Genomic DNA, 288,358 nt, shown 5'->3' with positions numbered 1-288,358 from the left:
GCTGAAGGAGGCCCTCACCAGAGCCCCAGTCCTGGCCTACCCCGACGCCCGGCAACCTTTCATTGTGGACACTGATGCTAGCAATGTAGGGGTCGGGGCGGTCCTTTCCCAGCAGGACGAGGCTGGAGAACGGGTGGTGGCGTACTTCAGTCGTGCCTTGGGGCGAGCCGAGAGGAACTACTGCGTGACCCGGCGGGAGCTGCTGGCCGTAGTGCTAGCGGTGCGGCACTTCCAGCCATATCTGCACGGCTGCCGGTTCCTCCTGCGCACTGACCATGCATCTCTGACTTGGCTCCTGAACTTCAAACACCCAGAAGGGCAGGTGGCCTGCTGGCTGGAGGTCCTTCAGGGCTATGACTTCGAGATCCAGCATCGGCCAGGTCGACAGCATGGCAACGCTGATGCCCTCTCCAGACGGCCCTGCGTAGCCGTCGAGTGCCGCTACTGCCTGCGACAGGAAGAGCGGGCCCAGGAGGTGCTGGGGGTGGCTACTGCTCAGGCCACAGCCGGCGGAGGGGGGTGGCTCCCATTGACAACGCAGCAGCTGAAGCGGGAGCAGGAGGCCGACGCGACGTTGGTTCAGGTGGGGGCCTGGCTGGAGGCGGCGCAACGCCCCGCCTGGACGGGGGTGTCGGGACAGGAGCCCGAGGTGAAGGCCTACTACTCCCAGCACAACAATCTGGAGACCCACGACGGCCTCCTGTACCGGAGATGGCGGGCCCCCGGTCAGGGCAGAGATCTCTTGCAGCTGTTGGTGCCTCGGTCGCTGCGGTCGCAGGTGCTTGAGCTGGTCCATGGCTCGGTGGGGGCAGGACACTATGGGAACGCCAAAACTCTCCGCCGCCTCAGGGGACGGTTCTACTGGCCTGGCTGTCGACGGGATGTGGAACTCCATGTGCACTGCTGTGACACCTGCACGGCACAGAAGGGCCCAACTCAACGCTCCACTGCCCCCCTTCAGCAGTACCTGGTGGGGGCCCCAATGGAAAGAGTGGGAGTGGACGTTCTAGGGCCTTTCCCCGTCACAGAGTCAGGGAACCGGTATGTGTTGGTGGCTATGGACTATTTCACGAAGTGGCCAGAGGCCTACGCAGTGCCGGACCAGAGCGCAACGACGACGGCCGAGAAGCTGGTGGAGGAGATGTTCACCCGTTTTGGGGTCCCGGCTGAGCTCCACAGTGACCAGGGGCGTAACTTTGAATCGAAGGTCTTCGGAGAGATCTGCCGGCGACTGGGGGTGGAGAAGACGAGAACCACACCGCTCCACCCACAAAGCGATGGCTTGGTTGAGCGCTTCAACCGCACGCTGGCCACCCAGCTCGCCATTCTCACCAGCCGCCACCAGCGAGATTGTGTTCATGGCTACACCCGCCAGGCCCAGGCCAGCGCCGGAGTACGACAGAAAAGAGCCTACGACACCAAGTGCCGAGGGGGGGTTTTCATGCCTGACGACAAGGTTTGGGTGTACTGCCCGGTTCGCAAGAGAGGAGTGTCCCCCAAACTCTGCAGTCACTGGCAAGGGCCGGCAGAGGTCGTGGAGCGGCTAACAGACGTGGTGTACCGTATCCGCATGCCGGGCCCGGGGCGCATGGTGGTGTTGCACCGGGACAGGCTCTCACCGTACCGACCGCTCGCTCCAGCAGACGCCGGAGCAGGGGATGATGGTGGCACCCCATGTTCTGACCCAAGTGACTTTTCCCCCGCCGGTCGTGACCGGCCGGTGCGCCAAAAGAAGGCACCTGGACATTTGCAGGACTTTGTGTGGGGTAATGGGGTCGCCGGGGACGACTGACCCCTTAGGTAGGGGCTATGTAGTGGGTCAGGGCTGTTCGGGGTTCTGTTTGTACAGTTATGTTTTGTGTATGTTGCCATAGTGACAGGTGACGTCCTCTCGCTGCGACGGTGTGTCCTTCCGGGGTCAGAGGGCACCCTGTGTTGTTGTTGTTGCCGCGCTGAGCAGTTAGCTAGCGGCAGTGTTTGCTGCGAATGTAAATAAACGGCTGTGCTCCCTGGCTAGTTCAGGGGAAGCAAGACCAAACGATACCTCCGTCTCCTCCTTGTCTGAGCTCGCCACAATACTTATCTGACTGCTTAGAGCATGACAAAACAGTGGGCAGTTGTAGTTAAACAAGATGGACTATTGGACAGCACTGCTACTTTTAACTGTCTGCTGGACAGGTGAAACTCTTCACTGATGTTCTTCTGTTTCTTTAATTTACAATGATACTTTATTTTGTTATGATGTCCTTTTTTATTTCTGTTGACAGGTGTTGTTGGTCAGACTCTGACACAATCTGAGCCAGCAATTAAAAGACCAGGAGAATCCCACAGACTGACCTGTACAGCATCTGGATATAACTTTGGAGACCGCAGCCTGGTCTGGGTCAGACAGGCTCCTGGAAAAGGACTGGAGTGGATTGCTTACATATACTGGCGTGATGGCAGCACTTCCTATTCTCAGTCAGTTCAAGGCCGTTTTACGATTTCCAAGGACAACAGCAAAGAGCAGGTGTATCTGCAGATGAACAGTCTGAAGACTGAAGACTCTTCTGTTTATTACTGTGCTCGGATCCACAGTGACTGAAGTTGTTTAAGCAGCTGTACAAAATCCTACACTCCTCACTATGATACATTTATCTTCAATGATAACTGCAGTATAATGAAAATTTTACTAACAATAGTTCTATTAATAGTATTACTGTAAGAAAAGTGTCTGTAGTTCATTTTATTTCACTCTGCTAAACTTTCCATTGGTGTCTTCTTCAGTGACATCTATAAGGTGATTCCATTATCAAAGTTAATAAAACATGGAGGTCAGCTAAAATGGTCACAGCCAGTTTTTCTGGAGATCTTTCTTAGGTCTTATCAGGTGATTCCAGCTGATTTAATGAATGTCCAAGCAGAAACAGTGTGTTGCCCTGATGAAAAGAAACAGAACAACAAAATATTTTTTTAACAGGATACAAAGTGAAAAAAAGTGCATGAGCGCACACAAACACACCCACACAAAAAAACAATTAATAAAAAAACAAGGCTTCCATGCATTTTTTCATCACTGGGCTCCAATCAATCTAAAAAAAAACAAGTAAATAAATAATATCAGGTTTCAGACATGATATTTAATGCTTATGAGACATACTCTACTTTTCTGCTTATGGGAAATTCTCTGTTCTCTTTTTTTTCTCAAACACACGGAAATGTTAAAAAGAAAAAGCTTGAATGACATCACCAAGTGACAATAATGAACCATTCTGACAGCGCAGCAAGTCTCTCCATTGTCATTTCAAGTGAGGGAATTTGATTTCCAGATGAGAATGAAAAAAATGATCTTTGGATTTCTGTTTTTATCACTGCCAGCTTACTATGTGTCTGATACAACAAACCAATAAAAAATGTTTATTTCACGATAAAAACCTTTTTATTTACATTTATGTACAGTGTGCACTATAGTTCCAATTTCACATTTACAATACTGTCTTAAAGTCTTGAGTCACCTCTTAATTCTTTATATTTGGTTTTCAGGAAGTTTTTCTTTGGACACTGGTTGTGTTTTCATTCATTTTGAGTCCAGTACTTGTTCCTGACAACAAGGGAACCCTTGTTGTGTCTATACAAAAACAGGAAGTTAGAAACAAACAACTTTAAATGGTACCATTGGGCAGTTTATTGTCAAAACATCATTTCTGCAAATTTAATTTGTTGACTCTATGATGAATGCCACTGATGACAGTTTGACACATAAAATAACTGTTGAACCAACAACATGATTACCAACGACCTTTTAGCTGAAAACTTGTGTCAGTTGTGTCCTTAAAAAAATGAGGAAAATGAATTTTAGGATGAAAAAGAAGTCCTTGGACTCACATCCAGTGCACACTCAGATCAGAGGAGGAAAGAGTTTCTGACTCCAGCTCTGGTGAATCAACTGTCATCTGACTCAAATGAACTCTCCTCTAGACAATTTATTTATAAAGTGTTTTACGAACCCAAACATTACAGCTAAGCAGTGGATTTTCCAGTTTCAGTGCAGCTAACCAAATAATGAAAAACCACTTACTGCAAGAGACAGCTAGTGTAAGTGGACAGTATATCCTCAGTTTCTTAACATAATGCTCATTCTTGCTGCCAGGAGCATTTTTAGTGTTTGTATTTTTTACTAGGTTATTGGTTCTGGTACTGGTTAGCTAACACACACTATGCACAAGTTTCCATTTGCACAACAGCAGACGACAGTCATATCTGCAGATGAACAGTCTGAAAACTAATTTAAAAAATACTGTTTATTTTATTTTATTTTTATTTTTTTTTTTGTTTCACACATGGTACAGCAGTAATGCATTCCCATACACAACCTTCCTTTCAATTAAAGTAACACTGTTTCCATGCATGAAAAGGAGCAGGAAGAAGAATAAATTCTTATTGATACCTGCCCCCTATCTGTGACAATACAAGTAGGCAACCAAAATTACACTATGACAATTTTCTGCACATAACAAAACAAAACAAAGCAAACAGTTTAGAGATCAAGTCAAAATGAAATGCATTATGAAAGACATAATGAGACAAATATCTCATATTTGTCATCAGTCACTGAAGCTTTGTGTAAATGGACAGTCTGTTTATTCAAATGAATTTAAAGCACTTGCTTATAACTTTGAGGTGTGTTGCTGCATCAGTGAGAGGGCAGAGGAGCTCACATCAGTTCAGTTCAGCTTCATCATCAACCATGTTCTCTGTTGCTCTGATACTGCTGCTGGCTGCTGGTTCATGTAAGAAGCTTTGGTCAATTCACACTACTAAATACAACAGAAATACTAGATGATTAAATTAATAATTTAATTATTATATCTGTTTCCACAGGTGTGTACAGCATTGATCACATCCAGCCAAGCTCACTGGTTGTACAGCCTGGACAATCTTTAACTATCACCTGTCAGGTCTCTGGTTATTCTCTGACTGATAGTGGTTATGGAACAGGTTGGATCAGACAACGTGAAGAAAAACTACTGGACTGGATTTTTTACATATGGTATAGTGGGGACACTTACCAAAATGATGCTTTAAAAAATAAGTTTAGCATCAGCAGAGACACTTCTGCTCAAACAGTGACAATAACAGGACAGCATTTGCAGCCTGAGGACACAGCTGTTTATCACTGTGCACGTTACCTCACAGTGATACAAACCACTGACAGACCTGCATAAATACTCAGCAACAAGCAACACACCACCACACACATGTTGTAATTGTGAATCTGTATAATGAGTACTCTTTTGCAGCCAATATCAGGACTGTTTATTTTTTAACTTAATTCTAACCATATGTGCTACAACACAGGAATGTTGCTTTTGACTAGTTTTTGTCTTCATATAGTTTCCAACTTAAAGCAAATTAGTTTTCTTTCCTTTTATATTTATATATTTCTTTCCTTTTATCCTGAAAAAAGACTGAACTATAATGCTACTATTCTACTGACAATCACGGCCAATGGATTCACATTCAGTAAATCTTGGATGGAAGAACTGAAGTGTTTTGCTGCTGTTACATGTGACAGTGATTACACCAATTACTCTGTCAGCTCTAATCAGGTTAAGCCAAAGGTTGGACCCAGGGTGTGGATTCACAAACACGAGTTTGAAGTGAATGCTGTCTTTATATACAGTTGCAGTGTATTTAAACAAACAGACTTCTCTGGGAAAATCTGAAATGGGGACTGGGAGGGGGGCTAGCGACTGAGCAGGAGAACTGCCTGGCAGGCAGGATGACAGTGGAGGAAGCTGGTTAATCTGAGGGCTCGAGCGCAGCACATCACCCAAACAGCTGAGGCAGTGAAAGGATGGAGAACAGGCGCTGGAGATCACACACAGATAGGTTAACAGGAGGCTTGGAATAAAGACGGTGAATAACGGATCGAGGAGACAAGTGTTACCACAGAGGTAGTAGTACAATGTGGTGGAATTTGCCTCTTGAGAAACGCTGAGCTGACGAAGGCAATCCAGAACAGTTGAGGTCCTCATCTGAGGCAGCTCCACCCTGGTAACGCCTGCTTACGGAACAAAACACAAAACAATAACACATAACCCAGACTGCTCATACCCTAACAGAGCTGACTCTTGCTCAAATGACACAAGTCAGAGTTGTAAAACTGTTTGAATTCTAAAATCACTGTTGACGTTTCACTACCATAAACAAAAATATGTGTGACAGGTGAGACCTGGAGACTTGGGACCGCCCCTGGTGGGCGGAGCTGGTCTTTGCTCCTTTCATAAGCGCAGGTGTGGGCAATTGGGTATTCCTCTGCAAACCTGAAGCTGCGAGTGCTTGGTGCAAGTTGGTGTTTCTTAACTTCTGTCTATGAAAGTCTGATACGGGTCCTTCCCTAAACTTCTGTTAGAACGGTAGGTTACACAAAAATGTACCACTTGAGCTCTGGCTGTTGGCAGAGGTTTACAGTTATTTGCACCCGTGTAGGTGGGAAACATTGCTCCCGTGAGAACGGTATAGTGGACTTCATTGCCACTGACCCACATTTATTAGGGTGTGACACAAACTTGTGGACAGGTAACAAAACCAATTCAGTTGAGGAATATTCCTGTGTTTTACTGTCCAGCTAAGTGATCTCCTGCCTTTTATTCACAGAGTACCGAGCTGCTGCTTTGCCAGGTGGATTTCTGGCTGCGGGCAAAGGACCCGACACATCAGTGTGTTTTAATTTGTTTTAAACTGGTGTAAGTCGACAGACTGACTGCTGCGGCTGTCGATTGTTTTGTTTTTTTGTTTTCATTTTTTCTGTATCAGTAGGCACCACAGATATTGATTCTTTTAGTATTTTAACCCTTTTTTTATATATTGTCGCGAACGGTGAAGGTGCTGCAGGGAAAACAAATCCTTTTTTTTGTCTTGCCGCTTTTGCATGCACAGCGGTGGGCCTGAGTGAAGACGGCACTGAAGATTTTGTTTTGTTTCTATAATGTTTTGCCCATTTGGGGTCATGTGTGAGTTGCCGTCCCTTTTTAACCTGTGTGCTATGTCGATTTGTTCTTAAACGGTTCCCCGCAGCGCTTGTCCTGTCACACGGGCAATCATACAGTTTTATCATTTTTAATAAGGTAAAGCTTTTTAATTGTTTTTAGGTGCCGCTGTTACACTGTTACTTTTATTTTGTATTAAAGATTAAACTCTTCTTAACTGACTGTGCGCCTACGGCTCTGTCCTATTTTAAATGGGTACCTACCACGGGTCACATATGCTTTAGGATTTAGACTGAAAACTAATGTTGTCATTCTTTTTGGAACACTGGAGGACAGTCAGTGTGAAGTCTCACCCTTTAGATAACAGCTAGATGAGCAGACTGCAAATTTAGCTGTGATTGCAAAAACGTTAGGTACAGTTAAGTACATCTTCAATTTTAAGAGAACTCCAAAACTAATGAAGTAACGTTCAAATCTTTTATCATTTACCTTTTTAATGATTTAATTTCTGAGCTGTGTTTTCTTGTAGGTGACAGAACTGAGGATGTTATTAATCACAGTGTGATTTTCAACTAGTAAAACTTGGAGGTAATGCAAAACTCAGTTGTCTTTCACATCTATGTATTTGACTGTAGAAAGAATGACAGATCAGTTTTCATATTTTGATATGATGGACTGTATAACTGCTATTTTTCACTCCCTGCTGGGCAGATGAAGGTTTTCACTAGTATTTAGTGGTTTTGTTGTGCCCTTAAACAGGGGAAATATTGAGGAAAGATGAATGAAGACACTGAAATGCAGCTCTCGCCTTCACTTGTCTGTACAGATTGACTGAGGGAAGAGGGGTGCGTATTCCCACATTTGAGCCCAAAGGCATTACCAATAGATCAACTCACAATCATCCAAGGCCAAACTCTTGACACTCATTTCCTTTTAGCTTCCCACTGCATTTTCCCAACTGCAACACAGTCAAAACAACAATGAAGTTATTTTATTAGATATAAAGAATTGAATTTCTTACTCAGAAAAGAATTACGTTTCTAACCCATCACATTTTGTCTTGAAAAAATTAAAACTTACTTTGTAACTGTGTTTTTCTTAATTTGTCTGATATGTGTTGATGGTTGGACTCTCAGTAATTCTGAACCAGCGGTTAAAAGGCCTGAAGAATCCCACAGACTGATTTTACAGCCTCTGGATTCACATTTAGTGACTACCGGATGATTACTGTGCTTGAGCCACAGTGACTGAGGCTGCTTGAGCATCTTTGCATAATTCTAATTACAGTTTATTTATTTTACATCTTAATTTTAATGCAACGAGGATATTACTAAAAATAATGTTATTGTTACTAATACTACTAAGGTGTCTCTTTTGGACTTGTCTGAGAAGTTCTGGAAGCTTTTTTTTTTTTTTAAGTTCTTTCAGCTGTGCTCTTCATTCTTGTCTCCTTCAATGCCATCAAGAAGATGATTTCATTATGAGCAGTATCCATCCGTCATATAACATAGTGATCAGTTAATAATAAACTTTTCATATCTGTTCAGATTTCAGGCCTCATTAGACATTCAAGCTATTTAAATGGATTTTCCAGGTCCAGCCGTAACAACTTTTCCACCCGAATGAAAAGAAACAAAACTACAACACACTCATCAGACTTATCATTGCATCTGTAGTAATCTTGAAAGAGGGAGTTCATTTTATTATCTGCTTTCTTATGGAATTCTTCTCACTGAGACTTGCACACACAAACACACATCCCAGAGTGACGCACCTCTAAGAAGCATAATGGCACAGAACTCACACTTTCATTAAACGTTAGTCTGAACAACAACTGATACTTTTTGCTATCTGACATAATTTCCTTAGGGATTAGTATTAAATTCAATAAAATTCAATTAAATTTTCTCATTACAATTCTGTTTATTTGTGATCATGATACAATATTATTCATTATTATTATTATTAGCAGTAGTAGTAGTAGTACTTGTACTTGTACTTTGGATTTTATTTGAGAGCCACAGTGACTGGAGCTAATTTAACAGCTACACAAATCCCATCAAAATCAATGCTGATTATGTGGGTTTTATTGAAACTGGTAATATTTAATCTTAGAAAGATGAGGCAAAAAGAAAAAGGAAACAAAAACACACATCTTTTGTACAGTAAATTGTGCTGCTTTGTCCAAGTATGAGAAAAAACGACAACAAAACAAACAAACAACAACAAAAAAACACTAGAGGGCAGTCAATGTCAAGTTTCTCCCTTTAGAGAACAGTGAGTGTAGCTCAGAAAGCCGGTGTTTATTAAACCACAATGATTGTGACATTTACAAAGATGCAATAGCCTATATTAGAATGGAGTGTAGAATGAAATGTATAATATGCTGTTTTTTTTTTCTTTTTTTAATAGAAAAAAAATCTTTATCGCATCAAAATAACAATGATTTAAAAAACAAATATGAACCATAATAAATACATGTGCAACAGAAGTTTGGAGAGTTAAATATAATGTTGAAAAGACCCCAAAATGGGTTTGCAGAAGAACAGAAAACAGAAAAGAATTCAGAGTATGACCGAGGTCAGGAAAGTGTTTTGAATGGATACAGGTGGAACAGCATTCCCCTCACTGTCAAATCTACTCCCTCCACTGAATCTTTTAAAACTACAAAACTTTTTTTTCGTTGGCATTTGAGACTGTCTGAATTGCTCACTGTCTAACTCACAGCCACTATGGACTGAATGGTAAATGGACTGATTCTTATATATACTATCTATACAACATGCCACATTCACCCACTCATACAAGCACTACTAAACTCAAGTGCAACTGATAAACATTGACACACACATTCACACTCCGATGAACGCATCATAGGGCAATTTGGGGTTAGTATCTTGCCCAAGGATATTTGGCATGCAGATTACTCTCAGTAGCAGTCATTCACTTCAACAGCTCCTCCTCCAGAGTTGACAGCAGATAGCAGCTGTTTTTGCAGGTGCAGTGGAGAAAAGTGAGATTAACAAATTTAACAGTTTCAGTTCTGCAAAATCCAAAGAGCAAATTAGAGTATTAAGCAATCTTGAAAGAATAAGTCAGTTAGCATTTTTTTAACATAAAATCATAAGATTGAAAGAAAAAGGCAGAGCAGTTTCATATCATTGTTTTTAAATGAGCCAGAACCATAAGCAGCATTTTTATTTTTATGTTTTTGCACTCAGTCACACCTGTTTCATTTCCTGAGTTATTACTTTCTGTGGTGCAGTATTTCCTGGTATTTCTGTGACTGAAAACACAATTTGAATACTGAAGCATTCTTGACTTTTGGTGTCATGAAGTTTTAGCTTTCAGTAGCACAAAGGTATGAAAAAAAAACCTTACTGGCTTACTAACTAGTCAGCCCCTAGTTGGTCAGAATTAGTTAGAATTAGTGAAAGTTTCAACAAATTAGTCAAATTTCATTAGAAGACATTTCTAAAGACTTTAACAATATATATTTATGTATTACATACATTTAAATACATGTAAATGTATGTATTTACATACATTTCTGTCACAGGTGTTCTCTCTGCTGTACTTTTGAGTTTCAGTTTAATAAATGTATGTAGGAGGAGCAAACTGGGAACACATTCTCAGAGTTTAAATCCAGTTTATATCTTATTTAAAGGGGAATTCATGGATTTGAAAACATATCAGGCACTCTCTTATGTTGTTGTTGTGTGCGATCCACTCAGGAGGCTGTCATCTTGTAAATAACCCATGAAAGAATAAAGTTATGTTGAAACCAAGCATGCCGTTGTTTTTCTTGTGACATTACCAATAAGTTTGATGTGTCACATGGCTCTCTTCCTATTGAAAAAACAAAAGTTGTATCCAAGATGGCCGACTTCTAAATGGCCACCATGGTCACCACCCATCTTGAGGAGTTTGCCCCCTCACATATACTAATGTGCCACAAACAGGACTTTAATATCACCAACCATTCCCATGTTATTACGGTGTATCCATATAAATGGCCCACCCTGTATTACTCCCAGTCAGTCCAGGGTAGATTCACCATCTTCAGAGATGACTCCAGCAGTAAAGTCTATCTACAGATGAACAATCTGAAGACCGAGGACTCAGCAGTTTATTACTGTGCCAGGAGAGACACAGTGAGTTGAGTTCCAGAGGAGTGATACAAAAAATATTTCCTCTATTTCTTATTACAACAATGCAAATTTGACTTATCTTGTATAAAATTTATAGCTGTGTTTATTTCAGTGAACATGTTTAGTTATTAAAATAAGAATCCCTACTATTCATGAAAAGCTTCACTTACAAAGTCTGGTTATTAACACTTCATAGCAAATAAGAAAAATATTTTGAAATCATGAAACTAAACCTTTACTCTAGTCAAGTTAATATATCTGAGGGAGTTTGAAGATAACCAGCTTTATTAGCCACTCTTTGTTGGTTCACATTGTCACTGACAAGGAGCATTACTCAGTTGACTGATTCTCTCACACTAAAAATTCCTTTACAGCAAAAAATATTCAAGGGGTATTCAGGCTAAACACATGAGAGGCAAAAACATCTGACAAGTTCATTCCAAGTGAATCCTTTCTGGGAGGGGTAAACACTAATTCAGATGTATTTTACTTCTATATATAAGAAAGATCTGAACTCACAGTTTGATATGGTAGACTGTAAAATTGCAAAATATTTTTTTTCCCCACAGCGAGGGATCGAGAGGTGATCGTGTCTCAAGAGTTGGCAGTTCGTCTTGTAATCGGAAGGTTGCTGGTTCGAGCCCCGGCTCAGACAGTCTCGGTCGTTGTGTCCTTGGGCAAGACACTTCACCTACTGCCTACTGGTGGTGGCCAGAGGGGCCGATGGCGCGATATGGCAGCCTCGCTTCTGTCAGCCTGACCCAGGGCAGCTGTGGCTACAACTGTAGCTTGCGTCCACCAATGTGTGAATGTGAGAGTGAATGAATAGTGGAATTGTAAAGCACTTTGAGGGTCTCGAAAAGCGCTATATAAATGCAATCCATTATTATAACTTATAGGAAAAATTTGCATTATTATTTGATTTGACTGTAGGACAGTGTTGCTACTTTTGACTGTCTGCCGTAAAGATAAAACCGTTTACTAAAACTTTATAATTTCTTTAAATTTATTATGAAAATCATTAGGATGCCCACAAATTGACCTTTACAAGATCTGGATGAAACCGGGTCACACAGGCTACTGGAAAAGGGCTGGAGTGGATTGCTCACACCTGGGCCAGTGGTGGCACCACGTTCTGCTCTCAGTCAGCTGATTTACCATCTCCAGAGACAACAGCAGACAGCAGGTGTATCTGCAGATGAACAGTCTGAAGACTGAAGATTCTGCTGTTAACACTCATAATAACTGAAGTACTTTAAGCATCTGTAGAAAGTCCTACTTTTCTCACCTTTACTATCAGTCTTAATAATAATAATAATAAAGGTTAAAATCATTGGGAGGGGGAGATTGCCAGCACAAAGATATCGCCATTATCACTGACCGCCAGAAAATCTGTGGAGAGCAGTGTCTGAGCTATAGTTAGCTTTAAAACCTGACTGGAACCTTACAAAGAGCTCACTTCTGTGTGTTCAGCCACACACTTTACTAAAACATTGGAGTATCCCCCCACAGAGGGAGAAAAGGACCCCCTGATGATCCTCTAATCGCCTGAGCCAAGGTGTGAAACTGGGTGTGGGTCCCAATCAGCCAGGGTTTCGGGTGAGCTCATTGTGAAACCTGGCCCCACCTTATCATGGGGGGGGGGGGATACTCCCACTAGGTTTAAATCTGGGACTCCCCACCATTTGACCTTAGAACTGAAGAAGCTTCTCGGATGAGAGGTGAAACGTCTTCAAGCAACTTAAAGAAGTCCAGACGCTTTTCTTTGCAAGCTCATTTGACTACGATGACCTGGATGACTGAGAACCTTCACAGACACTTAGCGTCAAAGTATTTCAAACAAATAGACCTGAAAAATACGTGAACCACACAAACACAAAATTTCTAATTCATCATAGTGTTCTGATAAATCCAGTGATCTTTAAACGCTGTATAAAACAAACACAGAGATACAAAGAGTTTTATGATAAATATGAGGATCAATTTACAGCAGTGATTGTAATGCAGGGAGAGGAATAAAGATACCATAAAGATGCCATAACAGCAGCTCTGCATATTTGCTTTGGCTGATTCTGACAGAACCTCCAGGTAGTTTACATCTCTTCTTGGGCACAAGCCAGGGAACGTGTAAACCACTGCACTACACTTCCTAACAATTTAAATAAAGTATGTGACGGTGGATCAGTAAGGAAACAAAGCGGGTCATATCAGTTCAGCTTCAAGACCAAAAATCTTGTCTGCAGTTCTGATACCGCAGCTGCATCCTATTTTACTGGGTTCACTCAAATAACACATTAGAAACACAAAGTAATTTAATGAATGATGGATACAATGCTGATTTCTGTTTCCACAGATTCTTTTCAGTGACCCTTACACACATACAGAGAAACTAGTCTCAATAAATAATTAAAAACAAATAAAAACATGTTTTAGAATTTCAACTCAAAACTAATGTTGCAGATTGTATCAGGACACTAGAGGGCAGCAGGTGTTCAGTCTGTCCCTTTCGGAAACAGTTACTGTAGATCAGCAGTGTTTGTAGCTTCATGTGTGATTCAGATGTTGATGAGTGACAATAACAGGACAGAATCTACAGCCTGAGGACACAGATGTTTATTACTGTGTGAGTCTCTGGGCCACACAAACCTGCACAAATACTCAGGAAGATATAATCAGAGTTTGGAGAAAGACAATGCTACATGTGATTTGTCACAAACCTTGATATGATTAGTTCTTATGTTTATTTAACTACAAGAAAGGACAAAGGTGTGTATTGTTGTATGAATAAATATGTACATTTGATAAATATCTCCCTGTGCCAGAGCTACTCTCTTATTATTGAAAATAAATAAGTTCACGTATACATCTATCATAACATTTTTAGTAAAGATCTCTTAAATTCTTCTCTTCTGGGTATTGTAGTCTTTAGTGAAAAACTCTTTCAGGAACATGGGGTAGAAAATGTAACCTGTTGCCTTTAACTCATATTGTGGAGCAAAAAAATATTGTTGCCCATCTACCAAGAATCACTTATTTAAAGAAACACACCACTGGCCAGTCTCTATGGTGCTGGCTGTAGCTCAGCAGGTACTAGACCAGGTCATGTAATGACATGTAATAGGAAAGTTGCTGGTGTGATCCCTTGCTGCTCGATTCTGTATCTTTAGGCAAGACATTGAATCCCAAGTTCTCTCTGATGCATCTCTCTGGCCCATTGGAGTGTGAACATTAGATAGTAAGAACTTAAGTGCAGAAAAAAGTGGTTGTGTGACTGGGTGAAAGAGGAATGTTGTGTCTTTTAAATGTGAATGACGCATCACTTGGAAGAATTTTAAGAGATATAAACTAGGCAAGTCCTCCTCTGAGCTGAAAACATGAGGCGAGACATTGCAGATATTATTAAAGATAGATTTGCCATAAAAGACGACCATTTACCAGAAGGCAGTACACAGAGGACTGATACAGATCTTAGATCTTTTCCAGAGTGTTTGTTAAAACAGCAGATGTGTGCAGCAGCAGTCAATGCTCAACCTTGCAGTAAATATTGAGTTTCCTTTTTTTTTCAATGCCTGTACATTTTGTTAATATGCTTTTTGAAAAGAAACTAGTGTATATGTGGCTTCACATTAATTATTGAATATTTTAAGTCTCATAGTTTTAAGGAGGAGTCAATGCAAATACTTAGAAGTCTTTGACATCTATTTAACTGCCTGATGTCAAGTGTGAAGAGAAGAGTGGACAGGCAAAGACATAGTCAAAAATAATGGACTGTGTGACACTGTTGTTACTTTTGATTGTCTGCTGTGCAGGTAAAACTCTCCACTAAAACTCTTTTTTTTATATTGTTTTAATTTACTATGGAATTAAATTATTTTTCATTGTCATTTGTTTATGTTGACAGGTGTTGATGGTCAGACTCTGACACAATCTGACCCAGCAGTTAAAAGACCAGGAGATTCCCACAGACTGACTTGTACAGGATCTGGATATAACTTTGGGGGCTACAGTATGCACTGGATCAGACAGGCTCCTGGGAAAGGGCTGGAGTGGATTGCTTTCATTTACAGCGATGGTAGTGGAACTTTCTACTCTGATTCAGTCAGAGGCCGCTTTACCATCTCCAGAGACAACAGCAAACAGCAGCTGTATCTGCAGATGAACAGTCTGAAGCCTGAAGATTCTGCTATTTATTACTGTGCTCGAGACTCACAGTGACTAAAGTTCTTTCAGCGGCTGTACAAAATCCTACAGTTCTTGTGCATTAAGCAGGGGGTGCTGTGACACCTGCTTTTTAGGAGAAGACCTATTGCAACATCCCCTGCACCCCTACCCACAGCCTTGTCAGCAATTCTTTAAATTTTACTTTTAGTTCAATATTTAAAAAGCATTTTAAATTCAATTTGACATGAACCAGCAAGCAAATGCCTGTAGAGAAGCAATTTGGTTTCTAAGTGGTAAATTTTCGGATATTAAATTAGTCCTTGTGATTTTATTAAAATGAATGAAATAAAGCAGAAATGAGGGGAAAGATAAGTTACAATATATATTCCTTATATTCCAATAAGGAATATATGGGCTAACAAGGCAAAACAAAATGGCTGTAAGCTAAATTTGTGATAAAATTAATACATTTAGTCCACATTATGCATGTACATTAATGTAGACACATGTGTTGGTGTTATGAACAGACCCGGACAAATACTCAACTTTACTAAGCCAAATATTTGCTTTAAATAGCAATAGCAGTCTACAGCTGTTCACTACAGATACTTAACCACAGTTTTCACTGTAGTCCTTACTGCTAGCAAAATGATGTCATCTACACGTATGTCCCCATGCCTTTATACAAATGTTTATGATTGTTTGTTTTTGTCTAGGGACTCATCAAAGTCCCCAAAAATCTCCTATACTGCACCACTGAAAACAATACTCAGAAATAAAGCCATTACCCAACAAAAGCAACAAAGCTGATTTTATATTTTGACAAAAAGTAAATTCAAGCGAAACACAGATTAAGCTAGAGGCCAAGAAGGCATTTCAAAACCTAGTGATGAATAGTAATAAGAACAAAAAGAAGAAGAAGGTGAAAATCACTGGAAAGCTATAACTGCAAGCAGATGGGGCATAAAGAGAATTAAGAACCTAAAAGAGGGTCAATTAAAAGCAAATATATAAACATTATAATTGTTAAAAATCATCAGTAGGAAGAGATGATAAAACATTATAAAAGACATACTTAAAGTAACTCAAACTGGAGGCACAGAGAAAAGAGCGAAAGCAATTTAAAGGGATGATAATCTCATTAATCTCTGGCCCAAATAAATGCAAATCCAGTTCCAATCCAGCGCTGCACTGTGAGTCAGTAAAACACAGTGCAGCAAAAAATGGCATCTGCAGCTACCAACAATAATTCATCATCATTCTGTGAAGCACCATCTCTGTGCTGTGGTCTGTTTTATACAGGTAGGTCGACGGAAGCATTTCTGTCAGTTCAGCAACAACCATTTTGTAAATCCTTAGGGAGAAAGGGAGTTTGATTTTTTTTTTTTAATTATCCAGAGAATTTTGTGTCCAGAGAGGATTTTTAAAATTTTATTTTAATCAGAAGAGTTTGAATAACTGATTTTTGTAAGTAAACAGGGACACAACCTGTCAGTAATGATGTACAGGGAGTGCAGAATTATTAGGCAAATGAGTATTTTGTCCACTTCATCCTCTTCATGCATGTTGTCTTACTCCAAGCTGTATAGGCTCGAAAGCCTACTACCAATTAAGCATATTAGGTGATGTGCATCGCTGTAATGAGAAGGGGTGTGGTCTAATGACATCAACACCCTATATCAGGTGTGCATAATTATTAGGCAACGTCCTTTCCTTTGGCAAAATGGGTCAAAAGAAGGACTTGACAGGCTCAGAAAAGTCAAAAATAGTGAGATATCTTGCAGAGGGATGCAGCAGTCTCAAAATTGCAAAGCTTCTGAAGCGTCATCATCGAACAATCAAGCGTTTCATTCAAAATAGTCAACAGGGTTGCAAGAAGAGTGTGGAAAAACCAAGGCGCAAAATAACTGCCCATGAACTGAGAAAAGTCAAGTGTGCAGCTGCCAAGATGCCACTTGCCACCAGTTTGGCCATATTTCAGAGCTGCAACATCACTGGAGTGCCCAAAAGCACAAGGTGTGCAATACTCAGAGACATGGCCAAGGTAAGAAAGGCTGAAAGACGACCACAACTGAACAAGACACACAAGCTGAAACGTCAAGACTGGGCCAAGAAATATCTCAAGACTGATTTTTCTAAGGTTTTATGGACTGATGAAATGAGAATGAGTCTTGATGGGCCAGATGGATGGGCCCGTGGCTGGATTGGTAAAGGGCAGAGAGCTCCAGTCTGACTCAGACGCCAGCAAGGTGGAGGTGGAGTACTGGTTTGGGCTGGTATCATCAAAGATGAGCTTGTGGGGCCTTTTCGGGTTGAGGATGGAGTCAAGCTCAACTCCCAGTCCTACTGCCAGTTTCTGGAAGACACCTTCTTCAAGCAGTGGTACAGGAAGAAGTCTGCATCCTTCAAGAAAAACATGATTTTCATGCAGGACAATGCTCCATCACACGCGTCCAAGTACTCCACAGCGTGGCTGGCAAGAAAGGGTATAAAAGAAGAAAAACTAATGACATGGCCTCCTTGTTCACCTGATCTGAACCCCATTGAGAACCTGTGGTCCATCATCAAATGTGAGATTTACAAGGAGGGAAAACAGTACACCTCTCTGAACAGTGTCTGGGAGGCTGTGGTTGCTGCTGCACGCAATGTTGATGGTGAACAGATCAAAACACTGACAGAATCCATGGATGGCAGGCTTTTGAGTGTCCTTGCAAAGAAAGGTGGCTATATTGGTCGCTGATTTGTTTTTGTTTTGTTTTTGAATGTCAGAAATGTATATTTGTGAATGTGGAGATGTTATATTGGTTTCACTGGTAAAAATAAATAATTGAAATGGGTGTATATTTGTTTTTTGTTAAGTTGCCTAATAATTATGCACAGTAATAGTCACCTGCACACACAGATATCCCCCTTAAATAGCTAAAACTAAAAACAAACTAAAAACTACTTCCAAAAACATTCAGCTTTGCTATTAATGAGTTTTTTGGGTTCATTGAGAACATGGTTGTTGTTCAATAATAAAATTATTCCTCAAAAATACAACTTGCCTAATAATTCTGCACTCCCTGTATTAATTAGATTAGATTAGACTTTGTGGGTTGACAGATCCAAAAATTTCCTTTACAGATCTCATCAGCAGGATATCAAGTGCACAGGAAGAGGGCTTCATTTTGTCAATTAGCTAGTAGGAGTTTCTCCAGTGTCCTTAGCAGGGAAGAGGATGTTTGCTCATAAGTTTTTTAAGTTAAAAATAAAAATAAAAAAAAACAGGATAAAAGAGTGAAAAATAGTAAAAGAAAAAAGTAAGCTAAAAGATCAGTGTAGTTAAGAAAAGAAATATTAATCAGTGTCCCTCTACCAGAAACACATATATTTCAATGTGACCAAACTCACTGATAGTACTGAGCATCCATATACAGCATCACTATGCTGAAACTAACTGTAATCAGATGTTAAAAGAAGAAACGTTAAATACTTCAACGTAATACAATGCATTACATCTGGTGTAGTGCTCATTTTATTGAATAAATCTCATCATATTTTAATATTTAATACCAAAAACATTTTCTCCACAATTATTTATATTTATTTTCATAGTGAGACTCAGATCAACATAAAATAACCACCTTAAAGCTCTGAAAGCAGGTTAAAATTCACAACATTACAGCCAGGAATGGAACAGAAAATTTATCAGGTGTTAAAAATACATTTACAGAAAAAAAAACAAAAAAAAACCTTTTGTCAAATTTATCTGCAGCAAGTTTCAAAATTTTCATTTAATGAGGCTTTTTGATCTCTCATGTTTGTGCTACCTTTCCCTTGTTTGTTGCGCAAGTTATTAAGAAAAAAACTAGCAACATATAAAAAGGAGTATTGCAGTTAATATTATTAAAACTGTGAACCTTCAGTGATCAATAATGACTCATGTGTGACCTGTGGTTTAGCTTTAAATTTTGTAAATGTGCTTTTTGAGAAAAAGCCAAATGTCTTAGATTAAAGTTTTAAAATGAAAACATTTGAAATCCCAAGTCACATTTTGGGTAAAAAGACTCTCCTACTGTTCAGGAGGAGTCAATGCAAATATTTAGATGTCCCCCACCACTATTTAACTGAACTCTATTTAGCTCAAACTTGAGACGCTTGTGGACAGACACAGTTAAACAAGATGGACTGTAGGACTACTACAGTGTTACTACTTTTGACAGTCTACTGTGCAGGTAAACCTCTTCCTTAAATATATATCATATAATGGGTAATAAAAAAAATGTACCTTTCTTTTTGTTACTGGGTTTTTTATTTCTAAAAAGGCATAAAAGGTCAGATTCTGACACAATCTGACTCAGCAGTTAAAAGACCAGGAGAATCCCACAGATTGACCTGTACAGGCTCTGGATATAACTTCGCTGGCTTTGGTATGGACTGGATCAGACAGGCTCTTGGAAAAGGACTAGAGTGGATTGCTTACATCTGGAGTGATGGTAGCAACACTTACTACTCTCAGTCGGTTTAAGGCCGTTTTACAACAGTCTGAAGACTGAAGATTCTGCTGTTTATTACTGTGCCCGACACACACAATGACTGAAGTACTTTGGGCAGCTGTACAAAAACACATGCTTACCTCATCCTAACAGCATGAAACCCTTCACATTTAACTCTGTTTCAGTTGTTATGTACTTTTTTATAGATTCAAGTTAAATCTCCCCTTTATAGGCTACATATAGCAAAGGTTGTGTCCCTATTGAGAGAACACAAAGCCCTTAATGAGAGGGAAAATAGGAGTTGAAATTGTTTTTAGCTCCTGCACAATTAAATTTACCTTTTACTTCTGTATATATAAAAGAGATGTTAAAAAATCATATGAGGTAAGCTAGTAAAAGCTTCAACCAACACAACAAAATTGGATTATTTGCTCATTCATTACTGATGAAGTTGAGATGTGACATTATTTTTTTTTCTTAGTTTGTTTAAAAGCTATGAAATAAACCAAATGGACAGAAGATGCTAGAAAAAAATAAGAAAGAAAAACCATTAATTAACCCTTACATAATTTTCAATCAAATGTCTGTGTGTTCACCACATATGCCCAGGTTTGCCTAGAGAGAGCTACTTGTTGGTCTTGAAAGGTCATGGGGTAATCTTAAAACAATGAAGGCGGAACAAAAAGCATAAGTGGGATCATATATGGTGCTCATAAAACAACAGGTCATAGAGAGGTCAGAAGGCACTGCGAGGTTCCCAGATTAAATTTAAGTTCTGTGTGGGTTTATGTCAGCTTTCTCCCACAGACCAAAGACATGTTTGTTAGAATGACTGGTCATTCTAAAGGTATTGTTAGAGTGTGACTTGTAGTTAAAAGTGGTTAGTAAAACTACAAAAAATGCTATTTAAATGTGAACAGTGTACATTTGCAAGCACACATACTTGTAGTGAGTTAACTCAGTTTATTTTTAGATAACTGACAGTTAACTGAGATAAAAACAAAGACGACAAAGATGGATTGGTAGGTAGGTAGACTGTCTGGTTTAAAGACAGTTGAGCTGAGTCATTTGGGAAACACATACGAAACTCACACACACAAGGTTTCCTCCCACATTCTATGTTTTGATTAAAGCTGGTATAATTATGAGTTTATTATTGTTTAATGATTTTAACGCTTATATGTGTTTATATAATAAAATACTTCCTGTGTATTCTTACCATTTCCATTTTCAATAAAAGGGACATAGGAATAGTGGCCATCAGTGCTGCCAGGTTCTGTTATGTTTGGGCTCAAATTGGACTCTGAAATCAGAATCAACAGATCAACTGCGGTTTTACAGTTTTTGAAGAGGGTAGTTATTATGAGTGGGCGAGGTGAGTATGAAAGGATCTTGCAATATGTGTAATAAAGATCCTTAGACCTTACTGTAGATTTTTGTTTCTTGGATAGATGATCTGTGGGGATTATTTGCAGGTAGGAAGAATTCTGAAGTGGCTTTGAAAGTGAAATAGTGGAGAGTGTGCGCTGTATTTTCTAAATCTTCTTAGCAGTTCTTATTTATTAATGAGTGTGTAACGTTTACACTTTACGTTTATTTGTAAGTTTTAATTGAAATAAAAAAAAAAAAAAAACAAGCAGATGTAGCTGCGCCAGAGGAAAATCAGTGAAAGTACACACATCAGGGGTCAAGAGGAGAAAAAAGAACTCTACTCAAACTGAGCTCCTAACTGGGAGACCAGTTTGAGGACAATACAAAAAAAGCACATGAATATTCACATTTACACCATGTAAAGCACGTGACATGCATCGGAAGCGTGTTGTGGAAAATCTTAAACAAAACTGCAACTACTAGGTGAGCGTGTCTTTTGAAGTCAGGTTTATTAAAAGAAAAAGAAAAGCACTACAGTGGAGAAGATGTTCTGATCAAATACCAAACAGTTTTCTGAGGACGGACACTGCCCTGAACTCTTTTATGGCTTCCCAAACAAAAAAAACATTCCACAACTCTTACATGTTGACCCATCTCACGGGGGGCTATACCTCCTCCCTCACAGAGAGAATTATGACCTTGTTTTCTGCTTAGCCGTCACCTAAGGCCCATCTGTAGTGCACATGCATACAACTAAGTGACAGGAGTGCTCTTGCTATACTAATGTGATATGATTAAAATATGTGATTAATACATAAGAAAAGAAATCTGCTTCCACAGGCGTTTAGGATGGAGGAGGGTGGGTGAGTGTGTATCTGTACCAGTGTGTGTGCGAGTGTATGTGTGTCGTGTGTTCAGCTTCAGAAAGTGTCCTTTCACCCAGTTAAGCGAAAGTCAACAGTCCACAGCCTACGCAGGCGGCCTTGGAAAGATATGGAGAAATAGTCAAACAGTCCCGATATCAAGTAGAACTTTTTTGTTGTTCCCGTCAGCCTCGGCCTACGGGCGTACAGCTTTTTTAACTTGTATGTGTATTTTAATTTTTTTTTAAATATGTACTTTTTTCATTTTTTTTTAAACATGGCAGGGTATGGAGTGACACATCAGTGTCCAATATAGTTGTTTATCTGCAAGTAAACCATCAACACTGACACAAATACAAGAAAACAGGCTTTGAATAGTTGTCCACTGTAGTGACCACTATGCGTGAAAAGGTTAATGTCCATCACTGGTCACCAGGTCTATCAATTTCCAGTTGAAGAGCCGTGAGCTTCTCCAAGATTTTATCCGTATTGCGTTCATGTATTTCTACCTTTGATGTTTCCTATGCAAATATTGAGATGACTTCCACCTACTTATCTTACTGCTGAGACCCTGCAGAGAACAGTGGACTGACAGAGTTAAACAACATGGACTCTAAGACAGTGCTGCTAATTCTGACTCTCTACTGTGCAGGTTAAACTCTACTAAAACTCTTTTAATGTTCTTTTTACATCTGCTGAAAGTATTTAATTTTCTTTTCTTATCTGCCTGAATATTTCTATTGACAGGTGTAAATTCTCAGACTCTGACACAATCTGGACCAGTGGATAAAAGGCCTGGAGAATCCCATAAATTGACCTGCACAACCTCTGGATTCACATTCAGCAGCTACAGTATGGATTGGATCAGACAGGCTCCTGGAAAAGGACTGGAGTGGATTGCTTATATTAGCAGCAGCGGGGGAACCACTTACTACTCTCAGTCAGTCCAAAGCCGTTTTACCATCTCCAGAGACAACAACAGACAGCAGCTGTATCTGCAGATGAACAGTCTGAAGACTGAAGATTCTGCTGTTTATTATTGTGCTCGATACTCACAGTGACTGAAAGCATTTGAGCAGCTGTACAAAATCCTATTTGAATTCACTCTCAAAACAACATCCTTATTTTGAGTTTTGCTATTTTTTTTAAGATTCAATAATAATAATAAATTCTGCTAATGAAACATTTTTTCCTGCTTTGTATCTGTCCCAACAGTACACTTAATACAAAATGTCTTGAGTTCAATTCAATTCAATTTTATTTATATAGTGCAAAATCACTACAACAGATGCCTCAAGGAACTTTATATTGTAAGGTAAAGACCCTACAATAATACAAAAAACTGAGAAATAAAAACACAAAAACTCATGTAGATTTGAAATGCCTTAAGGTAGTAAAAAAAAGCATAAATATAATAAAACAAAACAAAACAAAAAAGTTTTTATATCCGTGGGTTTCAACTGGTCAACTGTGGTTTCAACTATGGCATTTCAAACGCACAGTCCTTTTATTGTAATGAACACCAAGCACTTCCACAAAACTGTTCAGTATGTGGCTGCATCAGTGAGAGGGCAGAAGAGCTCATATCAGTTCAGCTTCAGTAACAACCATGTTCTCTGCAGCCCAGATACTGCTGCTGGCTACTGCATCTTGTGAGAAGCTTTGGTCAATTTGCACTACTAAATACAATGGAATTACTAATACTTGGATCACACAGAATGAAGGAAAACCAATGGAATGGATTTTACACATTTGATATGATGGGAGCAGTGACCATAACAATGTTTTTAAGAACAAGTTCAGCATCAGCAGAGACAATTCTGTTGGCAAAGTGACAATAACAGGACAGAATCTACAGCCCGGGGACACAGTTGTCTATTACTGTGCATGTTTCTGCACAGTGATACAGAACACTGACAGGCCCGTACAAATACCCAGCAACACAAAGCCACCAAAAGCAGCATGTGTAACTGTGAATACAAATAACAGTATGAGGCAGAGAGTTTGTAGAGTATTATATTCATATGGCAAACTTCGTAAAACATACCCCTGTCTCATTGTGTAAAACTTAGCCTAAAAGAAATTTTATGGACAAACTTAAATAAAACTCAAATAAAACTGATTGTCACTTGGTTCAAAGTAATGCATTACAGAAATCACAGTATATTTTTCAGTAATTAATTAATGTAAAATATTATTGTACTAAATTCAATGATAACACTACAATTAAACATTGCTTTAATTTAAAAAAAAAAAAATATATATATATATATATCAACAAGCTCTGTTTCTTCCACTTACTGCGCTACAATCAGGTAAAGTCAGTTCTTATGCAGAGACCATCTATAACTGAAAGGACAATATCATGATGTATGATGATAAAATCCAAAGGCATCCAGGACAGAAAGAATTGCACTAGACTGTTAATACAACTTAATTACCTGTTGATGATCAGGATCTGGCTGCTTGGCTAAGGTCCATTATCATACAATCAGCTTTAACAAAGGCAATGATGAGTAATCACTGAAGATTTGTAGCCTCCATTTGTAGCTGTTTGTAATTGCTTCATAATAGGACACATAACCATGATTAATTCAAGCAGTTACTATTTGTTAGTTACATTCTTTGTGAGACCTCATCAAAAATGGGGATTATCTATATCTTACAAAGCATTTATAAATGAAAGCAGTTTTAAATAAAGCTTTAAATCCTGAAGTAAATAACAGCAAATCATCATATATCAATTCACTTGGCACTTCAAGGGTTAATATTACAAATAGATATATGGAGTAGCAGAAAAGGTTTAAAACAACCATTAACACCATGTTAAGTCAGGGTCACCTAGCAATATGAATATATGAGCACTGAGCTGGATTACTGAAGCTTTGACTTTGACTTGTTTTGGAAGAGAACTTTAATTCAAAATATTATTGTTTGTCACAAAACAATGAATAATGGATCATCAAAAAATTACAGTGAATAGTACGTTTGGCTCTAATTTAGTTTGCTGTGGATAACACATAGTAAAAAAAAGTTGATAGACAAGCTTATCCCATTGTTATCCTGGAGTGAGGAGGATTCAATGCAAATATTGGATGTTTTCTATCTCTACGTACAGAGAGAACACAAATGGACTCCCAGTGGGTTTCCTGGGTTGACAATTATAATGGTAGCAAGAAATACTACTCTCAGTCAGTTCAAGGCTGGTTTACCTTTTTTCAGAGACAGCAGAGAACAATTTCTGCGGATATCTGTAGATGAACAGTCAGACAAGTGAAGATTCTGCTGTTTATTATAGTGCTCAGCCACCACTGTGACAGAAGTCCATTTAAAAACTACAAAAAAATCATTCAGTACCTAATATTGATGTAGCAATATTGTATTTAATAGTGAAAAGATAACTAAAATATCAATGAGTAATTTTCCCTGTGACAGGGATCAGGAAAAGGGATCAGATCTTTTTGTTAGCTACTGATTTCACCCTAATGACACATAAGCAACATAGATTTTCCATTACTGCTGACTGATTTCTTTCTTAGTTCAGCTTAAAATTCACTTTGTAGACTTCAAACATGAACAGAATAATTTTAGCATTATTATATTATTTTATTATCATGTTCCATTTTGATCTCTCTGAGTGCTGTTTTCTTGTAGCTGACAGAACTGAGTGTGTGACTCAATTCACAGTCTGAGCTTTAACATATCAGATTTAAAAAAAAACAATGTCCATGCTAAATTTAGCTAAAGTCATCCAGTGAGGAGGAGTTAATGCAAACTCAGATGTCTTTCACTTCTACTTATCTGACTGTAGAGTGAACGACAGAGCAGTGGACTCACAGATCGATATGATGGACTGTAGGACAGGACTGCTGCTTTTAACTGTTTGCTGGGCAGGTGAAGATTTTTGCTGATATTGTATTTTTTTTTTGTCTCCCTATAGTTACAATAAGACAAATGCAAAGTTACTTGCATTTTTTTTTTTTATTTTACAGGTGGTGATAGTCAGACTCTGACTGAGTCTGAACCAGTGGTTAAAAGACCTGGAGAATCCCACAAACTGACCTGTACAGGATCTGGCTTTACATTTAGTGACTACTGGATGGCCTGGGTCAGACAGGCACCTGGAAAAGCATTAGAGTGGGTTGCGAACATCAGATATGACAGTGCTTACATCTATTATTCTCAGTCAGTCCAAGGCCGGTTCACCATCTCCAGAGACAACAGCAAACAGCAGCTGTATCTGCAGATGAACAGTCTGACAACTGAAGATTCTGCTGTTTATTATTGTGCTCGAGACTCACAGTGACTGAAATTCTTTAAGCAGCTGTACAAAATCCTACAGCCCTTTATGCTACATTTGTCTTTCATCATAATTGTAGTATAATGAAAGTGTTACTAATACTAAATCTATTAAGGCTGTTAGTGTAAGAAAGTCTTGCATTTGTCTGAGAAGTTCTTTACATTTCACGCAGTTAAACTCTCCACTGGTGTCTCCTCCACTGTCATGATGAAGGTCATCTCATTATCAAAGGTATTCAAAGTCAATAAAACAGAATGGTAAGTTAAAATGGTCACAGGAAGTTGTTCATATATGAGAGGATCATTTCAGGCCTCACCAGACATCCTAGCTGTTTAAATAGATGAAATACAATAAATGCAGTGTTTCAGTATCATGGCATCTTCCAAGGTCTTTGTCTAGCTAAAAACTGAGCTTCATTTTATTCCACTTATCATGTTTGAACAACATCTGTGGGGAAGACACTGTTTACCTGACAACTGCACAAGCATTTAAACTGCTTTCAAAATGAGAGAAAAACAGAGAGGAAATGAACAGTCTACTCAGTCATTGCTTTAAAAAAATGCAAATGTATTTAAGTTAACAATAAGCCTTTCCTCATAATAAGCATTAGGCATGAACAGGCAATGAACAGCTTACATCTCTTCAGCTTAAATATCAAACATGTTCTCTGTAGCTTTGATACCAATGCTGGCTGCTGCATCTTTTGGGTTGTTAAGAATCTATCAGTATCAATTAATCTATTAATCAGATGAATGGTGGAAATAGTGTTGACTGTCTGTCGAGTTTGTTACAGAGAAGAAAGACTTAATAACACTGGAAGCCTCATTTTATTCTATAGTCTGAATGGCCTGTACAAGTAAATTTGCACAATAATACTTGTGTAAAGATAAAGTTTATTGCGGTTCATTACAGTACCTAAAGTGCACTATGATGACAAATTAAATGCATGTGAAATTGATTCTGCATTGGCAAAGAAATACATTTAGCTGCAATTAACTCATTATTTAAAATACTCTTCATTATACAAAATTTAATGTACCGATAAATGAACTAACTACAAATGTTTTAAGAGATAATTAAATGGCATGGCAGTACAAATTGTTTGCTGCACAAGCTCTCTACCTAAAATTAAAAAAAATGTGGCTATATGTTTATGTTCATGAAAAAATGATAATGTTCAATTTAAATATATTGAAAAATTGGCAAAATGAAGTTAGTGAGTGGATCATGTGTGCCATGTGGAGAGGACAAATGAACTCACATCATTTCAGCTTAACATCAGTCCTGTTAGCTCTGTTACTGCTGCTGGCTGCTGGACCCTGTGTCAGGTCTCTAGTTATTCTTTGACTGACAACAGTGTGAAGGAAACGTTTATAAAAATGGTGCTTTAAAGAATAGGTTTCCCTTTCCTAAACGTGAAATGGACACATGCAGAAGTAGCATTACTAGCAGGGGGAGATAATATATTTAAAGCCAAGAAGTCGGTAGCAAGCAAAAACCATGTGAAGTACATTCCAGAGTCCTTAATTGCCAGAAACTATTAAGCTATGTGGCTAATATTTATTTACCAACTGTCTTACACTTTGGATGGCCAAAGCGTGAAATAGAAACAGTGGACTGATGTATGTATTACTCAAGTGACACTGATACCGGGTTCACGTATTAAATACTTCAGCATTTAAACTGCGGTTTCAGACACAAACATACTGAAAACCATCTAGTCACAGCAGAAAATAACAACTCAGGAAATGAAACAGGTCTAATAAAAAAACTGCACATGGTTCTGGCTTATTTTTAAAAAATAAACTGATATGAAACTTTGTAATTTTCAAATTGAAGCATCAGTGTACAACAACACAAAGTAGAACAACTAGTCGAATCAAAAGTTCAAAGAAGAAACTTTTCAAAATTTAGTCCAATTTTAACAAAAACTTTCAATAACATAGTTCTGGAAGATAATTTATTAAGTCTTTTGTTGTTTGTGAATATGTAAATCTGAAACCAGTACTAGTGATAATGCTGAGTTGGCAGTTTTAAATTTGATTTTAAAAGCAGAATTTGATTGTGACAATAATAAAAGGACATTGAAAATATTTAAAGTAGTTCTGCAGAGATACCAGGCATACTGTCAGGATGGTTTACAGAAAGATAACACTCCTGTTGGCTGCTCTCTTTGTTTCAAGTTGTGTTAAAGGTGGAACTACAACTGTCATGGTTGGACGGGCCTCGCCAGTCGACCTGCCTGTCTTTGTTTTTGTTTGTGTTTCTCCTCTCCATTTTCTTCTTCGCCATCCTGTGGCACATTGTTTATGGAAGTCACACTTCCAGAAGTCAGGTGCGAATGGCATCCGACCCAGAAGCGCTTCGGAGCTGGAGCCACTACACCTGGAACTGATTCCGCGTCCAAATGCTTCCAATCATCCGACATTTTGAGCAGAGCTACTTAATGGTGTGGTCAGATGACAGTCAGAGCTGGTCTAAGCCTGGTAGTAGCCCAAGTATCGTGTCGTGAGGAAAGTGTGCGCCTGCAAGAAGAGAGACATACTGTTTGCTGTGTTCGTTTCCACTAGGATAATGTTCTATAAAATCTATTAAAATTAAATCTAGAGGATTTAATTTTCAAAGCAAAGGGTGGCTACTTTCAGGAATCTGAAATATTAAATATATTTTTAGTTATTTATCAATTTTTCTTTGCTACATAATTCCATATATTTTGCTTCCTATATTTGATGTCTACAGTATGTGTATACAATGTAGAAAGTAGTAAAAATAAAGAAGAAGATAATGATGAGAAGATGTGTTCAAACTTTTTCATGCTTTTCCATACATTTGTGTCAATCTTTGTTTTTCAGAGGGGTTTGAGCAGAATCCAACTGTTAATACAACAGTTATTCCCTCTTCTGACGGCACCAATATCACCCAGTGCGTTGAGAAAGAGTTTGTACCAAAGAAACATGACCTCAAATGGCTGAAAAACGGAAAAGACATCACCAGCGAAATAGATCTGCCATTTACAGTTGTGACTACAGTTTCTGAATCAAGAAAGGATGGAAAGAAAGTGTACGATGCACTAAGTTTTCTCACAGTAAATCCCAGTGATGTGAATGCAGACACTGAATTCACTTGTGTGTTAACGGGAGGGCAAAATGCATCTTTGAATCAACCTGACAGAGACAACCCAGTAGGTGAGTAACTGATACTTTTCTTTAAAAAAACAAAACCCTTTCATTCTGTAATAAAATAAGGTATAACCATTTAAAAAAAAAAAAATGTAGAAGTTTGATGAACACTAATAGCCAATAATTTGAGGTCTAACACTTTATCAAATACAGCAGCTTTTTAAAATAAATTTGTTTTGTTTTGCATTTTTTCTCCTCAACAGATGTTTCCATAACTGCAGATCTGAAAAACAGAATGTTACAATTACACACACACACATCTTTCTGTCTGTTAACATATATGCATAATGTCAATACATAATGTCAAAACTCAATGTCTTCTCTTTAAACTTATCTAGTAATATCCCTGTTTAATTGAATATCTTTTCTGATGGGACAGGGCCAACAGTGACAGTCCACATCCCCCCACAGCTGCACACTGACCAGTTAAATCCTCAGGATGAAATCACTCTGGTGTGTCTGGTCACCAGCACTGTGAATACGATGTATAAAATCGAATGGTCAGAAAGTTATGGACGAAATTCTGGACGTTATGTTACAGGCACCAACGTCCCTGCACAGCAGAGCAAAAATGACCAGAAATGGCGAAGTATGAGTCTTTACACCACCAGTAAGGAAAACTGGTACAAGAAAGATCCAACCAAGATGTTCACCTGCCATGTCCGACCTGAAAATATTTCAATAACAGTGTCCAGCAGCCCTGGTAATTCCAATGACTGTGACTGTAACTACTAAGCTTTAAATGTGATATTTCGTACTTGTGTCATTCTTTGTCTGTGAGAGTTTTCTATATGAAAACCTGTGCACTTGTGATGTCAGCCACTCTGAAACCAAATCTATGCTTTTGTTGTCATCATTTTGTTTTTCAACCTGTCTAAGTCACAGTGTCATTTAGTTGAAATATGTGATGTCTGTTTGAAATAGATGTTGCATGGAGACTCTTTGGTATATGTGTAGATGAATAACTTGAAGCGTCACTTAAAAAAGACAATGTCACTGCTGAAGAGGATTTTAGCAGCCTGTGGTTAATATTATTCCTTAATACAATGGTAAATAAATTTAACCTAAAAATATGGTTCCTGTGATTTGAACACGCAGGTTAAATGCTTAACACAGTGACTCCACTGTATAAACACTTCATTGTGAGTATGCATAGTATATGTGAGTATACATGATTACACACAATTTATGAGAGTAACTATTATTACATGTCTAGTGTATACATGTATATATGTCATAATAAAACCCACAACACCAGCTGTGGCTAACTATCTTTGGGGCTGTCTACTTAGCGGTGTGATCGGGCTTCAGTCAATGCTGGATCATTATGTGAAACTCGGTAGTACAGCTTGGACGTGTTTACTGTGTGAAAGCTTACTTTAAGCTAAGGACTGCCTAGTCATCATTTACTCACTATATACTGACTATGAATAAATCCACTGTTTTCTTCAAAGGAGCTCTGCATACGAGTCCATTCATTCCACACCAGCCCTGACAAACAGTGGGGGTTGAACTGGCAGAGTTCACTGGAAACAAGTCAGAGTGGGAATACCAGGTGCTGTAATATCAAACCTCTATGGATATAATGAAATCTCAGGACCAGTGTTACAGGTGTCCAACCCTGAAGCCAGACCGGGGGAGCGAATTCGTCTTGCCATCACCATATCAGACTTCTCACATCCTCAAATCCATTTTTCCTGCTTCAAAAACATCAAAGTAGACAGCAAAATGTTTACTTGCTCCCTAATATGTCCCACGCACACGTGCCATTATATTTATTCACTTCACTTGTCAGTGGTTACAATGTTATGCCTGATCTTTTTATTACCAATTTATTGTAAATGACAGTTTTATTATATTTAACAAGTCCTGACAGTCAGACTGTGAGTTTGAACCTGTGAATAAAAGGTCTAGAGAATCGAACAGATTCACAGTCAGTAAATCCTCTTGCCTAAATCAAACCGACACCTGAAAAAAGACTGTAGAGGGTTACTTATGACAATATCACAGTGACTACATGTAAAACATTTTGATGGCTAATATTACTGTCAAAGTTTCAATTACAGAAATATGCATATTTTAGAACAGAGACATTAAAGTTGCTGATCCCATCAGACCACTAGAGGGCAGGTGCTGTCAAGTATCTTCTTTTCAAAAATGGCAAGATCAGCAGAGTTGTGGTTCATCGTGTAAATTTCAGCTTAAAAAGTTAGAAGGACACAGTGATCAACTTTACTTTCCTATGCTTCTGAGACTTCGCAATGAACTTGACGTTCATTTTATGGAATATTTATTAGCTATTCATGTTAAATCTTTATTTTCATTTTCTCACAAATACAAACATCTTAAAAATAAGAAAACTGAATAACAGTGTAAGTCTCAATCTTTTATCTGGGTACTTTAATATAGGCAGTCCTACCCATTCTGCCAACTAGTAGCTTTAACATTGCTGCTATTCTTCAAGTCCAAAAGTAAAAATTGTTTTTCTGTTTTTGTCATTTTTGTCAAGAAAATAAATTTGGTTTTCAGAGGAGGAAGCAAAACGGATTATAAGCCATCAACTAAACTCTGTGCCTGTTTTTAGCTGTTCTGGAAAAGATCCTTACTTCACTGGAGCCATTCAACACATAGCAGAAGAATCAGTAGATGTGTTAGTACAGAAATAAATATTTATTTTACTTTTTGTTAAGACAGTTTCTGATAATTCAGTTCTTTTTCTATATTGAAAAAAAAAGTCAGTGGCAGTAAAAATATTATTTAAAATGCTCTGTATCATACTGTATTCAGTTTATATGGAAATAAATAAAAATTTGATTTGACAAATTTGTAAAATTATTTAAAACAAAACAGGACTTCAGGTTTATTAAGCTGCACCTGCTGTCAGTCAGAGGCTGAACACTGACAGACCTGCACAAATACTCAGCAACAGTCAGGCAGAGATGTTTAGTTTGAAACTGTAAATAATTCATTATTAAGTCATTAAAGAAGCAGAGACACACAAAAACAAATAAAAAAAACACTTTACTATGCAGTCTGGTCAAAAAGATCAAATAACATTTTATTTAAATTTAATTTATTTAAAAATATGCAAATGAAAAAGTTACTTAAAAGGGAGTGGTGCTTCTGTGCTTCAGTGAGAGGACCAATGAGCTCACATCATTTAAGCTTCAACATCAATCATGTTCACTCTGATACTGCTGCTGGCTGCTGGATCCTGGACAGTCTTTGACCATCACCTGTCAGGTCTCTGGTTATTCTTTGAGTGATAGCAGCTATGGAACAGGTTGGGTCAGACAGCGTGAAGGAAACCCACTTGAATGGATTAACACTATTTGGAGTGAAAGGAGCATTGACAAAAATGATGCTTTAAAGAACAAGTTCAGCATCAGCAGAGACACTTCTGCTCAAACAGTGACAATAACAGGACAGAATCTGCAGCCTGAGGACACAGCTGTTTATTACTGTGCATGTTACCACACAGTGATATAAACCAGTGGAGACCTGCACAAATACTCAGCAACAGTTAGGCAGAGATGTTTAGTTTGAAACTGTAAATAATTCATTATTAAGTCATTAAAGAAGCAGAGACACACAACTACACACAATAAATGTGAATATGAATAACAGTATGAATTAGATGAGTCAAATGGAAACATAATAAAATATAAATACAATGGTAACTGTGTATTATTAAAGATTTTCCCACACGTTCCAAAAATTTGCTAGCAATCATTTATTAGCCACTCAAGTCACCCCCCACACTGAGGGGCCAAGGGATGGAGGCCATGTACTGTAAGGTCTTGGATGAGAACTGCCTCAGCCAGAACACTTAAGATTGGTTGTGGACGAGTCTTTCAGCATGACATTGACTCATAGTGCTGAGGTAACAAAGGAATAGCTTAAGAAGCATATAAAGGTCATGCAGTGGCCAAGTCAGTTTCCAGACCTATAGGAAATCTGTGGAGGGGGTTAAAATTCAAGTTCCTCAGCAGCAACCAAGAAACCTAAAGGATTTAGAGAGGTTCTACTAAGAGGAGTGGACCAAAATCCCTCCTGGGATGAGTGCAAACCTGCTTAACTACAAGAAATGTCTTACTGCTCTGCTTGCCAACAAGGGTTTCGTCACAAGCTGGTAGATAACGTTTTGCTTGAGGATCAAATACTTATTTCACTCAGTGACATGAAAATCAGTTTAGAACTTTCAATGTATGTGTTTGTAAAGAATTTCTTGTAATGTGTTTTTTTTTCAAAATTTTTAGTTGATATTCTGTTTTCCTCCATTAAAATGAAACTACCAGAAAAAATTTGATTCATTTCTTTGCAAGTGAGCAAAGTTGCAAATTCAGTAGGGAATCTAATATCTAGTTCCCCAATTTTATTTTAGGACACTGTACATTTTCCTCTATGGCAAAAGAATCTTCTTATGGATCTTATTTTAAAACAGAAGAAGAAGAGATATGCAAAGTTTTCCTCTCTTATGAAAACATCATGTGCCAATCTAATACAGTTTATAGAATATCACTGAAAGAGACATTTTAGCAATGCCTTCATTCTTTAAAAAACTAACAAAAAATAAAAAACAGTGGTCAGTGTTCATGCTAAGAAGGTTTCTGCTTGGGTTCACTTGTAAATGTTCGTTCTGATTTAAATAGTCTTTCTCCAGAGACAGTGAATGGCATGTGTCAAATGTGGTTTTACTTAAGAGCCCACAGAAAACTCTGGACTGGGACGAAAAAAGTTTATTTTCAAGGCCATCTCTTCCAGATTTATTATTTGTCAAGCAGCATTTGCCTAAAAACTAAAACGCTTTAGTAAATCGTTCCCTTATTACTTACTGTAGTAAAAGCAGATGGTACTCTCACTAATTACTAAGTCGTTTCAAGGCAGGTTTATAGACATGTCATCTCAAGACACTACACCAGATAGCAACTGTTTTTAAAGACAATAAGACTGTTTGAATGCTGTGTTCAAAACTCACAGTGAATTTGTTAGGAAATTTTACAAAATGCAGTAATCATTTTAAATGACACAATCCTAAACTAATAATTGCATGGTAATGTTTTTTGCTTTATGATGCTCCACTAACCCCTTATGCAGTTTCTTTAAAGTTTCTTTACATTTCCACATGAAATATTAAAAACTTCAAAACTATAAAGGTACAATGAACATATTTTGTCCTTAAAGATTTTAAAATATCATGTATTTCTGTCCCCATTAAAAGTAAAAGTTAATATGGAGAATTGTAAAAATTGTAAAAAAATATTCATAACATTAAAGCTTTCGAACTAAAAGCTGTAATTTAAAGATTACTTAGTGGCTATTCAATTGGTTTAGATTTCGTTAGATTTCAGCAAAACAACCAGAACACTAGAGGAGCTGGCATTTGTTAGTCTTCCTTGATTTTGTTTTGTTTACATTTTGTTACACCAATTTATCAAAAGTCATTGGTCTATGCTGATAATAAAATAATATATTTAGTGGCAAAACTTAAAATACTCTGTTTTAAGTTTCCATGAAAATAAACTACATTCTATTTGACATAGCTTTAAAATTGAAAAGGAAAAAAAAGGTTTATTAAGATAATCATCTACATGGTCACATTAAATAAAAACACAAGCATGCCATTAAAATAAAAGCACTTTCTCTGGTCAAAAAGAACATGTAATATTATATGTAAATATAAGATATTTAAAAATATGCAAATGAAAAAGTGGTGCTTCCCTGCATTTTTTCATCACTGGGCTTGAATCAATCTAAAACAAAATAAGTAAATAAATAATATCAGGTTTCAGACATCATATGTGTTGGTAATGAGACACCCTCTTCTTTTCTGGTTATGGTAAATTCTCTGCTCGTTTTTTCTCAAACACACACAACTATTAAAAAGGAAAAGCCTGAGTGACATCATCAAGTCACAATAATGAACCATTCAGGATGGTATGAGTTGGGTCCTTAAAAAATGAGGGAAACGGAAAATTAGAGGACAAAAAATTAGCCTTTGGATTCACATCCAGCAGCTCCAGTTTGGTCTCGGTCATACAGGCTCCTTGTAAAGTTAAATTAGACTGATGAAATCTAGAGCCCTTAGAGCCCAAGGCTATTTTATCATCTCCCAAGACCAAGAAACTCACTTATGTTTGTGGTCTAATGTGCATCCACTAAACTGTTTGGATGCTGCAACGTATACTCAAATCAGAGGAGGAAAGAGTTTCTGACTCCAGCTCTGGTGAATCACCTGTCATCTGACTCAAATGAACACTTCTCTAGACAGTCCTTATTATTTTTTATCACATCAAAATAACAACGATTTAAAAAACAAATATGAACCATAATAAATGCATGTGCTCTAACAGAAGTTTGGAGAATTAAATAAAATGTTGAAAAGACCCCAAAATATCATATCTGGGTTTGCTACAACAGAAAAAATTCAGTGTATGACCGAGGCCAGGAAAGTTTTTTGAATGAATACAGCTGGAACAGCATTCCCCTCACTGTCAAATCTAGTCCCTCCAATGAATCTTGTAAAACTAGACTTACAAAACATTTTTTCATTCGTATTTGAGACTATCTGAATTGCTCACTGTCTCTTTTGTGGTTTTATTGACACTATATGTTTAGCACCTACCAACATGTATTTTACTTTCCATTCCCTCATGTTTTTTATCCATTTTATATTTCGCAGAGCACGTTGGTTAACATGAGTTGTTTTATGTAATTTATAAATACACTTGAGTTGAGAACTTGAAAGAATCACTGCTGTTAGATCTTCTCAAAGCAGTTTTGTCAGAACTGAAGATGTCCACTAAAAACTACTGGTTTCACACTGTAGTTTTTGTAACTTCACAATACAATAGTTCATTTTAGGTCAAAACCAATTGTTAATTACTTACTAGTTCTTCCCTGCTTTTAAGGAGGAGTCAATGCAAATGTTTCATTGTCTTCTACATTTATTTGTCTGACTGCTTAGAATATGACAGCATAGTGGGCAGAAACAGTTATACAAGATGGACTATTGGGCAGCACTGCTACTTTTAACTGTCTGCTGGGCAGGCGAAACTCTTTGCTGATGCTCTTATATTTCTTTAATTTATGATAGTACTTTTTTTTGTCATGATGTCCCTTTTTATTTTGGTTGACAGGTGCAGATTGTCAGACTCTGACACAATCTGAACCAGCAGTTAAAAGACCAGGAGAATCCCACAGACTGACCTGTACAGCATCTGGATATACCTCTGGAGACTACAGCCTGGTCTGGGTCAGACAGGCTCCTGGAAAAGGACTGGAGTGGATTGCTTACATATACTGGCGTGATGGCAGCACTTCCTATTCTCAGTCAGTTCAAGGCCGGTTTACCATCTCCAAGGACAACAGCAAACAGCAGCTGTATTGCAGATGAACAGTCTGAAGACTGAAGATTCTGCTGTTTATTATTGTGCTCGAAATCCACAGTGACTGAAGTTGTTTAAGCAGCTGTACAAAATCCTACAGTCCTCATGATACATTTATCTTGCATCAAAATTGCAGTATAATGAAAACATTATCCATACTAATACTAATAGAATTAAAACCAATCCTGCTGTAAAGTCTCTATTGCACTTTTCTGAGAAGTTCTTTACATTTCTCTTACCTAAACTCACCATTTAGGTCTTCTGTAGTTCCATAAGGACCTGATTTAGCTGAGAGAAATGTACTTTTGATAATGGAAGGTGATTCCATTATTAAAGGTGTGGCGGTTGGTTAAATATGATTTCAGTTGCAGCAACTGGAAAGTCTGGAATATGGTCTTTGTCTGTTAACCATTAGGGCTAGAGTATCCCGCAAGACCCCTCTGAGTAATATTATAATAATAAACGGTGTTTGTTACAAAGGAATATTCACAATTTGGTACAATTTTACCAAAGCATTTTTTACCAAATTATTTATCAAAACTATTTTTAGGGAGCCAAATCCTTGGAAGTTATAATGTAGCAGGAGGCTATAGTCCAACATGGGAAAGAAGAGCAAAGAAAAAGACAAAATATATAAATCCAGTTTGTGAGTCCACAGTGTTTGTCAGTGGTTGATCCTCTGGTGTTTCTTGGTTTTCAGAGATGGATCTTGGGATGCTATTGTCTGCCATGCCATTCTCTGTCCCTCTCAACAGTCATATTGTTGAATATGTATGGATCTGACGTTTTTAAATGTCTGACTTGCTCCAGTTAAACTGTACAATACAGATCAGAAACTAATTTAAACGGGGCTTCAACCAAAGAGGTCAGGGAAAACTCTGGATTGGACTGGGAAGATTAATCAGGGTTCAAACTTTGTGAGTGATGCAAGTTTTCTGCAGAGTTTTGACTTAACATGTGTCAACCAGTACTTTTTACCTTCAGGTCAAATATTGGAAGAAGAACCTGCTGCTATTCCTCTGTACAAAACTCCAGAGCACCGCCATATTCTAGATTCATTTTTAAACAGCTGCTGCTGCTGATTACTAATGTTATTATCAGCAAATATTACTCTTGGTAGCAGTCACTCACTTCAACAGCTCCACCTCCAGAGCTGACAGCAGATAGCAGCTGTTTTTGCAGGTGCAGTGGAGAAAAGTGAGATTAACAAATTTAACAGTTTCAGTTCTGCAAAATTCAAAGAGCAAATTAGAGTATTAAGCAATCTTAAAATAATAAGTCAGTTTTTTTAACAGAAAACCATAAGCTTGAAAGAAAAAGGCAGAGCAGTTTCATATCAATTTATTTTTAAAAATGAGCCAGAACCAGATGCAGTATTTTTTTTGTGTTCAGTCACACCTGTTTCATTTCCTGAGTTATTATTTTCTCTGGTGCAGTATTTCTTGGCTGAAAACACAATTTGAATACTGAAGCATTCTTGACTTTTGGTGTCATGAAGTTTTAGCTTTCAGTAGCCCAAAGGTATGAAAAAAACCTTACTGACTTACTAACTATCCAGTTTTAATACAGTTTATATCTTATTTAAAGGGTACGGAGCCCTCCAGGGGACATGGGAGAAAAAAAATTTAAGACGGACTTTTGCGAGATTTCGCAAAACAAACTCGGGATCTCGCAAAAGTTTTGCGAGATCTCGCAAAAGTTTTGCCGCCAGCTCGAAGCCGAGAGCGGTGTTCCTCCCGGCTGTAGTAGGTCTTGACCTCCCGTTAGCTTCGAGATGGTGGGCGTCATACATCTCCGAAAACGTCGGAGCACTTTTGCAAATATGTGATGTCTTGTAAACCGAGCAGATATCTGACATTTACACAACTACATTCACGCCTCAAAATATCTTAAAAGTTTATTTTGTGACCCAGAAAGAGTAATATTACAACTAAGTAGCTGCCGCCATTGTTGGAATTCAATTGCGAGATCCCGAGTTTGTTTTGCGAGATCTCGCGAAAGTTTTGCCAGATCCCGAGTTAGTTTTGCGAGATCTCGCAAAAGTCCGTCTTAATTTTTTTTTCTCCCATGTCCCCGTAAAAGGGGAATTCATGGATTTGAAAAAATACAAGGCACTCTCTCATCAAGAGTTACACAAAGCAAACACTCCTGTTGTTTATTCTCTTTGTTTTCCATGTTGCTGAAGGTGGGACCATAACAGAGTCTGAGCCAGTTGTTAAAAGACCCAGAGAGTCCCACAGACTGACCTGCCCAACATCTGGATTCAGTAGTGGTTTTAGATATGGGCGACACGGGCGGTTGCCTGGGGCGGCATCGTGGTGGGGGGCGGCATCATCCCATTTGCTGGGAGTAAGGGTGCCCTTCGTTTGCGAGGTGCGCCTGCTGCTTGCGGCACAGAGAGGAGAGGGCGGGGCGGCGGGGGATTCTCTGACCGGCTGGAGCAGCATCTAATAACCAACTCGCAAAATAAAACAAAATAAAAACAAACCAACAAACATGAAAACACCAGACATTATGATACAGACTTATAATTTGCACCAATGTTTTTTCGAAATTCTATACGCGAAAAGTGAGCGCGAGAGCCCTCGGTGCGCCTGCTTGCTACTGACGTCAAAGTAAACTTTATTGTCATCTCCACTACATACAGTCCAGTATATAGAGACACGAGACGACGAGGCTCCAGTTACAGCAGTGCAAGTAAACAAACAATATATATAAGAAGAGTAAGAAAATAAATATACACTTTAGGACTAGGGGTAAAGGGATCAATAACAATTTAAAATTTATAGTTTGATGATTTAAAGTCTCACACACAACCCGTCGAAAGGGGAGGGGGGCGGCTGCTTCCAAATAGAGCACATTTCATTTATAATGTTGTAAATCCAAGTCCATTATGTATTCATGATTTGAATCCTGGGTTGTGTGAAATCTCAGAAATGCACCCTAGACAAAGTGAATCTGTGAACTAAGGTGTAGGTGTGTTAGATCATGTTGTGGTGATCCTCGGGTTGAGGGATGGGTGTTCATACTGGAGTGCAAAATTAAAACCAATGGAAGAGGACAAGAAAAGTTCAAAGCCATCAGGTGCTCAGTTTAGAAAAAAGAGAAAAGAAGAGGAAGAGAAACGAGCAAAAGATACAGGTAAGCAGATGTGTCATTGGATAATCTTAATCAGGTCATCCTGAAACAATCAGAATCAGAATACTTTATTAATCCCTAAGGAAATTATGTGCGTTACAGTTGCTCCAAGAAGAAATGGTAAAAATAGCAACAGTAACAGACTAAACTTCAAACCATACATTATGTTACAGATTTTAATATTAATTAGTCATTGTCAATTGTTGATTTGTCCTGTTCTCATTGTATGACGAATTATGATGGCTGTTTGGTAGCCGTTTGCATACTATGCATACTCTCTCTCTCTTCATATGTGTGTGTGTGTACAACAGTTTTATGTTAATGTACAATCCTTAATATGTTTTGTCTGTGTGTGTGTGTGTGTGTGTGGGGGGGGGGGGGGGGGGGGGGGGCAGAGGGAGTGTTCGCCCAGGGCGCCAAACAGGCTAGGACCGCCACTGTCTGGATTTAGCTTTAGAAGTGAAGTATGGAACTGGATCAGACAGCCTCCTGGTAAAAGACCTGAGTGGATCGCTTTTGTACACACATCTTGTACTCCTACCTGTTACTCCCAATCAGTCCAAGGTAGATTCACCATCTCCAGAAATGACTCCAGTAAAGTCCATCTACAGATGAACAATCTGAAGACCGAGGACACAGCAGTTACAGTGCCAAAAAGTATACAGTGAGTTGAATCCTAGAGGATACATCAAAAAAAAAAAAAAAAAAATACTTCCACTATTTCTTATTACAACAATGCAAATTTGACTTTTCTTGTATAAAATTTATAGCTGTGTTTATTTCAGTGAACATGTTTAGTTATTAAAATAAGAATCCCTACTATTCATAAAAAGCTTCACTGACAAAGTCTTTTCTTACAACCTGCAGGAAAAATCTGCATTGTTATTTGATTTGATAGACTGTAGGACAATGTTGCTACTTTTGACTGTCTGTTGTACAGGTAAAACCCTTTACTAAAACTTTGAGTTTCTTTAAATTTATGATGAAAATCATTTAATTTCTGCTTATTTTCTGCCTGCTACTGAAAGGTGCAAAAAGTCACAATCCAAACCAGTAGTTAAAAACCCAGGAGATTCCCACAGATTCACCTTTACAGGATCTGGATAAAACTGGGTCACACAGGCTACTGGAAAAGGGCTGGAGTGGATTGCTCACATCTGGGCCAGTGGTGGCACCACGTTCTACTCCCAGTCAGTTCAAGGCTGGTTTACCATCTCCAAAGACAACAACAGACAGCAGGTGTATCTGCAGATGAACAGCCTGAAGACTGAAGATTCTGCTGTTTATTACTGTGCCCGACACACACAGTGACTGAAGTACTTTGTGCAGCTGCACAAAAACACATGCTTTCCTCATCCTAACTGCATGTTTCCTGGAAACCCTTCACATTTAAAACTCTGTTTCAGTTGTTATGTACTTTTTTATAGATTCGAGTTAAACCTCCCCTTTATAGGCTACATATAGCAAAGGTTGCGTCCCAATTAAGAGAACACAAAACCCTTAATGAGAGGGAAAATAGGAGTTGAAGTTGTTTTTAGCTCCTGCACAATTAAATTTACGTTTTACTTCCGTATGTATAAAAAAGATGTTAAAATACCATATGAGGTAAGCTAGTAAAAGCTTCAACCAACACAACAAATTTGGATTATTTGTGCACTTTTCATTTATTTTCCAATTTAATTGGGCTCAAATTGGACTCTGAAATCAGAATCAACAGATCAACTGCGGCTCTACAGTTCTTAAAGAGGGTAGTTATTATGAGTGGGCGAGGTGAGTATGAAAGGATCTTGCAATATCTGTGATAAAGATCCTTAGACCTTACTGTACATTTTTATTTCTTGGATAGATGATCTGTGGGGATTATTGGCAGGTAGGCAGAATTCTGAAGTGGCTTTGAAAGTGCAGTAGTAGAGAGTGGGCACTGCATTTTCTAAATCTTCTTAGCAGTTCTTATTTATTGATGAATGTGTAACTTTACGTTTATTTGTAAGTTGTAATTGAAAACAACAAAACAAAACAAGCAGATGTAGCCGCGCCAGAGGAAAATCAGTGAAAGTACACACATCAGGGGCCAAGAGGAGAAAAAAAGAACTCTACTCAAACTGAGCTCCTAACTGGGAGACCAGTTTGAGGACAATACAAAAAAGCACATGAATATTCACATTTACACCATGTAAAGCATGTGACATGCATCGGAGGCGTGTTGTGGAAAATCTTAAACAAAACTGCAACTACTAGGTGAGCGTGTCTTTTGAAGTCAGGTTTATTAAAAGAAAAAGAAAAGCACTGCAGTGGAGAAGATGTTCAGATCAAACACCAAACAGTTTTCTGAGGATGGACACTGCCCTGAACTCTTTTATAGCTTCCCAAACAAAAAAACATTCCACAACTCTTACATGTTGACCCATCTCACGGGGGGCTATACCTCCTCCCTCACAGAGAGAATTATGACCTTGTTTTCTGCTTAGCCGTCACCTAAGGATTTACATCCCTGATAAGGAGAAGGAGTCTCACTACCTGTTTAACATCTCCCATTACAATGGCCTCACTGTGTGTGTAGAGCACAAGGCCCATCTGTAGTGCACATGCATACAACTAAGTGACAAGAGTGCTCTTGCTATACTAATGTGATATGATTAAAATATGTGATTAATACATAAGAAAAGAAATCTGCTTCCACAGGCGTTTGGGATGGAGGAGGGTGGGTGAGTGTGTATCTGTACCAGTGTGTGTGCGAGTGTATGTGTGGCCTGTGTTCAGCTTCAGAGAGTGTCCTTTCACCCAGTTAAGCGAAAGTCAACAGTCCGCAGCCTACGCAGGCGGCCTTGGAAGGATATGGACAAATAGTCAAACAGTCCCGATATCAAGTAGAACTTTTTTGTTGTTCCTGTCAGCCTCCAGCTTTTTTAACTTGTATGTGTATTTTGAACTTGATTTTTTTAAAAATATGTACTCTAAAGTCGTGGTTTATGTGCAAGTATACCATCAACACTGACAGAAATACAAGAAAACAGCCTTTGAATAGTTGTCCACTGTAGTGACCACTATGCGTGAAAAGGTTAATGTCCACAACTGGTCACCAGGTCTATCAATTTCCAGTTGAAGAGCCGTGAGCTTCTCCAAGATTTTATCCGTATTGCGTTCATGTATTTCTACCTTTGATGTTTCCTATGCAAATATTGAGATGACTTCCACTTACTTATCTTACTGCTGCGAGTCTGCAGAGAACAGTGGACTGACAGAGTTAAACAACATGGACTCTAAGACAGTGCTGCTAATTCTGACTCTCTACTGTGCAGGTTGAACTCTACTAAAACTATTTTAATGTTCTTTTTACATCTGCTGAAAGTATTTAATTTTCTTTTCTTATCTGCCTGAATATTTCTATTGACAGGTGTAGATTCTCAGACTCTAACACAATCTGGACCAGTGGATAAAAGGCCTGGAGAATCCCATAAATTGACCTGCACAACCTCTGGATTCACATTCAGCAGCTACAGTATGGATTGGATCAGACAGGCACCGGGCAAAGGGCTGGAGTGGATTGCTCACATCTGGGGCAGTGGTAGCAACACTTACTACTCTCAGTCATTTCAAGGCCGTTTTACCATCTCCAGAGACAACAGCAGACAGCAGCTGTATCTGCAGATGAATAATCTGAAGACTGAAGATTCTGCTGTTTATTATTGTGCTCGAGACACACAATGACTGAAAGTGTTTGAGCAGCTGTACAAAATCCTATTTGAATTCACCCTCAAAACAACATCCTTGTTTTGAGTTTTGCTATTTTTTTTAAGATTCAATAATAATAATAAATTCTGCTAATGAAACATTTTTTTCCTGCTTTGTATCTATCCCAACAATACACTTAATACAAAATGTCTTGAGTTTAATTCAATTCAATTTTATTTATATAGTGCAAAATCACTACCTTTTTTTTAAGCATATTTGTACATTGATATTTATGATTGTGCTTTTATGTTGTTTTAAATAATTATTAATAAATTGTCGAACTGTTTTATCATTGAACCTCGAGTATAACGAACCTAAGTGCCTTCTTGGTGATTAGTGTTACTTCCAGTATTCTCTGGGTGAAATTCCCAGGGTGGCGTAGTCTTTTAAACTATGAAGAGTATTTACTTTATTCCCACCTCGTGCTGCCACAAACATATTATTTTATTATCATGTTTCTTTTTGATCTCTCTGTTTTCTGTTTTCTTTTAGCTGACCAAACTGAGTGTGTGAGTCAATTCAAAAACAATGTTCATACTAAATTGCAAACTCATGTCTTTCAGTTCTACTTCTCAGATTGTAGACTGAATGACAGACCAGTGGTGGACTCACAGACCGATATGATGGACTGTAGGACAGGACTGCTGGGCAAACATTTTTTTTTTTTTTGATTTTACAGGTGGTGATAGTCAGACGTTGACACAGTCCGAACCAGTGCTTAAAAGGTCTGCAGAATCCCACAAACTGGCCTCTACAAAATCTGGCTTTACATTCAGTGACTACTGGATAGCCTTGGTCAGACAGGCTCCCGGAAAAAGATTAGGGTGGGTCACGAACTGTGTAGGGACTGTAACGCGTTGCAGTAACTACGTTATTATTGTGGTAACGAGCACAGTAACTAGTTATTATGCCAAAATCAGGAACTGGAACTTTATCGTTACTGGGATTTAGATTGGATTGTTATTCGTTACTTCATGTGTTGCATTCGACTTACCTCGGAAATCGGAATACAGACCTGGGAATGATGTCACATTCACTACTACTCGGAAGGCAGAATTTCCGAGTTCCGAGTACAATCGAAAGCACCATGACTGCAATTTCCGTGTTAATTTTCATGTTGGCTTAAAATAAAATATCTCCCTCTTCTGGTACTGCAACTTACCAGAACGTTTTCACGCCTTGGATACGCAAAGCGTGACATGGAAACGGTATACCGATGTGTCTGATACTGGGTTCACCCATTAAGTTCAAACTGCATTTTCAGACACAGACATAATGCAAACCCTCTAGCTACAGCAGAAAATAACAACTCAGGAAATGAAACAGGTCTAATAAAAAAAAAAAAAAACGACACATGGTTCTAGATTATTTTTAAAAATAAACTAATATGAAACTGCTCAGTCTTTGTATTTTCAAATTGAGGCATCATTGTACAGCATCACAAAGCAGAACAACTAGTCATCAGTGATGGGAATAACGGCGTTACTAATGGCGTTACGGAGTTACTTTTTTCAGTAACAAGTAATCTAACTGAATACTATTTCTATTGTTACAACGCCGTTACCGTTACTAACAAGAAAATGCGGTGTGGTCGCGTTACTATTTTTCAACAAACAGACGGTTGAAGATGTGTTCAGCTAACCGTATCTTATATCAGTTGCACGGAAGTAGCTGTAAGTAATCTGGGCGCTACAGCTTTAAGCAGCTGCGCGCGCTCCCGCGGACGGCAATCACTTTCTGGCCAACCATCACTTTTTGGCACAGCACCTGGAGCTATGGGGGCAAAACAGTCGCATGAGTGCTTCTGTTTTACTGAGGAAGAATATACTAGTCGTGGTAAGCCAATCACACGACCACTTCAAGATGACAAAGCAACAAGGTGACATATACCAGTTTCTAAATTGTGTTGATAGGCCACGTAAAACCAGAGTCATGATAAACAATATATACGTGGTGTTTTTTCCTGAATAGTTTCGTCACGTTTACTGTCTAAGGACAGTGCTAGCAAGCACTCTCTGCTTATGAGCAAAAAATAAAAAAACAAAACAAAAAACAGCCCTTTCGTGTTGGTGGAAAAATGCACCATGTCCAGCAATCAAAAATGTAATGGCAAAATGACATTTGGTTGTTTAGGAAGAGGGGGAAGTTTTAGGAGTGAGAGAGAGAGAAAGAGAAAGAAGTTCACTCATAAAATGTATCCGTCATAATAACGTTACAGGCTATGCTAGGCTTTGGCCCACATCAGTCTAAAATTGTATGTAACCATGAATAATGTGTTTTGGAAACTAACTGCACAACAGGCAGCACTATTAGTTATCTGAGTCTCCCAGAGTAATATTTCTAATTTTGATTGAAAGTGTCAGAAAAACAGCAGCCTCGAGCAAGCCAGGATATTAGTTTACAGAGGCTGTTAAAATTATATGTCTAACGTTAAAATGTTGGTGACACAATAATTTCATCCTAATGGTACCGACATATTCATATGGTTAATTTTTGAGACAAAATATCATGATGTAGTCATGATTTTGCAAATATTCCACCTTGTAGTGCAGTTTGCACAACTAGTTTTAAAAATGCACTCACGCTACAAACATCACTGATGAGCCAAGATCTGCACAGAATTAACAGAAACACTGAAGCAGCTACACATTTTATTCTTATTGTCATGTATGTCCTATTTGTCAGGTGACAGAAGAACCAACACAAAGCTCAGAGAGCAATGGTGACACAAGATCACAGGTGAAATTGGATGATGACTTGTTGGTTCATTACTGTATTTGAAGCACATGTGTGACTGCATGTATTTGGAATGTCTCACTGTTATTCATCAGGTGACAGAGGCAGCTCTGCCATGTTGTAGCTCAGACAGAGGTGAAGAGGCGAGGTCACAGGTGACTGACTGATGATTTGGTGCTATAGGTTAACTAGTATTTATTATCATGACAATTGTTAGGCTGCTGATGTAAATTGTTTCATTAGTGTATATTTGACAAAGAATCTGAATTGACATGTCTCACTTTTTATATGGCACAAATCAATGTGTTATTTTATCAGGTGGCAATTTGTCCTAGTGCAGTCAGAGGGGAAGAGCCAGGGCCAAAGGTGAGGCACATCAAGCACAGAATAATAATCTTGTGGTCATCTTAGATGAATAGTTTTATGGACAAAAACCACCAGGTCATTCAGTGTTCCCTTAGTGCTAATGTATAAGAGATGTTGGTGTACTATAACTGAAGTAATCTTGTTAAGATAAGATAAGATAAGATAACCTTTATTAGTCCCACACGTGGGAAATTTGTTTTGTCACAGCAGAAAGTGGACAGTGCAAAAGTTATATAGCAAAAATTAGAATACAGTAAGAATAATATACTGTACACAACTGTACAGAATAGAACAGAATAAAATAGTAGAATAAAATAGAATAAAATATACAATAGGATAAAAATAGAATACAAATGTTATATACAACTGAGTAAAAATACAACTTTGTCAGAAAAGAGTATTGCACTTAGTCTTATTGCACATGTGTGGGTTTGTCTGTGTTTGATCAGCTGCAAAAGTCTTTGTTGTGGAGTCTGACAGCAGTGGGGAGGAAAGCCCTGCGAAATCTCTCCGTCCCACATTTAAGTCCTTAAAGTCATATTGTCTTGACTGTATTTGAAGCTATTTTTATTTTTGTATGACACCTGATTTATATGGAATATGGCTGAAGTAAACTAAAGCCTAAAATACTTAGTCATTTGTTTAATAGTAATTTAACATTATATAATTCACATATAAAACTATGAATTGTAATTTTAAATGGTTTAAAAGCATGTAGAATAGCATATGAAGGCAAGTATATTTCTCCTTTTTTATCAAGAAGCAAAGACAAAAAGGAAAAAAAAAGAAACATGTCAGGGTTCGGTGGTTGAAACACCCGTCGCCACCAATGCCAAAACCAAATGTACGCCCTTGGATTTAAAGAAAGATAACACTCCTGTTGGTTGCTCTCTTTGTTTCAAGTTATGTTAATGGTGTAACTATAACAGAGTCTGAACCAGCTGTCAAAAGACACGGAGAGTCACACAGACTAAATAGATAAATACATTTAGCTCTGAAAGCTGGACCAGCTCCTGGCAAAGGGCTGGAGTTGATCGCATTTATACATACAGATACATACATCTTATTTGTTACACCCAGTCAGTTAGGGGCACATTCACCATCTCCAGAGATGACTCCAGCAGTAAGTCTATCTACAGATGAACAATCTGAAGACCGAGGACACAGCAGTTTATTACTGTGCCAGGAGAGACACAGTGAGTTGAGTACTAGAGGACTCACACAAAGATTTGCTCCTTTTATCACAATAATAGAGGACATTTGGTTTTATCTGCATTGTATCAGGTAGAGTGCTATTAATTGATTATAATGTATTGATATTTTAGTCTCTACAAGTGAAACTAGTATAAGCAACAAAAAATATCACTTTGCAACTGTGAAAGTAAGCAAAATGAAATATATTTAAACCAAGAATGTAATATTTAATACATTATATTAGGTGTTGACACAAGTAAAAACTCTTTTAGCCATCAGCTCCATTTAGTCAGAGTTGATTTGTTGATACGTTCTTGAATTGAATTGAATTGAATTGAATGAATGCTTTATTGGCCATATGCAGGTTGCCCCGCAGAGGAATAGGACCCCCCCCGACTTACACACACAACAAAGACATCACATGGGAATATGAATGTTACTGTATTTCACTGGTAGTCTAAGTCTAAAAAACCAAACTAACTAATATGTAGTCAACTAATATGTATGTTTCATAATACATGTATGAAAAATGACCACATGTTAACATTTTTCCAAATGAAAATTTTATTTTCATAAACATGGCAATAACTTGAAATAAACAAGCACTAAAAAGACAAGAGCCTTTTCCCTTTTAGATCAAAGCCTTACATACTTGAAGGATAAATTAAATTTTAAACAAATATATTAAGTACATGCAAAGAAGGTATTCTGTGAATCACATACTGAATTTTTTGTCTGAGATAAATGTAAATAAATACCTTAATTTAACACAAACACATAAGTTAACATTTTAGACATTTATTTCAATTTATCAAACTCAAATAATTACTAAAAGGATATTCATAGATTTTATCAGGCTCATCTAACTTATATTTATAGTGATATTTACTAAGCCTCTGAATTACTTTTTAGAGTGTGGACATCAGTGTACCGGAACACAAAGCAGAACGTATCAAAAAGTTAAAAGAAGAAACTTTTTAAATTTTAGTCCAATTTTAACAAAATCTTTCAATAACATTTTTTGGAAGATAATTTATTTTTCTACATCTTTTGTTGTTATCTTTTGTTGACTCACACAAAGATTTGTTTACTTATTTACAGTGGTGGGAATAACGGCGACCCTTTTTTTGGCACAACACCTGGAGCTAGGGGGCAAAATAATCGCATGAGTGCTGCCGTTTGACTGAGGAAGAATAAAGTAGTCGTGGTAAGCCAATCACATGACCACTTCAAGATGACAAAGCAACAAGGTGATATATACCAGTTTTTAAATTGTATTGATAGGCCACGTAAAACCAGAGTTGACAAGTGAAGTTTCACTTGTCAACAAATAATGAAATAACTTGTGTGACAACAGAGAAAAATGTACACAAATTAACAGTCCACAGTTTTTACCACAGTTTCTATTTTTGTGGGGCGGGGTTATTCATTCTGAGTAAAAACTCTTTAATTATTAAATATTTCTGTCATAGGATTGAGGAGGTGCAAATGCAAATATTCTTTCTTCCACCTCTACTTATGAGACTGCTGAAACCATCTAGAGATAGTGGACCAACACACACACAGTTAAACAAGATGGACTGTAGGACAGTGCTGCTGCTTTTGACTGTCTGCTGTGCAGGTAAAACTCTCTAGTAAATAAATAAATAAATACAAAAAAGAAAAAAAAATGTTCTTTTAATTTATGATTTAGATAATTTACTTTTTCTTTTATTGTGTGCCTGTTTGTTTCTTGACAGGTGTTGATGGTCAGACTCTGACTCAGTCTGAACCTGTGGTTAAAAGGCCCAGAGAATCCCACAGACTGACCTGTACAGGCTCTGGATTCACATTCAGCAGCCACTGGATGCATTGGATCAGGCAGGCTCCTGGAAAAGGGCTGGAGTGGATTGCTCTCATTTATACTGATAGTAGTGGCATGTTCTACTCTGATTCAGTCAGAGGCCGGTTCACCATCTCCAGAGACAACAGCAAACAGCAGCAGATGAACAGTCTGAAGACTGAAGATTCTGCTGTTTATTATTGTGCTCGACACTCACAGTGACTGGAGCTTGTTTAGCAGCTGTACAAATTCCTACATGATTCAGGAGAAATAAGAATAAACAAGTTTTCGAGGAAAATACCAATAGAAACTCCGCTAACTGCATGTCTTTGGATTGTGGAAGGAAGCCTGAACACGCAAAGAGAACATGATGAGAGAGATTATTGATGCCATCCAAGGTATCAATATTTAACTCAAGGGTTGTGCAGCCTGGACAGTCTTTGACCATCACCTTTCAGGTCTCTTGTTATTCTCTGATTGATAGCAGCTTTGCAACAGGTTGGCTCAGACAGGAAAATACGTGTACTAGGAAATTCTTTTCACTTACCCTTATACACATAGAAAAATAAAAACTAACTAAATAAATGAATGACTAAATACATTAATAAAATAAACACACAAATGAAAATGTGATTGTTAAAATCACTGTCCAGATAAAAAAGAAATAACCATGTTTTAGAATTTAGACTTAAAACTCCTGTGGCAGATCTTCTCAGGACACTAGAGGGCAGTCAGTGTTAAGTCTCTGTCTTTAGGAGACAGCTAGATCAGCAATCACTCCACCAGTATATGTGACTGTGCTGTGGTCACAGATCAGGTCACAGGGTGCTTTCCTTTAAAAAAGAAAGCACCCTGTGACCTAATCTTTTTCCAACTTAAAACATTGAAGGAATTGGATTGTTTATCAGTCAGAATAAAATGTATTTTCAGGATACTCATATTAACAGATGTTACTGTTGCAACAGTTGAACCACAGAATGCAACTTTATCCTAATGCATCCATTCTACCAGCTAGTGCATACACCTTTGCAAACTTGATCACGGAGTCAAATGTGCAACATGTCTTCCTGTAGCCTATCCTTTCGAGCAAGTGAGTTTGGATTTCACCAGATTTAGAAAAACAGATCTTTGTTGTCTCTTTTTTCACTCTCATCTTAAACTCTGTCTGTTATAGCTAATAGTCACTATAGCAGGAGAAACAGTCATGATGTTGAATATTTAAGAGTCTGAAGCATCTGAAGTACAAAGACTAGCTCCAATTAAACTGTGCCAAACTGATCAGAAACTAACTTCAACAGGGCAGAGAAAATAAAGTTTCCAATTGTAGTGGATTACAGTAAAAACATCCTTTAAAACACTATTTATCATAAAACATTTAGTTTACCCAAAAATATACTAACTACATATGATTTAAGACAGATTTATAAAGTACATTTAATATATAGACGTATCAGAAGAAAAATAAAAACACATTGCTGTGTGGTATGTTTAAAAATGTAAAAAATAAAATGCAAATAAAAGTTAATAAAAATGGCTCCAGGGTTTGGAATTTTTGTGGGATTTTGATGTATCCTTTTGGATTTATGTGCTTTATGTCCAAGCCTTATATTTAGTCCTCTGATTATGCTTTTGTTGCTCAATGATACTAAATTTGTTTTCTTTGCTTCTAGTCCTTGTTTCCTGATTCTGAGTTCTGCATGTGGGCCTGACTCCTGCCTGCTACACAGCAAGCCTTCACAGTCAGTAGTCAGTGATGTTTTAATTACAGACTGTGTGGGTTGACAAACCCAAAAACACCTTTTATGAATTTCATCAGCAGGATATTGAGGCACAGAAAGAGGGCTTCATTTTGTTAATTACATTGGTGAGTCTCCACAGATACTGCTGGAGAGCTTGAAGTCAACATAAAAAAAAACCCAACATTTAACATAAAGTTAAAGTTAGACAAAACATCATTTGAATCAATGAAAGAAAATAAATATTCATCAGTTCCCCCCTCTAATGAGAACAAATATATTTCAGTGCCATGACAAAACTCACTGCCTTTAGGTGACAATTCGGTAAGCATGCCACCATCAGTGCAGGCGGAGTTATTTCGGGACCAGTTCCTGCAGGCCCTGAGCCCTAAAGAGCTCCATATGCAAACTCAGCTTGCTTGACCGGCCACACTCAGTGCAGCCCTGGAGCTAGTGTTGGAGAGGGAGTTGCTTGCAGGATCCTCTGGGGGTGCTGATGACACACATGTGGTGAGAAGTATGTCAGCACCTGTGGAGCGGATGGTGATGCCAGCGGGCCTGTGCGGTTTGGTTCAGACGGCTCCTCTGCAGTCGTCTTCCCCTCGGGCTGGCCCACACCGCTGACCACAGATCTGCTGGGGATGTGGACAAGTCGGACACCTCATCAGGCAGTGCCCCAAGCTTGCAGCGGTTCAGAGAAACGCCCACGGGCCCGTGTAGGTGGGAGTAAATGGGTGGGAGTAAATGGCCTGTATTTGTATAGCGCTTTTCTAGTCCCTAAGGACCCCAAAGTGCTTTACATAACCTGTCATCCACCCATTCACACACACATTCACACACTGGTGATGGCAAGCTACATTGTAGCCACAGCCACCCTGGGGCGCACTGACAGAGGCGAGGCTGCCGGACACTGGCGCCACCGGGCCCTCTGACCACCACCAGTAGGCAACGGGTGAAGTGTCTTGCCCAAGGACACAACAACCGAGACTGTCCAAGCCGGGGCTCGAACCGGCAACCTTCCGATTACAAGGCGAACTCCCAACTCTTGAGCCACGATCGCCTACGCACGTCATTGAGACCGGGGATGCCCAGCCTATTAAAGTGCGCCTCCGCCGCCTGCCCCTGGCTCATCAGGAGGCTGCTGACAGAGAGTTGTGTGAAATGATGAAGGCAGGCATCATAGAGCCATCTGATAGCCCATGGGCCTCCGCTGTGGTGATGGTGCCTAAGAAAAACAGCCCAAGGATGCGTTTCTGCGTGGACTACAGACCACTCAACAAAGTGACAAAAAAGGACTCTTACCCCCTTCCCAGGATTGATGAGTCTCTCAATTTAGTAGCCAGATCCTCCTGGTTCTCCACCCTGGACCTGCGGAGTGGCTACTGGCAGGTGCCACTGTCCCCTGAGTCCAGACCGAAGACAGCTTTCTGCACCAACAGGGGACTATGGCAGTTCAAAGTCCTGAGTTACGCTCCTGCTACCTTCGAGAAGCTTATGGACAGTGTGCTGGCTGGTGTCCCACAGCTACGGTGTGTGGTCTACCTGGATGACCTTCTAGTACACGGGAGCTCCTTTGATGCTGCCCTGGATGCCCTGAGACAAGTGTTGGGGAGGGTGGCAGCTGCAGGCCTGAAGCTGCACCCTGACAAGTGCCACTTCATGGGGAGGGAGGTGGAGTTTCTGGGCCACAAGCTGGGTCATGACGGCATCAGCACTTTGGAGGAAAAAAATCACACCATTACTAAGTGGCCCACCCCAGCAGACCAAAAGCTTCCTAGGACTGGCGTCTTATTACAGGAGGTTTATGAAGGGCTTTTCCTCTATAGCTGCACCACTCCTCCGCCTGCTGCAGAAGGACCGTGACTTCACCTGGACCCAGGACTGTCAGCAGGCATTCAACACCCTCCGCAGATCGCTGACAGAGTCCCCAGTCCTTGCCCCCCTGACCCCACCCTGCCTTTTGTCCTGGACACTGACGCAAGTAATGTGGGGGTGGGAGCTTTGTTGTCGCAGGTCGGGCCGGACGGTGAGAAGGTGGTGGCGTACTTCAGTCGGGTCCTGAACAGGAGTGAGCAGCGCTACTGTGTCACACGACGAGAGCTGCTGGCCGTGGTGGCAGGGGTAAGACACTTTAAGTACTACCTGTGTGGCACATCATTCGTTATCAGAAATGATCATGCCGCCCTCCAGTGGCTGATGTCTTTCAGGGAGCCAGAGCGACAGGTGGCTCGCTGGCTGGAGGAGCTCCAGGCCTTCAATTTCACTGTGGAGCACAGAGCAGGGACGCACCATTCTAATGCAGACGCCCTCTCTCACCGTCCATGTGCTGCAGCAGGCTGCTGTTACTGTGAGAAGCGAGAGGAGAGAGAGCTGAGGTCAGCAGTGCTGGAAGCCTGCCATGGGAGCACTGGCACTTTGGGGTCTCCAAGACCCTACACCGCCTCCGCCAGGGCTACTACTGGGGTCAGCAACGGAGGGATGTGGAAGACTTTTGCCGCAGCTGTGATGCATGTTCCTCGCACAAAGGGCCACAGGACCAGTCCCAGGCTCACCTTCAGCAGCAACCAGCAGGAGCTCCAATGGAACGAGTAGCTGTGGACGTCATGGGCCCATTTCCTCGTACAGACAGAGGAAACCGCTATGTCCTTGTGGCCATGGACTATTTTACCAAGTGGCCAGAAGCATATGCCATCCCAGATCAGGAGGCTGAGACTGTCGCTGATGCATTAGTGGATCAGCCGCTTTGGAACAGCAGAGACCCTCCACAGTGACCAGGGGCGTAACTTTGAGTCCAATATATTTGCTGCCATGTGCGAACGCCTTGGAATTAAGAAGATCTGCACCACCCCACTTCACCCCAAAGTGATGGACTGGTGGAAAGGTTTAACAGGACGCTGGCCCAGCTGCTAGCCATCCTTACCTCAGAACACCAACAGGACTGGGACTACCATCTTCCCCTAACCCCCTGGCCTACAGGTCGGCAGTGCAAGACTCCACCCAATGTACGCCTGCCCTGCTCATGTTAGGGAGAGAGCTGAGAACCCCTGTTTACAGGGTGCAGTTGCCTCCTAGAGGGAGGAAAGTGGCGCTGCACAGAGACCAGATGGCCCCCTATAGAGGACAATCCCTCCCCTCTTTCCCTGAGGGACGTGTACAGAGCCCCCATGACCCTGCACAGAGGAACCCCCTGCTGGAGCTGTGTTCCCCTCCCTCTGGCTCTTCACCTCAAAGCCCCAAAGCTCCGTCTACCCCCCAGGGGCTCAGGAGGTCAAGGAGGGAACGTAGACTACCCCCCGCCTCAGAAACTGTGTTGTTCCCTCGGGGACGAGGAACTTATTGCTGGGGGGGCAGTGTAACGATGGTTAAATGTTATTTTACAGAGATAGGTTGGCTATCTCTGCGCACTGTTGCTATTTCTTACATGTTTGGTTGTGCTGCAGGAAAAAGGGAGTTAATGTGTGCAGGAAGGGGAGGGGGGTCCTTGTTGTTGTGAGACTGTACGGGGCTGAAGTGAGGTGTTGTACGAGAGCTCTCTCCCCAGAGTTAATGGCCCGTTTGCCTGTGTTACGGAATAAACGGACAAACTGAGATTAAAACATCTGGTTCTAGAGAATGTTACAATACTGTTTACGTCAAGTGCCTTCTGTTTTAGCATTTTTTGTTCTAAACGTCATTCTTTCAGCTCAAGATTTGATTGATTGTTTTACCAAAAGTAATCCAAAACACAAAAAAAGTCAATTGTACAGTTGCTATAAATGTTTGTACATTGAGGCAGTTCTAGGTAGGAATTCATTTGTATCGTTTGAAATAGATTTTAGATGCCAGGAGAGAAAAGGATCGTGAGTCCACAGTTCGGGCAGCGGTTGATCCCTCTGGCATCTCTGCTGGAATTTCCAAGTGTGAACTTCTTAATCTTCTGTACTGCTTATCTCACAGCAGACGAAGGAATGAACAACTTCTCTCATCTGCACAAATCTTTTATACATTCTTTTACACTAGGGGGTCCTTAGTGTCTCATTCATTCCTCCTCCCATCCTTGTTGCACAAATACACACAGCCTCCAATCATGCCATCTTTGCCTGAACAACCCACTCCATACGGAATCTCAGCGTATCTCCATCTTATGTTGGTTAAACTTACACTTAATTCAATTCTGATTAGTATTAAAAGCAACTGAGATGATTACCTATGAGCAAAATCACATATAAATCATGACTCTGTGTTTGATAATTACAACATACTTAAAAAGATTTCTCTTATGAAAAATCATGCATAATGATGGCCTGCAGAGACACATTTCTTATTTTTCACATTCCTGCTGCTGGTCTCAAACACAGAGAGACACTAATTTGCCAAGGTAAAAGCTGAATCATGTCTACACACACAGAATTAAAACAGACATTTTCATTACTGCAACTACATTTCTCATTCAAAATATTATTGAGACTTATACTTTGATTACATGTTTGAGAAGATGATTTACTATTAGCAAAAGCAGATAAAGTCAGTTTTAGCACAGTATCATTTTACACATAAAGGTCAAGATGTCAAGTCACTCACCCTTTCTCAGACATGAGAGGTAAGTCCATCTCGCTTAAAAGTATACAGTATAATTTATAAACAGTCAATAAACAGTTACTCTCCATTTGATGCTACATCACATCACCTTTTTCAGGTGTTAAGGCATAATTTAATACTAAATTTTCTGTAAATTTTGTAAATGTGTTTTTCATAAGAAATTGGTGAAAATGTTTTAATTCCATCGTTTAATTTCAGATTCATTTGAAATGTTAAGTATTTGAGTACTCCTTTGTTTGAGGTCCCCAACATATGCAAATATTTACATGTCTTCCACCTACTTATCTGGCTGCTTCAAGTCTGGAGAGAATAGTGGACTGACTAAGTTAAACAAGATGGACTGTAGCACAGTGCTACTAATTTTGACTGTCTGCTGTGCAGGTAAAACTCTTCACAAAAACTCGTTCATGTTCTCATGTTATTTTTTTTAACTGCCTGTTTATTTCTATTGATAGGTCTTGATGGTCAGACTCTGACAGAATCTGGACCAGTGGTTAAAAGGCCTGGAGAATCTCATAGATTGACCTGTACAGCCTCTGGATTCACATTCAGCAGCTACAATATGGACTGGATTAGACAGGTCCCAGGAAAAGGGCTGGAGTGGATTGCTCACATCTGGTACAATGGTAACACTCTGATTCAGTCCAAGGCCGTTTTACCATCTCCAGAGACAACAACAGACAGCAGCTGTATCTGCAGATGAGTCTGAAAACTGAAGATATTACTGTGCTCGAGACTCACAGTGACTGAAATTCTTTAAGCAGCTGTACAAAATCCTACAGCCCTTTATGATATATTTATCTTGCATCATAACTGTGGTATTATGACAATATTCTAATACTTAATCTATTAAGACTATTACTGTAATAGTCTTTATTGCACTCGTTGGAGAAGTTCTTTACTTTTCACACAGTTAAACTCTCCACTGCTGTTTCCTGTGGTGCCATCATGAATGTGATCTCACTATCAACCAAAGTTACCCAAAGTTAATGAAACATAACGGTAAGTTAAAATGGTCACAGGAAGTTTTTCATATATGATAGAATCATTTAATGCCTTACCAGACATCCCAGCTGTTTAAATAGGTTAAAAGCAAATGCAGAGTTTTAGTATCATTAAATATTCAGTGGTCTTTGTTTTTCCTAAAAATAGGGGCTCTTTTTTCTTTTCCACTGATTATGTTCAAATAGCAACTATGGAAGAGAAACCACCACCTACCTACTTGCACAAGCCTTTAACTGCTTTAAAAAAGGAGAGGAAATCAGAGAAAGAAAAAGAAAAGTCTACTCATTCATCATTTTAAATCGAAATAATCAGTTGCAAAAATATTTAAATTAGCATCAAACCTTTCCTCATATTTACCATCAGGCATGAACAGGCATTGAACAGGCTCACATCTCTTCAGCTTGAAGGGCAACCATGTTCTCTGTACCTCTGATACTAATGCTGCTGCATCTTTTGTTGTGCTTTGATGGATTCACTCTATAAAAAAAAACACCTTAGAAACACTATTAATCAGATGATTGGTGGATATAGTGTTGACTTGTGTTTCTACAGGTGTTTACAGTGCCTAAAGTGCTCATTTATGGCATGGTGTTCATTTATGAATGCCATATCATATTTTGATGTGTATTCCTAAGGACATTCTCTCCACATTTATATATTTCTTGTGAAATAACATATATATATTTGATTTGAGTGAAACTTGTATCAACAAACAATATCCACTTTCCAACTCGCAAAGAGAGCAACATTAATTACATTACAGCCATTACATGTAATGGCAGCTTCCTATATATTATTATGTAAAACCAAGCCACAGAGACAGAACACACCCCAGAATTGTAATAAATATTCACGGAGTCAAAATTTTCTATAACTGCAATCCAACATTAAAGTGCAGTACAATTGTCCTGGTTCAACACAATAAGGATGACTGCCAAGTTCATTCCAAATCATCTGATAACAGAGTGGGTGGAAGAGAAGTCACGGAGAAGTCACAAATCAATTACTGGAAGTCCTGGGTCAGGCAGGCTCCTGGAAAGGCCTGGGGTAGGTCCTGAGCCATTATGACAATGCTAACATCTATCAGTCAGTTCAGGACCCAATTTTAACAGCCACAGAAAAGCCTTCAGAATATATGTAGTTATGTTTGTTTTGATGAAAATGCAAATAGTGATCCTGTGAGACAGAATTAGCAACAAAGCTAACAGACAACTAATAATATATACAAAAAGTATATACTGAAAATAGAGGTTTTTAAATTATATTTTATTTTGAATATTTTTTTCAGGGTTAAAAAAATTTAAAAAAGGGAAAAGAGAACTCAAATAGGCTCCACTTTTAGAAAATCTTGAGATCAGTGATGAATCCAGTTCAGTGTGTGAACAACGCTGTAGCTGAATTTTAAATTGAAAACACTCAAACATGGTTGATTTTGTGTTTATAAACTCATTGGTTCTTATTTTTACATGCTCTACATTTATTTGTACATTATATTAAAAAAAAGTGCCGCAGTCTTTATTAAAATGAAAAACATATTAAGTTTATCACACTCAAATAATGGTACTGTGAACAATGATGAATCAAGAATTGTCCAGGACAAGCACAAGTAGAACCATGCTAGTTCTACTTGTGCGACAACAGAGAAGAATATTCATACATTAATAATTCATAGTTTTTAGCACAGTTCTTTTTTGTGTTGTGGGTAATTACTTCTGAGTAAAACCTCTTTAATTATTCACCTTTTCTCTCCTATTTTTGAGGAGGAGCTGATGCAAATAATCTAAAGGAAAAAAATAATAAAGAAAAAAAAGTTAGTAGACCAAAGAAGCAGTTTTTTTCTTTACATTAAGAAGAAAGTGTGTTGTTTATGAATCAGATTATGATTTATTTTCTACCTGGTCATGTTACATGCTTTTCTCCACTTTTAATTAAAAATAGGTTTTAAAAGGGAAAGAGATTTTTTTTCTGAAGCAATCTTGGTATTTAATGGTGCCATTCTGCTAACTAATGCATACATAGTTACAAACTTGGTCTCAAAGTCAAATATGCAATATGTCTCCCTGTAGCATAGCATTTCAAGCAAGTAAGTTTGCATTCCAGCACAGGAAGAAAAACTAATCTTTGGACGCCTGCTTTTTCACTCAACCAAATAACAACTGTGCAACAGGTTGGGTTAAAATAGTATGAAGGACAACCAATGGATTTGATTTTTCATCAATAAGGAGACGTGTACTGCCTGTGCTCTTGTTTTCATCTCAAATTGCTTGTCTCTAATATTGTCTCAAATTCAGTAGAATGAAAGTGATGGAGTAGGAAGGCACATGTGTGGCAGACACATTATTTTTTTAATTACAATTTAAATTTTTTTTTTTCTCTTTAGAAACATTGATGATGATCTGTTTGTTTACAGGAGTATGGAGTGATGTTAGGCTGCATCAGTCTTCCTCTGAGCTGAAAAGACCCGGAGAGACAGTAAAGATGTCATGTATCATATCTGGTTATACCATGACAAGCTGATATTTCAGCTGGAGGGTCGGGAAAGCTCTGGAGTGGATTGGTAGAATGGATTCAGGTTCAAACTCCGCTAGCTATGGCAGCTCCCTTCAAAGTCGTTTCCTCATGACTGAAGACGTTCCCAGCAGCACTCAGTACCTCGAGATCAAGAGCCTGACAGCAGAAGATTCTGCTGTTTACTTCTGTGCCCGACAAAGTACAGTGAGTGAAACCAGAGGAGCAGGTGCACAAAAACCTCCCTGATTTCAAGCACCATGGTAAGTTGAGCATTTAAGACTGATTTTACTTAAAGTCACAATGTGATGTAATATGAGAAGATATGAGGTTTTTTTTGTTTTTTTGTTTTATCACACACACAAATGATGAAGTGCAGAAAACTTGAACACATAGTTGATCACTGTAAATAAACTGAAACAAGTCACACAAAGGACTAGTGGTTTGAAGAGTCCCCCACCCACCAAGTTTGTAATTTCCAAAATTACAACATGCCCTGTATGCTATCAGCCTTCCATATGCCCTTTGATAATTCAGATCTCGTTCTAATTGTAATAGAATGACTCCTAAAAGAAGGAATTTCATTTGTTCTCTTCATGGTCACCTAAATGAGTTCAATTCATCTGTTTCTTCATGCTGATTACTTACTATTAGCACCTTTCCACAGAATCAGACATCTTTTATTTCTTGAGTAATTCATTTCCTTTTGAGGATGCAACATTCTATTTATATTTGTAGCTTAACACTAAATTTTAATACCACAACCTTTAAATGTGTCATATAAACCACCCCTACAACTCCCAGAACATTCTTCAGCTTCCCTGTCTTCTATAATAATAATAATAATCAGACTAATATAATAATATAAGAAAATATATAAACATATAAAATAAATAATATAATAATATTATATTTCATATAAATCGTGATATTATAATAATAATAATACATTCATCCAAAACAGATTTTTGTAAAAAAAGAAAAAAGAAAAAGAAAAAGAAAGAAAGACAAGTGACTTTAACAAATATAGTGATATATCTATAGTATCTTTCTAACATTTATTGAATGAAATAAAGCTTCAATCAAACATTATAAGGCAATTAAATTGCCCAGGTTAAATGCATAATGACTAAATGGCAAAGTTCACTGCAGCAGGTGAGGAGGAGTCAATGCAAACTCAGATGTTTTTCATTTCTGCTTATAGCAGAGGGGATGACAGAGAGCAGTGGACTCACAGTTTAACAGTATGGACTTCAGAGCACAACTGCTGCTTTTAACTCTCTGTTGGACAGGTTTGTTTATTTATTTATTTTACTAAGTTGTTTTGACTTCATTACCAGTTTATAACATATGACAACTTTCCTTTCTTTTGTTAGGCATTTATGGTCAGACTCTAACTGAGTCTGAACCTGTGGTTAAAAGGCCTGAAGATTCCCACAGGCTGACCTGTACAGGCTCTGGATACACATTCAGCAGCTCCTGGAGGGGCTGGATCAGACAGGCTCCTGGAAAAGGACTGGAGTGGGTTGCCACTATCAAATATGACAGTGGTGAGATCTATCACTCTCAGTCAGTCAGAGGCCGGCTTACCATCTCCAGAGACAACAACAGACAGCAGCTGTATCTGCAGATGAACAGTCTGAAGACTGAAGATTCTGCTGTTTACTATTGTGCTGGAGACTCACAGTGACTGGAGGTGCTTGAAGAGCCATACAAAATCCTTCAGAATGCATGTTTGTAAAACACAAAAATAAAAATGATTCTTACTAAGCAGACAATGACTTTATGCCTTTTTACTTTTTTACTTTTTACCAAAATCATGGCCTAGGCATCACTAACAGAAATAATCACATTTTAGTATTTTGAATGAAATATGTTCCGCTTCTCCTCATTTCATTATTAGTAACAAATCTCTCTTTTTAGAAAATGGTTAGCTCAGTGATGACTGCACCTTCTTATATGAATTAAGTTGTATTTCTCAATTTTAAAAAGAAACAACAAAGTATTTCTACTTTGTTGTTTCAAGATTTATTCATCTCTTACTTTTTATGCAGCAACTTCATACTATCCTAATGCAAATTCACATTTTACTAACCCACGCAACCTTTGAACAAGTTGCCACCATCGCAAACCTACGTCATCATGGGTATTATTTCAAGGGAGGAGGAAGAGATGAAGACAAACTGAGCTTTGCATATTTGATTATTAACTGTCAGCTAAACTTTGTTTAACTTTGAGTTACTTGTGATCAGTTTCTGACTTCCTTGGATCCCAAAAGACTGCATCTTGAGAAGCTCACACTCAAAGACTCACATGGGATTAAAGTATTCTAAAATTTGAAAAATAAAAAAATGTTTATCCTATGAGAGCACCAATGCAACAGGTGGGGTCGGAAAGTGTGAAGGGAAAGCACTGAACTGGAAGTCTGATCAGTGGGGTGGAAGTACTTTTTGGCAAAATCAGGATTTTTCAACAACAGGTTATATCCTTCTTCTTTGCATTAATCTGTGAATTTAAATTTTAAGAAGGAATCAAACATGAAAAACAGCAATGAGCTATTAGCTCAGTCCTGCACTCTTATTCTTACTGTCTGCAAGGTAAGTCATTGAGGTAAATAAGTAGGAAATAAGGAAAAAAGTAATTTCTACATAAATTCACAATTCTTTTTTTTTTAAATTTGTTTATCAAGAGATTATAGAAACTTATATACATTGTATTGTATGCATCTTACATGACATATTTTCTCAAACATTTCTTTCCCAATAAAATAAAATAAAATAAAATAAAAAGGGGGGGGGGGCGCGCTTAAATCCTATGCCTACCTTTAAAAAAAAAAGAGTAAATTTCAAATTCTTTTCAATCTAGTCGCAGGGTGGGTAAATTGCATTGTACTAAGGAAAAGATTTGAGATATTCCACAAAGGGTTTCCACTTGTGGATAAATTTTGCAGAACTACCTTTCACTGTGAGTGAGATCTTCTCCACCCTCAAGAATGTCCGGACAGTATTAAGCCATTGCAATGCAGATGGAGGCGTGGGAGATTTCCAAAGAAGTAAAATACAGCGTCACAGAGGGGTCTTTGGAACTCCAAAAATGGCAATTAGAGGATCTTCTCGGATCTGAATTCCAAAAAACCCCGAAAGTACAGAAAAGAAATCACTCCAAAATTTGTTCAAACTCGGACAGAAAAAAAACATATGGCTTAGATTGCAAGGGGAGGTGTGACATCTGTCACATTGGTCTATAATTGAAGGAAAAATTTTAGATAAACGGGATTTTGAGAAATGGACTCTGTTTATTACTTTAAACGGTATAAGCTGTAGCCTAGCACATGGTGTACTTGAACGCATGATGAGATTCACCTTATCCCACCATGATTCAAACAGTTCAACACCTAATTCACGCTCCCAGGCGGTTCTGATTTTACCTGATGAGTCAGATTCGGTCGCCATAAGCATACAATATATATTTGATAGAGGTGATTTTTGATTAGGCCTATCAAGCAGAAGGTCAACCCATTGAGGATCAGCAGGGAGAATTGGGAAATTTGGAAACAGTGATAAGGCACAGTGTCTAATTTGCAAATAGAGAAACAAGTGAGAAGGAGGTAGGTTAAATTTCGAGGATAGCTCTGAGAAACTAAGAAAGACATCATCTTTGTAAAGGGCTCTCATGGTTTTTATGCCTCTTTCCTGCCAAGTCAAATAGGCGGCGCTGGTAGTGGCAGGGGAAAATAGATGATTCCTTAACAATGGTAATCTGGTAGAGGGGGATATGAATTTAAAATGCGACCTGAACTGAAACATATCTTAAGTGTAGAGAGCACTACGGGATTTGAAGCAACAGAAGATGTTTTAACAGGCAGTGATGAATAGATAAGGGAGGCGGGTGAAAAATATGGAGAAATTGATTGAATTTCAAGTTTACACCAAATCAGGTTAGGTGAATTTAGCCAGTAGGTCAGCTTATGAATATGCGAAGACCAATAGTACATTAAAAAATTTGGTAGGGAAAGACCCCCATTAGAGGTAAACTGTTGTAATAAAGAGAGCCTAAGTCTAGGGGCTCTTCCATTCCACAAAATAGAAGAAACCTTCTGGTCCAGGGACTTAAAAAACTGTTTGGGCAAAAATAGGGGGATACACTGACATAGAAAAATCTGGGTAGCACATTCATTTTGATAATATTAATCCTGCCAATTAGTGACAGTGGGAGGGAGTTCCACCTCTGGAAATCTAATGCAAATTGTGAGACCAGGGGGGCAAAATTCTCAGAAAACAGTAAAGGTAAAGTTCGTGTAATATTAATTCCCAAGTACCTAAACCCCGAGGGGCTGAGCTTAAAAGGAATGTCAGACTGCTCAAGTGTTAACGCTAAAGAGTTCACAGGGTAACATTCACTCTTGAGCAAATTCATTTTATAGCCAGAAAAATATGGCGTTATTTTTGTGCCACTATTCTGAGCGCATGTAAAAAAGATTTGAGCGCACGTAAAAAAAAATTGCAGGTGCAAGTGTTGCATTTTGAGGAAAAATTTATTTTGAGCTTACAAAAGCTGAATTTGAGTGAACAAAATTCATTGCTGCGTGCAAAAAACGTATTTCAGTGTTTTCGCTTATCCATATACACACACAATAGCACCCCCTCTCGCTCAGTTTTTGCATTTGCGCTTGCTCGCAATGTGTTGCTTGCGCTCACAAAATTCTCTGCTTCGTAAGCTCAACTCTCTGTACACTGTTATAAGTGTGCCACAAAACCAACCAATCACAGACTTGGTTTCAAAAATTCTGATTGGCTCTTACGGTCTCCAATCAGCTCGCTAGCTACTGCATTCCGGAAACACTGTCCGAAATGTAGCTAAATCCAGCTAAACTCTATTAAACCCCAATTTGCGGATAATATCTTTAATTATTTTATTTTAAAATATATTATTTTTTAAGACTATTGTTGGTGTAGTATAATGTAGTTGCATCATACAACCATGCCAACTGACTCATTTTTCCAAATTATATTTGAGTAGCTCTCTTTTATGTCGTGGAATACTGAACAGCAGCACGAAAACAGCATGTCGCGGCCACATGTAAGTAATATAAAATCATTTTGTTAATTATTATTCGCTTGATAACTGACGTTAGCTAATTTGCAAACTTGAAAAATGATGTACCTCATGTAGTTTGTTTTATGGGTTGTTTATTTTTGTCTGAGATACATCATTTCATTGTATTTTTCTAACTACTTGTCCATGTTCTTTGCTGCTTTTAACAGGACATACTGAGACAGCAAATGATGCATAGACTCCTCTCTAAACTGGAAGCTGCTTTAAACCAACAACCACTAAATCTGGATTATTTGGAGTTCTTGACTCGTCATGAGCTTGTTCTGTTTGAATCTTTCTCTCAGCAAATAGGCGGTCTGTCAGAGATTACAGAGGCTCTACAAAACGTTCATCATCTGGTTCAGTGTGAAATTAACATCAGCTCTGTGGCCATTACTGAACTGGAAACAGAAGTTGGTCTGGGACCTGGCCACCCCAAAATCGTACTAGAGAGAGAAAAACTCAAGAATTTGTTGGACATTCAGCTGCATTGCTAAATGTCTTGGTGTTTCAAGAAGAACAATCTACAGGAGGATGCAAGAATTTGACTTGTCTGTGAGAGGAACATACAGCACAATGAATGACCAAGAGCTGGACAACATCATATCGGCTATCAAAAATCAGATGCCAAATGCTGGCTATCGAATGGTTCAAGGACATTTGGTTTCTATGAGACCCATAGAGACCCGTGTTCAGTGGTGGAGAATGATGGCCTCCATGCATCGAGTTGATGCTGTAGGGATCTTCAAACGGATCACAGAACTAGGCTGTGTTGTGCGAAGAAGCTACTCGGTGCGAGGCCCTCTCTCCCTGGTCCACATAGACACAAATCACAAGCTAATAAGGTAAAATACCCACTTATATAGCTCTAACACAAGTTGGGCAGAAAGATGCACGTTATACTTTAAATCTGCTTTAATCAACCTTATCTGATAGGTCTTTCAGTGTATTTATAATATTTTAAAAAGCACTTGATAGAGTAATATTAAGTAAAAGGAATACAGGATGTGTAACAAAACCAGTAATATTGTTAATTGTAAATTTTCTTGAGCAATTATTTACACTTTGTATATCGATATTTTCCATGATAACAAGCCTATCAACACATAATATGTTAAGTGCTCCAGAAAACTTTAAAAAAAAAATCATGACAAGAGAACTAAAATATTTAGTCTCATTGAACTTATAAACATATAAAAATGTTGGTATTATTTTCAGCACACCTGACAAGTGTCCAGTTTAAGTCAGTGGCAAGTGTGCATACTGAAAAATGTATTTTCAATGTCTTACATGTTCTGCAAATCAAGCCTTAGTGAGATTGTTTTCCCTCTGAAACAGGTACAATGTTGTGATCTTTGGTGGAGTGGATGGCTACTCAAGGAAGGTAAAATTTTAACTGTTATGTAGAATATTTGGTAGTTTTGAAATGAGAGCTTTATTAGGTTATTTTTTATGAACATCAATTATTCAGCAAGCCAACATAGTGGACGATTTGCAATTTTTTTTTTAAATTTATAATCAGTTCTTTACAAAAAAAGGTTCAACTAAAAGGCCATTTTCATTTTTTGATAAGTACTACCAATATTGATGTATAGACTACTCAAGCTTTGAATTATGGTTATGAACATAGAACCGTACAATATTCCTTGAACACTTATTATGAAACTGCATTATTAACTGAAAAACTATACATGATCTGAAACCAGATCTTTAATTTTCCATTTGTTTTTACTGCAGGTCCTGTACTTGGATGCAGCAACTAACAACAGGGCAAAAACTGCATTCTCATTTTTCCTGAGATCAGCCCAGCTTCACGGCTTGCCATCAAGGTTTTATGCCCTAATTTAATTTATATGCTAGCAACAAGTTTCATTAAAGAAAACTTTAAAAATTCCTTAAAAATGTATTTTTATCATAGGGTTAGGGCAGATCAAGGAGTAGAAAACCTGGACATTGCACATTTCATGTTTGCCACAAGAGGAACAGGGAGAGCGAGTTTCATATCTGGAAAGAGTGTCCACAATCAGAGGTTAGTCTTTTGATGTTTTTTATATTATTATTGACTGCATGGGTAGATTGTTGTAGCAGTTCTGATATTGATTTGAAGCATGAAATACCTGAAATCCAAATTCAAATGTATTTACAGAGTAGAACGACTTTGGCGTGATGTCTGGATTGCAGTCACTAGCAAGTACCATGATATTCTTCACTCACTCGAGGAGGATGGCCTGCTTGACATTTCAGATGTCATTCATCTCTTTGGTGTCCACTACATCTTTGTCCCTCGACTCCGAGCAGATCTTGTCACCTTTGTTGGAGGATGGAATAATCATCCCCTCAGGACAGAAGGTGGTCTCACTCCTGAACAGCTCTGGTGTATGGGACATCTACAAGAGCTGGACGAGGGCGAGAGACTTGAGGTACCAGATCATAATCTGATTTTTTTTTTTATTTGTATAAATGTTGAATTTCAAAATTTTAGTTAGCAGTTAACTCTGCTCTTCTGAAATTAACAAATTAAACACTTGTAGCACATCTGGGAGATGCTTCTGGTGATTTTATACATTCTTGCTTATCAATTACCACTAATCTAAATTACAGTAAGAAGAACATGAAAACAAAGGCATTCTTTTTAAATTGTTGTATTTAATGGAAAAAACGCTTACACAAAATAACATTCCTCCCAAAAGTACCTATTCTGGAATAATGACCATTATATATGTTTGTGGATTTGAAGGAGCTTCAGGATCCAGGCATTGACTGGGAGAGTGCTGTACTGCAAGAAGAATCTAACAGCACAGTTGTGGTTCCTGAAGTTGAATGCCCACTGGATGAGGAAACCCTGGAGGGACTTCAGAGAACTATTAATCCCTTGGAACATTCTGAGTCACACGGTCGTGACCTGTACATACAATTCTTGCTACAGGTGTCAAACCAACAGTGACACTTAACATGGATGTGAAAGTCAACGTTCTTTTAAGTTCTCAAATACTGGATTTCTTTGCTAAAACATTCAGATTACAAGTAGACAAGCAAACAAAGCACTTGCTTATTATCTATCAACGTAGGACCCTACACAAAGTTTTGAAGTCTTGTCATTTTCATGAAATGGCTACGAACATCTTAACAGCTAATGTTTAGAAACATTTTTACTCATTTAGTTTCCAAATTACAAGACAACAATGTGTTAAACTCTGTGGAATCCACCACCATATTTAACTGCGGCACTCATTATGGCTTTAAACACTGTGTAAGTGTCCAGATGCTGCACTGGAAAAGTCACAGTACAAGTGCATGCACTCACAACTGGGTAACAAATGGAGTGATCTCCCAGCCGCTCCTTACATTCGTGGTCAAACTTGCATGTTATTTTGAAATGTCTCTTTTCATCAGGAAGGATGGGAACATGGGACTGGCCGGTCATCCACTGGAGCACATGGTGGACAGCAAGAGACTCTGATTTTTCACCACCTGCACCGCCTGTGTTTCCATCTGTGATGTTTGAAAAAGTTTCTGAAGTCTTTTCTAAATAAAAAGCAATCTGGATTACAATGTTTTAAATTAACAACTAAGAATACTTTCTAGTGCCCTGCATGTTAAAGCAAAAATATTTAACAGATGCATACGGTATATATACAATACTATAGGTATATACAGCTAATACTATATAGTACCTGATACTTCAATCTCCTGCAAGAAACCTTGCAAAAAATGTATGATCTTCCTCTCAGTTCTCTCCCTAGATGTCCCCTTTTCACTGAAATGTGGTTGGCAGCTCATCATAATGAAATCAGCGTCTGGCTGTAAATAAGGAAATAAAGTAGATTATATTATAGATATATTGTTCATTCAAAACTAAAATAAATACAGGATAACTACAGTACAGATAAGTGGACTGTCTTTGGATCAGACTGAAGCTGCTATGTTAATACTTACTTTGAGGATTTTCCCAGGAACGAACAAACAAACTGTGGCAAGCTTCAGGATTTACAGCCATCAGGTTCACAAGACCATACAGTTCCATGCCCTTTCGGAGCTGCTGTAGCATTGGAATCAGTCTTGTTGAAGAGTGTAAGACAATGGCACTTAAAAAAAACAAACAAAAAAAACAAAATGAAAAACTAGTTGGGGATGGGGGGGTGGGATAATGATCTCTCTGATTTTTTCTCCCTTACCGGATCATGCTTTCCTTACTATCCATCTTTATCTGGTTTGTGTATCCACAGCTGACAATTTCATCAGCCCACATCATCAGAGACTGTATGTCTGCTGCATCTTCAACCTGGAAATGTATAATGTGAAAGAGGAAATACAGAAGGTTAAAAGTGTTTAAAAACACCATACTCATTATATATCATGTGCCAGAGCTAAACCAGGTGCTCACTTTGCAGATGAGCAGGGAAGATTCCACATCTGCAACGTCCTCCTTAGACAGACAGCTGAAATCAACCTCTCCTGAGCAGAGGAAATTGTAGCACCATTCTTTGAAAAAGGCAGGAGATGGGCCTCCTTGGGCGAGGCTGACTGCAATTATTTCACCAACAGTTCTGTGTAGACAAATGATTATAATTCATTTTCAGGTAACATTTACAAAAATATCGGATGCGTATTAAATGTAATACACAAAGCTCGTATGTAACCAACCTGAAGTTTTCATTATCAAGATCGGTCAGAGAATACTTGGGGTTTTTGCCCTTCTTCTCAGGTCCTTCAAAGAATCTGCTTTCAATACCTGAAATCATGTCTTTCATACAAAAAATATCCGCATTTTTAAGTTATCCATTATTTATTGACACTAGGACAAAACAGGTAATAGGCAACTCACCACTCAAAAACTCTTTCCTAAGTGCTCCTGTATCCACGCCTGCCTCTCCAATGAAAACCACCCTAAGAACACTGGTGGGAGATGCAGCTTTCTTTCTCTGCCACTGGAGAATGCCTCTGTCTGGAAGGTCTTCTCTGTCCACACACAACTTAAATTCTGTTGTGGTGTCGACTTGTTGTTCAAGGCAACGCAATACATCTGCCACGCTTAACAAAAACAGGGTAGAAAACATCCTAAGTTCTCAAAGAAAAATAATCATCTTTAGATTAAAAGAGGCTACCACATTAAACGTGATTAGAAATTATTGCAGCATGTTCTGTGCAACAACCTTTAACAATAATTTAAAGTAGTGTGATCATAAAATGTTTTATATGAAATTAAACCCCAGTTATTGTGTAAAAGATCTTACACATAATTTTAACAAATGGTTCTGCGTAATAGTGTGTATATGAACTATAATAGAGCAAAAAGTACCTGTCTGTTGTGCATACTGAAGTTTGAGCTGGTGTCCCTGTAGTTTGGTCATTTTCTTCAGGCACCATGCATTGAAAGCTGTTGACAAAACAAAGTTAAAAAAAAAAAAAAAAAAAACTACATATGTTTGCGTGGACTGTTACTGATTAACATTTTTTCATAAAAGGCTGAAAAAAGATTACCTATCCCCACACAGACTCGCATGGACTGTGATCTCATCTTCAGGAAAATCCTTAGTGCATATTGGACAAATAACCTACAATTTCAAAAAAGGGGTACATGTTATGCATAGTGGGAGAAAGATCATTACCGATACAAAATTCATTGTAGTTACTATGGTTTTTAGTAATGTGCTAGGTTTACCTTGCATTTGCTTTTCACAATGCATAACTCCGATTCCTGCTGAATCAAAAAACAGTAATTGTGATACTATATTATTTAATCAAAATTGCTCATTTTGATTTCATCAAAATTGTCTCACCTCATCATCAGTCTCATCAGGAGAGAATTTTCCTTTGCACGTATTGATGTGTACTGCAAGCATCTGCAGAGGCATAACTTCATTACACTGGTAACATATCTTCTTTGGCATCTTTGAAAAGTGCTGTGAGTCGGGAGGTAGAGGAGATGTGTCTAATGTTTCCTGAAGAGGTACTATGTAAAAAGTGGATTTGCCACCTCCTGACACAGCTTTCAGTGTTTTGATAGAATATCCTTCTGTTTCAGGTGGAATTACAGTGAGCTTTCGTCGACCACCGCCACCTTTATTGACAGAAAGATAGCATAAACAATCAAGCAGCAAAAGTATCAACTACATAATCATAATGCAGTATGAGCATGCAAGAATGCCAAAAAAACACATAAAAACTGAATTAACAACAAACCTGTTGCCTTATGCAAGAGCCATCCTCCACAAAGATATTCCATTTTTGGAAAGGTTTCTTCCAGAAGTCTAGAAATCTTAGTTAAAAACACAGTTAAGCAGAATGGAACACTAAATGGACTGTGGCATATGATTCAGGCTAAATGCGTCTGCCAATGACTGATTTTAATACTGACTACACAAACTTACCTCTGCATGGTCACCATCTTCTGGAAGAGACACTGTTTGTCTCCCCATGCCAGCTTGTAGGAGTTCAAGCTCCTCAGCTGGCAAAGGTGTGTAGGATGTGTTTTTTGACAGCAAATAAAAACTGAGGCCTGTGGTCTTACTGCCTGCCTTAACAAGCTGCTTAGTAGATGTTAAACATCTCTTTTTACCACGGCTCAAGTGTGATTTGAAATATCCTGGAAATGATCTGTGGGATGAAAATGCATGAGTTTAAAAAATGCAGTGTTGCATAACATAAGGGTTATTGTTTAATAAAGTTATTAAATATGACATCAGTCCTTAATAGCACATTTTAATTTAAAAATCAATGTTGATAAATCCACAAACCAAATAACTTTAACAGAAAAGATTGCAAAAGGTTAAAATAAAAAAAAACACACAAAAAAAGCAAAAACCTTGTCATCTCTTGCTGGATAGTCAGATTTCTAGGCTCTGGCTGCCCACTCTCTGTTGGCCTCCCTGAAGGATTTGTGGCTATGTTGTTAAGCAGCAAAGACACCAGATTTCTTACTGCTGACTCAACTGCACCATTACCCTAAAAAACATGATTAGGATACACTGCCTCAGTAAGACAACTATGCTGGTAATTACCCATAAGGCTAGCTTAAACTCTACAGCTGCATCTGTAACTACAATTTCACAGCATATTAAACAGAAAGGACAGCAAATTACTAAATTCACAAAAAAAAATTTAAACTCACCTGATACTGTGGTGTAGTATTATTGGAGCCATTGTTTGATTCTGCCATCTCTTCTTTAGCTGCAGAGTAAATCAAAAATCCCTCTATCTGCAAGAAGCGAGGCTGAGTGGACAGTGTTTCCGGTGTCCGGAAGGCAGTAGCTAGCGAGCTGATTGGAGACCGTAAGAGCCAATCAGAATTTTTGAAACCAAGTCTGTGATTGGTTGGTTTTGTGGCACACTTATAACGGTGTACAGAGAGTTGAGCGTAAGAAGCAGAGAATTTTGTGAGCCCAAGCAACACATTGCGAGCAAGCGCAAATGCAAAAACTGAGCGAGAGGGGGTGCTATTGTGTGTGTATATGGATAAGCGAAAACACTGAAATACGTTTTTTGCATGCAGCAATGAATTTTGTTCACTCAAATTCAGCTTTTGTACGCTCAAAATAAATTTCTCCTCAAAATGCAACACTTGCACCTGCAATTTTTTTTTACGTGCGCTCAAATTTTTTTTACGTGCGCTCAGAATAGTGGCACAAAAATAACGCCATAGAAAAAGAGCTAAATTTTTCCAAGACAGATAAAATTGGAGGAAGACTACATATGGGGTCAGCTACATACAAAAGAAGGTCATCTGCGTACAGGGATACCTTAAGTTCAACATCTGCACGGATAATTCCATGAAAGGAAGAGAGGGATTTCAGAGCAACAGAAAGAGGTTCTATGGCTAAAGCAAAGAGAAGGGGAGAAAGAGGACATCCCTGTCGAGTGCCACGGCATAGTGGAAAATAATCAGATCGAGTTGACTGAGTTGGCGATGACACAAGCCTGAGGGGATGTATAAAGAAGTTTGATCCAAGACACAAACCTTTCTCCAAACCCAAACCTAGTCAGTACAGCAAAAAGATAATCCCATTCAACCCGATCAAAGGCCTTCTCTGCATCTAGAGAAATGATCACCTCAGGAGACGAGGGACAATGAGCAGAAAAAATTGTACTTAGCACTGTACGTGTGTTAAAGAACAACTGACGGCCTTTGATAAATCCATTCTGTTCCTGTGAGATAATCTGTGGAAGAACGGCCTCGAGCCGAATTGCAAGTAGTTTTGCCAAAATCTTAAAATCTACATTTAGAAGAGACAGAGGCCTGTAGGACTCACAGGCTGTAGGGTTTTTGCCTTTCTTCAGTAAAACTGAAATAGATGCCTGCGTTAAAGTGGGGGGCAGCTGGCCATTTCGCAGTGATTCATTATATACATCAAGAAGGAGAGGGGCTAGCTTGTCTTTAAATTTTTTGAAAAACTCAGCCAGAAATCCGTCTGAGCCTGGGGCCTTACCGCTCTGCATACATTGGATTGAGCCAAAAATTTCCTCTATTTTAATAGGAGCATCGAGCTAATCAGAAACGGATTTATTTACTGTGGAAAGGTTAGAATCATGGAGGAAGGCAGGCATCTCATCTGAAACTGACTGTGATTCAGAGCTGTAGAGATTGCAGTAAAATCTCTTAAAAATCCCACTGATAGAGACAGGGTCAGAAACCAGATTACCAGACTGGTCTTTAACTTGTGAAATTGTGCGAGAGCTGGCTCTACGTTTCAGTTGGTGTGCCAGAAGTCTACTTGGCTTTTCACCATGCTCGTAGTAGGTAGCATGGGATCGAATCAAAAGACGTTCCGCGTCAGCTGTTGTGAGGAGATCAAGTTCAGTCTGTAAATCCTGTCGTTGCTTCAATAACATCTGTGATGGATTAATGGCATTTTGGTTGTCAACGTCTTGAATTTTTGCTGAAATTTCTGCTACCTTGGCCCTGGAGTTTTTGTTAAGATTAGCTGAATAAGAAATAATCTGGCCACGCAGATATGCTTTCAGTGTTTCCCATAATAATGAGGAGGAGACTGAATCGCTTTTATTAAAGGCAAGAAAGTCATCGATTGCTGAAAGAATGAACTGGTTGAATGAATCAGCAGATAGTAGGAGAATGTTGAACCTCCAAGAAGGGTAGGAGCGAGTCTACCAGTGAAGTTTATATTAAGGCTTAGTGGAGCATGGTCTGATATAACAATTGGGCGGTATTCAGAAAATGTGACTTTATGCATCAGAGAACCATCAACAAAAAAATAATCTATACGGGAATAAGATTGGTGTACCTGAGAGAAAAAGGAAAACTTTTTTGTTTGTGGATTACGCGTCCTCCAAGGATCTGCAAACCCATTCTGAGACATAAAGTCAGAGATTGATTTGGACATAGAGGACTGAGTAAAGACACGAGGTGAGGAGCGGTCTAGTTTCGGGTTCATTACACAGTTCTAGTCCCCAGCGAGAATTAACCAATGGGTGTCAAGAAAAGGAAGAGTGCTAAATAGATTGTTTGTAAAATCAGGGTTGTCAAAATTTGGAGCATAAATATTGACCAACAAAACAGGAGTATGAAAAAGTCTACCAGCATTTATAAGAAATCTACCATTTTTATCCTCAATCGTTTTGGAAACTGTAAAATCAACCTTCTTACTAATTAAAATAGCTACTCCCCTGGCTTTAGAGTTAAAGGTTGAATGAAAGGTCTCCCCAACCCATGAGTACCTGAGCTTGCAATGATGTGTATCTTGCAGATGTGTTTCTTGTAAAAATACTATATCTGGATTTAGACGCTTCAAGTGTGAAAATATTTTAGAACGCTTCACCGGGCTGTTAAGGCCTTTGATATTCCAACTTAAAAATCTAACTGAGGAAGAACTTGATGAGGTTTGTATATCACAGGACATGTGATCAGTCATTTATAGCAGAAGTAAGTAGGCACCCCCCTCCCAAAGGAAAACAAAACAAAAACAAAGGAAAAAACAAAACAAAACAAAAACAGAACGAAAAACAAAAAACAAAGATCATCCACCCCACCCTCCCTCCCTTGCTTGCACTGTCCTTCCCCAAACGAAGGAGTGGTGCAGACTCCTATGGGAGTCATTGACAAAGTTGTACTTTCAGCTAAATAGCTCAATAGGAACAAAAAGAAAAAAACAACACCAAAAAGACCTTTAAGTGTCGGGTGAATCCCGCAGGACTAGACACACAGTATAAAATGAAAATATACGACAGGCACTAATCTAAGAATGCCTAAGTGCAAATATTGTTTTTAAATTAACCCTGTAAGGGACAAACATTTTAAAACTGACTCATACATTTTTGAACCTCAAAGAATACCTTACCCCAGAAGAAGAAAAACACACTCCTCAAACCGTGAAGTATAAACCGGAGACGTCAATCGCTTCCTTAAATATATTATAGTATATATATATTTTTTTCTCACTTAGTTATCGTCTTAATGTAAGTTTTGGCCTCCTCTGGAGAGGTAAAGTCCTGTGAGACCCCATCATGGGTAATCCGCAGCCGGGCTGGGTGGAGCAGGCCGAACCGGACCCCTTCGATTCCTCGGAGCTGACGGCGACAGTCCGCAAAGGCCGCATGAGCTCGGGCTGTCTTAGCGGGGAAAACGGAGATGGTCATATTGTTTACCTTAATCCGCTGAAACTCCCTTGCCCTCGACAGGATTTTAACACAGTCAGTGTAGTAGTGTAGCCTCGCTACAATGGGACGGGGCCGCTCACCTGTTTTAGGCTTGGGGGCCAGAGTATGGTGAGCAGCGGCTCCTCGGCGAGGTCAAAGGCCTCCTTCAGCAACCGTGAAATAGCAGTCGTGGATGCCGACAATGGGTCGTCCTCTGGAACCCCAACGATGCGGATGTTTTGACGCCGGGACCGGGACTCCAAGTCGTCACATTTGTCCTCCAACTTGGCTACCGCTTTAGTTAGATGCTCCACTTTTCTCTGGAGGCTGACGATGTCATCGGTATAGGTAGGCAGGGATCGCTCCATCTCGGCGACCATTACCTTTAGCCCAGTGAAACTCTCCTGCATCGCGGACAGGCCAGAGGACAATTCCTTTTTGAAGGAGAGAAGCTCGGACCTAATGGAGGAAAGGCTTTCACCAAGGATAGCTTGAAACTCCGTTTTAAGTGTAGCAGCAAAGTCCTCGCGGAGAGCTGAAAGCAGCTCCACTTTAAGAGCGCTGACATCGCTACTGGTGGCGGCCTGGGCCGCAGTTCCCGACTAGGGATGGGTCAAGGGCTCATCAGGAGAAGCAGGCCGCAGGTGAGGCCGAATCGAGCTTCCTCCTTTAGTCGGCTTTGGTGGCATTTTAGTGACCAAAATGAAAAAGTGTACTATTTTAAAATGAGTTAGATATCGCTTGGGGTCGAGTCAGAAAAAAAGTGCCCAGTAATTATTAAAAAAAAGGTCGACCGTGCAGGAGCTCACCAAAACACTACTCACTCCAAGCCGCCATTAGCCGGAAGTCCACCATAAATTCCCACTTCTAAAGTAAACGCAGATGAATAGTCTAAGGACTAGAGTTTATTATTATGCTCATCAGCCAAAGTGAGTTTAATAAGAAGCTGCTAAATATCCTGTGCTACTTAAAATGATCATCTTAGTAGTTTTTGAGTTGTATTTGATCATTGATCATGATCATCGCTGCCAACAAAAAAGGACCACTTAAATATAAAAAAGTAAATAAATAGATAAAAAAAACGTACTCCAGTGTTAACTTTTACAATAAGTATTCACAACAGGCAAGGTTCACAAAAGATAGCTCTTTAGTAAGATTATTGTTGTATAGCAGAGATATTGCATGTGCAAATTTCAGAGATAAAAATAGCCATTTGGAGGGGGATTTGTTTTGAAAAATAGTTTTGAATACTAGAGGGCATCCAATGACAAATCTCTTTCATCGCTTCACAAAAGTGAAGTCTGTGAAAGGAAAGGAGCAGAATTTTTTAGATGCTTTCTCTCACCATTTACATTCTGTATCTCTTTCAGCTGCTCGCTCGTCAGTCTCTGTCAGTCTCTCACCTCATCAGGGCCAGTGGTTAGCAGACCAGGAGAATCAATCACTGTGTCCTCTAAAGTTCAAGGATTCCCTCTGGGTTGGTTTTCTGAAAGTCTTCAAGGCCAGTTTTTCATCACCAAAGATGTATCCAAATATATTGCACTTTTAGTGCCTTTGCTATGTGTCTTCACCCATTCTCTTTGCCTTCTTTCCTGTCTGCTCTCCACCAGTGACATGAATAACGGCGTTACAAGTAACAGCGTTACTAACGGCGTTACTTTTTTCAGTAACGAGTAATCTAACTAATTGCTATTTCTATTGTTACAACGCCGTTACCGTTACTAAGAAGAAAATGCGGTGCGGTATTTTTCAGCAAACAGACGGTTGAAGCTGTGTTCAGCTTACCGCATCTTATATCAGTTGCACGGAAGTAGCTGACTGCCTAACTAATCTGGGCGCTACAGCTTTAAGCAGCTGCGCGCGCTTCCGCGGACGGCAATCACTTTCTGCCCGACGATCACTTTTTGGCACAACACCTGGAGCTAAGGGGGCAAAACGATCGCATGAGTGCTGCTGTTTGACTGAGGAAGAATAAAGTAGTCGTGGTAAGCCAATCACATGACCACCTCAAGATGACAAAGCAACAAGGTGATATATACCAGCTTTTAAATTGTGTTGACAGGCCACGTAAAACCAGAGTCATGATAAACAATATATATGCAGCGTTTTTTCCTGAATAGTTTCGTCACGTTTAACGTCTAAGGACAGCAAGCACTCTCTGCTTATGACCAAAAAAACAAAAAAAAAAAACCCCAAAACCCCAGCCCTTTCGTCTTGGTGGAAAAATGCACCATGCCGACCAATCAAAAATGATATGGTAACATGACATTTGGTTGTTTAGGAAGAGGGGGAAGTTTTAGGGAGTGAGAGAGGGAGAGAGAGACAGCAGAAAAAGGGAGAGAGCGAGTTTTGAGATGTGACAGATTTGTGACCTTTGGAATTTGGAGAGAATAGAAACAAAAAAACAACCAAAAAACTGTAATTAAAACAATACGACAATAATAAAGCCATTAGTCATTAATATGCTGATTTACTGGAGTAAATCACACTCAAGAAACATAATGAAATTATTCTGTACACAGTTGGGACAGTGAGGTATGAGCTCTTCTCTGCAGTGCTGAGATGGATAAGAAATATAACAATGACAATACTATTTTAATATAAAACATACTCAGTGTATGCAAATATAAATGAACATCCGATATTTTCAAACAATTTATCATTTCAATGTAAAAAGTAGCACCACCACAAGTTTACTCAATTACTCAGTGCTCAGTACTCAATGGTCAAACTCTTTCAATGGCAAAGGAAAATAAAACTTCCATCTTGATCAGCAAGAAGTTAGTATATTGTTGTTTTGAATATTCTTCATATTTATTGTTGTTTATTTTTGCCAAAAAGATCATCTTCTTATGAATATGATGTTTACCACAGCTGTATAGAAAGATCTATGCAAAGCCTCTGTTTTTATAAACACTATTTGCCAACTTCACACAGTTATTTATATCTTTCCTTGATTTATAGAATACAATGGTGTTTGTAATTTTAAGAAAAAATGAGAAAGGAGAAACACTCAGTAACACTGCATAGTTTTCAATAGCTCCACTCTCCTTCTTCACATCCCAGTGGAAGTCCTTCTGAATTCCCACACATTCTGCAAATTGACACCATCTCAAATGTACAAATTGTCCTCATCTTGGGTATTATTTCTGAGGAGAGAAAAAGAGGAAGAGAAACTCTTTTGTATATCTGCTTATTTACTGTTAGCTAAATGCTGTTCTGCTTTCAGCTGCTTGTGATCAATTTCTAACTTTCATGGCACCAATATGACAGTAACTGGAGCAGCTCTATTAAGAGCAAAGACTCACACTGTGTCAGATTATTCAAAAACAACAAAAAAACAAACAAACAAAAAAACTAAAACTAAAAAAAAATTTCAACACAAATTTATTTTAACTAAAATAATTGTGTGTTTTTGTATGAGATAATGTATAAGTACAGTAATTATAAAAAGTAACTGAAAGATATAAATTAACAAGTTCAATCATGACAATATAGCAATCAAACCTATCATTGGGGAAAAAGAGGTAAAAAACAGAAACAAACAAAAAATATAATGCATTGAAGAATATGCAAATATTCTTACTGCTTCCTTTTAAAAGGAAACAGTGTCTCTGTCTGTCAGTGAGAGGACACGGGAGCGCTGATGATTTCATTTTCAACTTCAAACATGTTAGCGCTGATACTGCTGCTCTCTGCTGGATCATGTGAGGAGCTTTTACACGATTCACCTTCATGAAAACATTAGAAAAACAGATAAATGATGGAGATAATGTTAATTTCTGTTTCCACAGGTGTGTACAGTATTGATCTCATCCAGCCAGACGCAAGGTCTGTGCAGCCTGGTCAGTCTTTGACCATCACCTGTCAGGTCTCTGGTTATTCTATGACTGATAACAGCTATGCAACAGGTTGGATCAGACAGCGTGAAGGAAAAGCAATGGACTGGATTTTTCACCAGTGGGGTGGAGGAGGCTTTTATAAAAATGATGCTTTAAAGAACAAGTTCAGCTACAGCAGAGACACTTCTGCCAGAACAGCAACAATAACAGGACAGAATCTGCAGACCGAGGACACAGCTGTTTATTACTGTGTGAGATACCGCACAGTGATACAAACCACTGACAGACCTGCGCAAATACTCAGACACCTGCAAAACAAAAATGATGGAAATGTAAAAATGAACAATGTCACGCTCACTTCACTGCACTACTGTTTATTACTGTGTGCGTGTTAGTGACACGGTGATCCAAAACACCAAGAGACCTGCACAAATACTCAGGAGTTTTTATACTCTCAGCAGTTCACTTAATAGAGAGCTCCTGAGGACATAAATACATTTGATTATGTTTAACACACAAGTGTCATGTGTCTGGCTGCTTATTCGTGCTCCCCGTGAATAACAAATTCACACTGTTGATCCGCCTCGCATTTTTAACCCTTTAAAACCGGTCGGAGCGGGCACGCTCCATTTTGCGCAACTACTTTTAAATCCCGGCAGCTCTGCAACCACGTAAGCTAGCACAATAATTTTTTTTGCATATGAAACCGGAGAAGTTGTACTTACATCTTATGCCATCAGCTTGTCCTAGGTCACAGTTTCCTTCCACATAAAGCTTTGCAAAAACTGCATAAAAAGCACTTGCAGCAACAAAAACATAATATTCCAGAAACACGCTTTGCCGATCCGATCAGCTGTTCATAACACTTCCTACGTTGGAATAGACGTCAGCGCGAACTACCGCATGTCCGCCATTACCTACCCGAAACCGGAAGTGACGTCATTTTCGCAGAAATGTAGTTTTTTACCATCAGGGCCTCATGAGCCTATACTGGTGTTTTTAAAAGTTATGTTTGACTTTCTGACTTTCTGTGTCGTTTCTGGGATGCTTAGGACTCATATTGCACTGCTGGAAATAGTTTATTTTGATGCACATGCTGCTTTTTTGCAAATTTGCACTATAATATTTATATTCGTTTTTCCTGCAGTGTATAAAAATTGGTGTACTTCAAAAGTAAAACTATGAAGACACTCAAAATGAATTTCCTGTGGTGGGAAACTATGTTGTGCAACTTTTTTGTATTTACAGTTTTAAGGGATAAGCCTCTTAAATTTCTCTAACTAGAAATATATGTTAAAAAAACAAAAACGATTTTCAATTTTTTTGTAGTTTATTGCACTTTTTTGCAATTTATGTAATTACTATGCACTTAATGCATACATATTATTATAATTTAGGCTGTAATGGTTGTATTGATGTATAGCAACTTGAAATGCTCCCAAAAATGGCACTACAGCATGTAAAAATATAATATAAGCTCTGGCGGACTTGGTTCTATGGTAGGTCTTAAAGCGTTAAAGACACTTTTGACTCAAGGAGACAAACTATTTTTGCACACTCTCATCTAGAACATGAAGTCGGAAATGAAAAGTATGATTCTGATATAAATCAAATCATATCTGACCAATAGAAGATTCTCTACAACAGCACCCTGTACTTGTAGAGTTTCTGGCTCCAATTGTTTTTTTTTGTTTTTTTTTATTGTATATGTTGCCTGCTTCACTGATGACATCCAGGTGCCAATCAAACTGCTGTGAATGAAGATCAGTCTCCTCATTTTTAGTCAAAGATGTTTATGGTATAAGTGACAAAATCTGGGCATGATTGTTTTTCTAACTCCTGCAAAAGGGGCTGTAAAAAGTTATTCTTTCTATTATCACTTCCTACCTGGATTATTGTACTTTAGTGTAGAACAATCATCTGTGTGTTGCCTGAAGTTCATTTTAAACGGGCTCGCACTTTTGTGTTTCTATTAGCTGTTTCACGTCATATCAAAAAACACATTAATTCTCTTTGGCATTTGGCCTTGATGCCAAATGACTGAGTTTTTAACTCATATAATTTTACAAGTATGATTCAGTAATTTCATTTTTCATTATTTTAGTGTTTAGATTTTAGTGTTGTTTTCCATGGGGCTAAATAGTTTAACGTACAGCACTTTCGTTAGCTCTGTTGCTCTCTTGCCAAACGGAGGGAGTATACTGTATTGTCTTCTATAGAAGTGCACAACAGACAGTGGGGTGGTGTTAACATTATGTCACTTTCATCAGAAAACATGTTTTCTGTAGTGCTATTACTGTTCTTATCAGCTGGATGTGAGTAGATTTGTATTTGCTATGGGTATGAGCTTTTTTGCAATAGAAGCTGATACAGTTTCACTACAGATTTTATTTTTCAACAGGTGTGAAGTCTGAACAGCTGACACAGTCAGCCCCTTTGACTCTGCAGCCAGGTCAGCGTCTCACCATCACCTGTCAGGTCTCTTATTCTGTTAGCAGCTGGTACACAGCTATATTGTCACATAACTGCTGTCAACAACTGATAAGAGAAAAAAAAAATCTGATCTCACCTTTATTCCCCTGAATAAAAGTGTCGTTTTTAGCTTGTTTAAATGAACTTCAGCTCCAAAAATGGCTGCTTGGTTGATTCCATTGTAACATTGCTTTTTTTTCTTACAAATCACATGACTAAAATCAACTTAGCACACTTTTTTGACACTTGTGTGGTGAATTTCCTTGAACATCACAAAGGAGTAATTGATTTACTCATCATAAATTTCATTAAAATAATAAATGTATTATTATTATTAATTGTATTATTGTTATTATTATTATTGTTGTTTATTATTATTGTGAATATTATTATTATTATTATTATTATTATTATTATTATTATTATTATTATTATTATTATAAATAATAATATAAATAATAATAATAATAATAATAATAATAATAAATAACAAATAATAAATAATAATAATATAATAATAATATCATTATAATAATAATATTATAATAACATTATAATATTATTATTATAATAATAATAATATAATAATAACAATATAATAATAATAATATTATTATATAATAATAATAATAATAATAATAATAATAATAATAATAATAATAATATTATTATTATTATTATTATTATTATGATTATTATTATTATGTGATTATTAAATTACAAGTTTCAGTTAACATAACTAAAATAATTTAAAAAAAATCAATAGCACAGTCCCAAGTTGTTGTATGACATTTACTGTTAAATATTTAGGTTCACTCAGCCCTTAGTCTTATGAACGATCACTGATCTCAGACATATGACTGTGCAGAATTGAGTCTGTTATTACAGAATGAAAAACATGACATTAAATGTATTTTGCTTTTGTTTTTTAGATATAACCACATAAGATATAACTATTTATTTTGTTTTATGTGCTGCAGTGCACTTTCATTAAGTGTCTCAAATGTGTCACTTATAATAAAAACCCAGAGAATGGAGTTGCTACAATAATCACTTGTTTCATCGATGTGGTCATTAACCACTTGCTTCATGAGTCAGGATGAGTCAGTGTCAAAGATTTACTAAAGAACAAATTCAGTGTTCAGTTAGACTCTTCCAGCAACACAGTGACGTTAAAGGGACAAAATATGCAGCCTGAAGACACTGCTATGTATTACTGTGCCAGAGAGCCTGCCATAGTAACATAAACCATCAGCAGACCTGAACAAAAACTCTTCAGTGAATAGTTGTAACATTAAGCCACCAGAGGAGGAGCCTTCGGACCAGTGATGCTTTTAAGACTACACTGTTCCAAAAAATAGTAATGTCAAATTATTTTACTGTGTCTTTTACAGTTGTGTACTGTTTTTCTAGAATATCATTACATTTACATAAGTAGACTGTGATCTGACACGTCAAATGTAAACTAACATAACATCACTGTAAATGTAATAAAACACAATTTACTTGTTTTTTTAATATATTTTTTTGTACATATGCATATTTAGATTGTAAAAATACATCCAGAAATGTATCATAATTTCACGAATATTTGTCTGTTATGTGAGAGAATGATCTGTTAAAGTCAAATGTAATACTATGGAAAAATATATAAAATGATCGAAAATTAATAAGAATAATCAATCATTAAAGGAGTATTTGAATTATGATTTTGCTGAAAATTTCATGTCACCTAGGTCTGATTCAATAATTCAGAGGTAACAAGTGAAAATATAATTAATAGGAATAAAAACTAAAAAAAACATATTGTGGCATGTTGCGGGAACAGCTAGTTCTCTCCCATCATGTGTCGGGACATGTGCTGCTGTTTAGATGTTCTTGTTTTATTGTTTATGGTTACGTTACTTTTAACTGTTATCTTGAATGTTGTGTTTACGCCGTGGTGCAGCGTCACTGACAGTTGTTGTTTTGTAGAGAGAGTGCTGTACCATGAGTGACTTCTGTTGTGCTGTTGTTGAACCTTGAGGCACATTGTAGCACCAGCAAGTGTTTCAATAAAGAGCTCCCCCTACCAGCTTAGGGTTGAATAACAAGCTCAATCTTTCTCTGTGAGCTTCTTAAGATTTCTCTGCATGCCACAATGTAAAACATTGCATGGACACACTGTGCTAATTATATATTTTGAAAAAGAAATGTAGAGGTAGGAATTGCAATTAATATAAATAATATGATGCTAAGCATTGGCCAATGAATATGAACTAACAACAAGGTCGCGGGTATGGCTGCGACCGTAGGAAAAAACCCTAATATGAAGGTATTTTACTGTGCATTTTACAGTAATGTTCTGTTCTTCTAGAATATCATTAAAGTTACGTAAATAGACTTTGACTTCACATTTTGAATGTAAATTAACGTTAAATCACTGTAATGTAATACAACATAATTTTCATGATTATTAAATGTATCTGTCTGTACATATGCATACTTAGATTGTTAAAATGCATTCACAAATGTATCATGATTTCACAAATATCTGTCCGTTATTTGAAAGATTGAACTGTTGAATTCAAATGTAATGCTATGGAAAAGCATATAACATGATCCCTATAAGCGTGTGTTACATCACATAAGTATTATTATCATTGCTAGTTAGGGCGTTCGTGGCTCAAGAGTTGGCAGTTTGCCTTGTGATCAGAAGGTTGCTGGTTCACGCCCCGGCTCGGACACTCTCCGTCGTTGTGTCGGTGGTCAAGACTCTCCACCTGCCGCCTACTGGCCAAAGGGGCTGATGGTGCGATATGGCAGCCTTGCCTCTGTCAGTCTGTCCCAGGGCATGCAATCCATTATTATTTAAACCAACTGTTAACTGTATATTTCTGCACATTTACATATTATGATTCATATTGCCACATTCATTGACCTTGTTTATAGTAATTTCATTGTTTGATCACGTTAAAATGTTCCTAATTTAATGTCTAAAAGCACTTGGAAAAGGCAGAATCCCATGTAAAATTAGCGCAACAAACTCTATTTTCATTACTGAAAATGACCGTATTTTTATGGGACAGTTATTTTCTGTTATTTTACGGTCGTATTTTGGCGCCCCAGCTGCCGGAATATTACCATTTTTTTAAGATGTTTTTTTTTCCTATTTATAGATGATTTCATTGTTTAATGACATTAACATGTTCCTAATTTAATGTTTAGGGGCACTTGAAAAAGGCGAGATCCCATGTCAAATTAGCGCAACTAATTGTATTTTCATTACTGGAAATAACCGTATTTTTATGCGGGAGTTATTTTCTGTAATTATACGGTCGTAATTTGGCGCCCCAGCTGCCGGAATATCACCGTTTTTTCAAGATGCTTTTTCTAACAGTGTAGTAACACAATCCAGTAACAGTAACACAAACCATCAGCAGACCTGAACAAACTCTCTGCAGCGTTTAAACTTTTGTAGTATGATGTCACCAGAGGAGGCACTCTCAGCTCATCTTTGCAGTAATGAGAAACCGGCTTTAACAGAAATCCTTGTTGTTATCTTATTTTTCCAAAGAGTCTAAACCAAACATGTTTGTTTCTCAGTTTGTTTTCAGGGAGGTTTTTAAATATAAGATATCACATATAGCATAAATAACTATATATAGTCCAATATTCATTTGTAGACTCAAACTTGCTGACTATGTTTCTTTTATAATAATCAGTTCTAAATAGAAACAAGAGAAGTAAAAAATTGTTAGTAATCCAAATGTGGCAAAAAAAAAAAAAATCTAGACTTAGTATATTTATATTTATGGACTAAATATTTGTTAACAGCATTTTTTTCTCATCTGCCTAAAACTTTTGCACAGTACTGTATATCAAATGTCCTCCATTATTTTTTCCAGATTAGCAGCTCCACCATTTTATCATTATGCACTTTTATCTCTATAATCCAAACCAAATGGTGAAGCTAATCCTGTGACACAGGAATTATACAGTGGACCAGAGGGTTAAACATTTTTTTTAAGTAACGCAATAGTTACTTTTCAAGTAATTAATTACTTTTAGAATCTTGTAACTCAGTTACTAATTCAGTTACTTTTTTGAAGAAGTAACTAGTAACTATAATTAATTACTTTTTCAAAGTAACTTGCCCAACACTGGTGCTTTAAATGTTTGATTCTATGCAAACTTTTTGACTTCCTGTTTTTCATGTATAAAAACAAGACATCTGACTGTGGAGTGGAGTTCGCAGCGCTTCAAGTTGACAAACAACGATGCTTTCTGTAGCACTTTTACTGCTCTTGGCAGCTGAATGTCAGTCTGTTTAAGGCTATCATAGTCAGCAGTTGTTCCTATTTTGAATTTGTCACAAAACATTTTGTTTTTTTACAATTGTGAAGTGTGAACAGCTGACACAGCCAACCTCTATGTTAGTGCAGCCGGGTCAGCATCTGACCATTACCTGTCAGGTCTCTTATTCTCTTAGCAGCTACTACACAGCTTGGATCAGACAGCCTGCAGGAAAAGCACTGGAGTGGATGAGTGACGATGAAACTGTCAAAGATTCACTGAAGAACAAGTTCAGCGTTGAATTAGACTCTTCCAGTAACACAGTGACCTTAAAAGGACAGAATCTGCAGCCTGAAGACACAGCTGTGTATTACTGTGCCAGAAGGAGAGCCACAGTAACACAACCTATCAGCAGACCTGAACAAAAGCCTTTCAGAGTTTAAGCCGCTGTACCACGACACCACCACAGGAGGAGCCCTCAGACCACTGAAGTTTACATTGGCAGTTCACACTTAAAAAGATGAGCTGCACAGTTTGCACTGATAAAATGAATGCCAATAATATTTAATGACACTCAAAAGAAATGTATAAAAAATGTGTCAGTTTGAATTATATTAAGTCCTTAGGTAGTTCAGCTGTTAACACAGCAGCCATGGTTAGAAAAAAATCTGATCTGCAGTAAACACATCAACAATACTTAGATTAGTGAAGAACAATGAAATGCAAATACAAAGTCCCTTTATTCAAACAGACATCAAAAACTTCCCCAAAATCAAAGTAAAGCATGATGCAACTGCATCATTGAGCGGACATAAGAGCTCACTGCTCTTCAGCTTCAAGATCAACTGTGCTCTTTTATATCTCTGATGTTGCTGCTAACAGCTGGATCCTGTGAGAGAATGCTGGATTCACACTAAACACAGTGGCAATGCTAGACAATAAAATGGATAATGACTATAATGTTGATTTCTGTTTCGACAGGCGTGTACAGTACTGACCTCATCCAACCAGACTCAAGCATTGTGGAGTCTGCACAGTCTTTGACCATCACATGTCAGGTCTCTGGTTATTCTTTAACTAGCTATGCAACAGCTTGGATCAGACAGCATGAAACAAAGCAAATGGAGTGGATTCTCATGATATGGGCTGGTGGGAGCACTGACAAAAATGATGCATTAAAAAACAAGTTCAGTGTTATGAGAGACACTTCTGCTCAAACAGTGACAATAACAGGACAGAATGTGCAGCCTGAGGACACAGCTGTTTATTATTTGATTGATTGATAGATGAGATATAAGTTGCTTAAAAAAATCCTCTCAAAATGGTCAGGTACAAGTGTGGATTGAAAATGCAGCCAGTGTCCAAATGAAAACTATGAACAGAAACCCTTAAGAAGTATTGCTCAACGTCACTTTATAAAATGACAAGAAAGACTGATTACTTTGAAGCAAGATATGAAGAAGTGGTGACACAAGACCTCTGTAAAAAAACAAAACAAAAAAACAAAAGAAAATTAAAGTTATATTTTTCTCTGCTTTTCTTTCCTGGTAAAACAGTTCTAATGCTTGTTTTTCTGTCAGGTAAGCAGTCTCTTTCCATCAATGGTTGTTTGTGATCACTTTAACTGATCACTTTGGCTACCTTTGACAATGAAATGTTTGAAATGTTGTTTGCTGTTGTCACTGAAGATAAACCAGCATTGAACTGAGTGGGAATAATAGATGTAAGCACTCTCTCTTTTTTTCATGCATGTGTACTTTAAGTTGTTATTTTTCTGACAACTTTTTACTTTTACTTCCTACATTTTTAAACAAATATCTGTACCTTCTACTCCTTACATTTTCACACAGGCTTATAACTTTTGGTTTAACACATTTGAGGCGAGAAATTTGTTTCACGTCACTGCAAGCTGTAACAGTCACAATGGTGTGGTTTCTCTTTCAGACAACTTAAGGGTTAGTGATGTCACTAATATGCGCCACTGCCCTCTGTGGAGTATGAGAGCAATGTGCTTGCATGTGAGTGAATGGACAGAAACACGGACCTTATAACTTTTACCCCTCTAACAATTTGCAATGTTACGGGTTGTAAGACACTGTGCTTCATGTATGATAAGCAGCAGCCGTTCAACCGGGCCTTTAAGGTTGATGAAGAGAGCGTGCATTAAAGGACAAACACTGTGGAATTCCCAGTACCAGTGTGTGAGTTTTTCTGACTGTCCTGCTGAGCGTTTCTACCTCTCCTCTTAACCACTAAGTACAACCAGTGTTGGGGAGCAACAGAATACATGTATCGGAATACAGTTACTCATATTTAAAATACAAAATGTGAGTAACTGTATTCCATTACAGTTACCGTTTAAATTGGTGGTAATCCGAATAAAGTTACTTTGTTGAAATAAATAGAATACATGGCGGTCATTTCCTGTTTCATGTTAGGCTATCCCCTCTCTATGCCTTCTCCAATTTTGGTGATTAACCGCAGTTGGGCGCAGGTTTAGTTAAGTTGGATGAGCATGTAGTCGTATATCGCATGGCTGAGAGCAGCCGGCCCGGGTTCGAGCACAACTTCTTTAAAGTTTTTTTTTTTCCATCTGGGATTAATACAGTTTCTCTGATTCTGATTGCTGGAAACCCACACTAAACACGTCATAAGAGGCTCTAATGTAAGCGTCCTGTTAATGTTGGTGACGTCAGTTACACAATGGACTCAGAGCCAGCAGTGCACGGGCAGGAATGCATTTCCGACACCACTTCATAAGAAGAATGGGATGGGCGAAACTTCAGTATCTTCGATGTACTATTGTTGTGTGATTTTTATTACTATTGATGAAGGCTACAACCTACGTTACAAAACCTTCAAACATCAAACTGATTAGAACCTAAACAGTAACAAATTAAAGGCAATCTTGTTCGTGTATTAATCACTTGGGGATGTGGCATAAGAAGAGATAAAAGAGTTGTTGTTGTTTTCAGGGCAACACTAAGGCAGATGTCTGCTAAAAACAAGAAGCAAGAGGAGCATAAAGGGAGTAATGTTTTTTTTTGGCAGACAATTTCAAATGCAAGGTTTCTATCAGCTAAACAAACATCAGCAAACACACAAACTGTGTCTACAGTTTGTTGCACAGTGTGTTGCTAGCTAAAGGTCCAGCTGCTGTATTTCACAGGGAGAGAAAAGAAAGAGAGCTAACCTTACTCAGAGATGGAGAAAGATAAGAAGGACATGCAGCAGAGGAGGGACTGCTCAGAGCAGTAGTAAAGTAGTAAAGAGCAGTAGTCACCCTCTACAATGTAGGCCACAGAAAACAGAACTATTTTTCTTTATGTTCCTTCTTTTTCTCTGATCATTTTCTACTTAAGTGATTTAAGCCAAGGACATTTATTAGAAATTGAAATTAAAAAGAAATTTCAGGGTTCAGTTAGCTTTGGACACATATTAGCTGGTAGAAACATCCTGCAAAGAGCTACATTCTTACTCTTACTCTGTGTGTGTGTGTGTGTGTGTGTGTGTGTGTGTGTGTGTGTGTGTGTGTGTGTGTGTGTGGTGTAGGCCTGTGTTTCTGTAAATTTATTACTTGTGTGTGGTTGTGTGTTTCTAGTTGCTGGTCCAGGTGATGGTCAAAGTCTGCCCAGGCTGCACAACACTTGAATCTAGCTGGATGAGATCAATACAATACAAACCTGTGGAAACAGAAATCAACATTATTACTCATTTGATTAATCAGCATTTCTCAGTCAGATCCTATCAGTCCCATTTGTTAGGTTTGCCTGACAGAAAAATTTGAATGCAATTTTTTTTTTCTTGTTAGTAAGGGATTCAAATCTTTTTTTAGCCTCCATCCCTCCATCCCTCAATTCAGTCATCCATTTTTTTCTGCTCATCTGGGGTCAGGTGTCATTGGCAGCAGCCAATCAGTAGAGAAGCTCAGACCTCCCTCTCCACAGCCTCCTCTAGCTTATGTGGGAGAACATCGAGGTGTTCCTAGGCCACCTGAGAGATGTAATGATCCTATGTGTCAATGGTCTGTCCCAGGGGGCTCCTTCTAATGGGACATGCCTGGAACACCTCACCCAGGAGGCAGTTTCATCAGATGCCCAAACCACCTCAATTGGTTCCTTTCAATATGGACGAGTAGAAGCTCTAGTCTGAGCCCCTTTCAAATGACTGAACTCCTCACCCTATCTCTAAGGGAGAGTCCAGCCATTCTTCAAACGAAACTCATTTCTGCTGCTTGTATCCACGATCTTATTCTTTCAATCACTAATTTGTGACCAAAGGTGTTCAACAGTGGGTGTTTTATTATATTACAGTTTTATTAGATTTTACAAGTCCTGAAAGTCAGATTGTGAGTTTGAACCTGTGAATAAAAGGCCTAGAGCAGGGGTCTGCAACCTTTAACACCCAAAGAGCCACTTGGACCCGGTTTCCACGCAAAAGAAAACACTGGGAGCCGCAAATACTTTTTGAAATCTAAAATGAAGATAACACTTCACACATATATTGTTTTTTTTACCTTTATGCTTTGTGTGAACAACTAAAGTAAGTAAGTAAAGTTTATTTATTAAGCGCTTTTCACAGACAGGCAGTCACAAAGCGCTGTACACAAATATTAAAATAAACAATACAATCAATAGACATTATACACAATGTAAAAGATCAAATGTAAAGAATATAAAATACGTAGATCAAAAAAGGCTTGTTTGAAAAGAAAAGTTTTTAACTGCTTTTTAAAAGAATCCACAGAGCAACTAAGGTGTGTTGCTTATGAAATCCATGAAGTGCTACCGAGAAAATTACATTTTATTCATGTAATTAACAAATTTTGAGCTCTTAAAGAAATATAAAAAAGGAAAGACACCCAGCTGAACTAAAATGATCCATGTAGCAAACAAAAACTGTTGTGAGCCGCCACCCTTATATCGCCTTCGGGCTTTTGGAGCCTTGACCTGACTTTTAAAAAGTAATTGGAAAAAAAGCACTATGCTGCTAAAAAAAAAAAAAGATATTTGCAAAATTCTGCCTAAATATGTATTTTACCTGGTTAATGTGTGTGGCGGGGCGTGGTCTGCAGTGCCGCTGTATGGGAGTCGGACGCACCTGAGCGGCACCCGCAATCACGCCTCGCCACCTTAAAGTTTGTGCCCTCTGTGAGCTGAAAAGCTACAGCCGGCTGTATGCATACAGCAACCATGTGTGAAAAGCGGTCAATAAAGAGATGCTGAAAAACATGCTCATGAAAACATCGTCGGGTCTGTTGTAATATGTTTACAATAAGACTTATGGTCCCGAACCTCTGCGCACAGCGTCTGCAAATCGGGGCTTTCATCTTTACACAGGACTGTAAGCTGTCGTCTGTGGGGCGTGAGCGGTGTTTGTTTTTGACATAGTTCACGGTGGAGAATAGCTGCCGACATAATGTGGATCCGAAGATACATAATTGGCCTACCTGGGGTCGAAAGTCTCCATAAATGCACGGCGTTTCGGCGGGTATACTGGCTTCCGCGAGTGTGACGCTTATTTTGAGCGATGAAAAAATAAGATATAATTTTATTTTTATATTTCAAAATCACAATAATCTTCCAATTTAGAACTACAAAAAAGAGAACTAAACACAAATAAAATACACTTCAGCTAAATACTTCTAATTTATTTTCCCAAACCACCCGGAGCCGCAAAATAAAGACTAAAGAGCCGCATGCGGCTCCGGAGCCGCGGGTTGCCGACCCCTGGCCTAGAGAATCCAACAGATTCACAGTCAGTAAATCCTCTTGTCTAAGCCAAACAGACACCTGAAAAAGGACTGTAGAGGGTTACTAATATGACAATATCAAATATGACAGTGACTACATGTAAAACATTTTGCTGGCTAATATTACTGTCAAAGTATCACTGAGAGAAATATGCATATTTTAGACATTACAGTTGCTGCTCCCATCAGACCACTAGAGGGCAGGTGCTGTCAAGTATCTTCTTTTTGAAAATGGCAAGATCAGCAGAGTTTTGGTTCATCGTGTAAATTTCAGTTAAAAAAGTTAGGAGGATAAAGTGATTAACTTTATTTTCCTATGCTTCTGAGACTTTGCAATGAACTCAACGCTGATTTTATGGGATATTTATTAGCAATTCATGATAAATCTTTATTTTCATTTTCTCACAAATACAAATATCTTAAAAATAAGAAGACTGAACAACAGTTTAAGTCTCAATCTTTTATTTGGATACATCAATATAGGCAGTCCTACCCATTCTACCAACTAGTACCTTTAGCATTGCTGCTATTCTTCAAGTCCAAAAGTGCAAATTGTTTTTCTGTTTTTATCATTTCAAGAAACTATATTTGGTTTTCAGAAGAGGAAGCAAAACTGAACTTTGGGTGCTGCTTATACACCATCAACTAAACTCTGTGCCTGTTTTTAGCTGTTCTGGAAAAGATCCTTACTTCACTGGAGCCATTCAACACATAGCAGAAGAATCAGTAGATGTGTTAGCACTGAAATAAATATTTCTTTAATTTTTTGTTAAGACAGTTTCTCATAATTCAGTTCTTTGTCTATATTGAAAAAAATAATAAATTCAGTGGCAGTGAAAATGTTATTTAAAATGCTCTGTATCATACTGTATTCAGTTTATATGGAAATAAATACAAATTTGATTTGACATGTTTGTAAAATAAATTTAAAACAAAACAGGACTTCAGGTTTATCAATCTGATAACTGCTGTCAGTCAGAGGCTGAACACTGACAGACCTGCACAAATACTCAGCAACAGTCAAAAATGTTTAGTTTGAACCTGTAAATAATTCATTATTAAGTCTTTAAAGAAAAATAAAAAACAAAACAAAACAAAAAACACTTTACTATGCAGTCTGGTCAAAATTATATTTAAATGTCATTTATTTAAAAATATGCAAATGAAAAAGTTACTTAAAAGGGAGTGGTGCTTCTGTGCTTCAGTGAGAGGACGAATGAGCTCACATCATTTCAGCTTCAACATCAATTATGTTCACTCTGATACTGCTGCTGGCTGCTGGACCCTGTGAGGAGCATTTAGTGGATTCACTCTAATAAACACTGAATATTCATATAAATGATGGTAATAATGTTGATTTCTATATCCACAGGTGTGTACAGTATTGATCTCACCCAACCAGACTCAAGGGTTTTGCAGCCTGGACAGCCTTTGACCATCGTCTGTCAGGTCTCTGGTTATTCTGTAACTAGCTATGGAACAGGTTGGGTCAGACAGCGTGAAGGAAACCCACTGGAATGGATTAACATTATTTGGAGTGGTGGGAGCACTGACAACAATAATGCTTTAAAGAACAAGTTCAGTGTGAGCAGAGACACTTCTGCTCAAACAGTGACAATAACAGGACAGAATCTGCAGCCTGAGGACACAGCTGTTTATTACTGTGCACGTCACCGCACAGTGATATAAACCAGTGGAGACCTGCACAAATACTCAGCAAGCAGAGACACACAACTACACACAATGGAAACATAATAAAATAGAAATGCAATAGTAACTGTGTATTATTAAAGATTTTCCCAGTCAGTGTTCATGCTAAGAAGGTTTCTGCTTGGGTTCACTTGTAAATGTTCATTCTGATTTAAATAGTCTTTCTCCAGAGACAGTGAATGGCATGTGTCAAATGCGGTTTTACTTAAGAGCCCACAGAAAACTCTGGACTGTGACGAAAAAAGTTTATTTTCAAGGCCATCTCTTCCAGATTTACTATTTGTCAAGCAGCATTTGACTAAACACTGAAACGTTTGGTAAATCGCTCCTGACTACTGACTGTAGTAAAAGCAGATGGTACTCTCACTAATTGCGAAGACGTTTCAAGACAGGTTTATTCACATGTCGTCTCAAGACACGGCACCAGATAGCAACTGTTTTTTTACAGACAATAAGACTGTTTGAATGCTGTGTTCAAAACTCACAGTGAATTTGTTAGGACATTTTACAAAATGCAGTAATCATTTTAAATGACACAATCCTAAACTAATAATTGCATGGTAATGTTTTATTGCTTTATGAAGCTCCACTAACCCCTTAAGCAGTTTCCTTAAATTTCCACATGAAATAGTAAAAAATTCAAAACTATAAAGGCACAATGAACATATTTTGTCCCTAAAGATTTTATAATACCATGTATTTCATGCCCATTAAAAGTAAAAGTAAATATATAGAATTTAAGAAGAGATTACATTAGAGCTTTCGAACTAAAAGCTGGCTTTTAGAGATTACTTTCTTTTTGTTTTTGTTCTGATCATCAGTGGTGATTTGATTGGTTTCGATTTAGTCAGATTTCAGCAAAACAATCAGAACACTGGAGGAGGTGACATTTATTAAATCTTCCTTATTTAGACCTTTTCATCGAGTTAAAAAAAACATAACAAACAAAAAAAAAATAAAGTAAGAGTAATCATGAATTTTCTGGTGGATATATTTTTTTTAACATTTTGTTACAAAAATGTATCATAAGTCATTTCTTGGTCTATATTCATAATAAAATAATATATTTAGTGGCAATGGAAAAAAAATTCCTATTCATTTCAGTTTCCATGAAAATAAACTACATTCTATTTGAAAAAGCTTTAAAATTGAAAAACAAAATGGTTTATTATGCTAATCATCTACATGGTCACACTACAATAAACCCAGCCTATGTCATTTAAATAAAAACACTTTGCCATACAGTCTTGTCAAAAAGAAAATATAATATTATATGTAAATATAATTTATTTAAAAATATGCAAATAAAAAAGTGGTGAAAAGGGGATTGGTGATTCTGTGTTTCACTAAGAGGACGAATGAGCTCACATCATTTCAGCTTCAGCATCAATCATGTTCACTCTGATACTGCTGCTGGCTGCTGGATCCTGTGAGGAACTTTTGGTGGATTTAATCTAATAAACACATTAGAAACACTGAATATTCATATAAAGGATGGTGATAATGTTGATTTCTGTCTCCACAGGTGTGTACAGTATTGATCTCATCCAACCAGATTCAAGGGTTTTGCAGCCTGGACAGCCTTTGACAATCACCTGTCAGGTCTCTGGTTATTCTTTGACTGACAGCAGCTATGGAACATGTTGGGTCAGACAGAGGCAAAGGCAGCAAATGGACTGGATTAACTGCATGTGGGCTAGTGGGAACACTGCTAACAATGACGCTTTAAAGAACAAGTTCAGTGTGAGCAGAGAAACTTCTGCTCAAACAGTAACAATAACAGGACAGAATCTGCAGCCTGAGGACACAGCTGTTTATTACTGTGCACGTTACAACACAGTGATACAAACCAGTGACAGACCTGCACAAATACTCAGCAGCAAGCAACACACATTGACACACATGCTGTAAAGTGAATATGAATAATGTCTAGAGTTTGTTGATAGTGAAGATACCGAAAACCTTCCAAAACATGAGAAACAATAATAGAAAAACCGAAAGTTTTTCAAGGTCAGTTTACCATTTCCAAAAACAACAGTAAATCTATACTTAAACAGGCATGGAAACACTGCTTTTTACCAAAAGAAAATAAATAACAAATAAAAAAAAAACTGACTCACATACATGTTTGTCTGTCTGCAATGGTGCCATCTGAAGGTGTGAATCAGGTGGAGGAGGGGAAAAAGGCACTGCTGGTAGTAATTCTGGTCCACTAGTATCTCATTACCAATTCTATCCTATACTAAAAGTACTGGAAGCTCTTCTTTCTTCTTCTTTCTTAATGTCACTTTTACAAAAACATTTCATTAAATTATTTTTTAAACTCATTTTAAACTTTTCGTAGCAGCTACTTAAAGGCTTTTTTTTAAATGGACTACACTATCAACACCCTGACGTTAAAAGGGCAGAATCTGCAACTTGCAGACACTGCAGTGCATAACTGTACCCCACAGCCATAGTAACACAAAGTGCCTGTGTATTTGTAGCATGGAGTCACCAGAGGAGGTGCTCTCAGACCACTATAGAGTTTAGTGAACAGTACTGAGAAACCAAATTTAACACAGTTTCAGATGTAAAGCTTTTGAAAGCCTCCATCAGATATAAATTTGTTTCTTTGCCTTTCTCAATGGCAGTGAGCAAAGTAAAACACCCATTATTTCAGAGGTGTCTGCACAGTCCATTTACTTGTTCATGTACATACTTGGATGTTGACAGTCTAGTGTGTCTCTGGAAATTCTTGTAACTGCAGTGCTTGCCCAACAGTGTAGAAAAAGTGATATTTTCACTGTAACAACCACACCATGTTTATTGAATTATTTAATAAATTCAAATGCAAATATAAATTACTTGTAAAGCCGTTACGTGTAACGCCGTGATTCCCATCACTGTATATGTCTGAGCTGAAGGTAATCACATGAGCATCAGCACCCACACTGATGGTAATTAAATGTTTTTCTTATGTGGGAATCATTTGGGCTCACTCCTCTGATGAGTGAGTTTAGTACAGTGTAAAAATCACTGAACAACATAGAGATGCCGACAGTTTAAATTAATTTCTCCACATCTGTCTAGAACTTTTTTTCATCCTGTTGAATTCTTGAAGAAAGAGCAATGGAAATAGCTGTAAACACTTTACATCTAGTGCAGGATTTAAAGCCCATTACAGCTTTAATAGTGAGAAGCTCATATTGTAGCCTCAGTTTACTCTATTAGTGTAAAGTAGCAAACAAAAGGGGACCTGAGATCTATACTAATGTTTTAATTTCTCTAGATCTATGTAGTGTGGATCTGTACAGATCTATATAGTCTGCTCTAGTTTTTTCATCAGAATTGATGAGACTGAAAATGAGAGATCAAGTTTAAAAAGAAAAATCACACTTTTCACTTTTTACACAAGAGAATATAAAATAGTAACTGAAAAAAAGTACATTGAGAGTACATTGAATCATATTGAATTTTTGCAATGCAAAGCCCCTTTATTTAAATGACCACCATGATCTTTCTCATAATTGTGAAGCCTGTGACTGCTTCAATATTTGGACAGAAGACCTTCATCATTAACCATGTTCTCAGTAGGTCTGATCCTGCTGCTGGCTGCTGCGTCCTGTGAGAAGATTTCCTGAATTCACAACACTAAATACAATAGAAATGCTAAATACTTCAAAGCCGGTCAGAGCGGGCACACTCCGTTTTGTGTAACTATTTTTAAATCCCTGTAGAACCGGAACCACGTAAGCTAGCACAATAATTTTTTTTGCATATGAAACCGGAGGAGTTGTACTTACATCTTATGTCATCAGCTTGTCCGAGGTCACGGTTTCCTTCCACGTATAGTTTTGCAAAGATTGGATAAAAACCACTTCCAGCAAAAAAACCCATAATATTCCAGAAACAGGCTTTGCCGATCCGATCAGCTGTTCGTAACACTTCCTAGGTTGGAATAGACGTCAGCACGAACGTATCGTATGTCCACCATTACCTGCCCGAAACCGGAAGTGGTGTCATTTTCGCGGAAAATGTAGTTTTTTTATTTATAGGCCTTATAAACCTATACTGGTGTTTTTAAAAGTCATGTTTGACATCATGCTTTTCTGAATAGTTTCTGGGATGCTTATAACTCAAACTGCACTGCTTTAAATAGTTTAGTTTGATGCACATGCTGTTTTCTTTGCAAATTTGCATTATAATATTTATTTTTGTTTTTTCTGCAGTATATAAAAATTGGTGTATCTCAAAAATAAAACTATAAAGACAGTCAAAATAAATTTCCTGTTCTTGTCAACTATTTTTTGCAGCTTTTTTGTATGTAAAGTTTTGAGGGATAAACCTCTTAAATTCCTCTAAGTAGAAATATATGTAAAAAACAAAACAAAAATGATTTTCAATTATTTTGTAGTTTATTGCACTTTTTTGCAATTTATGTAATTACTATGGACTTAATGCATACATATTATTAAAATTTAGGCTATAACAATTGTATTGATGTATAGCAACTTGAAATGCTCCCAAAAATGGCACTACAGCATGTAAAGATATAAAGTAAGCTCTGGCGGACTTGGTTCTATGGTAGGTCTTAAAGGGTTAAATGCTGATTTCTGTCTCCACAGGTGTGTACAGTATTGATTTCATCCAGCCAGATTCAATGATTGTGCAGCCTGGACAGTCTTTGACCATCACCTGTCGAGTCTCTGGTTATTCTTTGACTGATAGCATCTATGCAACAGCTTGGATCAGACAACAGGAAGGAAAACAACTGGATTGGATTTTGATCATGTGGTATGGTGGGAGCGCTACCAACAATGACGCTTTAAAGAACAAGTTTGGCTAGAGCAGAGACACTTCTGCTCGAAAAATGACAATAACAGGACAGAATCTGCAGCCTGAGGACACAGCTGTTTATTACTGTGCACGTTACGACACAGTGATACAAACCACTGACAGACCTGCACAAATACTCAGCAACAAGCAACACACAACCACACACAAGTAATAAATGTAAAAATGAGTCATGAAAACTTTCTCATATTCTATTTACATTTATTTGAAAAGTACATACAAGAATCTGCAGCCTGAGGACACAGCTGTTTATTACTGTGTGCTGGTTCAAACTATCAATTGACCTGAACAAATGAACCTCTTCCTACTGAACCACACTCTATAAACCTCAACCAATGGCTTGCAGTGGCTTTTGCAGGAAAGCAAACAAAGACAACAAGCTCCCACCTCACAGCATCACTCAAAAAACAAAACAAAAAATAAATAAATAAAATAAAATAAAATAAAATAAAATAAAATAAAATAAAATAAAATAAAATAAAATAATTAACAGTATGAACTGGGCCACATTAAAATATGCTGCTCTTCCTCTTTATGCACTCTCCTCTGCACATTCCTCTGACCCTTGATTGGCTTTTTTTTTTTATCATGCATTTAGTAAAAGGCGCAATAAAGTACTAGAAAACACTTCACTACACATAAAACTGTGTTGCACATAAAACTTTTTTTTATTGTCAATGTATCACAAATAAACGTTCTGCAGAGAAATATCCTCCGTCAGTCTTGTATGGATCACTATCACTGCTGCAGATGTTTAAGGTTGAGCTAGTTTTAAGCACTTTATATTGCCTGTAATCTACAGTTATGCACCAAGTTCTATAAAATCATAGCCTTGTAATATCTGTCCTGTGATTAACACAGCAGCTCAGAAACACACGTCTACATCTTGATTTGAAAACAAAATGTTTTCAATATAATCATAGAATATCACAACTGAATAAAAAGGTTTGAGCATGTGACATGGTTAACTGCCAACATCTAGAGCAGGATTAAAAATTAATGAAAATTTTAATTTGTTTATTAGCAAAACAGGTAGTTAAACTGTTTAGATTACTTTGACGAAGTTATTTCTCAGATCGTTGATGAACGCCTGAACGTGTTCAACTTCCTTGTTTTCTTTAACCAGACATAGCAGGAGTTTCGCTTTATATCTTCAAAGCTACTAAGTTTCTAAATCAGTTATTAAATGTTTTTTGTATCACATAATTTGGCTGAGGTGGATACTGAGAAAAGCTCACTTGCAATGATAAATCAGAAAGTTTGTATAATGCATGTATAGAACATGCTTTATTCAGCCATTCATTTCTACAGTACAATGCATCTGATTAGTAGATGACCTGCTCTACCTTCTGAAATTCTTTTGGGCAGGAAAATGTTAAAAACTCACCTATTATTAAAAAATAACTGACATGTTGTATAAATTTTACTGACAATTGGAATTTTCCTTTTGTCATAGTCAGTGACGTGGAGCAATAAGAGGAGTTTAATTGTGATCAGATACTGTTGTTGGCTGCTAGAATTACAGTAATTAGAAAAAACCAAGACCAATAATTTATTCATTAAATCCTCACAGAGGTTTCATTGCTGCTCACTGTGGGGGCAGTAATGATATATGTTTTTTTTTTTTTGTTTTGTTTTAGTACAGTGTAAAAATCACTGTGTAGACTTCAACCAGGAAGATATTTTTGCCCGCATTTTAAAATCATTTTTATGCCAATTTCTGTCAATAAACTTGTTAGTACAGAGTGTCCATGTTTAAGAAAACTCTGACACTCATTACATAATTAAAAAATTGTATATGTAGTGCATTTTTGGATTTTTCTGTTTGCTGTCTTTTTTCCTGTACTTCACAGAAATTAGTACATTATGAAAACAGTTTGATTTTCAGCATATGCATTGCAAACACAATGTACACACTCATTTCAGCTCAGTCCGTGCAGTGAGGAGGAGCCAATGCAAAACTGAGGTGTCTTTCACTTCTACTTATCTGCCTGTAGAGACGATGACAGATCAGTGGACTCACGTTCGAATGATGGACTGCAGGACAGGGTTGCTGCTTTTAACTCTCTGCTGGGCAGGTCAAGAATTTTTTTGTGTTAATAAAGTCAGAGCTTTCGAACTAAAAGCCTTAAAAGATAAAAAATTATTTTCTTTTTGATTTTACAGGTGATGACGGTCAGACTCCAACTGAGTCTGAATCAGTGGTTAAAAGGCCTGGAGAATCCCACACACTGACCTGTACAGCCTCTGGATTCACATTCACTGACTACTATTTAGTCTGGGTCAAACAGGCTACTGGAAAAGGACTGGAGTGGCTTGCAAGCCATTATAACAGTGCTTACAGCCATTATTTTCAGTCAGTCAGAGGCCGGTTCACCATCTCCAGAGACAACAGCAAACAGCAGGTGTATCTGCAGATGAACAGTCTGAGCACTGAAGATTCTGCTGTTTATTATTGTACTCGACAGCCACAGTGACTGAAATTCTTTGAGCAGCTGTACAAAATCAAACAGTGGTCACCATACTTAATTTATCTTCAATGACAATTGCAGTATAATAAGGATATTATGAACACTAATGCTAATAATACTGTGTTACGACCCGTCTAGGGCCAGGCAACAACATGAGTGAGGCACTCGCTTCCCCCCCAAGACCCAAGCAGCCACAGAAAACAAATCCGTTCTTAATAATGCCATTTAGTTATAAAGTGATAACGAGGAACAACAAAAACGGGAGTGTCAACACTTCAGGGTGAGCCAAGGCCAAAATAATAAACCAAAAAAATTCTACACAAATCCCGCACCCCTGACCTTACCAAAACACGAGGACCTCTCCCGTCGTAGCGCTCCAGCCTCCTTTTAATGGGCGGGTCCTCCAGCTGGAACCAGTCACGCCGGGGCGGTGTATCCATGCACCAATCGGAGCAGGGCCCTGGCACAGCTGAATTAACATAAAAGATACATCACCTGCACAAAACAGAACACATGAACATGCAAGTTCGTAACAACTGATACAACTAAGATGTTTCTGTTGCACTTGTCTGAGAACCGACTTTATCTTTCTTTAAGCTAAGCTCTCCTCTCCTGTCTCCTCCAATGCCATCGTGGAGGGTAGCCACTGTTCAGTTGTTCATATGTTTGGGGATTATTACAGAGCTCATCAAACATTCCAGCTGTATAAAAGGATTTCCCTGTCCAGCTGTAACAAATTTTACCTGTCATTTTTTTTATTTTTAATAAAAAACAAAAAACTGAATTTCAACACACATTATTATGTTTATTTTCAAGGAACAGGATTTCAGCAGGATTACATTTTCAGTAAACGTGGAATGGAATTATTGACATGGAATCATTTTCACTGAATTTTTCACACAAACACACGCACACACACACACACACACACACACACACAAACAAAATAAAAAAAATACTTACGTAGCTGCTCTAAGACTTCCCTTTTTTCATAGCTTAGCCTGGTGACATGATGGCTGCTGTACCTCTGTCATCTCAGAGAGGGGCAGAAAGAGAAGGTCAAATCTCAGTTAATAAAGTAATCACTGCTGACCTCATTCTTTGAAAACTTTGTTAAGTTACTCCTATAAAATCACTACATCACTTGTCACTGCATAGTAACATTTTGTCTCGCGAGTAAAAAGTTTTCCCAAAAAGATAGCACATAAATCTTTAGCCTTGGCCGAGGGTGATGCAGAGGTTTTGGGATGACAGCCAAGATAAGTAGTGCAGCGTCCTCAAGTCCAAAGCAAGCAACTTGACATGAACTTAAGTTTGAACTCAGTTCATGCTGCTTTTAAATCATTTTTATCTTCATATAATTACCAACTTACAGCAAATTTGTTTTCTTTTCTTTAACATGTACTGACAGCTGACAGTCAACCTTGGTTTTCCTGGGTCTGACAGGTTCCTGAAATATAATGTTGCAATCTAACCTGACTATCACAGCCAGTGGATTCACATTAAATAAATCCTGGATGGTAAATGGTAAATAGACTGGTTCTTATATAGTGCTTTTCTACTCCATCTGAGCGCTCAAATCGCTTAACACAACTTGCCTCAGTCACCCATTCACACCCATTTGCACAAGCACTTTTTTCAATGTTCTTTCTATCTGACATTCACATGCATTCATACTCCGATGGATGCAGCCACATCCCACTGTTAAAGTGAATTGTTAAATGTTTGTCATTTTTATGCTTACCATCTCTACATTGTTTTAACTCTGTGATGAAAGGAATTCTTTTGTCCCCCTCCCCAGATTCTCAAGGTTCTGGGTGGGGGCTGTAGTGTTTTATTGCAGAGACATCCTATCTGGAAGATCTGTTTCTTGTGATGTTGCTTCCTGCTTTTATGACCCTTTTTGGTCAGCAGGAGGACACACACACACACACACACACACACACACACACACACACACACACACACACACACATTCTCACATGCATACAGATGTTTACACACACACACACACATATACATACAGTGTCTGGTCTTTGTAACAAAGGGGGGTTACGAGGGAAGGTGCGTGTAAACTATTGTGTATTGTGTGAACTGTTTTCCCAATAAAAGGCAGCAAGCGGAGGCTGGATTTGGGGTCATTTTGTGGTAGATACCAACGAGGCCTCCCTTGCAAGTAAATCGATCGATCGTTGACTGTCTTGTTTTCTTCATGATGAATAAGTCTCTAAACCAGCGGGGTTTGTGGAAACACAGACCCAACACCCACTGTTGGGGGGTGGTTTGTAAAAGGACTAAAATAGTTTGCTGCTGTCCCATGTGACAGTTATTACATTCATTGTACTCTCTCTCAGTGCTGAGCCTTGTTCACAAAAATGACGCAAGTCATTTTGGAACACTAGAGAGCAGTCAGTGTGAAATCACCCTTTACATAACAGCTACATGAGCAGACTGTGAATTTAGCTGTGATTGCAAAAGTGTCCTCCTACAGAGCCCCTCAACGGACATTGTAGAAAAAAAAACAGAAGATGTAGTTTTGCGAGTTCATCCTGAGGAAGACTTTTTTCTCTCTTTTTATTGTACTTCCATTGGTATCTGTGAAGCTGTCCAGAGTACTGCAGGATACTGCAGTACTGACCCAGGATAAAGAGACCCTCCTCTAAAACACTCCCAAGGCCAGCAAGCCACTGCTGCAGCAATGAAAAAAGGCCAGCTGGCCTGGAACAGCCAAGCCACAGGTGCTGCAGTGTTTCCTCGGTCAGACAGAAGAAACAGTGGCTTCCTGTTCTTGGATCTATATGTGCCACGTATCTGTTCGTAGCCACGGCCCCATGCACTATTCTCCACTGGAGATCCGCACTGCATTTCTCTATGGGAGGTTTGTACTGGGAGCTCCAGCTGCCCCTTGGAAATGACCCCGGAGCCAACACACCTGACCACCTCGACTCCAGAACACCAGCCAATAATCCCCTGTTCAACACTTTTACAGCCAACTCATATATAGCCTTCTTTGAAACCTTTGACAGGTCACCCAGAACAGATGTTCAAAAGGAAAGAAGAGATCCTCCCTCCTCGTCATGCTCCCCAACTGCGGCACAAACAGACAGCGAAAGAAAGGCAGCTGAACTTCGTTGACCATCTGCAGAGTGAGTCCCCAGCGCAGCCCTTACAAGTCCAGGAAGACCACCCATGACCTCTTTAACCAGCTTCTCCAGAAAGTGCAGAGATCTGATTCCAGTCTCCTGAGTCAGCTTGGCAGCCGTTTTCCACTGCCCTGCTGTCCTCAGGTCCGCCAGCTTGGTTAGACCAGCATGTATGAGGAACCTCTGCACACTAGCAGTGCTGAGCATCCTACATGGTACCAAGGGATTGTAAAAAAGAGGCTCCTCACCAACATCACCATAAAATTGAGAACAGTCTCTCTGTACTTTAAAAAGTACAGAGAGACTCTTCCAAGCAGTTAAAACAGACTGGTAAAAAACGGAGGTCTGCAAAAGGTCTATGCTAGTTAAGTCTATAAGAAACAGGGTGCTTGTCATATGCAAGGTCCTTTATTCTGTGAAGCAGCATGGATGCAGTCTTGAACCAGGGTGGTTGCTGTTTTTGATAAAGATAACAGATGCTGTCTGAAGACGGAACGCTGTGATGCGGCTGTGAAGGTCAATCAAACTCTGTCCCCCCTCTGACACAGGTAGAGACAGCACAGCAGACCTGGGGAGGGGGGATCAAACACTTTCTAGTACAAATAATGTCCAATTTTAAGAGTACTCTGAAACTGATAAAGTAACTTCAAATGTTAGAACTGTTGTTTTTCACTCCCTGCTGGGCAGATGAAGGTTTTAACTATTTGGTGGGTTTTTTGTGTCCTTAAACAGGAGAAATATTGAGGGAAGATGAATGAAGACACTGAAACGCAGCTCTCGCCTTCACTTGTCTGTACTGATTCCCTGAGGGAAGAGAGGCGTGGATCCCCATATTTGAGCCCAAAGGCATTACCAATAGATTAACTCACAATCATCCAAGGCCAAACTCTTGACACTCATTTCCTTTTAGATTCCCACTGCATTTTCCCTACAGCAAGCCAGTCAAAACAACAATGAAGTTATTTTATTCGATATAAAGAATTGAATTTCTTACTCAGAAAGGAATTACATTTCTAACCCACCAAATTCTGTCTTGAAAAAATTTAAACTTGCTTTGTAACTGTGTTATTTCCATTTTCTTTGCTTTTTTCTTTTTCTTAATTTGTCTGATATGTGTTGATGGTTGGACTCTCAGTAATTCTGAACCAGTGGTTAAAAGGCCTGAAGAATCCCACAGACTGATTTGTACAGCCTCTGGATTCACATTTAGTGACTACCAGATCATTACTGTGCTTGAGCCACAGTGACTGAGGCTGCTTGGGCATCTTTGCATAATTCTAATTACAGTTTATTTATTTTGCATCTTAATTTTAATGCAACGAGGATATTACTAAAAATAATGTTATTGTTACTAATATTACTAAGGTGTCTCTTTTGGACTTGTCTGAGAAGTTCTGGAAGCTTTTTTTTTTTTCAGTTCTTTCAGCTGTGCTCTTCATTCTTGTCTCCTTCAATGCCATCAAGAAGATGATTTCATTATGAGCAGTATCCATCCTTCATATAACATGGTGATCAGTTAATAATAAACTTTTCATATCTGTTCAGATTTCAGGCCTCATTAGACATTCAAGCTATTTAAATGGATTTTCCAGGTCCAGCTGTAACAACTTTTCCACCCGAATGAAAAGAAACAAAACTACAACACACTCATCAGACTTATCATTGCATCTGTAGTAACCTTGAAAGAGAGGCTTTATGGAATTCTTCTCACTGACACTCTCACACATCCCAGAGTGAAGCACCTCTAAGAAGTATAATGGCACAGAATTCAGATGGTCATTAAACTGTTAGTCTGAACAACAATGGATACTTTTTGCTATCTGACATAATTTCCTTAGGGAGTAGTACTAAATTCAATTCAATTCAATTTTCTGATTACAATTCTGTTTATTTGTTATCATGATACAATATTATTCATTATTATTATTAGCAGTAGTAGTAGTAGTACTTGTATTTGTACTTTGGATTTTATTTGAGAGCCACAGTGTCAGGAGCTAATTTAACAGCTACACAAATCCCATCAAAATCAATGCTGATTATGTGGGTTTTATTGAAACTGTTAATGTTTTATCTTAGAAAGATGAGGCAAAAAGAAAAAGGAAACAAAAACACCCAACTTTTGTACGGTAAATTGAATTGCTTAATGCATTGTCCAAGTATGAGAAAAAACAAAAACAAAACAAACAAACAAAAATAAAACCCCCACTAGAGGGCAGTCAAAGTCAAGTTTCTCCCTTTAGAGAACAGTGAGTGTAGCTCAGAAAGCCGGTGTTTATTAAACCACAATGACTGCGACATTTACAAAGATGCAACAGCCTATATGAGAATGGAGAGCAGAATGAAATGTGTAATAAGCTGTTTGTTTTCTTTTTTTTATAGAAGAAAAATCTTTATCAAATCAAAATAAAAATCATTTAAAAAAACAAATATCAACCATAATAAATGCATGTCCTCAAACAGAAGTTTGGAGAGTTAAATAAAATGTTGAAAAGACCCCAAAATATCATATCTGGGTTTGCTACAACAGAAAAAATTCAGAGTATGGCCAAAGTCAGGAAAGTGTTTTGAATGGATACAGCTGGAACAGCATTCCCCTCACTGTCAAATCTACTCCCTCCACTGATTCTTTTAAAACAACGCTTACAAAACTTTTTTTTCATTGGCATTTGAGACTGTCCTATTTGCTCACGGTCTCTTTTGCGGCTTTATAACCACTATATGTTTCATTTCATCAGAACTAAAGATGTCCTCAGCAGCGCCCAGTACCTGAAAGTCAAACATGTTACAGCAGATTCTGCAGTTTAACTCAAACAAGCTCAAACATTTTTTATAAAAAATTACAAATAACATATTTCTGAATCTAATTGATAGCTTTACGTTGTAATTTGAAAACTCCTGGTTTCACACTGAACTTTTTGAAACTTCATAATATTATTATAAAATTATTAATGACTCACCAGTTCTTTCCAGCTTTTAAGGAGGAGTCAATGCAAATGTTTCATTGTTTTCAACATTTATTTGTCTGACTGCTTAGAATGTGACAGAATAGTGGGCAGAAACAGTTGTACAAGATGGACTACTGGACAGCACTGCTACTTTTAACTGTCTGCTGGGCAGGTGACTCTCCCTTTACTGATGTCCTTATGTTTCCTTTCTTTTTCCATTTTTAAATATTTCTCTATTTTTTTCTTGTTGCCAGGTGTGGATGGTCAGACTCTGACAGAATCTGAACCTGCAGTTAAAAGACCAGAAGAATCCCACAGACTGACCTGTACAACATCTGGATTTAACTTTGGAGACTACTGGATGCACTGGATTAGACAGGCCCCTGGCAAAGGGCTGGAGTGGATTGCTTGCATTTCTTTTTGGGCTGGTAGCACTATTAACTACTCTCAGTCAGTCAGAGGCCGGTTTACCATCTCCAGGGACAACAACAAACGGCAGCTGTATCTGCAGATGAACAGTCTGAAGACTGAAGATTCTGCTGTTTATTATTGTGCCCGAGAGCCACAGTAACTGAAGTTGTTTAAGCAGCTGTACAAAATCCCGCAGTCCTCATTATGATACTTTTATCTTGCATCATAACTGTAGTATAATGCAAACATCATCCATACTAATACTAATACAATTAAAACTAATCCTGCTGTAAAGTCTCTATTGCACTTGTCTGAGAAGTTCATTACATTCCTGTCAGTTCACCATTCGGGTCTTCTGTAATTCCGTGAGGACATCAATGGAAAGTTTAGCTGAGAGAAATGTAATTTTGATAATGGAAGGTGATTCCATTATTAAAGGTGTGGCGGTCGGTTAAAAATGATTTCAACTGCAGCAGCTGGAAAGTCTGGAATATGCTCTCTGTTTAAAAAGTCTGAGCCTCTGATCCTATGGGTATCACACAGTAGGAAATGAGTAGTTTGGATGGATCCTTCAGTCACATCCTTTATCAGTAGCTCGCACCTATACCAGTGCACTTGGTAACTGTGTTAAGATTTAGTATAAAAATAAGGCCCAAGAATCTGCTAACCTTCAAGGCTAGAGTATCCTGTAAGAGCCCTCTGAGTAATAATATACAGGGTTTCACCTGGTTGTAAAGAAATGTTAACAATTTGGTACAATTTTACCAAATTATTTATTAAAACAATTTTTAGGGAGCCAAATCCTTGGAAGCTATAATGTAGCAGGATGCTATAGTCCAACATGGGAAAGAAGAGCAGAGAAAAAGACAAAATATATAAATCCAGTTTGTGAGTCCACAGTGTTTGTCAGTGGTTGATCCTCTGGTGTTTCTTGGATCTTAGGAAGCTATTGTCTGCCCATCGAGGGAAATTAGAGGAAGAATAACGTATTCCTCTAGTCAGTAAACCACAGCCATGCCACTCTCTGTCCCTCTCAACACTCATATTGCTGAATATGTAAGGTTCTGATGTTTTCAAATGTCTGACTTGCTCCAGTTAAACTGCAAGATCAGAAACTAACTTAAATGGGGCTTCACCAAAGAGGTCAGGGCAAACTCTGGATTAGACTGGGAAGATTAATCAGGGTTCAAACTTTGTGAGTGATGCGAATTTTCTGCAGAGCTCTGACTTAACATGTGTCAACCAGAACTTTTTACCTTCAGGTCAAATATTGGAAGAAGAACCTGCTGCTATTCTTCTGTACAAAACTCCAGATCACCGCCATATTCTAGATTAATTTTTAAACAGCTGCTGCTGCTGATAGCTAATGTTATTATCAGCAAATATTACTCTCAGTAGCAGTCACTCACTTCAACAGCTCCACCTCCAGAGTTGACAGCAGATAGCAGCTGTTTTTGCAGGTGCATTGGTGAAATGTCTGATTAACACATTTAACAGTTTCACTTCTGCAAAATCCAAAGAGCAAATTAGAGTATTAAACAATCTTGCAATAATAAGTCAGTTAGCATTTTTTAACATAAAGCCATAAGCTTGAAAAATAAAAGGCAGAGCAGTTTCATATCAATTTATTTTTTAAAAATGAGCCAGGACAATGTGCAGTATTTTTATTTTTATTGTTATGTTTTTGCACTCAGTTACACCCGTTTCATTTCCTGAGTTATTATTTTCTGTGGTGCAGTATTTCCTGGTATTTCTGTGACTGAAAACACAATTTGAATACTGAAGCATTCTTGACTTTTGGTGTCATGAAGTTTTAACTTTCAGTAGCACAAAGGTATGAAAAAAGAACTAACTGGCTTACTAACTAGTCAGCTCCTAGTTGGTCAGAATTAGTTAGAATTAGTTAAAATTTCAACAAATTAGTCAAATTTCATTAGAAGAAATTTCTAAAGACATTCTTTAAAAATATATATTTATACATTTATACATTTCTTTTTTTTTTCATTTTTCTCTCTGCTGTACTTTTGAGTTTCAGTTTAATAAATGTAAGTAGGAGGAGCAAACTGGGAACACAGTCTCAAAGGAATCCAGTTTGAATCCAGTTTATATCTTATTTAAAGGGAATTCACAGATTTGAAAACATAACAGGCACTCTCTTATCACGAGTTACACAAAGCAAACACTCCTGTTGTTTGTTCTCTTTGTTTTCCATTTCGCTGAAAGTGGGACCATAACAGAGTCTGAACCAACTGTTAAAAGACCTGGAGAGTCACACAGACTCACATGTACAACATCTGGATTTAACTTTGGAAGCTCAGAGTGGAGCTGGATCAGACAGACTCCAGGAAAAGAGCTGGAGTGGATTGCTTATATAGATATACCTAGTACTATTTCTTGTTACAGCAATGCACATTTGACTTTTATTGTATAAAATGTATAGCTGTGTTTATTTCAGTGAACATATTTAGTTATTAAAATAATAATCCCTACTATTCCTAAAAGGCTTCACTGACAAAGTCTGGTTGTTAACACTTCAAAGCAAATAAGAAAATTATTTTGAACTCAGTTAATCATGAAATTCAAAACTAATATATCCCTGCTGGGCAAATGAAGGGTGAGTTTGAAAATAACCAACTTCATTAGCTGCTCTTTGTTTGTTCACATCCTCACTGTATAACAAGGAGCATGACACTCTTCAGTTACAGACATACAGCTGACTAAATGTCTTATATTAAGAATTCCTGGGAGGTGTAAAATTGTTTTTTTTCCTACACCTTATTGGAAAAATCTGCAGTTATTTGATTTGGTAGACTGTAGGACATTGTTTCTACTTTTGACTGTCTGCTGTACAGATAAAACCCTTTACTGAAACTTTTAGTTTCTTTAAATTTATGACAAAAAACATTTCACTTCTGTTTATTTTCTGTCTTCCATTGAAAGGTGTAAAAAGTCAGAATCCAAACCAGTAGCTAAAAACCCAGGAGATTCCCACAGATTGACCTTTACAGGACCTGGATAAAACTGGGTCACACAGGCTACTGGAAAAGGGCTGGAGTGGATTGCTCACATCTGGAACAGTGCTGGCACCCTGGCACTCTCAGTTAGTTCAAGGCCGGTTTACCATCTCTAGAGACAACAGCAGACAGCAGGTGTATCTGCAGATGAACAGTCTGAAGACTGAAGATTCTGCTGTTTATTATTGTGCTCGAGAGCCACAGTGACTGGAGCCATTTCAGCAGCTGTACAAAATCCTCCATATGTCAGAAGAAATAAGAAATACTCAATTTTTAGAGGACAATATGCATAGAAGTTGGAATAAAAACATTTATTGCAGCTCTCATCATGTCTCACCTCTTCCTTTAGAAAACAGATGGATCACTGATAGCTGCAGCTTTATGCGTGAGTTTAGCTGGAAGACTGAAGTAGCAGACATTTAAAGACTAAGTCAAAACAAAGTCTATTTTTATCTCAGACAAGTTTACAAAGAAACTAAATTGTGGAGTTCTTGGTCCACGGTGCAAATATAATTGTGTACCAAAATTGACAACCGTGGAAGTTGGAAACACTCCATATATAAACACAAACACAACAACAACAATAATAATAATACAAAATATAAATAAAAAATACACTATAATATGGTATTCATTTCATTACATGCATGAAGCTGACCAAAGTGTTGAATGAATATAATTAGTAGTTTTGCTTTGTTGATAATGGGACAGATTTTTGTTGCTCACTTAAAGACCAAGTTCAGCTCCAGCAGAGACACTGACAAAATCTGCAGGTCAAGATCATAGCACAAATACTCAGCAACCTGCAAGACACATCCAAAAACCTTTGCAAATGTGAATAATGATTGTAACCTCCAGGTAATTTACATCTCTTCTTGGGTACAAGCCAGGGACCTTTTGACTTTTAGATGTACGTGTAAACCACTACACTACACTTCCTAACAATTTAAGTAAAGTGTATGACGGTGGATCAGTGAGGGGACAAAGCAGGTCACATCTGTTCAGCTTTGAGACCAAAAATGTTGTCTGCAGTTCTGATACCGCAGCTGCATCCTATTTTACTGGGTTCACTCAATTAAAAACATTAGAAACACAAAGTAATTTAATGAGTGATGGCTACAATGCTAATTTCTGTTTCCACAGATTCTTTTCAGTGACCCTTACACACAGACAGCGAAACTAGTATCAATGAATAATTAAACACAAATAAAAACATGTTTTAGAATTTTGACTTAAAACTAATGTTGCAGATTGTATCAGGACACTAGAGGGCAGTTGGTATTCAGTCTGTCCCTTTAGGAATCTCTCTGATGCATCTTTCTGGTCCATTGGAGTGTGAACGTGAGATAGTAAGCACTTAAGTGTAAGTTTTTGTGATAGGTGAAAGAGGAATGTTCTGAAAAGTGGTCAAGTAGAATAATGCTATATAAGAACCAGTTCATTTAACACTCAGAGTACCACATATAATAGAAACAGAACCTCACTTATGCCTGGCTCCTTTTGTAAATATCTATCTGTCATATAAAAATAATGATTTTCAGAATTAGATATATCAAACTGAACCAGAGTCGCTCTGTGGTAAAGAGCATAAAAGATAGTGAAGGTCTGTCTTTTAAAAACCAAACAAACAAACAAAAACTAATGAATAAATCAATTTACAATTTGTGAATGACACTGTTATTAAAAATCTTAAAATGAATGAAAGAGAATGAATGAGAAGATTATTCTCCAACTAATTAGTTAGAATTCATCTGGATGAATCTATGAAGACATGTTGATTAGTATAGATTTTGTGTATTTCTGCACCAGTTGATTGTTTGTGATATTCTCTGCTCCACTTTTGAATTAAAATTTTTAATAAACAGGAAGAAGAGCTGATTGCAAACAAATTCTCACAGGAATCCCGTTCAGTTAATTTATATGGGTGATTCATAGATTTAAAAACATACCAGGCAAAATGAAATAATAACACTTTTAAATGTCTTTTAAATGTGCACAACACATCACTAAGAGGAATGTTAAGAGAGATGAGCTAGGCAAATCCTCCTCTGAGCTACAAACATGAGGCAGATATGTATTATAAATAGATTTGTCATAAAAGATGACATTTACCAGGTATGAAAGAAGGCTGTAGACAGAGGACTGATATAGATATTCGATCTTTTCCAGAGTGTTTAGTTTAAACAGCAGATGTGTGCAGCAGCAGCCAATGCTCAAGAACCTTACAGTAAATATTGAGTTTCCTTTTTTTCAATGCCTGTAAATTTTGTTAATCTGATTTTTGAAAAGAAACTAGTGTAAATGTGGCTTCACATTAATTATTCAATATTTTAAGTCTCCTAGTTTTAAGGTTGAGTCAATGCAAATACTTAGATGTCTTTGGCGTCTATTTCACTGCCTGTTGTCAAGTGATAAGAGAATAGTGGACAGGCAAAGACATGATCAAAAATAATGGACTTTATGACACTGTTGTTAGTTTTGATTGTCTGCTGTGCAGGTAAAACTCTCCACTGAAACTCATTTCACATTCTTTTACCTGACTATAAAATTCAATTATTTTTCATTATTTTCTGTTTATTCTGTGTGTTAGTCTGTTTATTTCTGTTGACATGTGTTGATGGTCAGACTCTGACAGAATCTGAACCAGCAATTAAAAGACCAGGAGATTCCCACAGACTGACTTGTGCAGGATCTGGATATAGCTTTGGTGGCTACAGTATGCCCTGGATCAGACAGGCTCCTGGAAAAGGGCTGGAGTGGCTGGCTTATATTTACAGCGATGGTAGTGGAACTTTCTACTCAGTCCAAGGCCGTTTTACCATCTCCAGAGACAACAGCAAACAGCAGCCGTGTCTACAGGGTGGGCCATTTATATGGATACACCGTAATAACATGGGAATGGTTGGTGATATTAAAGTCCTGTTTGTGGCACATTAGTATATGTGAGGGGGCAAACTCCTCAAGATGGGTGGTGACCATTTAGAAGTCGGCCATCTTGGATACAACTTTTGTTTTTTCAATAGGAAGAGGGCCATGTGACACATCAAACCTATTGGTAATGTCACAAGAAAAACAATGGTGTGCTTGGTTTCAATGTAACTTTATTCTTTCATGAGTTATTTACAAGTTTCTCTTTGTTCACAGCCATTGACATGTTGAAGAGGTTAACACGTGAGGAGCGGATCGAAATTGTGTTGATATCTGGTGAACGTAGTAAACGGGTCATTGCAGCAGATTTCAATGCAAGACACCCTACGAGACCACCCATCTCCCATGCTACAGTTAGCCAACTGCTTGCTAAGTTTCGTGAAACTGGTTCAGTGTTGGATTTGCCAAAATGTGGACGCAAGAAAACTGTCACTAATGAAGAAACATCGGTGGCTGTCCTAGCTTCATCCAGCAAGAGCCCACAGCGTAGCACTCGCCGCATGTCACTGGAGAGTGGCATTAGTCGAACATCCCTTCGGTGGATATTAGCTACTCATAAATGGCACCCTTACAAACTCCAGCTACTGCAGCATCTCAACGAGGATGATCCAGATCAGTACACAGAATTTGCAGAATGGGCAAAACAAAAATTGGAACAGGACCCTCAGTTCACGCAGAAGATTTTGTTCAGTGATGAGGCAAACTTTTATGTGAATGGTGAAGTTAACAAACAAAACCACCGCTATTGGTCTGACACTAACCCACATTGGATGGATCCCTCCAAGACTGTTGGACCAACAAAAGTGATGGTTTGGTGTGGTATATGGGGTAAAACGACAGTGGGTCCATTCTTCATCAATGGAAACCTCAAGGCCACTGGATATTTGAAATTGCTACATGATGATGTGTTTCCCTCTTTATGCACTGAAGCTGGCACGTTCCCTGGGTTTTTCCAGCTAAATGGTGCACCACCGCATTATGGGTGCCAGGTCCGAGCATTCCTAGATGAACAGTTTCCTGGAAAGTGGATTGGTCGTCATGGGCCAGTTGAATGGCCCCCAAGGTCTCCCGATCTGACCCCCTTGGACTTTTATCTTTGGGGTCATCTGAAGGCAATTGTCTATGGTGTGAAGATACGAGATGTGCAGCACCTGAAACTACGGATACTGGATGCCTGTGCTGGCATTTCTCCTGCGGTGTTGCTATCAGTGTGTGAAGAGTGGGAGAAGAGGGTTGCATTGACAATCCAACACAATGGGCAGCACATTGAACACATTTTATAAGTGGTCAGAAACTTGTAAATAACTCATGAAAGAATAAAGTTACGTTGAAACCAAGCACACCATTGTTTTTCTTGTGACATTACCAATAAGTTTGATGTGTCACATGGCCCTCTTCCTATTGAAAAAACAAAAGTTGTATCCAAGATGGCCGACTTCTAAATGGCCACCACCCATCTTGAGGAGTTTGCCCCCTCACATATACTAATGTGCCACAAACAGGACTTTAATATCACCAACCATTCCCATTTTATTACGGTGTATCCATATAAATGGCCCACCCTGTACAGATGAACAGTCTGAAGACTAAGAATTCTCCTGTTTATTACTGTGCTCAAAATCCACAGTGACTGAAGTTATTTCAGCAGCTGTACAAAATCCTACAGTCCTTGTGCATTTAGCAGTAAAAACAAAGCAAAACAAAATGGCTGTAAACTAAATTTGTAATAAAAGTAAAAAAAATAGTCCAATGTTAATATATTTTATTTTATTTATTTATTTAACATCACTGGGTTAGATGTATTCTTGTGAAAAAATATAATTTAAATGGCAGCCGACTGCTCACTACAGATACTTAACCACAGTTTTCACTGTAGCTCTTAATGCTAGCAAAATGTCATCTACACTTATGTGCCCATGCCTTTATACAAATAATTTTGATTTTTTGCTTTTGTCTAGAGGGAGGGGGACTCATCAAAAGTGCCCAAAAATCTCCCATACTGCATCACTGAAAACAATCTCAGAAATAAAGACATTACCCAACAAAAGCAACAAAGCTGATTTTATATTTTGACAATAAGTAAATTCAAGCAAAACACAGATCAAGCTAGAGGCCAAGAGAGGCATTTCAAAACCTAGTGATGAATATTAATAAGAAAAACAAAAAGAAGAAGGTAAAAAAAAGCACTGGAAGGGTATTACTGCAAGTACAAGCAGGTTAAAAGTGACGATTAAAGAGAATTAAGAATCTAATAGGAGGTCAATTAAAAGCAAATATAAAAACATTATAATTGTTAAAAATCATCAGTAGGAAGAGATGATAAAACATTATAAAAGACATACTTAAAGTAGCTGAAACTAGAAGCACAGAGTAAAGAGCGAAAGCAATTTAAAAGGGTGATAATCACATTAATCTCTGGCCCAAATAAATGCAAATCCAGTTTTGGCGATGATTCAGTAAAACATAGTGCAGCACTCTGTAGAGGAATTTTATTTTATGTATTATCCACATTATTTTATTGTATAATGCCTTAGTGCCACTGGATTTTAGCATGTCTCGAAAAAAAAAAAAATAATTAATCAGCACCCCTCTACCAGAAACATAAATTTCAACGGACCAAACTCACTGATGGTAGGTACTGGCCGTCCATATACAGCGTCACAATGCTGAAACTAACAGTATTCAAATGTTAAAAGAAAAAAGATTTAATAATTCAACCTATTACAACACAGTCGTATGTGTTACATCTGGTGTGGTGTTCATTTCAATGAATAAATCTCATCATATTTTAATATTTAATATCCACAATTATTATTTTATTTATATTTATTTTCATAGTGAGACTCAGATCAACATAAAAAACACCTCAAAACACTGAAAGCAGGTTAAAATTTCATTTAATGTGGCTTTTTGATCTCTCACGTTTGTGCTAAAACTGGGTAAAACTTATTCTTTTCCAAAAATATCACCATTTATTGTAGACACAGTGAATATATTAGGAAATATATATGTAGATTTGAAACAAAAGAATGCATTTACTAGATATGATAGAGGCCTGTGTCCTGTGTTCAGCTTGAGAGAGTGTCCTTTCATCCAATTAAGCAAAAGTTAACAGTCTGCAGCCTACGCAGGTGGCCTTGGAAGGATATGGACAAATAGTCAAACAGTCCTGATATCAAGTAGAATTTTTTCTTGTTCCTGTCAGCGGCCTTTGGGCGTCCAGCTGGCGCCAAGCGGGGGTGGTGGTGATAAGATAAGATAACCTTTATTAGTCCCACACATGGGAAATTACGTGCTTCGGGGTTTGTACGTGCTTTGTTTCTAGCGGCCACCGTAAATATACTTTTATTTATTCACTCCACATAAAATGTAATAAATAAATCATATAATACAAAAACCAAAGATTTACATTGAAACTTTTAACTATTTAAATTTGCAGCTTTTTCCTTTTAAACAAATTTAAAGTGAAACAACACAAAACACTGCAAACCACAACACAATTAAATATAAATTAAAATATGAAAACAAAAAGAAGACGCACATTCTCTGTCGTATGGGCCTGCATGAATAAACTTTCTGAATCCTTTATCATCTGCAACTGAAAATAGTTGGGGATGATTACTATAGCTTTCTAATGTGACCTTGTTGTCCCTGGCTCTATAGGGTGTGTCCAGATTCATGGGCTGAGGTCGGGTAGGCCAGAAGTAAACGGCTGTGAAATTGGACGGTCTAGCCTGATCTACTCCCGCCCTTAATCCAGAGTATTCAGCGCCACAGCACGAAAAGCGAAAATGGACCCCGAAATCTTGCTCCGTTTTTTGTGTACATTTTTAATTATCGACGAGCTCAAAAAACTGTGTCGCCATCGTCATTGCCGGCATGTTTTGTACTGCAGGCTCATCAGAGAAAATCATATCCAGGTAAAACTATTAATCTAGACGCATTTAAGAATTAGCTAGTTTTATGGATAATTTCAGTGACTGAATGACGGCGGTCATTCAGAATATATGAACAAAATCTCTTAGAAAATGTTCTTCTATAAGTTTCAATTTATTTTCAATAATTCATATGATCCTGTTACTTATTTGTGTTCATAAAATGGCAGTAAAATTGTCAGAAAGCTGAAAACAGGGTTATTTTTGAGTTCACAAAAAAGCTTAGCTACACAGATGAAATGTCTAAAATGTTATTTCTCAGTGATAGTATATTTTACTCAAGCTTAGTAATCACAATAATGCTTTGATGTCATAAAATAAATGAAGTCATACCTTTCTATTAAAATTGTTTATGCTGTTCCCCACCTTTTCCTTAACCAGACAAGGCTGTTGTACTGCAGGATTAACCAAAGTGTACCAGTCCTGGACCATTTTTTTAACCAGGAGGATCAAAGACCTGATTTTCGGCTAAGCAGGGAGTCTCTGGCAGTGTTGCTAAATCTCCTGAACCAGGATCGGCGGGGGTGCCACAATTGAGATCCTGGTGTTTCTTTTCTGGTTGGCAAGTGGAGCATCCTACAGGGTGGTCTCAAGAGTGTTTGAGATGTCTTGTTCTACTGTCCACTACATCGTCCACCAAGTCACAAAAGAGGTGTTGGCCATTCGCTACCAGGTCATCCACCTCCCAACAACCCAAGAGGACCTGGAAGTAGTGTCCCCTGGGTTTGCAGGGCTGGCACGCCACATACGCATCAAGTGTCCAAGCGGCCCTGATGGTCAGTGCTATAGGAACAGAAAACTGTTTTCATCCATCATCTTGCAGGCGGTTTGTGACCATCGGGGCCGCTTCATTTACACATACGTGGGCTGGCCTGGGTTGGTGCATGATTCCAGGGTGCTCCGCCACAGCCCACTGTACAGTCAGTCAGTCTACCCTCCTCCAGGGCATTTCATCCTCGTAGATGGAGGGTACCCATGCCTCCAGCATCCACTCCCCCTTATCACACCCTACAAGAGGCCAGTCCAAGGTGTGGGAGCCCAGCGCTTTAACAGCCATCATTCCAGGGCACGCTCCATCATAGAGCGTGCTTTTGGGATGATGAAGAACAGGTTCAGGGCCATCTTCCTGCAAGTGCTGGAGGTGGACCACACCTTTGTACCTCATGTAAGTGACCACCCAATGTCAAATTAATTGTGTATATATATATACATATATGTGTATATGTATGTGTGTGTATGTAAGAATAATGTGTGTATGTATATCACTACAGCATGTGCCGTCCTCCACAACATCTGCCTCAGTGCTGGCGACATTGTGGCTCCTGAGGATGAACCTGAGGAAGATGGAGCAGAGGATGATGAGGGGGAGCCTGGTTTGGAGGCAGTCAGTGGTGCTCTTTGGCGGGACCAGCTGTCTGCCGAGGTGTCTGCCCTGGAGGAGGTACCACCAAACCATGACTACTGTTAACAGGCAAGTAAACATTTACCTAGGCATCTTTTTTAATAGCACTTTTTCAAACCGTTGTCTGCTACAGAGTCACAAGTATTATACTAGTAGTAATATAGAATCCACTTTTTCCGGTTTGCGTATTTCTGAAAAACCTCTTAGTGGTGTGGCAGCCGTCGATTGAGCCAGCCCTGCAAACCCGTGGATGGACGATGCAGTGGACAGAGGGAGGAAGCATCCTAAAACTCTCTTTGCAGACCACCCTGTGTGATTCTCCACTCTCCAACCAGAAAAGACAAACCACGGGTCACAGTCGCAGCACCCCATCCATGTCTGACCTTCCTTTGGCAGATCCAGCAACACTGCCAGAGATTTTCTGTTTGTGTTCTATCAAACCATATTTAAAAAAAAACGGCCCAGGAACAGGTCACTTAGGTTAGTCCTGTGTGAAAAATTGTAAATATTTGTATATATTTTTTCCTTCTGTGACTAAAATTCAAGTTTTAGAAATATTCTTGTTTTATTGTTATTTACCTTTAAATATCAATTTAAAACTCTTCAAAGTTTGATTAATGTTCATACATGTTAAAAACAACTGTAAATAAAATGAGTTCAGTGAAATTTGTTTTCATCAATTTATTCATAATGAAAAACCTTTTAAAATAACACAACAAATAAGTAAGTAAGAAGAGTAAAAATGTAGTGTCAGTGGCACAGTGGCCCGTGGAAATGGGATGGACTCAAGTGCAGTTTCAAAACCGGAGGCTTGAGGTGCGGTGTAACAGAAGAGTCTTTATTCACAACGCTTGGCATAAATTATAATATGAAAACAAAAAGAACATGCATATTCTCTGTCATATGGACCTGCATGACTAACTTTCTGAATCCTTTATCATCTGCAACTGAAAATAGTTGTGGATGATTACTACACCTTTCTAATGTGACGTTGTTGTCCCTGGCTCTCTGTCTCTCCCTCCTGCTCTGTTCCTGTGCTACTGAGTGTAACTACCGCCCCTCCCCCCTCTGCCCAATGTAAAGCACAAGGCTCGCGTGCGGAGTGAAGCGAAAAAAAGTGCGAGAGAGAGGCTGAGAGAAAGAAAAAAAAACCCAAGGCTCGCGATAAGGAGCCGGCTCGCGTCGTTCACGTCAAAGAACCGGCTCTAAGAGCCATTTCGTTCGAGACCGACCCATCACTACAAGTTACTAAACATGGCAGAACCAAAGAAGCGAAAGGTAGAAAGTGAGTGCAGAAAATTTCAGACACGGTGGGAGAGTGAATATTTCTTCAAAGAATCCAAGGGGAAGTGTCTGTTTGATCTGCACTGAAACTGTGGCAATTATGAAAGAGTATAATGTACGACGTCATTGAAACCAAACGTCAGGCCTATGCATCCTACACTGGTGCTGAGTGAGAGCAGAAATTAAAGCAAAGGGTAGCTATCCTGCAGGGTCAGCAACAGTATTTTTTTCGTGCTCGAAAGGTCCAAGAAAAGGCTACAATAGCCAGCTATGAGGTCGCCCAACTCATCGCAAGACATGGCAAGCCTTTTTCAGATGGAGACCTCATAAAACACTGCCTCGTTAAAGTCACCGAAATAATGTGCCTGGAAAAAGTGCAGGACTTAAACAACGTCAGCATGTCCAGAAATACAGTTGTGCAACGCACTGAGGACTTGTCAGCCAACATTAAACTGCAACTGTCTGATAAAGCTGTGCTTTTGATTTTTACTCCATCGCAAGTGATGAGAGCACCGATGCCACAGACACTGCACAGCTGCTAATTGTTTTACGGGAAGTGGACGAGAGCACAAGCACTTTAGGTGAGTAAAAAATATATTCCACAGTACCCGTGTGTTAATGTGCAGGTACACATGCTTCAAATATCAATAATGCGCATCAATTCTGTCACCACCCTGCTTTTGCGCACCACTTTCTTATATGCGTTTATTTTGTTAACACACAGCCCAGATAGCAAGGAGACATTGAACAGATGTTGATTTTCCATCTGAACCATCAGAATCGTCACATTGGTACATCCCTCCAGGTAACCATTGTCTTGTACAGTAGAGCGGGACATTAGATGTACTCTCAGCGGAATTGACCGGAGAAGGCATCAGTTCATGCACTGCACTGGCCTGCACCACGATTAGTATAAGGTAAGAATGAATGACTTTTGTTCTATTCGTTATTTCCACGGTTGCATTTGAATAACAGTAAAAAAAAAAAACTTGTTAATGTAAAGTTTCGGACAAAATGTGGGAGCCCGAAATTGTGTCTACTTTCATCTTACAATCCGGCAACAAATAAATTGCACTGCGAACAAAGTCTATCAACAAAGAAAACATTTTCGTTTCATACTTTTCCGTTATATTCCCTTACAAAGCTAGCTTTAACGCTTCGAGGGTTCTTGCCATCGCCTCGGCGCTTGACCCAGACTTTCGCTCTGTAGTTGCTTTTTAGCATGGTACTACAAAAAATTGTAAATCTGTGATATGTGATTGATAAACGTAAAGGTAACTGTATAAATGTGTTCAATGACTTTGTTACTTTTAATGATTGGAGAGCACCCGCTTTGATTCGCACTCAATTCAAACTTTACATTGCACGTTCACCTAACTTTACGCTGCACGCTCACCTACCTTGCGTTTGCACCTTTTGTCCACACGTAAACTGCGTTTTCGTTAACTGAAAACTGAGATTTTTAAAGACGCCTGCCAGGGTGGATATTTTCGAAAACTCTGTTTTAGCATTTACGTGTGGACGAGGAAAACGGAGAAAACGCAGCGTCAAAGGTGTGCGCCTATTTTGACGCCACATTGTGCGCCAAGTTTTTGTCTCGGTGCCATAAATTCCTACAATGGCAGACTTAGACAAAATACTGTTAATTTTATTATCTTCAGTGTTTAAATGCTTACATATACACACGCAGTTACTGTCCCTTCAGACATAGGACTCGGTTCAGCTTCTATGAGCCGTCTTTCTATCTAGTTTTCCCTCTTCATTGACATTGTTCCCTATTTTTCCTCTTTTTTACAGATCTGTTTTGGTAACTACCATTCACCCATCAATAAGTAAGAAACTCACGTCCTTAAATAAATTCCTAGTGTTAAACAATTTGCTTATTTGGCTATTTCCAAATATAGCACTGTTTGTTTAATCTGATATACACTGACAATGACATCACGCTGGTCAAGGAGTTTCCTGTGTGTGTTGTTATAAATCAAACTGTAACTTTAGGAAAAAATATTCCAAAAGCACATTTGTAATTACTTATGACCGTTTTCAACTTTTTTTCTTTAGACCAAATCCCCTGTACACATATAGTGACTCAGAGGATGAGCAGCCCCAGGTTTCCCCAGGCCCCTCGAGTGAAAATACCAGGTAATAAAATACTGTCTAGTGTCTTTGTACATGTCTGTGTGTGACACAAGGAAACTTTTTTGACAAGTTGTCTGTATTCTTAAATACTTAAAAAAAATTATCTTTTTCTAAACAGCCCTCACCACTCCGCAGTCTTCCCCCCAGCCCACTGACAGCAGGCATCATAATGCCCCACCCAGCTTCCGGCACCTTTCGCCACTCCGGCACAACACGCAAACCGACACAGCTTTGCGATCTCCCCAGCATGCAGAGTATGATGTCGAGGCCTTCCCTATAGATGGTATGCTTTTAAAATTGTTTTAAAGCTGAATCACAATGTCATTGTACTCTTATCTTCAAAACACCAGTTTATACTCCTGAATGTCATCTTGTTGTGATTTGTTTTTCTGTAGATTCCAGAGACTCTGTGAGGCCACTATTACAAGGCAAGTTCGAAAATCTTGGAATTTCAGATTTTACATGGTATAAATGGTAAATGGCCTATATTTGTACAGTGCTTTAACTAGTCCCTAAGGACCCCAAAGCGCTTTACACATTCAGTCATCCACCCATTCACACATAATTCACGCACTGGTGATGGCAGCTACATATACAAATATCAAATATATGTGACAGGCAAAAACTCTTAGCTGTTAGAACAACTTATACTTGAATGCAGAATGTTACACAATCACTTATGGATATATTAAGTTTTTTGCCTCTCACTGCTTAAGCCATTAATCTTTCTAGAATTGTTTTTTTAAACAGATGCGACCTCACAAAAGATATTAACTATGCTGTCAGACCTGACGAGAGCTGTTAACGAACTCCGTGAGGAGGTCAGAGCCATCCGCAATACCGGCTGCAATGAATCGGTAGATGCTGGGGTACTGCCTCTGGATTTGCCCTTGCACAACATTGAGGAGCTAAACAATGCAGAGGCAGCTCTTCAATCACAAGAGGCAAATAAGGCAATGGTAAGATTATATAAAGGTTATGTACACTTTGTAACTATAAAGTGTAATAGCTGTCAGATGTGATTTAAATACATAACAACAGCCTGTTGATTAAACACACAAGCACTTGCATACACATTTAAGACATGAGACACGCTAATTCCATCTCTTAAAATGTGTCTATAGGTGAGACGCTTTGCCTTGATTGGCGGGACCACACTGGAGGTGCGAGTCCGCCGTGTAATGGCTTATGCCATTACAAACGAGCTGGCCTCGGTACTAAACTGGGCAGGGAAAAAAACCAAGGACCAGACAAAGCAAAAAAGGGCATTTAAAGATACGGCGCTCTGCAAATGCATATTTTGTAAGTTTTACTGTTTTTTTGCTATATTACTTTGTCTTTCTTAATAACAAGACTTTCATATCCGGTTAATCTGGAGATGGAGTCTTTGGTCTTTGGCTTGTTTAGTCCTCGGGTTGTAGTTTGTACAGCCCGAGGACCCCATGTTTATTTTGTTTTAAAGGATACACGGCACACCATGCTAAGACTTGTCACTTTTTCCGCTCATAGCTCTTTGGGAATCAAATGCGGCAGTTTGCAGATTTACGCCTGGTGACTTTCATGTTTATCAGCCTAGGAGTTTACATACTTTCTCCCCGCTGAAGACAGTTAACAAGAGCTTATTCATGTGCTCTAATTCACTTTTTTTGTTTGTGTGTGTGTGTGTGTGTGTGTGTGTATTTTTGTCCTAGATGGCCTGACGCAGCAGTTAGGGGCAAACTCTATGTCCGAGTTTGTCTTTGCACAAGCAGTGCAGAAAGGGCTCCGATACACCCCAGATCATTTGGGTGGTGCAGAACACACATCATGCATCCCCATCCCGGAGTAAAAAATTACAAACTTCTGTGAAACATAAATGTAAATAGGAAACTGTCTTTTAATAAAGTATTTAGCAAACAAAACATGCCTATTGACCTTTTTTTGTTTATTTTTTTTTCTCTGTTACATCACATGCAATGCTTTCTTATTTTAAGATATTAATATTGACATGATACATTGTGACAAATTTGTTTTTTTTTTATAAAGGGTGTCCAATTTGAGGAATAAGTACAATTATGTGTTTAGGTGGTTTAAGTATTTCCAGTCATGATTTAACTGTTGTTTTAATAAAAAGCAACTGTGTGAAAGAGGTGGAAAATCAACACCATAGCTCAACAGTGTTTCAATATCAGAATCTGACATTGTTTCAATGTCAACAGTATTAGAAACTATAACGTTGAATCAATGTCAGGTTTCAACATTGATTCAACATCAAAACCTGACGTTGTTTCAACATTAAAAAAGGGTGCAAGAGTGACGTTAGGTCAACGTCACACTTCAACGTTGATTCAATGACATCGCCTGATATTGACTCAACATTGTTTCAATGTTTCCTTGCTATCTGGGAGAGTACACACCGCTGTGCACAGCGCAGGCACACGCAAAATCAGCTGATCTCATCTGATGCAGATCTGCTCCTTGATCAAGTGACATTCGTCCAGATTTTTGGCACGAGGGGCGTACGATCAGCACCGCAGCTGGATGGCCCGATTTACATACCGGGCGCAGCTGATACTCATAATAATAATTTACTAAAATTAGTTATTAAGTCTGTTTTTAAGTCCAGTTCAATCTGTTAATGTTGATAACGGTTTCAAACGAACGTTAATAGGTGTGTTGCTAAGCCTAATAACTTAAATAACAAGCTTGAAATGTACCCGTCCCATTTTCCCCTTTATTGTTTTTTCTCTGTACTGTAAATCTTCCGTCTAAGAAGAAATCTGAGGCTGCTGTTCTGAGAATGAGCTACCAAAGCTTTTTCACAATAAATCAATAAAGATCCATTTATGGAAAGCTGTAATGAAGGCAGCTTTGTCTTTAATTATATTCAACAATATAACATATTTGACCCCTTTTAAGTGATTTTTCTGACTTTAATACACTAAAGTTAAGGTTATATACCTAATTTCTAGTAAGTGGCCCAGCCCCTCCTATATTTTTATGTATGTGGCCCTCAGTGAAAAAAGTTTGGACACCCCTGATGTAAACTATGATAATCCCTAAATCCAAAAGTTTTCACAGCAGAGCACAAGAGGAATACCATCTGGACATCACTGACATGCACTATCGGAGAAGTGGGAGGAGATCACTGTTGTTTGTTTGCACATTGAACTGTTTACAGAACTTTCACCTTTAATTCCACTCTCTGTGACAAAAACAGAATCTGAACCAGCTGTTAAAAGACACGGAGAGTCGCATTGACTAGATAGACAGAAAGATTTACCTTTGGAAGCTCAGTGTGGAGCTTGATCAGACAGGCTGCTGGTAAAGGGCTGGAGTTTATCGCATTTATACGCACAGATAGTACTCTTGTCCATTACTCCCAGTTAGTCCAGGGTAGATTAACCATCTCCAGAGATGACTCCAGCAGTAAATTCTTTCTGCAGATGAACGATCTGAAGATCAAGGACACAGCAGTGAATTACTGTGCCAAAGGATACACAGTGAGTTGAGTACTAGAGGACTCATACAAAGATTTGATCCTTTCATTACAATGATAGAGAACATTTGGCCTTATCTGTATTGTATCAGGTAGAGTGCTTTTAATTGATTATAATAAATTAATATTTTAGTCTCTACAAGTAAAACTCGGATAAGCAAAAAAAAAAATCTCACTTCATAACTGTGAAAGTAACTACATTTAAATCAAGAATGTAATATTTCATATGTATTATATCAGGTGTTTACACAAGCAAAAACTCTTAACTGTCAGCTCCATTAAAGCTGGGCTTACACTGTGCGATTTTTGGCCCATTTTGAGCCGATTTTTCGGTCATGTGACTGTTTTGGTGATCGGCCAGAGTTTGGCCTTCATCGTGTGTCGTGCATCGTGTAGTATACGTGGGGTAACGAGAAACGATTAACACCTCACGACCAGCTCCCGATCATCAATCGCTTGGTCGTGAGGATTTCAAACAGGTTCGAAATCCTCACGACCATCATGAGGGTGTCACCGCAGCTTCTCACACACTGAAAAAAAGGGATTGGCCAGCTCTTTACGTAAGCATCTTGCGTGTATTTAACACAATTGCCTCATGCTTTAAAGTTAAGTGTAACTACATAGTGTAGAAACTACATGATATGCAGAGAGGCTAGATTAAATTGTTCATATCATGTTCAAGTGAAGTAAGTCAATAATATATCAATGTTAAATCCCGCGACACTGCACGGGTTTCAGACTCGCGCTCTTTAGATCGTGGTTTCAGGAAGGCATCCATCTCAGTCAAGTCGAGCAGCCACCTCTACTTTTTTTAGTATACCAAAAAAAGTAAATTGGGTGGTTGTTACATTAAAAAAGTCTAACTTGTAATTTGAACACAATAATTTCATGTTTCTATGAACGTAATTAAATCATGAAGAATCTGTACGAAATTCAACAACTTAATTTGTTCTTGTTGAGACGACATGATACAATCTAGTAAGAGTGGTTAGTTGCTGAACTCATGAAATTCACAAGATCGCACAAGATTTCAAACTGCAGGAAAATCACTGGAGTTACAAGAGGCAGACAACTACACACGCACCACGTGCATGATATTGCTATTTATTGTGTATTATTACAAAAACAAAAAAATTCTGCATCAAATACAGGAAATCATAGCTTTCTTACATTTCCTAGATTGTTGGCATGGTGGTTAGTGCTGTTGCTTCACAGTAAGAAGGTCCTGTGTTCAAATCCACATTCTGGCTAGTTTGCAGGTTCCTCTCTGGGTATTCTGGTTTCCTCATGCAGTTATTAGAGTTAGGGTTAACTGGTGATTCTAAATTACCTGTGAATGTAAATGGTTGTTTGTTTCTATGTGATAGACTGGTCAGCTGTCCAGGGTGTACCCTGCCTTGTAACCTATCACTTCAGGGTTATCTCCCAGCCCTCCTGCAACCAGGATAAAGATAGAAGGATGGTAGTTGTCGAAGACCCATTCAATTTTTATGGTAACCAGGATCTAGACTTTGTTGAACATTATGTAATATGGAGACAGCATGTAGTATTTAAGTGACCAAGTAGTATTGGGGTAAAAGTTATTGAATAGTGTTGAAATAAAATGACAAAATTGTGAAGGATTAGAATATTCCAAGAGCCCAACTTACTTCATCTGAACATGTTTCAATCGCGTTTTATGAACACAAAATGCACAGGTTTACTGAATATGAAAAAGTTGTGTTGATTTAACTCAGTTGTTTAAGTTTCTGCCAAAGCAAAACATTTGTGTGCAACCAATGTCCACTATTGAATCAAGTAAATCCAACATGGCCTTTTTTTCAGTGCACTGCGCACGCGCAAACACATAAATGTCGGTGAAAAAGACAGAGTAGCACGGCAGTGCAGCGTGTGATCTGGACACAAGCGATGGAGGCACAACTTGTAGAACTTTGGCAAGCTCATCCGAGCCTTTTCAATGTGGCCTCACAAAATTATCACGACCACAACAACCGTGAAAATAGTTGGATTTACACTGCTGCTCAATCACAGCTGCCTGATCAATTTTTTTCATTAGCAATTTAGCAAAGTTGATGGTGGTGGTGTGCGTGTCTGTGTGAGTGAAAGACAGAGAGGGAGAGAGAGGGAGCGCGAGCTACAGAATTTCTGTTATAACCTTCATTTTATGGACGCACAGTGTGAGCACTCTGGTCGCATCAGAGCATCGGGCCGTATAGTGGGAGACCCTGCATAGTGACCTACGAACTTCTAACCCCTGCGAGTCAATCGTGCAGTTTGAGCAGAAGCTGAATAACGCGACTGAAAAAAATCGCACAGTGTATGCCCAGCTTTAGTCAGAGTTGATTTGCTGATGCATCCTTCTTGGCTGCTTTCCACAATATGGTTTTCCTATGTCTATTTTTTTAGTTTTGATTTTTTTTCTCTTACATTTAATGACAGCGTTACGTACACTGCTGCCTCAAAGACAAAACACAGTCTCAGAAAAGGTAACAGGTATTCAAGGATTCACATTAATTCATAGCTGTAATCCAGCATTAAAATGCAGCTTAAATTTCAAGGTTCAACACAATAGAGATGAATGTGAATTCCATTCTAGTTCTACTTGTGTGACAACAGAGAAGAATGTGCACAAATTAATAATTCACAGTTTTCAACACAGTTTTTTTTTCTATTTTTTGTAGGGTGGGGTAATTTATTCTGAGTAAAAACTCTTTAATTATTCAACTTTTCTGTCATGGGTTTGAGGAGGTGCAAATGCAAATATTCTTTCTTCCACCTCTACTTATCCGAATGCTGAAACCATCCAGAGATAGTGGACCAACGCACACACAGTTAAACAAGATGGACTGTAGGACAGTGCTGCTGCTTTTGACTGTTTGCCGTGCAGGTAAAACTTTTTACTAAAAAATAAATAAATACAACAAAAAATAATAATTTTTGTGGTTTTTAATTCCTGGTTAGGATAACTTTATATAAAATCTATTAAATTTTCAAAGAAAAGGGTGGCTAATTTCAGTTATCTTACATATAAAACATATTTTGGATTATTTATCATTTTTTTCTTTGCTACATAATTTTGCTTTGTATATTTGATGTCTACAGTATGTGTCTACTACAATGTAGAAAGTAGTAAAAATAAAGAAAAACAAGTAAATGAGAAGGTGTGTCCAAACTTTTCCATACATACATTTGTGTACATATTTGTTTTTCAGAGGTGTTTGAGCAGAATCCAAGTGTTAAAATACAGGGTATTCACACTACTGATGGCACCAATATGACCCACTGCTTTGCCAAAGAGTTTGCACCAAAGAAACATGACTTTAAGTGGCTGATAAATGGAAAAGACGTCACCAGGGAAATAGATCTGCCATTTAAAGTTACGACTTCCGTTTTTGAATCAAGAAAGGATGGAAAGAAAGTGTACAATGCAGAAAGTTTTCTCTCAGTATATTCAAATGATGTGAATGAAGACACTGAATTTAATTGTGTGCTGACGGGAGTAGGTGAGTACTGATACTTTCCTTGAGAGAAATGGACAGGTTCCCATCACAAAACCATGTAAGCCTTATGCTAAGTCATTTTTAATCTGTTTATTTCATTCTGTTTGGCTTATAACAACTTTGCATGAAAGCACTATTGCAAAGCCAAAGAAATTGAAGGAATTTAAAAGTTTACAGAAATGCAGAATAAGTTTGACAAGACCTGATAACTATAATGCAATGTAATGCATTATCAAATGCCGTAGCCGTTTTCAGTATATATTTATATATATATGTGTGTGTGTACACACACATATATATATATATATATATATATATATATATATATATATATATATATATATAGTTATTAGTTGTACAATTATCACTGGCTACATAAAGTGATTGCTACCTCTTATAAGAATACAAGTTAGTCCTCTTTATTTTATTTTATTTTTTTATTTTATTTTGTTGTTTTTGTTGAAGACTATAATAAACATGTTGATGTAGTAAATCTATATAGTATGAAGTAGGGCTGTTTGATATAACGATATATATCGGATGACGATATAAAAACGTCTATCGTTTCATTTCACGCTATCGTTTGTTTCGTGGTGTCGCAAAATAAACTGTTTACGGCAATATTTCTTCATCGTTTTGATGGTCACTGTAGTGACTATATTAATTTCTTAAAGTTCTCTCTTTCTCTTATATTTAATATAACCACACCACAGACAGACAAGCGCTCGTTTTTTATGCGTTGTGGTTAGCAACAACGATGGTAAAACCACCGCATGTCCGCTTGTTTATTTTCCACATAAACCTTTCACAATAAAGCTCAAGATCCTGTTGAGACTTTTCAAAATAAACTGAATCACGTGAAAGATGCAGAGTATTTATGGATGAGAAGCAAAAAAAGAGCCGTCAGGTGCTAAAAAATAAACCTTAGACTCAAACGTTAGAACAGGCTTTTCCCCGCAGCACGCTGTGTGATAAATACTCACAAAGAAAACGGCGGCCGTTACAACCTATGTTTAAAAATGTATAGTTTCATGCATCAGTTAAAACACTCACCCAGCTGGAAACACTTCACACAAGTCGAGCTGCCCGAGATTCACAGAATTTACAGAAAATTTTTTGTTATTTATATCGTTATTGGACGATAGATGTCTTAATATCGGGATATGAGATTTTGGTCATATCGCACAGCCCTAGTATGAAAACAGTTACATATTTTTGCCTCAGTTTCTCTCGCTTTATTTTGCATACATACGTGTGTATATCTTTGCTTTTCAGTGGTGTTTGAGCAGAATCCAACTCTTAAAGTGATTTCCTCTCCTGATGAGGATGGTACCTATACTGCCTCCTGCTTTGCCAAAGAGTTTGCACCAAAGACACATGACATCAAATGGCTGAAAAATCGAGCAGAGATCACCAGCAAAATAGATCTGATCACTACAGTTTCTGAATCAAGAAAGGCAGATGGAAAGAAAGTGTACAACGCAGCAAGTTTTCTGACAGTAAATTCCAGTGAAGTGAATGAAGATACTGAATTCACTTGTGTGTTTACGGGAGGTCAAAGTGGATCTTTGAATAAAACTGACAGAGACAACACACTAGGTGGGTAACTGATACTTTTCTTTGAAAAAACAAAATACTTGTAATAAAACAAGATATAACCATATAACCAGGTGAGCCTTATACTAAGCAACATACAATTGATTGTATTTGTTTATTTCAGTTCTCTTTTACTGACATTAAAGTGTTATAAAGTAATATGTTTTAAAATTTAACCAAGCTTTTGAAGGGATTTAAAAACATGCAAAAAAATGTAGAATCAGTTTGATGGGAATTAATAGCCAATAAGATGAGAAATGACATATTATCAAATACAGTAGTTTCATCTAAGTAAAATTGTTTTGATTTTCTCCTCAGCAGATGTTTCCACAACTGCCGATCTGACTAACAGTATGTTACAATTACACACACACATCAATCTATCCGTCTACATATATACATAACTCAATGTATTCTATTTAAACTTGTACACAAATATCTCTGTTTAACTGAGTATCTCTTTCTGACAGAGCCAACAGTGACAGTCCACATCCCCCCCCAGCTGCACACTGACCAGCTAAATCCTCAGGATGAAATCACTCTGGTGTGTCTGGTCACCAGTGCTGTGAAAAAGATGTATAAAATCGAATGGACAGAAACTTCTGCAACTACACATGGACGTTATGTTACAGGCACCAACGTCCGTGCACAGCAGAGCAAAAATGACAAGAAATGGCGAAGCATGAGTCTTTACACCACCACCAATGAAAACTGGTACAAAAAAGGTCCAAACAAAATATTCACCTGCCATGTCCGATCTGAAAATATTCAAAAATCAGTGTCCAGTTTCTATGGTAATTTGAATGTATGTGAATGTGACTACTAAGCTTTTAGTGTGATATTTTGTGCTTGTGTCATTCTTTGTGTGTGAGAGGTTTTTGTATGAAAACCTGTGCACTTGTGATGTCAGTCACTGTGAGACAAAATCTATGCTTTTTGTTGTCATCATCTTGTTGCTCAGCCTGTGTGAGTCACAGTTTCCAGTTGCTTGACATGTGTGCTGTCCGTTTTACTCTTTGGTATATGTGTAGATAAATGAAATGAGAGTAAAAGCAGACATACACATAAACTGCTCCATTTTTCACTTTTTCATTAAGACTATTAAACAAAGAGGAAAAATGTATTACTGGGATGACTAGAAAAGTTTGGTTTACAAAACCTTAACTGGCAAACGGTATGGGGACTATACTTAATTTTAGATCACGTTGATAGCTAATTGCACTACTGAGGACTCGAAATAAAATGAGTTGAAAAGTTATTAATTCACATGATTTGAGAGTTGTTTGTGAGACTTAGTGGAAGGCTTTGTGCAAGAATGCGGGAGTGAACCAGGGCAAGGTCAAATAAAAGCTCTCACAGACAGATGCTGCCTCGGGCGTATGAAACTAGTGATGGTAAATATGATTCTTTTTACTGAATCGAGTTTTAATGAGTCACTCACCAAAGTGAATCGGGTTTTTTGAGTCATTTGATTCACTGAGTCAGTCGACCAGAGAGTGCAAAAAATTTTCACTCAAACTTAATTTGTTTCTCTTTTCATGTAAATCCTACTGCTATGATGAATGATTCTAAAAGAAAACTATTTTATAGAGCAAAAACATTTCTAAAATTAAGCAATTTCCTATCAAAATTGCTTAATAAACATTTATTTATTTTTATTTTATTTTAATATATTTTTATTTTTTATTTTACTAGTATTTTCCTTAAATGTGTTAAATATATATTTTCTCATCTAAATGTCCACTGAGCTGTGAGCCAGGGGGCGGTAATGCGCCTTAACATTGGTTGCCAACCAAGAAGAAGAAGAAGCTGTGAGCCAGGAGGGAGGGGGTGAGTGAGTGATTCGTTCGCTCTATGATTCAGCACAGGAGGGAGGGGGTGAGCGAGTCCTGAGTGATTCGCTTACGATTCAGCACAGGAAGGGAGGGGGTGAGTAGCTCAAATGTGCTGTTAGCATGTTAGCAGAGCGATGCTACTGTGAACCGAGGAGCTATTTTCTTGATGTGAGCTTCTATTCAGGGTTTTTCTTCCAGTTCAGAGCAGAAATTTTTTTGTTACGATGCTGGATGTTGTGTTTTTCTCCACAATTGTAATTATAAGCTAGATACATTGCTGCTACCAGCAACAGGGATGAGTCATTGAGTCAGTTGGGCTTGTGAATCATGATTCATGAGTCAGTTAAGTGATTCTCGAGTATTGAACGATTCGTTCATGATTCGCGCATCACTATATGAAACTAGATAACAGGTTAGGAAGAGACAGGCCAGTGTGTGTGTGAGAAAAGATAGTTTGACAGCGGCAGGTTCCCACCACTAGGTGAAGCTCCACACGAGTAGGAAATGAGGAGCACCGAGACCAACCTGTGTGCCTACCGAGGGGGCTACATCTAAACCATGGCCGTCCCCAATGTTTTTTAACCAGGTAGTCACACATTTTTCATAGTTAAGTCTGTGTATGGTTAAGTTAGGGCGCTCTGTTTGCAGACTGTGTAGAGGATCCATATACATTAATTATTTTTGAACTGCTTGAGGCAATAAATGAGTAAAAACTTCGTCAAACTGAGACCCCCTTTTACCTTAGATAAAAAGAACACTCAACATTACCCTAATAAAGAAAAGAAAACAGGTGCACATAGATCTCCTCTAACCAAGTATACTGTACATTCCACTTCTTGGTTTATCTTAGCGATCTGAGCTGTGGTCCTTCCTCCTTCATATTCTTTCTCTTCTATAGAATGATTATCAGTCTTCTTAAGGTAAACATGCAGATTGTGTTTTCTGCATTTCAGTTTTATTGAAGACTAAAGTCTGTGGGTTATCTTAAATGGCTGGCATATACAAATACATTATTCACACATTTGTGAACTGTTGAAAATAAATTAATAAAATGAAACTGCATTACTTAAAATTAATATGACATCATTTTCCTACATTTTACTTTAAGTTATAGTAAATAACCAAATTAAATTACTGTTTGTTCCCTTTAAATGATTCATTAAATTCAGTAAATAATATTTGGCACTTTAAAACTTGAAGCGAGTATGAATGTGAGCATTTTCAACTGTTCTAAGAGTATAACAACAATCAAGGTCATTATACCGTAAACGTTTCTTGTCAGTTAGTGTCTGGAGTTTTTGAGTGTCTTTGTGAATCCCACAAGCCACACCTGCACAAGTAAAACTGTGCAGAAACCATTAAAGCTGTGGATTTATTTCCATGAAACAAGATACTCATCTGGCAGCATACTTAATATTTACATATTACATTTGATTCACACTTACAAGCTTATGTTATCAGTTAAGGCCTGACGGCTTTCTGTTTCTAAACATGTCATCTTTGGAGAGCTGCTTCTCTGTATCTTTGGGGCCACATCTGCACAAGTGGATTTCTTCAAACCAGGAAAAATAAAAATAAAACTTTACTGAAAACTTTGAAACACATGGTTTTAGAAAACATAAATGTTTGCAGAAAAAAGCCACAACATATGCTTAAAAATGTGAATGCAGCCTAACTAACTGCATTCAAGAGACAGAAGACAAAATTATAAAATGTAATTTATAAATGAAATTTAACCCTGATGCTCCCGCCAGGGGGAGGGTCGGGGGATGCTGGTCCCCCGCGGAGGGAGGAAGGCGGTTGGGGTCGCGAGATCCCCCGAGGGGAGGGAGCGGTAGAGGGAGGAGGAGAAGAGGGCGGGTTAGGGGGGTGGGGGGTCGCGAAATCCCCCCTAACCCCCCCGAGGGGACAGGAGGGGATCGAGAAACACCCCGGCGAAAGCACAGCGTGTCACGCGGCGAGATGATAAGAGTGCGGATGGCGGGTACTAAGCGTGTTGGGGTTTGGTTACAGAAGCAGGTTCTGGGCGCGCGCTGTACAACAACAACAAGGTGCCAATGAGAAAGAGGAAGACAAAGAAGACAATGTCACGCACTAGACTGCGGGAGCCAAAGAGCACTAAGGTCGGTACAGGCGGACCGCTTTCGCCGGCGGTGTCATCGTCGTCCTCCTCCTCCTGCTCACCGTCACCATTGCCAGCGCGTTTGGCGTACGCGGTGTCGGCTCCGGTGGCTCCGTTGTTGCGACCGGCCACGTTTCGCTATCAAGGGCTAGGGGTCGAGGAAGACCAAGAGCAGCAGCAGCAGCAACAACAGGAGAACTTGTCGGAGGAGGAGGAGCAGGATCAGGATCAGGAGGAAGAGACCGAGGAAGAAGAGCAAGAGGCCGAGGGGGATAACGACTCGACAGCCCGAACGCTCGCAGACGGGGAGCGCTACTCGGAGGATCAGGAGGACGAAAACGACGAGGTGGCGGACCATGAGTTCCCGGGCCATGTGCGCGGCCTACGCGAGCAGGCTCAAGAAATTCGGTTGCAACTATGCCAGGCTGATGGCTCGCAAGGAGAGCCGAAAGGCAGAGAAGAAGAGGACGAAGACGGAGGAAGAAGAAGAAGAAGCAGACAAAGAAGACGAAGAAGATGTCGACCGCGGGCGGGGGGTTTCGGAGCTTTGGCAAGAGGACGCCGGCCGTGCTGCAGGTGGCGTTGATGATTTGGGCGTGATCGCGGGCATGGCGATGTTGGTGAAACTCGCGGCGCAGATGTAGCCGATGATTATGACGAAGAAGAAGACGAAGTCTATGAAGACGAAGACTATGAAGAAGAAGAGGAGGATGAAGAAGAAGAAGAAGACGACGACAACGACGACCTCGACCCGCAAGGACGAGGCCCCACCGAAGAGGCCGTGGTGGCGGCGCGAGACGAGGCCTCCTCGTTCATGGCCTACTTTCCGCCAGAGATAGAGGACTCGGTGATCGCCATGACCAACCTGGAAGCGGACAGGTGCAGGCCCGCCAACAAACAAACAACAAACTGTATATTTAAATGTAATTAATCAAATGCAAGTATAATGAGCATTTAGAGCTTCCTATCAATTGATAGGATTGATAAGTGAGCTCTGTAATCACTCTGTAATCATCTGAGGTGGCAGAGTAGGTGGCAGAGCAGGTCAGCCTACTGGTGGTGGTCAGAGGGCCCGGTGGCGCCAGTGTCCGGCAGCCTCGCCTCTGTCAGTGCGCCCCAGGGCAGCTGTGGCTACAATGTAGCTTGCCGTCACCAGTGTGTGAATGAATGGGTGAATGATTGAATGTAGTGTAAAGCGCTTTGGGGTCCTTAGGGACTGAGTAAAGCGCTATACAAATGCAGGCCATTTACCATTTACCATCTGCCTGCTTTCTTGGGTCTCCAGCTTCTCTTCTGCTTACATGTCTACTGCCTTCCCACGCTGTCAATCTCAGTACTGACATCACTACTCTGGTCCAGTCACGTTTTTGCCCTGTCCTAAATTCTATCACCGCTGTAATTCTGTTCTGCCATGATGGGTCATTAGAGTCTAATTGCCAAATACATTGATTTCTCTATCTCAATAAACGATGTTACATTTTTCCAAGGGATCACTCCTTATTGAAATGAAGTGTGTGACTGCATCAGTGGGGGAACAGAAGAGCCCACATCAGTTCAGCTTCAAAAACCTAACATGTTCTCTGTAGCTCTGATCTTACAGCTGCATCCAATTTCACTGGATTCACTCAAATAAACACGTAAGAGTCACTAAGTGACCAGATGAATGATGGATACAATATTGATTTATGCTTTCACAGGTGGGCACAGTATTGATTTTATCAGCCAGACTCAATACTTGTGCAGCCATGACAGTCTTTGGCCATCACCTCTCAGGTCTCTGGTTATTCTTTGACTGATGGCAGCTATTCAACAGATTGGATCTGAAAAACAAACCATTGGACTGGAATTTTGATCAGGGTTAGAAGTGCACTTTACATACATACGGCAACAGATCTGCACAAATGCTCAGCAACAAGGCCGGTTCACCATCTTGAGAGACAGCAGTTATAGTCTGGTTTTAATGGAATTTGTTTCACTGACCCTTACATCCCAAGAAAAATAAAAACAAATTAAAAATAAAATAATAAAAAACAAATAAAAAAAAACAGTCTCACAAAGCAGCCTTTACAATTTGATGATTAAAATTATGATTAAAAATTTAGACTCAAAACTGATGTGACAGATCTTATCAGTACACTAGAGGGCAGTCAGCGCTAAGTCTCTTCATTTAGGATCAGCAAGGAAATGACTGCAGCTTCATGTGTGAGTCATCAGCGTTTCACATTGCTTTCTTTAAGAAAAAGAATTTTTTTCTCTGCATTAAAAAGAAAGTGTGTTGTTTATGAATCAGATTATGATTTATTTTCTACCTGGTCATGTTACATGCTTTGCTCTGCTTTTAATGAAAAATAGGTTTTAAAAGGGAACAAGTTTTTTTTTTTTCTGAAGCAATCTTGATATTTAATGGAGCCATTTTGCCAAATAACGCATACATAGCTAAAAACTTAACAGGGATAGCTAAGTAGGTAGCGTGGTTGCCCCATGATCAGAAGGTCGGGGGTTCGTCTCCACTGAACAGCTACCCTTAGGTACCCCTGAGCAAAGTACCATCCCTACACTCTGCTCCCCGGAGTGGCTGCCCGCTGCTTCACTGGGTGAATGGGTTAAATGCAGAGGAGTAATTTAGTGGACTCTTATAAGTACCTGGGTGTTCACCTCAACAATAAACTGGACTGGACTACAAATACAGACATCCTGTATAAGAAGGGCCAGAGTCGACTCCACCTGCTGAGGAGACTGAGGTCCTTTGGAGTGTGCAGGACTCTGTTAAGGACATTCTATGACACTGTGGTAGCATCTGCCCTTTTCTATGCAGTGGCCTGCTGGGGGAGTGGATGCACGGACAGGGACAGGAGTAGGATTGACAAACTGGTGCGGAGGTCTAGCTCCGTGCTGGGATGTCCCCTGGAGTCTGTGGAGGTGGTTGACGAGAGGAGGATGTTAGTAAAGCTGACATCCATCATGAACAACTCACATCACCCACTGCATGAGTATGTCAGTGGGCTGAGCAGCTCCTTTAGTCAGAGACTGAAACACCCTCGCTGCAGGAAGGAGCGCTTTCGCAGATCATTCATCCCAACAGCAGTTAGACTCTATAACTCCTCAATCACGATGTCATAAGTCACTGGACACTGTGAACATCCACGGTCACCACTTCATGCATAATGGACCTTCCATGTGTGTGGACATGTGCAGGTATATATGTATGTATATGTATACATATGTATATTTAGTGTGTACATGTGTGTGCATGTAAATGTCTTTAAATAGGAATAGTAGTGGTACAATAGCTATATCAAGCTATATAGTTTATGTCTTCCATATTTCCAACCATATCCATAATCACATACTGTGTATGCTACCATTGTATATAGTGTATTATCTTACTTTTTTCATTGATTGTACTTATTTGTATTTTTGTATTTCCTTCTGATATCTGTACCTGAGCTGAGGTGACGCAAAAATTTCCCTGTTGTGGGATCAATACAGTCTTATCTTATCTTATCTTAATTTCCCTGCAGGGACTAACACACACACATTATTATTAAACTTCTCAAAGTCAAATATGCAATATGTCTCCCTGTAGCGTGTCATTTCAAGCAAGTAAGTTTGCTTTCCAGCACAGAAAGAAAAATTAATCTTTGGATTAGCTTTTTCACTCTCAACCAAATAACAACTGTGCAACAGGTTGGGTTAAGATAGCATGAAGGACATCCAATGGATTTGATTTTTCATCAGTAAGGAGACATGTACTGCCTGTGCTCTTGTTTTTTATCTCAAATTGCCTGTCTCTATTATTGTCTCAAATTCAGTAGAATGAAAGTGATGGAGTATGAAGGCATATGTGTGGTAGACACATTAAAACCAGACGATATTGATCTTATCCAGTCAGACTCAATGGCTGTGCAGCCTTGAAAGACTTTGACCATCAGCTGCCAGGTCTCTGGTTATTCTATGACTGATGACAACTATGTAACACGTTGGGTCAGACAGCATGTTTGACAGCTGTTCATTACTGTGTGCTTGTTAGTAACACAGTAATACAAACCGATTTAAAAAACTCTGCAAAATCACTCAGCTACCAGTAACTAAATTATTGTAAATGTGAATGATGGCAGTGTGAATTAACATATGTGTGTTTATTTCAATTCGGTTTTATCAGGTCATCCTTGATAGGAGGTGTGTGAATAAATATCTTTTAGTAAAAACACAACTGCATCTTCTTTTCTGCTAGTTACGTAGGACCACAGTGGTTCAAAACAATAAATAAATAAAATATTTGCCTGTTGGTGTGTTTCAGTAGCAAAATATTCACGCACCAGTGGTCTCTTGTTTCCTGATAGGAATTTTATTTCATGCAGAGAAAATACAGTGACAAATATTTTATTCATCATTCTGAACAGTGTCTTGATGCATGCTCAATTACTCAGTTAAGGATATCCCCCAAAATTGACATATGAACAGAATCAGGAATTTTCAGTGGGAGAGAAGTTTTTTCACTCACTAGGTCACTTGGATGACTGAAGAAAACTGAAATCGTTACATTTAGATAAACAGAATCAATTTTTGGGATCGTTCTGAACAGTTTCTCTGTAATAATAAAAATCGCTAACAAATCATAAGTAGCTCTTAAAAGAAAGAAAGTGGTGATGATAATATAAAAAAATATGTTTGTTTATAAAATAAAACACCAATAATAATAATAATAAAGAAGAAGTAGAGGAAGAAGAAAAAAATTCATGGATAAGAAGTTACATTTCAGAGGTGGTCTTTGAAATTTAACTCTCACATGGTCTTTTGTCTAACGATGGTGGTGGTGCGGGCGGGGGTGGGGGGATCTATGCAAATTCGTCTTCTTTTATAAGCATATCCCAAGTCATGCTCATACAGTTTACAACATTTATGAAAAAATGGGAAACACAATTGTCTGGACTTTGCTGTTTGTTGTCACTGTACAGGGTAATAATTTATTTATTTTTTTAATTACAATTTTAATTAAATTTTCTTCTCTTTGCAAACATTGAAGATGATCTGTTTGCTTACAGGAGTATGGAGTGATGTTAAGCTGGCTCAGTCGTCATCTGAGCTGAAAAGACCCGGAGAGACAGTAAAGATGTCATGTATCGTATCTGGTTATACCATGACAAGCGGATATTTCAGCTGGATACGACAGAGGGCCGGGAAAGCTCTGGAGTGGATTGGTAGAATGAATTCAGGTTCAAACTCTGCTAGCTATAGTAGCTCCTTTCAAAGTCGTTTCCTCATGACTGAAGACGTTCCCAGCAGCACTCAGTACCTCGAGATCAAGAGCCTGACAGCAGAAGATTCTGCTGTTTACTTCTGTGCCCGACAAAGTGAAACCAGAGGAGCAGGTGCACAAAAACCTCACTGATTTCAAGCATCATGGCAAGTTGAGCATTTAAGACTGATTTTACTTAAAGTCACAATGTGATGTAATATGAGAATACACACTCTAAGAAATAAAATGTTGTATTTACTCCACCCAGTTATGTCAACCGGTTCCACATAACTGGGTTAGTGAAATATAAAATGTATGATACATTTAATTTGAACAAGAAATTTTAAGTACATCTGATAACATTTGGATAATTAAATGCAAATCAAAAGAATCATGTTGTATTAGCTGAATATCATAATGTTGATCTAACTAACCTTGTTGATTTAAATTGAGAAGACTAAATAAAACCTACTCAACCAAAACAAGCTCTACTTACTTTAAGAAATAACATGTTGTATTTACTCCACCCAGTTATGTCAACCGGTTCCACACAACTGGGTTAGTGAAATATAAAATGTATGATATATTTAATTTGAACAACAAATTTTAAGTAAATCTGATAAATCTACTCACCCAAAACACGCTCTACTGAAACTATAGGATTAAATCACTTTAACAGAATTGCAACTTATTCTATTTAAGTTTGTAAATTAAAAAAAATCAAACACAAGTTTATTCAGTTAACCTAACTTTAATAACACTTTGTGTAAAACTTGTTGAAGCACACTTTGAGCTGTTCAAATGCTTCTAGATCTTTTTTCCTAAACAATCTTTACATATATTCAAGTGCATTTTAAGTGCAGGAAGACAAGATGCAGAATGTCATGTTAAACTGAAATGATTAAAACTGGAAAGTGTTCTGATTCCAACATTTTTAACATTAACATGACTTAATTTAATTTTGATTGGGCTGCAATGAAAAGCCCACAATACAGCCCTGCAAACAGCAGGTAGAAATTACTTTAGTGTCATTTTTGTCCATATTTAGAAAAATAACCTTTGCTTCAAAACTTAAACTGAAGTCCAAAGTTAGGAGCAGTCTTTTTCAGTGTAGTTGGATGCTGGTAAAGGTTCAAGAACAAAGAACGCAGAAAAGTGAAAGGCCTTGCAGAAGTTCTTGTGGCAATTCAAACTGAACAGTTTATGAAGTGAGAGGAGAAGAGTTCGAGAACCTTAAAGTTCAGTGTCCTCTATAGTTCAGTGCAGGCTGTTTCACTCAAGCAGTTTGTTTTTCAGAACCTGCACCTTCATGGATAGGTTGTTCACATCCAACTCCATCAGCACCTTCTGAAGAAATTCAAATGTGTATTTCAGGTGCTTTGGGTAGCTCAGATTTAGACTGTAGATTAGTCCAAGCAGGAGGGCACAACCCTTTGCCACATCACTAAGAGCTTGCAGCACAGTGCATCCTTCTATGATGACACCAATGTCCTCAGGTGTATCTGCAGAGTTTGCTCCTTCATGTCTGACAACATAGACTCCCAAAGTCAGCTGCTCCGTTTCTCTGCTTGCTCCAAGATCCACATCCTTTAAATAAAAAGAAAAGAAAAGATAAGTTAATTGCATACATATACATATGGACAAGTAAGTCCACCTTCCATTTCCAATCCCAAATTAAAAAAAGGAAAATAACTGATCGTTTTCCTATATTTAACTTACCAAGAATTCCTTGAACAGGTCATCTGGCTTTTCATTTAAGTAGACACAGATAGTTTTTAGAACGCATTCCCGTCGAACATCAACGCTGGGATTCTGGTGGAGATAAGAACTCAATATGAGAGAAGTTTCCTATTTTGTTTCCTTTCAACCTCTTTACAAAACAAAGTCAAAAGTATTAACACATAATCCAGATAAGTGATTAAGCAATGTTTCATAACTCACATCAGTGACGTGCAGTGAGGTTCATGATTGGTAAGGCACTGACTCCTCTGAGTCAGATAAACAAATATATGAACTCAAAAATCGAAGCTTTTCAATTTTGACATTACGTGAAAGCTTTCATTTTTGCTTTAATCAATTCTAGATTGTTCAACGATATATTTAATAATTGTGCCCCTAAAAATATTAAAATTAAATAGAAGATTAGAACTGGGCAATATGGATATGGATCCTATCATGACATTTTGTGGTATTTTTTGCGATAACAATAAGTCTGTGAAGGTTCTCAGTCATCCAGTTCATCGTAGTCTAAGGCGCTTGGAAAGAAAAGTGAAGCTTCTTCAGTGAAGAAGCTTTTCGGATGAGAGATAAGACGTCTTCAAGCAACTTAAAGAAGTCCAGACGCTTTTCTTTCCAAGCTTCTTAACAATAAGAGTTACAATAAAAGATCATAATAGTATTTTTGCCTATAAATCTTTCAATGCAGCCTCACAAATACAAATACTGCAAATTAAACTTAGCAAATGTGCTATTTAGACAAACCAGCAGTTATTTATCTTGTTGAATTGATGATAAGTTTGACATTAATGGAAGTAATAGTCTCAACTAAATTATCATATATTTTTTTAGAGGTTTGAAAGCAGTCTATCATTTTAATCACATAGGGCGTGTGTTATCACAATATTGATAAGCGATGCAATAAGTGCCCAGCCCTACAGAAGATGCATTAAAATTTATTTAGGTTTGGTGTGTCTCATTTTTTCTGTGTAGTAAATAAATTGGTCAAATGACCTGGAAACAATTATAGAAAAATCATTAATTTTACATCAATTTATTAATTTATAAATAGGAGATGCATTGAATTAAAATCGGTGCATCTCATTGCTTAAGACTGATTTGGTGTCAGTTTGTCCTTTGTGAAATTTACTGATGTTCCCTAAGTGCGCTGCTTTATCCACTGTGTCAATGGCGCTCTCAGTGTAATGTGATTACACTGTGAATCCATATACGTGTACCTCTTATACATGTTGCCTTTAGGGTTCAGCACTGCCCTCCATCAGCCTCACTCCATGCATTTTTGGAGCACATTTATGACCAATAACATTAAACATGTAACACACATTCGTCAAATAAATTAGGTAGTCTGCATCAAGTCATCATCTGTATTACATGTGTAATCAAACATGTACATTGGCGATTTAGAGAAACAGCAGTGGGACTGCACATGTGTGTGTCCGCGGTGAGACACAGCACCATCATTGCCTCCTCTAGGCGTTTTACCTTGTATTTGAACAGAAAATCCGTAATGACAGCAATTTTGACCATAAAAATATTGAAATCACACAGAAAGCAAATTTAAAATCTAGTGTACAAATTGAATTTCTCTTTTGTTAGTATTTTCCTTCTCATTAAGGTGCCTCACTTGACTGCATGTCACTGATTCACATGTATCTACAAAATATTCAAATATACACATATTCAGTTGAAAAAAAATCTGATTAATGACAGACACTCAATCAAGGTCAACTAAAATACATACCCCATGGCTGCCATGATTAAGTTGATATTGCGTTTAGCTGTTCCCCTTCTTTTTGAACACTCTAAGAAGGTGGTCAGCGTAGTGGTCCAGCTTGGCCATGAAAGTCAAACAAAGGGACCATGGTGATGCGGGCGAACTCTGCAACAACCTGAAACATATTAAAAATTACAACTAGAGAGTATTCTCTATTATTTTTATTAGAGGCCACATGCAAGAATGTTACAACTTTCAGTCAAACATTTTATATCTTTAATTAACAATTTACAGTACTTTGTTCTTCTTCAAACACAAGTTCTTATGAAAATGACTTGCAATAACAAAGTTAGTAAGAATTACCTCAGTCTCTGAAAACAGGGCAGGCCATCTGTTTTTGACCTCTGCAATGAATGGCATGTCTTTGATGATTTCCTGTCTTCGGTAGCGATGATAGCCAATGGAAACTGATACAAGGAGTTAAATGCATTATATATAACAGTATTACACATTATTCTGCACTTCAATGACAACAGATGAACGCATGTCTTATACTTTACAAATCAAACTGTTAATCGCTTAAATCCCTGCGTTTGACACTAAACCAGAAATCAACATGGAGTCGAATTCTTTCAAACAATGTAGCAACTTAATCGAGGCACAATTCTAAAATACACTATACATTCATTTCATTCTTCAAACTACAGGATCGCTGGCGCTCCCGGTGGTCATTACTGCTGTCAGGGAGCAGGTGCGGTAGACGTTGGGAGTAATTTTAAAACTGTTGGTCTTAGTAGGCAAGTCTCACCTTAACAGGAATCGCAAAAGATTTTGGAAAATTACACCGAAGCAGGTTCAACAATATTTGTTAAATGTCTTCATACTTCTAACACATGAGAGAGGTATACAAGCTAGAGTGTTAAAAAATTTACCAGGTAAAAAAATGCAAAAGTATTCCCGAAAGTGTCAGATGTTTATCAGTTAGTATACATTAATCAAATTTGTCATCCTTAAATTGTTGTACTTACCAAATAATCCTCAGATGGCGATGGATTCTATCCAGGATACTAAGCATATGCAAGTCTCAGTTGAAAATGGCGGATGATCAAACTTCCACACTGCACATGTGCAAACTCAGAAGTACGAGAGCCTATTAGGACAATTCTCTTTAAATTAAAGTGCTCTTCATTTTAAATGAACTTTTTACGTTGGATTTAATTTACTGCATTTTGTTGTATTGAAATCTTATGTTGTTAATTAAATTCAAAACAACATACTTGTGTTTAAAGTTAAAAATCAATTGGTAGCATTAGTTTTAACATAAAACATTTACATAATGCTACCAACATCAGTGTGTCATTTCTTAGAGTGCATGAGGGTTTTGTTTTTTGTTTTTTTTTATCACACAGACAAATGATGAAGTGCAGAAAACTTGAACACATAGTTGATCACTGTAAATAAACTGAAACAAGTCACACAAAGGACTAGTGGTTTGAAGAGTCCCCCACCCACCAAGTTTGTATTTTCCAGCATTGTGCCACGCCTCTTTCATAGATTAAAGTTATTAATAAAAAATAATAATAATAAAAAATTTACCTGCACATCCTCTACAATAGCTATTACAACACGCCCTGTATGCTATCAGCCTTCCAGATGCCCAGTTTTGATCAGTTTTCATCTGTTTCTCCTTACTGATTATTTATTGTAAGCACCTCTCCACGGAGTCAGACATCTTTTATTTCGTGAGTAATTCATTTCCTTTTGAGGATGTAACATTCTATTCATATTTGTAGCTTAAAACTAAATTTTAATACCACAACCTTTAAATGTGTCATATAAACCAACCCTACAACTCCCAGAACAATCTTTACCTTACTTGTCTTATACTAAATAATAATAATAATAATCAGACTAATATATTAATATGAAAAAATATAAAATAAATAATATAATAATATTATATATATTATATTAAGCATAATGTACTAATAATGATAAATACATACACAGACAGATTTTTGTAAAAAGAAAGAAAAAAAGAAAGAAAGACAAGTGACTTTAACAAATATAGTGATATATCTATAGTATCTTTCTAACATTTACTGAATGAAATACATTTGTAGCTTCAATCTAACAGTATAAGGCAATTGAATTGTCCAGGTTCAATGCATAATGACCAAATGGCAAAGTTCACTGCAGCAGGTGAGGAGGAGTCAATGCAAACTCAGATGTTTTTCATTTCTACTTATAGCAGAGGGGATGACAGAGAGCAGTGGACTCACAGTTTAACAGTATGGACTTCAGAGCACAACTGCTGCTTTTAACTCTCTGTTGGACAGGTTTGTTTATTTATTTATTTTACTGAGTTGTTTTGACTTCATTAATTTGCTAGTTTATAACATGACAACTTTCCTTTCTTTTGTTAGGTATTTATGGTCAGACTCTAACTGAGTCTGAACAAGCAGTTATAAGTCCTGGAGATTCCCACAGACTGACCTGTACAGCCTCTGGATTCACATTCAGCAACTCCTGGATGAGCTGGATCAGACAGGCTCCTGGAAAAGTACTGGAGTGGGTTGCCACTATCAAATATGACAGTGGTGAGATCTATCACTGTCAGTCAGTTAGAGGCCGGTTTACCATCTCCAGAGACAACAACAGACAGCAGCTGTATCTGCAGATGAACAGTCTGAAGACTGAAGATTCTGCTGTTTATTATTGTGCTCGAGAGCCACAGTGACTGGAGGTGCTTAAAGAGCCATACAAAATCCTTCAGAATGCATGTTTGTAAAACACAAAAATAAAAATAATTCTTACTAAGCAGACAATGACTTTATACCAATGTGTTTACCAAAATCATGGTCTATGTATCACTAACAGAAATAATCACATTTTAGTATTTTGAATGAAAATTGTTCTGCTTCTCCTCATTTCATTATTAGTAACAAATCTGTCTTTTCAGAAAACAGTTGACTTAGTGATGACTGCACCTTCTTATATAAATTAAGTTGTATTTCTCAATTTTAAGAAGAAACAACAAAGTAGAAACACTAGCATTGCTCAAGTTTTATTTAACTCTTACTTTTTATGCAGCAACATCCTGTACTCTTCTTGTTCTAATGCAACTTTACATTTTACTAACACACGCAACCTTTGAACAAGTTGTCGCCATCGCAAACCTACGTCATTGTGGGTATTATTTCAAGGGAGGAGGAAGAGATGAAGACAAACTGAGCTTTGCATATTTGATTATTAACTGTCAGCTAAACTTTGTTAAACTTTGAGTTACTTGTGATCAGTTTCTGACTTCCTTGGATCCCAAAAGACAGTATCTTGAGAAGCTCACACTCAAAGACTCACATGATGCACAATGATGATTTTTCAACAAGTTTTATCCTTTTTCTTTGCATTAAGCTGTGGATTTAAATTTTCAGAAGAAATCAAACATGAAAAATAACAATGAGCTCTTAGCTTAGTCCTGCACTCATATTCTACTAGTACAAATTCAAATATCGACAACTCCAACCAATTACAAAAGTTGCCACTATCAGAGATGTGCAAGCTGTCCTTGTCTTGTGTGTTTTTCTTTTCTTTTTTTTCAAATCTTTTACATCGAAGTGCTTCTTACACTCGGATCACACAATTCCAAAACTGAAAAGGAAAAAAAATGAAAGCAGGTTTTATTTCAACACTTTTCCTTTTTGTTTTTAATGGTATGGTATTTTTTTTTTATGGTATTAAACAAGTGAATACAATATATTGCACAATTATATACAATAATATAATACAGTTCAAGTTGTAACATTATGTATTTATAACTGAAGCTGATCAAAATGTAAAAAAAAAAAAATGTAAAGGATATGCAAATAATAGTATCTTAAAGGAGTGTGATAAATGTGTCAGTAAGAGATAGCCAAGCTCACATCATTTCAGTTTATACTGCAGTCATGTTAGCTCTGATACTGCTGCTGGCTGCTGGATCATGTGAGGGGTTTTTAGTGGATTGAAATAAAAAAAATAAAAAAAACATTCAAAATGAAGAATAATCAGATAAATAATGGTTTTACTGTTGATTTCTGTTTCCACAGGTGTGTACAGTATAGATCTCATCCAGCCAGACTCAAGGATGGTGCAGCTTGGACAGTCTTTGACTGTCACCTGTCAGGTCTCTGGTTATTCTTTAACTGATGACAGCTATGCAACAGGTTGGATCAGACAGCGTGAAGGAAAAGCAATGGATTGGATTTTTTATCAGTGGGGTACTAGTGGTCTTCGGCAAAATGATGCTTTAAAGGACAAGTTCAGCTACAGCAGAGATACTTCTGCCAGAACAGCAACAATAACAGGACAGAATATGCAGACCGAGGACACAGCTGTTTATTACTGTGTGCGATACCGCACAGTGGTACAAAACATTGGCAGACCTGTGCGAAAACTCAGACACCTGCAAAACAAAAATGATGGAAATATAAAAATGAACAATTTCATGCTCACTTCTCGCATGAAAAAAATCCATTAAGAAAATAAATGCATTTTCATAACACTAAAGCTATGTCTTTATGTGTGAGAAACACCGACCCATGTCAGAGTTTAAAATAGATCACAATAAATAGTTAAACATAAAACACAGCAATTAAAATTTATTAAAGAAAAAAAATTTAAGGTTGCCAGTTCAGCTAATGGAGTAAACAGGTGATCAGCAAACAGGTGATTTGACCGTGTGTCTTCATTAACTCTCCCTGCTTTCCTGTCTGCTGTCCATCTAAAAAAGGCATAAATAATAATCTTTTAAAAATTACAAATACACATCTAATTGGTAACATTAAAACCTTGAGATATCTTTTTTAAAACAAATTTATATTTGGAAAGTCAGGAAAAGATTTGAAAAAAACAAAAACCAAAAAAGAAAAAACCATGACATCAACATGAACATCCTTAGAAAACAACCTGTTACAGTTTTTCTGAATTGCTAAAACACATTTCCTAAAATCTCATCTCTTTGTCTCCAAACACTAAACACAAACTCTAAAATTCAAGCTACACACACAAAACCTTCTGTCACGGCTGCCGAGGTGAGCCATGTGGTGCTGGAGGGAGAAAGGACCCAAAATGCAGGCAGTAGATGATAATGCTAGTGATGTTTATTTACAAAGTGGCATAGTGGCAAAACAGGCAAATGAGGGATGATATATATATATATATATATATATATATATATATATATATATATATATATATATATAAATATATATATATATATATTTTTTTTTTCTTTTTTTTCTTTTTTTTCACAGCATAATCAGATAATTTATTCCGCCAATACTTCAATCATGAAAACTGATCAATGATCTTGTTTGTTTATCGCACATTTAGCACCAGAAAGAGGAAACCAGCGGATGTCGTGCTAAACAACAGAAGCACGTTTAGGCTTTATAAGCTGTTGTTAGCAGTAGCGGTTTTTGATACGGGCGACACGGCATCGTGGTGGGGGGCGGCATCACGGGCATCGGCAAAAAAAAAAAAAAAATTGCTCGTACTCATGCTGATCCGATGTCATGCGAGCGCATATTGGGAATGGCATAGGCACCGATCGATTTTCTATCACCCATTTGCTGGGAGTAGGGCACCCTCGGTTTGCGAGGTGCGCCTGCTGCTTGCGGCACAGAGAGGAGAGGGCGGGGCGGCGGGGGATTCTCTGGCTGGCTAGAGCGACATCTAATAACCAACTCGCAAAATAAAACAAAATAAAAACAAACCAACAGACACGAAAACACCAGACATTATGATACAGACTTATAACTGAAGTCAAAGTAAACTTTGTCATCTCCGCTACATAAGTCCAGTATAGAGAGACGAGACGACGAGTTACAACAGTGCAAGTAAACAAACAATATATATAAGAAGAGTAAGAAAATAAATATACACTTTAGGACCAGGGACAAAGGGATCAACAACAATTTAAAATTTATATTTTATAGTTTGATGATTTAAAGTCTCACACACAACCGGTCGAAAGGGGAGGGAGACCTGCTGCTTCCAAACAGAGCACATTTCATTCATAATGTTGTAAATCCAAGCCCATTATGTGTTAATTTGAATGGTTGTGCGAAAGCCCAGAAATAAACCCTAGAGAAAGTGAATCAGTGAACTAAGGTGTAGGTCTATAAGGTTATGTTGTGATGATCCTTGGGTTGGGGAATGGGTGTTCATAATGGAGTGCAAAATTAAAACCAAGATGGACAAGAAAAGTCCAAAGCCATCAGGTCCTCAGTTTAGAAAAAAGAGAAAAGAAGAGGAGAAGAAACAAGCAAAAGATACAGGTAAGCAGATGTGTCATTGGATAATGGCAGGTCATCCTGAAACAATCAGAATCAGAATACTTATACTATTAATCCCTAAGGAAATTATGTGGGTTACAGTTGGTCCAAGAAGAAATGGTAAAAATAGTAACAGTAACAAAATAAACTCCAAACAATACATTATGTTACAGATTTTAATATTAATTAGTCATTGTCAATTGTCGATTTGTCCTATTCTCATTGTATGACAAATTATGATGGCTGTTTGCAGAAGGAGTGTTTGCTCAGGGTGCCAAACAGGCTAGGACCACCACTGACTAAGCCACACATAAAAAAATGATTAAACACACAAAAAAACTCACAATGTGACAATGCAAAATATATTTTGCATATGTAGTGTTGCAACAAAACATTAACTTGTTTTGTGTCTCTTTCTTTAACTGCATCTCAGATACACAAAAAGGCAAATTCAAACTGACCTAAATACCCACCCACTCTGCCCACACAGCATAAAAATCTATCATTCGTATCAGCATTTACAGTTGAAGATCCCAACAGGTTATGACCATGGCCATTGTACAGTCTGCTCCTTCTGACCCTCATTTCAGGTGAGTGAAGTCTGTTAGGAAGAGACAAGATAGGTAGAGAATATTTGGAACTCAGCTCCTTCCCATCATATAAACTCTTTATCTCTTTCAGCTGCTCGCTGTCAGTCTCTCACCTCGTCAGAGCCAGTGGTCAGCAGACCAGGACAATCAGTCACTCTGTCCTGTAGAGTTCAAGGAATGGATCTGGCTTGGTTGCACTGGATTAGTCAAAAACCTGGGAAAGGACTAGAATGGATTGGACGCATTGATGATGGGACCGGCACAATATTTGCCCAAAGTATTCAGGGCCAGTTTTCCATCACCAAAGGCACTTCCCAAAATCATATGAATTTAGTGGTGAACAGCCTCAAACAGGAAGATTCTGCAGTTTATTACTGTGCATGGGAGAGAAGCACCTTGTGCCTATTATCAGTCTTTGATATCTAAAAAATAAAGTTTCAGTCTTCAGCTCATTTCAGTCACAGCAGTTGCAGGAAATTTGATCAGTGAAGACAGTGAAACTGCATAAATTTAGCACAAAAGGAAAATATTAATTCCAACTATCATCTGATAAAATCTTGAAAAAATAAGTAGAAAAAATAAATAAATATAAAGCTTGTTTTATAAATGAATTCACGAAGTTCAGAGAATTGGAGTGGGTAGCTAAAGCCATCAGCTCCAATAAGCTAAAGGAAAAAGGCCAGAGTGGTTTGCGATACATATTATTCCACATTTTTCACCATTTCCAGAGACAACAACAAGGATCAGGAGCATCTGCATATTAACAGCTTGGAAACAGAAGATTCTTTCATTCATTATAGTTCTTGAAAGCAACAGTGGTGCAGGAACAAAACACTGCAGGTATAGGTGCTCAGGGAATTCTGCAAAGCCACTTAAAAAGAATGCTTTTAGTAATCACCCTGTGTTTATGCCACAAACTGTAAGCACCTTTTTTTAATGCGAGTATTAATTTAACTATGATAATAAGTAAGATCTAGTTTCTGAACCCTTGGTTGCCTTCTCAAAAGAACCAGATTAATCAAATTATGACTACACAATGATTTGACATTTTAGTTTTTACTGCATTTATTGATATTAAAGTATATTAAAGTTCGTTATTAAAGATTTATCAAACCACAGATAGGTCAGTATAGGTATTGTTACACTCCAATCCAGAAGATAATAGGGTAGTGCATTCTGTCAATGTGATACCTGAAAGTGCAAGATATGCATTTATGCAAAAATCTAACCCTCATTCAATAAATACTTCCTATAGCACGTTGAGCGTTTATGTTAATAATGAAAGTGATACATAATCATTAATTTCAGTTATTTGTGTGCTCATATATTTCATTGTAGATGCAGCAATTTATTATTATTTTATTATTTTATTTTTTTTGTTTCACACATGGTACAGCAGTAATTCATTTCCCATACACAACCTTCCTTTCAATTAAAGTAACACTGTTTCCATGCATGAAAAGGAGCAGGAAGAAGAATAAATTCTTATTGATACCTGCCCCCTATCTTGAAAATGTATGTAAATTATTTGGTTGATGAGATCGAGGCAGCAGTTTATTTATTTATTTAAATGAGAGGATTTTTTAAAAGGCTTATACTGAAAGACAGAAAAGTCTATAAAAAACCTGAAAGACAGGTTTTTTAATATTTTTTGTTTTTTTAAAACAAAATTTGAAAAATATGTTTTTGGGAACATTATACATCTCATGCTGTACCTTTTGTTTGTTTTTTTAATTTTAAAAAGTTATAGAAAGTCACAGAAATTCGGCCTTTAGTGACACAACTTTACACCAACAAAAAAGACAGTGCAGTGGTTATATTTTATAAATGTATTCAATGGCCTCTTTGAAAATGTCACAAAATTTTAAGTCAACCAGATCCTAAACATTTACTTTAATATGGCATTTACAATCAACAAAACCACACTCTTAGAAAGTAGGTCTAACCTCTTTAGCTGATTATCAACAGGTTTCATTTAAATACATTTTAATGTATTACTTGTATTTGACAGGAGGAGTTCATGCAAATATTGATCTGCCAATCTTTATTTAGTTCACAACAAAGTGAAGACGAGTAAATGAGACAGACAACAACTTTTCAGTTTTTATCTTCATCTATAATCCTTCTCCTGCTATAAGTGATTCCTGGTAACTACCACAGATCTGCATTCTTCCATGTTTATACTGAAGTTGATGTTTGGCTTGTTTCTGATTACACGTATTGTTTTCTTCCAGGTGTTTGCAGTCAGACAAGTCACTGAGTCTGAACCAGTTATAAAACACCCTGGAGATTCTCACAAACTGACCTGTACATATGCAGGAATATCAGATAGTGATGCTGCTATCAGCTGGATCAGACAGGCTGAAGGAAAAGGGCTGGAGTGGGTTGCTTACATTTCTGCTCCGGGTGGGAGCACTAAAAGCTATTCCACATCTGCCCAGAATCGCTTCACCATTTCCAGAGACAACAATGTGGATCAAGTGTATCTGCACATGAGCAGCTTGACAAAGCTTGACAGCTGGAAACGTTTCATACAGCTTTGTTTGACAGAAATGAAGGAGAACATATTTTGTTCATTTGTTTCTACATGAGCTCTGTGTGATTTAATGAGTATCTGAGGCTGAGACCACAGGACTGTAAAACATGATTGTTGGGCTTTATTTCTGTACTGAACAGTCATTTTAAGATTAGCTAGTAAATACCAATTAGCTAATGTTGTTCATGAGACTAAAGTCATCTTACTTTGGTAATGTAAATATAATATGGCCAATATTATAGTTATTATATTAATCATTATTAGTTATTACAGCAGTGAACTTGAACTCTGTGTCAAATACTGAGCTTCAGTAAAGATTCAAGTTGCATTTATTTATATTTCCTATCACTCACCTGCCTCTCTGCATTACTAGTCACCAAGCCCTAACAACGTACCCAGCACACTATTAACAGGCTCATCCATACAACATCTGGATTTAATATAACGTAACGCCTACTCCTAGTTAGTCCAGAACAGATTCACTATCACCAGAGATGATTCCACCATTAAAGTTTATCTGCAGATGAACACAGCAGCTTTAACTGTGCCAGAAGAACTGAGTTTTCAGTCTTAGTGAATTAGGAAGGGAATTAAGCAACAAATAAGTTAAACCCTCACAAGAACTACTACTCCTAGTTACCACTATGATAAAGAACATTTTAATTTTACTGTCTTGCTCTCTTGCACACAATTTTCTTGAAATTTGTTTCACAATGGGACATGAAAAAAAACCACAACATAATTGAATTCATCTCTGTCTCTATTCTAACACTATTCATGCCTACCAATTGAGGGCCAAGTTAACTCCTCCTCACTTTGAGTTAATGCAAAACTCAGATGTCTTTCATGTCTACTTATCTGTCAGCAGAGAGGATGACAGAGCAGTGCACTAACAGTTTGACAGTATGGACTTCAGGGCAGGACTGCTGCTTTTAACGCTGTTTGTGGCAGGTGAAGATTTTTCTCTTATAAATAAAATTTTTTTTTGTTGTTTTGTCTTGCTATCTTATTGCAAACATTCTTTCTTTTTTTTTCTTTTTTGATCTGCTAGGTGTTGATAGTCAGACTATAACACAGTCTGAACCGGTGGCTAAAAGACCTTGAGTTTATCTCTGTGTAACAAGCTACCAAGTAACCAGGGCAAGAGTATGTACCGTAATTTATATTCTTGGTTAATTAAGCAATACTACACAAAGTTTTACAAAACAGTTAAAATTTTCAGCCACATAAAATCAGTTTTCACAAGAAGAACATTGTGTAAAAATGAGTGTGTGTAAAAGTAAAAAAAACCAAACAAACAAACAAACAAAGATGCTTACATAGAAGACAGACAAACCAAACTGCCCTGAATGCACATAGTGTCTGATTCTAAGAATTCTGCCTGCCTACTTTATAAATCACAGCAATGTCCCTGCATTATTTGAACAGTTTGAACTTTTGCTATATTTCAGTTAAAGTGCGTTTTAGGTCCAGAAACTGAATTGTGTCATGAAATTACCTCCTCATCTTCTTTCTCACACAGAATGGTCATTAATGATGAGCAACGTTGTTGAAGGAGCTGAGCTCTTTGTGAGCATTGTATAATTTAACATAACAACACTGGATACTTTTCTCTATATCCTGTCTGCAGTAGACGAGTTGGCAAATATAACATCAAAACAAAACATCAAAATAATACCAAATTACACTATCATTACTACTATTGCTATTATCATTTTTACATAATTATAATATACCCTGAAGTCTAAGTCTAGGTCTAGTCTAAGGTCTCCTATGGTTATTTCTGTTAGTGATTATGACAACAAAACTGTTGTACAAACAATGTCTGCCATTATATGTGAGAATAACTTTAGTCACATTTTTAACAAACTTAAGTTATGCTGGATTTTGTACAGGTGGTCAGTCGGCTCCACTCACTGTGCATGTCGAACACAATAATAAACAGCAGTGTCTTCAGTCTTCAGGCTGTTCATCTGCAGATACACCTGCTCTTTGCTGTTGTCTCTGGAGATGGTGAACCTGCCCTGAACTGACTGAGAATAATAGATGTAAGCACTGTCATATCTGATAACGGCAACCCACTCCAATCCTTTTCCAGGAGCCTGTCTGATCCAGGCCATCCAGTAGCTGCTGAATTCAATGTTGGAGCCTGTACAGGTCAGCCTGTGGGATTCTCCAGATACTGTAAGTAGTCTGTTAAATAGCTAATCAGTATGACTCTTGTCATTAAGTTTGTTCTCAGAATTTTACATTTTATGAGAACATTCACTTTTCTTCCTGTTATTGCCAAAAATAAGCACTGAAAAATGTCAGTAGGCAAAAATATCAGCTGTTTTCCCAGACAAACCTTCTCTATTTGTCCTTTTAAACAAATCAGGGTGAGTGTGTGTGGTTCCAAATCTGACAACAGGATATGGTTTTAGTTTTGAGTATTAAAACCAGATCCATCCATCCATCCATCTTCATCCGCTTTATCCGAGGCCGGGTCGCAGGGGCAGCAGCCTAAGCAAAGAGGCCCAGACCTCCCTCTCCCCAGCCACCTCCTCCAGCTTATCCGGGGGAACACCAAGGCGTTCCCAGGCCAGCCGAGAGATATAATCCCTCCAGCGTGTCCTGGGTCTGCCCCGGGGCCTCCTCCCGGTGGGACATGCCCGGAACACCTCACCCAGGAGGCGCCCAGGGGGCATCCTTGTCAGATGCCCGAACCACCTCAGCTGGCTCCTTTCGATGTGGAGCAGCAGCGGCTCTACTCTGAGCCCCTCCCGGATGGCCGAACTTCTCACCCTATCTCTAAGGGAGAGGCCAGCCACCCTTCGGAGGAAGCTCATTTCTGCCGCTTGTATCCACGATCTCGTTCTTTCGGTCACTACCTACAGCTCGTGGCCATAGGTGAGGGTAGGGACGTAGATCGACCGGTAAATTGAGAGCTTCGCTTTTACACTCAGCTCCCTCTTCACCACGACGGACCGGTGCAGCGTCCGCATTACTGCAGCTGCAGCCCCAATCCGTCTGTCGATCTCCGGCTCCCTTCTCCCATCACTCGCGAACAAGACCCCGAGATACTTGAACTCCTCCACTTGGGGCAGGAACTCATCCCCGACCCGGAGTGGGCACTCCATCCTTTTCTGGCTGAGAACCATGGCCTCAGATTTGGAGGTGCTGATCCTCATTCCCGCTGCTTCACACTCGGCTGCGAACCGTTCCAGTGCGAGCTGGAGGCCCTCACCCGATGAAGCCAACAGAACCACATCATCCGCAAAAATCAGAGATGAGATTCTGAGGCCACCAAAGCGAAAGCCCTCCGCCACTTGGCTGCGCCTAGAAATCCTGTCCATAAAAATTATGAACAGAACCGGAGACAAAGGGCAGCCCTGGCGGAGCCCATCACCCACCGGGAACAAGTCCGACTTATTGCCGGCAATGCGAACCAAGCTCTTACAACGGTTGTATAGGGATCGAATGGCCCGTAGCAATGGGCCAGACACCCCATACTCCCGCAACACCTCCCACAGGACACCCCGAGGGACACGGTCGAATGCCTTCTCCAAGTCCACAAAACACATGTAGACTGGTTGGGCAAACTCCCATGCACCCTCAAGTATCCTCGAGAGGATAAAGACCTGGTCCAGTGTTCCGCGACCAGGACGAAAACCGCATTGTTCCTCCTGTATCCGAGGTTCGACTAGCGGACGAACTCTCCTTTCCAGCACCCTGGCATAGACTTTCCCAGGGAGGCTGAGGAGTGTGATCCCCCTGTAGTTGGAACACACCCTCCGGTCCCCCTTCTTAAAGATGGGGACCACCACCCCGGTCTGCCAGTCCACAGGTACTGCCCCTGATCTCCACGCAACATTGCAGAGGCGTGTCAACCAGGACAGCCCTACAATGTCCAGAGCCTTCAGGAACTCGGGGCGGACCTCATCAACACCAGGGGCTCTGCCACCAAGGAGTTGTTTAACTGCCTCAGTGACCTCACCCCCGGAAATTGGCGGGTCGTTCCCCTCATCCCCAGACTCTGCTTCCTCCTCGGAAGACGTGTCAGTGGGATTAAGGAGGTCCTCGAAGTATTCCTTCCACCGCCTGACAATTTTCTCAGTCGACGTCAGCAGCGCTCCACCAGCACTATACACAGTGCAGGTAGAGCACCGCTTTCCCCTCCTGAGACGCCTGACGGTTTGCCAGAATCTCTTCGAGGCAGTCCGAAAGTCTTTTTCCATGGCCTCTCCGAACTCCTCCCACACCCGAGTTTTTGCTTCGGCCACTGCCCGAGGCGCATTCCGCTTGGCCTGTCGATACCCGTCAGCTGCCTCCGGAGTCCCACAGGCTAACCAAGCCCGATAGGACTCCTTCTTCAGCCTGGTGGCTCCCTTCACCTCTGGTGTCCACCATTTGGTTCGGGGATTACCACCACGGCAGGCACCAACCACCTTGCGGCCGCAGCTCAATGCAGCAGCTTCGGCAATGGAGACGCTGAACATGGTCCATTCGGACTCAATGTCCCCAGTCTCCCTCGGAATGCTGTTGAAGCTCTGCCGGAGGTGTGCGTTGAAGATCTCGCGGACTGGGGCCTCTGCTAGACGTTCCCAGCACACCCTCACTACGCGTTTAGGTGCACCAGGTCTGTCCAGCGTCCTCCCCCGCCACCTGATCCAACTCACCACCAGGTGGTGATCGGTTGACAGCTCAGCCCCTCTCTTTACCCGAGTGTCCAGAACATATGGTCGCAGGTCTGGTGATACGATTACTAAATCGATCATCGACCTACGGCCTAGAGCGTCCTGGTGCCACGTGCACTTATGGACACTCTTATGTTCGAACAGGGTGTTCGTTATGGCCAAACTGTGATTAGCACAGAAGTCCAATAACAAAGCACCGCTCGGGTTCAGATCAGGGAGGCCGTTCCTCCCAATCACGCCCCTCCAGGTCTCGCTGTCATTACCCACGTGAGCATTGAAGTCTCCCAGCAGGACAACAGAGTCTCCAGGTGGAGCACCTTCCAGCACCCCCCCCCAGGGACTCTAAGAAGGCTGGGTACTCCGAACTGCCACTCGGCGCATAAGCGCAGATGACAGTCAGGACCCGTTCCCCGACCCTAAGGCGCAGGGAACAAACCCTCTCATCCGCCGGGAAAAACCCCAACGTACCGGCAGCAAGCCGAGGGGATATTAGAATACCCACCCCAGCCCGCCGCCTCTCACCAGGGGCAACTCCAGACTGAGACAGAGTCCAGCCCCTCTCCAGGAGACTGGTTCCAGAGCCCAAGCCATGCGTAGAGGTGAGCCCGACTATATCTAGCCGGTACCTCTCAACCTCATGCACTAACTCAGGCTCCTTCCCCACCAGAGAGGTGACATTCCAGGCTCCTTCCCCGGTAACCCTATCCCGGGCAGGGTAAACTGTTCCCTCGATATTCTTTTCATAACGGTCTTCTGAATCGCTCTTTGTCTGGTCCCTCACCCAGGACCAATTTGCCATGGGAGACCCTACCAGGGGGCAAAAGCCCCCAGACAACATAGCCCCTGGGATCCCTGGGACACACAAACCCCTCCACCACGATAAGGTAGCGATTCAAGGAGAGGTAAAACCAGATATTATTTTTTATTATTTTATTATTATTATTATTATTATTTATTTATTTTTTTTATACCTTTTTTCTGTGTCTGTTTAATGCACTGACACAAAATCTATTTTGAGACCATAATTCTTTTGTGGCAACTTTTAAGAAAAGCTAAATACACAAGAATTGAACATATGATCTCCACTGATCACTTAACACCAAGAACCTTTACGGTTCACAAAAGTCCTCATTGAAATTATTGATTGGAGGGGGGATTTTACAGAAAAATCATGTTAGACACTAGAGGGCATACAATGACAAGTTTCTCGCCTCTGTGAATATAAACAGAGACGTTAGAACAGCTTTTAATCAGATAGATCAGCGGTGGGGGTCATGTGGGGTTTTTTGTTTTGTTTTGTTTTGTTTTGTTTTGACGAACTCACCATGTCACTGCATGAGAAGACTGCTGTTTATTCTTGTGCCTGAAACGTTTGGTAGTCACGTTAATACACCAATGACAAATCATCCTTCATCTGGAAATCTCTGTATATGTGACATTTCAACACATTCTAACACATTCTTACTCCCTACACATCCACATGCCAAATGAGGATTGAACACACTTTAAAAAAACTTAACTGTAACATTGCAAAATGTATTTTATTGGTAGTGTTGCAACAAACTGTTATCTATCTCTCTCTCTGTGTGTCTTATTTTGATTCTCAGATACACAAACAAGCAAATCTCCACCCACTCTGCCTACACAGCATCAAAATCTCTCATTCACATCACCATTTACAGTTGAAGTCTCAACCAGGTAATGACCATGGCCATTGTATGGAGTGTGCTCCTTCTGTCTCTCATTTCAGGTGTGTGAAGTCTGTATCAGGATAGAAAGAGAATGTCTGGATGTCAGCTCCTTCCCATCATATAAACTCTGTATCTCTTTCAGCTGCTCACTGTCAGTCTCTCACCTTGTCAGTGGTCAGCAGACCAGGACAATCAGTTAACCTGTCATGGAGAGTTCAAGGACTATCTCTGACTTGGTTGCATTGGATTTGACAAAAACCAGAGCTTAGGAGAATGGACTGGAAGTATTCATGATGGGACTGGCACAACATTTACCCAAAGTCTCCAAGGCCAGTTTTCCATCACCAAAGACACTTCTCAAAATCGTGTGAATTTAGTGATGAAGATCCTCAAATATGAAGACTGTAGTTTATTACTGTGCAAGAAAAGCACAGTGACAAACAGACTGAAACAGTTGTATGTGTGGGAAGCACTGAACCATGTCTGAAGATAGATAATGAAAGACAAAAATTGTACATGAAAAATAACAGTCTTAAAATTGTTATTTTATCACATTTAAGCTCCTATAGTAAAATTAACCATTACAAATCGCTACTTTAATCACTAACAACTGCTGAATTGTTTTGAAAAATAAGTTATGTTTTCCCTATTGTTAGTCCTTCGTAATGTAATATATTGTTATATTTAAAACAAACATTTCATTTCATTTCATTTATTTATTTATTTCACACTTGGTACAACAATTCAAACAAACCAACCACACTTTCTATCAAAAAGCACTACAACCATGTGTGAAAAGGAGCAGGAAGAAGAAAATATTCTTATTAAACCCTGCCCCCTAAATAAAACAAAAAATTATAATGGATCCTTTTTCAATGAACTCCAATTTCATTCACATTCTTCATATTGAGTTATCGTTTTAAGCATGTAACACTTTTTAAAACAATGTAAATTTATACAATTCTTTAAATTATAATGAAGTGAGTTCCACAGTCTTATACCCCTAACCAGTGGCGGTCCTAGCCTGTTTGGCGCCCTGGGCGAACACTCCCTCTGGCGGCATACATACGGCAAACATATTAAGGATTATACATTAACATAAAACTGTTGTCAGAACCATACTGAATTTCGCCAGAGAAACACACACACACACACATATGAAGAGAGAGAGAGTAAGCATTGTATCCAAACGGCTACCAAACAGCCATCATAATTCATCATACAATGAGAACAGGACAAATCAACAATTGACACTGACTAATTAATATTAAAATCTGTAACATAATGTATTGTTTGGAGTTTAGTCTGTTACTGTTACTATTTTTACCATTTCTTTTTGGAGCAACTGTAATCCACATTATTTCCTTAGGGATTAATAAAGTATTCTGATTCTGACTCGGATTGTTTCAGGATGACCTGCCATTATCCAATGACACATCTGCTTACCTGCGTCTTTTGCTTGTTTCTCCTCCTCTTCTTTTCTATTTTTTCTAAACTGAGCACCTGATGACTTTGAAAGTTTCTTGTCCATCTTACAGTGGTTTTAATTTTGCACTCCAGTATGAACACAAATAATCGAGGACTCGAGGATCGCCACAACATAACCTAATAGACCTACACCTTAGTTCACTGATTCACTTTGTCTAGGGTTTATTTCTGGGATTTCACACAACCCAGGATTCAAATCATGAATGCATGATGGGCTTGGATTTACATCATTATGCTCTATTTGGAAGAAGCAGCCGCCCCCCTCCCCTTTCGACGGGTTGTGTGTGAGACTTTAAATCATCAAACTGTAAATTATAAATTTTAAATTGTTATTGATCCCTTTACCCCGAGTCCTAAAGTGTATATTTATTTTCTTACTCTTCTTATATTTATTGTTTGTTTACTTGCACTGCTATAACTGGAGCCTCGTCGTCTCGTGTCTCTATATACTGGACTGTATGTAGCGGAGATGACAATAAAGTTTACTTTGACTTCAGCAGCAAGCAGGTGCACCGAGGGCTCTCGCGCTCACTTTTCGCATATAGAATTTCGAAAAAACATCGGTGCAAATTATAAGTCTGTATCATGATGTCTGGTGTTTTCGTGTTTGCTGTTTCGTTTTCGTTGGTTATTAGACGCTGCTCCAGCCAGCCAGTGAATCCCCGCCACCCCGCCCTCTCCTCCCTGTGCCGCAAGCAGCAGGCGCACCTCGCAAACGGAGGGCGCCCTTACTCCCAGCAAATGGGCGATAGAAAACCGATCGGTGCCTATGCCATTGCCAATATGCGCTGGCTGATGTCGGGGCAGCATGAGTACGAGCAATTTTTTAGTTTTATTTTTTTTGCCGATGCCCGTGATGCCGCCCCCCACCACGATGCCGCCCCGGGCAACCGCCCGTGTCGCCCGTATCAAAAACCGCTACTGCCCCTAACCGTTGGACTCATTAATCTTTGTGTAGTCCTAGCTAACTGATGCTTAAAATAAAATTTCCTTCTGCTATCTTCTCCCCCTGAGCACAATAAAAATACTCTTTGTAACTTAAAGGGCAAAATATTATTTTTAGCCTTAAACATAATTAATAGTGTCCGTAATTTCACTAAATCTCCTAATTTTAATAATTTCGATTTTATAAATAATTTATTTGTATGTTCTCTATATTTAACATTATGAATCATTCGTATCACTTTCTTCTGTAATAAGTTTAGAGGTTTTATAGTATTCTCATAAACAAAAAAACAAACAAACAAAAAAACAAAAAAGCTAATTAAAATTGATAAATAATACATAACAGTTTTAAAATGCAAGTGCAGGGATACTATACTCTGACTGCGTGTACAGTATACAATCACAGGAATAACACATAAATAACACACCAATGGCAAATTTAGAATTACAAATGAACGTAACCCATGCATGTTTTTAGGCTGCAGGAGGAAGCTGGAGTACAACACAGAAAGGGCCCAGCTGGCCAGTGTATTCGAAACCAGGACTACTTTCAGTAACGCTGTGCACCAGCATGGTTTTCTTACAACCTGAAAGTGAACTTAGATACACCAATATTGAATTTATATATACACCTAAAAGTTTATTGAAAAATAAATATATCTGTTGATTTATTTATTCATTATTACAATTTAAACATGGAAACCTTTACATGATGCGATGATGACATGATGCAAGCCTCTTATAAATTATGTTGGATAGTATTCAGTATTGACTGCTTCCAGTTCTGTTTATATTTATAAGCTGTATCAGACTTCTAATAATTGGTTTGTCCTTCTTCATTCATTTTGTCCAAATTCTACCTCCTCAGTTAATGAAATTTTATAGAAAAGATTCCTTATTATTATTTTGTTTATAATCAACAACAACAGATTTGTCAGGGTGTTGGTGTTGCTGCCGGACCCATGGCCGTCCGCCGGAGCTGCAACGTTGCCGCCATTGGACTCGAGGTAGGCCTCCTGAACTGGTGTTGTAATGATGGGCCGCCTGGGACTGTTTTGTGGTGTTTTTCTTTTTTGCTCCGCTGCGGGATGCGCGGTCGGACTTGGGACTGTGACCTTGGGGGGGTTGTTCTTTTGTGGTTTTTGCTTGTTTCGGTTCTGGCCCTCCGTCCTGGACCCCCGCCGCCCGCCCTGGGTTGGTTGTACTGTAATTTTTGGTTTGTGTTTTTGTTTTGGGGTCGTCGGGAGCCGACCCTTAGAGGGGGGGTACTGTCAGGGTCCTGGGACTGGGCGACCCAGGACCCCTGGGCAGTCATGGACCTGTTATATTATTATGTATTTTTGGTGTTGCTTCCCCTTCTTCTCTATGCTTGTACATATGTGTGTGTGGCTGTGTGTCTGAGCACTCGTTTATAGGCGCCGTCAGGCCTGGTGGGTGTGGCCCTGCTAGGGGACTGGCCACACCCGGAGCCACACACCTGCTGCTGATCAGGCCTCGTCGGGGGAGCTACTTAAGAGAGTCTTGGAGCTCCCACCGATGCGGGATCATTGCATGAGTCTCCACGTTAGTCATCCAGTTGAACTGAGTTAGTGCATGCCTGCCATTGTTTAGTGTCCAGACAGCTGCCGCTATTGTTTCCCGCAGGAGGAGCGTGGAAGGCCTGAAGAGCAGCGAGCACCGGGAGTGCAGACACGAGAGCAGAGAGCACCAGGAGGACACGACACGGGAGTCTGGGGAGAACACGGGGATTTATTGTTGTTTTGTACCACACTGTAAATAAACGCACTGTTCGCACACAGAGCACCGCGCCTGGGTCCTCCTTCCCTACACCCCCCACGGTCTGCCATGGCAAACCGTGACAGAATGATCCCGCCAAGCATGGACCCAGCGGTCTCTGAGGAGAGGCTCAGGAGGGAGGTGATGGACAAGGTTTACCGTCTATGCGAGTTGTGGTGGGAGAAGCCCGCGGAAGGTTTGCGTCACGCCGTGGAGAGGCGGCTGCAGGAGACGCTTGTTAAATTCCCCTGGCTGATGGACTCCCTTAATCCAGTTGTCCTGGACTTCCTGCTTTCCACCCTCCACCTCCACTCTCCTCCTCAGGCTGCTCACCGGCCCGGACAGCTGGTGGTTTCACAGCCTGAGACGCCGGCCCCGACGTCTACACGGAAACGACGTTCGCGCCGCCGGCGTTCCTCACCGCAGCCTGATCCACGGACATCTCAAGAGCCGGCTGTGGTGAGTAGTACGGACAATTTTCCATTTCCCTCACCATCTGTGTTTGTGTCTGCAGTGGACGAGCCGACAGCGCAGGTAACATCACCTCGGTCAGAGGTCTCCACACCACTCGCTGCTTCACCATCTGCAGCTGTAGCACCGCCGTCGTCTCATCTGCCTGCAGCCGCCATTCTGCCATCTTTTTCACCGGCTGCTATGTCGCCACCCGGACCTGCCCAGCCCGAGCCGGAGGAGCTCGCGCTGCCCGAGCAGGAGCCCAGCAAGCCAGAGGAGCTCGCGCTGCCCGAGCAGGAGCCCAGCAAGCCGGAGGAGCTCGCGCTGCCCGAGCAGGAGCCCGGCGAGCCGGAGGAGCTCGCGCCAGCCGAGGAGCAGGAGCCCGGCGAGCCGGAGCAGCTCAGCGAGCCGGAGCAGCTCAGCGAGCCGGAGCAGCTCAGCGAGCCGGAGCAGCTCAGCGAGCGGGAGCCGGAGGAGCTCGCGCCGCCGGCCGAGGAGCAGCTCAGCGAGCCGGAGCCGGAGCAGGAGCAGCTCAGCGAGCCGGAGGAGCTCGCGCTGCCTGCCGAGGAGCAGCTCAGCGAGCAGGAGCCGGAGGAGCTCAGAGAGCCGGTGGAGCCAGCGCCGCTGCCGGAGGAGCTCAGAGAGCCGGTGGAGCCAGCGCCGCTGCCGGAGGAGCTCAGCGAGCCGGAGCAGCTCAGCGAGCGGGAGCCGGAGGAGCTCGCGCCGCCGGCCGAGGAGCAGCTCAGCGAGCCGGAGCCGGAGCAGGAGCAGCTCAGAGAGCCGGAGCAGCTCAGCGAGCCGGAGGAGCTCGCGCTGCCTGCCGAGGAGCAGCTCAGCGAGCAGGAGCCGGAGGAGCTCAGAGAGCCGGTGGAGCCAGCGCCGCTGCCGGAGGAGCTCAGAGAGCCGGTGGAGCCAGCGCCGCTGCCGGAGGAGCTCAGAGAGCCGGTGGAGCCAGCGCCGCTGCCGGAGGAGCTCAGAGAGCCGGTGGAGCCAGCGCCGCTGCCGGAGGAGCTCAGAGAGCCGGTGGAGCCAGCGCCGCTGCCGGAGGAGCTCAGCGAGCCGGAGCAGGAGCAGCTCAGCAAGCCACCAGCTGAGGAGCCAGCGCCGCTGCTGGAGGACCTCAACGAGCCGGAGCGACCGGCGTTGCCAGCAGAGGAGCTCGGCGAGCGGGAGGAGCCTGCGCCGCAGCCGGGGGAGCTCGGCGAGCCGGAGCTGGAGATCGGCGAGCGGGAGGAGCTCAGCGAGCCTGTGGAGCCCGCGCTGACACCGGAGGAGCTCGGAGGTCTGGAGGGACTCGCTCAGCCAGAACTGGAGGTCAGTGAGTCAGGGGGACCTCCGCGTCTAGCGCGCCCTCCACGCTGCCCACGTCTAGCGCGTCCACGTCAGCGACCAGCGCTTCATAGGCCATGTGCCACTCCTCGCTGTTGCTCACCGGAGCAGTGGCGTTGCCGTCGGACCCGGGGCAAGCCGCCGGAGGTGCAGCGCCGCCGCCACCGGTCCCGTGGCAGGCCGTCGGAGCTGCAGCGCCGCCGCCACCGGACCCGGGGCAAGCCGCCGGAGGAGCAGCGCCGCCGCCGTCACTGGACCCGGGGCAGGCCACCGGAACCGTTTCGCCGCTGCTACCGGACCTGTGGCAGGCCTCCGGAGCTGCAGCTCCGCCGCCACTGGATCAGTGGCAGGCCCCCAGAACCGTTTTGCTGTTGCTGCCGGACCCATGGGCTGCAGTGCAGTTGTAAGCTATTAAGACTCGACTGTACGCCGTGTTTGTGTTTTCCTCCAAACAATAAGTTCCGTTTGAGCAGCCTTTCAACGCCTCTCTCTGTCTCTCGCTAGCAAATTTGACCCACACAACAAAGTAAAGCTAGTTTTCGGCTACGAGCGCAACACGGAACCAAATGTATTAGCCAGAGGTCCCTTTACGGTTTTACGCCTTTTTACCTGTTTTATATACGTGCAGAATAGTTTTCTATACGAGATCACTGCAAAAAGTGCAGCCTTACCTAATGTCCACCCTGCTGTTACTCATTTTATATTAAGATTTTAAAATGTAGTTGGTACTGGTATGGCGAGTAGTTTCGGTAAAAGTAATAAATCACACAGCAATAGTACAGTCATGTAGTTGTAAAAAGCATGATAATATATTAAGTAATCCAAAGTATTCAGAAAACGTTAATCTCATTGAGTAACGTAACAGATACATTCCAAAATACCTTTTGGGGCATGTATTCTGTAATCTGTAGTGGAATACATTTTAAAAGTGACCTTCCCAACACTGCAGACAGGCTCCTGGTAAAGGAGTGGATTGCTTACTATAGTGGACTGTGTGAACAGTCCCCCATACTCATCCAGGAATTCATTTAAAAAAAAAAAACAGAAAAACACTCACACAATTTTCAAATTCAATTTTTCTAATATTTCATTAATTTATTGCTTCAATCTATCATCAATTTGTGGTTGAAGTTTGTTTATTAGATAGTCTCGGATGAGAACATGTGTAAAACTATAGAGCTAACTTTGTATGCAAGTCCAAAATATTTGGACAGAGAAAATGTTTTTTTCCAATTTGGGTTCTGTAATGTAATGAATCTTAAATAAAACAACTCAGATGCAGTTGAAATGCAGACTTTCAGCTTTAATTCAGATGACTGAACAAAAAGATTGCATAAAACTGTGAGGAACTAAAGCATTTTTAACACAATCCGTTTATTTCAGGGGCTCAAAAGTAATCGGACAAATAAAATTACTGCAAATAAAATGTTCATTTCTAAAACTTGGTTAAAAACACTTTGCTGGCAGTAACACAGCCTGAGGTCTGTAGCTCATGGACATCAGCAGATGCTGGCTTTCAGTTGCTGTTTGTTTGTGTGCCTTTCTGCCCAAAGCTTAGTCTTCAATAAGTCAAATGCATCCTCCCATCCATCCCATCACACAGTGTTTTACAGATGATGTGTTATGCTTTGACTCATGAACTGCTCCATGTCTTTTCCATACTTTTTTCTTACCATGATTCTGGTAGAAGTTGATCTTGGTTTCATCCAATCAAAAAATATTTTCCAGAACTGTGTTGGCCTTTTTAACACACTTCAAATTACTCTTGGTCCCTTTATTTATTTTTATTTTTTTCTTTGCCTGTCCTGTCTGGCAGTGTAGCAATGAGAATTGTTGTCTGAAGGCCAAAAAATGGCCTAAGAAGAAGAAGGGTCTTGCTATCTGCCTAACGTCTCAAGGTGCCTGGGAGCTCCAGTCTACATCAACTTACTCGCAATACCTAACTGTGTGTGGAATAAAGTATGAAACACATATATGATGCTAACCTTCAAATTAACCAAGTCACACAAAAAGTGATATTGATATTACTAGAACATACTTAAATACACTGTTTAAGTTTTTAAGTGTTTTATAAAACGTTGTCTTTTAATTATTAATTAAGTACCCAATAAAATAAATTGTATTGCTTTAAAAGATATGTCTTCATTGAAGTCATTGTCTGGGCATAAATAATCAAAACACTACACATGGAGATTGTACTGTAAAATAATGTGGAACACTAGAGGGCATACAATGACAAGTTTCTCACATCTGCCAGTATGCAGAGAAACAATGAAACAGGTTTTCAACAGTTATATTGGCACTGACTGTGTAATCATGATTTTGTTTTGTTTTGTTTGTCACACTGCATGAGACTGTATGAAAAGACTGAAGGAGCTGGTGCCTGCCTAAAACTTTTTGGTAAAAAAAAACAAAACAAAAACAAAAACAGTACACCAGTAACAAAGCATCATTTGACCTTCTTATCTGTGATGTTTCATTAATGTGATAGCTTACGTAACTTCAACTGCATTTCAGTTACACAAACAGGCAAATTCAACCTGACCAAAAATCCCCACCCACTCTGCCTACACAGCATAAATATCTCTCATTCACGTCACCATTTACAATTGAAGTCTGAACCAGGTTATGACCATGGCCATTTTACAGAGTCTGCTCCTTTTGACTTTTATTTCAGGTGAGTGAAGTCTGTATCAACATAGGAAAAGAATATTATTATAATTTGGATTTTAGCTCATTCCCTCTAAACTCTTTATCTCTTTTAGCTGCTCGCTGTCAGTCTCTCACCTCATCAGAGCCAGTGGTCAGCAGACCAGGACAATCAGTCACTCTGTCCTGTAGAGTTCAAGGACTCTCTCTGGCTTATCTGCACTGGATTCGTCAAAAACCTGGGAAAGGACTGGAGTGGATCGGACGCATTGATGGCGGGACTGGCACAATATTTGCCCAAAGTCTCCAAGGCCAGTTTTCCATCACCAAAGACACTTCCCAAAATCGTGTGAATTTAGTGGTGAACAGCCTCAAACAGGAAGATTCTGCAGTTTATTACTGTGCAAAAGAGCCACAGTGAAATAAGAGACTGAAAGGCCATGCAAAAACTGTGTGTGTGAGAAGCACTGAACCATGTCAAGCTTAGAAGATAAATAATGACAGACAAAAACTGTACATGAAAAATAACAATCTGAAATGTTTTAAATTTAAGTTCCTAGATATTAAATTAACATTTAAAAAATAACAACTGCAGCATTGTTTTGAAAAATGAATTATGTTTTGCCTATTGTCAGTCCTCGTAAATATAAATAAATTGATAACTACAAAAAAATATGAAATAAACATCTAACTAAATTGGTAGTAGCAAATAGTAAACAGCTGTAAAAGCCAAAGGCAGGTATACTGTTCACTCATTACAGTTTACCAGTCAATCACAGGAATAACACAGAAAGACAGACAATTATATGTAATTCTGAATGGCCAGTTTAGAATTACACATTGATGTAACTCTTTCATGTCTTTAGGGTGCAGAAGGAAGCGGGAGTACCCAGAGATAACACATGTAGGCATGAGGGCAACACATAAACTCTGCAGAGAAAGGTCAGCCAGTTGGTTAGAAACCAGGACTTCTTTTTTGGCACTGCATCAACAGGTTCTTGAAACCTGAACTTAGACTAATACTGAATACAGAGATACTACTAAAACCTTATTATTAAAAAAATATCAGTATATTAAAGAGTTAATTTATCATTACAATTTAAATATAGAAATATCTGCAGGATATCTGTAAGTATTACTCAGTTCTTATCAAATGATTCAGTATTTAAAGTAATGTGAGTCTCTGTTAAACTGTGTTGGACAGTTTTCAATATTGTCTCTTCCAATCTAGTTTGATTTTAATAAGTTATATGCTTAGACTCAGAAGCCATATAATGGATCCACACAGTTCAATTGAAAGTCCCCAGTTGAATTGAATATTATGATAATAACTCTTTTAATTATTAGTTGGTTTAGAATCAAAATAAACAAACTAATAGCAAGTTAATACTGTGATAACAGAATAATAGCAGAGTCCTTTTAATGGGCACCTCCTTATCTGTGACATTTCATTAAAATGAAAATAAAATACATATTGTAACACAATCACTACTAACAAACAACGAATAACTCACAAATTCAGAGAGGAGAAGGTTAATGGACATACAAACTCTTTCATTGACATCATCATCACAATAATAATTCACTGTCACTTTAAGGGACAGTCTATATGCCGTCATTTAAAGAAAATGGGTGTAACAATATGCAAATAAGGTTGGTTTTTTTTTCGAGGGGGGGTCTTTTTTTTAAAGGAGTGTGTAGCTGTGTGTCAGTGTACAAGTGTACATCATTCAGGTGTAATCATGATGGTGTTGTTAACGCTGATGCTGCTGCTGGCTGCTGGACACTGTAAGGAGTTTTTAATGGATTCACCCTAATAAATATAATAGCAATGCAAAAAATTCAGATCAATAACAAAGATCGTTTTGATTTTTGTCGCCACAGGTGTGTACAGTATTGATCTCCTCCAACCAGATTCAAGTATTGTGCAGCCTGGACAGACTTTAACCATCACCTGTCAGGTCTCTGGTTATTCTTTGACTGATAACAGCTATGCAACAGGATGGGTCAGGCAACGCGAAAGAAAACCAATGGACTGGATTTTTCATCAGTGGGGTGGAGGAAATTTTTATAAAAATGATGCTTTAAAGAACAAGTTCAGCTACAGCAGAGACACTTCTGCCAGAACAGTGACAATAACAGGACAGAATCTGCAGATGGAGGACACAGCTGTTTATTACTGTGTGCGTCGCTCCACAGTGATGAAAACCACTAAGAGACCTGGACAAACACTGAGTAAATGGGAATATAACAGTGATAAAAATGTGATCATTAGTAGTCTCTGTAATAAACTTTTTCTCTGTGGGAGATAAAAAGTTTTCTTATTGTTTCTTTATTCTATTATTTATTGATATATTTTTAATAAAGACATTGTCTGTTTATGTGGTCTACACACCAAAGAGAAGACTTAGGGAAATCTGATTTGCATAAACTACCAGTCAAAAGTTTGGACACACCTTCTGATTTGATGATTTTTTTCATTATTTTTACTACTTTCAAATATTGGAAGCAAGATATATGGAATTATGTAGCAAATAAAAAAATGATAATAACTCTAAATATGTCTTATACCCTTGACAGCCCTATTTGGCAACTGTTAGAATTCATATTATGGCAAGAACCAATCAGCTAAGTAGAGTCCATCATTACTTTAAGAGCTGCAGCTCAGTCATTCTGGAAAATTGCAATGTGTGTGTGCAGTTTCAAAAACCAAAAGTATTACAATGAAACTGGCTCACATGAGGACCGCCCCAGGAAAGGACGACTAAGAGTCACCTCTGTTGCTGTCACCAGCCTCAGAAATTGCAAATTAACAGCACCTCAGATTACAGCCCAGATTAACCCAGATTAACCCCAATCCAGAATGGAATCCCAGCAGTGATAACTATTAGGGCAGGATATAAGAATATCATTAGTAATTTTTAATAAAGCTGTTTCAGTGATGTGGTTTAGTCTGTAAGCAGACTGGAATTTATTGAAGTTGTTATTTCCGTCAACAAGCTAAAGAAGCTGACGAGCAACAGCTTTCTCAAGGATTTTGGAAATAAAGGGGAGTTTGGAAACTGGCCTTTAATTATTTCAAACAGAGGGATCTAAGGGGTTTTTTTCCAGTAGAGGAAAAATACTGGCTTTTTAAAGTAATCTGGAATGTACCCAGATGAATAGGAAGGATTGACAATAGAGAGAAGCAGGGGGAGATGGCAGGGTGAGCCTCTTTAATGAATTTAGGAGGGATCTCTGTTGGGCAGGGTGAAGTGTACACGTATGAGAGTACATCCAAAAGATCTGTTGTAGAAGTTAGTTTAAACTCAGACAACAGAACTGTTTGAGAGACTTGGGGTGGTTGAAATTGTACAGATTTGAACTGTGACTTTATACTGTTGAAGAAATCGAAAACCTTTTCACAGTCATTAGAAGCCAAGGGAGTGTAAGCATGTTAAGGAGGATTAAGAAGTTTGCTGATGGTCAAGTAGAACTTTGGAATATTTTTGATTGCTAATGAAACTAGCAAAATAAGATGTCACCAACCTTTGAAGAACTAGTTTATTTGGTTTGTATGACATGCAATTATAATTTAAATAAAAAAATGCTAAAAAGCATTGAAGAATCCAGGCCTTTAGATGATCAGGGGAAAAAGTCATAGTATTACTAAATGCTTATAGTGTTCAATTTTGCTTCATTTTTACAAATGTATTCTTGGAATCAGGCACTGTATCATCAAGTCACTCATTTCAATCGACATTGTGTTGCTTACCAAACAAACACTATAAGTATTATGCGTGTAATTTAAAATTATATTTATAATCAGCAAAACCACAGTCTCAGCAAGTAAGTCTAACCTCCTCCTGCAATTTAAATACATTTAAATACATTATTTATTTTGATGCTTTAAGGTGGAGCCAATGCAAATATTGATCCTTCCATCTGTATTTAATTCACAACAAAGTGCAGATGACTAAACCATACAGACAACAACAACAGCTTTTCAATATGATTTCATCTACATGTATAATGCTTGTCCTGCTATTAGTGATACCTGGTAACCACCACAGTTTTGCACTCTTCTGTATTCATGCTTAGTTTTATTTTTTGGCTCATTTCTGATCATATTTATTTTCTTCTAGCTGTTTGTAGTCAGACTCTTACCGAGTCTGAACCAGTGGTAAAACGGCCTGGAGAATCTCACAAGCTGACCTGTACATATGCAGGAATATCAGATAGTTCTGCTGATATCAGCTGGATCAGACAGGCTGAAGGAAAAGGGCTGGAGTGGGTTGCCTACATTTCTGGTCCAAGTGGGAGCACCCAACGTTATTCCACATCTGTCCAGAATCGCTTCACCATTTCCAGAGACAACAATGTGGATCAAGTGTATCTGCACATGAGCAGCTTGACAACTGAAGACTCAGCAGTGTATTACTGTGCTCGAACGCCACAGTGAGACAGGAAGCCACAAAGCTGTACACAAAACACTGCAGATATTGTTGACATACTAACTGGTAGGAAATTTTGCAAAGAAACTACTGGTTTTTAAAAATACCTCATTGTAAATGTTTTTGCCCCTGTGTTTATCCTACATACCAACTCTTGTAATGAGACCAAAGTTTGTTAATAAAGTTCTTGTTTCCTGACCTGTGGTTGAATAAACGACAACAACAAAAAACAGATTAATAAAACTATAAATAGACATTAGTTTCACCGTATTTTCCTGTTAGTTTTTGCTGTTTATTAATTATATCTTAATGTTTGATCAATCTACTGATGTGCATAGCGGTCAGGAAGCAATAGCATAATAGGGTTTGACATTGTTATAGTTGTCATTGTCCAGTTGAGCTTTTCTTCAACTAGGTTTTGTGAATACAGGTTGAGCAGAGTTTCTGTAACACAATTGTAACCATGTTAAATTAGGTGTGTTATAAAACTACAATGAAGTGCAGTTTAAAAGTGTTGAATGAATGATTTATTTTAACACTTTAAGGAGGAGTTAATGCAAATACTGGCTCAGCCAGCTTTACTTATTGAATGGGAAAGTGAAGACAAACCAGACAGACAACACAGACAAACAACTTCTCAGTATGACTTTAACTCAACGTATAATGCTCATTCTGCTAGCAGTGATTCCAGGTGAATAACACAGTTCTGCACTTTTCTATATTCGTACTTAGGATTATGTTTGGCTTCTTTCTGATCAGTCTCCTTTTTTTTCAGGTTTGCAGTCAGATGCTCACTGAGTCTGAACCAGTGGTAAAACGACCTGGAGATTCTCACAAACTCACCTGTACATATGCAGGAATATCAGATGATAATGCTGATATCAGCTGGATCCGACAGACTGAAGGAAAAGGACTGGAGTGGGTTGCTCACATTTCTGCTCCAAGTGGAAGCAGTAAATATTATTCTACAGCTGTCCAGAATCGCTTCACCATTTCCAGAGACAACAATGTGGATCAAGTGTATCTGCAAATGAACCGCCTCATTGCTGAAGACTCTGCAGTTTATTATTGTGCTCGGAGGCCACAGTGATATAGGAGGCCACACAGCTGTACATAAAAAACACTGTGTGTGTGTGAATGGGTGGATGACTGGATGTGTAAAGTGCTTTGGGGTCCTTAGGGACTTTTAAAGCGCTATACAAATACAGGCCATTTACCATTTACCATATTTCTGCCCCGTTGTCTTTCCAAAAAAATAAAAAATCAAGAAACACTGGAGCAAATTAAAATTCTTTAAATGATGATAAAATTACTGTCTGGGTGTAAATGACTGAAATACTACATGTGTATATTTAGGGCCATAAAATAATCATTTGGAGTGGGAGAATTGTGCTGTAAAATAATGCTGAACACTAGAGGGCATGAAATAACAAGTCTCTCTCACCTCTGTCATTATGAGATGAAACAATGAAAGAAGACTGCAGCAGGAACTGCTAGTTATTACGGAGACTGACACTTTTTGGTAAGTTAAAACAACAATAACAGAGCTTCCTTATACTGTGCACCTCCTTATCCATGACATTTCATTAAAATGACAGCATAGATTAGACGATATAAAAGGGCTGACAACACACTCTAACTAACTAACAGCAAATGACTAACAAATTCTAGAAAGGAGGAGCTTAATGAACACATTCAAGCTCTCATCATCATCATAATAATTCACTTTCACTTTACAGGACACAGGCTATAAATATGCTTTAATTCAAGTAAAATTTCTGCAGCAATATGCAAATAAGGGTTTATTAAAAGGAAGTGTGTGTCTGTGTGTCAGTGAGAAGACAGACACAGCACATGTCCCTCAGCTTTGGTAATAATGATCATGTTAACGCTGATACTGCTGGCTGTTGTACACTGTAAGGGATTTACTGAATTTGCCCTACTGAATATAATATAAATGCTAAAAAGTCAAATTACCAAGATAATGTTTATTTCTTTGTCCACAGGTGTGCACAGTATTGATCTCATTCAACCAGACTCAAGGGTTATTCAGCCTGGACAGACTTTTACCATCACCTGTCGGGTCTCTGGTTATTCTTTGACTGATGGCAGCTATGCAACAGGTTTGATCAGACAGCGTGAAGGAAAACCAATGGATTGGCTTTTTCATCAGTGGGGAGGAAGTAGTGGCAGCCTTTATCAAAATGATGCTTTTAAAACCAAGTTCAGCTACAGCAGAGACATGTCTGGTGAGACCGTGACAATAAATGGGCAGAATCTGCAGCCTGAGGACACAGCTGTTTATTACTGTGTGCGTCGCCCCACAGTCATTCAAACCACCAACAGAGCTGCACAAATACTGAGTAATTACTGGGTACTGATCAGTTACAGTTGTCCCCATGCTACAGAATAAAGCAAAGCTAATGTGGCTCCATGGTGTTGTGGTTTACACATTCGCCATGTGTAAACCATTCACATTTACCATTCACATGGTTTGATTTTGGGAGGAGACACAAACTTAATGGGGTTGCATCAGGAAAGGCACCCAACATAAAATTCTGCCAAATCAAATATGCACTACAGTACCTGCAGTGGTGACCCCTTCAGAATAAGGTAGCAGCTGAAATTAGGTTTATCTGGCAAAAAAAATAAAAAATAAAATAAATAAATAGCATTAACATCACAAAGGGAAGTTTGGGTTGTTATTATAATATGCAAAAGAATTGTTTCTCTATTTTATCAGTCAATGGATCGTAATCATGCCCACACGAGTTTGGAATTAGGTCAAACTCCATGGCATGAACTGTAATGGCATGAGTGTTTACCTCTGTTCAGGTAGGTGGGCAGGCTGAGCGATTCAGGCCGAGCGATTCAGTTTTAAATTCTATTAAAAGCCCTTTATGTAATCCTGCACCTTTCTTGTGAAACTGTAAACAAACCTAGATAAAAGATGAGAAGATAAATGCAAACTGAAAACATATTTATGACCACACTTGGCACTTGGGTGGTAGTGAAGCAAGGAATAGTGAATAGATGGCTAATGGAGACAATAGATGAGATGCAGTGAAAAAACTCAGATATGTAGTGGACATGAAGAGCAGAGGGGACAAGGGACCCTGAAATTTTGCATACAGTTGTCCACAGTATATGCTGTAGCTGTAGTGTCACCAGGGGTACTTCTGGTAGATTCCGTTCAACCATGTCTGCTTGAATGCAATTTATTCTTCACTCTCTGTAGCAAAATGCCAATACAAGCTTTCACTTATGTATATATATGTATATGTATATATGATTTATATGCTTTTTATATATCCTAACTGCTGACTATTCTGAATCCCATAACCTAACCAGAAACCTGAAATGTCCCACCCTAGAAATGTAGACCACAACATCTTAACAAGTTGCAACAATTTAATTCAGTGCTGTTGTTTAGTCCGATACTCAAGCTGCTTCTTGTGCCACAATCTTAAAAATTGGCTGGATAAGACTGGATAGAAGAGTGTAACCCAACTTCCACCTTGTACCACATTGGCCACTTACATAGGAAGTGTTGTAGGGTGTACATAGTTTTAACTTAGATGATCAATTAAACTGAATGTGAAGCCATAAGGCAGGGCACAATGAATGGCCCTTCTGGGGCTCCTGTTGAAATGAATCACAAGACTTTTTAAAGGAAAGCTATTGCCAGTGAGGTCATGCGCCTCCTGGGTGAGGTTTTCCGGGCTTGTCCCACCGGGAAGAGGCCCCGGGATAGACACAGGACACGCTGGAGAGATTATATCTCTCGGCTGACCTGGTAACACCTTAGTGTTCCCCCTGGATAAGCTAGAGGAGGTCGCTGGGGAGAGGGAGGTCTGGGCTTCTCTGCTTGGGCCGCTGCCCCCACGACCCGGCCCCAGATAAGCGGAAGAAAAAGGATGGATGGATGGTCATGCTGGTAACATGCTGTCAACAACAACTGGCTGCATTAAGCAAAAATAATATAAATGACAAAATAAAAACAAGTAAAATTATAGACAGCTGGATTGAAATATGTAATGATCATTTCAAACAAACCAGCAGGTTTTGGTGCCTTGCCAATTTTAGAACTTGAACTGCTTTAGCATCATGCTACGATCTTAGCTAAGAACCAAAGTCATTGACATCTGTCAGTCTGGGACTGTGTGTTCTAGACATAACAGATTTACTCAACTGAAAATAGAGTTGTAACAATACATTACATTTAAAACAGATTGTCTATTTACTGCTGATACCTTGAATGGCTCAAAACATAATATATTCAAGAATATGCAAATAATAGTTACTTAACAGGGAGTAATATGTCTGCCTGTCAGTCAGAAGACAGATCAGCTCCAAAGATTTAATCTTCAACTTCAAAGTACTGTACTACAAGTACTTGTAGAGTTTCTGTCCCCAATTCTTTTTTTTTTTTATTGTATATGTTGCCTCTTGAAAGCATAATATATCTTCCCACTGCTTCACTGATGACATCCAGTTGCCAGTCAAACTGAAGCAGAGATCCACAGGAGCCTGTGCTGTGGATGAAGATCAGGCTCCTCAGTTTTAGTCAAAGATGTTTATGGTATAATTTACTGGTAGAAGTGTCCAACTGTATGTCACCCCTAAAGAATCTCTTCTGAAACTCTGAGTTATATGATTTTTTTATTGTCATGCTTCTGCACAAAATCTGGGCATGATTTTTGTTCAAACTCTTGCAAAAGGGACTGTAAAAAGTCATTCTTGCTTTATCACTTCCTACCTGGATTACTGTACTTTACTTTAGTATTGAACAAAAACTTACAGAACCTCTAATTTAGTATAGAACAATCATCTGTGTGTTGCCTGAAGTTCATATTGAATGAGCTAGCACTTTTGTGTCTGTCTTAGCTGCTTCACATCATATCAAAAATTAATTTGATGTAGAGATCTCTTCTAGCATCTTTCTATAGTGATGGTCTGGTGACTGGCCTTGTTTTCTGGTTTCCTTTCTTTTAGGTAATTAGTGGGTGGAGCTCAACCTCTTATAGATGTGGCACACCTGAGCAGGCCGGGATCAGGTGCACAATAAAGCAGATTTGCCAGAGCATCTGGTGGTTCCTCTCCTTTGTATGCTTGGCTATGAAAGCATTTAGTTTTTGTGTTTTGCACATGCTCACTCTTGCATCCTCTGTGCATTCAGCCATTGCATGCATGCTACTTTTAGTTTCTTTATGTTATTACACTAAAGTATGTAACAGCCTCTCTTATTGTTTGTACCAGAATAATTAAGTCTTCATTATTAGCAAATTAGGCAGTGAATAGAGTGACAAAGGAGTACAAATCTCAAAAGAAGTACTACTACTATTTTAACTATGATAAACAGCATTTTATTTTTTCTGTCTTGCACCTACAGTCATGATAATTTCATTGTCATGGTAATGACTAAAATGTCTCGTATTTTCATATTTATTTCTAAGAAAGCATGAAAACAAAATTGAATTTTAAATTGATTTCAAAAAGCATTTTTGCTGAAATATAGAAATCTTTGAAATGATATGAGGTACAAAATGTAAAACAGACTTAAACTTGTATTTAATTAATTTCTGGCTCAAATCAAACATTATAATGTGGGGTTTTTTTGTGTGTGTGTGTGGACTCTAAACATGTTGAGAAAATGATTAATTCTAACTGAGTTCTTCCAGTGAGGAGGAGTTAATGCAAAACACCAATGTCTTTCATGTGTACTTATCTGACAGCAGAAAGGATGACAGAGGGCAGTGGACTCACAGTTTAACAGTATGGACTTCAGGGCAGGACTGCTGCTTTTAACTGTGTTCTTGGCAGGTGAAGATTTTTCACTTATAAATATTTTGTTGTTTGGTCTTACTATGTTATAGTAAATGACCACTTTTCTTTGTTCTTTTTTTAATCCGACAGGTGTTGATAGTCAGACTATAACACAGTCTGAATCAGTGGTTAAAAGGCCAGCAGATTCTCACAAACTGACCTGTACAGGCTCCAACATTGATTTCAGCAGCTACTGGATGGCCTGGATCAGACAGGCTCCTGGAAAAGGACTGGAGTGGATTGCAGTCATCGAATATGACAGTGATAGAATCTTTTATTCTCAGTCAGTTCAGGGCAGGTTTACCATCTCCAGAGACAACAGCAAAGAGCAGCTGTATCTGCAGATGAACAGCCTGAAGACTGAAGACACTGCTGTTTATTATTGTGCTCGACGACCACAGTGACTGTAGCTGGTTGAATGGCTGTACAAAATCCACCATAATGTGTGTTTGTTAAAAATACAACTTAAGACTATTCTCTCACATCTCAGAGACAATGCTTGTATGATTTTGTTGTTAAAATCATTGCCAGGAAGAGAAACAACCACAAATTTTAGTATTCTGAACGAAAAGTAGTGCTTATCAGAACATTGTAGGTCAGTCAGTGTCACATCTGTCCATGACTTTTGAATTAGGCTATTTTGTCTATTTTAACAAAAAGAAAAGAAAAAACAAAGGAGAAACCCTGATTCTTATGATCATTTCTTAACTTTGATCACTCTTTAGCGTTCAGTTACTCCTTGTGTCATTAATTATACTGTCCAGTATTCCCCTTCTTCTAATACCAAGTCACATCCTCCTTAACCCTTCAGTCATACTGCAAGCTGCACCCATACAAATGTGCAAAATGTCTTCATCTGTATCATTTCAGGAGGTGAGCGCGAGGAAGAGAAACTGAGCTTTGAATATCTGCTTATTCACTGTCAACTAAACTCTGTGTCTGTTTCAGCTGCTTGTGATCACACTGAATCTTCTGTTATCAAAATTATTAAAACCATTTGTATAGAATGAAGAAATATAACTGTTTATATTAAACCATATTCACTTAATAGGTTTGTTTTTATAACACAAATGTAGGTTTTGACTGATAGGGTATGAGACAAACACACAACGCATCCTGCCCTGTATTTTTCTTTGTTAATGCCAGCGCACATCCTTCTGATTCCCCCCATTCTGCAAATTGTCACCATCACAAAAGTGCAAATTATCTTCATTTTTGGTATCTTTTTGCTGGGAGGAAGAGAAGAAGCTAAATGTATTATTCCTGACTGTGAACAACAAGTTTTATTGGGAAAATGCGTTAAATTTCTTTAATTCATTTTAAAAGGACCTGTCTGAGAAAGTGCAGTAGGCTACAAAAATGTATCTAAAGAAAGTTAGAAACAGCTGAGAACCAAAGTCATTGACATCTGTCAGTCTGGGAATGGTTACGAAGCCATTTCTCAGGCTTTGGGACTCCAGGGATCCACATTCAGAGTCATTATCCAAAAATGGAGAAAAGTTGTATATTATGTTATCTAGCCTCCCAGGAGTGGTCAGCCAAAAATGACTCATTCAGGAGATCATAAAAGATCCCAGAACAACATCTAAAGACTGCACGTCCAACTTGTGTCAGGTATGGCCCGTATTCATCATTCAACAATGAGAAATAGTCTCTGCAAAAGTGACATCCATTGGAGAGTTACAATTAAGTAATCATTTAAAAACTGGATTTTGTCTTTACATGGGTTTTCTTTGTCTTATATTAAAATTTGCTTCAGATTCAGAAACATGTAATTAAGACAAATACCAAATAATAATAATAATAAATTACGAAGGGGCAAATAGTTTAACATATGTATCCTCACTTCAATTTAACGGACAGCTCATAACACAACTGTAGCTTTAATGTGCTAGTTGTGACCACAGTGATTCCAACCATCAACAGATGTAAACCCAGTAGCATCACGTCAAAAAATATATCAACATAAACAGTTTGATTGTTTATATTTCTTGGATCTGGAAAAACAATCACAAATTAACAATTAACTCAGTACATATAGTACTATAGTCAACATTAGCCACCTTGGATTCTATCAGGATTCTTACCAGTCCAGTGCTCACAATTTAAAAAATAAAGAAAAATATTAGGCTGAATGGTGTTTGTATTTTCCCTTACCAATCTCTGGGAGGGTTCTCGCTGAGTGCTACCAGGTTCCTCTAACATCCAAAGACATGCTAAAGGTTATAAGTGACCATGTGAGTCCCATGACAGACTGGCAGCCTGTCCAGTGTGTGCCCGGGTTCTGATCTCATGACATTTATTCATTTATTTGTTATTTACTTAGTTAGTTATTTAAGGAAAATAAATAAATATCTCAAAATGCTTTGCATGAGACAATATAACTCTGTTCTAGATATAACAGATTTACTAAATTGAAAACTGCAACAATACATTACATTCAAAACAAATTATCTATATACTGCTGACACCTTAAATGGATCAAAATATAATATATTCAAGAATATGCAAATGATAGTTACTTAAAAGGGAGTAATATGTCTGCGTGTTAGTCAGAAGACAGATCAGCTCCAAAGATTTCCTCTTCAACATCAGTCATGTTAGCTCTGATACTGCTGCTGGCTGCTGGATCATGTGAGGAGCTTTTAGTGAATTCACTCGTATAAATATATTAGAAATGCTTAGTTATCAGATGAATGATGGAGATAATGTTAATTTCTGTTTCCACAGGTGTGTACAGTATTGATCTCATCCAGCCAGAATCAAGGTCTGTGCAGCCTGGACAGTCTTTGACCATCACCTGTCAGGTTTCTGGTTATTCTATGACTGATGACAGCTATGCAACAGGTTGGATCAGACAGCGTGAAGGTAAAGCAATGGATTGGATTTCTCATCAGTGGGGTACTAGTGGTCTTCGCCAAAATGATGCTTTAAAGAACATGTTCAGCTACAGCAGAGACACTTCTGCCAGAACAGCAACAATAACAGGACAGAATCTGCAGACCGAGGACACAGCTGTTTATTACTGTGTGCGTGTTAGTGACACAGTGATCCAAAACACCAAGAGGCCTGCACAAATACTCACAAACATGCACGACATACATGGTGTAAATTTGAATATCAACAATGAAATGAAAACAAAAAATGACATGAATTAACACTCATTGCTCACTTCTTCCTTAACACACAACTCCCAAGTATATGCATTTGATTAGGTTTAACACACAGCTGTGTGTGATTTATTCTTACTCCCAGTTATTAACAAATTCACACGTTGGAAGACTTTGTCGCAGTATTTTGTAAACCACAGGTTTTGTCCCTCTCAAGCTGCACTGTTAAAAAAAACATCTTAAAAAAACAGTAATATTCCGGCAGCTGGGGCGCCAAAATACTACCGTAAAATAACAGAAAATAACTTTCTCATAAAAATACAGTTATTTTCAGTAATGAAAATAGAGTTTGTTGCGCTAATTTTACATGGGATTTTGCCTTTTGCAAGTGCTTTTAGACATTAAATTAGGAACATTTTAATGTGAGTAAACAATGAAATTACCTATAAGCAAGGTCAATGAATGTGGCAATATGAATAATAATGCTTAAATTTACAGAAATATACAGTTAAATAACATTATTTGAAGTAAAAAAGTTGTATATTCAATTATATTTGATGTAATACTACATTATACAGCACAAAATAATTTATCTATTAAAACATGTCAAAAAACTAGACATTGGCTTTAAAATTACAATTCACTGTTAATTTTACGTAATATCACATGTAAATTTCAATTTTAAGTGTAATTTAACATAAATTTCCTGAATATTTACTGGACTTTCAGTTTGAATTAAGTGTGCTCCCTGTAAGATTGTGGGTTTTATCTGTCACAAAACACCCAAAGAACCCTTATTAAACAAAACCCCTGATTTTAATTACATCAAGATTATGTTAATTCTTGATCATATGTTGTGTATGAGCAGTTTGTAGATGTTTATTTTACTTATAAGACATGAGACATTGTTTCAATCATTAACATGGATTTTATTGACAAAAAGATAACCCTTCCTGGAACAATCCAAGAACAACTAACACTTATGCATAAACAAAGGCACGTAGAAAAAAGAATGTAATGCAAACGCACATTTGAGCACAAAAGAAGGGGACGATGCCACCTCGAACGTTCATCTGCCTCCCCACATCTGGAGCAACGAAAAGGGGTATATTTGAGGCACATAACCTGCAGGTTTAGAAGTAGCTCTAGCTTTCTGAAAGTCTCACATTCAGGGCTGCTGCTGGCCATTTGGGTTCCCTTGGAGAAATTTGCAAAGTAATCATATGCAAAGAACAACTCGAGTAAAACAAAAGCCTCATTGTTATGCTGATTATACTTAACTGATAAGTATTGATATGTTGTAAGTTGTCACTTTAACACAAACTTTTACCAAAATAACTGAACGAATGGGACTGTGTTTGTAGAGCAAGCACCACAAGTGTCAATGAATAGCCTATTACAATGAACTGAGATGAAGATAATACTTAAGACAATGCTACACCTAAAGCAGGACAAAGTGACAGAGAGCCTGTCAGCAGACAGTAACATACCAACTGGCTAGCACTAATGCTAGCTAAATGTGAATAGGATTTGCAGCCTATATTTCACTTTTCCCCTATCAAGCGCGCCACCCGTGCTGTTGACATTGACCATGAGCCAGAGACCAGTGTTACTGAACAGCAGATTATGTTATCCTCAGGATAAAAATAAGAACTTTTTATGCTCTCCACTCATAGTCCGCAATTTTGGCGATCAACATCAGAACCTTTGGATTGACTGCAAGGTTTTTCTTAGATGTGTTCCACTCCACTTTGGGTTTATCTTAAGGCACCTGTCGAATGAAAAACAACAACTTCATTAAGAAACTGAGGACTGGACTGTATGTGTTTTTTTACATTTGCAATGAATCTAAGTGTAGATTGAGCTTGCTTTTGAGTGCGTGTTTGGACATACAGGTCATTGTGGAACAGAGAGGTGATGCAAAGATGTTTGGTTAACCTGTGAGTCTTGGAAATACTGTTTCAGGGTAGTGAAACATCTGTGAACATCTACTACTCAAAGGTCTCTTTCTATAACTTGACATGAGCATGAATCAAGGATATTTCAGAGACAGCCATCTGAAACGCAAATATTAATTATTTGTTGATTTATCAATCTAAAAATCATCTCAACACTCAAGCATTGCTCAGTCTTATGCGTTTTAGCTGCAAATGAAAGAAGATCTGATGATTTGATTTGGATTGCATAACTTTAGATTTCACTGTCTCGTCATTCTTATGTTTCAATGCATAAAATTGACTGGTGCCGCCTTACCGTTGCAAGAATTCCAAGGTTGCTGCCTGGGCTACTGGATAAGTAGTAGTAAGAGTAGTAAGAGCCAAACATCAGGATAAGTGCGCCGCTGAAGATAGTGATATGGCCATTCACAATGGCCTGGTCCACAGATAACATGAAGTCCTCGGCTGCCAAAGTACAGTTTCCTGTTGTGTACATGAACAAGAGACAAGGGGACAAAAAACAAGTCCACACATGACTCAAACAACTAACTGCAATGTTACAACTGATGTATATCAATTACATACACTGGCATGCAGTTTGGGGCCCCCAGTCAACTGCAAGGTGTCCAAACTTTTGCTGTGGGCACTTTCCTTTTCTGTTTAAAAAAAATAAAAAAATATGAAAATTATTTTATTTAAAATTAAATGCCATCTGTAACTTTATGCCATTTGGAAATTATTTCATCTTCCACTTGTTTAACTGTTCATATGAACTAAAATTTTGACCATGGGTGCCCAAACATTTACATTAAAGCACCACAACTGTGACAGGCGTAATCTTTTGACATCTTTAAATGCAGCACAATACTCACCTTTACAGCTTACTGAATAAATTTGAGAACTCATGCAACTAATCTGCAGAGGAAGAAAAAAAACCTTATAAATCATGAAACCTGCCAAAATCCAAATACATGTCTGCAATGTACATTCATATGTAGTCAAATAATTCGCCTCAGCTGCTTCATCTCCACAAAATAAAAGAAAATACTTGGCATATCCTTTACATGTCCATTACATTTTACAGGGCAAAGCTAGCACAGTGGGCTACTTCTATTTCCCTCACTTTATCATGCAGCTCATCTTGGTGCGCATGAGCTCTCTACAGGAGTGCAGGTGTGTTGCTAGAGTGGAACAGCTCACTATTAGGTCTTAAGTTGCATACTTAATTTCACAATGAGACAAATGCATCAGTGGCAGCTGTCGTCGCGGACCCCCTAACGGGTATTAGCGGTGTAGAAACTATCCACGTTGCAACTGCTGTGTTTACACGGTCACAGAAAGCTGGCAGCTAACAAATTAGCAAACAACAACTCTGCTAGCCAGCAAGCTAGCGGCTGGTCTAACTACACTTTATACTGACAGACGACGTGCTTTGCCTTCATAGCTAGGAATTCCATGCCTTTTACCGTCTCAGTAAACTACGAGCCATAGTGGTCAAGCAATGGCAAGTTAATTCTACTAAGCTGAGTTTGATATACTTGCCTTGCAGCACTGCATGGATGATCTTTCACCAACCTCTCTCTTCCACCGCGCTTTCCACAGCCATATGCGCAACCTTGTGGTTGTTAGTTCAAATTCCTCATGTTGTTATGTGTCCCAACATCCAATGGCATGTCACATTGTTTTAATGACCGCGCCCTCTCACCCCAGGTGCAGAGGCCTATTTCTGTTCAGGAATGTTGTGAATACTTTGAGATTTATATTAATTGCAATTCCTACCTCTACATTTATTTTTTTAAATATATCATTAGCACAGTGTGGCCGTCCAATGTTTTATATGTTTTTTTAGTTTTTATTCCTATTAATTATATTTTCACTTTTTACCTCTGAATTATTGAAACAGAGCTCGATGACATTTTCAGCAAAATTATAATTCAAATACTCCTTTAATTATTAATTGTTCTCATTGATTTTTAGATCATTTTATATATTTTTCCATAGTTTTACATTTGAATTTAACAGTTCAATCTTTCAAATAACGGACAAATATTTGTGAAAGTATGATACATTTGTGAATGTATTTTAACAATCTAAATATGCATATGTACAGAAAAATATATTTAAAAAACAAGAAAATTATGTTTTATTACATTTACAGTGATTTTATGTTATTTTACATTTGACATGTAAAATCAGATTCTATTTATGTAAATTTAATGATATTGTAGAAAAACAGTACAAAACTGTAAAATACACAGTAAAATATTTTGATATTACGTTTTTTTTTACAGTGTATAGAAAACCTTTCCTCCATCCTCTGGAAACATACACACAGACTACAGAGCCTATACGGAGCCTAGCAGTATAAAATGAGTTTAAGTTTGATGATGAAAAGACGTTCACAGGGCTATAAAAAGGCTTTTCACAGAGGTCCTCTCATCCGAGAAGCTTTTCCTCTGAGAAGAAGCTTCTCAGATTTGAAGTGAAACATCTTCAAGCAACTTAAAGAAGTCCAGACACTTTTTGTTTCCAAGCTCCTTAGACAACAGAGAAAACCCCAACATTCATATTAACATTAATTAACATTAGAGAAAGCAATGAGATTGAAAGTGGACGTGATGTAAAACATAGATTAGCCACCAAACACCCCAGAAGCTAACAGATATGTGATTACAGATTTCTTAAAAATTCCCCACTCGCCCTGCGGGCTGTCTTCATCTTTCAAGTCCGGGTCCTCCACCAGAGCCCTGGGAGCTTGTGCAGTATCTTTCCTGGTCCTAGGACTGCACACTTCTGGTCAAAGATCTCAGATGTCACTCACCAGTTAGAGGTTTACTGCTTTAAGTGCAGGGACCACTGTTGCCTTCACCCTCCACATCTCCCTGAGCTCTTCTCTCAGCCCTTGGTACATTATTTTTTAATCTTCCCATGTTCAATCCTTGTACAGCTTGGGTATGTCTGGTATGGTGGACATAGGTGACACCTGAGCTGGCTTCAGGCTTATATTTTCACATATACACTGCTCAAAAAATTGTTGGAACAAAGTCACAAAGTGCTGTACACAAAAAGAGTAAAATAAATAATAACATTAAGTTAAGCAGAGCAGGGTGTTAATCAGTTTCAGCTGCTTTGGAGTTAATGAAATTAAAAACAGGTGGAGAAAAGGGCAAACATGAGACAACCAGCAAAACATGAATGGTTTTACAGGTGGAGAACACCCATCCTTTCCCTCTTCATCTTTTCTGATTGTTTTTTTTTCACTAGTTTTGCATTTGGCTATGATTAGTGTTATTATTGGTAGCAATTATTGGTGAGGCAATAGAGATTGAAAATTGACGTCATTCATGGGTAAAACCGCAAAGGATTCTGGGAACGAGTGGCAAGCGGTACTAGCGCACGCAGGCTTTCAATTGAAATCAGTTACACAGCGATAAAAAGAAACACAAAAAATGGCAAGAAGCTGTTGTATTATTAACTGCAATAGCTGGTCGCATGACAGCCACGGGAAGCCGACGGGTAAAGAGATCGGTTGTTATCGGATTACGTCGTTGAATTAAATATAAATTAATATATAATATAATATATTAAATATAAATTAAAATATGAAAACAAAAAGAAGATGCATATTCTCTGTCATATGGGCCTGCATGAATAAACTTTCTGAATCCTTTATCATCCGCAACTGAAAATAGTTGTGGATGATTACTATACCTTTCTAATGTGACGTTGTTGTCCCTGGCTCTCTTTCTCTTTCTTTCCCTCCCGCTCTGTTCCTGTGCTACTGCGAATGTAACTACCACCCCTCCCCCCTCTTCCCAGCGCAAAGCACAAGGCTCGAGTGCGGAGTGAAGCGGAAAAAAAGTGCGAGAGAGAGGGTGAGAGAAAGAGAGAAAAGAAAACCACGGCTCCCAATAAGGAGCTGGCTCGCATCGTTCATTTCAAAGAGTTGGCTCTAAGAGCCGTTTCGTTTGCGACCGACACATCACTAGTTGGTGGGTTGTTGTGGTGGTGTGATGTGTGGCTGGCAGCTTGGGAGCTGCAGCCAGTGTAAATAAATGGCTCAAAACACAGATCTGTGGTCCCGCCATGCCTTATTCACGCCACAGACAGTTCAACATTTTCTGTACTTATAAATTACTTAGGTTTATGTTTGGCTCTTTTCTTGTCACTCTGGTTTTCTTCCAGGAGATTGCAGTCAGACTCTTAGTCTGAGTCTGAACCAATGCTAAAATGGCCTGGACAAGCCCACAAACTGACCTTGACATATTGAGGCTGGTTCTGTCGGTACAGCTGGATCCAAAAAGCTGAAGAAGAAGCACAGAAGTGAGTTGCCTTCATTTTTGTCCAAAGCAGAAGACGTAAATACTATTTCACATCCATCCAGATTCACTTCACCGCCTACGAGACAATAACCAGATATATCTGCACGTAAACAGGCTGACTCTAGCTCTACAGTGACACAGAAAGCCACAGAGCTGCACAGAAAGCACAGCAGATGTCGCTGTTATCACTGATAGTAAGAATCCACTTTGTATTACTTGTTTTAAAAACCTGTATATGGAATATATAATATAGGTATTTTTTAGTATTTTCTAAATATATTTAAGAAATACTCAAATGAAATTCAATTGAAAATTAGAAATTTACTTTAATAGTATATAATTGAGGTGTTCATTTGGTTTATAGTCAGAATTAACAAATAAATAGAGTAAAGATTATAATTTTAAAGTCATTTTATAATTTTTCAAATGACAGAATATACATTTCATTCTTCCCTCTAATGCCAGTATAGGTTCCCGTACAATACAGGGTTTTACAGACTTTGCTTTTTTGTATTATTGTTTGTCACTGTGATACACTGGCTGGGGGGCACTGTGATGTATAACCATACAAAAACATAAAGAAATACTGTACCTCATCCAATTTTATGATGTGTCTAACTAATTGAATATTTAGGTTAATAAACAGTTTAACGTCATTAGAGTTGATATCTATTTTGGTTGTGATTCAGCAATTTGATTTGTGAGCAGCACTTTATTCATGTAAAACTATATTTTTGTATTCTCCAAAAGTTGATTCTGTTCATCTGGGCGTAGCGTTTTGTGGGAGAAAAACATTTTGTCACTCATCCAAGTGGATATATCTATATATCTATATCTAGATAGATAGATAGATATCTAGATAGATAGATAGATAGAGAGAGATACTATTTTGCTTTCAAAAACAGTTCCCTGGATAATTCAGTGAAGACATTTGGCACCTTAAAATTTAAAGAGAGCATGTCCTGAGTTCTGAATGTAATAAACATAGAAAGCCTTTCAAGATGTTGCTCTGTTGTTAAGGTTCTTAACAACACTTGAAATCAAAGTACCAAAAATGTTTTCAGTTAAATTCTTGAGGTTTTCTGCTGTTTCTCTGTTCTTATATTATGTGTTTATATTATGTTCCTATATTCCTATGGCGATATATACAATTTTTTTCATCATCTAGAATATTTCAAACAACAAAAAGATATGTGTTTCCTTGGGTATCTCTAATAATGGATGGCAGCTATACAGGTGGCATAGGTTTTTTAACTGTGATATGACACAGTGTATCTGGGGTGGCCACATTGATTCACACAGTTGCAAAAACCTCCTTAAGAAAGGCAAGGTCTTTGTGCTGTAAAGAGAATGTGTTTATGTGATATATACTGTAAGGAGAGCCTTTATTTAAACAGAATTTACTTCTCTGAGAAAGCTAACTATATTAATATTACTATGTATGGGGAAAAAATATAATTAGAAAGTATATATTTTATATATAATCTGCAAGTTCAACCAAAAGGTTTATGTAAAGATAGGGTGTAGGGTGGAGTTTTTGTGTAGGATTTCATCACAGTGGAGTATTACAACCACAGTGATTCATCCTGTGACCAAAACCTCCTGTCATTGAGTCATTTAATATGAGGATATTCTAAATTTCAACAAAAAATATTTGCATTATTTCTGATTATCAAACTCGCACACATCCACTGTTTCACTAACATGAATCACTATGGTATAAATGAAAGTGTTACTGACTACATACCGTAAGAGCAGTAGTTAAGAGCAACTGCAAAATTTAAAAAAATGATTACTTTGGACAAAAAAGACCACTCATTTGTCCCTTTTTGTTTAAAACCTTTATTTGAACATTTACTTCCAAACTATACACACAGTTTTATGGTTAAATGCCTGAACATCCAAATGATTTTAATTACTTAGTTAATAACTGGTATTCAAAACATTATATAATTAGGATTCACGATTTAAAATAAAATAAATTATAATATGAATAATTATAATAAATTATAATATTAAATTAAATTATTTTTAAAAAAGAGTTACTGAGAGGTCAAACACACCGCTACTTAAGAAAATGCCAGCATGCGTTGCGCATGGAAAATAGAAAAAATAAACAACGGGAGTTGAATAAAACACACACCGTATGATTAATAAAAAACAATGTTAGTTGAAAAAACTGTGTTCCCTTAAGTTGCATTTAACAGTGCATTTAACCTCTCAAGACCATTGTAATATATAGACCACAGCAGCTTCATGAATCTTAAGCACAATCATACAAAGAAAAAAAAATGACAATACACTATTCAGAGTTTGTATCAGCCAGAGGTTTTTGTATGACTGTGTGCAACAGTGTATCGGGCCACAGTGATATCTGGCAATACAAAAACCTGTCCTGAGCTAAAATTATGCAGAAAGGGACTGACCCTCATAAAATAAGAGACTGGTTTATTCCACCACATTTGTAGACCCAGAAAAAAGATTGCAGACCACATTACATCGTAATAAAAAATGTTTATAAAAAATATGCAATTTTTAAATTGTGATGTGAAATCAAAGGAAAACATACATCTACTCCTCTTGTTACACTTTTTACAAAGTGTAACAACAGGAGCAGCTCTTGGAGACTGCAATCTTATTATTATTATTATTATTATTATTATGCAAACATTATTTGGTCAGTCCTCATTCTCACTCAAAGGTCTTCAGATTTAGAACAGTTTATCATCTGCAATAAAAATGTTAACAAACCCTAGAGTTTTTAAATCTCAGGTGAAATAATGGCTGAAAATGAACAAATCTGTGGACATTGATGTAAACCAGCCTGCTTTTGCTGTGGCTGGATAACACACTATTTCTAACATGAATGGCCATGTATTTTCTGTTATTAGTTATAGTAATTCTCTCTCTCTCCCTCTCTCTCTCTCTCTCATTTTATTTTTTTTTAACTCCAACTACAGAACAACAACAGCATTATTTTATCATGTAACATTGTATTTTGTGCTGTCCTTGATTAAATAAACTTAACTAAGTAATCAGCTCATCTACACCATGGCAGCAGTGATCAGTGAGATGCTTAGCTACAAAATGAACAGCCACAAGGAGTAGTACCCTCCATGGAGGAAACTAGAAGCAAAGACCAAAGCAGAATGGAGGGAAGTTAGCCAACTATCCAAGTTGCAGAAAGGTGCGATGAAGAAGGTGCCTATGAACTACACCAGCGGTCCCCAACCCCCGGGCCATGGACCGGTACCGGTCTGTGAGTTATTTGGTACCGGGCCGCGAGAGTGAGACTCGGATGTGAAATGTATGGTTTTCAGGGTTTTTATCGGTTTTTAGCGTTATTTTGTTATCGTTTTTTTTCGTTAACTCGGTTTTCCTGGGTCTTTTCATGTGCATTATGAATAAATCTTTTTTTCGGTACCGGTACTAGTTTTATTTTGTTGTATTTATCCGCGACACCTTAAAGGCCGGTCCGTGGAAATATTGTCGGGCACAAACCGGTCCGTGGCGCAAAAAAGGTTGGGGACTGCTGAACTACACCAAACTGTCCATAGGCCTTGGAAAATGCCATGTGACCAATATGTAGCCAGGTGAAAGGTCGGTATTATGGGACATGCCACTGGATGGCGCTGTTTCTTTTGGGGGTACCTATGAGAGCGCAACGGACGATGGGATCTACAGAAACATTCGCGGAAGTGCTAGCTTGCATTGGTGTAATGTGGGTGTGTAATGCCGTTTTTCGCTGCATGGTTTGTTTTAAACCCAAAGTGTGGAACAGTTAAGGCACCAGGAGTTGCTGCAACCGACTTCGCCGTTCATCTCAGAGGGATCTATATTCCGTTTTTCTGCTGGATTAAGGCACTGTATGTATTTGAGTTCACACTTGTATTATAATATCTCTGTGGGTAAGAGGGAAAATGTACCTTTGTTAACTGTTTAATTTTGGCTCTGTATTTTAGCAGGAACAGCCACTACAGTTATTATTGCACTGCTAAGTTTGTTTTGTTTCTGGATGGGTTTATATCAGTCACAAATTGATGCTAGACATCTTTGAGTTCCAGACGCTGATAAAGTTGGGAAAATAACCTGCAGTAGCAGTGGGTTACCAGTGCACAAAGTTGTTACTGAATAAGAACTGTCTGTAACAATTTTATTTCTTTATTTTGACAACCTTTTTATTTTCTTCTGAGCACTTACTTTGTCATTCAGATTAAAAGATAATCTGTGTTCTGGGCTGGTTAATTTAACCAGGCTACAAATACATCAATAAAAGAAATTCCAATACATCTGTAACATGCATCGCTCTAATAGAATATTAGGGTCAACAGTATCAAACGCTGCACTGAGATCTAGGCGTACAAGCACAGAGATGAGTCGACTGCCAGAGGCCATAAGATTACTTGTAAGCTTCACTAAAGCTGTTTCTGTGCTGTGAACTCTGAAAACTGACTGAATCTCTTCAAATAAGCCATTCCTCTGCAGATGATCTGTTAGCTGTTTGACAACTACACTTTCAGATAAAAATGAAGGTCAGAGATTGGCTATAATAAGCTAAAACAGCTGAGCCAAGAGATGGCTTTTTGAGTAAAGTTTAACTGTGTAACTACTGCCAGCTTGAAGGCCTCTGGTACATAGCTGATTATTAGAGATAGGTTGATCATATTTAATATTGAAGCATTAATTAATGGCAGGACTTCTTCGAGCAGTCTTGTTGGAAGGAAGTCTAAAAAGAGAGGTTGATTGTTTGGAGGAAGTAATTACTGAAGTAAAGTCAGAAAGATCAATTGGAGAAAAAAGTATCTAAATGAATATCAACAGTACTGAAGGTAGTTGTAGATAATGTTACATCTGAGAGATGATTATGAGTCATTTTTTCACTAATGGTTAAAATTTTACTTGTGAAGAAATTCATGAAGTCATTATTAGTAAACATTAAAGCAATGGTTGGCTCAACAGTGCTCTGACTTTTTGTCAGCTTGCTAAAATGCTGAAGAGAAACAGAGGGTTGTTCTTATTTAATTTTTCAATCACTGATGAACAGAGATGGGCGTTACTGTAATCCGATTACTTTTTTCAAGTAACGAGTAAAGTAAGGGATTACTATTGCAAAAACGGTAATTAGATTACCGTTACTTTCCCGTAGGAAGCAAGTGCAACGTTCGTGACAACAGCTGTGTGCAGATCAACAATGGATCATATATCGAGTGCAGAGAGAGTATGAGCCTGCAGCGTTTAAAGCGTGGAAGTACTGACCTTACTTTGAGTTTGATTCCATAAAAAGTGACAAAAACATTAGCGTCCGCTGTTCACTGCGTGGGAAGAAAACTTACAGCAAAAAACCCCTAAACTTCCAAGCAAGCACCGAGTGCGCAACGAGGTAATGGGAAATTCACAGAGAAACTCGCGGATTCTTCCACTGACCGCCGCGGCACACCTGCACCAGGGTAAACCTCCGCCTACCCAACTCCTGCTTTACAGGTGAAAATAGAGCAAAAGGACCGCTAGTCTTTGATTTTATTTATTTTCTGCTGTGTTTTACTTGCATCTATTTGAAAGAGTGAGTGTAAACACACACACACACAAAAAAAAAAATTATGTGCTGGAATGTGCTGAAAATAGGTTTAAATATTAAACAAATTTCTTCCAGTCAGAGAATGTTGCATATAATTAAATTTTTGCTTGATGCATAAAGTTAAAAGATTAAAACTAATAAAACAAGTTTTAAAAAGGGACTTTTCCATTTGATTACATTTTATATGATGAATTATGCAGAAAAAGTAGAATTGGGCTGAAAGAGCTATCGCTTTATCATCTATTCAGGTTGTAAATCGTGTTTTTAAAAAGTAACTAAGTAACTAAGTAATTAATTACTTTTGAAAATAAGTAATCAGTAAAGTAACTGGATTACTTTTTTGGGGAAGTAATCAGTAATTAGTTACTGATTACTTTTTTCAAGTAACTTGACCAACACTGCTGATGAATAGTAAGATGTTCTAGCTTAACTAACATCATTTAACTTAACTTAAATGACTTCTGATTTGAGGCTTCCATTTTCCAGGAGCTACAATATCCAGAGGTAAATGCTGCATTGAGGCTGTCATTTTTAGCATCTGTAGCATCTGCATGGATTTTAAAATCACCAGCAATAATTATTTTATCTGAGCTGAGCACTAAATCAGATAAGAAGTCTGAGAAATCAGAGAGAAACTCTGTCCCAGGTGGATGATAGATGATAACAAAAAGGACTGTTTTTTGAGTTTTCCAGGTAGGATGGACAAGGATATGCATCAGGCTTTCAAATGAATTAAAACCCTGTCTGTGTCTTTGGTTCAATAATAAACTGGTGTATAAGACTGGAAGAATAAAGAAAGGATATTTTGTTATACAAGTTGTCTTTTCTCAAATGTAGCATACAGATGGAAATTGAAACTGATACTCTTACTCTAACATCAATATTCTAACATTTTAGGACTGCACAAACAGACTTTACGATGGCAAAAAAGTATTTATATGATTTTTTTTTTCCTAAGTATTTTTATTCATCTTAATCATGAAAAGATGAATAAAAATACCTAAGAAAAAATCCTGATTGAGGTTGTCATAATTCATGCATGTCAGGGTTAAATAACAATAATTACAATGAAGCATGTCATACATCTATAGCAACATTAAATGACCAGTGGGTGGCAGGGTATGGAGTGACACATCAGTGTCCAATGTAATGGTTTTGTGCAAGTATACCATCAACACTGACACAAATACAAGAAAACAGCCTTTGAATAGCTATTCTATGACAAAAACATCCTTCTGCTGGGAACAAAGTGGTCAGTAAATAAAGAAACACAGGCAGTTAAAGACATCTGCTTCCTGTATCTGCTTCCTCTTGACAAAGTCTTTCTGAAAAGTCTTGTATGAAGTCTTTTCATGATAGTTTTTTAGTAGTCAGCGAAATGAATGGCCATGTTTTGAATTCTGCATACAAAAACATAATAACATCATGTTATTGTTATAAGGACTAGCAAGGGCACAAATATTCATTATAGAAAAGATATAGATTTAAGATATTTTGAATAATAAGATTTTTAAAAGACTACCCATAGAACAGCATATCAAATACAGTATAAGAACAAGAAGCACAGAAATAATAATTACTGCAATAAATTGAAAAGCACTAACTTCTGCTGCAACTAATCTGACAGAGTTTGAGCTTTTAGGACAGGTGTAATTGCAGTAGTGTCACTATTTTTTATAAAGATGGGTTTTGCTTTAATTACAGTTTAATTAACTCATTTTATTCATTCAGTTTAGTTTGATTTGACAGATAATACAAATGGGAGGAAATATCTGTATTTCCAAAATCACTGACGTTTTATTGTTTTATTTTTGTTTTCTATCTGTTTTCTTTTGTTTTTCTTTTCAATATTATTTCCGTGGATGATTTCTTGAGAGCCTGACTTTAAACCAAGTTTCCAAGTGGGGACAATAAAATTACCAAACCACAAATTATTATTTTTTTTGTATTTTTCTTTGAAAGTTTTAAATACGAAAGAATATCTACTTTACTGCTTATTGGTTTAAATATAAGCAGAAAATATGCCACAGTGGCAACTAGATGTGGCATATTCTTGTATTACTGTCTGTCACTGTGTATATAACTGGGGAGGCCACAGTGATTCACACAGTTACAAAAACATCCTTATGAGAGTAAAGGTACTTTTGCAGTAAAAACGATGTATATGTAGTACATATACAAGAGGACCTTGATTAATATATAGTCAGCTCTTTACAGGGTTTTAATAGTTTTGCAATTTTCATTAGTTTTTATTTTTATTTAGTTTTGACTTCAGATTTTCAATTTTATATCAGTTTTAATTAGTTTTTACCAATTGTTTGCTAGTTTAGTTTAGTTTTTATTTTTTTGAAAATCCTTAGTTTCAGTTTAGTTTTGATTGGTTTCAGTTATAGTTTTAGTTGTGTTTGGAAAAATTAAGTGTAACAAAATCCCAGTTTCATCATATCAGTGCTTATCCTTGGGTATGTTGCTATTCCAGCTACCATACCCTGCACCCTGGACAGGTTGCCTGTCTGTCGCAGGGCTAACACGCAGAGACAGACAACTCACATTTCCACCTATGGGTTCTTTAAATAAATAAATAAATAAATACATAAATAAATAAAGGCAGATGAACAACCATTGATACCAGACAACTATAAAATGTATATCTTGGCCCCAATGAGACTATTAACTCTTGCAGCACCGGGTGTTCGTAATTTTGGTTCAAGTGAATTGATAAACTTTTTGAAGGCAATTGACTCACACGGTTATGTAGATATCCCAGTCCTGTTGTCTCGGGATGCATCACGCTGCCTTGCCTGGGGTTAGCTTCTGTTTTCTGGGGATGAGGGTTGAGTGTGCTCCCTTACCTTCTCAAGGTAAGCTAGGTTAGCCTTCTTGTGTGAGCTTTTCAAGTGCACTTTAAGGTTTGTGGGATTTTTTTCCCTTTAGAAATGTCCCTCATAATTTGTCTCTTTCCACTACAAGACACTTGCTTTATCCAAAACACAGTCATATTCAAAGTAATCCCAAATTGGACTCTGGCGCTTTCTCCCGATTTTTCCTGACATGATTCTGCGCGTGGACGGAGCAGCAACACAGACGACTGGCCACCTGCTGGCATAATGAGACGGCAAGAAAAAATCTGGAAACCAAACTTCATTTTCACCCTTGACTATTGTAGGACACGCACACATCAATGAAAACTAAACACATTTTTGCTATAAATTCAGTTAATTTTAGTTAGTTTTGTGAACACTCATTACAGTTTTAGTTAGTTTTCCTTTTTTTGTTTTTGTTTTTATTTTTATTTCCGTTAACGAAAATGTTTTGTCACTTCTAGTTTTCGTTATTTCGTTAGTTTTTGTTAACGATAATAACCTTGGCTCTTTAGCATATCCTTATCCTTACCAGAATTTCTTACGATCGAGAAGAAAGATGTTATATAACATCAGATGATTGACTTTTTTGGCCACTAAATATTGATATCACACATAATATAATATAATATAATATCACACACATACACACACACATACAGAAAATTGTGATAAAACAATTATTAGAGCTCACAGTAATTATAGATATTAGATGTGCTGCAGTTTTTTGTTGCGTTTTAATGTGCATGATAAGGGTCACAACTACAGATCCCTACCAAAGAAAACCAGATGTCTTTTCAGTGTTTTATGAAATATACTGTTTATTACTTCTAGAACTACTTTTATTACTTATTTTTATACTTCTAGAACTAAAAGCGCTATTTAGTAAACTCACAATGAAAATCTAATCTCATTAGACTATGTATAATGACAATAAATGCTTTCAATTCAAAAGAAAAGAACACATGTAAACTCCATATCAGGGAAAGGTAAACCTTCACTCCATATATCCCTAAGGGGAGAGAATCAAAGGCCAGGTGGGTGAAGAGAAAAATGAGACTGTTTCAAAAACATTTACCTTGACAGTGTTGGTGTCTTTAAAATAGTGTAATAATCAGTGATGGGAATAACGGCGTTACAAGTAACTATTTTTCAACAAACAGACGGTTGAAGCTGTGTTCAGCTTACCGCATCTTATATCAGTTGCACGGAACTAGCTGACTGCGTAAGTACAGCTTTAAGTAGCTGTGCGCTCCCGCGGACGGTAATCACGATCACTGTCTAGCACAACACCTGGAGCTAAGGGGGCAAAACAGTCGCATGAGTGCTGCTGTTTGACTGAAGCAGAAGAATAAAGTAGTCGTGGTAAGTCAATCACATGACCACTTAAAGACAAAGCAACAAGGTGATATATACCAGTTTTAAATTGTGTTGATAGGCCACGTAAAACCAGAGTCATGATAAACAATATCATTTTTTCCTCAATAGTTTCGTCACGTTAGCGCTAGCAAGCACTCTCTGCTTATGAGCACAAAAAAACAAACAAAAAAACCCCCCCCAAAAAACTGGGGAAGTTTTAAGATTGACGGTTTTAAGAGAGAGAGAGAGAGAGAGAGAGCGAGCAGGAAAAGAGAGAGAGCGAGTTTTGAGATGTGGGAGATTTGTGACGTTTAGCGTGTTTGGGGTGTGTAGTTAATGTGTTGTCTTGTGTAGTTAGTGTGTAGTGTTGTGGATAGTTTTGTGTTGTGTGTCAGAACAATGAGGCGACTGCTGTCTCCAGGTAGAAAACAGGGGTGATACACCTGCTGCTGTCAGACCTGCAGGTATCAGGCTGTGATGTTCTCCTTTATAGTGGACAGAAATTGTGTTTTTGGAGTGGCACAAATAATTTGTGCGGCATCTTATTGAATGCAGAACAGCTGATTGTTCTGTAAATAGTTTGAAATGGTTATTTAAAAATCAAGGTAAAAGGTAAATGGATGCAAATAACTTTGTTGTTTGCAAAACTTGTGCATAGGATTTTAAAATTGACAATTTATATTTGCATTTAAAGTTATGAAATATGATTCAATAAACATGTTTGTGGTTGTTACAGTAAAAAATATAACTTTTCTACTCGGATTTTATGTTTTTTGTCTGATTTTAGATCAATTGTGTTAATACAGTATGTCAAAATGAAAACATGACTCTAAATTCAGGCACGTGAGGTTGTGCTGAAAAGGATGATACCAAACAAGGCAAAGTAAATCGTTTTTAAAGGTGAACTGTAGAGGTCAAATCAAAAGTAGTTAAAAATGGCCAATTATACCCTGGACCCCAGAGGGTTAAACGTTTTTTTTAAAGTAACGCAATAGTTACTTTTCAAGTAATTAATTACTTTTAGAATATTGTAACTCAGTTACTAACTCAGTTACTTTTTTGAAGAAGTAACTAGTAGCTATAATTGAATTACTCTTTCAAAGTAACTTGCCCAACACTGGTAATAATGGATGGTTGCATTCATCAACTGATTGAATGGTCCCCCAATAATCCTCAAGAACAAATATGTAGCAATGAAGGTGAACAATTGCAGACTTGAACAACTGATAGCAGCAAGGGCACCCTGAGAGAGGAGAAGAGGAAAGAGCAATAATAATAATAATAATAATAATAATAATAATAATAATAATAAAATAAATTATTATTATTATTATTATTATTAAACTATTGTAGTGACTCTTGTGTTGTGGTTACCATTCTATTTTGCTCAGAGGATGTCCTGTGTGCAGGCTTACGTGTAGGTTTTCGTATGTTTGTATGTCAGAGTGTATGACTGGAACCACAGTGATATCTCGCAATACAAAAACTTGACCTGAGTGGAAATAATGCAGAAAATCACTTCACTTGAAAAGCTTTAGTCCTAATATTTTGTCATCACAGTGGCCAGTGTGTTTAATTAACATTAGACATTAGACAACATTAGACTTAAATCCATTAAGACTAATGTTGAGCTGTAACTGACTGAATATTGGAATGGCTTTTTAAATTTGGTAATTAAAAAAAGGTAATATGTTAACTAGGCAGTAGTTTTAAGCTCAGTCATTTAGCATGACTCTTTTGTATAAGGTGGTATTACTGTTGTCATACGCAAACTTTAGAACATTCTGGTAAGGATAATTTATTAAGTCAGTCATTTCTCATAAGTAGTATGAAAATGATCCACTTCAGTTTACATTACATTAAACTAACTCAAATACTAACATCAATATTTGAACATTTTGGCAAAACTGGACTAAGAGACTTGTTTTCAACATTTATAATGGCTCCAAAAACTCAGATTAGGTAGATTGGCTAACCTTAGTGTTACAACCTAGAGACCAGAGCGTAACATGAAACAGACATCTGCTAGAGACACAAACAGCCACAGAACCAATTTCTGGTTATAAATGTCACTTATTTACCAAACAGAAGGAAAAGTAACAAAACTGGGAGTGTTGACACTTTAAAACAACAAAGAAAACTATACTCTAATGAATGCAAAAATAATCTCTGGGTAAAGCTTACCCCTACCAACTCCTTTCTTCATTCATAACAAATAAACTTCAGACTATAACTGCTGCTGGTATGGCTGGTTAGGTGTTTAAGGAAGGGAGTGGACCTCTCACAACGCCGGGCTCCTGTCTCCAGTCAGTCGTCCTGGAGCTGTATGTTTACCACACTAGTCACAGCTGGGCACCTGCACAGTCGATTTACCATACACTCACATAATTAACCCAGTTTACATCACATCACAGTCAATAGCGTCAACTTCAAGTTTCAAAGGAAATGTGAAATTGTGTGCAGCGAGAACTGGGGTGCTACACAACAATGCCTTCACAAACTCAAAAGCAGTCTGACAAGCAAGTGGCCACATGAAGGGGTTTAATGGGCTGACCAAGCCTGTGATGGGAGCTCCAACATCACAGAAATTCTTACAGAATCCTCCTTAATATCTACAGATCTCAAAAAAACAATGCTCGTTTTGTTTGTGGGGCAGGAAAATTGAAAATAGCCTGTATTTTAGTTGTTACTGGCCACACCTGTCCCTGACCGACTTGCTTTCTGTGGTATATCACTGTAGCTTTGCCAAATTAACATTTGGCAAGGTTTAAACTAAGTGAGGCATGAAGAAAATAACTGAAATGTTTCCTTAGTTTCAAGATGGATACCAGGTGGATGAGTACATGACTACATCATCCACGTAGGCACCACAATTATTCACTTCAGCTAATAACTTCCATATGAGACCCTTAAAATTAGTGGGCAGATCACGCAACCCAAACAGCACAACTGAAGAAAATAAAAAAAAAATGTCACAAAAGTGAATATTTGGATACTCAGGGAGTCAAAGGACCTTGCCAATGGCCTTTTAGCAGGTTGAGTTGGTCACAAAATTAGCAGTTTCTACCCTGTCAATATAACCTTCCATTCTAAGAAGTAGAAAAGGGTTAGGTTCGGTGACAGCACTGACTTTACTGTAGTTAGTAGAGAACCAACGAGTGTTATCTGGCTTTGGTACTAATACACATGGTTAACTCTAGGCACTGGTTTCTATGAATGGCGAAACCATGCTCAGTGAGATAGTCCAGTGCCTTTTGCATTATCAACCTTTTTGTTGGCTTAACCCAGTATGCATGTTGCCCAATGGGTTTGTGTCCTTCCACATCAATGTCATGGTACAGGACTGCGGTCTGGCAAAGGTGGATTAGGAAGTGGCTGATTACCATTTCTCCCGAACGAGACAAAGTGGACGACTTACCATATGCCAAAACAATAGATCTACAGAACCAAGGATTCCTGAGTGGTTTCTCTAATTGCAAACAGAAGCAACAGCAGACCCCCGTCCAATCTCTGCCAGACTCCAGGCAAAAGTTGTGCAACATAGTTTTTAGGGTCTGGAGGAATCTTTCCAGAGCACCCTATTATTTTGGATGTGAAATTCATCAGTCTGAATAACCATTCGGAGGCCATCTATAATTAAAACAGGATTATAGATGGCAGACAGTTGGCGTCGTAAGCCACCGGCTCTGTTCGACCATCTTTGAACAGAGGCACATGATAGGGCGGGGCTAGGTTTCACAATGAGCTCACCCGAAACCCTGCCTGATTGTGACCCACACCCGCTTTCACACCTTGGCTCACGTGATTAGGTAGAGGATCATCAAGGGGTCCTTTTGTCCCTCTTTGGGGGGATACTCCCACGGGGTTTAAATCTGGGACTCTCCACTATTTTACCCTAGAACTGAAGAAGCTTCTCGGATGAGAGGTGAAACGTCTTCAAGCAACTTAAAGAAGTCCAGATGCTTTTCTTTCCAAGATCCTTAGACTACGATGACCTGGATGACTGAGAACCTTCACAGACAATGCCCAACATAGGCTTTACTTTCTAAGGAAGTTAAAGCAAGCTCACCTCCCTTGTCAACTGCTGACCAACTTCAACAGTCAGCAATTGAAAGTCTTTAGACTTACTGTTGCATGTTGTGGTTCGCCAGCTGCAGAAACCTTAAAGGATCCGCAATGGGTGGTGAATGCAGCAGAGCGTATCATTAGTGCAACTCTAACCCCCTCAGTGATATTCACACTACCTACCAAAAGAAAGACAGCTGGATTATAATGGACCACACCCAACCCAGACCTCACTTATTCTTTCCCTTGCCCTCTAGGAAAGTTTTCAGGTCAATAAAGTTCAAAACCAATAGACTAATAAACAGTTTCTTTCAACTGGCAATACCCCTCCCTAAGATAATTGTATTGAATCTGGAAACACATTTTTAACATGCCATTCTCTCCTCCTGTGACACTCATTTATTAAACTGTGTCAACAAATCACTATTTCTCCCTCTCCTAGTTCACTTGAAGGTGATTTACAGACTAAATTTGATCTTATTCCCACTAGGGATGCAGAGCGACTTCTTTTATGATCATCCTCACATATAATCCCTCAGATAAAAGATTCATCGGGCACATTGCATGGGTATTCCACCACTATTAATGCAGTTTTTCACTCATTTTATTTGTCTTTATATCAATCTGAATCTCCATCTGACTCCACTGAAATTAGTTAATTTCTAGACACCCCTAGATATGATAAACTCAGATGCTGCTAAAGAACTTGGGAAGCATGAGAAGCATACGAAGTAATAGATCTCCCGGTCTGGACAGATTCCCTGTTGAAGTCTTTAAAAAATGTCAGGATAATCTGTCCCCATTACTGCTTGCGGTATGTAAGGAATCATTGCAACATGACACTCTCGCCCCTACTCTAACACAAGCTTCAATAAGTCTCTTCAAATAAGATAAGGGCACAAATCTTTGCATCTTAGAGACCTCTCTTCTTAATGATGTGAATGCCAAGATCATTGCTAAAGCTTTGGCATGTTGTCTGGAAAATATTGTACGAACTATTGTTTCACAGGAGCAAACTAGATTTGTTAAGGGGAGGCAACTATTTTTTCATCTCTGTACACTCTTAAACATCATCTACTCTAAAACTACCACAACAACACCTGAATTAGTGATCTCAGTCGACGCTGAGAAAGTAAATTTGGGTTGGGAAATGTATTTATTTCATGGATACATCTCCTTTATACATCTCCTCTGTCACAGTGTGCCGAAGCAGACTATGAATTGTGAATAGTCAACCCAAATAAAGACACAAAGGAACTGCATCATGACACTGATTATATCTCACACCAGGGGCGATTTTAGCCCACTTTTGGGGGTGCTTCAGCACCCCCAAAATGAATCAAATCACCCCCAAAGATTTCTTACTTTTTTGACAATATTTGCTGTTTGTGTGACACACTACTAAAAATATATAAAGCATACAGTACTTGGTTGAGACGTAACATTTTAACAACAAAAGTATAGATAACCCCCCCTCCCATAATGGTTTGTTCCAGCTCGCCTCTCCCCTGCTCTGGCTCTAGCGCCCTTTCTGCCAGAGCGATGGTGGCTGAGACGCAGCGGAGCGGAGGTGTAAGTGCCTGGCTTAAGACAGGACATATTAGCTACATTTAACCTTCAGTTACTCTTTATATAGTTAGGTAGGAGTAAGACCATGTTTCTTTTTAGCTGAAAAACATTACACCCAGGTAACCGGCAGTGTTGAAAACATGTTTTCCGACAATGTTTGCTACCCTACAATCCGTTCTGTTCTGTAGTAAAATCAGCGACATTTGACCGTCCTGTTGCACCCGTTGAAATGTATACAGCCTATTTAAAATCTAAAACTTAAAATTGTCCGTAGCCTACTGTTGTTACCACTGTCCTGTTTTAAATCTATACTAACTAGCTAACTGACTGGATGCCCATTAACCTTATAACTCCTGTTTTGTGTGTGTGTGTGTGTGTGTGTGTGTGTGTGTGTGTGTGTGTGTGTGTGTGTGTGTGTGTTTGTGTAGAGAGAGACAGCCAGGTTCATAATGGATATAAGGAAGTTTTTTCAAAAAAAAAGGAGCCACATTCAGGTAAAAGTGTAAAATCAAATGATCCGTCAATCAAGAATAATGTTGGATCAGTGTTTCAGTATTTATATCTTTTATGAGGTTTGGTTATTTGCCTTTTGGTTGAAAGTACACTGAGAGAGGACTTTTTGTTAGTGATCTTAATAGTATATTTTTTTTCATATTAATGTAATTTTTCATCTAATTGAATACAATCTATTTGTGTATGATTGTCAGTCTGAAGAGGGAGAGAGGAAAGAGGGGAACGTTAGGAGAAAGTACAAGGTCAGGAAGAACCAGGTAAGAAAACAGACAGGGAACAGTGACAGGCAAAACAGAAACTGTTAAACTGACAAAGAAAAAAAAAAACTAATTTTACTCATACAATCTGGAAGTTGTGTTCTCCCTATATTAAAGCTGCTATACAGAATCTGCTAAACAAACTGGGTTGAAACATTTTTGACCCTCTTTAACAACATTCCAACATAACATTGTAATTGATTGGGGAGATTAAAATTAATTATATATTTTTATGTGGTTCAGCCACAACTCTACTAAAACCTCAGCCAGTAATAGGTAGGCCAACATTTGGACCGTCCAGTTGTCTGTATGACTGCCGCAGTACGTGCACCACATTTTCACACTATCAGAAAGTGCAAAACAGCCCTGGTGGAGTGAGGAGCTGTAAAGAGAAGCAGAGTGCTCTGTTCTAAAAATCTTTTAAGCTAGCTTGTTTCAAAGATTCTGTACTGCAGCTTTAAATGTTTTCCAAAAGCACACATACACTTACCTTATCAGTGTTTCTCAAACTTTTTACAGTGTGTACCACCTGATAAAAAATGTCAAGCTCTCCTAAGTACCACTATGAAAGCATGAAACTCATAAATCTTACAACACAAAATTAGTATTATTTAATTAGTAAAATTAGTATCTGCAGTAAAGATGTTTTCATGCATGGTATACATTCTACCACAGGCAAAGTTGCCTCCATTTTTATATATATTTTTTAAATATTTTGTAATAATTTATTTGTAATAATTTATTCTGTTTCGGGAGTGTTTTTTATGCATCTGTATTATATTATACATACACATTAAAAGTGAATCTCTGTCCAAAAAATGCACTCAGTTTACTTTTTGCTCACTATGAGCGTCATTCATTATTCTCCCCCAGTAATTAAGGTTAGGATATGTATTTTTTTTTTTTATTCCAATCCATTCTTCTTTTGCAGCATTTAAATAACCTTTATCAGATTTGATGGTTTTGTCACAGACTTTTCAAAAAAGTGTTTTGCTTTTCTTTCACAAATGTGGGGATTAAATTGTGTTAAAATGTACAAAGCAGTGATGTCATGTTTTGTGATGAGGACCCAGGCACAGAGAGGATTGATGAATTTAAGAATCTTGTGATTTAATAAAGAAATTTGCAGACTTCCACAGAGATGGTAAAATTATGATGACTGATAACAGAGACGAAGACAACAGACGATGAGGACAGGGAGGAACAGGGGTTTAAATGCACCAAGGAGACAGTCAGAGAGAACTGGGGACAACTGGAGACATTTAGGGATGCAGGGACTGACAGAGACAGGGAAGAAGTCTCATTGTGACAAGTAAAGTTTATCTTGCCTGGCTGGGCAGCTCTCCTGGTGCTCAGCACCCCCAAAGCTCTGATCCTAGAATCGCCCCTGTCTCACACTTTTTTTTACTCACTATACAACTTTTCTCATCAGATCCTCCAATATTAATATGTATACCTGACACATGCATGCATACAAAACAAGTCCACCATCTTTCCAGTGGGATTAAGGCCAGGATACCTAAGCTAAGGAAATCCTTGAAAGTTGGTTTTGTTCATCTGGACGTAACAGTTTCCAAGTGACTCCTTTAGTCGACTGAAGAAGTCATGAATGTATGAGTGATGAAACATTTCCCCCACTAAAAACCCTAGGTCCAGTTGAACAGAATCAGCTTTTTGGACATAATCAGATAGCTTCAAACACCATACAAATCAAGTGAACACCAAGTAGTTGTTTCTGTTATACTTCTGACATGAGGTCTGCCTGAAGGACTCTGGTATTTGGTGTATTGTAATGTATTGAAGCATGGAAAAGTCCTCAAGGTAAAAAAAACAACAACAACAAAAATAAAACAAAAAAAAAAACTGGCAGGCATGTATGGGTCTAAGTATAGTCTTGCATTCATTCTCCGATGACTTATTTACACCACTGAAACTCAAATGGACCCAAGTGGATGCAGAAAGACAGACTAACACTGATGTTAGGGGTCATGAAATTAATTAAACAAGCTGACTGAATATTCACAACTATGTACTAAACATTGTGACTGTGTGATATATCTATAAAGTACGAATGTTTGTTACCATAAGTAATTTCAGCCTTTAAATTTATTGGTTCCATAGTCCAAAGGGTGTTTACCTATTTTTTAGGATATTAATACATTAATGTCCTAAAAATAGCTAAACTAAAAACTAGTCCTTTGTGCTTCAGACCTGCAATACCAGGATCATTCAACTCTTTGACTGACATTGCAACAGTGTTATTGAGCTGAATGGCCCAAGTGCTTTCTATTCAAAGGCAAGCTCTTTAAAGGTAGCTAACACCTCAATCTATTATTTCCCAGGGCCACTGTATGTTTTGTTATATGTTTTTTTTTTTTTTTAAATGAATACAGTCACGAGTCAAAAGGTGTCATTAATAGTAGTGACTTCACCTAAAACTTCTGGCAGCTAGATTCGATAATAGATTATCTATTTGAAAATAAATAATTAACTTCTGCTGGTTGTTTGCTATACATTTTGGAGTTAACAAGAGGAAGTTGGCATATACCTAATTTTATAGAAGCTAAACCATAGGAAATAGATGTCTCAAAGGAAACTGCTAATAAAGGGCACAGAGGGAACTGCTTTTTCCATACTTCCTTGGTTTAAATTTAAAAAGTATTTGTATTACAAGCAGACTGTAACAGATCACTGTGATGTCTACTTTGACTATTGGGGGAAAGGAACACAAGTCACAGTAACCTCTGGTAAGTAACAATCTAATTTATTTTGAGCAGAATTCTGTATTTGTCATTTAATGAAATATTGGTTACACTGTGTGCTTAACTGATATGGACGGTAAAGTAAAACATCTGTGTAAATGACAGGTTTAAACTGTTTATTAAGTTAGTTTTAATCATGTGACAAAAATATTTTTGCACTAAAGTGCAATTGAAATCTGTCACTGTGATGACTACTTTGACTACTGGGGAAAAGGAACAACTGTGACTGTCACAACAGGTAACAAAATATATGTATTTTGTTTTCTACAGAAATGTTTTAATTCCTTTTTTAATTCATTAAATTTAGACTTGAGTGGCATCAAGCGGGTTTTAAAGGAACTTGTTTTTGTGTGTTGGATATACTGAGATATTACACTGTGATGATGCTTTTGATTACTGGGGGGAAGGAACAATGATCACTGTCACAACAGGTAATTTTTACTCTGGTGGTTAAAACCATTGTGACCTTTATTTCAATCGGAACATAACTATGTAAACAGTTATTGAGTTTAGAGTGGTTCTAATTATTTACAAATTCAGAAAAATGTTACAAATTAACAGGATATCCGAGAAATTAGTTTTTGTAAGAGGTGCAAAAGACTCCGTTAACTGTGATAACTGGGCTTTCGACTACCGGGGGAGAGGTACAATGGTTACAGTCACAACAGGTAAGGCAATTGAAATATGTCCTTAATCTTAAGATTTTGAGTTAGAAACGTTGATATTTTTAAAAGAAACTGTGTCAGTGTACACTGTATTCCCACTGTATTTGTAAAATTCTGCAAGTCGAACGTCTGGTAATTTGAAGAAAAAATCAAGTATATCAAGATGGAAAGTCTGTTTTTGTATGAAGTGGTGAATAACTTGTTAGACTGTGACTACGCTTTTGACTACTGGGGAAAAGGCACAATGGTCACCGTCACGTCAGGTATGAATTGATGTATTTTTCACTAAAGACAGAATTTTTTTTTATCCACTACTACAATGTTGATTCATCTATTGGGATAAATTCAGCAAAGAAAGTCATTATTGGAACACTTTGTAGCCAAAAGAGCAAAGAATTTGTAAAACACTGAACATAGTTTATTTCTTTGTTATAACTATATCAAGAAGTAAGTGTTTCTTTAATTTTCTTTGAGACCAAAAACAGAATGTCGTAGTAATTAATTTTTGTACGAAATAAGACAAGATTTGGTTAACTGTCATAAATGAGCTTTAGACTACTGAGAAAATGGCATCAAGATAATGTCCTTGATGTCCTCAGGTAAGACTTCTCCTATGTAAAATCTGTATAGGATATGCAGATTTTTTGATATTATGAATGAACTAGATTCAGTACTGTGCTACGGTGCTTTAGACTGTTGGGGAAAGGGGACAACAGTCACTGTTTCATCAGGTAAGAATACCATCTCATTTCAGAGATCACTGCTTAAGTTGGATCAAATTTATTGTGTTTTTGTAAGAATTTGCCATCAACACTGTGAAAGGACATTTAACAACTTTACGCTATGCTTTACTAATGACTTTTGTTCATATTCTACATTTAAAGTAATGTTCTGATTTATATGTCGACAAACAGAAGAGTAAACTTATAATAGTATTGGGGAAGGCTGGTGAACCAACTGCCTCTAAAAAATGTTGTAGGGAAGGATTCGGGCACTTGATTTTTTTTTCTATTAAACATTTAGAAACTATAATCTCTTTATTACTCTTTATTAAACAAAAGGATCTGCTCAGGTGTTTTCTCTTTAATCAGTTCTAAGTGAAAATGTGTGGTATATATACTGTTATATCTATAGACTGACAGAGAAGTTTAACTTATTAATAATATAATATAATATAATGTGATATAATGTGATATAATATACTGTATAACACTAATGGAGAGTGATTAATAAATTGGGACATAAATCGGGGCATTTGAAATGATAAACATTTAAAATGTAAGGTCTTTCATGATGGACTTTATTACGCAACACAATCAGCTCAAGTGTTTTCTCTTTAATCAGTTCTAAGTGACAATGTCTGGTATATTATTGTATTTCTATTCTGGTATCTTAAATACTGTTGTCTCCCCTTTCTTAGCCACTTCAACTGCACCCACTGTGTTTCCTCTGGTACCATGTGGTTTTGAAAGTGGAGATATGGTCACTCTTGGGTGCCTTGCCACTGGCTTTAACCCTCCTGCGGTGACTTTTTCATGGAGAAAAGGCAGCACTCCCTTGACAGACTTCATCCAGTACCCTGCAGTACAAAAAGGCAATGTTTATACTGGAGTCAGTCAAGTCCGAGTGAGGAGACAGGACTGGAATGCAAGACAGAATTTTCAATGTGCTGTGACTCACGCTGCTGGGAATGGACAGGCTAGTATCACAAAACCACGTAAGCCTTGTGCTAAGTCACATTTAATCAGTTTATATTATTCTATTTGACTTACAACAAGTTTACATGAAAGCACTGATAATATATTCCAAAGGTCTGATGTGTAATGCATTACCAAATACAGTAGCCTTGTTCAGTACAAGTATTAATTTTTTTTTTTTTTGTTAGTTGATTTCTGAACAGTAATTAAAATTACTCTTAAATTATTACTGAGCAACACCTAGTGATTGCTACCTCTGATAAGAATACAAGTTAGCTCTATTTAGTTCTCGATTTCTTTGGTTCATGGTTTTGATGTTTTGGGAAGAAACTGAACTAAAACTAAACTTGATTGTAAGTTCACTTCGAGCTGCTTATATATTGACAAAGAATGTGAGCATACCAAGGAAAAAATGTTTCAACTTTCAAAAACCACAATCCAAATTTAGTTATGGTGCTTATGTCATATAAATGACATAAAAGTAAATACTTCTCCTTATTAAATAGAATGACATATTGATCAATATTTCTCATTTCTGGAGTTAGGTTAATTGGTGATTCTAAATTGCCCAAGTTCTTGAAGTTAGTTCTTGATATGAGTTCTTCTATTTTTGGTTGTTGTTGTTTTTGGAAGAAATGATGGTAGAGGCTAACTTCAATGCAAGTACATTTTGAGTCGCTTATGTTAAAAAATAATCTGAAAACACCAAGGAATAAGTGTTTCACCTTAAATAAAAAGACATTCATTCCCTCCTTTTGCATTTAAACATTTTTGTACGTCTTTGTTTTTCAGAGGTGTTTGAGCAGAATCCAACTCTTAAAGTGATTTCCTCTCCTGATGAGGACGGTACCTATACTACCTGCTGCTTTGCCAAAGAGTTTGCACCAAAGAAACATGAGATCAAATGGCTACAAAATGGAGCAGACATCACCAGAAAAATTGATCTGATCAGTACAGTTTCTGAATCAAAAAAGCCAAATGGAAAGAAAGTGTACAACGCAGCAAGTTTTCTCATAGTAAATTCCAGCGATATAAATGAACGAACTGCATTTATGTGTATTTTTACGGGAGGTCAAAGCGCATCTTTGAATAAAACTGACAGAGACAACACAGTTGGTGAGAAACTGATACTTATCTTCATACAAACATAAGCAGTATGATTTTGTAATTAAAAAAAGTAATGCCATAAAATCAGGTAAGCCAGCTAAGTCATATGGAATTAGTCATTAGTCTAGTAGTTTTAGCCAGTTCTAATGTACTGATATGAAAGTGTTAATGATGTATTAAAAAAAATTCATCCAAAATTTGATAGAATATTTAAAAATAATGCAAAAAAATGTAGAAGCTGTTTGATGAGACCTAATAGCCAATACACTGAGGGTTAACACATAATACTTCATCTTTTTTAACAATAAACAATAAAACAATAAAATTGTTTTGTTTTTCTCCTCATCAGATATTTCCACAACTGCCGATCCAAAAAACAGTATGTTACAATTACACGCACATCCATCCATCTATCAGTCTACATTTATACATAACTCAATGTCTTCTATTTAAATTGGTACATAAATCTCTCTATTTAACTGAGTATCTCTTTCAGATGGGACAACAGTGACAGTCCACACCCTCCCACAGCTGCATACTGACCCATTAACTGCTAAAGATGAAATCACTCTGGTGTGTCTAGTCACCAGTACTGTGAATAAAATGTATAAAATCGAATGGACAGAAAGTTATGGACAAAATTCTGGACGTTATCTTAAAGGCACTGACGTCCCTCTACAGCAGAGCAAAAATGACAAGAAATGGCGAAGTATGAGTCTTTACACCACCACTAAGGAAAACTGGTACAAAAGCAATCCAACCAAAATGTTCACCTGCCATGTCCAACCTGGAAATCTTAATAAATCAGTGTCCGTCGCCCATGGTAATTCCAAAGAAACTGACTGTATCTACTAAATGTGACATTTTGTGCTTGTGCCATTCTTTGTCTGTGACAGTTTTCTATATGAAAACCTGTTCACACATGATGTCAGTCACTGTGAGACAAATGCTTGCTTTTTGTTGTCATCGTGTTATTTTTCAACCTGTCTGAGTCACAGTGTCCAATTGCTTTTATGTGTGATGTCTGTTTGAAATAAACGTTGCATGGAGACTCTTTGGTATATGTGTATATGGAAAACTCAAAACAACACTAAAATCAGACATACACACAAAGTGTTCAATTTTTCACTTTTCCATTAACACTAGAGGAAAATTGTATTACTCTAATAAACAAAAAGAAAACAGATTCACATAGATCTCCTCTAACCAAGTGTACTGTATCTTCCACTTCTTAGATGACTTTTGTGATCTGAGTTGGGACAATGTCATCGCTGAAGACGATTTTAGCAGCCTGTGGTCCACAGCTTCCTCCTTCATATTCCTCTTCATATTATCTCTGTTGTACAGCATAATTATCAGCCTTCTTAAGGTAAACATTGAGATTGTGTTTTCTGCATTTCAGTTTTATTGAAGACCAAAGTCTGTGAGTTGCAATGTAGGATACATTTAATTACAAGAAAATGCAGTACATGGAAACTCAAAAGAATGCTCAAAGATCAAATTATTAAAATAAATTAGGAATTAAGAATTTAATGTTCTGTTTGCACTTTTTAAAAGCACACCTTTATCATGAAAATTATATAATTAGCTTTTTAAAGGAGGAAAAAAAATGAGTGTAATTTAGAAATGTTTAGGCTATAATTTATTCCAGAACTATCTCCTGTTATAAGATTCATTAAGATGTAAATTCAAGGTAAATTAAGGTTTACTAGTAATAGTAATTAAATGACTGGTCTTAACAATTTTTTTTAAACTTTCTGATGTTTTTATTTTGCAGATAAAGAGATGATAACAAATGGGATGGAATGGGTGCACTTCATTTCTAATCTGTTTTTAAAATGTATTTTTCATTTTATTTTTATGCACATAATCATTTATTTTTATTAAATGGATGTCATATATAAATACCCAATTAAGAGATGTACAAAAATGTGAAAAAAAAGGTAAATAAAATGAAACTGCATATTATACTGCATCTTATGGTCATTTCACTTCTGTAAATGCTTCATTAAATTAAAGTTAGGTTGATAAGATTCAGTAAATAACATTTGGCACTTTAAATATTAAACAGAATATGAATGTGAGCATGTAATAAACATCGAAAGCATTTTTGATGTCGCTCTATCATTTCTCGAGGTTTCTAAGAATAACACAACAACATTTGAACTCAATGTACCGTAAACCTCTGTTATCAGTTAGAGCATGGAGGTTTTGAGTTTCCTGCTGCACCCATGGGACCACAGCTGCACAACTACAACTGTGCACCAACCATTACAACTGTGACATCTGGCAGCTTATTGTATTTGCATCTCCATAGTTCATTTGTGTCACATTTCCAAATTCCTGTTATCAATTAAGGCCTGATGTTTTTCAGTTTCTAAACATGTCATCTTTAGAGAGCTGCTTCTCTGCACGTTTGGGGCCACATTTGTATAAGTGGATTTCTTCAAATCCCAAAAAACATCTTGTTAGATTGCACATGTATCCAGCTATAAGTTGATACACATGCCTTCAGAAGGCATACATGCTTGCAGACAAAAAGAATATATGCTCAAAATGTGAACACTCCCTCTCAAACTGCATTCATGAAACTATATAAAAAAACAAAGCGCCCAGCACGCCCCTGCGGACGGTTTATCCTTCAAGCTCGGGTCCTCTACCAGAGGCCTGGGAGCTTGAGGGTCCTGCGCAGTATCTTAGCTGTTCCCAGGACTGCGCTCTTCTGGACAGAGACAACACACACACACATATATATACATATATATATACATATATACATTTTTTTTTTCCCCGCTCACCCCTGCGGGTGGTCAATCCTCCAAGCTCGAGCTTGAGGGTCCTACGCAGTATTTTAGCTGTTCCTAGGACCGCGCTCTTCTGAACAGAGATCTCTGATGTTGTTCCCGGGATCTGCTGGAGCCATTCGCCTAGCTTGGGAGTCACTGCACCTAGTGGTCCGATTACCACTGGGACCACCGTCACCTTCACCCTCCACATCCTCTCGAGCTCTTCTCTGAGCCCTTGGTATTTCTCGAGCTTCTCATGTTCCTTCTTCCTGATGTTGCTGTCATTGGGAACCGCTACATCGATCACTACGGCCGTCTTCTTCTGTTTGTCTACCATCACTATGTCCGGTTGGTTAGCCACCACCATTTTGTCCGTCTGTATTTGGAAGTCCCACAGGATCTTAGCTCGGTCATTCTCCACCATCCTTGGGGGCATCTCCCATTTTGACCTCGGGACTTCCAGGTTATACTCAACACAGATGTTCCTGTACACTGTGCTGGCCACTTGGTTATGGCGTTCCATGTATCCCTTGCCTGCTGGCATCTTGCACCCTGCTGTTATGTGCTGGATTGTCTCAGGGGCATCTTTACACAGCCTGCACCTGGGGTCTTGCCTGGTGTGATAGACCCCAGCCTCTATGGATCTTGTGCTCAGAGCTTGTTCTTGTGCTGCCATGATTTGTGCCTCTGTACTGTCTTTTAGCCCAGCTTTGTCCAGCCACTGGTAGGATTTCTGGATATCAGCCACCTCCGCTATCTGCCGGTGGTACATATCGTGCAGGGGCCTGTCCTTCCATGATGGTTCCTCGCCTTCCTCCTCTTTCTTGGGTTTCTGCTGCCTGAGGTATTCACTGAGCACGCTGTCAGTTGGGGCCATCTTTGTGATGTATTCCTGGATGTTCGTTGTCTCATCCTGGACTGTGGTGTTGACACTCACTAGTCCCCGGCCTCCTTAATTCTGCTTAGCACACAGCCTCAGGATGCTGGACTTGTATGGTCAGTAGCTTTCTTGTCTTTATGTCAGTGGCTTCTATCTCCTCCTTCGGCCAGCTTATTATCCCAGTAGGGTACCTGATCACGGGCAGGGCGTAGGTGTTGATAGCCCGGATCTTGTTCTTGCCATTCAGCTGACTCCTCAGGACTTGCCTGACCCTCTGCAGGTACTTGATGGTTGCAGCATTCCTAGCGGCCTCTTCATGGTTCCCATTAGCCTGTGGGATCCCCAGGTATTTGTAGCTGTAATCTATGTCTGCAATGTTGCCTTCTGGTAGTTAAACCCCCACAGTTCTGACTACCTTCCCTCTCTTTGTTATCATCCGACTACACTTCTCTAGTCCGAACGACATTCCGATGTCATTGCTGTATATCCTGGTGGTGCGGTGGATCAGTGAATCGATGTCTTGTTTACTATTTTGGTTCTACAGTACATGACAAACAAGCCCATCAAGTAGAATTTGACATTGCCAACTGGATGTTTACACTTTTTTCAAAGCTGAGCACTAAATTCATAAATGGTATCATCAATGCATGACAAGTCTTCCTCACTGAGCTCTGAAAGGAGCGCGCCACACCACATATGAGAAGTTGATTTGAAGGTTGCCCCCAACTGCAAACCCCAACAACTGAAGCAATGTGAAGGTGTGGGAGTGACTCAGCCACAGGAATAAAGGAGACAGGCCCAACCAAAGACAACAAGATTTATGATTTCAGTGAAGATCATAAAGTCAGCAGTCGGTGTGGGAAATGCAATGTACCTGTGTGCACAGGGATTTCAGCAAGAAACAGGTAGTTTGTCAAAACTTCATATAGTGAGGAGACAAAGCAAGAAGCAAAAGTAAGCAAGCCTGTACACACACATGTGTATACTCTCTCGCGAACAGATGCACACACAGAAAATCAATGTTGACACTGATCTATTGATTTTGTCTTTTTTTTTTCTTTTAAAAATGTTTTTAAAAACCGGATAATACAAAATATTTCAAACATTAAATCATTCTTGTGTGGACAAAAATATAGTACACGTATAATACAAATCAATATTCTTAATTAAAATAACAAAAGTGGCATAAACACATAGATTGTATCATAGGGTCCAGTTACTCATACATCTTAAGGACAGTCACTGTTTCCGTTTTATTGCAATTAACATTTTATCCTTAATAATTTAACATCCATTCAGATTTGCAGTTTTAACCACTGCATTGTTTTGAAACCTCATCTAAAACATTTTCAGCTGTGATGAAATGTACAGCTTTACACAGTACCCAGTGAATAACTGAAGTGGGAAATATGATGAAATAACACCACCTAGTGGGTTAGCTTGTTTTGCAGTTAATAAAACAGTTGCATGATGTTGATGCTTTGAATAGAAGCAGTGCTTGGAAACAAAAGAATTCACTTACTTCATGCAAAAATTAAAAGGTGTTTATTATTATTATTATTTTTATATGTATTTGCATTCAGATAATGGTGCTGTGTGGCTGAGAAACTGAAGCAGCAAAAAAGGAACTCCATCTCCAGGCTGCCTCCTTTGTGTATTCAGAGAGGTGACCTGTACAAATTCAAGCCTTGCTTCTGCTGCCATCTACAGGTCTTTATGTAGACAAAAAGATATAGTGTGAAACTGTCTGTCCCTGATTAATGAAAGAATAAACATAAAGTAAACAGAAGTGTACAAAATGTGAGGTTTTAACCAACAATTATTTCCTGTCAAGCAAGCTTAAGTTTAACGTATTTTGAAGACCTAAAAGTCACCAGGTGACTCTGGTACTGAGATACAAAAAAAGCAACATCCAAAAGATTTAAGTCAATTATTCAACAAGAACTCACAGCTACAAAGAAGGAGAATGCATTAATGTATTTCCACTCTCATAAAAGAATAATACGGATAACACAGAAATATCCTCTTAAACCTTTTTTAAAATATGCCTCTGTTTTTGTGATCATCTTAACTAGAACATCCTGTTGTTTTCATAGTCTAAAACTCTTAAGTTTTGGCAAAAGTGGGAAGGTTTTGGTAAGAGCTTGTGTCACTGTGATACTACGGGGGCTACTACACAGTGTTATACCCCATAACAAAAACTATGTCGTGAAACCCTTCTCCTCTTCCTCTGACCTGTAAATTTTGAAGCATGCTGATCAGGTAAAACTAATGAAAATGATTTTATTTATAAATATATTTAGTCATCATTAATTATTATCCATTGATTACTAATTTAGGCATTTGTAACACACAGTTAAAATGGGGAAATAGGTACAGCAATAATAAAACATACTAATTATTAGAATACACTACATAAAAAAATGTGTTTTCTATAACTGCAAAGAAGCACACAATAGTAATAACTACTCAATAGTAACTCTTCTAATAAAGCTATTGCAAGATGCTGTTTTTTTTTATTCAAATTATTAAATCTTGAATTTATATTCATGAAAAGGGGCCGTATTTATATAGAATGGCCACAATATTTTGGCAGAATATTTGTCTTATTGCTTTTATTCATAATGGGTGACAGCTGCACGGTGGCAGAGGTTTTTGAACAAACACGTGTCACAGTGTGGAGCGGCCACACTGATTCACACAGTTACAAAAACCTCCTTGAGAGGCAATGTCTTTCTGCTGCAACTAGACTGTGTGATGCATACTGTAAGCACAAACTCCATTAACATAGTTAGTTCTTTTGCATATCCTAAAATTCTGATGGAAATAAGCTTTTTATTACCAAAAAGAAAGATTTAATGATTTAATTGTTGATCCATGCTGTGCAAACAAAAACATATCATAATGAAATAATTATTAGTTCCAAAATTAATTGTGTTCATTAGATGTGTATGACAGTTAGACTGTATGGTAAAAGAGGGCCACAGCTACAAAACCTCTGAAGAAACACTTTTCATTAGACCAGTTGCAAATATTAAAAATGAGTTAACTTGAAGACTTTGGATGATAGACTTAAAAACATGTATGTACTCAGTCTTTGTACTTGTTAGGTTTTTTTTCCTGCATTTAAAATACAGACTAGCAGTTTGTGAAGCACATTTTTCTCTCTTCTGTCTTCTGTAATGCTGAGGTTATTTTTGTAGAATTCATACAAAATGTACCACTTAAAACATTTACTTTGCAAAAAAAAATCTTGTCATATTCTTTCATGGAGTTCATGATTAATGAATATGTGCAGATATGATGTCCATTTTGAAGGGTGGAGTTTTTGTAAAGGGTTGTATTACAGTGCAAAATTACGGCCACAGTGAGACAGACTGTGACAAAAACCTCCTGTCATTGTGAAACATGGGGGATCAAAACATTGTTTCTGTAGAAATCATGAGCATATTTTAAATGGAAACAAAAAACATTTATGACGATCATTAAATTGAATTTTGCCTTTTTCAGTCCTAATTATTAGAAGGTATAAATGTGTGATGTGTAAGCAGAGCCTTCATCAATATGCAGTCAGCTCTTTAGCATATCCTAAAATTAAGTTTTTTTAAAAAAAAAAACAAACAAACATTTTTTGTTAAAGAAGATTTTGTTATTATCATTATTGTAAAAGCAAAACCAAATTATCATTCCTGCTACTGAAAAATTAGAATTCACATAAAATGCAAATGAAAAAAACAAGAGTCTAATAAGATAATTATTATTCCCACAATAATGCATATTAGATGTTTACAACTGCAGTGACTGTTTTGCTACCAGGGGTATATTTTTTATTTTGTTTGATGTATCCTAATCATATTTCAAAGTTGAACTGAACAAGTAAAGGTATATATACAGACAGACAGTTTGCAGGGTGGAGTTTTTGTATAGGACTTCATCACAGTGCAGTATAGCAGCCACAGTGGCACGTACTGTGACAAAAACCTGTCATTGACAAAAACAAAAACATGACATCATTACATTGTGTCTGAAGAAAGCATGAGCATATTCTAAATGGCAGCAAAAAAATATTTGCCAAAGTTCTGTTTATGAAACTTAAACACATCCACTAATATGATGAATTCTCCCTGTATGAACAAAAGGGTTACTGACTACATACAGCATGTATTATAAATTACACTGCATCAAAAAAGTATTTCTTTGCACAAAAAGACCCAAGAAGACAAAGAAAAAGATCATTCACCTCTTTTTGTTTAATATTCAACGCTAACATATTGGGCTTATTTCTCTTCTGTGGGATATTTGGCCTTTGTTTGAACTTGTTCTTAACTATACAAACCACACAGTGTCTAAATGTGTGTTACTATTTAGTTAATAACTAGGTTTCAAGACATATAATAGTTAGGATTCAAGGTTTAAAATAAAATAATAACACTAATAAAATAGATATATAAAACCGAAAAAATAATAGACCACACTTTCATGAAACTGAATCTTAAAAAAATCTTTAAAAAAACTGATAGTGCAGTTGCAAAGTAGCAGAGGTTTTCGTATCACTAGTTGCAACAGTGGATATGATGGGAGCCACAGTGAAATCTGGCAGTACAAAAACTTGTCCTAAACTTATACAGAAAGTTGCTGAGCCTCAAAAATGAGAAATTGTGTTACTCTGCCACATTTCAGAAGAAAGGTTATATTCATCAGAATACTGTACTGTTAGCAATCTGTCTGCAATTTATAAGTAAGATGACAGTTATTACCTTTATCTGATGGCGTTTGATTTTTGCTGTGAAATGCGGATGGTTGGGATCCTATCCTGCCCTGTATCATTGGTGTCATGGGTTAGGGAATGTTTTCTTGGCACACTTTGGACATGAACTGAGCATAACTTAAAGGCCAGCTACCTAAGTATGATGCTGACCATGTCCATCCTTTTATGACCACAGTGTACTCATCTTCTGATGGCTGCCTCCAGTAGGATGATGTGCCATGTCACAAAGCTCAAATGAGCTCAATCATTGGGACCACAGTGATACTTTATCTGGCAACACAAAAATTTGACATAAGTTGAATTTATGCAGAAAGTCAGTGTACTTCATAAAACATGAAACTGGTTCAATGTGAACAAAAGGGCTATTGTCACCAGTCAAGGAAAATTCTAGAAAATGTTGTTTAGGTTAGTATGTATTTATTTATATCTGTATTGTAATATGAAAAACAAGGAATATTACAGTACCACTGCAGGCCTTATGGATTTGGTTAAACTAAGGCAAAAATCCGTACTTGAAGTGCAGGCGTTTAGTCATTACAATGGGTAGTTTGTGAGCTGTTGTTTTTGTATGGGGTTGAACCACAGTGTACTATAACAGCCACAGTGATGCATCCTGAGGCAAAAACCTCACAGCACTAAGAAAGTGACTATATGTGATGGTGATAGAGCAAAACAAGTCATTAGGTGAGACAAAAAGTGTTTTAGTGTCCTTCTTCTACTGAAAATAAATACATAAAATAAAACCAACCCAGTACTAGCAAGGTGTACCTAATAAAGTGTCCATAAAGTGGCAAGTAAATATATATAGGCATCCCTGCTTAGTGTAAACAGTGCAACATGCAGAACATGCTGAACATGGACCATAACAGGCAAAGTTTTTGTAAGAGTATGTGACACTGTGGGGTGGAACCCACACTGTTAAATGGCTATACAAAAATGTTCTTTTTTGAAAGGAGAGAATATGCGGGGCAATTATTCTTTATATAAAATATATTAAAAGAAATAACTTTTTGACTAATAAAATCCAAACACTAGAAATTATATCTTATCCATGACCTAGTATATACCAATGAAATACAATATATATTTGCACAAGAAGCAAATAAATAAACATTAGAAACGGTTAAGAAAAAACCCTGTTATGCTTTGCTTTAAACTCTTCTCTCATTCAGATAAGGTAAATGGCATTTGTCAATTCAGCTATTTTACTGTTGTGTCATGAGGCTATAAAATGAAATAAGTAAATAAATATTATACAAATATTATATAACGTGTAAAAGTGAAGTCATTGTGAAATATATACCAAACTCAATAAATAATGACTTTCGAAAAAATAGCAATTTTGCTATTTTTCTTTAAATAAACATGAAGTCTCATGTAGATAGAAAGGCATTGTATGTGCAGGCAGAGCTGCAATGTTATGCAAAAGTTTAATTGTACACAAATATTTTTTGTAAAGATGTTTTTCACTGGTATTTGCGTTTTAATCGGGCAGAAATTTAAAGAGAATTCAAGTTCTCGCAGAGATGAGAATTTCATTTAAAAAATTGTCAAAAACGTCATGTTTAAGCTGATTGGGAAAAAAAGGAAAAGAAAAAAAAAGAAAAGTTTTGGTATCATCAATGCTAGTTTTAAGTTAACTTGGCAGCTGAAGCTAAAGACATATTTTCATAATTTACGACGGCTCCAAAAAGTCACATTAAATAAGCTGGCTAGCAACTGTCTTCAATACCAGCTGAAATAGTCAGAAGTCTAATGGCTGATTTAATGGCTGACAAAGTTTGCAGCTGGCTAATTACTCTATGAGCTAAACAAACAAATGGCATTTTGGCAGAAACGTTGAAAGTTAAATTCTTTGCTGAGGATGACAAAAGAGCTCCAACTAGAATGTGCAGAAGCATGTGGGCATGGTAGTTGGGATGGAGAGCAGTAAGAGGTGTACAATTATTTTCCTGAACTACAATTTCAACCATCACTAAAGAAAATGCAGATCAAACAACAAATTCATGAAGATCAATCCCTGCGTTTAGATTAATTATTGTCAGGAAAGCCAAATATTCTTTGCACAGTCATAAACCGATGTAAAATTACTTGTTAAATTATTATAAATATGAAGAAATAATGAATGCATTATAGTCATCGTGCAATGAAAGGTTTTTGTATGGATTTGAGCCACAGTGTATGGTGGGAACCACTGTAACACAGTCTATGACAAAAACCTCATTCAACTGAAAACAAAACACTGAGAACAGAAAATTGATAAAGAAATAAGCACTAGTGGTTAACAACATTTGCTTTTTGTGTGTGTTTTACAAAAATATATAAAAGGAAAAACTGTAAAGAAGGGGTTATATTTACAGCAACAGCGATTTTGAAGACACTGTTCTTAGCTTTCGACTGATAGCACTTCCTATGCATTTATTTAAGCAGCTGTTAAAAAAATGTTAACATACAAAACATTCATACGAAAAATGTAAAGTAATAAAAAAGATATTATGTCTTTAAAAAAGATTTAAGATAACTTTAAAGATTCCAAATAAAGGAAATAATATTTGTTTTCCTGCTTATCCATACTATGGCATAGGTTTTTGAAGTGTTGTGTGTCACAGTGTGGGGTGGCCACAGTGATTCACACAGCTACAAAAACCTCCTTAAGCAAGGCAAAGTCTTTCTTTATGAAATCCTTTCATGATAATTTTAGTAGTGTGCGAAATGAGTGGTCATGTTGTAAATCATACATGCAAAACCTTAAAAACATAATAACATGTTATTGATGTAAGGACAAGCAAGGGCATATATACCTGTAACAGAGAAGCTATTGAAAGACTGAGCTATTTTTAAATAATAAGATTTAAGCTTTATCCACATAGCACAGCATATAACTATGAAATATAGTATATGTACAAGCACACAAATGATTATTATTAAAATAAATTGAAAAGAACTAACATGTGCTGCATCTAATCTGACAGAGCTTGAGCTTTTAGAAAAGGTGTAATTGCAGTCACTATTTTTTTTTAGTTTTACTATAATTACAATTTAATTAATTATATGTATTTTCTTTTGTTTCACTCTTGACAGGTAATACAAACAAGAGGAATAATTTGCATTATCAAAGTCATACACTTTATATTGCTCTTTTTATATTGTTTCTGTGGATGATTTTTTTTGACAGCCTGTCTGTAATTGTAAGCCAAGTGTCTAAGTGAGGACAAAAAAATGACTGAACTGAGCTAAACTGAAAATCATTATACATTTTATTTTTCATTGAACGTTTTAAACAACAAAAAATATTTGTTTTACCACTAATTGGTAAATATATAAGTAGAACATAAGCCACAGTGGCAACTACACTGTGGCACAGGTTCTTGCATCACTATGTGTCACTGTGTATATAACTGGGGTAGCCACAGTGATTCACACAGTTACAAAAACCTCCTTAAGAGAGAAAATGCATTTTTGCTGTAAAAAAGATATATATGTACATATTACAAGGGGACCTTCATTATGCATGTCCTGTGCCACTGAATATTGAGAATTTACACACAGACAGTAAAATTATGGAATTATGTATATGAAATGTGCTCTACAGTTATACTGTACTATATACTGTACTATATATATATATATATATAGTACAGAACTACATATATATATCTATATATATATAGATATAGATATATATAGATATATACATATATCCTCATCTTATACATGGAATCGTAAAAACAATAAACAAAATATGTATCAGAGGTTTTTGTATGGCTGCGTGCCAGAGTGTATAACTGGGACCACAGTGATATGTGACAATACAAAAACCTGTCCTGAGCAGAATTTATGCAGAAAGTTACTTTACTCAAAGTAACTTTGTGTTAGTATGTGGGCTGATGTTTTTGTTCGGGGTTGAACCACAGTGTACTATAGCGGCCACAGTGACACATCCTATGACAAAAACTTCATTCCACAAAGAAAGGGACAGTGTGTATGGTGATAATGCACTGAAATAGTAAAAGTCGTTAGTTAAACTTCAATTTCTGTTTATGTAACAGAAAAATGGAGCATTGAACTGAACATTTCAGGAGCCACTTCAGGAAATGTTTTTGTATGAGTATGTGTCACTGTGTGGTGGAACCCACACTGTTAAATGATAATACAAAAACACATCTTATACTGAACTATGGCACATGTTGTTCTGAAAAGAGAAAATTCACTGACACATTTAAAAAGGAGTAAAAAGCAATTTTGTTTATGTTTCTAAAAGCACAAATATTCATTATAGAAAGTAGTGAAATTAGTTGTTTTGACTTATAAATTCCAAGCACCATAATTTCATTATGATTCATTTTTCTTCTATCCATAATATGCCATATACCCATCAAACACAATATGTTTACATATTAAGCACAAAAATATTGAGGTCTCTCAGATTAGATCAATACAACAAGAAAATTTTTAAAAAAAATGCTTAAAATTCTCACAAATGCCACAATTTCATTAACTCTAATGTTTGTCTGTCACTGACTGAATATTGGAATGGCTTTTTTAATTACCAAAAAAGGGCTTGTGTTAACTAGGCAGTAGGTTTGAGCTAATCATTTAGCTTGACCATTTTTGTATAGGGTTGTACTACAGTGCACTATTACGACCACAGTGATACACACTGAGACAAAATCCTTCCACTCAGAAAGATGTGATGCTGATACATAAAACAAGTACTTGAGATAACAGAACTTTTTATACACACACTTTAGATAATTCTGTAAGAATCAGGTTAAGATCATTGGTTACATAAATTGTCCTTTCTTACATGTAGCATGGAATGTAATCCATTTCTATTTACACAACTGGGAATATTCAATACTAACTCAAATACTAGAATCAGTATTCTAACATTGTACAAAAACTAGACTAACAGGCATATTATCAGAATTTAGAATGACTCCAAAAAGTCACAGTAGATAGGTTCGCTAACCCTAGTAAAATAATTGTCTTGAGTGTCACCTGAGATAATCAGAACTTTAATGACTGATCAAGCTGGTAAATTAGTTTGCCACTGGCTAGACAAAGCCTTCGCATTAGTGCTGTTTTTGTCTTCATTGTTTTTTTTTTTGTTGTTTTTCCCAGAAAGTCTCATCTTCTCAAACTGGTACAACATCTCGCTCATTATAATCTGTGAATCTTTGAGCTTTGAGCTGTACTGATATATCATTAAAGGGGTGGTCAAAACTGACAAAACATTTGGCTTTAATCCAGCATGACATCAAAGCTCAGCCGACACCAGCAAACTTTGACACTTTTGTCGTCAAGAGCAGATTATGGGAAAGCAGAGCATGAATAATCTTTTAGATAAACATTTTCTTCAACTAAAATTTCAACGTTTACTGGAGGAAATGCAACGGATGCCTTGAGGGTCAATCCTTGCAATTTTCATGAAAAGTAATATTCAACAAAATATATGAAGGAATAGATTTTTTTTTCACTTTTGTCTTGAAAAATTGTAACACTTGTACTTTTAAACTTTTTTTTTGTAACTTTTTTTGATTAATTTCAGTCCATATATTATGCATAGTCACAAACAAATGTAAATGTAGTGAAACAAATGATATTGAAATAAAATTAAAATTATTTGTTAAAGTAATATAAAAATCTTAAAGGAGTGCATGACAGCCAGTGTGCTGTAAAGTTTTTGTATTGGGTTGTGCCACAGTGGATAACAGTGGCTACCACTGTAACACCTTCTATGACAAAAACCTGATTCCAAACCTGATTGAAACAAAATGACAAACAAATAAACAAACAACAGTGAGCGGGTAAAGAGATGGCTTTTCTTTCCCGTATGTGCCTCACAACACTATACAAAAACCAAGAATGTTTGATAAGTCATATTTACAATAAGAATTCTTTTAGAACACAATGAGCTTTAAACTAATACATCATCTTTAGCATGTGTTTAAATAGTTATTTATCAATAATTTAAAATATTATTAGAGTAAATATTATTTGCGATGTTAATAATTAAAACTCAAAACTTAAAGTTCCAAGAATAACACTTGAAATTAATTGCAGCAAAACTGAAAAACACTGTGAAAAAAAGTGAAAAACACTGACTTGTGTACACTATCAGACAAAGGTTTTTGAATGGATATTCCTCACTGTGTATGGTGGTGGCTGGGGCTCACAGTGTTAGAAGGCAATACAAAAACCTCTCTAGTAAATACCAAAGGTTACTATATCTTTAAAAACAAACAAACAAAAGAATTCAGTTAATTTCCATAAAAATATAGGTTATGAAAGTAGTTTCATCTTGAAAAATATGGCAATTTAACAGTTTTCCTTATTTGCTTCTGATTCATCATAGTTAACATAGTTCATAAACTGACAGACAGAAAGAAGTAAAATAGTGTTAAACTAATATAAGAAGCATTAAAGTTGGAACCAGTGTGAAGTGTCATGATAGCCAATGTACATGGGGAAGTTTTTGTACAGGGTTCAACAACAGTGCACTATAGCAACCACAGTGGTATATCCTATGGCAAAAACAATGGCCAAGATCACAGCCCTTTTCCATCCTGCACATGGTCAGCTGTGGACACAAGTAGTAGTACCGGTGGTAGTTGTTCTTATTATACAATTTTCTGATCCGCTTGGAGCTGGGAGGGCACATAAAATAGTGTTAACTGTTATAACAAGTTGGAGCCTCGTATATACCCTAGAATGACCCAATTTATATAATTCAAACACAAGCAAGTCCTCATATAATCCTGTATGTGGAAAGTGTAAGACTGGTATGTTTCTTAGGGAAAGCAAAAATGTTTATATGTTGGTAGTCATGTTTTCTTACACCAGTACTTATGTTAGAACAACACCAGCTAAAAAGTTATAGTTTTTTAGCCCTTATTTTGATAGAAATAAGAATAATATGTGGATCTTTACAAATTAAAATGCACCAAACGTATTTTAAATGTTATATATTACACTTTATTTATAGTTAATTTTTACTTCAAATGTATTTCTTTCCAAAAGTTAAAGTATTAAACCTATATACAGTCAGGGGTATTTTCAAACTTTCAAAGGACATCCTTCCGGGTTTATATTATTATAACACACAGGAAGCAGTCTTCACCACAACAGGTGTTTCCACATGCAGTTAACAAACTGAAACTTTGGACTGACAGCAAAAAGCTCAGCACTGATAGTTCTTGTTAATATATTGGACAAAGCAGGAGAGAGACAGTGTTTGTATGTTTTCAGCCTCAAAATAAATATTTCAGTTATGGCATTTCCTTACAGAATAGCACATCTGAACTGAATAATGCCTGAGTAAAGAAAAATTATAATTAATACCAATTCAAAAAGAGTATGAGTACCAATAAGAGTATAGCTGACTATGAGGCATGTAATCAGATACTAAGTCTCAGGCATGTTATTTAAGAAAAAAAAATCATTGCAGTAATTGAATTTTTTTTTTTCACTTAAACTAAAGTGTACTGAAGTGTACTAACTAACTAAGTGTATTAGAAGCACCAGTTAATCTGCAGTATAGTTTTGTGTTTGGCCAACTGAAAACTAGCTAGTCACTAGTACACAATGCTGTTAGGCTCCCTACTGGATCCTCCAAAGTTTTGCAAAACATGGGGTGACTGTAGCTCAGGAGGTAGAGCAGGGGATCTACTGAACTGAAGGTTGGTGGTTGAATCCCTGGCTGGTCCACTGGGTTATGAATGTGTGTGTGATTGGTGGATTGAAAGCACTACTTCATAGAAAAAGTGCTTTGGAATTGTGCCCTCATCTCTTTGGAACTGAGCTGAAAGCTAATTTTTTAAGCTTGCATTAGTTTCATATTCATTTTGTTGTTGGGTTGGTTTTTTTTTTGTCTTATTTTCTGTTTCGTATTTGTTGCTATTTATATAATAGCTTCAAGATAAAATCACATCCAGTGATTTTATCTTGAAGCTATTATATAAATAAACTTACTTACTTACTAGTGAGTCAGTCTATTACCACTTTCATCGCCATAGTATCGACCATCGACCACAGTATGTGAGAACTCAGGGCTGTGTGTCGGACAGGGTTGTCTGCAGTACTGGGGCCCCACAGGGAACGGTTCTGGCTCCGTTCCTCTTCACTATCTACACTGCAGACTTCTCCCACAACTCCACCCAGTGCTTCCTGCAGAAGTTCTCTGATGACTCTGCAATAGTTGGCTTCATCACTGATGGGGACGACAAGGAGTACAGAGAACTGACACAAAACTTTGTGGACTGGTGCCAGCTGAACTACCTCCAGATTAACACCAGTAAAACCAAGGAGCTGGTGGTAGACTTCCGCAGGCACAAACATCCTCCACTGCAACCACTGAACATCCAAGGTATGGACATTGAGGCTGTGGACAGCTACAGGTACCTTGGTGTTCATCTGAACAACAAACTGGACTGAACTCATAATTCAGACGCCCTCTACAGGAAAGGTCAGAGCAGGCTGTACCTGCTGCGGAGACTCGGGTCTTTTGGAGTGGAGGGCCCACTCCTGAAGACCTTCTATGACTCTGTGGTGGCCTCAGCCATCTTTTATGGTGTGGTCTGCTGGGGTGGCAACATCTCTGCTGGGGACAGGAAGAGACTGAACAGGCTGATCCGAAGGGCCAGCTCTGTTCTAGGATGCCCTCTGGACCCAGTGGAGGTGGTGCGTGACAGGAGAATAGTGGCTAAGCTGTCATCCCTTTTGGACAACATCTCCCACCCCATGCAGGAGACTCTGACAGCACTGAGCAGCTCCTTCAGTGGCAGGCTGCGGCACCGACAGTGTGGGACGGAGAGATTTCGCAGGTCTTTCCTCCCCACTGCTGTCAGACTCTACAACAAAAACTTCAACTGATCAAACACACAAAAACCCACACATGTGCAATAAGACTAAGTGCAATATTCTTTTCTGACAAAGTTGTATTTTTACTCAGTTGTATATAGAATTTGTATTCTATTTTTCTCCTATTGTATATTTTATTATATTTTATTCTACTGTATATAGTATTTTATTTTATTCTATTCTGTACAGTTGTGTACTGTATTTATTCTTATTGTGTGAATGCCTCACAGGCATTCACACTATTGAGATCCTGTTTCTCTTTATTCTTTATCCTTTATTATTCTAGTTGCTCCGTTTCTTTGCCGCTTAACTACTCCCTCAGTTTTCAGTCGATTTTCACCGTTCAAACTTTAAACTGTTCTGCTATTTCTGCTATATCTGCTATATCTTTTGGTGATGATAACTTTTATACTTTTTGAGATATTCAGCTTCTTATGCCATTTTTTGGCCCATTTTGTTGACAGGGACCACATTATCAGTGTGATCACCAGTTTTGCTTGCTGGGCTTAGCCATGTTTTAGCTCAGTGAGATGAGCAGCTGTTCTCAGACCAGGAGGCCGGGGTTCGAATCCCGCTTATGGCAACATTTTCTTCAGTTAACACTTCAACTGTTTAAACTCTTTTCCACACAAATTTCAGCCTTTTCACCTCTTTTTAGCAAAACTTTCAGTTTTTCACTACTTTTCAGCACAAATTCCAGCTTCTTAAGCTGTTTTTAGCACAAACTTCAGCTTATTTTCCTCTTTTCAGCAGAAAGTCTGCTGATTCACCTCTTTTCAGTACAATTTTCAGCTTTTTCACCTCTTCTTAGCACAATTTTCATCCTCTTCTGCTCTTATCAGCACAGTTTTCAGCCTTTTCACCTCTTTCCAGCACAAGTTAGCTTCTTCTGCACAGTGCGCATTTTTTTTCCTCTCATCATATCTGTTTGGGACTGGAACTGGTTTGGCGCAGTGGGATGCGCAGCTGCTGTGAGATCTTGTGGCAAGGGTTCAAGTACTACATGGGACAGATACTGCACATCTTCCCTGCTTGCATGCAATCTGCTTTCATGACACTCTTCAGTGTAGTCTTTCAAATAAAGCAGAGTTCAGCTTCTACACCTGTTTTCAACAGATAGCTCTCCTTCTTCTGCTGTTTTCAGATTCCACTACACGGCACTCACACTGCATTTTCGCAGGAAATGCAACTTTTTCTAGTTATATTCTAATTTTTGCTATATAACTTTTGCACTGTCCACTTCCTGCTGTGACAAAACAAATTTCCCACGTGTGGGACTAATAAAGGTTATCTTATCTTATCTTATCTTATAGTGATTTTGTACTAACCAGTCACTCATTCACTGATAATTCATGACTACTCAGAATGTTTTTGTTCAATGAATACATATGCATATATATCAAAAGACACAGCATATTAGATGATTTACACTACTGCATAATGTGAAAACACTCACTGTCTTTGTCTTGAGACACCCGGTGATAGAGAGTGATATTTAAGCAAGGGTTTGAAAGTCATTCTTCTTTTTCTGAACTCTCATAAATACTGTCAGATAAAGTTACAACTTTTGTGTTCCCAGTCAAAAGTGAACATTCTATTTGGGTCCAAAGAAACTTATCCCCAAACTGCAGCTAACAGTGTAAAAAAAATCCAATATTCCCTGAACTTTCTTGTCCTCCCTTGTGCCCACAGGTGTGTTGCTGTGCAGAGTTGACATCAGTAGCATTTTTCCATTTCTTTTTTACAGTAGGACAAAAATGTGTTTCTTTATTGCTGTGGTTAATTTTTGTGTTGCAGCCCCTAACCAAGATAGTAGAAGATGAAAAAATTATCATGTTATGTTATGTTTCTTAGGACATGCAGTCATCTCCAAACCACATGCTGCCCACTGTCTGCAGGAACACCTTTCATGGTCTCCTACAAATTGCATGTTCGGTTTCCCTCCGTGCAGACAGTTCTCGGTCCCTGGACATTTCTCTTAGGCAACCCAGCTCACCTTGCCTGTGGATTCACATGTGTAAACTCTCTGTGTTTTTCTATGCTAGACCAGCCTGCTAACCACCTGTCGCTCCATTCTCTTAAGTATTTGCTGTTGATAAAACTTGTAACACTTTCTCCCTGTGTCCAGCTCTTGATGTCAGAAGTTAAGATTAAAGTTATATGCTTAAAAACCAAAGCCCATTCCACAGTAACTTCGACTCTTGATCCACAATCAAAACTCAACCCAATCTCCATGAAAGAACACATCCTTGTCGTGAAGCTTTTCATGGTATGTCCATGATTATTTTTAACTCAACGTCAAACTACTCTGCATACATATTTTTCAGATCATGTCAAGGTTACTTACATAGTTAAACTTCCTCGGGGCAGGGTCTTAAAATAGGGACAAGCTGTGATAAATGGAAACGATGCAGAGTTTGTTTACTAGTTTGTGTTTTTGTCAAAGAGTCCAATTGAGACACAGCAGCTCACAATATGTTTAATGTGTAACAGGGGGTGTGGAGTGTGGCTGACTATTCAGTTGATTTTTGGATTTTTGGATCCTAGTGAAGGAGACTGGCTGGGGACCAATGGTGTAGCATCAAGGTTTTTTTAACAGTTCAGTTATTTATATGAAGAAAGAGTTAGCTGTTAAACACTTACTTGACTCACTTGTCAACTAAAACTAAACTCCCGCTCCACTTCAGGTGCGAAACTTCAGGGGGGCAAAAGAGGAAACAGGAAGTGATGAGAGCAAACTGGAGTTGAAGCCGATCAGCAGGACCCAGCTGACTCCAGAGGAAAGAAGGAGTGAGTGGTTTTACTGTGGGCAACATGGACATCTCATCAACACCTGTCCAGGGTGCCCACAAGTTTCTTCAAACTTCTTCAAGACACATAGTTCTTTATTTTGATGACACCTTGAGGCAAACTTATTTCTGCTATGAAACAGTAACTAAAAAAACAATCACCTAACTCAACATTGAGAGCTAAATTCTGTTATTCAAATTTCTTCACTATTGCAGCGGAGAATGTTTACCTACATCAATCATGTTTGAGTTGAACCAAAAACAAGCACTGACTGTTCAGTATTAACATATATACAAGGCCTTTAGGCCAACAAAGCTCTATCAGTAACATTAACTCCTACTGACTTTGTGCTGGTTGGTTGCTGTAAAAGCAGGAGCTGCCAAAGGGTCTGATAAAGAGGAAGTGTTTACAAACTGTTGGCAGGATACCTAATTTTATATAACCCACACCACAGGAAATGGATGTCTCAACGGAAACTGCTAATAAAGAGTACACTGGGAATTGTTTTGTCTGTGAAACCTGATTCCTTTGGTTTAAATTAAATAAGTATTTGTATTGGAAACAGACTCTAACAGATCACTGTGACAGCTATGGCTACTTTGACTACTGGGGGAAAGGAACATTAGTCACAGTAACTTCTGGTAAGTGATCATGTCATGTATTTTGAGTTAGTGAAATCCTATATTTAGCTGATTATTATTAGTATTAAATAAAATCTTGGTTATATTTTGCATCTAATGTTATAGTGTAATATCTGTGTAAATGATAGGTAATAGTTTCTCGGTTTAGTGTAATCACCTTTGAAATGACACAAGTAGCTGGCAAAATATTTTTTGCACTAAAGTGCAATTGAAATCTGTCACTGTGATGACTACTTTGACTACTGGGGAAAAGGAACAACTGTGACTGTTACAACAGGTAAAAAATATATGTATTTTTTCCGTTCTTTGAAAAATGTAATAACACTTTTTAAATCGTTGTATTTAGGGTTTTAAAGGCACATGTTTTTGTATGTTGGATATGTTGAGTTATTACACTGTGAACGCTGCTTTTGATTACTGGGGAAAAGGAACCACGGTCACTGTCACAACAGGTAAAAAAGGCTTTTGTCTTCATATTATAAATGTGGTTCTTTTAGAGGCATTTTTGGGTTTTTTGTTTGGTTGGTTTTTCGACATTAGTGGGACCATGACAGTCTTTAAGGTCCTTGTTTTTGTATGTTCAATGTGTTAATGTCTTATACTGTGACAATGCTTTTGACTACTGGGGAAAAGGCACAATGGTCACTGTCACAACAGGTAAGATGAGCTTTCTGACTTAATTTTAATACTAAAAATATAAAACTTTCACTGTTAATTTGGCATATTTAGAACTTGGAGGTGGTTGTTTTTGTATGTCGGATATGATGAAATTTTACACTGTGACCACGCTTTTGACTACTGGGGGAAAGGCACAATGGTCACGGTTACATCAGGTAAAATGATTCATTTCTTTCTCATAATGTTAAGATTTAAATTTAAAGACTGTGTTGTTGTTATTTCAAAGAAAAAATGTTTTTCAAACTAATTTCTATAGTATTACAAGCCTATAATTTGTACTCTCAGTTTAATCTTTGATGGTATTATTTTTAAGAATTCAGAATCTCAATTTGCAAAAAATGAGAGTATTCCAGTTTTTTTGGTTATCGTAAAATAATATGGAAAAACGCAGAAAAATGTGAACAGGTTTTTGTATTGAGTGGTAAATAATTATTTAGATTGTGGCCATTCTTTTGACTACTGGGGAAAAGGCACAATGGTCACTGTCGGTTCAGGTATGAATTTTAACATTATTCTTATAACTAACTTGTTTTTCCTGCTTAATTATATAAAATCTGACAAAGAATTGGCACAAAAAAGAAAGAACCTTGTATTTCTTTCTCTTTAATTTGATTAGAAAATAATTATATAAGCAGTTATTTAGTTGAGAGCGATTCAAATTATTTCCAAAGTTAAATGATGTCACCAAGTAATGCCATATCACAGAAGTTAGTTTTTGTGAGAGGTGTGAAAAGACTCTGTTAACTGTGATAACTGGGCTTTTGACTACTGGGGGAAAGGTACAATGGTTACAGTCACATCAGGTAAGGTGATCTAATTCTTTCACTTTAATTTTAAGATTTTCATTTAAATTTTGATTTTTTTTAAAGAAATGTTGTGGTTGTGAGAAAATTCAATACCGTCATTTGTAGACTACTGAGAGATAAATGTCTTATAGTTTACAGACTTGGTTTAAATGGTGGTGAAAATCAGGTTTTGTACAGTCTTTTGAATCTCTTTATATTAACTATAAGGAGAATATATCAGATTGTAGATTGTTATAAGATGGAGTGTGAGGTTTTTGTATGCAGTTGTCAGTAAGTTGTTAAACTGTGACTACGCTTTTGACTACTGGGGAAAAGGCACGACAGTCACCGTCACATCAGGTACGAATTGTTATATTTCTTGCTAAAGAGAGAAATTCCTGATCCCCCGTTACAATACAATGTATTCATTTTCATTTGTTTACAACTATAATGATAAATTTGATAAAATAAGTACTTACATCAAAAAAAATTTGTAGTTTGTTACAGAATATGTAAAAAAAAGAATTTCAGACCAATTTTGATTAATAAAAATCCTTATGTAAGAGTATCAAATGTTTTGTGTGAAGTATGAAAACTATCTATTAAGTATATCAAATGGTTTTTAGACTTAGAAAATGGCTCTCCAGTTACAACATCATCAGTTAAGATATGTCTCCATTGGATACAAGTTATAATTTAACGTAATATTTTCTCAGTGAATTGTGTTCATATACATTTGCTAAAAAAAATGTGATATTGTCAAAATTGGCTTTAACAGATAGCGTATTTTGGGTGATTTGATAGGATTTTATAATCTTCTTCTTAATGACTGTTGAAGTAGACCTTTTGTGTATCATTAATAGTTTAGCCTTTTTATACTAAGAACTAAGTATATTCAGTACTGTGCTACGGTGCTTTTGACTATTGGGGAAAGGGGACAACAGTCACTGTTTCATCAGGTAAGTAAACCATTTCATCTCAAACATCAATGCTAAAGTGGAATCAAATTTAATGTGTTCTTAAAATAATTTGCCATCAGCACTGTGAAAGGAAGTTTACCGACTTTATGTTATTCTTTTATTTTATTTCTGTTTTCTTGTGATTGATTTTTGTCCATATTATGCATTTAAAATAATTTACAAAAAGGTGTGGTGTAGACTACTAAAGAAGTGACACTTATTAATATATAATATTGTTATATAACACTAATGGAGAGTATTTAACAAAATAGGATTCGGGGCATTTGAAATGCTAAACATTTAAAATGTAAGGTCTTTCACGATGGACTTTATTATACATCACAATCATCTCGTTTTTTCTTTAAACAATTCTAAGTGAAAATGTCTGGTATATTATTGTATTTCTATTCTGGTATCTTAATTACTGTTGTCTCCCCTTTCTTAGCCACTTCAGCTGGACCCACTGTGTTTCCTCTGGTACCATGTGGCACTGAGAGCGGAGATATGGTCACTCTTGGCTGCCTTGCCACTGGCTTTAACCCTCCGGCAGTGACTTTCTCATGGAACAAAGGCGGCACTGCCTTGACAGACTTCATCCAGTACCCTGCAGTACAGAAAGGCAATGTTTATACTGGAGTCAGTCAAGTCCGAGTGAGGAGACAGGACTGGGATACACAACAGAATTTCCAATGTGTTGTGAATCATGCTGCTGGGAATGCACAGACTCCTATCAGACCACCACGTAAGCCTTATGCTAATTCACATTTAATCAGTTTATCTTATTCTATTTGACTTATAACAAGTTTACATGAAAGCTCTGTGAACATATACAAAACTAAACAATTTGAATGAATTTGCACATAAATGCACAGGTTGATATTGTTATAGTCTGTAAGATTTTTGCTAAGTCATTTAATTTCCTTTTCTTAGGTTATTTGAACTCTTGATACATCACATACATAATACATTGCTACAGTAAACTTCAATGCACATTTTCTGAGGCAATATTTGTTATAAACTATTACTGGGCCACATCTAGTGATTGTTACTTCTAATAAGGATAAGAGTCAGTTATCGAGTTAATCTCCAGTTTTTGTTTACTGAAGAAATATAGTAGAGGCTGACTTTATCGTAAATGCGCCCCAAGCTGCTTATGTTTACAATTAATCTGAACACACAACTTACAACAAAAACCCGAACTTATTCATTTTTAAAAAAAATCCTAATCAACATAGAAGCAAATATTTCACCTCATTAAATAACATGAAATATTTCAAAATTCATAATTTCTTAATGGACTTTGTGGAAACACACACACACACACACACACACACACACACACACACACACACACACACACACACACATTGTAAGGTGGAATGAGAAAAAGAATATATCCAAGCAGTATTAAGTTTTGGTACATTGTCTTTTTTTAATTCTTCACTCATATACTTATGTGCTCTGCGCCCGTCTGAAAAACAGTATTGCAGCATGTTGTGCTTCTTTCCATCTGTCTAAATAATCCTCATCCTTTCTGATCTCTGCCTGTCTCCCTCCACTTTCACTGTGCATTGATAATTAACATAATTAACATTAATATTAAATCTGTGTTTGCTTGCCAGTCAATGTATATGCAGAAGTGAGCAGTGAAGCTCTGCAGTTCAGTTATTGGTGACTACACAAATCCAGTTTTCTTTTGGACACTGTGCAAAGTGAAAGTGCTAAAAAAAAAAAAAAGTGAGCATAAGGAACTTGTTTATATAGAAAAACAATATAGTATGAACAGTGTAGCAAATTATTAATCTCAGCTTCTGCATATATATAAATACGTATATATATATATATTATTCCCTGCTTCTGCATACACATATTTGTGTATATCTTTGTTTTTCAGCGGTGTTTAAGCAGAATCCAACTCTTAAAGTGTTTTCCTCCTCTTCTGATGAGGATGATACCTATACTGCCTCCTGCTTTGCCAAAGAGTTTGCACCAAAGAAACATGGCATAAAATGGCGGAAAAACGGAGCAGATATCACCAGCAAAATAGATCTGATCGAAACAGTTTCTGACTCAAAAAATGCGGCTGGAAAAATATTGTACTATGCAGCAAGTTTTCTCACAGTAAATTCCAGTGACCTGAATGATAAGACTACATTTACATGTCTGTTTACTGGAGGAGAAGATGGATCTTTGAATAAAACTGTGGCTTACAAAGAAAAAACACCATGTGAGTAACAGATTTGTTTTCTTTTAAAAAAATATACATTTATTTTTTTTAAATATGGTTTTGTAATAATTTTGCTCACTAACTGTTTTTTGCTTCATTACTCAGGTCCTGATTGTGTTACATCTAATGTGAAAGCAGAAATCACTGGCCCCACAACTGAGGACATGCTTTTCCATAAAAAAGGAACTCTAACATGTCGAGTCACAGTACAAAAAGATGCACCTCAAATAATGTGGGAGGATGAGGATGAAGTGGAGATAGCAAGTAAACCAATTATTAAAGACAATGGGAAGACATACATGTCTAAACTTGACATCACCTATGACGAATGGGCCAGGGGGGTAAAGCGCTATTGTGTTGTTCACCACTCAGATTTACTCACACCTTTGAAGGAACCTTATGAAAGGGAATTCGGTAAGAAAAATACTCTGAAACTGTGTTTAGTCCTTATTGACATCTTGATATCAAAGACATCATAACTGTTGCTTCTCAGTCTGTATGTGTGTGTCTATGTCTGTGTGTGTGTGTGTGTGTGTGTGTGTGTGTGTGTGTGTGTGTGTGTGTGTGTGTGTGTGGATTTGATTTCCTGTATTATTTTGGTTAATGTATGTGTGGCACAAAGTCTCATGTTGTTTCATGCTTACAGGAGGAAACCCTCAGCGTCCGTCAGTGTTTATGCTCCCTCCTTTAGAACAAACTAACAAAGCAGAGGTGACCCTGACTTGCTTTGTGAAAGACTTCTTCCCTAAGGATGTTTTTGTGTCTTGGCTTGTGGATGACGAGGAAGCAGACTCAAGTTATACTTTTAATACCACAGAACCCATTGAAAACAATGGGTTCTATTCTGCTTATGGCCAGTTATTTGTCAGCCTTCACGAGTGGCAAAACAATGATGCTGTCTATAGCTGTGTAGTGTACCACGAATCTGTGGTTAACACAACTAGAGCTATTGTCAGGTCCATTGGGTACAGAACATTTGACAAAAACCGCATTGACCTCAACATGAACATCAACCAAGACTCAAAGTGCTCGGCCTAGTAGATGTTTCTCATGTCTCTGTCTTCTGCTGTTTGTTGTTTAATGTCTGTTGCTTGTGATATGACATTGTGTTTGTTTGTTTCAATGCAGATTCAAAATAAAAAAAAAACAGTTTGCAACTCTGTTGATGTTTATTGTATGCAGTTCATGTCTTCATTTAAATAATTTTGTGAGCTTTATGTTTGTTGTACAGTCACAGTGCTATCCTAATGCAGACAGTAGCATGTTTGGGTTATTTACACAATAATTATACAATAATACACAATAATAATATAAAAATATTTTTAATATCTAATTTCTACTAGAATAATACAACAGTACTAAATGAGGTATTTAGGGAACAGTCTATGTTTATTTAATATGCAGATAGTTCAGTAACACTGCTTCTGTGACTTGTCTTTGTGTGCCTGTGTGTCATCTACTGAGTCTTGCACCCCTTAAAAACAGATGACTGCTCAATACAACCCTTTAAATCTCCCAGGCAAATAAACAATACTGGAGTCTTTCTAAAGCAAGTCAGAAGTCAGGATTGTAGGTCTGAAAGGGCATGAAATTCTATTCATCTTCATGGGACACTCATTCGACCTCTGTCAGCTTATTTTTTTCTTTACTGTCATTATAACTTCCAGCTGAGTTGACTGACTATGAATCTGCTATAGCATATAGAGTCAAAACATATGTATTTAACCCACAACAGAAATAAATAAAATCTATAAGTTACTATCTTACAATGTGTGTTTCAAAGTGGGTTGTGAAATGTCCAGTTATTTGACACAATAACGTTTGTTCATCTAGGTCTTCTCATCGGTGACTCTCTGGAGCTTCATCACCCTGGACTATCTGGAGACGATAACGTAGCAAGCGTAGCCATCGTCTTCATCCTTCTCTTTCTCATCACTCTGCTGTTAATCTTTGGAACAACTGTTATCAAGGTAATCAGAAATTAATGTTCTGGCATTGTCTGCAGATTTAACTCAGCAATGAGCAATATGACAGATTACATTCATCAAGCACGTAGCCATGATAGAAAAAACTAAAACTCATTTAGCATTCTGCATTTTAACCATGAGTCAGAATAACTCAATTATTGTAAAAACAACTAAAAAAATGCTGATGACAGAAAAAATTGTATCTATGCACATTAGAAGCATTTAGGATTATGTCAGTTTAATAAACCAATGTAAGATTTATTTAATACAATTAAAAAAGGAAGAAAAAGGTTCACGTTATCCCAGTGAGGGATTACCTACTTCACAATTCAGCTGTTGTTGTGAATTTAATTATCTTTATACAGTTGTTGCTAATATCATATAAACAATATATATCAGCTAAAATTCACTTAGAGTGCTGAAATTGTATAAAAACATAATTTAATAGTTCAAGGGCCAACTGATATCATACTGATATCGCCCTACTCAAAGATCTAGCTGTATGGACAAAGACAAGGGTCTTAAGTCAGAAGCAGCAAGTGTAATTTCTATTACACTGCATGTTGGAAGACCATAAAGACAAAATCGTGTCAGATCAAAATGAAACTCTTTTAAAATCAGTGTGGCATGTGTGATTGATTACAATATTTAAGATATGGTGACAAAAGTAATTATCAAACTCATTAAATTGTGTGATATTGTGTGGAATAATCTATGCCAATGTCAAAACATATAAAATATGTTCATATCACTGATTTAAACCAATTTTATATGTGTAAGTTAAAAGATAATTACACTACATAATGTTACTATTTGAATTCATTTTTCTTTATATCCCAGTGTAGCATGTATATCCCAGTGCTTTATGTCCAGATGGCAAGTTTCTGAATGCCTTAATCAATTGAATGCATATTATTGAAAGTAAATTAATTTAGAAATTGTCTTAATACTGTGTAACAATCTCTTATAAGCAGCTTTGTCTGCAACTGTTAGTTTGACCTCCTAAGTGAATTTCAGCTGATATTAAAGTAGTGTTCATTATAAGTTTATTCAGCAACTATATTTAACCAACTACAAAATAAACGTACAGCATTATAAGTTTCCTGTGTATTGATACATTTTTTGATATATGTGTAGCAATGTAACTTCATGCATAAACACTATTTATAATGAAGTAGTGGTGAGCAGTATGAAATAAATCCTTTTGCTCCAAGTTCACTATTTTCTTATTTTTTTAACAGGTCAAATAAAACAAATGGACTGTGAAAGGACCGTTGTGTGTGGTGAAAAAAATATTTCTCAAACATTTTTTTTCATATAATCTCATACTATCATGTAAGTAATCACAACTGCCTTTTTTAAACTGCAAAAGCTTTATCTGTCTTTAAAAATAAATGTTTTAATTAAGATTAAATTTTGTCTTTCTCTTGCTTTACTTTGAAATTGTTTACATTATCTGAAGGTTGATCTGTAAAAGTTTAATGCATTTTAAAGATTATTTATATGTATTTAATATTTTGTCCTTTTTTAAACTCTAATATACAGTTCTGTTCATCACATCCACAGCATCTGGAATCAGCAGCCCATGCTATACCAAATATGCAAAGTGGTAGATTTTACAGTCGGTTGCGTTTTACTCTATTATTAGAGGATTTGAGAACTAAAACCTTTGGCAAAGTCATGAGACGTGAAATAAAATACATGTGGTACACATGCAAACTGACATGAGAAATGTAAATGTGCACTTTGTTTCTCTTACTGGCATAACCACACCTCACACCTGCTGTTTGTGATGCTCCGTTGCTCTTTGCATTCTCTCACTTCTGTATTATGGTACTTTTTTGAGACCTGGGTGTTACTCAATGCTTCCGCTTGCTGCTTGCCCTGATCACTCTGCCTTATCATGCATAACAACTGTGCAACAGACTTCCTGCCCTATCTTCACCTGACACAGCAACACCAAACAATGTCAAATTATAACTCTGCCATCTAGCCTAAAGACAAACACACTACACTTAAAACTGAAACAGTTCCTCATTTACCAAAATCTGAAGGTATGTATAACTGAGATCACATTAACTTTTTTTCTTGCTGCGTTAACACATAATATTTATAATTATGCATGTAAAGTCAAACTAATATTTGCTCTTTCTCAGTGCCTCAGATTGTCTCAGCAAACATCACATTGTACTCAGTCTGGGATGGGGATTTTGGAATCTCAACAGTAAGGCTCATCTGCACATTGAGTGGCTTCTATCCAGACAAACTGACTTTGGGGTGGTTACTGGATGAAAAAACGGATCAAAGCAATAAGGCAAGCACAAGGAAGCTACAAAGTGCAGGGGGAAAAAAGAAAACCTTCAGCCTGAGCAGTGAGCTTAGGCCAAATATGACATCGTGGGCAAAAGGCTCAACTTTTACCTGCAAGACCAATGGTGATCAATATAGCAGAACAATAAACATTTGTCACAGTAAGTATGTAGAGTTACTGACTCAAAGAACACATTTATCATGCACAAATTCTTAATATGTGAAACAAATTAAGATCAGTCTTTAGTTAAAAGGTTGTTTTATTAGCTTGCCATATTAATAAGCAATTTTTCTTATAATCCACAGAAATTCACCTTTATTGTAACAATGTCAGACTCTAATGTTTGTTTGTTTTTTTTTTACTTTCCTATTAACAGCTCTTCCAAGCCCTCCCTTCATTCAAGTGGAGATTCCCAGCTTCAAGACTGTAATTACCTCAAATACTGACATGCAAGCAACGTGTTTGGTCCACACTTATTTTGATGCCATGATCACCTGGCTGATTGATGGCCAAGCCGTGAGGGGAAGAGTGACCCAAGAGAAAAACGCAACTCATATAATCAGCAATCTTTCAGTTTTCTCGAATCAATGGGAGGAAGTGAAGAATGTAACATGCAAAGCAGAGCATAAGTGCTTCACATCTGCTGAGAAGACCATAAATATTGCAGGTAAGATGATACGACAATAGGAAAATCAGACATGTTATGACCAAAGAGCAATTAAAATAATGTTTTTGCATGATCATCCAGGTTGTCCAGTTAATACTCCTTCGGTGGAGATCAGGCGATCTCTCACAGATCTGCCAAAGAGAGACCGTGCAGTGTTCGAGTGTGACATCAAACAACTGTCCTCATGTGACCTCTTCATCGCCTTAGAAGTCAATCATGGTCAAATTCTTGAAAAAAAACATTATAATTTTGCTGAAGGCTCAGTATCTAATCTTTCAATCAGTAGTCAATTCATTGTCCCTCAGAAGTACTGGATGAAAGACCAAACCTTTACCTGCAAAGTGATTCAAGGCTCTTCTAAAACTTTTCACTCAAACTCCATCAGCAATATTTTTGGTGAGGAGATTTCCCTTTTTTTCCCTTTGTAGAAGCTGATTTATCTTTGTTGTTTTATAGTTACATGGTTTCTATTAAATAGACTAATAGATGCACTGATTTATGCCCCTTTAGTGGACCCATCCATGGAGCTTCTTCTGGTTCCCAGTAAAGGTTCAGAATCACAGACTCTTTCATGCTCTGGATGGAGCTTCAACCCTCACATTAAATGGTTGTCTGAGTCTCAGGAAAGGCCAAATTCCACTAATATCAGCATGAGTGTAGATGGACGTGTTAGAGTAACGAGTCAACTTGTAATTGATCAATCTGAGTGGAAAAAAGGGAATAATTTCACCTGTGAAGTGTCTGACAGGTCTCTGAACACACGTATCACAAAAACAATCAGTCTCTGTTCAGGTACAGTGAAAATTCTCTTATTGTGATAATCATTAAGAATACAATAAGACTATTTTTAAATTAGAAATTTGGATATGAGACATTTTATAACTGCTCCATGGTTGTTGCTTATTATTTTAATTTATATATGTATTCATATTTTTAAATTAATTTTATTTTTTATAGAAACTCCATCATCATCACAGCTAGTTGGGGTTTATGTCCAGGGACCACCGCCACAGCTGACTGAGAACAAAGGACATGTGACTATTACCTGTCTTCTGGTTGGCCCTAATCTTAATGATTTCTCCATCACCTGGAGAATAGGTGGCAGCAAAATTCGCGAGAGTTATGATGTCCTAACTAATCCCCCAGTGAGTCATAACAATGGAACAGAGACTCGACAGAGCTTCCTTAAAGTGTCAGCAGTGGATTGGGATGCACATACAAACATTTCTTGTGAAGGAAAACATCCATGTTCCGATCAGGGGAATGAAGACCATATAAGCAAAAGCAGAGGTAATATTAGAAATGTAACAAATCTTTCTAAACTTCATGTTCCTCTGGTTGTGACTGTATTTTTATGGTTCTCTTCCTTTTGTGTTTTTCAAGACTTCCGTAAGCCAACAGTGAAGATAATACAACCAACTCCCTCTGAACTTTCAATGTCTGACATCCTAAAGCTTGTTTGCCTAGTGTCTGGATATTTCCCTGCTAACATCATAGTGCACTGGGAAGAAGATGGCCAGACTCTCGCATCCTCACATTACGTTAACAGTCCTCCATGGAAATACTCAGGGAGTAGCTCTTACTCTATGAGCAGCAGACTAAACATATCCAAAACTGAAGACAAAAGGTCTACGTATTCTTGTGTTGTCACACATGAGTCATCTAAAGCGCCTGTTAAAGACAATATAACTGATGTGTTTGGTGAGCTGCCATTTAGCATTTAATATTTACCTATTATTTCCATTATATTCATTTTAACAAACTGATTAAAATTGATTGACTGATTGCTAAAAATGTTGTGGCTATCTTTCCAGCCTCAGTGATCTACAGCCAGCCATCAGTCTACTTGTTTCAGGGCTCTAATGAACTTGTGTGCCTGGTCTTTGGCTTCAGCCCTGTATCCATTAACATCACTTGGTTTCAAAATGGAGGCACAGAACCGCTGAACTACAACACTAGTGAGCCCCACAGAGGCCCAGATGGAAAGTTCAGTGTCAAGAGCCACCTTTACCTGTCCCAAGAAATATTCTTACCTGGGGTGGTCTTCACCTGCAGGGTGATCCATGCCAACACCACCCTGTCCGCGAATATATCGAAACCAGGTACTGCATCATTCACTGATTGATTTTTTTTTCTTGCACATATAAGGTCCTATTAAGTAATGTGAAGGACATGTAAAGTCCATTATTTTTCCAATCTCTTTTCAGCTTCTTTGTTAGTATAATAATGTCAAGTAAGTGATAAATAACCAAATGTATACATTATTCACAGATACGCTGAAATATTGTAATTTATTTGACAACATTGTGCATGCTGATGTGAATGAAGACACAGCTGAGGAAAGCTGGAATGTGGTTTTCACCCTCACTGGTTTTTTCATCATCGCCACCATATATGGTATCATAATTACATTATTTAAGGTAAGCACTTGTCATTTGATTGTTTAAAAGTAAGATTCCAGTCTAGCTTTTCATTTGAACCATGAAGATTGTTATAATTATTGTTATTATTATCTGTGCAAGGGCGACAGGGAGCATAAAAATATGTACATGCACTATCATTACAGTATGATGCTGTGATGATTTATATTGTGACACACCATTCTAATCTGACATTCCAGTCTGTATTATGTCTATGTAGGCTTTCAGTCATCCATGTCATGATACTCTAAGGAGATTGGAAAGAAAGAAACTTGACTTTTTTTAAGTTATATGAAGAGGTTTCGCCTGTCATCCAAGATGTTTTTTCAGTTCTAAAACCAAACGATGGAGAGTCCCCGGTATTTAAACCTTGGCACAGGTTGTCCTTTACCAGCATTGCAAGAGTTAGCTTTAAATCTCCACCTAAAGGATAAAGATCACTCTTGGCAGTGTTGAGATCTAACCGAGTGCCTAAACCCCCACTTACATCTTCCCTCAGGTGACCTCAATAGGTCATATGACTGGGTGAGGTCTCACAGTGGTTTATCAAAAAGCTATGGTGATAATTACTTTTTTCATTCATTGGATCAAATGATGAGGCACATGGCTAATATCGGTCAATGACCCCCTTAAGAGACAACACTCACTAGTGTTTAAATACCTGGAACTCCCCACCATTTAGTTTAAGAACTCAAGAAGTCATTTGAAGGAGAGGTGAAACATCTTCACAAAACCTAAAGGAGTCCAGTTACTTTCTTTCTCAGCTTCTAAGTCTGTATTATGACATTCCATTTGGTGCTTGGTTGAACTTTCAAATATGACAAATATATATACCCCCCCCCCCTCCCCCAATGTTTAGGGGAAGATTAGTCCACTCATCTAGGACATCTAGGAGCACATAGTATAATAATAATAATAATAATAATAATAATAATAATAAAAGTTGCTGTTGTTTCTTTTATTTATTTCAAGAGAAAACAATACAAAGTTGTCACTAAAGGATTACATTTTCTCTCTCATTTTTTCTTTCAGACTAAATCATGATGTTCACAGGACGGTTCATGTATTATGACTGAAATGTCTAAGTTCTGGGGGTTTGAACAGCACCTGTCCTGAGTAGTTTGAACATGTAATGCTTTGCTTTTCCATTGTTATTGATGACATTGTTTATGCTTTACAATTTTTGGCATTTGTGTTTTAGTTTTGTGCTAGATGCGACATGTATGTAAGACAAGTGAGAAAATGCATTAAAAATCAATAAAGAAAACAAATAATTATCTTCAGTTCTTCTTGAATTAAGAAAAATGCTAACTTGCCTTACAGAATACCAGTAATGACACATACTAATATAAAACTGTTTATCTTTGGAAAATTGTGTTGTGCACCATCATGTTGTATTACTTGGATTTTCCACAAGAGTGAGACAAAGCTCCGTGTGCAGTAGCAGCAATGTGGGTGCCACCTCTATGTGAAAACCTATGCTGATCATAATTTAAAGATGCTGACAGATGCAGTGGGAAGGCAGTTGTGTTATGAAGAGGAGCATTCATTTGAAAGCACAAAGAATGTTTATGTAACTCTTCCTCTTTCCAGACATACACAGAGTCAGTGTAAATCTGTGAAGTCTGTCTTTAAGTGAAAGCTTAGAGTGTGTTTCCATGTGCATTTGTGTACCTTGTGGGTTTGGAGGAATTCACATTTGGGAGGGATGACACAAAACAAATTAAGGCTTACTATTGGCTGCCTCTGAAATGATCTGGCAGTGTGTTGCCCCGATTGGCTGAAGACCCTGTGGCAGCCAGCCCAAATCTGTGAAGCTGTTGCTAATGAACAACATGCTGCTGCCAGTCTAAGTGGCAAGGGCCCAGCAGCAAGGAAGCGGGGCACCATGCCCAGCAGAATGCCTGACAGTGTCTCCATGTCTGACATCCCCACCAAACACCCTCCCCCCAGGTGCTTACCTGAACCCTTCCCTGTTTCCTTACATACCAATGATGAATTTAAACCAAACATCCTACATGAGCTAATAATCCACCAGTAGAATGTATACATGTATATATAAAATTGAATCTTAGGATGGATTGACAATTTGTCAATTTGAAGACTATGTGAGGGAAACCCCACTCACGCACATAGGTGTGCCATGAGTGGGGGGTTCCCCTTATCCTGAAGTCTTTTTGTCTCAGTATTTTATCTGCCCTTGTTATTGATGCTACAGCTTTGTCTTTATTCAAGAAATCCCACTGAGTGTTTTCTCTTATGAAAACAAATGATGAACTACAGTAAATAAAGTAATTTCATACCTCAAAACATCACAGTGACAAAAATATGAATCCAGAGGCAAACACAATCCAACCATGAAAACTGCATCATGCCAGGGACCTTTCTCCCATTAAAACATGACTGGATCATTTACTGGAGGAAGCAGAAATGAGGGTCTAACAACAGTGTACCACTGCACTCTAGTGGATGTAGTAATTATTACATAGGAAAAAAATAAAGCTTACTGCAAAATAAGATGTCACAATGAGTCCCATTGTCTGCACAGAAAAGTGGTTAGTACGGATGATTGGGGTTTAGAAACACAATAAATAAATAAATGAAATAAAATCATATCACAGGACATTTTCCACTTCAAACTGATATTCAACATGGCTTTGCCTCATAATCAAGTCTGCTTCTGATTTTTGCATTTCAGTTTTTTAAGGTCATGTAGGAACAAATTACTAATTGCTGAGAGTTTCCAGGTATCTGTTTAAGTCACAGTTATTATCAAATCGTAGTAACGTGTGTGTGAAGGACCCAGTGTCCAAAAGGGAGAAAATACCTTTTTAGTCTAAAAAAAGAATTTAAAAAAATGCCCTCCTAAAAGCTAGCACTATTCAACACTGGTCATAGAAAACAGAAACAACAACAGGTTTATCTTGACCACTGTAGTCACGCTGACAAAGAGTCAAAGTTCCAGGTCACGTATGGCTTTAACTTTAACTTGCAAGGATTTCATGAATTTCTTGAATGAGTGTTCATCAAAATATGAAGAACAAAAACAGATTTTTAGTTTTAGTCTCCTTTTCTATTTAATAGTTATTTGTTATATTATGAGTTAGCTAACATAAACTAATGTAAGTCTATAACCAGCAACCGACCAACACGGTGATGTAATGTTCTACACTGACACAAGATGGCGCTAAATATGTTCTAAAAACTTTTAACACTTATCTCTTAACTCGAGCTTCACAGACAGTGTTAAATCTATGTCCGTTTTTTGACAGCAGGGCTCCCTGGTGTGAATTAATTAGCTTTTATAGTTGTAATGTTTCATGTTTTCTTTAATGACTTCTGAAGTTTAGACTATTTCTCTCGTATTAATCATTCTGAGTTAACTTCAATCACTTCTACCTCAAAACCATGATTTTGCCATTTAGACTCCATTCCTACAAGACTGCTCAAATAAATTGATGATTAATAATGTTTAAATTCTAAATGGGAATAATCTGTCTGTATTAAAAGAGTAGATACCACAGGCTTTTAAAGTGGTGGTAACTAAACCATTACTTAAAAAGCTCTTACTTGATTCAACTGTCTTATCTAATTACAGGCCAATCTCCAACCTTCCTTTTATGTAAAAAAAAAAAAAAGAAGAAGAAGAAGAAGAAGAAGAAAATCTTGAACGAGTAGTTGTAAAACAGAAAACTAATCATCTCCAGATGAGGATTTATTTGAAAAGTTTCAGTCAGGATTCAGAATTCATCACAATACAGAAACAGCAAATTATGAATGATCTTCTTATGTGCTCTGACTGTGGACTCATCTTTATGCTTGTCCTGCTAGACTTTAGTGCAGCAGTCCATAACACTGACCACAATATTTTACTCCAGAAATTAGAACACAATGTAGGTATTAAAGGCACTCTGCTGCTGTGATTTGAATCATATCTATCTGATAGATTCCAGTTTAAGCATGATAATGAGGAGTCTTTCTCAGACACAAAAGTTTTTCATTTTTTTCCTCCGGGTCTGTGCCATGATTCAATAATTTTTCACATCATGCACACATTATTATGGTTTCCTAAACTTTATTAAGTTAATATTATTAGAAAAGATTGCATACATTTTTATTGTTATGCAGATGATACCCAACTCTATTCATCTATGAAGTAAGATGACACAGGTGAACTAGTTAAACTACAAAAATCTCTTGAAGACCTGCTGACATAAAAATCTTAGAAACATCATGTCTAATCAGATACTTACCTTAGATGGCATTACCTTTGAAAGGAAAGGAGACAGCAGTTGCTGTTTCATCAGGTGAGAATACAATTTCATTTCAGAGATCACTACTTAAGTTGGATGAAATATATTGTGTTTTTGTAAGAATTTGCCATCAACTCTGTGAAAGGACATTCAACAACTTTACACTATTGTTTACATGCAATAACTTTTGTTCATGTTCTGCATTTAAAATAATGTTCTGATGTATGTGTCAACTAACAGAAGAGTAAACTTATATTGGAGGAGGCTGATGGGCAAACTGCCTCTAAAAAAAATGTTGCAGGGAAGGATTCGGGCACTTGAAATGTCTTTTCTATTGTTTTCTCTTTAATCAGTTCTAAGTGAAAATGTCTGATGTATTGTATTTCTATTATGGTATCTTAATGACTGTTGCCTTGTGTACATAATAAACTAATACTCCTGTGAGCTATAGGGTATATGCTGTACACCCTTCCTACTGGATTTTGTTGTATCTGCGTCTCCATGTTAATTTGTGTGTTTCCCCTACAGCTCCACACCGTCCAGGCAGCAAAAAACATGCATGTGCTCATTGCGAGCTTGTAACAAGAACACTCTGCTGTCAAGGGTGAGCATTGGTTAATGGTCGTCATGTGACTGATGCAAGCCAGATCCTTTTATTTGGGAAAATTGTAAATAATAGTTAAAAGTTATTGCTGGAGGGCACAGACTTGACCCGCAGACCAAAAAAGAAAATTTAAAAAAAATTAAAACGGCTCCAAAAGAAAAAAAAAGAAAAAGAAAAACGCCAGATTGCTGTGGTGATGAAAAGCATTAATAATCTTTTAGCTGAACTTTTATTTTCTAGAAATAACATTTCAACCTTGAATAGAAAAAATGCCAGGAGAAAACCAAATATTAAACAAAATATTAACTGGTTTGGTTTTAAAATTATTACTTTTTATGTATATCTTTGACATATATTTTGGCTTGCTGAAAGCTAACTACCTAGCTAACTTTGTTCTCACTTTGAATCCGTTACAGTAGAAGTGGAGCCCTCCTTGCACTCCAGTGAGCACATCAGGCACCCCAGGACACCAATCTGAGACAGAATTAGACATGAAGGTGTATCATGAGTCTAAGAAAGTGGCAACAAGGTCAACACTAGGCTCAAGGAAAACTGAAGACAGTCTGTCAGTGAATTGAAGTGAACTTTCACTGTATAATTGGGCATATTTAGAACTTGGAGCTAGTTATTTTTGTACGTTGGATATGTTGAAATATTACACTATGACAACGCTTTTGACCCCTGGGGGAAAGGCACAATGGTTACGGTTACATCAGGTAAAATCATTCATTTATTATTTTTTTTAATGTTAAGATTTAAATTTAAAGACTGTGTCGTTGTTTTTTCAAAGAAACATTGTTTTTCATATGTCTGTGAAGGTTCTCAGTCATCCAGGTCATCGTAGTCAAAGGAGCTTGCAAAGAAAAGCGTCTGGACTTCTTTAAGTTACTTGAAGACGTTTCACCTCTCATCCGAGAAGCTTCTTCAGTTCTAAGGTCAAATGGTGGAGAGTCCCAGATATAAACCTAGTGGGAGTATCCCCCCACAGAGGGACAAAAGGACCCCCTGATGATCCTCTAATCGCCTGAGCCAAGGTGTGAAACTGGGTGTGGGTCCTGCCTCAGGACTCAGCAGTCCATCTGCATCTTAAGGATAAAGGACACTCTTTCGAGGATGCCAATGTTCACATTTTGGACAGAGAGGACAGATGGTTTGAAAGAGGAGTGAAAGAAGCCATCTATGTCCACTGTGAGCGACCATCTTTGAACAGAGGCGGGGGTTTACGACACCAACTCTCTGCCATCTATAATCCAGTTTTGAGATCCCTTCCCAGACGCCTTAACGCCCACTCACATCCTGGGCCATCTGACCTCAGGAATTCGCATGATAAGGTGGGGCCAGGTTTCACAATGAACACACCCGAAACTCTGGCTGATTGGGACCCACACCCAGTTTCACACCTTGGCTCAGGCGATTAGAGGATCATCAGGGGGTCCTTTTGTCCCTCTGTGGGGGGATACTCCCACTAGGTTTAAATCTGGGACTCTCCACCATTTGACCATTGTTTTTCATACAAATTTCTATATTATTACAAGCCTATAATTTGTACTCTCAGTTGAATCTTTGATGGTTAAAACTTAGGTATTATTTTTAAGAATTCAAAATCTCAATTTGCAGTAGTATTCCACATTATTTTGTTATCGTAAAATAATATGGAAAAACACCGAAATGTGCGAACAGGTTTTTGTTTTGAGCTGTAAATAATTATTTCGATTGTAGCAATTCTTTTGACTACTGGGGAAAAGGCACAATGGTCACTATCAGTTCAGGTATGAATTTTAACATTATTCTTATAACTAACTTGTTTTTCCTGCTTAATTAAATCTGATAAAGAGAAAAGAGAAAGAATCTTGTGTTTCTTTCTCTTTAATTCCATTGGAAAATAATTATATAAGAAATTATTTAGTTGAAAGTGATTCAAATTATTTCCAGGTTAAATGACGTCACCAAGTAATGCCATATCACAAAAGTTAGTTTTTGTGAGAGGTGTGAAAAGACTCTGTTAACTGTGCTAACTGGGCTTTTGACTACTGGGGGAAAGGTACAATGGTTACAGTTACATCAGGTAAGGTGATCTAATTCTTTCATTTTAATTTATGATTCTAATTTAAATTTTGATTTTTTTTTTTTTTTTAAAGAAATGAGCTCAATGAACTCACCCAAAACCCTGGCTGATTGGGACCCACACCCAGTTTCACACCTTGGCTCAGGCGATTAGAGGATCATCAGGGGGTCCTTTTGTCCCTCTGTGGGGGGATACTCCCACTAGGTTTAAATCTGGGACTCCCCACCATTTGACCTTAGAACTGAAGAAGCTTCTTGGATGAGAGGTGAAACGTCTTCAAGCAACTTAAAGAAGTCCAGACGCTTTTCTTTGCAAGCTCCTTTGACTACGATGACCTGGATGACTGAGAACCTTCACAGACTTAAAGAAATGTTGTGGTTGTGAGAAAATTCAATACCATCATTTGTGGACTACTGAGGGATAAATGTCTTATAATTTACAGACTTGGTTTAAATGTTGGTGGTGAAAATCAGGTTTTGTTCAGTCTTTTGAACCTCTTTATATTAACTGGAGAATATATCAGATTGTAGAATTTATTAGATGGAGCGTAAGGTTTTTGTATGCAGTTGTCAGTAAGTTGTTAGACTGTGACTACGCTTATGACTCCTGGGGAAGGGGCACGACAGTCACTGTCACATCAGGTATGAATTGTTATATTTCTTGCTAAAGAGAGAAATTCCTGATCCCCCGGTACAATACAATGTATTCATTTTCATTTGTTTACAACTATAATGATAAATTTGATAAATTAAGTACTTATTTCAACAATTGTTGTAGTTTGTTACAGAATATGTTAAAAAAAAAAAAAAAAAAAGAATTTCAGACCAATTTTGTGAGAAGTAAGAAAAGTATCCATTAACTATTTCAAATGGCTTTAAGACTTATAAAATGGCTCTCCAGTTACAGCGTCATCAGTTAAGATATGTCTCCATTGGATACAAGTTCTAATTTTACTTTTTGTCAGTGTGGTCTAAGGAGCTTGGAAAGAAAAGCGTCTGGACTTCTTTAAGTTGCTTGTTCAAGTTACTTTTGTTCAAGTTCAAGCAACATAAAGAAGTCCAGACGCTTTTCTTTCCAAGTTCCTTACATTACGATGACCTGGATGACTGAGAACCTTCACAGACTTTTTGTCAGTGTCAAATTTGAATTGTGTTCATATACATTTGCTATAAAAATGTGATATTGTCAAAATGGTCTTGTGGGGTGACCGTGGTTCAGGGGGTTGGGAAGCTCATCTTGTAACTGGACGGTTGCTGGTTTGATCCCCAGCTCTGTCTGTCTTGGTCGTTGTGTCACTTCACCTACCCTACCGTCTACTGGTGTTGGCCAGAGGGGCCGATGGCGCGATATGGCAACCCTGCTTCTGTCAGTCTGCTCCAGGGCAGCTGTGGCTACAACTGTGGCTTGCCTCCACCAGTGTGTAAATGTGAGAGTGAATGAATAGTGGAATTGTAAAGTGCTTTAAGGGTCTCGAAATCCATTATTATTATTAACAGATAGCGTATTTTGGGTGATTTGATAGGATTTTATAATATATTATAATTAATATAATATAATAATTAATTACTTCAACAGCAATTAATCCCAGAAGTATTAATTAATTGCTGTTGAAGTAATTAATCCCAGAAGTAATTGCTTCTGTGTAGCATTAGTAGTTTAGCATTTTTATACTGAGAACTAAGTATATTCAGAACTGTGATACGGTGCTGTAGACTTTTGGGGAAAGGGGACAACAGTCACTGTTTCATCAGGTAAGTAAACCATTTCAGCCAAATATCAATGCTGAAGCGGAATCAAATTTAATGTGTTCTTAAAAGAGTTTGCCATCAACACTGTGAAACGAAGTTTACTAACTTTATGTTATTCTTTTATTTATTTCATTTTTTTTATTGTTTTTTGTCCACATTCTGCATTTAAAATAATTTAGAAAATTATTTCTAAACTAACAAAATCTGGAACTTATAACAACAGTAATATATATAATAGCACTGACAGAGGCTGATGAACAAATTGGGATTCGGGGCATTTGAAATGATAAACACTTAAAGGCTAAAGTCTATCTTTATCTATCTATGTCTAATTATTATCTATCTTTAACTAATCTTAGGTGAAAATGTGTGCTTTATTATTGTATTGCCATTGTGGTATATTAATTATTATTGTTTCCTCTTTCTTAGCCACTTCAAGTCGACCCACTGTGTTTCCCCTGATGCCATGTGGTTCTCAGAGCGGAGATATGGTCACTCTTGGCTGTCTTGCCACTGGCTTTAACCCTCCTGTGGTGACTTTCTCATGGACAAAAGGTTCCTTCCTTTGGTCCTTCTCCTTGACAGACACCATTCACTATCCTGCAGTACAGAAAGGGAATGTTTATACTGGAGTCAGTCAACTCCGAGTGAGGAGACAGGACTGGGTTGCAAGACAGACTTTCCAGTGTGCTGTAACGCATGCTGCTGGGAATGGACAGGCTTCTTTTCTAAAACCATGTAAGTTTTGTGAAGTCACAGCTGGGATAGGCTCCAGCACCCCAGTGGCCCTGAATTGAACAAGCGTAAGAAAATGGATGGATGGATTTCTATATTTATGAATAGTATGTACATTGAAATTAATAATTCAATGCTTTTGCATACATACATTTGTGTACATCTTTTTTTTTCCAGTGGTGTTTAAGAGGAATCCAACTCCTAAAGTGATTTCCTCTCCTGATGAGGACGGTACCTATTCTGCCTCCTGCTTTGCCAAAGAGTTTGCACCAAAGAAACATGACATCAAATGGCTGAAAAATGGAGCAGACGTCACCAGCAAAATAGATCTGATCACTACAGTTTCTGAATCAAGTGTACAACGCAGCAAGTTTTCTCACAGTAAATTCCAGTGATGTGAATGAAGATACTGAATTCACTTGTGTGTTTATGGGAGGGCAAAGTGGATCTTTGAATAAAAGCGATATAGACAACACACTAGGTGAGAAACTGATACTTTTCTTTAAAAAAAAAAAAAATGTTTTTTTGCTCTATGATTTTGTAATAAATCAAAATAAAACCATAAAACCAGGTAAGCCTTATGCTAAGTCATATAGAATTTGTTTTGAGTAGTTTCTTTAACTTCTAATGTATTGACATGAAAGTGCTAGTCATATATTTCAACAGCTTCAACTTTTGGAGGAATTTAAAAATAATGAAAAAAAAATAAAGATAAAGTTTGACGAGAACTAATAGCCAATAAATTGAGCAACAACACATAATACATAATTTTTTTTCTCCCCATCAGATTTTTTCACAACCACAGATCTGAAAAACAGTATGTTACAATTATACACACACATGCGTACACATACATATGTCTTCATATATACATAATTTTATCACAATGTCTTGACTTTAAACTTATACATAATCTCCCTGTTTAGCTGAGTATCTTTTCCTGATGGGACAGAGCCAGCAGTGACAATCCACATCCTCTCACAGCTGCACACTGACCAATTTTAGCCTGAAGATGAAATCACTCTGTGTCTGGTCACCATTACTGTCAATAAGATGTATATATGCTATTCTTTTTACTTATTTCAGTTTTTTGTGATTGATTTTTGTGCATATTATGCATTTAAAATAATTTACAAAATGATGTGGTGTAGACTACTAAAGAAGTGACACTTATTAGTATATAATAATATATATATTACTATATAATATTAATATATAACACTAATGGAGAGTGATCAACAAAATGGGAAATGCTAAACATTTAAAATGTAATGTCTTTCAAGATGGGATTTATTACGCAACATAATCAGCTCAAGTGTTTTCTCTTTAATCAGTTCTAAGTGAAAATGTGTGGTATATTATTGTATTTCTATTCTGGTATCTTAATTACTGTTGTCTCCCCTTTCTTAGCCACTTCAACTGCACCCACTGTGTTTCTTCTGGCACCATGTGGTTCTGAAAGTGGAGATATGGTCACTCTTGGCTGCCTTGCCACTGGCTTTAACCCTCCTGCAGTGACTTTCTCGTGGAACAAAGGCGGCACTGCCTTGACAGACTTCATCCAGTACCCTTCAGTACAAAAAGGCAATGTTTATACTGGAGTCAGTCAAGTCCGAGTGAGGAAACAGGACTGGGATACACAACAGAATTTCCAATGTGTTGTGAATCACGCTGCTGGGACTGTACAGACTCCTATCGGACAACGACGTAAGCCTTATGCTAACTCACACTTAATCAGTTTATCTTATTCTGTTTGACTTATAAGAAGTTTACATGATAGCACTGTGAACGTCTAGCAAATTACACAATTTGAATGAATTTGCACATAAATGCACAGGTTGATATTGTTATAGTCTGTAAGACTTATGTTAAGTCATTTAATTTCCTTTTCTTAGGTTATTTGAATTCTACATACATCACATACAAAGTACATTGCTACAGTAAACCTATTCAGTGCGCTTTTTCTGAAGTAATATTTCTTATAAATTATTACTGGGCCACATCTAGTGATTGCTACTTCTAATACGCATAAGAGTCAGTTATTGAGTTAATCTCCAGTTTTTGTTTTTTGAAGAAATTATAGTAAAGGCTGACTTTATCGGAAATGCACCCCAAGCTGCTTATGTTGATAAATAATCTCAACACATAGAGGAATAACTGTTTGAACTTACAACCAAAACCCAAACTTATTCAAACTAAAAAAAAACATAACCAACATAAAATCAAATATTTCACCTCATTAAATAACGTAAAATATTGTTAAATATTTCAAAATTCATATTTTTTTCATAGACTTTGTGGAAACACACACACACACACACACACACACACACGGTGGAAAGAGAACTAGAATATATCCAAGCAGTCTTGCTCATGATTATTAAGCTTTGGTACATTGTCTTTTTTTTAATTCTTCACTCACACACTGTATTGGGTGTCATATTTGGCAGTTCAATGTTGCTTGAGAAACATTCCAAACAACTGGTTATCTTATCTCAGTCTTTCTATGGTGCCCCTGTAGAACATGGTGAGGATGGGAGGAGGAAGGTTGGCAAGCTTTAGACGTCTCAGGAAGTGGAGGCGCTGCTAGGCCTTTTTGGTGATGGCCTAGCAACATCTTCACAAAACCTAAAGGAGTCCAGTTACTTTTTTTCTCAGCTTCTAAGACTGTATTATGATATTCCATTTGGTGCTTAGTTGAACTTTCAAATATGACAAATATATACAATTTTGGTTATTGAATGAAATACGTGTATATGCCATATAGACGTTGGCACTCAAATTTCCCTGTGCAATGCTTATGCAAAGTTTCATTATGATTAGTCCACTAATCTTGGAGCATATAGTATAGTAATAATAATAATAATAATAATAAAAGTTGCTGTTGTTTCTTTTATTTATTTCAAGAGAAAACAATACAAAGTTGTCACTAAAGGATTACATTTTCTCTCTCATTTTTTCTTTCAGACTAAATGGTAAAATGGTAAATGGTAAATGGCCTGCATTTGTATAGCGCTTTTCTAGTCCATAGGACCCCAAAGCGCTTTACACTACATTCAGTCATTCACCCATTCACACACACATTCACACACTGGCGATGGCAAGCTACAACAAGCTACTAAATCATGATGTTCACAGGACGGTTCATGTATTATGACTGAAATGTCTAAGTTCTGGGGGTTTGAACAGCACCTGTAATGCTTTGTTTTTCCATTGTTATTGATGACATTGTTTATGCTTTATAATTTATGGCATTTGTGTTTTAGTTTTGTGCCAGATGCGACATGTATGTAAAACAAAGTGAGAAAATGCATTAAAAATCAATAAAGAAAACAAATAACTATCTTCAGTTCTTCTTGAATTAAGAAAAATGCTAACTTGCCTTATAGAAACCAAGTAATGACACATACTAATATAAAACTGTTTATCTTTGGAAAATTGTGTTGTGCACCATCATGTTGTATTACTTGGATTTTCCACAAGAGTGAGACAAAGCTCCATGTGTAGTAGCAGCAATGTGGGTGCCACCTCTATGTGAAAACCTATGCTGATCATAATTTAAAAATACTGACAGATGCAGTGGGAAGGCAGTTGTGTTATGAAGACGTGCATTCATTTCAAACCACAAAGAATGTTTTTATAACTCTTCCTCTTTCCAGACATACACAGAGTCAGTGTAAATCTGTGAAGTCTGTCTTTAAGTGAAAGCTTAGAGTGTGTTTCCATGTGCATTTGTGTACCTTGTGGGTTTGGAGGAATTCACATTTGGGAGGGATGACACAAAACAAATTAAGGCTTACTATTGGCTGCCTCTGAAATGATCTGGCAGTGTGTTGCCCCGATTGGCTGAAGACCCTGTGGCAGCCAGCCCAAATCTTTGACGCTGTTGCTGGGATGGAGTCAAAGCATGCTGCTGCCAGTCTAAGTGGCAAGGAGCCGGCAGCAAGGAAGCAGGGCACCATGCCCAGCAGAAGGCCTGACAGCGTCTCCATGTCTGACATCCCCACCAAACACCCTCCCTCTCGGTCCTTACCTGAACCCCTCTATGTTTCTATAAATACCATTGATAAATTTAAACCAAACATACAGTATTTAATATTCTAAAACGTGTACATGTATATATAAAATTGAATCGTAGGATGGATTGACAATTTGTCAATTTGAAGACTATGTGAGGGAAACCCCACTCACGGCACATAGGTGTGCCATGAGTCGGGGGTTCCCCTTATCCTGAAGTCTTTTTGTCTCAGTATTTTATCTGCCCTTGTTATCGATGCTACAGCTTTGTCTCTATTCAAGAAGTCCCACCAAGTGTTTTCTTTCGAGAAAACAGATTATTAACTACAGCAAATAAAGTAATTTCATACCTCAAAACTTCACAGACAAAAAAATATGAGTCCAGAAGCCAAACACAATCCAAATATGAAAACTACATCATGCAAGGGACCGTTTACCCTATTAAAGCATGACTAGATAGTGCAGCAGTTTGGTAGGACATGCAGTCCAACTACAGTGTAGCACTGCACTCTAGTGGACGAAGTAATTATGACATGGGAAAAAAACAGTAAAGCCAACTGCAAAATGAGATGATGCCACAATGAGTCCCATTGCATGTGGTGGATGAATGGGGTCAAGTACCATAATAAATAAATGAATTAATTTAATTAAATTATAACACAGGACATTTTCCACTTCAAACCAATATTCAACATGGCTTTGACTCAAAACCAAGTCTGCTTGTGACTTTTTTATTTTTTTAAGATCATGTAGGAACAAATTACTAATTACTGAGAGCTTCCAAGTATACTGATACTCTGTTTAATCCGTATAAGTCACAGTTATTATCAAATCATAGTAATGTGTGTAGAGGTCCCGGTATCCAAATGGGAAAAAAATAGTTTTTTAAAAATAGTTTTAAAAAACATTTTTAAATGCCCCCCTAAAAGCTAGCACTATTCATCACTAGTCATGGAAAACAGAAAACATTCCAGGTTTTACTTGACCACTGTAGCCATGCTGACAAAGAGTCAAAGTCAAGCCAAGTACTCTGTTGGGTCTGCGCTTCCAGGCCCCGCTGGTTTAGAAACTTATTCCCGTTAACGAAGCAAGACGAACAGCTCAACCGGTTTGCACATGCTATAGCAATTCATGTGCACATGAGTGTGTGTGTGTTTGTGTTTGGGGTGTGTTTGTGTGATCTCCTGCAAAAGGGTCATAAAGGCAGGAAGTTTACTAAACAAGAGAACAGAACCCTCACATAGGATGTGTCCCTATAATAAAACACTATAGTCTCCCCCACCATTCAACAGGCTGGGGAGGGGGTCAGAAATAGAGGAATGTCTTTGATCATATAGTTTGAACCAAGACTTTAAGTAACACAATGACAACATTTAACAATTTGACTCCAACATATTCCTTTAACTTTAACTAGTAACTTAAACTAATGTAAGTCTATAACCAGCAAGCAACCAATAAGGTGATGTAATTTTCTGCACTGACACAAGATGGCGCTAAATATGTTCTAAAAACTTTTAACACTTATCTCTTAACTCGAGCTTCACAGACAGTGTTAAATCTATGTCTGTTTTTTGACAGCAGGGCTCCCTGGTGTGAATCAGCCTTTATAGTTGTAATGTTTCATGTCTTCTTTAATGACTTCTGAAGTTTAGACTATTTCTCTCTTATTAATCATTCTGAGTTAACTTCAATGATTTCTACCTCGAAACCATGATTATGCCCTTTAGACTCCATTCCTGCAAGGCTGCTCAAATAAGTTGATTAATTATGATTAATAATGTTTAAATTCTAAATGTGAATAATCTGTCTATATTAAAATGGTAGATACCGCAGGCTTTTAAGGTGGTGGTAACTACCATTGCTTAAAAAGCTCTTACTTGATCCAGGTGTCTTACGTCTTATCTAATTACAGGCCAATCTCCAACCTTCTTTTTACGTAATAAAAAAAAAAAAATCTTGAACAAGTAGTTGTAAAACAGCAAACCAATCATCTGCAGAGGAATGATTTATTTGAAAAGTTTTTTGTTTTGTTTTGTTTTTCAGAATTCATAATCATAATTATGAATCATTATAATACAGAAACAGCAAGTTATGAATGATCTTCTTATGTACTCTGACTCTGGACTCATCTCTATGCCTGTCCTGCTAGACCTTAGTGCAGTAGTCCATAACATTTACTCCAGAAATTATAACACAATGTAGGTATTAAAGGCACTCTGCTGCTGTGATTTGAATCATATCTATTTCATAGATTCCAATTTAAGCATGATAATGAGGAGTCTTTCTCACACACAAAAGTTTGCTATAGATTTCCACAAGGCTCTGTGCCATGATCCAATACCGTTTACATTATACACATATTATTATTATTAGAAAACTGTGAAAACCATTTGTTACTGTTATGCAGATGATACCCAGGTCTATTCATTTAAGATAATACAAATGGGCTAGTTACACTCAGAAATGTCTAAAAGGCCAGGATGACCTAAAAATCTTAGAAACATGATGTCTAATCAGATACTTACCTTAGATGGCATTACCTTTGGCCCCAGTAACGCTTTGAGGAATCCTGGAGTCACAGAGCACTTTGCTCTGGGACTGCAAGCTTACTTAGTGGTCCCTGAAGTTTTCAAAAGTACCCTGGAATAAAGGGAACCCTGTGAAAAACTTGCCTTGTAAAATGTAAAAAATACACATAAATTAAAATGTACCAAAGTAAAGCGATCTCTCTCCTTTCATCTCAGACAGCATGGTCTTACGCCTGTTTGCGACCATCCTTTAATTTACTGCCATCTTGTGGCTGCAGTTGGTTATTGTCACTGAAAGTTTTGTCTCTATTTTACAGGCATGTGTCACACTAGCACCCAACGTGCCTTGGTGATGCAGAAAATGATGGATTCGCAGCCAGTGCACCTGATGGCTGTCTTCACACAGATGGTGGCTGAGGTGGCCCCAATGCACACAGAACAAGCAGCGTCACCTGGAGTCACTGCAAGCAGATAGACAGACCCGGGTGCAGTAGAAACTATTGTTCTGCATTGTCTTAGTGAAGTCTTTTGCTTTTACTCACAATTATGTGGTCCTATCTTAAGTCCTGTGTTCACATAGCTGCCTAGTTGCAGAGTAATTATATAATCCACCATGCCTCAGAGGGGGCATGCTGAAATGTTCCCAAAAGACAACTTGATGTATTTAATTACTGTGGCAGATGTTGTATTCATCAGATGTATTTCCTGGGATCTTTTGGAGCCAATCGCCTAGCTTGGTGGTGACTGCACCGAGTGCTCCAATTACCACTGGGACCTCTCTTGCCGTCCTTCCTTGCCACCTTCCACATCATTGCGAGTTGTCCGTCTGTATCTGGAAGTCCCACAGAATCTTAATTCGATCATTCTCAAACACCCTAGGAGGCATGTGGGGTGTTTTGACCTCAGGACTTCCAGGCCTCACTAGGCACAGATGTTTCTGTATATTATGTCAGCCACTTGATTGTGGCATTCCATGTATACCCTGCCTGCTAGCATCTTGCACCTTGCTGTTAAGTGCTGGATTGTCTCAGGGGCATCTTTATACAGCCTGCACCTGGAGTCTTGACTGGTGTGGTAGATGCTCGCCTTTATGGATCTTGTAGAGCTTGTTCCTGTGCTGCCATGATTACTGCCTCTGTGCTGTCTTTTAGTTCAGCTTTGTCCACCTACTGGTGGAACCTCTGTATGTTAGCCACTTATATCTGCCAATGGTACATTAGTGCAGGATCCTGCCATTCCATGATTGTTGCTCCTCTTGAACTTGGATTTCAGCTGCCTGAGGTATTCACTAAGCACTCGGTCAGTTGTCACCATCTTTCTGATGTACTCCTGGATGTTTGTTGTCTCATCCTGAACAGTGGTACGGACAATAATTAGTCCTCGGCCTCCTTCCTTCAACTTAGCGTACAGTCTCAGGATTTTGGGGTGAAACCCCCCCATGCATGGTCAGTAGCTTTCTTGTCTTGATATCAGTGGCTTCTATCTTCTCCTTTGCCTTTGGCCATCTTATTATCCCAGCAGGGCACCTGCTGCCTGACCCTCTGCAGGTATTTGGCGGTTGAAGCTTTTCTAGCAGCCTGTTCTTAGTTCCTGTTTGCCTGTGGGATTCCTAAGTGCTTGTAGCTGTTCTCAATGTGTGCAATGATGCCTTCTGGTAATGCAATCCAATTAGTTCTGACTACCTTCCCCCTCTTTGTTACCATCCAACTACACTTCTCCAGTCCAAACGACATTCCAATATCGTCATTGTATATCCTTGTGGTGTGGATCAGTGAATCAATGTCTCATTCACTGTTCGCATACAGCTTGATGTTATTCATGTAGAGGAGGTTGCTCATGATTGCTCCATTTCATAGTCGGTATCCATAGGCATTCCTGTCAATGATCTCACTGAGGTGCTTCAGGCAAATGTTCCGTCTACCAGTAGCTGGTGTCTCTTCTGGTATCCCTACCTATTTCTTTCTGTGCCCCGCTCATCTATTGAACCATGTGCCTGTTAATCTTAGCCACTATGATGCCTGGCAGAAGCTTCCATCTGGTACTGAGGCAGGTTATTGTCTGGTAGTTGGATGGGACAAGTCCTTTCTGGGGATCAGGACTGTCCAGCCTACAGTTAGCTATTCTGGGTGTCTCTCGTTGATTAGCAGCTGGTTCATTTGTGCTGCCAGATACTCATGGAGTGCAGTCAGCTTCTTTAGCTAGGCCTGAATTATGTTGGGGCCTGGTTCTGTCCAGCTCTTCATACTGGAGACCCCTTCTTGGATGTTTTCCACTGTGATGTTACTGGACCATGTTCACGGAGGTTGCCATGAGCTATTGTTAGCTATTGCACTAGCCAATGAGCATTGACTTTATGGGTTGCGCCCTTCTCCCATACGCTCTTCCAGTTCCATCTCCAGCCTTGGATGTGCTGTTCTCATACTGTTCCCCTGCCACTGAGCGTACAGCTTGGATGGTTCCATGGAGTCCAGCTGGTTTATTCTCCTGCCTTCCATGTCTCTGGTATACCTCTTCAATCATCTGGCCAAGGCTGTGAGTCTTTACCTGGAGGGTTCCAAGGCCTAAAGTATGGGCAGTTTTCTGTACTTCTTATCACCTTCTCAGGGTTCAAATTTCGATCTTCACCAAGATTCCATCTTTCAGGTTAGTTTCTATTCCATTCAATGCTCCTTCTTCCATCACACCTGGGGCTTGGTACAAAATCTCGGGTGGGGGCAATGATATCTCCCCCCTGAATTGTTGTCCTGTCTCTCCCTTGCATTTGTGTTGTACCTCGTCGATCTCCAGCTGTGATAGCGGGTCCTTCTTCTTTTTTTTTGAATGTTGGAACACTGAGCTACTAATTCTTTCACCGTCAGACTGGATGCTGGGTATCGAAGATTCCATAGGTCCCACATCCTCTTCATGTAACACCTTCCGCTGAGGTTACTTGAATATATTGAATGAATGTCTGAAAAAACCTAAAATGAAAGCTAATGTTACAGAGGCTTTGGTATGTTTTAGATTGTTAATATTATAGCATGTGATTTCGCTACAAGAAGTCGTACCATGAATAATTTAGCAGGGAAGAAGCATTCCTATGTAATGAAGACATCATTCTAACAGTAACACGGTTCACTATTGTACTACTGATGATGAAATTCAGTCAGTACATTAGTCAAAAGACCAAATATATGGATCCTTTAACTGACCGTTAGTTTGTTAAAGGCACTGGGAATATGATGGGCACACCATGCAGTTAATGGGATCCTACCATTAACTGAAAGAGAGAAGGGGGGCAGACGTTCCGAAGACAGCAAGTGTAGTGGTACAGTCGAGGTACACAGAGAGATGGGGAGCTGGATTTAAATGCAAGCGTGTTAGGAAAATTTAATAAACCAATAAAAATTTAAAATGATCAGCATCTGACTGCATTTCAGTGATATTGGGTGTCTGAATGTCTAAATAAGTCTCATAGGCCTAAATGAAAGTTTTAAGACATTTATAATTCCTGTTTGACCTGCTGCGCACCAAAAACAAGCACAAGCAGAAATTTTGGACTTTTTACTGTATTTTCATAAGTTTTACAGCTTTTCCTACTGATAAAAACCTCCATTACGGACATTCATAATACACAAAGCAATTAAGCAATAAACAATTAACCTGTCGAACCCCAATGCCCACACTACTGGAGGCAAGAGGGAGAACATCTGGTTTAAAGGGATGTATCACCAGATCTGTTATTTAAATATAGACGTGTGGTATCCACAGAAACATCAGAATCTCAGATAAAAGCTTACAAAACCATTTCAACAACCACCAAGCAGATAAAACAGCAAACGATTAAAGAGCAGGTAAACAGAAGAGGACAAGAGGACATTCTAATGAATTCCCAGTTGCCTTGGCTATTTTGCTTTCACCACAATAAAATCACATTGCTGTACTGCTCTAAGTCTCCGCGTGTTTTGTTTCCCACCAAAAATCTTTATTTTCTGCATTATTCAGAAAATATACTAGTCCAACATTGTGAACGGTATTGTCAGCCTCTGTTTTTTTTCCCCAAAAAAAGAAAGCCTAATTTCTGCTATTCAATAGAAGGAACTTTCACAAATCATGTCAAATTGCACAAGGCTTAGTTATGTCTGTTTCTCACTTTCTACTATAGAAATTTTTGCTAGACAGTTAATTTTATACATGGATTTCTTAGAATTTAAGTCCAAAGAGCTGTGCTGACAGATTGCTTTCTTTGTTGCAGCATTTTGTTTATCACTTAGAAAAACAGTAAAATATGTACCTTTTTCACACTGACAGAAAGGGGAGTTTCACTGGTTGGGCCCACTTAAGATCAAAGTGGTCTGTATGCGGCCCATGATGTAAAATGAGTTTGACACCCCTGGTTTATACAGTACAAACATTTTCTATAGAATTATGTCTTCATTACTTAGGAATACTGCTTCCCTGCTGACTTATTCATAGTGCTATATCACATGCTATAATATTTCATAACTAAAACACAAGATAGCGAATGAGCCTCTGTAATGTAATGCCAGTTTTCATTCAATATATTTAGATATTCATTCAATTGATCAAGGTATATAGTCAGACTTTTATTGTAATACACACTACCACTGAACCCAATGGCATTCAATCAGTACTGATCCTGAAACAATACAATGGCAAAAAACAAAACACAAAACAACTAACTTAAAAATAAATTATTAATATTTTCTAACTATTATTATGAATAAACAAAAACTTAGATGTACTCATCATGGAAATGTATAGGGTAATTTGCTTTCTCACTGTGCGATTAGTGCTGAGATTTACAGTCAATGTGCTTTCTATCTATTATTTTAAATATTTTTTTAAGTATTGTTTATATGTCGTTAGTTTTTCTTATTTGTTTTTGACAGTGATTTAATACATTTATAACAGCAAAATCAAAAAGTAATAATTCTTATTGATTTTTTTAAACAACAGCAACAGCAAAAACGGTGCTATATCAATATACGTTCTTGGCAGATGTATGTGTACATTTCATGACTACCAGAACCATCATGGTTTAAGCATAAATTGATTGTTTATAACCGGTGAGATTGAGCTGCATACTTGTGAATACCTACTTTTTAGTTGCTTGCAGTGCTAAAGAACATTGTCTTTGCATAAAGAGATCGGTATACATTGACAAGATAGCTGAAATCTGGGTCAGATCTCAGCTACACACCTACAAAGTTTCATGACTGTATCTTTGCAGCGTGGGTGCACTGACTAATCTGTCCGCTGAAAGACAGACATCCAGCTTTTGAAAAGTACTCAAAACCAACTTTGCGGTTGTCTCAGCATCAATAGGGGTCCCCAGGACTACATTTTTCTACAATGATGCAAACACAGTCATGCAAGATGAAAACAACACCAACCATGGTGTTGCCACTGGTAATAAAATAATAGCTATAAATATTTTTAATAAATACACTGACTGATTTCTACTGTAGCACTTCTACTGTAACTTTTAGAACACTGTGGAAACAATTGCCAGTCCTCACTATTAATTTAACTCCAAGGTTAATTAGAGAAAGGACTTGATGAGATGCCCCTTAAAATTGCCTAAATTAAAATTGTTCTTTAGCTATTGGACACTTTTCTTAATGTTTCTTGGACAACTGTCTGTCATTTAGACGTTTCTCCCATTGAAAACGCTACATCCAGATGAACAGAATCAGAATGGGATTTATTTACCTGGATGATTGAGCATGCATCAAAACATCATTTAGATGTTGTTTCACACTCATGAGTCCTCAGGTAGGTACACAGGTAGACCTGATAGACATTATATTACCCAAAGTATTAGCTTATCTGCCTTCTTACACATATGAATTGAACTGAAGTGATATCCCATTCTTAATCCATAAGGTTTAATATGATATATGACGCTTTGCAGCTCTAACAGCTTCAACTTTTCTGGGAAGCCTTTTTACAAGGTTTAGGAGTGTGTTTATGGGACGTTCTGACCATCAGGCACTGATGTTGGACGTAAAGGTCTTGCTCAGAGTTTCTGCTCTAATTCACCCCAAAGGTGATCTTTTGGGTTGCCAGTGAAGTTCCACACCAAACTCACTCATTTCTGTCTATATGAAGCTTGCTTTGCGCACTGGTGCAAAGTCATGTTAGAACAGGAAGGCGCCATCCTCAAACTGTTCACAAAAATTTGGGAACATGAAATTGTCCAATATGTCTTGGTATGCAGAAGCATTAAGAGTTCCTTTCACTGGATCTAAGGGGCCAAGCCCAACTCCTGCAAAACAACCCTACACCAACCCCTCCACCAAACTTTACTTGCACTTTTCTGGAGTCCAGTGGCATTGAGCTTGGTGATGTAAGGCTTGGATGCAACTGCTTGTCCTTGGAAACCCATTCCATGAAACTCTCTACTGACTGTTTTTGAGCTATTCTGAAGGCTACATGGAGTATGGAGGTCTATAGGGATTGACTTTGCAAAAGTTGGAAACCTCTGCACACTATGCACCTCAGCATTTACTGACCCCACTCTGTGATTATACATGGGCTACTACTTCGTGCCTAAGTTGCTGTCATTCCCAGTCACTTCCACTTTGTTATAATACCACTAATAGCTGATTGCAGAATATTTAGTAGCAAGAAAATTTACCAGTGGGACTTGTTGCACAGATGGCATCCTATCACAGTACCATGTTTAAATTCTCTGAGCTACCTGAGGGTGACCCATTCTTTCAAAGATGTGGTAGGAACAATGAACATGCCTAGGTGCTTGATTTTACTGTATATGCGTTTTGCCTTGGAAATGAACGGAATACCTGAATCTCAGTGATTTGGATGGACAAATTATTTCTTTTGGCAATATAGTGTGCAACTCAGTATTAGCAAAGCAAAAAGTTTATATGGGCCAAGGATTTCAGAGAATGGTTGACTGCAAAATGTCTCTGTAGGTTCTCAGTCATCTAGGTAATGGTAGTTTTGTGTTTGCTTGTTTTTTTGAAAACCTTATCACAGAAGATGATAGGTAAAACATCTTCAAAAACCTAAAGATGTTGCTTTGTTCCCATGTTGACTGCAAATGATTTTTCATCAAAATAATAAAATATGGATTTTTTTCATTTTTTTGTTTTCAAAAACAGAAGAACATTTGTAAAAACAGCACGAATAGGAAAATATTTGCGGAAACAAGACAAATTACTAAAAAGACTAGATCAGCTGGATATTAAGATGTGACTGTTTGAGATGTTTAATGCATAAGAGCAAAAGCTGAGGCTGTGTTTAAGAAGATCAAGAAAGAAAACAATTAAAGAGAAAATACAAATTAATAAATAACTGGTAGTAATAATGAATATAACAATAACCAGATTGGCAGCCTGTCCAGGGTATACCCTGCCTCTCACCCTGTGACAGCTGGGATATGTGCGAGCTATCCGTGACCCAGAATTGGATAAGTGAAAGAAAATGTATCTATCCATGGATGAATAACAAAAATTATTATATATACAATAATTTCCCCATTTTTGGATAAATAAGTGCATTATTGTAAAGTTACAATGCTATTAAGGTTACAATGATAAGGAAATGCATTGGTGAGAAATGTATTGGGGTGACACTCCTGAAATGATTCTGCATTTGTCCTACTTCCCTTTCATTGAAGGAAACTTCAATGAAGTGAAAAAGAAAATATAAAGGAGGCATGGTCAGAGGCCCCTGGGTAACGTAAGGGGCCAAGACCAGAAGACCAGTGAAAATGTTGATTTGTGTATTAGAGACTTTCCTCAGTTTTAATAGTTACCAAGGTTGACATTAGGGGGCCAATTCCAGTCAGTTCCATTGATTGCTGATTACCTGTTTGGTAATCAGCAATCAGTTAACTTCCGTAACACAGATGAAGTCACTGCTGAACCCATGCCTTGCCTGTTATTTTATTTCAGACTGAATGTGCTGAAAGTATGCAATGTAAATCAAAGTAAAACAAACTCACATTCAAATCTTAATGCTCTACATCACATTATTACCTGAAGAAGCACTGAGTTGAAATTCATCAGCAACTTTCTTACATTTGTCTTCAAAAGGTTTAACCTCCTAAGACCCGAACTCTTCCACGGCATGCATTTTTAATTTCTCTTTGATATTTGAGCATATTGGAGCCCGATGAATGTAAAAACAAAGAATTACGAGACTTTTTTTTTTTTTGTTTCTGAGAAAAATGAAAGCCACATATGAGGACATTCGTTTAAAGTTTAGATGGAACAGTAGCAGTATAATGTCCTCGTAAGTGGATATCAGGCACTTGTAGAGCAAAATTGAGTATTTTGGTCTAAATAACCCAAAATGATGTCCACATATGTGGACGCAAGGTCCTAGGAGGTTAAAATTGATATAACACGTATAAAAAGGCATAAAATATTGAATATTAATTAATTTTTGCTAATTTTTGTGCATAAAATGAAAAGATTAAAACTCATAAAACAATTTTTAAAAAGAGGCTTTCCATTTGATTCAATTTTATATGATGGATTATCCATATAATATAGAATTGGGCTGAAAGGTCTAAAGGTCTTTATTACGTATACAGGTTGCGTATCATGTTTTTAAAAAGTTAACTAAGTAACGAATTACTTTTGAAAATAAGTAATGAGTAAAGTAACTGGATTCGTTTTTGGAGAAGTAATCAATAATTAGTTACTATTTACTTCTTTCAAGTAACTTAACCAACTCTGCTACTGACATTTGAGTCAGTAGCAGAATAATTCCCAGAATAATTCCCAATTCGAGAGTCTTTAATTACTTAATGTTGCTTTTCTCCTTGTCTTTGCTGACAGGGTCGAGTGAAATTATTAACATTAACATTGTGGGATACTATCCTTTTAGGTACCCACATTGAAATATGCATTTAGCAAAAGCACGTGAACAGAATAGTGCGAGGTTTAAGTGCCAGATATATGGAATTATTATATTATCAAAGTATATATAGTCATAGGGTTTTCTTGTTCTTATGATGATGTCCACGTTTGGGGAATGTGCTCTTTTGATGGCGTTTATTAACAAACCTGTGATGACACAGGTTTGCGTTTCTGCGTGCACTCTGTGTCCATTCGGATTTTTGATTTCGCTGTGCCTCCAGCTTACAGGGTGAAAAAAAGAAAGAATTCATAGAACAGAGCACTCTATAGATAGGGTGCTATAAATAACGCCACTGCACGGTTTATAACTGTATGCCAATTGGGCAAATATGCCTGTAAAAGTATGATAGGTTTCACTTGTTTACAGCCAACAAGGGTGCGGCTTTATCGCTACTTTATATGCGCCCGCGGAGTTCACTTAAGTTAAATAAGTACACACACACACAGAGAGAAACATATACACATACACACGGCCTACTTCCATAGTTCATTTGCGGAGAGGGAGAGAGCAAGATAGAGAGAGAGACTCAGACTAATTCCTCCACGCAGCCTGTGCCAATGCGCAAACAGTCTACGCCGTGGGATAGGTCTCCCCCAAATTGAGGCTGCGCTCTCAACGATCATGCGATTGAATGACGAGCGTGTCATGCTTGTCTTCCTCCTCTGCTGTTCGCTGCGATCGGTGGCTCTGCGTTCCGCAATCCCCTGGGATACTGTACCGCCCTCGATGGCTCTTCTATCGCCGTTCCGCTCCCACTGAATGGCTGTCCGGAGCGAGGAAAAACGAACCAGCGCTCTGCATCAGCTTCCCAGCGAGGGGGTGAGTGTCTTGTTCGGCCGTCAGTCAGTCGGTAGGGTCGTCTGATGATCCACCGGCGGCAGCGGCGGTAGAGGAGGAGGAGAAGGAGGAGGGGGTGGTCACCGTTAGATTTTTAAGGCTGATGGAGGAGGAGGGGGGGACAGTCCAGCAGAAGCACCAGCAGCAGTGGGGCAATTAAAGTTTGGGATAAGTGCGCGACTTTAAGGGGAAAGCTGGTCCAGGCTGGCACAATCTAAACTTTCTATCGCCCTTTTCAGCCTAACAATAATAATGATAATAAAAATATAGCTCGTTATCAGCAGCGGAGCAGAACACGTTTAACTTAACGAGCCTCACAAAACATGAGAAAATTCAACGGCAGTCAGTTTGTTTCTGTCTCTCGCTTTTTTTTTGGCACGGCAGCTCTTGTGAGCGCCGGCTGCAAAAAGAATTGTGCCTTGTTGTGCTCCCCCCACCAACCACCCCCCCTGCTCCGTGCCGCACTGGTTCCGTCTGGCTCGCCCTCAGCTGCTGCGTGTCCTGGGATGACCTGTTGATGTCGGTAGAATGGAGAATGGCAGGGGGAGCGATTTCCCCCGTCGCCAAAATATTTAAATAAGCAACATTTTGGGCCTGACTAACCGGCGTCGCAGCACGGCTACCTCGTCCGCTCGGCCAGTAAGTGCTTTGTTTACCTTTGTGAGTGCGGAAATGCTTGACATTGTGCAGCTGGGGCTGGCTGTGCGTGAGGTGGATGGTGCGCCGGGCGAACCCAAAATATTTTAACTGTGGCGTTAGCTTTAGCCGTTAGCCACCTCCCATAGGCCGTGCTGCGGATGGAAGGAGAGGGCAATCAGATATTTCAGCGCTGACAGCCACTTGGAGGAGGGGGAATGGAGGGGGGATAGGGACTCCCGAAGTGGCCCGATTCCTGTAAAACTACTTTAGATTCGTCTAACCGATTGCCATTTGAGGGCACGTAAACAATCGCACGCCATCCTGGATTCCCCCTTAACGCATCCATGCTGTCCCTACCTCCCAGTAGCCTCCCGGCTGGGTAGGCACGGATCGGACACCCCCAGGTGGGTTAAACAACTCCTTATCCTTCTCCATGTTATTTGGCAACACTTTCAGCACAGAGGCACACACATTAAAGGGAAAAAAAAGTCAGAAATGTGAAGTTAAAAAAGTCTGTTTGTAAAACAATCAGAGCCTTCTTGCTGTGAGGATAAGCAAAAGTCAGGCCTGCCAGGAGCACAGCTATGCAAGCATGGGCGAATATAATGAGGAAATGCCTATAGAGGGAACTGTGTGTGCCAGCTGCATCAGGGGCTTTTCCACATAATGATCTGAAAGGTTTGAACCAGCATAAGAGTTTGGTGGAATAAGTTTCAAAATAGGCTGAGAACCAGTCCATCATAACACAACTGAGCCCCCCTTGAAATATTCTAAAGACTGCTATTAAAAGTGTAAGGTCTTTAGTATGTTGTGTGTCTGACCTACTTTCCTCCCAGGGCTGGCTGGTATGAGAGCTAAGCTACAGGGTTAGTTGGGGTGAATTTCATTTGCTCACGCTGTTGCTGCTGCACTCTACTGTATATATTTAAGGACCTGAGATTATTCTTCTCATCCCTACAGGCCCCCGCTGCCCCTCCTTAGTGCACGGGGCCACACACACATGTGCGTGCACACGCTCGCATTCTCGCTCACTGTTGGGGCAAACTGTGCAAACACACCCCTGCTCTCGGCCCAGCGTTTGTGTGTCTTGATGTGCAACCATGTGTGCTTACTGTGGCTCGCCAAACTGTAAACAAGCAGTATTGTCTAATGTCTGTGTGTGACTCAGTGTGCCTTTTGTGGGTTTGTTTGAGTTTGTGTGTGTGCGCATCTGTGTTTTAGTATGAGGGAGAGGGGAGCTTGAGTGAGATGGAGACAAAGGGAGCATTTCTCTTTACCCTGGAGCTTGGCGAGGTCCCAAATGAAAGGCTTTGGATATGATGGGCTGGCTCGCTCCAACCCTCATCAGTCAGTCACACTAAAGTTTGCTTTTTATGCCTCTCACAGGGTGGGCTTCAGTCACTTTGCTCTCACATTATCAGATAGTATCTTACACTGATAACGCTCTATGTGTGGGTGCATGTAGGTTCAGCAAGCATTCATGCAACACTTTTAAGTGGTAATATATCGCTGCATTGCAGGCCTGTACCCTCATCTGCGTGCATAGAAATACTTATGACGGGCCTTGTGCTTTAAGTAAGCACGAGCAGTGCAATGCCATGTAGGCTGATCAATGGATCTGTTGTTTGCATTGCTCTTATTGAGGGTACAGAGGGCATATACATGCATGTGAATGGCACCACCGAAATTGCTGTTTATAGAACATGCTATCACAAAGCATAGCTGGTGTAATACCATCGAAGCATGTTTACATACCTTCACAGTATCAAGCGAGTAATGTAATATACCCTGCTTATAGCCCTCATAGCCACAGCAGAGGGAACGTTGGCTCATTTTAATTTAATATTGACAGGCATAATCTATCAATCTTAGAGCGGATACGGGGCAAAGGGGGGGCATGTTTGCCTCTGACTGTTGACTGAAGTGAATGGAAACATGCTATGCGGTTTTTGTTTAGGCCACACACACAAACACACGTTTGCACATAGAATACCAGAACATGACCCAGTTATCTGAGGACACGGGATTTTATAGCTCACAGAAGACACAGAAAATAAAAAGGCTTTCAGTAGCTGTTGGTGCCAGGCACCAACACATGTCGTTTGGGTTTTTCAAGAGATATATTGTTTTAATTGAGAGGAACCTTCCTTTAACAGACAGGCATTTCATTATGAATACTTTGGCCTAACAGTAATAAAACAGGCCAGTTAGATTTGCTCGGCGTTTTATTGCATTGTGTAAATGTGAGGTTCTGACATTCCTCAGCTGTTTAGCTTCTCTTTGAGCTTTCTGTCTTTTAACATAGCTGTGTTACATTACACCTTCACCTCACACTGCCTGGGGGGGGGGGGAGTCATCACTGCAACGAAACAAGATGAAGCTGAAACATGCGACAGTAATCATGATTAATGCGATGTAACCCACTGAAAAGTGATTCACAAAGAAAGTTTATTATGTATCAAAATGTCACATGAAGAACTACTCCACAGTTGCCGTATAAATATTCTCATTCCGAGTTCTTTGGCAAATCAAAGCGAGATCTGGAGACGGCCTTTCAACATATTGTTTGTAGTGGTGCAGTCAAAGGTCTCCTAACTGTTACCAGTTGCAAGTATAGTGGCGGCCCTGCTCTTTTCTGACCAGCCTCATGGTCAAAGTTTATCCACATATTGGCAAGACCAACAGGAAGGAGCTCATACTTGGTAAATGACGGCGGTTTTCACATGCGATTATATCTTTGCCCGTTCTCACACGTGGCCTAGCTGAAACATGCAGGAGGCAGCACCCGAGGCATCCACTTTCTTAGCATGAGTTTGCCAATTACTTATTACATATTAGAAGTTCTAACATGGAGCGCACTGAAAGTTTAGTTTAGTGTGGTCTCCTTATTGAACAGGCTTTCAGTTAAGATGTATGAAGAACTGGATTGTGAATATGAAGTATGAAGTTACCTGAATTAAAACAAAAATCCTGTGCAAAAAGAAATATATCAACCATCGTTATTTGGGTTGGTTTGATAATAGTTGTAGTTGTTTTGTATGAAAAAGGTCTGATTATACATGTAGTTTGAGTTGGGTGCTCTTCCGTATCATGGGAAAAAATTCAGTGGAGAAAAAGAGCGTGTTTGGGGGAGTGGGAATTTGGCTCAGTATTTCCATATATGAAGTCAATCCTGTTTTTCAGTAACCAGCATTTGGATCTATTCACTTCCTCATTTGTCCTCTTTGTTTGTTTCTGCCTGTCTCTATTCATTCCCAACAAGACCTTTTTGGTGGTGTGCATAGGCGCACCATGGCCCAGACCCTCCAGATGGCGATCCCAAATTTCGGCAACAACGTTCTAGAGTGTCTGAATGAGCAGCGGCTGCAGGGACTCTACTGCGATGTGTCCGTGGTGGTCAAGGGCCATGCTTTCAAGGTACTGATGCACTGTTTCTCTTCTTTGCACTCAACTGACTGAAGGTCGTGGTTATAATGAAGAAGAAAAGACCCGAGTGTAAACAAAAAGTCCTGTGGCAGTCGTGCTCCATGGAAAAGGAACGTCATTATTCTTCAGAAGAACTGCTGTTTGGACATTTTCTTTTTTTTTTTTTTTTGGGTGGGGGGGGGAGAATGTTGCAACATGTAACTTTTTGCAGCAGAGGCAGATGATGCATCATTCAGTGTGAATCCACATTTGTGCAAGTTTCTAGCTCCAGTATATAAGATGTTATTAATGTTTGTTTTAAAGATTGTTTTTTACGGGTTACAGGTTTTCTTTCATTTGCTGAGTAGTTTGAGTTATCCTGTCCATTAGAGACGATGTAATTTGTGCATTGTATTCATTCCTCAGTTAAATATTGGCCTCTAAGGTTTTGTTTTTGTTTTTTTACCTTCTCTGAGATCTTTCACTTTGAGTAGGGCTTTCTTTTTCAGGGACATTGAAAGAACTCGATTAGTATTTTAAAAATGAAAGTACACTGAAGAGCTACTAAATCAATATGTTAATAAATCATTGGCTGGGTGTAGAACAGGGGTGGGCAACTCCAGGCCTCAAGGGCTGGTGTCCTGCAGGTTTTAGATGTGTCCTTGATCCAACACAGCTGTTTCAAATGACTAAATGACCTCCTCAACATGTCCTGAAGTTCTCCATAGGGCTGGTAATGAACTCATCATTTGATTTAGGTGCGATGACCCAGGGTGAGATCTAAAACCTGCAGGACACTGGCTCTCGAGGCCTGGAGTTGCCCACCCCTGGTGTAGAAGCAGTTTACCAAAAGCTGTCAGAAGGGTTAATAATACAGGAAAACAAAGAAAACCCCAATTATCATATAACCCCCTGTGAGCAAGGGCGTTGGCGACAGTGGGAAGAAAAAAAACTCCCTTTTAGCAGGAAGAAACCTCCATCAGAACCAGGCTCAGGGAGGGGCAGCCATATGCCTATTGCAGTGTAACAAAGGGAGGATTGAGGGTCAGCCAATCAAGCCCTAAACCTAATCTTAAAAGGATTGTTTATTGTTGTTTTTGTTTTTTTAAACGAAGCTATACCGTGAGAAAATAAATTTTCCAAAACATCTCACTAGCCCTTAATAAATCAGTATATTGTAATATGTAAAATCATTTTTAAATTATGTTTTATTTTTCTTTTCTTTTTTTTCTTAGGCTCATCGAGCAGTTCTGGCTGCTAGCAGTTCTTATTTCCGGGATCTTTTCAGCAGCAGCAACAACAGCAATGGTGGAGGTGGCGGAAGCAGTGAGGCCAGCCCAACCGTAGTGGAGCTCCCGCCGGCCGTGCAGCCTCAGAGCTTCCAGCAGATTTTAGCTTTCTGCTACACAGGCCGTCTTAGCATGACGGTGGGGGACCAGTTTCTCCTCATGTATACTGCCGGCTTCTTGCAAATCCAACAGATCATGGAGAAAGGCACTGAATTCTTCCTCAAGGTAAAGCTAAATAGAAATAGAAAGTGAAGTAGCAGAAAACCTAAAGTCATTGTTTCATCAATTTGAACTGGTAAAATACAGGTTATTTGAGATTTCTGTTTTGAGACTTTCTGCAAGGTAAGATCTATCTATTTGCTGACGCAAAGGTGATATATGCATTTATTGGTAGGTATCCTCCCCCAGCTGTGACTCCCAGGGCCTTCATGGAGAGGAGGCCCCACCTTCAGAGCCCCAGAGCCCTGTAACACAGACCAGTAACGGTGCAGCCCGGCCCGCCTCCTGTCTGACGCCGCTCCCTCTGGTATCACGAGTTAAGACGGAGCAGCCAGCGAGCCAACCAGAGGCGGCCACTCCTTACTCAGTGGTTTGCACTCCTGTAGCCAAGCGACTATGGGAGGGTGGCAGCACCCGAGATGGAGGTGGGGTAGGCTCAGGGGGAGGAGGAGGTGCCAGGAAAGCAGCCCGTTATTCCCAGGAGGCAGTGCGGGGCAGCGCTATCCAGAGCCCCGGAGGTCTCGGACTGGCTGTGGGTATGGGTGCTACCACGACCAACCTCGTGGGAATGGTGGCCGGCGGTGGGATTGGCGGCGGTGCCAGCACCAACGGGAATTCTGCAGCAGGGCTTATCATGTCAGAGGGCGCCAGCCCTGGCACCCTGAGTACCTATGCTAGTGACTCACCTATCAGCTACCATGATGACGAAGAAGAAGAGGAGGGGACAGATGAAAGTGCTGAGGAGCAGTACAGACAAATCTGCAACATGTACACCATGTACAGTATGCTCAACATGGGAGCTGCAGGTAATGGACAGAATAGTTATAACAACACATACAAATATATCTAGCTGACGTTTTTCATTACACCTTGATTACATATTTGTATCTTTTTTTTGGTTTGTGGAGACATTGTAACAGCACAAAATATTCTCATAAATATATTTTTATAGTCGATTCGAAATTTTTCCATATGGTGATTTTCTAGCTGCTGGTGAGCGTGTTGAGGCTCTACCAGATAACACGGAGACGCGAGGTCGGATGCGTGGCAGAGATCTTTCGTGTCTTCCTGCAGAACTTATTGCCCAAATAGGCAACCGCTGTCATCCCAAACTGTACGAGGAAGGAGATCCTGCTGAGAAACTAGAGTTAGTCTCAGGTATGTTTCTCTGTGTGTGTGTGTGTGCCTAAAGACAGCAATATTTACAACTAAATTTAAAAAAAAAAAAAAGAAAGAAAGAAATTCAAAATGATTAGATTTGAGAGACAAAAATATCCAAATTTCATAGAATTGTCTTGGCTCGCTGTCTCCAAAATGTCAAACTTAACATGAGAAACCTGCAGGTGGGTGACGGATGAAAGAAAAACTGAAACCCTCGACCTTTACACTAAAGGGAATCCAGCAGCTCTGTGATGCTGTTGGGGGGGATGTTTTGCTTTTGTGGTTTAGGTCTGCTTGTATCTTTAGAGGCAAGCAAGGAATAAGAAAGAAAATGCCATGTGTGATCTCCTTTTTCTTATGATGAAACATTTCCTGTTGGGAGTGGTGTCCTCCACCCATCTGCAGAGCGCAAGGGGTCACTGAATAGTTTGGATATAAAACTGATGTTCACTGTTTGGCTTTCAAATCGCCTCTTCTCAGTCGAGTTGAATTGGTTGATGGTTGATGAGAATCAAGCATCTTCTACAACCATCGTCAACCGTCAACAACAAAACAGGAAAAATCTTTTTTCTAGTGAAGTACCAGAGACTGAGAATCTAAAGTGCAGCATAGCTGTTGTGGTGGCCTGATACTGTTGTTGGATTTTCTTCTTTAATTTGTTGTTTGTCCATAGGTGTCAAAACAAAATATTTAGCATGTGGTTTGTAAAAAAAAAAAACAACTTTGATTCTGCTACAAGTGTATCAAAAATGAAGTCTTTACCTTGATCTAAACTACAGAAATCATAGATACATTTATACCAGACTGTCGTTGGGTCATTATCTCATTCGTAAATATAGCCAAGCTGCTTCAAATCCTGCTTATACTGTGCTGGCAGTGTTTTAGGAATTCTTGTCATACTGAAAAATTGAGCTGTTTCCAATTAGATGATTTCCAGATGGTTTTGCATAATGGATCAAAATCTGACAATATATTTCTGTGTTCATATATTTAATCAGTTTTAACAAGATATCTAACACATCTGACTGAAGTGCTTATAGGTTGCAGACACTCAGTGTTGTATCTCTCTCCTGACCTCCTCTATATCGTTATGCATGCTCAGTCCTCCTCCTCTATACACACTGACAACAATTTGAACCAAAAAATTCCAAATTGGGTTCATTACCCCATAAGACCTGTGGATACTGATTTTCAGTCCAGTTCTTGTGTAATTTGGCGTACTTCAGTCTTTTCTCCCAGTGTTGAGTCTACAAGTGGAAATCACCAGATACTCCACAATACGATATTATCACAATGCTTCACTCATGGTACGATATTATTGCAATTTTTAACATTTTGTGACATGCTGAGTGTTGCGGTGAAATATATTGTGATTTATCACATTTTCCAACTGCACATTATGTCCCTAAAATTAAACTTTGTTTGTACTGATATTATCCAATACGATAAAGTTATCTCATTTCAGTTATTTATTTATTTTTTGCTTCAAAATTAGATTGTGAAGCAAACCAACACTGTCACTGAATTATTAAAACTATTACATTTGCATTCAGCAACCTTCCTGTTCCATATGAGTATAACCAGAATACAGCCAGCTGGCAGTCAGCTGAGTCGAGTCCCCATGAGTTATCCTTCTTCATAAAGGCTCATTCAGACTGATTGCAACATGTTGGAAATCTGTCTGCTTTTCTAAATTAAAAGTTTCTGTAAACCTTCAGTATTCTGTCTAAGGGAGATTGCTGTCAGGCTGCGACTACTTGCAGAAAGGTTGCTTCCTGTCAGATGACACGAGCCTGCTTCTTTGTACTATATCGATATTTGGTATCCCTGATATCGCCACACAAAATATCACAATACGATACTGTATCTTTTTTTTTAGTTTTAATTTTAGTTAAGTCAGTGTTAAGTGACTTAACATACAAAAATCCTTCCTCTGCAAATGGTCAGCAACAAGGACTGAAAATGAGTAAACGAAGAAGCTGATGTCCAAGGGAAAGTAGTTCTTCAGAAAGCCGGAAGAACTATTGCTCAAGACCACGTTAAAAAAAATTAGTCTGGCTCCTTGGAAGCAAAAATAAAGATAAAGAAATGAGCAGCTGGTTAAGAGTTTTGCACAGTACTGCATATATCAGAAATATGTTATCAAACTAACTTATTTATATATTTATCTGATATCACAAGGGCAGCAGGGTGGTGTTGTTGTTAGTACTGTTGCCTCACAGAAAGGAGGTCCTGAGTTTGACTCCAACATCTGGCCAGGGCCTCTCTGTGTGGAGTTTGCATGTTCTCCCCACTTTTGCGTGGGCACTCAGGCTTCATCCCACTGTCCAAAGACATGCAGTTAGTGGGGCTATTTTAACTGATAATTGTGAAATTGCCCATGGGTGTGAATGTGAGTGTGAATGGTTATCTGTCTTTCTGTGTTAGCCCTGCGGCAGGCTGGCAACCTGTCCAGTGTGTACCCTGCCTCTCACCCCATGATAGCTGGGATAGGCTCCAGCACACCCACAACCCTGATAAAGATAAGGGGAAGAGGACAGATAAATCTTATATAACATAAAATAAAAATAAATATATTTTTTATTTTAGTGTTGTTTTTAGGTGAATAATTTTATCTGGCTCAGTCTGTAGTCTGGAAATGAATGACATTATGGTTAAAGGTAGAGCTGAACTATTAAATACATATAGGCAGTATAGTATGAGGTCTAAATAGGACAAGGCAGGTAGCACTGATATATATTCATATCTTCAGAGGACGCTGTCCTCAGATGACTGAGATTGGCACTGGCAAGCAGGGCTGTATTGCACATGTGACTCAGTTTGTTTATGTCAAGGACATACTGTGACTGTGCGTGTTACCTTACCAGTGGGGTTACACACTTCACTCTGCAGCAGCATGTGCCTGTGACAGAGCAACCTGAAGCAAGTGTTTCAGGGTAGTTTTATACTACATTTGTAAAAGTCAAAGGAATAAACTGAAGTAATGAAACCAAATCAAACCTCAAAGCTGTGACATTTAACTGGCGCACAGGCTTCTCTCTCCCCACCCACAGCTGCAGTGTGATATGAATCAGAACTGTCGCTAGATAAACAAACTCTCCATTTCAGTAACCGAAAGCGAAGATCCTGACTGTATCATTGCTGTACCTGACCCACAAAAGTTGAAGAAGGGAAATGCCATAAAGCGAGATAGCAGATAATCTCAGTAGATAATCTACAGTGATAATAAATGGTCTCAATTCTTTCTGGATTCTTTGCAGGTACTTCTGTGTATATATCACGAGCTCAGCTAATGAACTGTCATGTGAGTGCAGGGACCAGACACAAGGTGCTGCTGAGGAGGCTGCTGGCCGCCTTCTTTGACAGGTTTGCTTCTTCCCTCGATTTGTCTGGGTCTATTTATGCAAGTGTTTCATGCAAAGCGTAGTTTTAATATAGAAATTAAAGTTTTTTTGTTTTCCTTTTTTTTTTTTTTTTTTTTTAATCTGCTGGCATATGAAGGATAAATCAACTATTTTTGTGTTTCCTCTGTTCTGTCTTCCTCTTTCTTATTCTTTTTTTTTTGATGTATCAGGAACACTCTGGCCAACAGCTGCGGGACAGGCATTCGCTCATCCACCAATGACCCGAGCCGCAAGCCCTTGGACAACAGAGTGCTCCATGCAGTCAAATGTGAGCGTACATGTTTTGTCTGTCTGTGGGTGTTTGCCCACAAGCATGCAAACAATTTGTGCATGTACTGATGGAGGGGAATGTACATGCATTCACACTGCATGCACACACTGTGTATTTACACTGTAAACTAAGCCGTATCATAACCGTAGCTGAATTAATGAGTTAGCTGTGTAATGTCTCAGTTTTCCTTTCAGGTACATTTAGATAGTACTAATAGTAACAACAATAATATTAATCTTTATTAATACTTAGTAATTTTTTTAAAATCCACATTACAACGTGCCTCACAGCAGCAACAAAACAAGCATAGTTTGGGTTTTTTTTGGTTTTGTTGTTTTAAAAGCATAAATAAGATTTGCATTGGTATGATTAGTGTTTGGCAATAACTCTGTGACCGCTAGATAGTAACATTCACCCTGAAATCAAGTGTTGACATCAGACACACCAGAACAGAGATATTGTCCTGCTTATAGTGAGGTGATTATTTGTTCAGACGTTTTACAGCTTTGAGTTTTGCCAGTTGCCCTTTTTCTTTACAGCTGTGCTTTTTCAGTAAAACCTTGCTGAAAGTGGAAAACGTATCCATGCTCACCATAAAATCAGATTTAAAGACATGTAGCTGTGAGCGGGACTCGTGACATCACTACTAGTCTGAAGCCTGTGTTGCACAACACACATAATACATTGTGAATAGCATTTCAGCAGCACATGAAACACTTTCAGCAGTCTTTTTGTGTAAAACTTAAACCAAAAATAAAATGTATGTTCATGTTTGCAATCGAGGGCTGAGCAAAAAATATATTTTTAGAGTTGTTAAAGACAAAATAATCATATTTCACTTGTTTACTGGATCATACCAAACTAAAAATGGCCATGCATCACATGACTGGTTGTAGCTGATGGAGTTGTGGAGTATGCCACGTCGTTATTCTGCCCAGTGCAGAGCATATTTACTGTGGTGTGAGCCAGTAAACAAGTTAAATGTGACTTTTTTGTCCTTGTTGACTTGAAAGTTTACATTTTGCTAGCTTTTCACATTTAGTTTTTGGACTACATTAATTGGATCTTGGGTTCAGTATTCCACTGAGGTTTTTGCCAGTTGAAGCCTGACCTTGTTTTAGAATTTCTAACAAGGTAACAGAACTACTTTCATTTTTATTATTTGCAGAAAAACATCTCCTGCCCAAAATATTATGCAAATCATAGCATTTTTGTCTTTGAACATGCCTGGAGGGGATACATTCTCTTGGCACCTTACATGTAGGTGATGTGCCAAAACCCCTGTGGGTGAAAAACAAGAAAAAAAACTGACTGTGCCACCCATTACTTAAACCAAGCAATTTCTGTTTCAGTAGTGAATATTAAAAACATTCCCCTGAAGTAGATTTTTACTAGAAATCAGTCAGCAAAACAATTGTTGCTTTGTTGAGGTCACGCCACATGTGCTGGGGTTTTCTTATGCATTTTGCATACTGTAATTTTAGCCAGGATAATAAACACTGAACATGAGAGACAGCTGGATAAATAACTTGGCTGGTGTTTATAAAAGATTGCGATTGTCTAAAGTGTTTCAGTTGAATTTTAAACCGAGCAAGTGTTGATTCGCATATTGAATAGACTTTCTTTTGTCAATCATGAGTCGTTTTCACATATGCTCAGCAGCCCTGATCATTTCTAGAACTTACTCAGCAGAGGTGCTCATGAGAAGGAAGATGTCCGATCCAGTCGAGTTGCAGTGTTCTTTAACTTGCGGAGATTGTGTAATATCAAACTGTGCCAATAAGCAAATAGCACAGGTGATCATTTGGTACACTCAGGTAATAACACAGGAATATTGCCTATTGGTTGTCACTTCTGCTTCCTCCGCACTCTCTCTGCAGGCATTTCCATCTACTGTGCCACACAGAGTTAATTCCAATAGTGTGAACACCTCTAAAGCAGGCTGTTTCATGCTGTATGCTACACATAAATAGGGACAACTATGGAAATATCCTCATCTGATTCCTTTGAAACTGTCGTAAGTTACTCGTATGTAACTTCTATAGAGACTGTCGCGGTTAAAACCAAAAAGAAAAAGCCATAGCTGTAGTTATTTCCCTAAACACTGTAACTCTCATACAGCAGGCCTCTGTGTGCCTATTTGTCCTTTAACTCCTCCTATACAATCAGGAGTTCAGCAGCTAAACCTGGCACACAGGTATGTCTTAGATTCCTGAAGGTTCTTATCTATATCAGCCATTGTGACATCATCATGCTGCCTAGGAGCCACCTACAAATGGATTAATATGATAGATTTTTAGCATTTCTGCATTTATACTCCTTCTTGCAACATTGTATTGTTTTCATTCTGTGACCGCAGCATTTAATTTATATCCACTGCATGTGGCGAATAAACTTTGAACTTGAACTTGAATATTGGGATATGGCAACCATCTAAATTTAGAGCAGGACCTAAGCATTGCAGGCGGTCCATAAAAAATTGACTCACTTTTATACTGTCAGTCCCATATAATCCAGTATAGTCCTTAAATATATTTATTAACAAAGCTATTACCCCTTTTAGGTTTTTTTTTGCCAGCATCACAAATAGATCAGATCATACTGTAGTATGTGCATGTACTTAGAATAAATCCATCTTCATTCAAATATTGGTGAAAGTGATGCTTTTGTCTGTTTTGGGTAGAAGACAGGCAAAAGGATCTGTCAGTACACTCGTGAAATTCGTTCTTGGCTCCAGTCACATCATAAAAGTGTGATCAGCCTAATTATTTTCCCCCCCTTTTTTTGTCAGTTTATTGCCAGAACTTCGCAACCAGCTTCAAAGAGAGCGAGATGAACGCCATTGCAGCCGACATGTGCACCAATGCCCGACGTGTGGTCCGTAAGAGCTGGATACCCAAGCTAAAGCTACTGATGGCGGAAAGTGACGCTTACTCTGCGTTCCTTCCCGATGGTGTCAAGACAGAGGAAGACGCCCTGGGGGCGGATCCAACCTTCGACCCTGCCTCATTGGAGTCCGCCAGTGGTGCTGGTATGGAGTCGGGCGGCTCTTCAGGTGAATCGCTACCAGGTGTGGGTGGGGACGGAGGACCGTTATTTTGAATGTTTGGTGACGCACATACCAGTATTCCCCAGTTGCGCTTGCCTTCTCACTCTTTGGCCCACGCTGATCTCTCACATCTTGACTGTCTATACTACACTGTTAGGGTCAACAGTTGTTGCCCTGATGTAACCAGGACTTGAAAACTTAAGTCTTTTTTTGCTTTGACTGTATAATGGAGGTAATCAAGGAAAGGAAGGGCGTAAGAGGGTCTTTAGTTGTGTCCTAACTGCCCTCTGCCTCCCCTTGTCTTTTTAAGGTGTGTAAGCGCATCCACTGTTGCATATTAAATACATTCCCTGAGGTGCTGGTGGTTTGGGGGGAGGGCAGGGAGTTACTGGTGCAGCCTGAGGAGGAAGAGATGGCTGGATGGACAGATTTCCAGGAGCAGAAGTGACGGGTATATTGAATGTAAGTGTCGGTGGCATTTTTCTCTATGCAACCCTGACAACTTGTATTCCAGCCTCGGGAAAGAAACTAAATTTCAAAATAGATACATTATTAAAACAAAGTAACACTACCTGTTCTTCCTCCTCTTGCATCTTCCACTGATCACCCTGCAAGTATTCTTCAGCCTCACCTCACCTTTCTTGAGACCAGAGAATCTCACTCGAGTGTTTCACTGTGTGCTGTCTTATAGAAATATATCTCATCTGCCTATTTTTATTTTCTTTGCATGTTTCTCTGTCTGTAAACTGAAAAGTGATCCGGTAAGAAGGGTGAAAGCTTTTTACTCAGAAGATTGTAATGGGGAAAAAAAATGAAATTTGAAGGGCAACAGGTAATCAAAGATGGTCATATTTTTAGAAGACAAAAACTATATTTATACAAGTGCCCATGCCTAGAATGGTGTGAGCAAAGAGAGCAAGAGGGATTGTTTTAAAATCTCAGTATTCAGCTTTTATTGAAAGAGGGCTTGTCAGGTAAGGAAAAGTGCTATTTTTGCAGGAGTACAATAATAATAATGAAAGGAGTCTTATCATAAAAACCTCAGTCATTTATTTTTATCCTTATTTTACAGTAAAAGTGATGGAATGAGCAGTTGAACTGCTAAATTTGACACATTTCATCGTTTGTTCACTATCTTTAAAGGAATAATAAGACTGCTTCCGCTGGCACGACTGTGACTATGATTAGCATTTCTTGTTAGGTTGTGAACCTGCAACATTCGCCTCCTTTGATACAGCATTGGCCCACAGTTTTGAAGATTACTTTTGGACATTTATAGGTTACATTTATCTGACAGCTCTGCTAGTTTAGCCTTCGAAGAAAAATTACTAAAAGGAGGGAGGAACAAAGTGACGTTCACAAGAAATAATTGTGAAATGAACAAGTGCATCTTTCAAATCTTGACGTCAATAAGCTGGTGGGCACAGTGATGTCACAGGGAGGCAATGCTGCTTGAAGCAAAAAGGTTTTAATGGTACTGTGTGTATGTGTGTGTTCGACATAGTTCTCTGGTAAGAAAGCCAAGTTTGTATTGTGCAGATGTGTCTTTGGTGTGTGGCTTATTCATGTATGCAATGCACCACCTCTTTCATCTGGAAATTCAAAATGAGTTTTATTTTGAAGTTTGAAATGATTTTGCACCTTCCATGAGCGATAAGAGTGGTGGTTTCTGCACCTTATTGAGAAGAACTAGTAGTTCATGCACCTTTTGAGAAGTGTTGTGTAGCAATCAAACCCCTTTAGGTGGAATTTGCCTTGTTTTTTTTGTTTTTTGTTTTTTTTCTTTCTCCCATGCCTGCCTGTATTTGTTGTTTAGTAGTGGCACGAACGCCTACTGTAAATAATCAAGAAGACTGTTGAGTTGAATCCCAAGTGTTCTTCTTTTTTTCTGTTGCTGAATGTGTCTGATTTAAGAAATGTCAACAACTGACCTTTTGTATGTGGAAGTTGGTGTTTGCTAGAAACCTTCTGAATGCATGTTAATCTGTTAAGGACGGAGGTCAGTACAGGGGATTCATTCTTACATTTGCAGGTGGAAAAACCTGAAAGTAGTCCGGGTCTGACTCGGAATGTGTTCTTAACCTGATACGTTCGCACGGACAACTGATTACTTTCTCTTTCAGGAATTTTTTTTTTCCATAGAGGTTCTATTTTTGTGTAGAGAGGTAGAGTTTGAAAGCCAGGAAGATGCCGATGCTTCCTATCAAAGGCAGTTAAGTCTTACTGAAAAGAAATAAAATGACTAGTGGCATGATATAGATTCTAGCTCAGCATATTTTCATTATTGTTTCAAATTCTACGTTGGTTTAGGTGGGTGATACAGTATATGGATGAAACATAAATGCAGTACCTTGTGAGCATTCATTAAGGGTAATAACAAAGAAACCTCAGTTTTGCATTTGACTGTAGATGCCACATGAGCACCCCTCCCCCACATACCTCAAGTATCTTTGAAGACTGTTGTGCTTCCTGTCCCTTATGCAGCTGGTGTCATGTTTCACTCCTCCAAGTTTATTCATGCGCTTCATAAAGGCAAAGCAGTGGTTTATGTTTGAGCTGAATTATAATGTGTAGCTTTAATTTGTGTAGAGGTTTTCACAAGATGTTGCTTCACATTGTTATCAGTATGACTATAATTTTCTTTCAAATCACCAGACTTGCCAGGCATGTTAAAGTTGCCATAATCAGCTGAAAAGTTTGCTTTATTACATACTATTACTCAGAAGAACTGTCAGTGAGTCTCCAAATAAGATAAAATATGACCAATTAAGATTTCAACGTGAGAAACACGTTTCTGTTTTTCTCCCACAGTAATCATATTACTCAGTGACCCACTGAATGACTTGTACTGTATTGTGAGTCATTAACGAGAGCTCAGCTACGCCAGTGAATTGGTGTCGACTCTAATGAAGCAGCTGCCCAACCCGTACACGGAAATGTCCCCACTGCACCATTGACCTAGTAAGATTATGCTGCTGTTACAGCTTCAAAGCTTTTACTACATATAAACAGTGATTAGGGCCCATGTTGCCATCAGTTCAACAAGTTCAGTTGAAATAAAATGTGGTTCCGGGACATTTCGGGGGTTTCACCCTGAAGTAAAAGTTCACTGGCAGCCAAAAACTCCCTTATTCATAACTTGATTGCTCAGTCGCTCAGTCCTCCATCATCACTAGGTATGTGGGTGTTACTTGTTTTTAATTTGTATTCTTTTGAGAGCTCTCTTGCTTTTTTTTTAATTGCACATTCTAAGCAATTTCTCTACCTTTCAGCGTCCGTGTTTACACTTACAAAATGTAGACCTACACACTTGAATGGATAAGGTGTGGCACGGCATTGGGAACCTTTTGTCACTAAACAGTACATATATAAATATGATTATATACATGTATAGATAAATACTGTATATTATATATAGACGCACACATAGTTTGTTTGTTGTGCACTCGCAGCATGAGGTATATATTTACCCAGATACAATGCTTCTCTTCACAACCTGTGCAGTTATTGGTCTGCCCATGTCTTTGCCCCTGCTCTTTGCCCTCTGTAACCCTGTAGCACCAGTGGACCTCCTGTACTGCTCATCCTCCTCTTTCTGTGTTCCAAGTGCCAATAACTTTGTGAAAGCCCTGTAACTGTGACCCAACATTATCAAAGGTAATTGCACATTAACAACTTTAAGATAAATGAATACAAATCATAGAGAAAATGTCAAAAATGGAACAAATAATGAGTATCTTAATAAAAGATTTGTAACAATTTCTCCAAGACTCCTCGTTTTTGTGTTTCATTAATCACTTTAATGGTGTTGCCTGCCATTTGCTCTCATGGCGTTTGCTCACTGGTGAACTTAATTGAATCTTACTTTATTGCAAATGATTTAATGACACAGCTCTGCAATGGTTAGCACTACTATGGTTAGCACAGCAAGAAGAAGTGTATTTTAATGTAATTTATTTAAGCACCGTTCATAAACCTAATTTAAACTCATTCTTGGATGTTTCTTTACAGTTACGCTTCAGTGCTCACACCTGGAAGCTGTCATGTATGACCTGTCGCTTTCATGCTGTATGAACGTGTCACACACAGTTGTTTTTGCCATCATTTGTTTACAGTTTTGCTTTGACATGCTTGAAAAGAGCTTCCTGATGAGGTGTTAAATAATGGGTTATATTTCATGTTTAGATAAAAGGATCTGAAGCACCGTCACTGTCTCCATTTTCATTGCATGCATGACCTTTTTTTTAAATCTTTGTTTTAAAAACAGATGTCAAACATGCAGGACAGAAAAGTGTCATGTAGGCTTTTAAATTTCTATTGTTAAGTGCACCACCCAGTGTTAAAAGGCTAACAAGACAACAAATACAGGAAATTAAATCACTGAAACTGTTCAAACATTGTATGATCTTGTAGCTCAACAGCTCAAATCTAAGCTTATGGTGATATTTACAGTAATCTTATACTGATGAAGAGCAAACATTAAAACTGGAGTATTGGGAAATACAGCTATAAATTGGTTTCTAGATGAAGAACTGATCTATATACAATAACCCACATCTGATATCAAAGATTTGCCTCCTTGTTAAATTGCTGTTTAGTTGGCTGCCATTGTAATGGAGTGTGTGGTAAAGAGGTAGGATTTTAAATAGGATTTAAACCTCTGAATCTCTTGTTTGAAATACCTTTTAAAAAAAGTTGTGATGCTGTATAAAATGTAAAAGGAAAAACAGAATGCAGTGGTTTGCGTGTTAAATAAAATGATATTTTGTTCACAGTAGAACACAGAAAATATATCAGATGTTTAAACTGAGACATTTTAGTTTTTAAACCAAAGCAAATGTTGTTCATGAGCTCAGAACCCCAGGCCTAAATCTTGATTAAACTATATTAATGGTGGGGGTTTTTTTTGGTTTTTTTAAACAGCTAAAAGGCTTGAGCACTGAGGGACATGGTTAAGTGTATTACATTCATAGATTCTCAAAGATGCTAATCTGAAATCGAATCGAATCTAAGGCTAATCTGATTTATTAGAACAGACATGGTAAGAGCTGCCATCCCATCTCCATCATGGATACAGTGTTTAACAACTTTTTCCAACTCTATCTTCTCTGCATCACATGTTAGCCAAGGTTAGCAAGACAAAACTCATCTCTTACAATGCTAAAACACTGAAGCTCATTTACTTGCAAATGCTAGCCATGTTTGCATAAGAAGCGCAGGTCGTAACTGATTTCAGAACAGTAAAGCTGAGCCAGTGCCAGCTTTCCTTTCTCTCAGCTTGCCCAGCTCCGGTCAATATTCAACAGGAGATGGACACCTGTATTACAGAGAGAGCTATTAGACTGAAATAATCACAGCTTTCAGCAACAAAGCTGGCTAGGGGCCACAACATGGCAGAAATGTAAAGGCTGAATGCACATATTAATTGAAAGGCCAGGAGCTTTATGACTGTGTTGTCTGAGATGAAAGAGATGTTACTTTGGTGTATATATATGTCTATTTTTAGATTTGACAAAGCAAGCATTACTTTCCTTGTAATGTGACCAAAATATTCTGAGAATCTAGGGAGCTCTCTGTGCACATGTGACAAGGATGAACATTAATACTGGATGATGATTGCTGGGCCCTCAGATGGCGCTACCCAGTGGCTGATCTAGAAAATTGTACATGGGTGGACAAAGGAGGAGCAACAGGTCTAGGCAGGGTGGCACATACCTCTTCAGTGAAGTATGTGAAAATCCCCAGTATGTAAACGGAGTCAACAAAATATCCACAAACACACTTTAAAACTATTTATTGTATCATTATCTCTTCTAAGAAAACAAAGCTTTTGGACAAACAATTAGTCTATACAATGGCTCTACAGCTGGGGGCAGTTGCCCCTCTTTAGATCTGCCCTTGGTGCTACCAAATTGAAAACAGGCATGATTTATCATGGAAATTCCTTACCTAAACCATTGTCTGTGAACAGAGTTCACCATGTCATCCACAAATACAGCATATATGAACATAATTTTTTTTTTCATTTCTTTGAAAAACATGATGTTGCATCCTCTGGACTAAAGAGTCCACCCAGCTTGTTATCAGCGCTCACTGGACTGGACTTGTTGCACAGGTGGCATCTATCACTATCAATTTGCTGAGCTGCTGAAAGCAACCCAGTCTTTCACCAGTGTTTGTAGGAACATTCTACATGCCTAAGCGCTTGATTTTATACCTGAATTAAATTATTTAGATGGGTGAGTGGATAACTTTGGCAATATAATGTATTTCTCCAAAACAAATCGCAAGTGCTAAAGCACAGATATGTTTGTGAAAGGTCAGTGTATTGAACAAAGGATTTAAGAGGCAGACTTTTGAAATAAGGAAAGAATGTTTTCACAATATTCAGATTTTGGAGATCCACTAGTAGACTATACGCCACCTTTCGGTTGTCCCTAGAGTCTAAGAAAGACAAGCTGGGATAATAGCTTGTTCAATTTTTCACAAACTTGAGAAGTTAGCAAATACTGAGATATCAGATTGTGACAGTTTATTGATTAGGACATCTATCACATAGCCTAAATTTTTCTCAGCTGTCCCTAGCTTGATTCCTGGCTGGTTTTACTTTAAAAACATGTTATTTATTCACTTTCTCGATATTCCCTGTCTTCCTCCTCTATGATGGAAAAACAAAAATGTCCAGTAAAGTTTAAGCTTTTAAGTGGAATAATTAAAGTGGAATTTTTGACTAAACATTTTAATTAAAATTTGAAACTAATGTGTAATAAAATGATTACATGAAAGTAAATATGTTGCAAAAAAAATATTATGTTTATAGTATTAGACTGGCTCTCAGACCTTTTG

General features: G+C 38.2%; 7 protein-coding genes, 2 long non-coding RNA genes, 1 pseudogene and 2 gene segments (V, D, J or C); 10 read left to right on the top strand and 2 right to left on the bottom strand.

The window, feature by feature from the left end:
* Window positions 1-6,245: 6,245 nt before the first annotated feature.
* On the top strand, window positions 6,246-7,187 carry LOC146388777 (uncharacterized). Its single transcript, XR_014800083.1, has 3 exons — window positions 6,246-6,398; window positions 6,472-6,561; window positions 6,640-7,187. It is a non-coding gene; the product is annotated as an uncharacterized LOC146388777 (long non-coding RNA).
* A 7,698-nt stretch (window positions 7,188-14,885) lies between these two features.
* On the top strand, window positions 14,886-15,337 carry LOC146388776 (Ig heavy chain V region 3-like). The segment is given in 2 exon segments: window positions 14,886-14,931; window positions 15,024-15,337. Coding segments are annotated over 2 exon segments (360 nt in total).
* Window positions 15,338-65,464: 50,127 nt separating this feature from the next.
* On the top strand, window positions 65,465-67,722 carry LOC146388775 (uncharacterized). The gene is made up of 6 exons (XM_084926288.1): window positions 65,465-65,616; window positions 66,110-66,155; window positions 66,509-66,600; window positions 66,690-66,800; window positions 66,918-67,191; window positions 67,509-67,722. Exons 1-6 carry the CDS (start codon window positions 65,477-65,479, stop codon window positions 67,713-67,715), a joined length of 870 nt encoding a protein of 289 aa, XP_084782414.1. The 5' UTR covers window positions 65,465-65,476; the 3' UTR covers window positions 67,716-67,722.
* Window positions 67,723-67,958: 236 nt separating this feature from the next.
* Window positions 67,959-71,216, bottom strand: LOC146388774 (uncharacterized). The gene is made up of 13 exons (XM_084924857.1): window positions 71,143-71,216; window positions 70,955-71,030; window positions 70,552-70,832; window positions 70,434-70,472; window positions 70,253-70,326; window positions 70,071-70,148; window positions 69,597-69,802; window positions 69,416-69,515; window positions 69,156-69,318; window positions 68,947-69,053; window positions 68,708-68,856; window positions 68,446-68,568; window positions 67,959-68,296 (listed from the first exon to the last, which is right to left on the bottom strand). The coding sequence occupies exons 1-13, from the start codon at window positions 71,188-71,190 to the stop codon at window positions 67,959-67,961; spliced, it is 1,782 nt and encodes a 593-aa protein (XP_084780983.1). The 5' UTR covers window positions 71,191-71,216.
* Window positions 71,217-81,478: 10,262 nt separating this feature from the next.
* Window positions 81,479-243,746, top strand: LOC146388767 (uncharacterized). 8 transcript variants are annotated; one of them, XM_084926275.1, is made up of 14 exons: window positions 81,479-81,518; window positions 86,050-86,345; window positions 95,866-95,870; window positions 230,324-230,376; window positions 233,244-233,540; window positions 239,149-239,463; window positions 239,680-239,970; window positions 240,052-240,366; window positions 240,481-240,762; window positions 240,928-241,260; window positions 241,354-241,671; window positions 241,785-242,072; window positions 242,242-242,390; window positions 243,423-243,746. In XM_084926275.1, exons 1-14 carry the CDS (start codon window positions 81,479-81,481, stop codon window positions 243,432-243,434), a joined length of 2,994 nt encoding a protein of 997 aa, XP_084782401.1. In that variant the 3' UTR covers window positions 243,435-243,746. The 8 variants fall into 8 exon arrangements, with proteins under 8 accessions (XP_084782401.1, XP_084782406.1, XP_084782402.1 ...); XM_084926280.1 differs by lacking the exons at window positions 81,479-81,518; window positions 86,050-86,345; window positions 95,866-95,870; window positions 230,324-230,376 and adding an exon at window positions 230,486-230,653 and having other exon boundaries at window positions 243,423-243,740; XM_084926276.1 differs by lacking the exons at window positions 81,479-81,518; window positions 86,050-86,345; window positions 95,866-95,870; window positions 230,324-230,376 and adding an exon at window positions 230,680-230,828 and having other exon boundaries at window positions 243,423-243,740.
* On the top strand, window positions 106,922-110,439 carry LOC146388773 (immunoglobulin heavy variable 3-43 pseudogene; annotated as a pseudogene). Its single transcript, XR_014799994.1, has 3 exons — window positions 106,922-106,979; window positions 107,062-107,235; window positions 110,297-110,439. The product of XR_014799994.1 is annotated as an immunoglobulin heavy variable 3-43 pseudogene (transcript).
* On the top strand, window positions 119,895-123,748 carry LOC146388772 (uncharacterized). The gene is made up of 7 exons (XM_084924827.1): window positions 119,895-119,950; window positions 120,283-120,362; window positions 121,843-121,923; window positions 122,039-122,203; window positions 122,671-122,879; window positions 123,045-123,222; window positions 123,612-123,748. Exons 1-7 carry the CDS (start codon window positions 119,895-119,897, stop codon window positions 123,746-123,748), a joined length of 906 nt encoding a protein of 301 aa, XP_084780953.1.
* On the top strand, window positions 125,122-131,333 carry LOC146388771 (uncharacterized). 3 transcript variants are annotated; one of them, XM_084926286.1, is made up of 6 exons: window positions 125,122-125,402; window positions 128,144-128,285; window positions 128,611-128,901; window positions 130,174-130,497; window positions 130,816-130,845; window positions 130,965-131,333. In XM_084926286.1, exons 1-6 carry the CDS (start codon window positions 125,346-125,348, stop codon window positions 131,318-131,320), a joined length of 1,200 nt encoding a protein of 399 aa, XP_084782412.1. In that variant the 5' UTR covers window positions 125,122-125,345; the 3' UTR covers window positions 131,321-131,333. The 3 variants fall into 3 exon arrangements, with proteins under 3 accessions (XP_084782412.1, XP_084782411.1, XP_084782413.1); XM_084926285.1 differs by having other exon boundaries at window positions 130,813-130,845; XM_084926287.1 differs by having other exon boundaries at window positions 125,374-125,403; window positions 128,206-128,285; window positions 130,813-130,845.
* On the bottom strand, window positions 143,205-144,229 carry LOC146388770 (uncharacterized). The gene is made up of 3 exons (XR_014800082.1): window positions 144,170-144,229; window positions 143,505-143,608; window positions 143,205-143,316 (listed from the first exon to the last, which is right to left on the bottom strand). It is a non-coding gene; the product is annotated as an uncharacterized LOC146388770 (long non-coding RNA).
* LOC146388769 (uncharacterized) lies at window positions 162,562-165,618 on the top strand. Its single transcript, XM_084926284.1, has 2 exons — window positions 162,562-162,947; window positions 163,029-165,618. Exon 2 carries the CDS (start codon window positions 163,230-163,232, stop codon window positions 165,444-165,446), a length of 2,217 nt encoding a protein of 738 aa, XP_084782410.1. The 5' UTR covers window positions 162,562-162,947; window positions 163,029-163,229; the 3' UTR covers window positions 165,447-165,618.
* LOC146388768 (Ig mu chain C region membrane-bound form-like) lies at window positions 207,009-211,600 on the top strand. The segment is given in 7 exon segments: window positions 207,009-207,108; window positions 208,266-208,562; window positions 209,335-209,658; window positions 209,999-210,028; window positions 210,146-210,472; window positions 210,885-211,018; window positions 211,427-211,600. Coding segments are annotated over 7 exon segments (1,224 nt in total).
* A 24,130-nt stretch (window positions 243,747-267,876) lies between the features above and the next one.
* Window positions 267,877-285,275, top strand: nacc1a (nucleus accumbens associated 1, BEN and BTB (POZ) domain containing a). 3 transcript variants are annotated; one of them, XM_084926274.1, is made up of 8 exons: window positions 267,877-268,057; window positions 271,977-272,131; window positions 273,355-273,633; window positions 273,803-274,433; window positions 274,615-274,785; window positions 278,049-278,154; window positions 278,363-278,460; window positions 281,255-285,275. In XM_084926274.1, exons 2-8 carry the CDS (start codon window positions 272,006-272,008, stop codon window positions 281,563-281,565), a joined length of 1,722 nt encoding a protein of 573 aa, XP_084782400.1. In that variant the 5' UTR covers window positions 267,877-268,057; window positions 271,977-272,005; the 3' UTR covers window positions 281,566-285,275. The 3 variants fall into 3 exon arrangements, with proteins under 3 accessions (XP_084782400.1, XP_084782397.1, XP_084782398.1); XM_084926271.1 differs by lacking the exon at window positions 267,877-268,057 and adding an exon at window positions 268,102-268,714; XM_084926272.1 differs by lacking the exon at window positions 267,877-268,057 and adding an exon at window positions 268,722-269,118.
* The last annotated feature ends 3,083 nt before the right edge of the window (window positions 285,276-288,358 follow it).

Source organism: Perissodus microlepis, chromosome 4, assembly GCF_051167445.1.
Source record: "Perissodus microlepis isolate ML-2025 ecotype Zambia chromosome 4, ASM5116744v1, whole genome shotgun sequence".
Classification (NCBI taxonomy): domain Eukaryota; kingdom Metazoa; phylum Chordata; class Actinopteri; order Cichliformes; family Cichlidae; genus Perissodus; species Perissodus microlepis.
This window is presented reverse-complemented; position numbering and strand designations above follow the sequence as displayed.

What these genes read in the sequence shown, in the direction of transcription:
- LOC146388775 (XM_084926288.1), top strand. Translation starts at nt 65,477, where the DNA reads ATGATGGCCTCCATGCATCGAGTTGATGCTGTAGGGATCTTCAAACGG. An exon ending in CTTCACGGCTTGCCATCAAG is followed by an intron (nt 66,601 to 66,689) that starts GTTTTATGCCCT and finishes TTTTTATCATAG; the next exon opens with GGTTAGGGCAGATCAAGGAG. An exon ending in ACGAGGGCGAGAGACTTGAG is followed by an intron (nt 67,192 to 67,508) that starts GTACCAGATCAT and finishes GTGGATTTGAAG; the next exon opens with GAGCTTCAGGATCCAGGCAT.
- LOC146388774 (XM_084924857.1), bottom strand. Translation starts at nt 71,190, where the DNA reads ATGGGGAGACAAACAGTGTCTCTTCCAGAAGATGGTGACCATGCAGAG. An exon ending in GCGAGTCTGTGTGGGGATAG is followed by an intron (nt 70,149 to 70,252) that starts GTAATCTTTTTT and finishes TTTTGTCAACAG; the next exon opens with CTTTCAATGCATGGTGCCTG. An exon ending in TAGGAAAGAGTTTTTGAGTG is followed by an intron (nt 69,516 to 69,596) that starts GTGAGTTGCCTA and finishes TTTGTATGAAAG; the next exon opens with ACATGATTTCAGGTATTGAA.
- LOC146388767 (XM_084926275.1), top strand. Translation starts at nt 81,479, where the DNA reads ATGTTTTCTGTAGTGCTATTACTGTTCTTATCAGCTGGAT. An exon ending in ACTGTTCTTATCAGCTGGAT is followed by an intron (nt 81,519 to 86,049) that starts GTGAGTAGATTT and finishes TTTGTTTTTTTA; the next exon opens with CAATTGTGAAGTGTGAACAG. An exon ending in GACTCCTATCAGACCACCAC is followed by an intron (nt 233,541 to 239,148) that starts GTAAGCCTTATG and finishes GCTCTTTCTCAG; the next exon opens with TGCCTCAGATTGTCTCAGCA.
- LOC146388772 (XM_084924827.1), top strand. Translation starts at nt 119,895, where the DNA reads ATGTACGACGTCATTGAAACCAAACGTCAGGCCTATGCATCCTACACT. An exon ending in CCCTCGAGTGAAAATACCAG is followed by an intron (nt 121,924 to 122,038) that starts GTAATAAAATAC and finishes TTTTCTAAACAG; the next exon opens with CCCTCACCACTCCGCAGTCT. An exon ending in CGAGGCCTTCCCTATAGATG is followed by an intron (nt 122,204 to 122,670) that starts GTATGCTTTTAA and finishes TTTTTTAAACAG; the next exon opens with ATGCGACCTCACAAAAGATA.
- LOC146388771 (XM_084926285.1), top strand. Translation starts at nt 125,346, where the DNA reads ATGAACGATCTGAAGATCAAGGACACAGCAGTGAATTACTGTGCCAAA. An exon ending in TTTGACTGTTTGCCGTGCAG is followed by an intron (nt 128,286 to 128,610) that starts GTAAAACTTTTT and finishes TTTGTTTTTCAG; the next exon opens with AGGTGTTTGAGCAGAATCCA. An exon ending in TGACAGAGACAACACACTAG is followed by an intron (nt 130,498 to 130,812) that starts GTGGGTAACTGA and finishes TTTTCTCCTCAG; the next exon opens with CAGATGTTTCCACAACTGCC.
- LOC146388769 (XM_084926284.1), top strand. Translation starts at nt 163,230, where the DNA reads ATGGCAAACCGTGACAGAATGATCCCGCCAAGCATGGACCCAGCGGTC.
- nacc1a (XM_084926274.1), top strand. Translation starts at nt 272,006, where the DNA reads ATGGCCCAGACCCTCCAGATGGCGATCCCAAATTTCGGCAACAACGTT. An exon ending in GCACTGAATTCTTCCTCAAG is followed by an intron (nt 273,634 to 273,802) that starts GTAAAGCTAAAT and finishes ATTTATTGGTAG; the next exon opens with GTATCCTCCCCCAGCTGTGA. An exon ending in AGTGCTCCATGCAGTCAAAT is followed by an intron (nt 278,461 to 281,254) that starts GTGAGCGTACAT and finishes TTTTTTTGTCAG; the next exon opens with TTTATTGCCAGAACTTCGCA.